The sequence below is a fragment of the Lethenteron reissneri genome, chromosome 25, assembly GCF_015708825.2.
Source record: "Lethenteron reissneri isolate LAM-NWPU_2019-01 chromosome 25, ASM1570882v1, whole genome shotgun sequence".
Classification (NCBI taxonomy): domain Eukaryota; kingdom Metazoa; phylum Chordata; class Hyperoartia; order Petromyzontiformes; family Petromyzontidae; genus Lethenteron; species Lethenteron reissneri.
The window spans coordinates 574032-862389 of NC_083803.1; the positions used below are offsets into that span (position 1 = coordinate 574032).

Genomic DNA, 288358 nt, shown 5'->3' on the forward strand with positions numbered 1-288358 from the left:
AAGTTCACAATTTTCCATAAAATGTACATGAACCCATTAGGCTCCATTGAATATTAAAGTCACCATTTGTATCGTCCTGTCTGAACAGGGCCTCTCTTGCATCGATGGAAAATTCATATTTACATTCCTGCACCGTGGTGCCAATCGCACAATAAATGCGGGTTCTGCATCACCATCAAATATGAATGCGACCAAAGCATAAGCCACACGGGGGGCCTGGCCTGGGAGGCATGCGTGGTGAGCGATTGCACCGATTCATCCCGGACACACTGTAAATAGCTCTCATTCATCATTGCTTATGATTATGGTGCCAAATAAGATGTCATATCTACACTCGCTAAAAAAGGTCAATGCATGTGATTTTGGACGACATTTGTTGAGCACAGAGTTGCACGTTGTTCTCACGTGTTTGCAGGGCTCTATTTGCTGTTCACCGCCCAATCGCTGTCGTCTGACTCATTCTCCCCGTGTTGGTATTCTGCGAGAATCGTTGATTTCATCACTGCCATTAATACTGGGATTTGTTTTGTATTTGAGCTGCGTACTGTTCAAAGATAGTTTACACACATTTACCACTGACCACCATTATACACTATCTGTATAGTGTTGTCACAATATGCGGTGGATATGTGTTCATGTGCGTGTGTATACATGTACTGTGTACTGTGCTCTTGGCACAGTTGTGGTGCATCTGCCAGTCATCTCCGTCAGTCAACCCACGGCACCTGGGTCTGTCCCGTGACCTCCGGCCAGCGAGCCTTCGACACTTGACGTGGCCTCAAAATGCACCTAGCCTGGTACGAGCCCCGTGGTGACATTACCACTACTTCGTGGCGAATGGCGGCTGTTGTGCTCTTTTAAGAGATCCACAATCACATTCCATCATACACGCCTTTGATTTTATGAATTGCTTCGCATTCGATTTTTTTTCAAAGCGGTGTGCCGAGTTGAATACACTATTGCAACCAAAGTATGAGCTGTTTTTTGGGGGGACGGGTTAATAAATTGACTGGCAATTTAAAAATGTGTCGTTTAAAATGTTCCAAATGACTATCTAAGCCCGCCAACCGCAGTATCTTCAAATGTATTTGCAGCTTAAGTAAAAAAACATTACTTTAAACTCAATTTTGTTATTGGAAAAATAAATAAAGTGTCTCTCATTGTGAGCGTAAAGTACTTAAATTAAAACTAATTTGCTGCTGCTTTGGCTTTTGCCAGGGTGGCTCAGTTTGGTGATCTTAAGGGATGACTGAGGTTGGTGATATTTGGGGTACTTCTGGATGAGCGTTGCGATGATGTGTGCAGCAGCCTCCATCCACTCCTGCCACTCTCATTTGAGTCATCCCAGTGATAGCTATGAATCATTGCTTCGTGCATTTGGTATTCGTACCATTCTTATAGTACGAGGCTTTCACAAAAGAACTATGTTTCACAAATGCTTATTTTCTGTCACTAGGGGACAATGTTCCGATGTGATTTCCCAATTTGCGGGTAATTTTTATAATCTGGGTCCGTGATACAGGCGCACGTGGCTTACTCTTTTCCATGTCACGCTGCTCGTGATTACAACTTACCGTGGTTTCCACTTGGAATCTTCACGCAGTCATCTCGCTGGTACAGTTCTGTTTGTCCACATGTAACACGAGGAATTTCCAAACTGAGCTCAAGTTCAAGGAGTCTTTTATGCCACCACATCTGTCTCACCATCACTTATTTCCTTCTGGTAAAAAAAATACTATCAACGGGAAATGTTTTTCCAGTATCAAAATATCAAAAATCAGAATAGGTTTTACCCTTTCTGGCAGTAAAATAGGTGTTGCAATGTTAAACCACGAAATAGAAACCTTTTGTAAGGAATCAAGTTTACAAGACAATGCATGTATTATCAGAGCGTGTTTGTTTACATGTATTACCACAAGTGTGTGTGGTTCATGCAGACTCGATCCCTTGCAAAATGTATCTATTTGTTGTTTTAACATCTTAACACCTATTTTATTACAAGAAAGGGTAAAGTGCCTAAAACTGAGAAGCAGTGTTCATGATTGTCATGCACATTCTGCCTCATCATGATTTTAAAAATATGAACTCGGCATTTAGAATCATAATGCATGACTGCCCATATACAGTTGTACTGGGAACTGTAGGAGCTTGAAGCTAGTGCTGTACCAGCGTGGCCCGACTCGTGGTTGGACGATGGAAACAGCGTGCGTCACGAGTACGTATGACATGCCCTTTGTATAAGAATGTACTGGATGCAGTTAGGGGCTTCAATCAGCAGTGGTCACCGATTTTTCGTTGACGCCTCTAGTGATTCAATTTACTGCTTGCAGTGAATAACACGGCCGACAAAGAGCGTTACATTGATCAGGGCTTCATGTAATCTGGCGCTGTTCAGGGTAGGGCTTTGGAATATTTTCCCGTATTTCCTCCGCAGCCATGATAAATTAAGCTCTGCCATTGATAATTGGTTGGCGTATTCAGTGCATCGTGCCTTAAATTTAAATATTTACAAAAACGTATCACATTTTACAACCACACAAATTTGAACATTTTCACTAAGCTTACACGTATTGCTTGAATGCTGCAGTTAGCTTCATGTTCTCTGGTTTACACGTTTTGAATTCACATGGTGTACATCAACACTCATTGGCAGATGCACTCCCGCAGTTCCCTTCGTTGATACTCTTAAGACGGTATCTGTTTTGTTTTCTTTTGATTTATGTAAAAATCTGCCGTGTCCGAGTTGCGTGGCTGTAACTAAAAGTATTTTTTTTACATATCACACCGTTACATTGGGTTTGTTGCATATATTTCACACAAAGACTTTTCGTCAATGTTTGTTAAACGGCTTTTGTAAGTAGATGGTGCCTTTCTGTGGCTGTATTCATAATTTGTGTACAAGGGGTCTCCTCATGTTTGATGTTTGCCCAATGTGGTGTGTGGCTGTTGAACAAAGGTATGATGGGTTTGGTGTTGATGGAATTATCTGTACTGTATTTATTGTGCTTTAGATTAAAAAAAATCCAGCAAATGTTATGTTTTAAATAAATGTTTTTGTGCACCACGCTTAATAAGTTTTACAAGCTGTTGTTGTTCACTCGAATTGTTTTATTATATTTGATGAGCACTCCTTGTATTAAAACCCGGGTACGTGAAATTTCAGCACGTGTATCTACCGGTAAAACCACGTGACACGAGAGCGTCACAACGCAGCCAAAAGAGCAACACTTCACTGTGTTAGACACGTGATCTCTGAGCATCTGTAGTCCATATCTCAGTTTGAAATGTCCACAGTCGCACGTAGCATTTCAGTTAAAAAATATAACCCACAGCCAATCCACTTCCAATGAAGGCCTCCCCACGCCGTGCCAGTTGCAAGGGTTGTTGGACCATACTTAACCACGCTGGTCAGTGTGGGTTTGTGAAGGGGGGCCCAGGACTGGTTCGGATATCACTTGCCACTGATGTTAGCCGTGATCAAGAATCGCCACTACTCCACGTCCGTATCAGTCCAGCAGATCATGGCTGATGAGAGCGTGTTTTAACTGCAGGTAACCAGTTAGCATTTAAATAAGTGTACAAAATACTTAATTGATGTGGAAGGTAGTAGCTGTGAAATATCAAAACACTTCATCAACACTGATCACCACGACCAGCAGAAATTCTAGAAACACAAAAAAACCCCACTACACAATGCCTCCTGTTTGCCGGGTGAACATTTAAATTCAACAGCACACGATTGAACGTACTACTGTATACACACGCACTCGTATACAAAATGGGAATCCGGTGGAGCTAAAGACGAATAGCCAGAGTGCTCACTCGGCCTGCAAACACAGCCCGCCATGAGGGGCGGGGTAACGGGACTTTGCCACGGTGCGCCATGGCCTAATTTGTAATAATATTTATGATAATTATTAATGTTTACTTATAATATATTACTGATAATAATCAAAATAATACATCCCCCGCCCATGGGTGCAGTGGACAAATAATAATCTAATTGGTACAGACAAACTATGGGCCTGATTAACGTGTGAGCAAATGTTCCTTTACCCGTCCACATTTTGCTGAAAATATATCCATGTCTCCCGTGTCATCAATACAGGGAATTGCTCGGTGTTTAGACTTGTATGCAAATAACAAATCAGAGTCGCTCGTTAACCCCCATCGCTGTCTCACCCACTTGGCTCTGCTGTGTAGCTTGAAATCATCTCGTCGTGCTTTGCAGTTGTGTGTTGTATGTACGTTGAACTTCTTTCGCACCGTGCGTAGCCAACCGTGCTATTCGGAGGTGCGGTGTTGTGAATGCTGTACACCGTGCTGCATTCTACAACCGTTATGCCGCCGTGTTGTGCTATGCTCCACTACTAGACGATGCTTTGTGGACAATCTGCTATGCCGCACTGTGGCGCACGGAGTCTGCGCCGTTGTATATCGTGCTCTTGCACGGTGCCGCCCTCCCTCTCTCCTGTTGCCGTCGCGTTGTGTCATGCCGTGTGGTAGGAGGTATCAATGGGAGAACGGCTTGATGAGGCCATAGTCCATCGCTGCGGTGAGGCAGGCTCGCGCGGCCTCCGTGATCTTCATCCGCTCGGGCCGCTCGTCTTTGGAGAGCACGATGAGGATCTCCAGCACCTCGCACTCCATCAGCTTCTGGGCGATGTCACGCTCTGCCAGCATGAGGTTGAGCGCGATCACCATACCACGGTGCTGCACATCGCCGTTCTTGTGCAGCAGCAAGCGCTGCAGGATCTCCAGCCACTGTGTCGTCTGCATTGCCGGCCACACACCACACCAAAGACAAAAATCCCCCGTGTAGCCTTAACATACTGCTGGGGCAAGTGCTGTTAGCGAGCACATATGAAGACCGACATTGTGGCACACAAGGGGGTGGGTGGCCAGCACCATGCCCGGCCGCCTTTTTCTCCCGAGTAGCGATGTTTAAATACCGCACCAGGTACTCAATTGAGGCTGAGTCGACCTAGGGGAGGCCCAGGACCGGTTCAGATAATCGTCACTGGTGTTGGCTGTGAGGATCAAACCCGGGTTGCCGGGATCGTAGTGAAGTGCGCTAACCACTGCACTGCCACTCCCCACACACTACACCATCCCAAACAACAAGACCAAGATCACATCGTCATCATCATCAGGGGCAATGCCGGTAATGCCACCATGCCTCACAATCACTTGCTTCCTTCTGCTCAATCCCAGAGTTGTTGCACAGTTCGTGACTAACATCCAGAGTCTGTTCTTGGAGTTAACCATTCATTCTGACTTTTTTTCCATTCATTCCAATGCCTGCCTTTGGTAACATCCTATTCTCCCTCAACTCATCTCTCACGCTGAAAAATGCCTCAAAACTCTTCCACAGTGATACGTGTGTTGTTCATGGCCCAGCAAATGCTGTTATATATCGTGTTGGAAACTCGCATGTTGGGTTACAACAGATTATTGAAATGAGTGTAAGAATTACCATAAGTTTTCCGACTTGGTAACTTGGCTTACTTTAACATGGGACCTTTTTTGCCAGTATCAAAGTATGAAAAAATAAGAATACAGTTTTACCCTTTCTGGCACTAAAACAGGTGTTAAGATGTTCAGACACCAAATAGAAACCTTTTGCATGTCTGCATTAATCACACGTACTTGTGGTGAACTTACTTTTTCCAAGTGCTTCGATTATAATACATCTTATGAATATCTTATTAATAATTTGCCAGGACTTCCCCAAACTAGGATTTCGCAGTCGCGATTCCCAATCTATGCTGAATTTCAAAATCACATCCTTGCTCAGCAGGGGTCGGTATTGTGCACAACCTCTCCAATCAGAATCAGAATATTTATTTATACTGCAGGAGGAATCCGATGAACTATAAAGCTCTTTTTCACAGATGTCCAGTAGGGACAGGTAATAAAATTACAACAAACAATACAAAAACATGATATGAGTGCAAAGTATAAGAAAGGTAAACAAATCACCAAAACACATACAAATAAAAACACATTCCTACGGAGGGAGCTGGTAGGAAAGTTGGGTTGCTCGGTCAATGGCCAGGGTTAACGGCGGCGTGGTGTATTCCGTAAATATGGCCGACTGTGAGGGCGGGCACAAGCCGGCGTGAGTGGGTTAAACGTTGAGTTTTATAAGGGCACCACGGGGTGACCAGCCCCTCCCCACCCAGCCCCACCCCTCCCAACCCCCACCCAGCCCCACTCTCCTCACCCAGCCCCACCCTCCCCACCCAGCCCCTCCCCACCCTCCCCACCCAGCCCCTCCTCACCCTCCCCACCTAGCCCCTCCCTGCACGACGGACACAATAATCCCCTGTGGGATGGTGTAACCAGGAGGTTCCTACCAGTACTAAATCAACTCATCCTACCAGGCAAAGCCACTGAGGTATTAAGCAACCTGGCCAACAAAGTGGCTTATCATTTGGACATTTATAGCAGAAAAATAATGTAAATAATCTCAATGCATGTTTCAAAATGTGGAGGGTAAAACCAGAGGACCCGGGTGGGATACCATCTAATTTCTAATAATTAAAGAGATGGATGTGATCGTTATTTGTTTATTTTCAATTGGCAGTGTTACTGATTAATTAAGTGGTCCACAGCGTTTGGTCTTCACCCGTACAAGACCAAAGATAGGGTTGTGTCAACTTGGGGATGGAAGGAGAATGAATCGTAGAGGTGAACAATTTGAATATCCATTCAACACAGCCACCAACACCTACTGTAGAGGCCAAAAAGGAGAGAAGTCTCTGCAAACTGTGGCAGAGCTCACCACAGTGGGAACCCTGGAGCACAGAGACTTGTGGGCCGAGGTGAGCATAGCCAGCATGCCGGAGGCCGCAATCTGCAGAGGCTCCTCGTCCTCGCCGCACAGCAGCACGGCCATCTTCAGCCGGTCATTGCCCTCCTTCAGGAACATCTCCTGGACCTGCAAGGGCAAGCGGCACACGGCACGTGGAGCACGGCGATCGGTCACGCTCGGTCGATGCGCACAAGGCGAACGCGACTGCGTGGTGCGATCCGTATGTTTATTTTACACGAAGGAGTTGTTGTAAGCATACTCGCGTTGCCTCTCGCATTGTAAAATGTGATGACTCACTTCTTTTCCACTTGATTCTAAATAGCAACACTTATTGATTTATTTGTATAATGGTGTGTAACCATCCAAATGCTGACCATATATGCGTGGTCACAGGAACGACTTTGGGGCACTGCCATGCTCATTACGCATGTGCATGATTCTGCAGACTGCCCTCGCAATATAGATGAACACCACAGCAGAAGAAGCTCCATCAGTGCACTGCCCATTTTCTGCAAATGTGTCCTGTGGTTCGTTGCCCACCGCCCACTAGGATCGCCACCTCTGAGGTACAAAACGACTGGGACATATATCATGCGAAGAATAATCAAAATACTGGAAGAAGGGCGAATCACACGACGATGCATCGTCGTCTTGAGTGGTGTATTATAAACACAGCTGACAAAAAAAAGGATTTCTAATTGTCCTGGAAAGGTTTGCAGATTGCCCAGGACAGCCGTTTCAAAAGAAGGACGATCTTGGGAAAACCAGGACAAGTGACAACTCCGGCACCCACTCAGACCCGGGCTATGCGTGCTCACCTCCTTGCTGATCACCATGTTGCACATGCACTGCGTAGCTGCGAGGCGAATCTGCTCGTGTTCTTCAAACATGTAGTTCTCTATTTCGGGCATGGCCTTTTCTTTGATGATCTTTTGCCTGCGCGACAAGAATGTCCAACGGTTAGTCTCAGTGGCGTAGTGACTAACATTGTTGGGTCAGGGGGTGCGGCAATCGGTCATGTGGGGCCCCAATATTTGATTCGTCTCCCACAGTCGCACCTAGGCTATTATATATCGCGGCTCATCTTGCCCGAACCGCATCGTTACGTTCACGGTCTCGAACATTTAACACTGTAGGGGCGCTCCGTATTTGTAAAATGCAGCGACTACAGCTCCATATTACCTCTCTGCTATATAAGTGACGCCTATATAATGAAATAAATATCCCTGAAATGGAGTTCTATTTCCAATATTCTTTTATTCAAGTTACTGTCATTCAAAGCAAATGACGTTGCATAACGTTACATTATGTTTCTTTACGGTTATAATATCCGCATTACTTCCAATACTAAACTGTTGAAAACATCTCATGGTGGTTGTCAAGGGGGCCCCAACTCGTAGCTTTTGCTACCAGGGGGGGCAAGGCACCCCCTGCCTCCACGCCCGTTACGCTACTGGTTAGTACCCTTGATTGTCGCCATGTTGTTTTTATGCAAACAATGATAACTACACCCCGCTAGGTGTCGCTATAATCACAGCGCTCAACTCAAGAGGTCGCGAGTTTAAACATCCAGTCACGGATCAATTCTGTGTGGGGGTTAATTAAATGGCTGCTACTTTGTGGGTACTGGGAAGCCAATGGTGCGTGTCTTAGGGAAATATTAACTCCTGATCCCAGATTAGGAAGAAATGTTGACGTATAATGGTTAGAGCAAAAAAAAATCTAAATCTATGTTCATCTTCAGATCGTGGAATTCGGTGTTTCAGTGTGCAAACCACTGATGATTATAACAAGATGTAACATTTCTCAATTTGTCACAGTGTCTTTCTTCTCAAATGAGCAATGGCGCAGTTACACATCTATGTTGGCTGCACTGGTGACTTCCGACAAAGCGATGAATGTTGTATTGACCCATGACCAGGATTTGTGAGTTTTTTGTTCGTGGGTTTTGGATCTAATCTCCAAACGGCTGCACGCAAAGCGCAGCTCGTTGGCGTTTATGGATGAGCACGATGGAGCACGTGGGGCACAGTAGGCGGTGAAATGCTCACCGGAGCTTCTCGTTGTCTCCGGCCAGGTTGGTGAGAGCCATGAGCCCCTCGTAGTTGGGCAGGCCATCGAGCTCCGAGTTGAGCAGACTCACCAGCGGCCTCACCACCTCGTAAATCTATCCAAAGCACAAGTCCGTTATTCGTAGAAAAGTACGTGCATTGTGTTGTTTGAATGGAGATGAATGGATTTAAATGTCTTGGTTTAAGAGACTGTCTCCGGATACCCCCTTTAAGAAGAGTGTTACGCTACTATTGTGTAGGTTTTCTTGTTTGTGCTGTGTAGAGTATAAAGAGGCTCCCAGCAAATTGAGCGAAACGTTGGACATTGTGCCGAACAACACGTGGTACAACCCTGAAACACATTCGGAGAGCTATGATCGTAACGCTGTACAGTGTATATTTTCCCTCTGGCTCAAACACAGGCAGAAGATCAAACCACAGTGTCGCCAACGCCCACCACACGTACCGTCTCTCCGTGGAACACGATGCGGGGATTGGCATTGATGGTGAGCTTTGCCAGAGCGTGTGCCGCCTTGATCTTCCCCTCCTTTGTGCCTTCCAAGGCCAGTGGGATTAGACCCTGGCGCACACGTCATGCACAATCGTCGGCGTGAGGCATAACTGCAGGACAGGGCATTGCATTGTCAGCGATGAACACGAGGCCTCCACGTATCCTGGTCGTTGTCATAACTTTCAATGCAACAGCTGTGGCCATTTCTTTAGTGTTTTACTGAAAACCAGGGGTGACATCCATTGACTTGAATAATTGCTTTGCCTCTTATGCAGACCAAATGTAACCTTTATTATCACAATAATTGTTTATGAGAAAAGTGGCACTGCAGCAGAAGACTCAACTAGTGAGCTGATGGGTCTTTGAGTTAAAATCCTGTTGGGAGTTGACTGAGCTCATCCGATTGGGGTTGTTAAAATAAATACTCCTTGTTCAGAGGTAAACAGTGCTCGACGTGTAGAGACAAACGCTCTTCACAGGCAGTCGTGGTAAAGACACGATTAACAAGACGACCTAAATTATATTTCAGGCCACGGCTAACGTCAGAGGCGAGTGATATCTGATCCAGTCCTGCGCTCTCAATCTGCACTCAATAGCTTGAAGTATAATTTTTAAAAAACCCATGACCCACCACCTAGCCTTGGGGAGGTCTTCACCCATTGGTGATTTGAGAATGGTCATTTGAGAATGGTCAAAATGGGCACTGTATTGCAGCTGAATGTGTTTACAGCGTATTACTGAAGGGCTCTGTTATTAAACTGGAAAGACAGATAGCCCACTCTGTCAGGCAATGGCGCTTACTTGGCCTACCACTGCTATCGTTATTGTTTCTTTCCAAAGGCAGTGTTATTGATGATGCCAGTGGTCCACCGCGCTTGATCTGCGTTCATACGAAGCTGACAATGCAGCCCCCGCAGCTGCTTAAACTGCCCATGCACCTGTGTTTAACCGCACCTCTGCTCCAAACTAATTGGCCTTTAAAATCTTAGGCGGTAATTAAAGCGACTGTTTTTGTCACTCCTTCTTTAGCCAGTCCTCTTCCGATTGCTGAGAGCTTTTTTTTCTGTCGCCAGTGGTCGTGTTATTCAATTACGTGTCAACGATTCGAAAAATGTTCCCTTGAACAAAAAAATACATCAAAAGAGCTACATTAGTGATTTTTTTTTGTCAATAACATTTTCAGACGCTATTTTTATATAACAAAAAAAACGAATGAAAAGGTAGGAGGAGTCCCTGTACTGTAATACTCTCACACTATTGAGGGGCAGCAGACAGACAGGAGACAGAGCTAACCTGGTGAATGTTTGTTAAATCTTCCTCCACAACCACGGGACTCATGTGAACTCTGCCTCCTAATATCCAAGTGCACGCATGAGTTATACCAGTGGTTAACTACAGTCAATTGTTCAAATGCAGTGACTTGATTTTGTTTCGTTAGATCAGGCTGCAAATCTGCGGCCGTCAGGAACACTCTTCCTTCCAATATTAGGAAGCCACTGAAGCTATGCACTTTTACATCTAAATTGAAAACGCATTTCTTTAGAACTGATTTTGTGTTTTTGTTGTTGTCCTTTTCCCGCACCTCCGATTAGCAAGGTTGGTGATGTACAGCGCAAAAGAAGTTCAAAATACATACATAGATGAAGGGAAAAGATGAAGGGAAAAGATTAAGAATATGGGGTGAGTTTGGATGTGATTGTAGATGTGAGTGGGATCAGAGAGAGATTTCACTGTTTTTTTTTGTGGCTACAGTCGAGATGGCACTCACCTTGCCTCCTCCATGGGAAATAATAATGCCTCGGTCGTGTGGGTCTTCAGCCAGTGCAAGGAAGACTCTGTGTGCACAAACGTTCCACAAGGGAGAGCTCTGAGACAAGTGATTTTTAAAAAATAGTGTAATGATACACAAGCTTAAGTTAAGTTAATTTGTTGCACGGATGATCCCGTTTAGCCAGTTTGCAGGTAATTGTACGTGTGAGATCTGTGGTGCCGTGAGCACATTAGCAACAGCAAAATACGCTGTCTACTCACACGTAAGAGCCTCTCTGGGTCTCCCAATAGCTTAGCAAGTATGGGTATTAATTTCTGAAGTATTCTGTGGGAACAAACTGGAGTACTTGGAGAAAACTCTCGAGCTGGCTAAAGGACCTGAAGGTGCCTGAACTTGCCAGATTTGAGAAGCTAAGCAGGGTGGGGGTGAGGGAATGTGGGGAGGGGTTCAAGAAAACCTGCCCATTGTTTCACCTGCTGCTCAGGGTAGGTGGAATCGAACAAGCGACGTCTGGATTGCGAATCCAGTGTGTTAGCCATTCCACCACGGGCACACCGTTATCGTGATGACTCTCACGCGTGGCACCGGGTCTCTGACCTGGCGAACTGCTCCTTGGTGGTGTCCGTGAGGATGGCGCTGTCGCTCTTGATCATGACCACGAGCGCCGACACCACGCCCGCCTTGAGCAGCCGCTTAACACGCTTAGCCACAAAGTCCTTATGGTCCTAGAAGCACACGGGGAATGCCCCACCCCCGCCGTCATCACTCGCGCCCCAGCAGAACAACAATGGGGGCTTCCACCCTCCCACCTCCGCACCAGCTGGAGGGGGCAAACAAACGAGTTTCCCCTCCCGACTAAAAGTACACACACACACGCGCGCGGGTGTGTGTGCGTGTCAGACAACGGGTTTGTCTATGCGAAATGTGATGCATTTGGCTTCATTTGAAGGGTGGAAAATATATATAAATGAACAACCGACATGGTCGCTATTTTCATGATTCATATGGAAAAAGTCCCAAAACGCATTTCAGAATTTTTTTTCTCAAAAACGATATCACAGCATAAGGTGAAATAAATTCCATGGTATGGTAAAGTGACATCATGATGAGACATATACCCTCCGACAAGGACGCATCCACTGGCTTCAAGATGTCCAGATTATTCAGTCTATCCTCCGTCCTTTGCACTGGTTGCATTGGAGATACTTCCAAAATGTATCATGTGAGCTCCTCAGGCAGATGAGCTGTGCTGGCTGAGTAATAACATGCCTAGACACTGCATGCCCAAGAGATAAACTGAGTGCTGCACCTGCAGATAGTGGGCAGGCCGCTGACCGCTGCACAAGTTACAAGACGGCTTCAGTAGAGGAGGCTCGTCAGCAACTTGTGGCGACAGACATCCAATAACTTGAGGCGGTGAAGATATTCTCACGATGGTTAAGAACAGCATCAGGCAACCAAAACACCGGTGTCGTGTTGAGTGCAGTTGCCACAACGACCGGCCATGCTACTCCTCTCTGCTCTCTCTCTCCCTGCTCCTGTCGCCCTAATCCTCTCCTCGCTTCTTGTGTTTAGTTTGTTGTCCTTCTCCCTACACCTCCAATTGGCACGGAGGTGCGAGTGCGAAATAAATTCAACGTGCATACATACATACCTCACAATATCCGCGTATGTCCCTGTAACCTAGAAATGACAATATTTTTTGCTATTCCACATAGCCTTAGAAGGCACCCAGCCTGGCAGAGGCACAGTGGTGACATCACCCTCGATGGTGAATGACAGTTGTGATTGCCACTGCACGTGGCTGGGCGGTTGCCCGCGTTTGCACCTTCGGGTGATCCTCGGGGATGTGCTGCTTGGTGTATTTGGCGAGCTGCACCAGCTCCGGAACCCGTTCCTTTGTGTTGTAGCTGTTGGTGCAGTTGACCAGCGCGGAAGATACGGAGTACATGATTGTCTTGTCTCCAGCCTGCGCAAGGTCAACATTGCAGACAGGGACCAGGGAGTGAGATGGTGTGTAAGGGAGATGACCAATCTAGAAGCTCACGATAATATCACACGAATATTCAGGTGAGAGTCTCTGCTGAAATGCAAGACAATAGTCTGCAATGCACGTATAAATACACTGGAATACGATTCTTACGAGAAAAAAGTAAATGAATGGTGCTGATTATCAGTCGTCTATATACATAGGTAGTTTTAATGTCTATAAGTTAAAATGTTTTGTCAATATCGATGTGAGCATACAATGTGAGCACTAAATTGTTTTTATGAAGGTGGTAAATTCCTAAAAACATATATGGGATTATAAATTAAAGAAACAAATTTCCACTTGATAAATATTTTAGTTCCAAAGGGGGGTGCGCCAAGACATGTTGCCCTCGTGTAAAGTGGGTTGCAATGGCATGTCATGAAAATGGGCATCAACATTAGTTGAAAACATGTATGTTTCTTATCATCTTACCATGCCCGTTTGATCATACTTAGCTCTTACAAGTCAAGCTTATTCAACACATTCATGGCACTGATGCCACTAGATTGCACCATCGTATGCAGTGGTCTGCCCTCACAGTACCGACCAACTAGTTCCAGGTAAGGAATGGTAACGGTAAAATCAATGGGACACATACCCGAGCCAGATCAAACATGGCTTTCAATGCCGCCTCATCCTCCACAAAGTCATCCTTGACATCTGCGTCCAGAGTGAGATAGGCGAGGCCTTCCACTGCCCAGCGCTTTGTGCGGTTGTCTATCGTCGGGCAACACAACCACCTGCCATCACACACACACACGGACGTACATTGACACAGATACAAACTCAGGCACACGTGTATCTGCACGCACAGCTGAATATGTACACACGTATGCGTGTGTGCGTGCAAGTAAGCATTTGCATGCACGGCGGCGCTTTGCATAAATGCCTCAGCAACTCAAAGCAGCGCCTTGCATCACATCTCGCATCTCGACCATTCCAATGCTCTGTTGCGGTCTAGCCATGGGGACCCCTCCACCGACCAGTGGCAGCTATCCCTGTGCGGCACAAGGCCTACGTAGTACTGGGCTGCCAAGGGCATCAGTCTGCTGTTCAGTTTCACGTGCGATCACGCATATTAAGTAGAAAACGAGTATATACACGGATGCAACTGGACGTGCACAATTTGGTTTGTAAGCATACTTAAATCACGCACAAAATCAGAACACATATGCATAAACTACACTGAAAGTCCACCCAAATGAACGGGGTCATGTAATAATTCACAAAGCGTTTGTCAATCTACTGCTGAAGACCTCTCCACGCCTTGTCCATCATATCAGCTGTTTGAGCATACTTCACCATGCCGGTCAGTCAGAGCAGGTTGTTTGCAGGAAAGGGTGACCAGGAGCAGTCTATATATCACTCGCCACTAATCCGGAACTCCGGTTGTCGGTCGGGTTCATAGCACAGTGTGCAAACCACTGTGCCACCCTCTTCCCTTCCCTGCAATTATTTTTCTTCAAACATCTATTTTCATGTTTTTATAAGGCATAGAGCCCATCAATGTATATTATCCTGTTTGCAAAGCGGGCTACGCTCATGCGACTTATGTAGAGATGCTTAACATTACTTTGAAATCATTTGCATAGGTGTGCATTTTTGTACAATTTTCAACTTAGAAATAAAATACTTCTAAACATGTGCACGCACCTTCTATGAATGCATACATGAGTAAAACATTAAGAAGACTGATTTAATGCAGAAGTTTGCTCGCAAAAAAAAAATCATCTCCCCTCATCTAGAACTAACAATTTGCATTAATACAAAATAAATGTGTATTTGGCTATCATATTGGGAAACGAACTGTACTCCAAAGCTTCGTAATGATGAGTTTACACAATTAAACAAAGAAATCAACAGAAAGAAACTACACAGAAAAATAAATATTTTCCAAATATTGTATCTGGTGCGATTCTACAGAGATTACGTGTTACATATGATCAGAGAGCTGAGGGCGATGTAGCACTGTGTGTGTATCTGCTGGTGAATGGTCTGGCATTTATAATATAAGCGTATGTAGAATAAATAGACTAACAAATGGGCAACATTGCCTCCAATGCCCAATGAGCATACAACATCAGTGCATTCGAGTCAAATTTGTTTAAACACAGAAAAATCTTGACTGGCCTCAATGGCATATGTTGCCCCGTGTGAGTGGGAAACCTCTTTGAGTGTTGTATTTTGGTGGCACGAAGCCATGCGTCTATTGCAGTGCAAGCGGATGCCACGTGCGCCTGTGCAGTGCGGGAGTGTGCTGCGTTCGTACCTTCTGCACTGCTTCGCCAGCTTCTCAGTCGAGCCCTCGGCAAACTGCCGCATGCTGTAATCAGTCCCTCCCGCCGAGCCCAGCTTGCAGAGGCCCTGTCGGGGAGATGCGCAGCCGCGCTCAGTAACATTTCAACGTCAACACTTTTAAAATGTCAACATCGATCTCGAGCTGCAAATGTACAGGAACTCTGCACGCTGAGACTGAACGACGTATGCCAACACAGCTCTTACACTATTTCCTCAAGATCAATGTGTTAATAACACGGACCCTTGACAAGCATCTATCACTGCAATGTATTTGTAAAGAGAATGTATGTTGCAAAATGAACCGGACAACCAACTGATCCTGTATAGTGGCTTAAACAAATTATTTGGTGATGCTGCATTGGCAGTGGTGCACACATCACAATAAAACTCAACATATTCATTCATAATGTGCCCTAAAAGGCCATTGCCTGAAATGTTTCCTGATATATACTGTATATATATTCCTTTTAAGGCAGTATTATTGATGAATGTGTTGATTTTTTTTTCATCTACAGAGTGGATTGTAACCTTTACGATATTGGTGGGCCATTACTTAACTTAACTAAACATGATCTACACTTGAAGCTTCAACAGACTAAATATAGCAAATGTAAATATGTGGACATTATACAAAGACACTACGTGCTACCCTATCTTTCCTAAGCAATTATCTCTGAAAAGGAGGAAAAGAAGCAGATTCGACAAAGCAGTCTCACACTTCAGTTGCTCTTTGCAACATTAGACACAACTCCCAACTCCAGCCCAGCCAGCAGGCTCTTACAGATAACATGGTGACCCCAGCAACATTTGGCTGACTATATAATGGGTCTTATATCTGATCAGCTGTGTGGCGGAGACTACAGTTGCTTCCTGCAAGGCGACTCACAACAAGCGCGCGTATCTTGATCTTGTCGTTCCGTGCACGCTTGTAGATATCCTTGAGCAGAGTGATGCCATTGGTGGTGATGAAGGTGGCACGGCTGGTCTTGGCAGATGCCAGCACTAAGGCTTCAGTGGCAACCAGCTGCTCGAGCTCAGACTCTGAGCCAGCCAGAGAGATGATTGTCTCCAGGACACCCTTCTGGCCCAGCACGCGGTTTCCCACATCGTAGGGCCCCGCCAGCAGTCCTGAGATGGTCTGGATGGCATGCAGGTTCTTTGTCATGTCCTCCCCGCTAAAACTTCCACTGCAGAAAAAAATTGTGGGACGATCGTGTATTAGTGACGCAAAGAAATGCTGGATGAATTCCCTGCAGAGCTGAGAGCACTTACAGTCTGTGGCAGTGCACAGAATCAGTTTGTGATGTTAGAACGACCAAAAGTTTGGTTGGGACTGGTATCAGAAAGGATCTACCAGTGTCCCGAAGCATTTGCAGAGGTCATGATTTTGTCAAAAAAAATTTCAATTGATGCTTGATTCTTATACGGGCAAATGGTAGAGCTACTTGAGTAGTGGGCGAGGTTGGCAGAGGAGTAGGTGGGGCCTATGAGCAGTAAAAGGGGCCAATGTTGCAAGTAGGCTGCCCCACTCTATGGACGAGGCTTGTGGTTGAGTGGGCGTGGCTATGTAAAAGTAGGTGTGGCCGAGAGGGGAATGGGAGGGGCAGCTCACCATCTGTGGTGGTTGAGCCTCACAGAAACGCTGATCGCGTTAGCAATGTGCAACTACACGTTGTGAGTCGTGCAGTCCTTGGCAGTGCACAGCAATGGGTGTTGCAGTCCTTGGTGTTTTCCAAAATGAGACGCAGTGTGCAGGTACCAGCATGTGGATGGACCATGCGCCAGTGCGCCACTCACGTGACGAAGTTGTCGCACAGCTTGTCATAGACCTCGCGCTCAGTGTCGTTGCGGAGGTCGTCGTACAGCTTGTGGAGCAGCACGGAGGCGCTCAAGCGAGTCTCGTCCGTCACCGGTAGAGCATCGGGAAGCTCCGGAATGGCGCCGGCCACTGTCAGGATCTGAGGCAGCCCTGCGGCGGCAAAGTCAATTGAAAGTCAACGGGTCTCCACGCTCAAATGCACGTGTTCTTTGTCGGTGGCTCTGAGAACAGCACTGGCAAACTATCCGATGTGTTTTTCGCGTCATACAGCGTGATGTTCACCGCGACTTGACTCGAAATATTATCTAGACTAGCAACCTTTAAATTGTGAATCAAAAACTCACACAAAACCCCACTTAGAGCCTCTTTGCACCCAAGGACGGTTATTCTATCAAAAGTAAATACTGTAAATCCAATACCCTCACTGCCATTTACTTGAGGGTATTATTTCTGGAGTATATTGACCGTAAAAGGGTCAAACCTTCAATTTCATTGCGCTGGCTCACTGCCCTGACACATCCATTATCCCCCGAAGCTACCTGGCTGTGTCTAGAACATGGGTCTTCAACCACCCATGCCGGCTTTTACTTAAACTCATGGATAGACACTCAAGCACAGTTTATTGTTAAGCTGTGCACTGAGCTGTAGTAAGATGCCTATTCAGACTTGCCTTCCCATAAAATCGAATTTATTTTATTTATTTGTATTTACTACTTAACCTTTCTTACGCTACTCGTTCTGCACAGTAGCAATTTACTTTGCTGAGGTCGTGACACGTTTCTGTCTTCATTCCTGTTGCTCTGTGGTGGGTAATGTGGAGAGATGAGCAGTGGCAGACGCACCGTAGCTGGTGAGGAAGATGGTTTTGGAGTTGTCTCGGTCGTACAACGTCTTGCAGGGCACGTTCTTGATCAGCAGGTTCAGACAGTTGTCCCGCCCATGGATTGACACCTTCTTGTCGATGAGCATGTCCAACAGCTTCAGCAGCATCCGCCGAAGGTCCTTTGAAACGTCTGTAAAACACAACAAATGTTAACCCTGGGTTCTCCTCATCTTTGATGTAACACAAACAGGCAAGTCGAAGTGTCTCCTGCTAAAATGAGTGTTGGAGCAGTGCCCATCTCTGTTGGGTCCATGAGCAGAAAAATATTTCACATTCTCGAGACATGGGCCAGTGTCTCCATAGCTGATTTCATGACAGGCCGAGTTGGCCATCAACTGCGATATCAACTTCCAATGTTTCAATTAAAGGCCAACTATTACCTCTCAATCTGACCTGCATACATATTTGGCCACTGAAAAAAAATTTGGTTATAAAATGACAATAACGTAGGAAAAATAAACATAATATTTGCATATACTGTAGAAAATACATATAACACATTCTCTGGATTATAACATGCACTTCTTTCCATGTATTTTAAAGCAAAAGTTACGGGCACTTCTATACGTAACCAGATTTGTTTAACTTGAATAATTACCACTACAGAATCCAAGCAGATAGGTGAGCAAACTACTTGCTATACTGCTAATTTACCGATCACCCCATAGCTCCACGGTAGCACACACATGATGATGTTTGTACGCTCCATAAACGTTGCCCCCCGAGCAATGGAATCCTTTTGATTCAGGTTAAGTTTGAGGTCTTAGGCCAATGCATTGAATAAGTGGTGTCATTGATTTCGTTAAGTGTAAGATTCCAGATCGCGTGAATTATTTTGGCGATAAACGTGGCCTCCTTTCCATGACTTTTCTAACGTGTATTGCGCTACTTTTCTTCATGCAATCTTAGTGTAGCTGTTTTATTCGTATACAGGAATTTTATTCTGATTATGATGACGACGGAAGTGCCTCAGAACCCACCTTTGACGACGGCCTCTTCCCTCTTAATGTGTTCGGATTTGTCCTTGCCGGTGAGCGACGTGTAGATGGTCTGCAGGATGTTACAGCTTGCCAAGGATATCTCTTCGTGGTTCTGTGCCATGAGGCCACACAGCTTGTCCAGCCCCACTTGGTACATAATGGCCGTGGCCTACATGACAAAAGAGGATGGGATGCATACAAGGGTTGCCTTGTTAGAGCAGCCTAAAACACAATAGACCTGCCATGGTGTTGTCAATTCACATGTCTCATGAGCAAGAATGTATCACTAGCACCGCCCACTTCTTTATGACCCTTGGGCTACACCCATTTCAAACCTTTTAAAACAGTCTGCCTCAGCAGCAGATCATGCTTTCCCACCTGATGACGGATGCTTGTGTTGCGCCCGAAACGTCGTGATTTATTTTATACCTACGTGACTTTACCGAAAGAGCCAAAGAGAATGTATATGTACTGTACGCAAGCCATATTTAGAAATTTAGAAAATGATGGTCATATAGCCAAACTGAGAAATGGGCGTGTAGAACGCTATCAAGCTTCTGTGTATGAGCTCCTCTCATCGCTCCACCTTCGTGGCGGGCAGGCGTATGCTTGGGCACCCCTCTTCCTTGGGCCGCCCCTCCATTGTTAGACATCGTGCCGGACGCACCGCATAACCCCAAAAACACAGAGAGCTGCGCGGTACGAGCACGGAAAACCTACGCGGCGGAAAATAACACCGCTTTGACTTTGAGACATCAGTCAGCACGGCGTTGTTTCTACGAAGCGGAAGGCTCCCGCTGCTCGAGGCGGAGTGCCGGCGTACCCGGGCGCGGTGCTCCTTGCACAGCTCCGAGAGGGTGCGCATGGCGGCCAGGAGCATCTCGACATCCTTGGACTCCATGAGGCGCTGCAGGAGCGCCACGCCATTGCTGCGGAAGATGCGCTCCGCCCCAGCCTCCTCGCGCGCCAGCACAATCAGATTGTGAGCCGCCTGGAAAAACAAAAACGCGCGTGGCGCTTCGCGGTCAAGCCATCCGGTATCGCGGATATTAGTGTGTGAGGTGCTCTGTTATGGGCGTTCACATGGCCGCGCAGTGAAAATCCACTCATTTCACTCTATCTGTACTCTTATTATGGACGCCCACAGGCGATGAGGAAAAGCCACAGCTATGAAATGACTGCCACTCTACGGCATAAGCCATACGCTTTACCATTCTGTTCATTAAATGGCACCTTAATGTACAGGGATTTCCTGGAACTAGACGTGTAAGGCTGTCTGTGGGTCTGATTTATGTATTGGCTGAAACTATTTCTCCAGTAATTTTTGGGAATTATGTGATCAAATCAGCAGAGTAGAATCAGCATTGTGTTCTTTTTTTTTTTAAACCATAGAAATTGAGCTTAAAGACACACTATATTATGAAGTGATGGTGGTGTGGGTGATTCCGGCCATATTAGTGATGGCGATGCTTCCGTGATGTTAATGAATGTGATGAAGAGGGTGATGTAAAAGATGATAGACGTGACTATAATTATGATTCATAATTTATTTATTTTGGAAAATAAAATCAAGTTGTCACGTGGGCAAATATACAGATTGGTTTGAGTTATTGGCAAAAACGGAAAGTTGGAAGGCAAGCTAAATATTGACAATTATTTTTCGGATATTTCACTGGAGATTACATCCAGCATAATCAGGTTGATAACAAGACCTCACAACTTGTGTGAAAGCACTTCTTGACCCGAGTCCTTAAGTAGATGCCATGTTGTAATCGGCACAAAGCAGTGATCCAATTTAACCATTCCAGTTGATTGTAAATTGATTGGATGTGATTGGCAGGTTAGATTAGTATAAGACCAGTCTAGTTAGAGGTTGGTGAAAATAGACTACTCTAAATTATATTAAGGTGTATTGTGTTGGCAATGAAGCTTGTAGTTTTAATGCTATTGTGATTCTACTTCATCGTTTACTAGTTATTATAATTCGTAAATTAATATCATGGGGAGTAGCACAGGTCGATTGAAAAGGTTTTTTTAGTGTTACATTATCGTAGTAAATGATACATGTATTAAGTCTAAATAGCTATATTTGTTTAATCATTATGGATATAGCCATCAGGGTTCATTGAAAAGGCTTAGTTTATCATGAATTTAGTTAAGTGTTATTTCATTTAGGCAGCACTCAGTTTATAGCTATCGGCGCTGTTGTAGTTATTTAGTTTTTTTCTCAATTTTAATTGATTTCTCTAACTTAATCTCTTCAAGTAATCATTTGTTTTACACAGGACTTTGACCTTATCAAATTTAATGGTGTGCCTTTCCTGACACGCGTGTTATGCAACCACAAATAAATGAGTTGGTGAATATTTTATATACCTTTCGTGTTATTTAAGTCGTGTAATGACTTTGCGACCTATCTTGCCAATGTAACACATCATCTTAACACGCTAATATAACCTGCCCATCACATCCAAACAACGTACAATAAACTTTAATGCTTAAATTGGATTACTGCCTTTGACTGTGCCGATGATGGCATCTACTTAAGGACTCGGAAGTGCTTTCACGCGAGTTCTGAACTCTTGTTATCAACCTGATGATGCTGGATGTAATCTCCAGTGAAACGTCCGAAATACAATTGTCAATATTTTGCTTGCCTTTCAACATTCCGGTTTTGCTAATAAACCAAACCAATCTGAATATTTGGCCACGTGACAACTACATTTTATTGGCTCTGGAGGTTTGTAGTCAATAATTGGCATTACTATATACCTTCACGATCTTCACCAAAAGAAACCAATTATAAATTATAATATTGGTCGAGCAAGTCTTTGCATGAATTTTATAATTATGATGATAATGATGAGCAAGTGATGGTGGTTATGGTGCAGAGTATGGAGTAACTGCAGTTTTGATGAATGGTGATGGAGATTTGTGACGAGGTGATGGTGTTTGTAGGAAGTCTGCGTTGTAATCTGGAGGGTGTGATGTTCTTTTAGGTTTTCACCGTTTCCTTCTTGTCCTTCTCGATGCTGCTGTCGAACAGAATCTCAAACATCTGCTCCACACGCCGGTCTGTGGAGAACTGCTCATGCAGCTTTTGAGCGAGGGGATTGGTTTGAATGAGGGGACACAAGGCACTCATTTTAATAAACATTTTTTTTAATACAGGGTAAAAATATTTATAAATTAATAAAGAGGAGACTATTCTCAAATACAGAAACTAAAAAAAATTACTATTTAAATTAAACTATACATTTTATTTTACCAGGTAAGGCCCACTGGGCAATAAAGCTCTTTTTCAGAAGCGACATGGCCACAAATGAAAGCTCAACGAAATGGCTTATCATGTGGAGGGAAAAACCGGTGGACCCAGAAAAAATCCACACGACCACGGGGAGAACATGGAAACTCCAACTATACAGACGTCAGGGTCGGGATAAACCCATGACCTGTATTCCAGGCAAGGCAGTTCACATCTCGCCACCGTGGTGCCCCACAATTTCCGAGTAGAGGCCCACAGGCCCACAAAGTATAGTGGTGAGAAAACAATGAGCACCATCGCACTTTGAGCAGATAAGAGCACACACGTTTCTTGACTTGAACAAGCTTACAAGAGCTTGGAAAAATAAACAATGGTCGGTGAAGTCTCAAGTGGAGCGATGCCAGGGGAAAAAAACCGGAACGAGAAATGCTGTGACCTCCAGTGTGGTAGTTGAACACAGTGTGGAGATGACAAAACAGTCAGTCTGGTAGCGTGAGTCCTCTAAATTGGTGGATAAATCAAAGAGTGAAGTTGGTGGGAACAGTAATGATGGTGGTTGTAGCGAGAGAAGAGTGACAAGGAGGCGACACTATCGGCGAGCGAGTTACCATAGTAAATCGGTGAGAGATGGATCATAAAATAATCTGACTGCTTTACGTTTCATTTTATCAAGCACAGATTATAATTTGGGTCTGGGTGCTGCACCCGCTATATGAGAACAGTATTACAACTTTCTATCAGCACAAGCTATTAATTGACAAAATTTCAGCAAGGGGAAGCAAAGTTTAAAGTTTGATTACATTCTAATGGGCAAGAGTCAGATAGTGCAAGTCAAGTTTCCAATCACACCTTTACAGTACAAATTGGCAATATTTGTCCGCATCTGGCAGCCTCTGAATCAAGATAAGCGGGAACATTCTTCCAAATCGACAAAAAACAGCTAAATCTGATGTCTCTCCTGATCCAGGTGTAATCACTGGCAGCTGCTTGGATTTGAACCCAGGCTCTTAGTGGTGCAGGCTCAGTCCTCTGCTATAACATTAGCCACTGAATGCACTCACCTTTTCCTGAATCCGGGCGCGTAACTGTTGGAGTGTCTCCACGAACATCCTGTTATTGGGTTGGATCGTGGCACAGCGCTGCACATCCTTGTAGGCATGGTCTAGTTTTCCCAGCTTCTCCAAAGCCTGGCAGCGCCGGAAGAGCGCCTTTATGTCACTCTGGTTGACATCAATTGCTGTACATGAAAGACAAAGACTCCCGTTAATCCTTAACAGACTTGGGGCAAATGCTATTAGCGAGCACCTATGAAGGCTGGCACGGCACACGAGGAGGTGGGTGGTCAGCACAACGCCCGGACACCTTTGTCTCCCTCGTGACAATTTCTACACATTGCACGAGATACTAGTTTGAGGCTGAGAAGACCTAAGGAAGGACCAGGACCGGTTCAGATAATCATCACTGGTGTTGGCCGTGAGTGGTAAACGAACTCGGGCCATCAGGTTGTTGCACCGTGCACTAACCGCTACACCACCACTATACACACAGACGCAAAGAGAGAAACTCAATCATTACCGTACATATATGCCGATTTCAAAGCAACGCCAAATTTAATGCAACACTATTTGTTTTGCAAAAACGCCTGGATTATTTAGAATTCTGTTTCCACAATAAGCACAATAAAGAGTCAACATATATGATCATCTTCTTGGTTCTTTAGGTAAAGTCACATAGAATATGAATCCATGCAGTCACAAAAGCTTTAAATCGAAATATATGATCATCATCAAACATTGTCTGTCCACTACTATATGAATGCCTCTCCACAGGCCATTGCCATCCCTCATGTTTCCGTGATGCCGCAATCCATCTTGCTCCTGCCCATACACTTCTCTCAGTGCTCCATCTCTGCGGTGGTGATGGAGATGGCTACCGCTTTGTCACACATCTCGTGCATTGGCCATCATCTCTACTCACGAATTTTCCTGCACATGCCCGCTCACTTTCCTTAAAAGTCAAATAAAATGTTTTACATTTCTGTCTAAACATCCCACGAGTTTTTTTGTTGCAATTTTAAATTAACTATTATAACTACACATATTAATACGATTTAAAAAGATTACCTAAAATTAACATCACTCAATTTGCTAGGCATCAGCAGTTGATAACAGTAATTTTATTACATTTAATAGGCTTGCTGGATTTATTTATGTTGTAAAACCTACGCAGAACCTGCTAACAAAAAAGATTAATTGAGCAATTAAAGACCAGGATTTGTATGCGAGGTATATTTAAAACTGGAATTTGTGTTTCTATTTTTCAAAGGAAGGCAATGGCCTTCTTGTTGTGACGGACGATGTCACGGTGCTTATAATGTCCACTCCTCGGCAAATGCCGTAACGTTTTAATTCGTCACAGATATTATCATGGAATCGTACGGCTGGCTTTATACAAACCAACCTCGTGACAGGCACGCTGACAGAAAGGCTATTCAGCCACTGAAAATGTCAGTAACATTAGCATATAATGATTTGTTAAAGAAGTTAATCAGTGATAGACAAAATGTCTTGGGGGAATATGCCTCTTAACAGTTGCTTCCTTAAGAGCCGTGTCTTCTGAGTAAATACCAAAACCGAGGTAATCAATCACAGTGCATTGCATTTTTCATCAGCATAATCATTGTGCCAACTGTTGCATTCCACGTGTAAATGTATGGGCTTACGATTTACTGCCGGTGCACGCCTATGCCGTAATTCTGCAATGTATGGTATTTACACAGCCTCAGATGTGTGCTATATCAACCAATGGTGCCATGGCTGTCTTCAGTGGGACGTGGTGTTTTAACCTCTCTTTGGGCTCCCCTCGGTCAACTCAGCCTTAAATGAGTAAGCACCTTGGGAAAATGTATAAACATCAGCACTGGTGCACACCTGCAATTCAGCACCTTGGAGGCAAGGTTTGGTGGATCACATAGAGATTTGTTAAGATTCCTAACCTGCTGTGCTGCGAGCTCGCCAAGATTTGGCAGCACAGCAACGTAGGTTCATGGAGCTTTCAGTGGCATGTGCGTGTGTGTGCATTTTATGGTGCTTCCCCTCTGTGTGGAGATCTGCAAAGATGTTAATTATTTTGAGCATGATGATTGGCCCCCATCATGAGAATGTAGAATTTCCATGCACACCTGCCTATAAATGCACTCAGAATCAGAATCTTCATTGATGCTGGAGGAATCCGATGAGCTATAAAGCTCTTTATCACAGATGTCCAGTAACTGCTCAATGCAATACAACCCAATGCAGGACCATCCTGAAAAATAATCATTAAGATGGAGTGATGCCTTCATGGATAAATTAAAGCATTATTATCAAGTGCATTATCATTACCATAAATATCGATTATTAATTATGTCCTCATCACCATCAATGTCAATATCTTCATCATCAACATCATCAGAATCATCTTCACTATCTGTTTTACCTTCCCCCCACCCCCAATGTATTCAACATTTTCCTGCAGAATCATGTCATTACATCAATTATTTATTCATTAGGAAATCCCACGGAGCCAGCACTGCGCTCCATGTGTCAGGGAACGGCCTCTGAAGACGTTGATCAGAGAACTAAACCATCTGATCCCATACACAGTAGGGGGTGCACTTTTCCACAAGTTATGCTTGTTTGTGGCATGATGATCAAACCATTATTCAGTACTTTGGTTTGCAAGTGCAAACCCAAATTCAATACAACATAATGGGGTTTTTTGTACAGCCATTGGTGACCAGGTTGAGACCATCGACTCATTACACTTGAGAACACGGCAGCTGCCCAGATTTGAACCCAGCGCTCTGACCTTTGAGTTATCTCGATTTCACAAATTTCATGATCATCTTTATTTTAATTTTATCTAAATGTCTATTCTACCATTTTGACCCTATTCCTGGGAGCAACGTTTTTAAAAATCTAAATGGGTTGTGGACTTTTTTTTCTTCAAAAATGTCATCATTACCCAAATTAGCTGAATTAAGAAGGCAAAACGGGTGGTCATATCTGTTTTTGAGCTCCTCTAGGAGGGCAACACTCCCATTATCTGCATGTCTGTTTTTCTGTGAAAGGTCGTGTATGAGAGGTGTTAGTTTTAAATGGCCATGGTTGGTGGAAAATGTATCCTATTTGCAGGGTCTGTGGATGCGAGAGTGTGTAAAGCAACAGCAAAGTACATGTGCAATGTCGCTATTGCCCTCACTGCACTGTTTGAAAAAAAAACTAAATTCCTGTGTGATATTTATAAATTTTAATTACACTGTTATGCGCACACAAAATGATTTCCCGGATTTTACCCCTGACCTAATCTGGCCAAAACTGTCGCTAACAGTTAAGAACGGAGGTGCCCGTAGCATATTCTACTTTTGCTACTAGGATAATCAGACACTGACCACCACTCCACTTAGTTATTTACACTGCGGTGTTGTTTATAAAACACACACAGTCGTTAAGTAATGGGAAGGCAAGAATATTGGATAACAGCGCACTCTGTTGAAGTACATACATCAACCCGGTCTAGTCAAGGCTTTGCAGACTTATGAGTAGGATTCCACAGTATACAGTTATTATGATTCTTTGTATTAACACAAATACGATCATGCATTTGGACATTCCAAGTGACAGAGCTTGCAAAACGGTGATGTATTCAATAGGGCCGATAGAATTATCGAGTAGACATACAAAAATCGTCAAATGATATCGGGTACGTTTTTGCAAATTGCACACACGTGTTACCAGCTAAATAACTAACATGGCGTGACAGGAATGGACGACATTGAATGTGCATGCTTGTTCCAACGCTACATTCATTAGTCGGCTCGCACACCACTGTGTCGCCTGTCAGCCCACGCGAATAGACCGTACCTTTTGTGCTGTCAGTTGCCGCCTCGGCATATTTTTCCTGTGTTGACACACGCAAATTTAAATCAGAATGATTCAATGCTCTTATATATAACGCCACATGCCAAGTACAGCGCAGTATTCAAAAGCTCTGTTTTATGTATAAAAATGAGCCAAAAAGGACATTACCCTAGTTATTAAGACTTCGTAACAAATACAGGTTAGAAGGCAGCTTTAAGTGGTTTCCAATTTAAATAAAGAAAAATACTCCAAATGTGATGTCAACCCAATATTCCATCAGATGCCATGGAGAGGTCACATACAAGTTGCCACTTGCCTGTTTTTGACCCAGTTAATTACATTTCTAGTTTTGGAGCAAAGGCCAAACCCACGTAAATAACCACTCAGAGCTCCAATCACACAATTTCTCCGAATATCTTGACCTGGTTCCAACCTTCTCCCCTTAGCTTTCTTCCCCTACATCCCCCCATTTGCCAGGTCAAGCAAAAATCTAAACGTGGAAACCTTAGGTCATCCATTTTGTGTAGTACATTTGTGTTGTCCTTCCCTCGCACCTCCGATTAGCACGGCTGGCTACGTATGGTGTGAAAGAAGTTCAACGTAATACGTACAGTACATATACTGTACAAGCTCTTCATTGACATTATATGATGATGTTCTATTTCATGGCTTACAGCATATACTATTTTAAGGCAAGACATTGTTTTTATAGTTTTGCTCAGCCTGCAAATGCAACGAGGATTTTTATTGACTCACATTCGCTTCGTAAAATTGGTGTTTGATGTTCACCAATTTCTTTTGAAGTCCCATCATTCGTATTGAGGACATTACAATGTTCTTCACATTACGGTCTGATCCATAATGTGATGATCTCAGCTCAATCACTGGCCACCATATCTATGAAGACCAGTGGGACAGATGGGCATTTTCTCAACCCCACGATGCAAATAGCGGAGCGTTAAAGCCCGCTACTGAAACTAACAGCAAAAAGAAAACTGAGCCGGGCACATCCCAGCATGGATGCAGCATTGGTCCAACGGTTCTGACTACATGGAAGAGTTGGCCAAACGAATGTTTACTAGGTTTCTACTCCATCAGAAAAACAACTGTAGATACAGGAACTGTATGTCAGCAAGGAAAAAGGGGGGCGGGTGGAATAAGTTCAGATAATGATCACTAAGGAGAATGAGAGAGATTTTATACAGTATACATATTCACCATTGGAACCTTATTTGCCAGTAAAAAATATGATAATTGTTTTTTTACCCTTCTATCTGGCAACAAAACTGACACCTTTTTTACAAGGAGTTATGTTTGCATAGACCACAATACCTGCAGTCATAATGCAAACAAAAAACATAACTCTGATAATGTGCACTGTCCTTGAAGTTGATTGGTCCACACCCGAGACAGCTTTCCTTAGAGCCTAGTCTCACATGGGTTGGACCAGATGACGCCAAAAGGAACACAACTCAAAGACAATGCACCATCAAGGTATGAGAGCTCGGGGTAAGCATTTACACTATAGGAACCTCATTTGCCAGTAAAAAATATGATAATTGGTTTTTTACCCTTCTATCTGGCAACAAAACTGACACCTTTTTTTACAAGGAGTCATGTTTGCATAGACCACAATACCTGCAGTCATAATGCAAGCAAAAAACATAACTCTGATAATGTGCACTGTCCTTTTTTTGCATTATGACTGCAGGTATTGTGGTCTATGCAAACATGACTCCTTGTAAAAAAGGTGTCAGTTTTGTTGCCAGATAGAAGGGTAAAAAAACAATTATCAGTATACATATTTGCACAATTGATTTTATGGATCAGTTAGTGCTGTGATAATACAGCACCGTACACATTGTCCTGTGGGATTACAATGCTCTTGTGAGTTCTCCTGACATTCTGTGCATCCTTAGCACTTGTCGACAAATATAATTGGTGTGCTTTGATAGGTATGCTCACCGTCTTCAGGTAGCAGGCAGCACGGTTGCGGTACAGAGTGGCCAGGTCGCTGGGGGTCTGGCACACCTTGATGGCCTTGCTGTAGCAGGAGATGGCACTGCTGAAGTCGCCCGCTTTGAAGAATCCATTGCCCTCCTCGCGCAGCTGAGCCGGGTCATCCATCTGTGGATGGTAGTTTAGAGAGTAGATGAGCTTTCTGCAGTCTTACAATGAAAGTATAGGGTAAAGGCGCTACACTGGAATTGCGTGCTTATGCAACTGTTGGAGGAAGGGCCTCCAATCGAAGGAGCCCCTCTGGTAGGAATTAGGCCTATGAAATCAGCTTGTGTGAAGGTGGTGGCCGGATTCTTATATCGTGGGATTACAGTCGATGGTAGCAGCTCAGGAGGCCATCATTTAGCAGTGGATTGTCCATGGCTGATAAACGGGACGTCAGTGCAATGCTTGAGTGAGTATGTTTGAGCGGCTTATAGTATGGTGGTTTGTACACGAGCTGATGTCCTGCTGGGACATTTAAAATTGCTTTTGGCTTCTGTTGGGATGGCTGTGGCATCTGAGCTTATGTAAATATATGTCTGAAATAATTGTTGCCCCACTATGTGAATATTGCATGACATCAGAATTCGTTTAACTTTTAATGGAGCCGTTAGACTGTTTATTGAAAATGTCAGTAAACTCGGGTCTGTCAGTCCATTAGTCCATCATGCTATCGCAATAACTACAACACCCATAAACCAATTTCTATGCAGCTTACCAGACAGCTTATCAATACCAATTCTCAGAACAATAACGTTTGTGGGTAAGACTATGGTATCTATTTTTTCTCAATCCTTTGAATATGTTTACATTTAGTGGATGGCCACTCCCCTTCTGAGGAGGGTGCCAATTATGTCAGTGCAGCACTCAACTGGACACGAGGATTAATTTGGTCAGCAGCCACAGCCATTTCCCGTTCTCATTATCGAGCATGAATCCATCCGGTCTACAGTAGAGCACAGGAAGTTTATAGCACTTGCCTCACGTCAGCTGTGGATCACCAAAGAATTATGTAAAGATGGCCATGTAATGTTGTGCCTTCAATGTCTAGGAATCGTGAGTTGCTGCATATGAAACTAATTTCCGTGTGATATGTAAGTTTTATTTTTCTGACTTCAGTATCTAAAGACATGCACAAATCAGCGTGACACTAGTTATTTAAATAGCACTTAAATTTTATTTTTTTCAATCACCAAAATGTCAAAAAAGTCACCGTGAAATACCTCAAAATCTATTGACGTGTAAGCGTTAAAATATTACAATGATAGAATTTTGAAATATTTAATTATATCTGCATGATTACAAACACATTTCAAGCACAAGTGCCCAGAAAGTTGCTTCAGGGTCTTCCTGTCATCTGAAAATGTGAAAATTACTGGAGGTTTATTCGTAATAAAAGTTTTTTTGGGTTATACCGCGTTAGTAAGGTTCTTCACGAAAACAAAAACGTTACAATTAGTTACTAGTTCAGCTCATCGGTGTGTTGCCGACTAAACGCACAACATTTACAACTAGAGTACGACGTTTCGCTGGTAATTACAACCAGCTTCATCGGGCGATTTTGCCAATATTATGATTAATATATTATGAATAATATTATGAATAATATATTATGAATACTATTGGCCGCAAAAGCGTACGTGTCAAACTGGAAGTTTCTCATTCCTTAGAACATCTTGGTGACTAACCCCAATGTGTACCAGAGAAAGTTCACGGAAACGCTGAGGATGGCATAGAATGCTGGCACCATCCTGCTCATTTGCACGTTTGGAAATGCTGTACACTCGCGTTTTTTCTGAGATCCCATTTGGCTGTAAATTTTTAAAACAATAAAAATGTATGGACATTTATACCACTTTGGTTAATACATTTATTAGATATACGAAGTGTGTTGAAATATGACGGAAATATATTACAAGGATGAGGGGAATAAAACTAGTTTTCCTGATGATAAAGTGTATGAAGAGTAACGCACTTTATCTGGCTTTTTGTTTAACTACTCCCATTAACAAGGCACTGTACAGGGCAAAAAATGTGATTCAAATCAATTGCAACCAATGTGTGAATCCCATGCTCCTTAATCTAAGTTAGGTCTAATTGCCATGTGCGAGCTCACACGCTCGTAGCCAGGTTGCATCCACCCCCGCACTCAACGCGAAGAATTCACACAACAAACCAGAACACTTAATCATGACCATTAACATCTCACCGTGGTATTGACCGCCAGGCTTACAGGAGCTTTTGTCTCCAAGGACGAAGCGAAAAAGCACACCTCAACGCAAACGAAAATATATATATTGTGACGTTAAGATTTAAACCATAGCCTAACTTAAAAGATAAATCACGCTTGATACAACCCATCCACTCGACCCGTCGCGAATTAAGGGGAGTCAGCTGAAAGGTGCTCGGTGTTGCTGTGACTCATTCGAGGCGTTGCGTGCAAACCCTTGAAGGGAAACCAGTGGCGGCTGAGCCACGGCGTGTCCAGCCAGGCAACAGCAACTCTGTGCTGACAGCGACACCCCAGTCTTCATGTTGAAATATGTAACATGACACGGTAACAATTGCGATAATCATCTGAAAAGGGTGAATCGTAGAGCAAATGAGGGTTAGGGAAATCATATTAACGGTTCAGCAAAGTGAGTGGGATTGGGCAAGAGACGTCGCGAGAGTGGATGAAGCTGACGGTCAAGACGAACGATGTTAGCGAGCACCTATGAAGGCCGACACGGCACACGAAGGAGGGAACAGACCCACAAGGACGTCCACTGCAGAGACGGAATGATTCAATGATCTCGTGTGCAGTAGCGAGATTGCTTGTTTTGCATCACAGGACCATTAATGAGCATATCGTGGCTGACGACAACGATATGTTAATAATTTTAGTGCTTAGTTTTACCAACTTTTACTTGGTGAGGAGGCCTTTCAGAGAAGCAATAAGCAACCCACTCAAAGGGAAAGACAATTTTAGTCCTCATGAAGCTCCTCCGATCAGCATGGTTGACTATGTACAGTGCGAAAGAAGTTAAACACACAGACGCACGAGCTTATCTGCTCATTACATTGGATCAAGCAGAAAATGGGTCACGCGGCTTTCAAATAACGGAGATTACGCGAAAAAATGGGAAATTGGCGCGGCTTCTCTCAATCCAACAAACCAAAAACCCCACTTCCAGTTCAAGTCGTCGCATCCACAAGGGGGGGGGGGGGTGCAGTAGCTGCTGCTACACGTGCAGTAGCTGCTGCTACACGTGCAGTAGCTGCTGCTACACGTGCAGTAGCAGCTGCTACACGTGCAGTATCAGCTGCTACACGTGCAGTAGCTGCTGCTACACGTGCAGTAGCAGCTGCTACACGTGCAGTAGCTGCTGCTACACGTGCAGTAGCTGCTGCTACACGTGCAGTAGCTGCTGCTACACGTGCAGTAGCAGCTGCTACACGTGCAGTAGCTGCTGCTACACGTGCAGTAGCTGCTGCTACACGTGCAGTAGCAGCTGCTACACGTGCAGTAGCTGCTGCTACACGTACAGTAGTAGCTGCTACACGTGCAGTAGCTGCTGCTACACGTGCAGTAGCTGCTGCTACACGTGCAGTAGCTGCTGCTACACGTGCAGTAGCTGCTGCTACACGTGCAGTAGCAGCTGCTACACGTGCAGTAGCTGCTGCTACACGTGCAGTAGCTGCTGCTACACGTGCAGTAGCAGCTGCTACACGTGCAGTAGCTGCTGCTACACGTGCAGTAGCTGCTGCTACACGTACAGTAGCAGCTGCTACACGTGCAGTAGCTGCTGCTACACGTGCAGTAGCAGCTGCTACACGTGCAGTAGCTGCTGCTACACGTGCAGTAGCTGCTGCTACACGTGCAGTAGCAGCTGCTACACGTGCAGTAGCTGCTACTACACGTGCAGTAGCTGCTACTACACGTGCAGTAGCTGCTACTACACGTACAGTAGTAGCTGCTACGGGCCCCGCACTTTCAACGGCCCCGCGCTAAATGCTTTCGAGCTATCAATTCCGGTTCAGTGATTCTGCACTTGCTCTATTACTATAATACTATACCGCCTTCGACTTTTACGAACGACTGGGTGTTTAAGGATAGCGATTTGTCGTATTATCTGGCTGTATAGCAAATGAAAATAAATCAATTACTTTACTGTGCAAGTAAAAATGTGTTTTAATATTGATGTGTTTTTATTTAGGGCCCTTTAATAACAACATATGCTCCAGTCCCCGCGTGAAAGTTCGCACTGCGCGCACATTGGCGAGCCCCCCCCCCCACCACCACAACTCGTAGGGGCTGTCAGCTGTGAGCTGCGGGCGAGTCGGCAACAGGTGGGTAAACATGCACGATTCAAGAGCCGCGGTGAGCCATTCCTTAACGGCAGGCTGTGGGGGCCTGAACATGATTTTTTTCTTTAAAGTCCTGGGGAACAAGTAGGAGTACGTATTTCTATCTCTGCGAAGGCTGGTGATTGAATTCAAGGCCCTGACCTCCCGTCGTGCCAGTGAACCGATCGTGTCTGTAGGCGGTTGTAGTTGATGGTGGTGGTAATTTTGGTTGTAGTGCTGGCGACGGTGGTGTTGGTGGTTTTTGTGATGTGGTGATGGTAATTATTTGGTGATGCTAATTTTCACTACGTGCTTGTGTAAGCATCGTTGAAATTCGGGGCTGGTGGTGGTGGGGGGCCAGTGGGCAAAGTTTTCCCACAAAGGTTTTTGGGGGGCACAGTTTATAGCTTTGCCCTGCCATCTAAAGTTGGTGGGGTATCTGCCCAAATTCTCGGCTCCGTTATCTTACACAGGCCCATCGCGCTATAGGGGAGAAGACTGCATCTAAGCAAGCATCAGTGTATCCCTGTACTTTAAACGTCGTTTTCGAGTGGGGGAGGACACGGAATGCTGGGTGAGAAGTGTGCGGAGTGCACACGTGGCAATTAGGTCTAACGTAGATTAAGGAGCACGGGATTCAAACACTAATTGCAAATGATTAGATTTAAATATTTAAGCATCCTTTAATGAGTACGGTGCCTCACTCATGACAGTTCTTAGGCTAAAACGCAACATAAATTGTATTACTCTTTATACGATTTATTATCAGGATGAATCCCTTAATCCTCGAGTGGAGGGTGACCATGCAATAATTACCATGTGTACTTTGCTATGATTAAATTGTAATCAGACATTGCTCATGTCAGGCTTTATAGCTAGTCATTTTATAAATTACAACCAGCGAGGAAACATAAGAATATATAGGTCAGGAATTAATAAAAAAAACTTTTAAATATGTCAGGAAATAATACATTTTGCTTGGAGCCTAGTACCATTTGGGCGAGTCAATATAAGGCTTTGTCTTTAAAAAAAAATCCTGTTACCCAGGGCTCTCCACCTACAGCTAGCCAGGCACTGGCGGGACAGGATCTACATAACTGTTGATGGGTATCGCTGTAGTTTCCTTATGAGTTATGTTTGTGAGTCCTTATCGCAATGCTGTCCATTCAGTGTGAAATTACTAGATCAGTGAATAAAATATTGCGATTGTGAGTATAGTTACAGATAAACACATTGACAAGCATTTTCCCATCAGGTTAGATTAAACTGCTTAAAAGAATGAAGATTATGTTTAGCCATTCAATAATGAGGTAACTGTGGACACACACTTCAGTCTCCCTCAGGCAATGCCTTCTGGCATTTTCTGAGCTGCAACTTGTGCTGTCTCCAGAATGTTCGGAGAGCAGCAGCAAAGGCACTTGCGTCAGTGTTTAGCAGCTGACGTTTTACATCCCGTCACACTCAGCCCTTGCGTGGCCATTTAATCAGGACATGGGTAATGTTGAGGTAATAAACTCACGCACACCGTACACATCTGAGCTTTCATGACTGCGAAAGCTTTCAGAACTGAGCTGAGGGTAAATTCCTATTCACAGTCCAGCTACAGAATCTGGTGATAATTCTAAAGTGTACCGATTATCTTAGTTTTATGGGCAACGGAATTGATATTGTGTAAATGTTCATGGTGTTATGTTTGAGAAGCTACATTGCGAGAAAACAATGCGACTGACTCACATTAATAAGGATATGAGTTCAAGTTCCAGTTGAGAATCAACTCAGCCCTTCATTCCGACACGGTCAATAATATATGCACTACTTTGTGTAAAGTCAACAGCGGTAGACTTAAACTCTCCCTTGCCATGGTAATGTGGAGTTTCCACTATCAACTCAGAATTATAAACAAAAAGTGAAAATAAAGCCAAGCTTATTCGAGCAGGAAACCACTTGTGCTATCTAAATAAAATAATGTATTCCTTCATGGACAGTGTCACGCTGTTGGATGAAATTCTCATAACGTGTTATCCTGGCGGGGGGGGGGGGGGGGGGGATTGACCATACTTCAGTTCAGAAACTACCACCGGTATTATTCAGTATCATATATTCAGCCTGGTGGTGCTGCATTTGAATACCTGATCACAACCCAAATGTTTTGGGTTTAAATCCCTGTTGGGAGTCAACTCATTCTATAATCCCTCCACAGCCAATAAAATGAGTGCCAAGTCAACATTGTTCTATGGAAACACTGACCTCTGCCATAGCGATCTGGAATCTTCCCACTGGCTCCGGGTCACCAACAGATATGAAAATTGTCCAATATCATTTAAGTATTCAGATAATGTTTTTGAACTGTACACAGGTATGATATACATACATATGTTGTATGCAAGATAATTAAAAGGTATGCTTATTTTGCCTTGTGTGACGTACCCATTAATCAAGAGAGATATACTAATGGTCAGGAGTGCTGTATTTTCTTATCTGACAATATGTCCATTGGTAATTGCATTCTTTTTCAAGAATTATAACAAGTTGCCAATGCAGTGATTCTGGATAATTTCCCCGCGGGAACTATTTTTCTGGCATCCCAGAAAGACAAATGGCCTGGAGCCACGTGGTGCCTTGCTGATTGCTGACACAACCATTCCACCGGATTAACATGAACATTATCTAGAGAGTGTAGTTTCTCCGAGCGTTTGTGATACAAATGTTTTAACATTGGGATGTTTATAGTTTGATAAAAGACTTCCAAAAAAGCACAAGCATACAATCGTGCACTTTATGACGATTGAGTATCTGCATTGAAGACCGATGGAGTTTAAATCCTAGTCATGAGTATATCGTGTACACAACAGGGCTACAGCTTCGCATTCACTCAAACGAGTTTTTGGCTATCATTTCGCCCACTCACGCGATGGCCGTATGTATGAATTTTGGAATGAATGTGGGGCCTATTCCTCACTGATAAGGAGGCCGTTCTCCTCGCCATCCCACACTTAAACAAAGACCCAACGTCTACAGATTGCGGAAACTGGTGGAATCACGTACACGAGATGCATCCTTCTGTATTTTCTTTTTTAAAAATAGAAAATGGAGACCAATTTACTCTGTCACACATTGTAAAGGTGTGATTCAATGAACCATGCAAAGTAAAATTACTTTAATAAACTTGGGTAGGGGGGGGGAGAAGCAAACACACCATGTAAGACAAAAAAATGCAGATTCACATGGGTTTATTGAAACGTGGTCATGTTTGGAGCAAGCCGATTCATCTCAAGGACGTGTGTTTTTAACGTGTCCCATGCCCCATGTGGCTATGAGGGACACAGTCATTCACCAACAGTACTGATAATAGGCCCAAAAGCATGACGGGCCCACCTCCCGCGAACGTTCCCATACACAAGCATTAAAGCAGACCGCTCAACATGCTCCACTTCATTTTAAAATCGTACCTAATGCTGCACAAACAGGATGCGTAAGTAGGATGCGTAAGCTTGTTATGTGGAGGAATCAGCTACTTAAGCCAGCAACAAGCTTTCACTTAATCACTTAATACGCTACTACGTCACCAGATAGAGCTATGAACATATATGGTCATGCTGAGAAACTGCCCAAAGATTAAATCCTTTTTTTGTACTACATTACCACGGATATCTCCAGATTACATTACATCAATAATCAATATTGCACACCAAAAGCCATAGTATTAATTGATAACGCTAAAAGCATGGAGATTCGTGCACAGCAATGTAATTTTGAAGGAGGATGTGTGAAGTATAATACTTTAGTTCTCACCTCAGCTTGATGAGACTTGGCGACCCTTGTCTTTGGAAAAGAAACCAGCAGAACTCGCTGCCTTTTCAAGTTTTCTGTGGAAGGTGCCACTGGCAGGGAAAGGGGGTAACTGCGTGGCGTTAATATTCAAATAATGACCTAAATGAGCGGCACTTTAAGAAGCTTTGTACAAAATACACATGAGACATTCAATTGCCTTCAAAGTGCCTGCAAAAAAAAACACGAGAGTGCAAAAATAATGCAATGTCTAACTTGTTGTGCATTGTAACTCCCCCTAAATTAGTGGAAGTGTCCGTGCAGTGCATGCCTGTTCCAAATTTATCTGCCTCTGATAGTGACAGCTGCGGGCTAAAGATAGAATAATCGAGAGCTTTCTCGCAAAGGAAAGAATCAGGCAGCTGCACACAAAGACTTCGCACAGGCCCCATTCATATGCAAGACGATTTCATCGAAAATTCACGTCTCTGATTACCGAGAGTGATTTAACTCATATACAGCACTGTAATTTATTAATATCTCTTTTTTTACGACTGGGTTTGCTAAAATAAACATTCAAATGTTGATAATTACGATACTCTATATTTAGTTAACTTACTGAAATAAGTTACGTCCAAATATCTGTAATATTGGAATTAACAATGTTTTTTTTATTACTCTAATTCAGATAGATCTTACCCATAACGTTCAGAGTTGATTACTTAGCTATGATTTTTTGTGTACAATACTTTAATTTGTTGATTCAGAATGTTTAGTATTTTCATTATCACTTACTTGTACACGGTACATTAATGGTGCTATTAGACTCGTACAGTCATTTAAATGATGTCCTGTCAAGCGCTCCCTCATCACTCTGACATGAGGTCTGGAATCACCAAGGAAGATTACTTTATTTGGCCTAACAAGTCATTGACACTTTAAGCTCTGTAAAGAGCCATCATCAACCTCCTCCATCATTTCAGCCCTTATAAAAGGGTTATACTAAAGTACGCGAGCAACATAATTTGTGTACATGCTTGGCAGTCACTTGTGACCAAGCTGAGACCATTAGCTCACTCCATCAACTCACTCCATCACTCGTTATTTCCCAGATTCACACCTTGCATGTTGCCAGTGCTGGCTCCGTTCTTGATAAGACACCTCCGGTTAGCACGGTTGGCTACGTACGGTGTAAAAGAAGTTCAACATACATACATTATGAGCCACTCACTCATGTACATTTATAAAGAAAAACAATTGTTGAGATACAGTACAGTATATATATATAGCCCCAACATGTCGCTTTACAAATTAAAGCTTTCCACGATCGAGGTTGTCACTCTGTGTGAGAAAGCTACAGATTGCTTCACCAAAAACAAATAAACTTTTCAATCAGTGGGGCACTCTAGCAAAGCAATATCTTATCCGTGGCCCTTTTACCACTACTGTTTTATTATGCACACCTGTACCACCCGTCATTCAGAGTTTATAGGCAGGGCATGCTGTGATTGTGTATACCCAGAAGGTCGTGGGCAGTGAGTCACTAAAGGTTTCCTATTATCCACCACTTATCTGAGGAGATGATGTTGGTGATGATGACGCGGTCAAGATATTTAATGGAATGGGGTGTTGGAGGGGCAGGCACCCTTTGAGAGTTGGTGACCACGCAGACAGGAAATGGCAGAGTGAACTGTGACCATGCCTGCTTGAGAAGACCTCAGGGATATTGACTATGCAACAATCCAACAAGATGAGAAGATAAATAAGTAAATACTGATGATGTTGTGCTGGTGACGAAGATGATGGATGATGATGTTTGATGATCCTGTGTATATATAATTGACTTAGCTGCTGTATCCAGTCGCTGTCGATGCCATCGCAGCTGTCAGACGCAGCAGCACACTCTCTACAACCGTGCTATAACTAAGCAGCAAATAAATCCCGCTATCCGCAATTAAGGTGTACAAATAGGCGCAGTACCGTAAAGCATGAACAATTATTCTTGTTAGCCATTGTTTTTGTATCCATGAGGGCCTGCCCACGTAGACATACTGCAGAGGGCCACGGAAGAGTGTTGAGGGAATGGTGCGCGTTTTGCCGTCGACAAGTTTGTTATGCGACCTCCCCATTGTCTATCCACTGCTGGATGGAGCCATCGCCATTTTGGAATGGTCTCGCGATGCACAAATACACCTCGACCCTGCTTCAACACGCCAGCTCCACGGGGGGACATCCCCTTGGGCGTATTTTCTTCTTTGGTTGCCGCTCTGTCATACAATTGCAACCCTACGCAAGACGAGCCTGCTGTAGCCAATAATATTGTACGTTGGCTCGTGCTCTTGGCATGGCTACGATAAGTGCGCAAACTGCCTGAAGTGCTCTGTGTTATCTCTACAGCACCCAGTGGGAGCCTGTAAGGGTGTCACATGCAGTAAAGCACTAATTAGTGAGTTAATGTTTCAAGAGAAAGAGACCACATTTTAAATGCCCGTATTTCTATTCTTTGGAACACTACTTAACAATAGCTAGTTAGTCTCTCCATAGCAGATGTATGCCCAGCAAGTGCTCCTCGTTGTATTGACCATCAAGAGGTTACCCGCCAAGTTAACCTCCCAACCGTAATTTAATCTCTGTGACTTGTGAATGCTCTAATCACAGTGACACCCGGCTAGGTTTATAAAACTTTGCTGTCGTTGTACTGGAATTATGTTGTGCCTTTATGTAAAATGCAGTACCATATAAAAGGAAAATTATTCCAATCCCCTTTAAAGCATGAAGTAAAATAAAAAAAATAGATTGGGGGATATAAGGTAGCAAAATCCGTGTGAAAATATTTATTTTAATTACAATAATAAATTCTGTGACATTCAAATGGAAGCTATGAATAAAATTTAGCACGTTTTGGGGGTTAATCCCTGCAGGTTTAACTGTTATGGTTGAATTTACAAAATTCCATAATGGAGAAGTCGAGTGGTGTGTCCATACAAGGTAAAAATAAAGCATTGGGTGAAGAGAAGGGATTTACAATATAGTGGAGATAGGAGTAAGGTTCTGGATGTTATCACGGTGGCAAGATGTTGCCTGGTATACAGGAGGTTGTGGGTTTGATCCCGACTCTGACGCCTGTATGTTTGGAGTTTGCATGTTCTCCCTGTGGTCGCGTGTATTTTTCTCCAGGTACTCCGGTTTTTCCCTCCACATTTAGAATCAACATCACGCGTTTAGAGTATTTGGCTGCTGTAAATATCCACACAATAAGGGACTTCTTTGAGCTATCATCTGCAGCCAGGTTATTTCTGAACAATGTCTGCGTATAAGGCAATAAGAGCAACTGTATGGCTACGAGGCAGCACAGCACAATATAACAGGGGGAAGGGTCAGGTCTAAGATGGGGGGCGATTGCCGCAACCTGTAGAAAAGACACTGTGTACAAAAAGACTATTACGGTATAATTAATGCAGGGCAATATTGAAAAGGATTGGAAGTTTCCGGAGTGCTCGCAACCCCTTGTGAAGTTTCTAGATCCACCTCTGGCACAGCGAATCATCATTATAAAGTTCCTGCTTTGCACATTTCTGCATGTGCAACATTCCATTGTTAAAGTCCCAGAAATATCCCCATTGAGAAATGTTCAGCCAATGTGTTCTGATTCGGTATTTAGCCATGTCTAAAATTTAATTTGTAAATAAATGTCAATGTTCTGTGAATGAACGTCTGCCCATGTCAAACTGGTTATCCTGCACGTGGTGGAGGAGGCTTTCGCGTGGCTCTGTGGTTAGCGCACTACTCAACCCGAGTAAAATTTCTGGTCATGGCTAACATCAGTGGTGAGTGAAATCTTATCCTGTCCGAGGCATCATTCTGCACTAAACATGAAACAACTCCCATGACCATCCAGCTATAGATAGGCACAAAGATCTGTAAATTATATTCACATTCAATTCGGCTGGTGATATAAAAAATTTATATCGAGGTGTCACTGTACTTTAATTAATGTGTAAAAACAATTTGTTTTTACACATTTATGACTGTTTCATATTTAAAAATGTACTTGAATAATAAATGAAGCCTGTTTTATGTATGATAATTACATGTTGGAAAGCCATCCCAGCTACGATATTGATGGTGATTATAAATTAATTAAACAACGAGTCAATAGCCATTTGTTTATGACACTTTATTATGCAACGCATCGAATTTATAACAGGACATCATAATTACCTTCAGAGTCTATTTATTACAGCCGCCCTTAACACTCAGCTCAGTTTAAGTAGAGCAAATGGTCCGAATAACAGCAGATTAAGTACAATACACACGGCTGGCTCATGCAAAAGCCTGCGAAAGGACAATTTAGAACTCGTGTATCCACAATATTCCTCTGGGAATTTAATATAAGTGGTTGCCATCACAGGGCCCCAACCATTAAGCAACCCCATTCACTTTCATCCCACGAGACCACTCCTGCTGGTTCCCGTCAAGAAGCCTATTTATAAAAGCCAATCTCAAGTTTCTCCCGTCATCTATCAAGTGGAAATCGTGCGCCATCAAGGTTATATTGCAGCATTAACAGGACATAAATGCAAGTCCATGCAAATGGATAAAAAAAATGTACATTTATACATTGGAGACATGTTCACGTCATCGATGCTTTTGTGCAAGTGAAAATCGAAGTTGATAACTCAAAACACCAATATAGTAATGCATTACAGGAGTTTTTATTTATTTAGGAACAACTGTCTGGTCAAATTCCCATCATTTTGGATGTATTTGCCAAATCTAAATCGAGCCCAACTGGATTAAATGCAATGCAGTACTGTATTCTGTAGCTTTTCATTATATTCATAACGTGCCCGCTACGTATTGACTATTGAAGTAAAAATAATAAGAATGTTCTGCAGATATATTGTCTGTTATACTCGAGTACAACATGTGTTCACTGAACAAGCAAATCTGAACATTACCTTGGCAACATCTCACATGAAAGACGCAAACACCATCATGTCTCTGTGTTGTGTTTAATAAGCGATGACAATGAGGATGTATAACATGATGACGGCTGTGTGGTCAGGAGGATTGCACTTGATGTGTTGTTGTGAAGAGGCGTAATGTATGTACTTTGAACTTCTTTCGCCCCGTACGTAGCCAATCGTGCTAATAGGAGGTACAAATGATGCAGTGGTAATTACTGGTGGGGGGAGGGGGGTGAAAATGGGATCATCAGTCAGGCCATTGTCATTACTCTTTGTGACATAGAGCCGTTGTCGAGCTGTCAGATTACGCAACCTTGCGACCCATTCTGGAGCTGAAGCTTCATATGATCGCACGTCAACACCTGGGCAATTCATATTTGGCCCGGCTGCTCAAAATATGTGTTTCAGGAATTTTTCAGAAATTTAAAGAAAAATGTTTGTAAGTCACGTGGTCCGATTTTCAAGTTCTCATTGTTTCATGATTCAAGTGAAACGCCTCTCATCTACGTTTAAGTGGGCCTCGCTGTTTGCAGATAAATACATTCTCAGATGCGAGGAGCTGGCATGCTATTTTTTCTGAGCATAACTCCCACAATCCACAACATTAATCACATATACTAGGATGAATTAGTCACGCAACCTCTTTTATCAATTACAAATTTGGGAAAATAAGATGGAATTAGTTTCTGCCAGTGGCCACTTTTGGATGATTCCTTTAATTTGTGAAACTTTGCAAATAACTGAAATGCCCAGAAGAGGGGAAGTGCGGTGGCGTAGTGCTGCGATGGAGGTGTCGCGTGCCGTGCATCACGATTGCAGCAGTAGCAGCATCATTAACAGTACCTCCAATTAGCATGGCTGGCTACGTGCGGTGCGAAAAACGTTCAAGATACATACTACAGTTATTGGAGACAGTGATAAGATGACCATCAGCTGATCCTGATCTTAAATCTTTCATCCTTATCATCATTATCAGGCAGTTTCTCGATTGCTGGTTGCAAGCCTCTCAATGCCCTGCCCACAGTAATGAGTAATGCCACGACCCAGCTTACCCCTAAACATGGAACCGTTCTTATCTCGCCATCTCCACCGTGGTCGTCCTCCATGGCGTGTTCTCTCGGACGTGCCTCAGCAAGCGAATGATTGAGCTGCAGAGAAAGCTAAGGTTTGCTTGATGATGCCGATTTGTGAAATATTCATGCCCAACGTTGAGGATATTGCAGTTCAAAGAGTGGGTACATGAACCCGTCTCTGCGGGTCTTTGAGTTGTATCACCTTGCGTAAGTAGGTTTTTATACAGATTACAGTATACTCAACCGTTTCATATGTAATAAAGGACTCTTTCACAGTGTCGATCTCCGTTGTCCTTTATTTGGGTTCGTATAAATCTCGCTCCCACGGCGTCCTCGCTCAGGCCCGCGTCTCCTCCGTCGAGCACTCCGCAACCACACTGCTGCTCCGCTCTGCCTCGCTCACGGCCAGCCTTCCACAGCCCGCTAGCCCCCCTGCGCCCGGACACCGATGGCCGACGGTGCCGAGGTCTCCCAACACGTGGCGATCGCGCCACCCTCCCAGTACTGCCCAGCGTGGCCTCCTCCCGTTTCACTCCGTCTTCTCTCCCCGATCCCTTCCGGTTCTCCCCCTAAATTCTCTCCCCCACGTGACCCTAACTCCTCCCTCTCCTCACGTGACCCAGACTCCGCCCCCCTCAATCCTTGCTCGCATTACACATATATTAACAATGTGACTGCATAGGTTTTCGCGCTTGTGCTGTAGAGCTCTGATGTGTGTACCACAAATGAATGCCTTGCTGATCTCATCAAGGAGCATAAACCACCAATCAAACTCCAGCCATCCTCACAGAAACTTTTGGCTAACCATCGAACAAAGATGGTCACTGCATCGCGCGCTTTGAGATGTGCTTCTGCAGCCGTCTGGACCGCTCTTCCTTCCGATATTAGGAAGCCACTGGAGCTATGCACTCTTAAATCCATATTGAAAACGCATTTCATTAGAACTGATTTTTGTGTTCAGTTTGTTGTCCTTCCCCAGCACCTCAGATTAGCACGGTTGGGCGACGTACCATACAAACATTCAACATACATGCATGATGTGTTTTCGGATTGTACCACATCTTATTCTGCACAATGTCTAATGTTCCACAAACTGAAAGCTTATATTCAGTCCCCGAAGGAGCTCTCAGCACATTGAGTGAAACGTCGGACGTCGTGACGATCAACACGCGGTACAATCCGAAAACACATTGGAGCGCTATCCCTTAACCACGGTTGAGTCAGCAGATTTGTTACCTCTAACCATATGTGTGTGAAGATTATTTTCAACTGCCTTTTCAAAAAACTATTGCTCGAATGTTCATTTTTTATGACATTATGTTTCTAAGTATTGGTGAGATTATTGGTTTTGGAATACCCGGAAGATATAACTTCTTTTGGACTCTAAATATGTAACGCTGTGGCTGCTGGGTTGTGTTAGAAGAGGCTCCTCAGCATACTGGACATCTGTGAAAAAGATCTTCATAGCTCTTCGTATTCCTCCAGTCTAAATAAAGATTAAAATTCCAATTAGATCGTGCTTCAGCACATCGATAACAGTGCCGGTACTTGTGGCCCCTCAAACTGACAGACGATCTGCATGCAGCGCGCTGGTAAACATGAAGAGAGCCGCCTCAGGTGACAATCATACTTAAACAAGGTGCTTCGTTAATTTGCACCACACACGTAAACTTTTGCACGAAATAATTTTACCTCCTGGGTCTTCCGCATAGTCGTGCCACGTCCAGCTGCTGTGTAGGATATCTGTTGGCTCTTAGCGGACCACACGACCTCCGAACCCATTCTTAGCCAACTTTATCTGCGAATGAAATGCGAATGCGTCAGTCCATTAAAAGTCATCGTCTTAGTGTTTACTGATGTTGGTGAGCAAGTCGTTTGCAAGCTGTGCTCTGAACCCAGTCTTAAAAATCCTTAACTACAGACCAACACAGCAGATTTTCTCCATTTGCATTGAGGCAAAAATGCGGGAAACTCCTAAAACCTGTGAAAATCCACGATTGTTCAGCACGTATTTTGGAGTAAATTCGCAGAGTGCCACAGGTTACAGGGTCCGTGAGACGCTCACCTCACCAATATGCCAACGGCCAGGTTTTGGAGAAGTAAAACAAGTGTGGAGTGCTCATAATTTTTTCGGTGAATACATTCCCGTCGAAACGAATTCGGCTGTCTCAGAAGCTTGGAGTTAGTGGTTTTTATATTTATAAAACCTAAGGTTATTTGCGATGCAGGAGTGTTCATGGCCAAGCAGACCGATCCAGCTGACACAGAGCCTTCTGCAGTTACTGCAGTGGTAAGCGGTAACGTGTTCTTTGTCCCTAGCAGCAGAACGTCCTTCTCTTTTTAATCCTTTATATTAAGTTCACTTGCGTGCTTGCTTACGACCGTGCAAATCTTTCGGTCGTTTTTTAACCCACTTCCCGTGATCCAATCGAGCTGACATTTTGCACACAGACTCGTTGTGCGTGACAATTAATGTTCGTGAAAAAAAAAATTCAAAAATTTTACACTGTTTAGGAAAAATAAATGATATTTAATTACCAATTGCTTAACGGTGGCAGGCAATCATCTGACCCATAGGTGGCAACCATCTCAAGCCAGAGGACGAGAGGACTCTAGCCGCCACGCATATAAAGGATTTATAGTGAAAAACTTTGTTTTTACGGGTTAATTTTTTAGGGCGTTATGAAGACGGCGATGCTCATCCAACTGTCCAAGCCCTAATTGCGACTTTAGGCACTCACAAATTGGGGCGTTCGGGTTATAAGCGCACAGAACGCAGGCTCAATTCACCTCTTCCTGCTGCTGCTCTGGTGTACTGTAGTTGGTAAATAATAGGTGTGTAGTGATTACCCTGCCGCACAATTTGATGACGTTATTATTTTGGGAATCAATTTGATTTCAGAATCAATTCTTTTTTTGCCATTGTGGTGATTTAGAGTCCTTAGTGGCTGCAGTGTGTACGTGCACCATTTACATGAAACACAAAGCAATCGGTAATCAATTATCTTCAGTGTAAGAATCAATTCATTGAAGAACTGATACATCAGTGCATACTTTGTCAATGCCTGCCTCCTCCACACGTTTCCAATACTTAGAACACTCCCTGTGGTGATTATTGCAATTCTATTTTAGTACGGGACACTTGTAAAGATTTTTTAATTCTACCTGCGTCGATAATTTAAAACCTGACTTCAAAGCAATTTTAACCGCAACAAGGGTGTTTTAATTATGGCGGCTTAAATCGCCAACAGATTAAAATGTCACGCAAAGACCTCAAACTTCGCCACTTCAGATTTAAAAATGTAAAAGTACTTTTCCAGTGAAATTTGCAAGATCAGATCTTATGACAAAACAACTTTTTTTTTTTATCTAATGAACGGAGCCTTGGAAAGAGGGGTTTCGAATGCCAGTAGCCAGTGGGTGGCGTGAGGTTGACTCATGATGGCGTGAGACCAGAGGTCTTACTCAGCTTGCTTATGGGTGGAAGTTCTAAAGAAATTAGTTGTCAATTTAGCAATGAGTTTTGTTGCGGTTATGTTGACTGTGTTAACATAACAGCATTGCGAGAGAGGGTGGGTTCACTGTAGAGTAGCGATTCTCAAGCGTGGGAGATGCGTGAGAATCGCTGCCGCCTTTGACAGTGTGAGACACGAGGCATGTCTTGATGCTTTTATTCGGCAGTGTGGGAGGGGGGCATGGGGCGATTGCTCCCTCCCCTCCGTAATGTAGGACCCCCTATTTCAAAAGCTTGAAATTGTGGGAGTGCCACCCCAACTTTGGAAGGTTTCTAGAGCTACTTCTGCCCCTATCCCTCCCTATAACTGGCATACAAACAGTCCAGGATTATCCTAGTAGCAACAGTAGCTACAGTGAGGGAAAAAAGTATTTGCTGATTTTGTATGTTTGCCCACTGACAAAGAAATGATCAGTCTATAATTTGAATGGTAGGTTTATTTGAACAGTGAGAGACAAAATAACAACAACAAAATCCATAAAAACGTATGTCAAAAATGTTATAAATTGATTTGCATTTTAATGAGGGAAATAAGTATTTGACCCCTCTGCAAAACATGACTTAGTACTTGGTGGCAAAACCCTTGTTGTCAATCACAGAGGTCAGACGTTTCTTGTAGTTGGCCACCAGGTTTTCACACATCTCAGGAGGGATTTTGTCCCACTCCTCTTTGCAGATCTTCTCCAAGTCATTAAGGTTTCGAGGCTGACATTTGGCAACTGGAACCTTCAGCTCCCTCCACAGATTTTCTATGGAATTAAGGTCTGGAGACTGGCTAGGCCACTCCAGGACCTTAATGTGCTTCTTCTTGAGCCACTCCTTTGTTGCCTTGGCCATGTGTTTTGGGTCATTGTCATCCTGGAATACCCATCTATGACCCATTTTCAATACCCTGGCTGAGGGAAGGAGGTTCTCACCAAAGATTTGACGGTACATAACCCCGTCCATCGTCCCTTTTATGCGATGAAGTTGTCCTGTCCCCTGAGCAGAAAAACACCCCCAAAGCATAATGTTTCCACCTCCATGGTTGACGGTAGGGATGGTGTTCTTGGGGTCATAGGCAGCATTCCTCTTCCTCCAAACACGGCGAGTTGAGTTGATGCCAAAGAGTTCCATTTTGGTCTCATCTGACCACAACACTTTCACCCAGTTGTCCTCTGAATCATTCATATGTTCATAGGCAAACTTCACACGGGCATGTATATGTGCTTTCTTGAGCAGGGGGACCTTGTGGGTGCTGCAGGATTTCAGTCCTTCACGGCGTAGTGTGTTACCAACTGTTTTCTTGGTGACTATGGTCCCAGCTGCCTTGAGATCATTGACAAGATCCTCCCATGTAGTTCTGGGCTGATTCCTCACCGTTCTCATGATCATTGCAACTCCACGAGGTGAGATCTTGCATGGAGCCCCAGGCGGAGGGAGACTGACAGTTATTTTGTGTTTCTTCCATTTGCGAATAATCGCACCAACTGTTGTCACCTTCTCACCAAGCTGCTTGGCGATGGTCTTATAGCCCATTCCAGCCTTGTGTAGATCTAGAATCTTGTCCCTGACATCCTTGGAGAGCTCTTTGGTCTTGGCCATGGTGGAGAGTTTGGAATCTGATTGATTGATTGCTTCTGTGAACAGGTGTCTTTTATACAGGTAACAAGCTGAGATTAGGAGCACTCCCTTTAAGAGTGTGCTCCTAATCTCAGCTCGTTACCTGTATAACATACACCTGGGAGCCAGAAATCTTTCAGATTGAAAGGGGGTCAAATACTTATTTCCCTCATTAAAATGCAAATCAATTTATAACATTTTTGACATGCGTTTTTCTGGATTTTGTTGTTGTTATTTTGTCTCTCGCTGTTCAAATAAACCTACCGTTAAAATTATAGACTGATCATTTCTTTGTCAGTGGGCAAACGTACAAAATCAGCAGGGGATCAAATACTTTTTTCCCTCACTGTACATATGCTACGGGCCCCGCGTGAAATGCTTTCAAGCTGTCAATTCCGGTTCAGTGATTCTGCACTTGATCTATTACTATAGTCCTATACTGCCTTCAACTTTTATGAACGACTGGGTGTTTAAGGTTAGCGATTTATCGTATGATCTGGCTGTATAGCAAATGAAAAAATACAAATACTTTACTTTGCAAGTAAAAAATGTATTTAAATGTTTGTGTTTTTATTTTAGGGCCCCTTTACAGGCCCTGCACTAGCTTAATCCGGCACTGCATACAAATATATGCTTATGATATGTATTACACATGGATGATTACACGTGAATATATTTTCTGTTGTTCGTGGCTGTTTTTTTGCTATTGAGCCACTGAACAGAACCAATTGCCGAGTTTCTGCAACAACCCTGATCCATTTCTGCAGGAAATTATAATGGGCAACATTTATATTGCACTATATGGTATATTCAGGAGACCATGTGACAGCATTTGTAAGCAATATGATATTTCAAAAGAGGTATTCGTTTTTTTCACTTTGCCTATGACCGTTTTTCTCTCCAAAGTACACATTCTTGAATGCAGTTGCATTTCGATGCCATGCAAATCCAAATTACATGGTCTTGGACAGCTGTGGTGTGAATTCCCAATTAATAAGTGACTCTCAATTGCTGGAACAGAAATGGTTGGAACCCAGTGCCCAAGATTTAATGTAATTGATCAGGCATATTTTATGTAACTGGCCAGGCCTATCTATTGTAATTGATCAATCATATATTATGTTACCGACTTGGAATATGTAATTAACCTAATCTGAAAATGCTCGACTGTCTTAAATAACCAGTGAATTATTCTATGGCCAGACCGCTGCAAGCCGATTATTAGAATAATTATAAATTAATGCATCAGCCTATGGTGACGGGGTCGTGTTTTTTTACGTGCAGCCGCTGGTATTTTGTACAGTATTCGTGAAAATAAGACACACGAGTCATTTACACCATCGTGAAGGTAGAATCAATCCCATTTTACTTTGTTATGGTGTAAGCAAATCCCTGGCTATACAGTGTAAAAAAACCTATATATAATTCATGCGTCCATGTGCATGTATTGCTGGACAAAAGAGCGTGCTTATTTTCAAGAATTAGTCTTTACACTATCAATAAACCGTTGAAAATAATGTACTTATGTATTTATAATGAATGTAATCAGTATACAATATTGCGCTGAATTGGTCCTGTGGTTATTGTGTCACAACTGGTCAGTTGTGTGAGCGGGGGTTTATAGGGGAGAGGTCTATCATGAATTATCCAGAGTGAATTATCCAGTCTATAGTGAATTATCGCAAGTGAATTATCTAGTCTATAATGAGTTATCCAGAGTCTAAGGGGAGCAAAGACTGGGTTGTGGCTGGGTACGGTGGGCCTGCAAGAGTAAAAAGAGGGTAGGGTCGGACTCGGGAGTCCGAAGAGAGACTTGGAGATCCGCTCTCGGCATGTCAAGCTCCGCATTATGAGACCTGAGCTTGACTCAGGAGCGTCTTACACCTGGCAGCTGAAGGGGCATTGCTTTGACATCAAAGTACCCTGGGCCCAGCTCTACGATTTGAGATTTTTCCAATCAACAACTTCTTTGCTGCGTCCATGCTCCCAACTGGTAATGACATCTTCAGTCGTAGTTTTGTATTTTCTAGTTTTCCCTTCTCATGGTTTTCCCGACGGGTTTTGCAGCTATCTGTACTCTCGCTTTTGTTTGGCATTTGAATCCTTTGTAACACTTTGTCCTGATCACAACGTCATTCTCGTGCTTCAAGATTAATTTGTCCGTTTTTTTTACTTTTCCCCTAGTCTTACAGGAATATCTATTGCAATGTTAGGCACAAAAATAAGGATTTAAATGTATAGGGCGTTTAAATACCACATCAGTTAAAAACACCTAACGTCACATCTCATCTCAAACACATCTCATCTCCAATGCCCTGCTACAGTCTATCCAAGGGAACCCCCTGTGTGCGGTACGAGACCTTCACAATATCGGACTGCACATGGGAATTAGTCTGCCAAGAGGGGGGGGGGGGGGGGGTGGAGAAGTGGGGTTTTTCCAAATTAGGTCATTTGAGGACTGTAGCTAAATCATATTTGCAAAATTTGGACCATGACACTGGCATTCATGGCCAACTATTTTTTATAATTTTCCGCAATCTTCAATGTCCATTTAAATAGGTAGCTTCATTGAATAGTTTTGTTTCTCTCTGAAGCTGGTGGTAATCACCAGAGAGACGTCACAGTGCTCACATGCTAAATGTCGTGGGTTTACTCTCCAACACACCGGGTGTGCTGGAGTAGCAATTGGCACGTTTTGTTTACATGACAAACCTTACTAATTAGCTGTTCCGGGTGATGGCGAGTTAACGACACATCTATATTTACGCGATTTAACCCCATAACATCCCCTTTATTATGGTTAAATCTCTTCCTTAGAATTGGTCGAAATTGTACCATTCTCAACTAATCATTTAATCCCTATAACACCACTCAGCAAAACACGAGTCTCCTAAACAAGGCAGCATCCTCACATATACCCTCTGCAACCAGTCTCTGCACAGACGAGCAATACCTTCAAGGTGATATAACACACGACTCCTTGTTTGTCAGCCTTGTTCGAGCAGTCACGACTCATTGGAATCCATCACCCACTTTGGGTGTTTGTCCGAAAAGCTCCCCCCCCACCTCAGACCATCCCTCCACCCCTCCTGAGAGTCTTCCGTTTATGCACTGCAGCTTCTCTGCAACTGGTTTGATGTAGATAATTAATGGTGATAGTAGATATTATGATGCAAATATTCAATCACGTTTTAAAAAAAAAATTTTCGAGAGACTGTATTGACTGAAATAAAGGCATACATCTTGTCATTTTAAATTACTAAACAAATATTTACAGTATTTAGATAACTCAAGATCTGCTCGCTTAAAGTTTACTGCATTATTGTTTTATGTTGCTACCATGGAACGGCAGAAAAAATGCTCAGATATTTTATCATACAGTATGTATAACTGCTGAGTATATATTGTCTATTCTGCAAAAAAATATGTTTACATGTGTAAATTGGTTTGTTGATTGTTTTGTTATGCAAATAATAATAAAAGTAAATAAAATGCCCGACAATCCAAACAGCTGGGAAGGCTTATTTAAGCATGCAAAAAAAATCAACTAATTCAAATCCATTTTCCCATCGTGTGTTAAATGATATTTCATGACAACTTAAAAAGTTACCTTTCTGCTTTCATTTCCATTTATAATACCTTCCCTTCACTGTAAACTTGCAATTTCTCTCAACCTTCCATCTATTTTCACCAAACTATTTCTTTCGTTTTGTGCATACTGCCGCGACAAGCTGGAAGGGTCTTGAGGTTTGTCCTGTGGACTTTATCCTCCTGTATAAATAAATAATAAGTGCCGATTCCATTGCTTCAATACAACAGCATCTGCAGCCCCGTGTCTCATTTCTTCTGGTCGACTTCGCATCTTGAACTTTTTCCAGGCATCTCGTGGAAAAAACTTAGTCACCCGGTTAAAACAACACATGTTACCAACCCACGTTTACGTATGCAAAGCACCGCAATTACGGTCAATACACATGTAGTGGGTTCCACAGAGGCACACACTCGAACTTGGAGGCAACACTTTTATTCTGAATACAATGGGGTAACCGTATGACCACTTGACCAGATAACGATATAGGGTGGTAACCACCACACGTAACTACATAACCACTCGAAGAGATAATGACTTAGGGTGGTCACCACCACAATTAGCTACGTAACAACTCAACGGGATAACTATAAACTCGGACCAGGTCAGCTAACACCCTGCCCAGAGATGAACAGCCAAGATCGCTCTCGGGACTCGGCCTTTATGGGCTGTGGCTTGGCCAGGCTCTGCCCTTGGCCACGCCCCCTTCCAGATCCTTCTCGGAGACACTGGCTCCCCATCACGTGTCCCTCTCACCTCCTCCTTGGTCCTCGTTACTACCTCATCTGGTCACGTGCCTTCTCGGGTTCACCCAGACTACCATGTCCTCACCCGACCTCTCTCTTGCTGTCACCCGAACTATGCCCCTAGGGGCCCTTCCGTTCTGTACTCATCCCCGTGCTAAAGAGAGACTCCAAATCGACAGTACCTCCCGTCTCTCGGTACTGGCGCTACACCACAGAGACACTATACACGCCACTACATCACCCCCCCCCCCCTTTGAAAAACACAGCCGTCCCAGCTGATAACTCCCGTAAAATAAACGCAGGAGAGTGTCTCAAAAAACAAAAGTATCGCAAAACGTAGAACGGCGACGACGCAATAGATACATGAAACATTATACACACTACGTACAATTCCCGAGAAAGGGAGAGGACGAGGGAAGAGAGGAAAGAGGAAAAATGTGAGCAATGTACAATGGTCAGTTTCCCCTACCCCCAACAGCACCAAGCCACTCCCGTGTGCGTGTCAGCACATGCAAGCACAAGAAGAGCCAGGTTCAGCCAATGACCCAACTGACTCACACGTGTGACCACCAGCAGACGGAGTAGAAAGGAATGGCATGCTGTAGGAGAATCATTCAAACTGGGCAGTCTTTGAACGAGTCCTTGTAACCGGGCCTCCAGGTGAGGTGGGCCTGAGCTCCCTTGAGGGCCCCGGGGAAACTTGAAGATGCCCTAACGGGCGCGGCCCCTCCCGAGGATTTATAACGATGGACGGAGAACGGGCGGGCAATGGATGCTTCACACCCCGAAATCCGCCCGGAGTCGGCGCAGCTAGCAACGTCGAAGATGTCAGGCGTTTCGATCCTGTGGGTGGAATAACAGAACTCCCCTGAGGCACGACCTCATCGGAGTTCCTTCTCGCAAGACGGTACAAATGGCTTAAGTCACAACGGGTGCACAAACCACCGCTGGCGACCAAACTGTGGCCTCTTAGCCACTACTATGTCGACCGGACCCCGCCAAGGTTTATAAAGTTTGAGGGACATACCCACCGGTACCTGTGGACAGTGCAGCCAAGCCCTGTCACATGGTGCCCATTTATTCCCCGACACCCGGAGCCCCCTTAGCCTTTCATTAGCCAACTGCCGCGAGGCTGAATTCTGCCTGGAAGCCTCCCGTGCTTCTGACACCCGCATGGGGCCAAGCATGTCAACCTTTTTCCTTGTAGGCTCTGGGTTTAGTTGGACATCGATTGGGGAATTGTGTTCCCTCCCATACATAAAAAAACGACGAGAACCCGGTGGAAGCATAAGGGGCCATCCTGTAGGCTCTGAGAACCCACGGAATGTTAAGTCCCAGTTGGACTGGGCTTCGTTGACCTGCTGACTCAACATAGAAGTCAGGGTCCTGTGCAGCCGTTACACCACTCCATCCGTCTGGGGGTGATAGGGCGATGTACGCACCTTTTTTGTACCCAACAGGTCACACACCTGCTTCAACAATTTAGATGAAAAAAAATTCCCTTGGTCAGTAAGGAGACGTTCCAGAACCCCCTTATCCAATACATAGCCATGAAGGAATGTTTCAGTAATAGCTGTAGCCGACTGGTTTTGAAGCAGCCAGGCCATTGGCCAGCGAGAAAATATTCTACACCCACCAATAAATAATTATTACCTCGCGACATGGCTGGGAACGGGCCAAGGATGTCGAGCGCTACGAGTCAAGCACTATTAGTCATTCGTGCACAGCCCAAATGACTCTACTCCTCAGGACAGTGGGCACCACGACACTGTAGCACCACAATCCACCATCCCAGCACATCACAGGGGCCAACCCACATTGATCCTCCCCTCCTTTAGCATCCCCGACCTGGCGCCTTAGTTTAAACAAAGAGACATCCTCTGCCTGGAGGCGTCTCCACTCAGCATGTGTCAGCCCGATGGTGGCATGACATTCATGAGGACCATCGGAGTTATAGGGGGTGCAACGTCCGCTGACGCCACGACAGAGGGAGACAGTCCCGTGTGAGCTGGCTTGCAGCGCCCCACACCCGTAAGACAAGCAAACCCTGAAGGACTTCCAGCCAGTGGGAGTGCTGGCTGGATGGCTGTTTGATACGCAGCGCGTACTGGAGAGCCGCGTGGTCCATGCGTACCTCAAAGCTCCTGCCATAGAGGTACGGATGATACTGTTGCACGAAGACCACGATAGCCAGAAATTCTCGGCACGTCACGCAGTAGCTCTGCTCGGCTGGGGATAATACCCTGCTGCCATACGCGACCACGCTCTCCACCCCATTCACAACCTGGGATAACACGGCGCCAATTCTGGTGTTACTGGCTTCCGTGTTCAGGACAAAGGGCAATGAAAAATCGGGGTATTGAAGGGGAGGCGCGTTGACCAGGCTGTCCCAAAGTGTGACAAACACAGCCTCCTCCTCCTCGTCCTCCTTCCCCCATCAAAACGTTTGACCCTTGGCCGTAAGAACGTGGAGAGGTTTCACGATAGTGGCGAACCCGTGCACGAAACGGCGATAGTAAGAAGCGAACACAATAACACTACATACTTGACCCACAGACTTGGGGGTTGGCCATGTGTGCACGCATGCAGTCTTATCTGGATCAGTCGCTGTCCCCGACTCACTGACAATGTGCCCCAGGTACCGAGCAGACCTTTGCAATGGATGACATTTCTGCAGCTTGAATTTTAGGTTTGCCGCCCGCATTTTAAGAAAGACTGCTCGTAAACGTTGCAAATGCTCATCGAAGGTACGGCCAAAAACAATCACGTCATTGGAGCCCTGCTAACACCAGCTCCATCAGCCGTTGGAACGTGGCTGGAGCTGAGTGAAGACCCATCGGGAGCCGATTAAATTCAAACAACCCCTGTGGTGTACGAAGCACAGTTTTGAGTTTAGAGCTCTAATCTAGAGGCAACTGCTAGAACCCCGAGAGCAAGTAAAGTGTTGAAAAAAACCACGCCCCCGACAGAGCATCCAACGAGTTGTCCATCCACGGTAGTGGGTACACGTCAGCCACAGAGATCTTATTTAACTTGCAGAAGTCAACACAAAACCTCAAACTCCCATCATGTTTCTTGACAAGGACTATGGGAGCTCCCCAAGAACTGTTAGATGGAGAAATAACGTCAGCGGCCAACATCTCGTCGACCGCCTGACGAACACGGTCCTTCTCTTTGGGGCTCAATCTGTATGGATTCTGATGGATGGGGGCGGCATCACTCATATTGATGCGGTGACGTAAGAGAGTTGTGCATGGACAATATCATATTTACCCTTACTAAATTCGTTGGAAAACTCCCATAAAAGTGTACACAACTCAGCCCTCCGACCGTCTGACAAATCAGGGTTCTCGGAGCAGAGTGTGTCCATCCACTTTCCATCACCCCTCTGCCCGTGTTCCGTAGCCAACAGGACCCCAACCTCACCAAGAAGATTCTGTCGAAAGTCACTGCCAATGCATGGGCTAAAACAGTGCCTGCCTGTATTACAGATGTGTCCAACCCCGTGCTCAAGACCTGAATAAAAGGTTCCTGGTCATTGGACACCAATGTCTGAGCCCTCACTAGTGTCAAACCCCAGGCCGCTTTATTCGAGGATCCCAATAAGATCCCTCCCGCGGTTGCTTCCCGGTCGAGCTGCTTTCACAGCCGCAAGGGCACAAGCATCTGCGCACCGGGGGTGGGGAATTTTAACAGTTCTGCTCGCCACCGCTTGGACCGTGGTGTTAGCCATGCGCAACCAAGTTGGGGAAGATAGAAATGCCATTCGGCGGCCCGATGGCAACTCGATACAGCCCTGATCTACCAGGATTTTCAGAGGCATTTTCCCCAAAAAATCTGTTCCCAGTAGACAGGGTATAGCCAGGGATGTGGAGACTAGTACCGGTCCTGTCAAGTCAATGCTATCGATGCACACCATCGCCAATTATTCCCAACGACTCGCCATTCGCGGCAAAGCACGGAATTTCGATAGGGCGAAGGGTACAAGATTTTTGTGGCAGGATGTTAAAAATAAATTCGGAAATGATGGTAGTGGATGCTCCGGTGTCGATGAGCAGCCGTACCTCTACCCCTTGAACCGTGCCAATAACGGCCGATGATCCCGCTGCCGCGGCATCAACATGGTGGGCTAACTCCGACCACTGACCTGGATGGTGAGGCCAGCTATCTCCCGGCAAAAACCCGACTCCCACGCTCAGCGGCCCAACAACAATGTACAACGCACAAACGCGAACCGAGGCATGCCACGATGAGTGAGATGGTTGCAAGGGCCGAGTGTGTGGTGGGCCGAGTGTGTGGTGTGCCGCGACTCGCCTGAGGACCCAGCGGAGTTGAGGGCATCCGGGTGGAGGATGACGGCGGGCTGGAGAGCCTCCCTCGTGCAGCACGGCATACCCTTGAGACATGTCATGGCAGGCCGCAGTTGTAGCAGATGACAGGGTCGCTCCCTGGGTGAGAAAAGGTCCCCTCCGCTGGTCTCGCCTTCCTCGTTGCTCTGCGTCGCCTCTCCTTGAACCCCTGTCGTCGATGGAAGTGCATACCGGGAGGTCCTCCGCGTCTTCGGGTGCACCCCAACCACCTCGGAAGGTGCGGTGCACGCTGCCACTCCAGCACGTCATTTTAAATGAAGATGCACCTGGATGCTTCGCGCAATTTTGAGGGAAGTTAGGTCATCATCTTCCGTAGCTGGCAGGACTACACCAGGTTCTTGCGCCAGTGCCAGCATGCGCTTGAGCACCAGTGAGTCCAGTCCAGCTCGTGCCATCTTGGGGAACGCCGCCTGCACCAGCGACAAGAGTGCGCTGCGGAAGGCGAGGGGCGTCTCGGCTTCTCCCCCGCCTCCGCGCGGCAAACTTGTGTCGAACGTTGGACGGCGGCTCGTAGATGGCCGCCATTTTGGTGAATGCTTCTGGCAGCGTGAGCCTTTCAGTCGGCGGGATGGCGTAGAATGCCACCAAGGCGTCATCATCAAGAGCGGTGGGGAGCGCCCGCTGCGCTTCCACCTCCTTCCATCCAGCTAACTCACAATTTGCGGAGAACCGGCGACGAAATGCTTCCCAATCGCCACCCGTTGCGGAGAATTCCTTCACAAAGGGAAGCCGTCGCTTGAGTGATGGGACTTCAAGCGGCGTTTTTGGCGGGAGTTCCAATTTAGTGGGATCCTCGTCCCGCCCGACCACCAAAATGGCCAACCCGTGCGTGGGCTGCATGCCCAACTTTTCCCGCGCATGGGAAGCAGTAGCGGCGTCGATGTCTCACGACTCCAGCGCTCAGAGCTCCGTCGCCGGCTCCTCCAGGTTGAGTTCGGCGATCAGCGCTGCCACGGTTTGCAGCAGCTCGGTCGAGGTGAGCACGGTGTGCCCGGCGCTCTCTCTCCGATGGCGGCGAAGGGGCGGCATGATGGTCAACCCACTGTTCCACCTGCAGCGCCGCCTCGCACCCTCTGTCCAGGGCTGCGATCCCCGGGGCTGTCTGGGGAACGATCCCCACGTCGTCTTCGTCGTCCGAAGACGTCTTGGTGAGTTGTTTCCTTCATGTGAACATTACACCTACCCTGGGCTATCACTTAGTTATTTTTACCACTTCTGACGCCAGTAGTAGTGGGTTCCACAGAGGCACACACTCGAACTTGGAGGCAACACGTTTATTCTTAATACAACGGGGTAGCCATATAACCACTTTACGGGATAACGATATAGGGTGGTAACCACCACGCGTAACTACATAACCACTCGAAGGGATAATGACTTGGGGTGGTGACCATTACGGTTAGCTACGTAACCACTCAGCGGGATAACTATATACTCGGACCAGGTGAGTTAACACCCTGCCTGGTCCACGATGCCGTGCATGAAGCCCAAAGACCAAACACGTAGCCGGGGGATTTCATTCCCAGAGACGAACAGCCAAAATCGCTCTCGGGACTCGGTCTTTATGGGTTGCGGCGTAGCCAGGCTCTGCCCTTGGCCATGCCCCCTTCCCGATCCTTCTCGGAGACTCTGGGCCCACATCATGTGTCTCTCTCACCTCCTCTTTGGCCCTCGTTACTACCTCATCCAGTCACGTGCCTTCTCGGGTTCACCCAGACTACAATGTCCTCACCCGACCTCTCTTTCGCTGTCACCCGAACTATGCCCCTTAGGGGCCCTTCCGTTCCGTACTCATCCCGGTGCTAGAGAGAGACTCCACATCGACAGTACCACCCTTCTCTCGGTACTGGCGCTACACTACAGAGACACTATACACGCCAATATACACGTGCCTCGTAAAACTCAGCTATGCACTACCATAATCTAAACCAGGGGTGGGGAATGTCCGGCCTGCGGGCCGTATAAGGCCCGCGAAATCATTTGATCTGGCCCTGCCAAGGCAACCGCAGGCGGGACTCAAAATTCAATAAATCTAGGAGCAAACCTGGAAAAGCAGTTGCGAGTAGCAACATAATCAATACCAGCTAACATCACACGCCTCACCAAAGAGAAGCAGTTCCAGCCATCAAATTAGGGGTGAGTTAATAAAATGTTTGACCAAATATAACAGGCACATTTTTTAGTTGATAATTTGGCCCGCGAATGATGTTCTAAATATACAAATGGCCATTGGCAGAAAAAAGGTTCCCCACCCCTGATCTAAACAAACAAAAATCAACCGTTCATATTGCCACACATTTTGTTTGGAAAACTGAGCTTAAGTTCACAAATAAAATGTATTTAGCCTTCAACAGCCTACATAAGTAAAGGCGCAATGGCAGCCGCCAACATTTATTATGGGAGGCTTCAGCAGTTCAGTATCAACTGTGGAGTGAGGATAAAGTACAGCTCCTCAAGTCATCGATCACGGTGCCACTGCACAACCAGATACTCGAACACATTTGCATAGGGCTGTGGTCCCCTGTTGGCCATCACTGTGCCAATGTAGCCAATGCAGCGAGTCAACGGAGGGGCTCACATTTGTTCTGATATTTACCTGTTTTTTCTTTGGGGACAGCAGTGGCAACATGAGTTTGATTCCCAGCCACAGCTAACATCAGTGGTGAGTGATATCTCAAGCAGTACTGGAACCCGCCTCCCACTTCACTAAACTTCACCGACCAATGTGGTAAGGTATGGTAAAACAACCCTCATCACCGACAAGACATGGGGAGCTCTTCATCCTGCAGTAGCATGGCAAAAAGCTGTAAATTATTGCTCATTATCATCAGCCTTGATCAATCCACTTCTAACGGAAGGTCTGACCAGACCGTCGCTATCTATCAAGGTCCTGCAATGTAATAATCTGCCTGGAATCTGCAAACGAGCTGAATTCATCACTATCTCCTCGGTGGGTGCCCTCTCAGATGCCTTTTATCCACTCCTTGAGCATGCTTTTCATATTTTCTGCAATCATTGCGAAGTCACGTATCAATTAAATGTTTGTCACTGCTGGTACAGCCGGAATCATTTGAAAAACCACACCCAAGATTGTGTTTAGTGTGTCGAGTCATTTGTGGCGCGGCCGACACCATCAACTCGCTACACTTGAAATCCCAGTTTCATCAGGGCCTGTTGAAACCCACATTCCAACCCATGGTCTCAGCGGTGTTGGCTAAGTGGTCTGACACATCATACGCTTTTTGAGCTACTGAAATTACTTTTACATGGGGGTACACACTTGTGAAGTCAAACAAAAAAAAAGTGTTAGGTGTGGCTGCAAACACGTGTTAACAAGCGTTTATGCGCAACAGCACAGCCGACATTACCAGGCTTAGATATCGGCTGTCTCAGGCCGACATGTCTCATCAGGAGGGTTGCCAGCTCTGAAATACAAAAAAAACCAGGCCATGTCATGGGAAGAAGAACATCTCACAATACTGGAAGAGAACCATGTGGAAATGCATTGTCTTGAGTGGTGGTTTGTTACACAAGCCACACAAACACCGGGATTTTAAAAGTATTTCCTGGGAAGACTTACAGATTTCCGAGGACAGCTACCTCAACCTTCGCTTAGCTACAGCTGCTCAACACAGCAGCAATGCAGCCATGATCAGCGATGATTCTTGGGCTCTTGCACTGTACAGGGTGGTCCAGATGTTTTGTGACCCCCAATTTATTTACCCCTTAACATTGCTTTCCTTTGCATATTCATTTCTGTTTTATATAAACCTTACTTTAAAAAATACGTTTTAGAAAATGTAACTGGGGTTATAAGACATCTGGACCACCCTGGACAGTATACAGTACAGAAAACCTATAAGACATAAATAGCCAATGACATTGATCTTAAATAAATTACTCTGCTCCGATATCAATTTGACACGGTGAGAGTAATCCCAATGGAAAGGCTAAAACTTCTGTGTAACAACCCAAGAATCATTCCCTGATGACCACCAGCCACCATCCATTGTTTGCGACGTGTCCTAACCAAGCACTCGAATTGAAATTCCTAACAGCACTGAAACAGGCTACAAAATTAAGTCGCTCCGTGAAACTACCATGGTATAGTTACTACTGTACTGTGTACGTATGTATCTACTGCACCTTCACTTGCCATTGATTCGCGTAGCCATACAGATTTCGCATTGACAATACCCCTGCTGTGTACTCGATCGCGAACTGTCTGTCACCCACCTGCCAACTCTTAACGATGCGCATGCAGTCTTTGTTTGCCATGCATTCAAATATTGCACCTGGGTCCTTTGAGATGGATCATCTCGTTTAGGCGCGGGGTTGTCCCACGGTGTTATAACCGCGACCGATTTGGCGCATTCCTCGTGCACCGACAGGACACGGGCAGCTCGCGAGAACGCTGAGCGCGGGGCCGGCGGTCTGCCCACGCACCGGTCCACACGTGGCTTCCACGTGGCCTCCATCCGCACTCGATGGCCGCCTCACCTGGGTGGGGGGGGGGGGCAAACGCGGGCGAGCGTGGTGACGTCACTGAGGGCGTGATTCCGCCCCCCCCCCTCCAAATCAGCTGTTCGCTGCTGTCACTGTCACCGCTGCTGCGACAGCCGCTGTCAGTGAGCGCCGTGCCGCCTGAGCAGTGAGGCCCCTGCGTGAGTGGTGAGCGCCGCGTAAGAGTGGTGAGCGGTGGGGCTGTGGTGCGAGTGGTGAGTGGTGCGAGTGGTGAGTGGTGCGAGTGGTGAGTGGTGAGCAGTGGAGCTGTGGTGCGAGTGGTGAGCGGTGGAGCTGTGGTGCGAGTGGTGAGCGGTGGAGTTGTGGTGCGAGTGGGGAGCGGTGGAGCTGTGGTGCGAGTGGTGAGTGGTGAGCAGTGTGCGATGGTGAGCATGTAGCTGTGGGTGCGATTGGTAGTGTGGATCATGGTGCGAGTGGTGAGTGTTGGAGCGTGGTGCGAGTGGTGAGCAGTGGAGGCTGTGGTGCGAGTGGTGAGTGGTGATCAGTGGTGCGAGTGGTGAGTGGTGGAGCTGTGGTGCGAGTGGTGAGCAGTGGAGCTGTGGTGCGAGTGGTGAGCGGTGAGGGCTGTGGTGCAAGTGGTGAGTGGTGCGAGTGGTGAGCAGTGGAGCTGTGGTGCGAGTGGTGAGCGGTGAGCAGTGGTGCGAGTGGTGAGTGGTGAGCAGTGGAGCTGTGCACTGAGTCACGCTGGGGGGCGGCGAACCCGCACCGGGGAGGCGGAGACAGAACAACAACAACCACCACCATAGCGCGCCTGAACCGGTAGAGTCCAGGCGAAGGAGGACAGCGGTAGGAAGGGGAGAGGAGCGATAGGAGGCGAGGAAGCAGCGAGGAGGAGAGGCGGGTGGTGGGGGGGGGTGCCGGCCGGTGCGGTCGAGCTGGCTGCGTCAGCCTGCGAGTGAGCCGCCCCTGCGGTGGCCGCTCGCTCCGCGCTCCGCGCCTGTCGCCCCACGGCGTGGAGGCGATGTGCGCTTCGCGTCCACCCCGTGGCGGTGTGCGGCGGTTGTAAACGCGGCCAACATCGACGGCGGCGCAGGAGAGACACAGACGCGGCTCCGCTTGTGGAGGCGTCTCCGGTTCGTGTGCTGCGCGTAACGCAGCAGCAGGAAGAGCAGGAGCAGCAGCAGGAACAGCAGCTAGGAGGAGCAGCAGCCAGGAGGAGCAGCAGCAGCGAGCCATGGCGAAGCAGTACGACGTGCTCTTCAGACTGCTCCTCATCGGCGACTCGGGCGTGGGGAAGACCTGCCTGCTCTGCCGCTTCACAGACAACGAGTTCCACTCCTCGCACATCACCACCATAGGTGAGGCAGTGATCCGCTGGTGGAGAACGCCGGTAACCCCCCCCCCCCCCCGTGGGGAGACGAGGCGGGGGGGGGGCACTGCGCGTGCCCCCCCCCCCCTGGTTCGTTTAGGTTGTCGCGGCCCGCCGCCGCCTTCATTGACGAACGAGTCATGGGGGTGTGGGGGAGCAGGCACGCGGTGCTTGGGAGCCCCGCTGAGCAGGCTGAAGCTGCGCTTTCTGGACAAGTGCGCCGGGCGCGGTGCTCTGTTGTGGCTTGTTTTTCATCGGCGTGGCTGTGATGAAATATTCAACACTCGCGCAGTCGCCACGACTCGGCGGAATTGAGTGCCCGCGAGACGAGGAGTCTGTTTGGGGTTTCACCTCCACCGAGTGAGTCTGTGCAGTGTTTCCACTAAGGGTTTTCTCAGTGCGGCTCACACGTATCACGAGTATGTGGTGGTGGTGTCACAAATATTGATCTGAAATCATTTCCGCGTGTCTGGCATAAGTGTGGTTAAAATCAACGTGTTTTTACATTTTTATTTATTATTCTCATGCGTCACTCAGTCACTGTGAGCTACTTTAAAATGTTAACGTGATAATTGATGCAGAGGAACTTTGGTTACTGGAATGTTATATTTTGTATGATAAAAAATACAATTAAAACCATACAAGCAGCTTTAACAGTGCACATTGCATCTGGTAGATTAAACACTTGGATGGATCATTGCCAATATGAACTTGTGGATTATTTTAAATGATTCTGTAATGGTAAGCTGGCAGCAATCACTCCCTCTGATGGTATCATTTTACACATTTTGGCAGGGGATCATTTTTCACGGCAAGCCGTTGGGAATGTCAAATGTGTGCAACTAAGCAGATTGAATAAAGCATTCCTTTCATTATCCGAAAAAAAACTTGCGAGTAGAGTGCATCTTCTTCACACTGTCACTGTCCCCAGTGACACACATGGAGATTTTAAAGTGGAGCTGTTCCAGTATTACACAAGACCGTCGCAGAAATTGTTGAAAAATCAACATCGCCTGTGGTGTGCAGATCGTAAACTTCAGAAGGAATGTGAAATATTCACAATGTGAGGCCAGCACAGTCAGTGACGATGAGCGTTACACATGGCTCATTTGAGATTGTTTTACCTATCTGGGTCATAGGTGGGGTGAACAGAAAATAGTTTTCTCCACCCAACCTATGTTTGATGTTCCCCAACTTTAGGCCTGAATTAATTGGATACACTGATATATATATAATTATATTAAAACATGCTTATATTGGAAGTTTTCATCCAAGAGACAGTGGATAGGTGATGGCAGGGCTGCGTGTAATGTGATCTTGTGGTTGAGGTGTGCATCGTTCTGTCAGATGAAATGGAAGCCTCACATTGCACGTAGCACTGCAGGTGCCAGGTTTGGGACGTGGTCCCAGGAGACTGTTGAACGTTTCCGTTATAGCAATAGCCATCTTCATCACTCTTCACTCAGGCACCTGTACTGATTGGCCGTATTGTACTGACAGTGAAGAAATGAAGTAATGCAAAGTAACTGCTGTATTGTAATTGAACACAAGGTATTTTAATCAGTCTCTTTGTAGCAGAGTGCTTGACTCACAATCGAAAGGTCATGCATTCAAATCCTCGTGGAGGATTGAATCAGCCCATCATTTTTTGGAGAATGCAATGTACTGTACGGCTTTGTAGGAAGTCAGTAGTGGTTTCCTTACAAATATACTGTCCCATGCCATAGGAACGTGGAATTTACACAATGGAGGTGATCACACTCCATGCTCTCCAAGGTCTCCATGCTCGTTCGAGTTCGTTCGAGCATGGAGACCTTTTAAATAAATTATATTTATAGATATTCCCAGAGAGATTTGTGTAAGTATGTTTTTGTCATACGTAATGAATGGATGTTATAACCTTACTCTCACTTTCTGCCTTTATTTTAAGGCACATCTTAGGGCACTTGCCTTACGATAAAAAGTGTGAAGAAGATATTTAGCAATTACATGCTTGATAGCTTCATGGGTTTCCATAACCAGATATTCCAGTACATATTATGTATGCACAACCAGTCGTAGTAAACCAATGCTTTGTTTCATGCAACTTTACAAAACCAACATTGTTTTAAACAAATGAAAAATATCTTGGTGTAGTCAATACCTATGACACTTTTATAGTTATTTCATATCATATTAAATATACTTTGGGATATGTGCTACTGTTTGTTTGTTTGTGATACAGTATTCATCGAAGAGTAGGCTCATCAAGGCATTTTTACATTTCAGAACTGGTGAGGGAAATATATGGGGTACAAGCTATCTGGTGCGACAATGAGTTACCGTGCGAGTTTTTTTTAAAGAAATCACTTGAAAGCTGAGCACAGTTGTTTATGTTTACTGTCATAATGTCTCGGTGTATCTCACTGCCCGATCCACAATTATGAAGGAGAGACATCACAGCGATGATACACTACTCCCCTGCTTCTGACTTGGTTGTATGGCTTGACCACCTGAATATGAAACTGTAGTCGTTGCTCTGCATTTACATCAGTCATGCGAAAGAAGAAGACTGCGTGATTGTTTATGATCAGGACCATTGTTCATGAAATGCCTTTATCCGTGGCCAGTAAAACATGTCATATATGCCCAGGCTCCTTCCAGGTTGTCCACTAAAACCTTGAATTGCTGTTTTCCTTTATTTATGTAATGCGATAAATAGACCCATTGCTATGTAACTAACTAATGAAATGCCGTTGATGAATGCTCCCCACAAATTTTGTTAAATTGATGTACCTGTTGAATGGAATTTTAGTGAATTCTAAAAATATACTTTTATCAGGGTCAACAGGTTTTTTTCTAGAAATAGCAAATTTGCTAAAGGCAATCAGTAGGCGCAGCCCAAGTAACATTCCAGAGGAAACATTCCTCTGATTTTCATCTCAGCCCTGCCTCCTCTCCTGCCTCCCCCACCCATTCATTGGTGACTGGCTGCCAACCTCCTGACAAGAATCTACACATTAGAGGTGGCTGAGTGACTCAGAGGTCTGAGGGCTCAGCTGACAGGCTGAGATTCTGGGTTGATTCTGGGCAGTCATCCGTGGTTAAACTGGTTTCTCAAGTGTGGTAAGTTGATGGTCTCACCAATTCCTGAAAAAAGCACATTACAATTGGTTTCATTTTATAAATTCCATCTCTGGGAATTAAAAACATCAGTGTAATTGTCATATGACAAACACCAATATCATGATATAGATGTTCTCAGACACGTGGGGTTGCACTGCCGTGCAAGATTCCTTTAATTGTCTCCTGACATGACCTGGGAATAAAATTGGAGAAAAGACTAAAAATTATACAAAAGAAAAAACACAGGCTACCTATTGTGCAGTTGAAACTGAAACAATGTTGCCAATCATTGTGCCTCTGCTTAGCATTGCAGCATTGTAGTGTCTTAATGCCATATGGTTTGATGTGTATGTGAGCGATACATGTTTATGTATGGGCATCTGAAATTCGCAGATTTTATCTGCTTGATGAGAAGGATCAGGAAGGATGCAATGAGATAAGGGATGTGGATTATATTAAGCAGCTCTGGCTGCAATGACAAGGTTGGCTTGCTGCATGTATTTGTATGCATGCACAGATAGGTAGGGAACATACTTTATCAGACTTTCCATTCAAAACCACAATACAACTATATATAGAACTGCGTAGACTGTAAGTGATGAACGTGGTTTTATTAAGATTGTGCTTAATTGTCAAAGAGGTTTTTGTTATCTGTTAGCAAAAGCCCATTACATTTATTTAAAAAAATTCAAGTAGCAAATCTGAGCAATGGCCCAAGGGACAAACCCAGGCGAGTCTCTCAGGCAAAGAGACAAGTGGTCGTACCCGCACGCACAGTATGGACATTATTTCATGGCGGGGGGGAGGGGGCGGTGGGGGTGAAATCTCTCCATCAGTTTTGGGGGTCACTCGTGTGACGAAAATCGGACACCTCAACAAGGAGGTTGATGATAAGCATTCTTAACTCGGATCTCTTCCATCTACGTGGGCGAAAACAATACATAGGAATTGAGGATTAAAAAAAAATCCGTGGTATAAATTTGAGTGCCTTAATCAAGGACCCGAAGCGTGCAGCGAGTGGTGAAGGTGGAAGTGTCGCGTCTGTGGCCCGGAGGAAGAGGGGTGGGCTGAGCCCCTCCTCCTCCTCCTACCCAGCCCTTTCCCCATCATCTCATTGTCATCATCATCGTTCAGATTCAAGGTATGTAAAGTTAATGTAATGTTTAATTACGTTATTGTGTAATGTCCTGTATATTACTCGGTGTTTAGTTAATAAACAGGCAACTTAGTTAAGCTATGGCGATTCTGACCGTGGCCGTGGTTCCCCTAACCCCCTATTTCCCATAGGCCCTGTACTTTACCTACCGCGGATTTGCCAACTGCGGCTTATTCCAGAAACCAAACCCTCACAGTTGGGGAGGGATTTCTGTAAATAGCTTGCATGTAAACCAACACACACTATTATTATTTTAATTCAGTTCTCCAAAATAATTGTGGAAAAATTATATAGTTTTGTTTATCGGTACTGCCAATGCATTTGTAATTATTTTTCATTTAGCGAATGCAAAGTCCCCTAAGCCAAGCGGTTGCTTTCGGTCCTGCTGTGTTGAGGGTGAGTAGGCGGCCTCCGCTGAGTTTGTGCGCGTCGGGCAAACTTCTAGGATGTGGTGCACGGTTTGCTCCACCCCACAGGAACATCGGGGGGGGGGAGGCGAGGCACTTATAATAATTGTTCGTGAAGGTAGGTGTGGGGAGGACCTTCATCCTGCAGCAGATGTATTGCTTCTGATGTTAATTACGACGATGATGATGCGTGTGATGAAGATTTTCTGGGGTCGCTTTCACGCAGCGGTGGATTGGTCATTGCTGCTGCGGCAGCTGCTAACGGTGGCGTTGGTGAAGGCTTGCAGCTGAGGCAGGGGTTGGTGGTGGTGACATTACAGCTGTGCACTGCGGTCCGTGGCAACACGCTACCTACTCGGGGTGGGGGGAGAGCACACACCTCGTGGCTCCTCTGTGCACGTCGACTCGCGCATGAAAGAGCAGCGGAATAAATTACCATACATGTCCAGTCATCGCCACTTCAGTGCACGCACCGGCATACAGCCACCGTGCGCGCCTCTCCGTCGCATTTTACACCAGTGCTACAGTGTTGTTACTCCGCATCGCTGACCAGAGGGATACGCTGCTGCTTGCTTGGCTTGCTGCAATAGCCCCATGCGCAGCACAACGTGGGACAACTCACGCTGCCGTGCAGTGAAGAGGCGCGGTGCACCCATGTGGCTGTAGACCACAGACAAAGAAACAGGAATGCGCCAATGTACGCCTCTCCCCTTTTACGTCGTTTCGCAAATACGTCGTCACTTTATTATGAACGCCTCGGCCCACACTTACGTCGCTGACAGCATGGTCCGTCCTTTCTTGTATCCACCGCCTCTCAGCCTTCGCCTCCTCCACCTATTATCGCTCTGATTGACGTCGTTTTGATATTAATTTCAGGAACGCATCCCTGAGGTAAAGTGGAGTTTTACGAGTACCTGTACTGCCGTGCAAGGGCATACTGCACACGCTGTGTATGTATGTATGCAGTATACATGTATGGCACGTGCTACAGAGAGTGTGCTGCAATGTACCATACACACGTAAATCCCTTTTGTCAAAGTCAGTGGTGGATGAGAGCCTCCCCATGTCAGTGTGGGTCCATGGGGCTGTTTGGCCATACTTCAGCATGCTAATCAGTGCAGGTTGGTGAAGAGGGGGGAGGTGAGTTGTGGCCGGGATCCGTATGCAGGTCACTTGGTTCATAGTGCATTGAGCTAACCCCTGTGCCACCATTCCAGGCCAGGCGTCATGACTTGTGGCGATAACAACTACACTCATGTCACCCTCCACTCAAGTGCAAACTGTCAATGCACATTATATTTAATGTTTAAAGCGTAATATATTTTGTAATATATTTATATTGTACTTTCCGCATTTTTTGTCGATGCAATTGAATGTATTTACTCTTGTGTCTGTACTGTATCCCATTAAACCGATGCATTCTTTGATATATTCACTTCTGGTCTCAGGGGGGCTCTTGGCTCACCACGGTGATGGTGGTAACTACCTCGCCTGGTATGCAGGAGATCGTGGGTTTGATTCCGACCCTGACGCCTGTATATTTGGAGTTTGCATGTTCTCCCCGTGATCGCGTAGATTGTTCTCCGGGTCCTCCGGTTTTACCCTCCACATTTAGAAACATGCAATTAGAGTGTTTGCTATACATTTCCACGTGATAAGCCACTTTGTTGAGCTACAATTTGTGGCCAGGTCACTTCTGAAAAAGAGAGATATAGCTCAGTGAGCCTTAACTGGTAAAATATTTTTTTATAATAGTGTTAATTTTACCTGGTCATTAATAAAATTCATTTGTCTCGATAGGGCATCCGTACGTGGAGTCAACTGAATAGAGTTATCCAGAGCCATATACTGGCGCGTGAAACGTTCTAAGATCATGGGACCTCCTTTGCCAGTACCAAAATATACTAATAGGGGTTTTCCCCTTTTTTCTGGCAACAAAACTAACACCTTTTGCAAGGAATCATGCTTACATTAACAACAATACTTGCAGTCAAATGCAAACAAAAAACAATACTCTGATAATTTATGCATTGTCTTTGAAACTGATTGGTCCACACCAGAGACAGCTTTCTTTAGAGCCTAGTCTCATATGGTGTTCGACCAGATGACGCCAAAATGCGCCTTTTGGTATCATCTGGTCGAACACCATATGAGACTAGGCTCTAAAGAAAGCTGTCTCTGGTGTGGACCAATCCGTTTTAAAGACAATGCATAAATTATCAGAGTATTGTTTTTTTTAAATCCTTTATATTAAGTTCGCGTGCTTGCTTGCTTGCTTAGGACCGTGCAAATCTTTCGGTCGTTTTTTAACCCACTTCCTGTGATCCAATCGAGCTGACATTTTCCACACAGACTCGTTGTGCCAGACAATTATTGTTCGTGAAAAAAAATTCCCAAAATTTTCCACTTTTTAGGCAAAAAAAAAATATTTTACATATATTCAAATAGAACGCATTCATGGCTTTGGCTGAACATCAGTGCAAGAGCCCAGAGCGTAACCCCTCCACAGGCCGTGGTGGAGTAGCACAGTTAGTAGCGCCCTCGCTTCCCATGCCAAAGGTCGCGGGATCGATCCCCGCGTCCTCCACAGGCGAATATATTTTTAAATCTTTTATATTAAGTTCGCTTGCTTGCTTGCTTAGGACCGTGCAAATCTTTCGCTCGTTTTTTAACCCATTTCCCGTGATCCAATCGAGCTGACATTTTCCACACAGACTCGTTGTGTGACAATTAATTTTCGTGAATTTTTTTTTCCAAAATTTTACACTGTTTAGGGAAAACTAATTAAATATTTAATTACCAATTGCTTAATACTGGCAGACAATCACCTGACCCATAGATTGCAGCCATCTCAAGCCAGAGGACAAGAGAACTCTAGCCGCCACGCATATAAAGGATTTAGAGTTAAAAACTTTGTTTTTACGGGTTTACTTGTTTTTGCATTTGACTGCAAGTATTGTGGTTAATGTAAGTGTAATATCTTCAATAGTGGCGGGAGACGAGTTGACGGGGCAGCACTCTTTATTCACAACGGTTGCACACGTAACAGTCCCAACCGAGATAACACCTATGTCGCACGTGCCTGACTCGGCCACGTACTCTGTCTTCCCCGTGGGGTACGCGCACCTATCTCTGCTTCGACTCAGGCTCTCCGGCTACGCTCTCCCTACAGGGAGCTTTCAAACCCCTCTTGTCAGACTACGGGTCTCGACCACTGGGCTACACAGCCCGAGCCCTTACAAGGGCGTCGGACCGTGAATCCCAAGGCCTCGCCTCTGAGCCTCTCAGAACCCCGGCCCTTACAAGGGCAGCGGGGCTAGGGGTCCCAGGGCCTATCTCTTCCTCCGTCTTCTGTCTTCACTGGTTACCAACTCTCCGAGTGCCAGCGCGCATCGCCTTACATAGCCCTCCGCTCCCGAGGGGGCGGAGCCTATGCGGACCGCGATGTGAGCACCCACTCGATGTAACCAATCACCACGTGCTGCCTCACGATCCCTCCTGCTAGCGCGTATCACCACTACATAAGCATGATTCCTTGCAAAAGGTGTCAGTTTTGTTGCCAGAAAAAAGGGGAAAAACCCTATTAGTATAAGTTCTAAGATGTCCATATGTAGTCGTGTCATGTGCATGGACAAGCACATGACACAACTTTCCCAAGTTCAAATTGATTTCTTCCATTAAAATAATTCTGCTGCTTCTATCGCCTAAACCAATTTCAACAAAATGTTGGGCCATGTACAAACAATTTGTCTCTCATTTTCGTTCCCAGATTTTACCTTAAAATGAAAGGAAATTTATACATTTTTGGTACACGATGTCTTATCCCATTTGTGCAACGTTTGCTGGGGCTGTCTTTAGTGGGTTGGTATATTTAATTAAATTGTTCGAAGGTATAAAATTTAGTGTATGATTAAAAAAAAGTGCACTCTAAAGATAAGCGCGATAGCACGGTCGCTCCGTGAACTTCCTTTTGTCCCCCAGCTCACGCCCACCCCAGTCAATAGAAATCCCTTTAGAGATTATTATTTCTATTATTATTCAGCCATTTCTGGTTAACGACTCCACAAAAATGCAACACTTCCTGCTTACGGGCACCATATCACACTACAGCGAGTTGTGATCGTTCTTGCTGTGGCAGCAACACCCGCAATGCCAGCCTGAATTCTGGATTCTTAGACGGTCTGTTCTCCTATAACGCTGCGTGGTTGTTTTCATAACGCGAATTGGATATAACGTGATTATGAATGTATTAGGGAGCACGTGTTTTTGGAACGCAGATTCGAATTGGATATAACGCGATCTAGTGAATGGAACTACATCGCGCGAGTAGGAATAAACGTTCGTATGGTTGCCTTGGCGTAGTATCATCACACAAGGCGGGGATGCTGCTGGATGCTACCCACACGCCTCAGTCTTTGTTCGGCCTGCATACGCATCTCACCTGCTATCGCAGACTGTTATTTACCCCTATATTAAATATGATTTATTATAACGCCATTTTTCATAATTCGATGTTCTTCAGGAACGCAACTACCGCGTTATTGTACAACAAAACTACTGCCAATATTCAGATTTTACCAATTTCTAAATGGATAGAGCAATTAAATTATTTTCCAAATCAATTCATGATTCTAGTAGCTATTTAAGATGGTTTTAATAATCTATTTAGGTATTCAATTGCCTTTATAGCTAGTGTACAGCCCATTGAAACATTTTATACAGCACACACATTCCATAGATTTAATTCACACCCACTTTCAACACGATAAACACTGAAACAGTTATGCGTAATGGGTGTGAACTTAAAAATGTCATTTTACTTCAGGAACAAGGACATCTATGAGCCACGTTAAGGCATTTGTTTCAGTGTGATGAAACAGCTGTCGTCCATAGCCCTGTCACTCACAACTCCTACTACTCACGGCCCCAGTTGATTCGTGAACTAATTGTTCCTATTATCCATATTATTAGTGAACAAGAGGAGCAAATTGCTCATGTATGTATGTTGAACTTGTTTCGCACTGTACATAGCCAACCGTGCTCATCGGAGGTGCAGACTGTTAATCCGTGGACAAGAAGTAGTCTCCCAGAAGTGTAAATTCGTCTGGGATTTCATAATATTTTAGTCGATACGTGATTTACCACCTGAAAGTAGTGACCCCGAATCTATAAAATCAGTGACCCGGAAGATGCAGCACATTTATATCCTATTATGCACATTTATATTCTATTGTGCACATCTATCTATGGATAATTGTGTAATTGTGTAAACATCTGGAGATTTTTTGTGGATAGGGGTGGATAATAGGATCTGCCCACCCATAGCGCCCCCCCTAATATCGATGTAGATAAGAGTATTCGTGTAGTGGGGAAAATGTGCAGTCCTGATCAGTTGTGTCACCATCTGTTTTGTTGCTGGAAAAAAAATGTTGAACTACCAGTGACGCTCTTCACTGGCAGCAATGTTGTGACACCAGTTTGTTAAAAATGCAGTGATGAATATTATTTAGTTTTTTTTAATAACAGCAATGACTCACCGTCATTTACATCACTGAAAAACAAGTATTTCTTGCACTCATGCTGATATGGGGAGTGTTATTGGAGTACAGTACAGTTATCTACTATTCACACGTATCCTTTCATTTTCCTTTTATCTAATTAATAGGATAAATGTGTCACCATACATGAGTATTCCTCAGATCTGCACTTTCACGTTGGTAATACTGTACAGCCCTATGAATGACATACTTTCGGGAGACCACCTGCAAGTAATTTATGCCCAAGTTAAATATGTGGATTAGGATATGGATAATAGGATGAAATTACCGCCCAAGCTGCAGGATATACACCCCTTCTTTGGGTTGTTGTGTGAATAATTGGAACGATTGAGTGAGCACCCTTGACACATACGTCCAGGTCATTCTCATCGGTGGAGCAGCCGTCACCGTGATTGGCACCACCACCGCCGCCTGCGTCCTTTCTGGGAATAGTGCGCCGCACAGAGATTCTGATAAAATAAAATTTCTTCTGCTTCCGGGTGAATGCTTTTGCCAGTGGGAAGGTGCAGATAATTAACGTTGACAATAGGATGATCTGTGACTAGAATTGGGGATTATAGGAACAGCAGATACTTTGTAATGAAATGTAACCATTAAAGTTATTAATACGTTTATAAACACAAACTGCTGTGGGAATGTCCAGCAGCTAGAGACATACCTTTCTTGTTTGTTTTTGGACATTTGATGATGGTCATTATGATGACGATCAGTCATTTAATTTTTTTAAATAATTAGCAATTACTTCCAATTTATGGTACGTAAATTGGAAAAGTTGTCACTTCAAATTCCAAGCGAATGTCGACGTGGTCTATCCCTCTGGAGAGAATAAAATCCGACTTTTTGTAGTAATTCAACAATACAGTAGCGTCCTCTGGACAGATTTGCCTCTGCAATAGGAATGTGGATTTTTATTTATTTAATTTTGCTACTGACTCAAGAGTTGTTAATAGGAGATGACCATCATCCCTTGCACTTTTATCGTCCCATCACCCCTGTGGAAGGCTGTATGATCGGCCCATACTCCATTCACACAACACAGTACCCAGTGAACATAAGCAGGAATAATGCGCTGGTAATCAATAGTATATTGAGGGTTTCCACAGACCAACCTCAGACAATTCTCAGTCAGTCTAGGTGTATGCAAACTGGGCGGTCCACTGTAATATAGTTGAACACAATCCCGTCGGAGCTTGGTACAACTCAATTCCCTGTCACCCAAACACCGAATGCCAATTCCTGTCCAGATCAAACCTGGACAGGTGGCAACCATAACAGTGTCCTGTTTGTAAAATTCACTGCAACCTCACCGATTGGCAATTGTATTATTTTAATAAACAAGTCCTCCCTCCGTAAAGGGTTAAGCAATAGGGGCACCTTACAACCCTCACAAATGAAGTACAGTGCACACATTCACATTTCCACTGCTGCATAAATACAAAACGTGTGCCTTCTTTTACAACCAGTCATCATCTAGCCAAACAGGCATCGCCACAAAACCATGAAAGCACGCACGCACATTGTACGTGAAAATATTCTTGCATACAGACACACAGGCAGCACACACGCACACCCCGTGACAATGCTGTTGCGTGCAAGCCCTAGCGAAGTGAATTTTGCCTGTGCGTGAATGGTGTTGTGCACGTGCTACAACCAGGGTGGTGTGCTCGAGGTGAAGGTGTCTGTACACACAGGGAGACGTAACTCTCGGTGTGAGGATGGCCAATGCCATGCCGAGGTGGCAGAGCCACTTATATTTTTTGACAGTAGGCATTTGCTCCCCACCTCGCCCCCGCTGTCACGGAGTGACAGCCAGACGAGAGCACACACTGAGCAAGAAAATCGGCCCGTGCAGATGCTAAATTGGTTTGTTGCATTGTAGGAACATGGGAGTTGTCGACAGCTTGGGGAGGCCTTCATCCAATAGTGGATTGATCATGGCTAATGATGCATCCAATAATTGCATGATTGATCTGCAGTGTGACTCCGGGGGACTACAAGATACCAGCAGTGATGCACTGCTCTTGAAGAAGGAGAAAAAAACTCGCCAAAAAGCCTATTGCCAAGAATGAGAAAAACCTTGCAGTTGATTACAGTCTCAAGGGATACACAGACACAGATGGACTTTTCTCCTCGGACCGCAGGGCACTTATAGAGTAGAAAGAACCAAAGTGGTAATTTCATTGGTCCATTTGATGTATGCATATGAAGTAGACGTGATGTTCCCACCCTTCCCTGCTGCCTTCGGGATAAATATGCCCGTCATATATATTTAGGCTGAGGGTCCCTTACAGCCACTATCAAAATCTCACAACCCACCATTGTACATTAACATTGTTGGATAGTTATATTGTCAAGGCAGAAGTAATGTAACTAATTTACAAGTTTTTCACTGGTTGTAAAGTAAATTACACAATAATGTAATCGACAAATTTCTGTACAAGTCCAGCAACATCTTTAAAATCATAAGTTTCGTTCAACCTACCGCTGAAGCGAGAGATGAAGACATTTGAGATATCAATTCGAGGGACAGCAATAGGTTACAAGCCCACGCGCCGAGTGTGCATGTATTTGGTAGTGAGAACAGATGGACTGATGTGGCACAGAAGGATGTGGAGCTGAGTGGACTTACCAATGATTGGTATCAATGACTGGTACCAGCAGTGTCAAGTTCGGCCTCTGTGGAGGAGGCTCGTGAAGGACGCTACTGGGCAGTTGGAAGCAGTCACCCTTCAGCAACAACGGAGTGCAGAGTAGCAATGCTCACAACAATGAGTGGAGTGCCGGGCAGCTAAACCGCAGCAAGTTGGCACAGTGGAGAGCACAGGTGGTGCATCTGCCAGTCATCTCGGACAACCCATGGCACCTGGGTCTGACCCATGACCTCTCAGCAGTGAGCCTTTGACACTTCACTTATCCTGAAAGGTGCACCTAGCCTGGCACAACCGACGTGGTGACCTTCACTGCCACTTAGTGGCGAACGGCAGCTGTAGACTCCGGACGCAACTCTGTGGGCACGCGCGGAAGAGGCGAATGTGACGTCCGTGCAGTTGGATGATGGCACGCAGTAGGCAAAGCTCACTGCAGCCCAATGACTCGTGACACTGCAGCATGCGACGCGAGGCCCTGCACCAGCCTGTCCCACCAATTTTTTTATATTTTATTTCGCGTGCGCATTTGCATCGAAGCCAGACAGCGGCTTCATCGTTTGCGCAATGGAGTGTCCTCAGAACTTTAGCTAACCCAGCTCGGAGGCTTGCTGCACGCACACACACAGGCGCCTTGTCCCGTTCGGAACCTGTTCAGCAGGGCCCATTCACGGCGCTGAAGATCAAACCCAGGCGGTGGGGGGGGGGGCGTAGTTGGGTCGTCTACGAGGAATCGATTCCTGGTTGACGAGGAGAGGCACTCCCTCGCCCCACGTTGATTCCGTTGACACGTCCTGGCGTGGCATGTTGGTGCACTGTGGGTGCCACGATGACAGACGGGTCGCGGGGTTGGCTCACGAGATCGACGTCCAAGGGCAGACGTGGGATTTGTGTAATTGTTTTCCAGGAGCTTGCCGGATCGCAGCCTCCCAACAGACGTGTGGAGAGGGGCATGCAGCTCGGTGGTAATTGCAATCTGTTGGTGTGACTCGTAACTTGCTCGGCGACTGCAATTTTAACTTTTCCAGAAAATAAAGACATCAAAGTAATTCTCCCGTGTAGGTTTTTCCAATTGTGCTGAAAAGCTCTCCAGTGTGCTTTTGGATGATGCGGTGTGTTGTTCGGCACGTGGAGCGAAATGTCGGACATCAATCCGAGTAATGCGGAACAACCCGAAAAACACATCAGAGAGCAACAAAGTTGTTATTTTAATCGAGACCCTCCATTATGCAGTGTTTGAGTTAAAGGCCTTAAAAATAAATACAGCTCGATTTTTATTTGTGATCCTATTTGCTCCGTCCGTGGTCAAAACAATGAGCGTGGTCATTTTGTGAGGCGTCATCAGCTGTTAGACTGCTCTCTACCATAGGAATGTGGAATATCCATTGTTAGTTCGGGGCCACGGACGGCGATGAGCTTGACTGGGCTCGTTGGTGCTTTGACCGAGTGCTTGAATTCAAATGAAGCTAAGAAATCACACTAAAATCAGTGCGTTTATTTATTTGCTTATAGTCGACACGCTCTTCATACACTGTACTGCAGACATTTTCATCCAAGTAAATAATTGTAGCTTGAATTGTTCTGCTCTGATAATTAAGGGATGACTCACTGGCTATTGTTTTCTGCTTTGTGCTCCAAAGTGCTATCATTACTTGAATGCTTTAATCATGGTGTGAATCCACAGAGAAATATATGCAGTTACTGTGTGAGATGTTGGCTTGGAATCGGTAAAAAAAACCACTTATGATTTGATGGTCATGTCATCACGACGAAAGCCATAGCATCCATTAAAAGGAATAGTATGCATGTATTCTAAAGAGTAACATGATGAGAAGTATGTCATTTTAAAAAAATCGCCAATTATATTATCTATAAGGACAGTGCCTGCTTTTAATACAAGTTGAATAGCCTCTCAAATGGATTTTCCAGAGGTTGATTACTTCTACTCTTAGGGCAAGGTCATGGTAAAGTTCAAAAAATGTTTGTTGTTTCGCTAAACACTTAAAAGTAAACCAAGTAATTTGCCTCGCACGGAATGTGGTGCTCATATCCAGTGGTAATGAGTACAATTTATACAGAAATGAATGTGCAAAGGGGAAAAAATATTTGGTCAATTAATGGGAGGGGGGGCGTCACAAGACATATGGACCACCCTGTATAGTAATTCGTGTCCACGAGGATTGTAAAGGTGTAACACCCCCCCCCCCCACCCCCGTTACAATAGAGGCAATTCGATTCAAGGATCGATTTTTTTATGTTGAATGTATTCGCCTCTAGCGGCGGAACGGATTTGTATGAACTCCTTGCATACAGGACAACATATGGTAATCCAAAACCATTGACTCTTACACGATGTTACGTTTGTACCTAGAGTTTAAGGATCGGCATCTTATTCACGTCAAGGGGTTTCCTGACCCTCTTCCTGCTGTCACCAAGCTGTAAGAGAATACACGTGTGGTGGTACTTTGGGTTGGAATGACCTCATAGTCGTAATTTGTACAGTTTGGATTTTCTTTCCTAATGAGAATTTGGGTGTGGCAGAAGACATTTCTGGGGGATAGTTGTGAAGTCATAGACTTGTTATGTACCACCCCTGCTTAACAAACATGGGCCAACATTCCTCGTCAGTCTCTCAAGCTCAAGATATTTCCCGATGGAAGACTAATTTTGTCGACACAGTGAAACTTTTATCTGCGATCAACAGAAGAGATGCCTTCACAGATAACCATTCACGGATAGGATAAGTTTTCATCCTCTTATCTAAAGAACTCTTCCGGGATAATTGGACGAACATATATAATTGGGTGAATTTGCCAATGAACTGTTCTTATCTGAGAAACAAAACATAGTTTGGTGCAAAATATAGTAAGGTCAGAGGTGTTATACTGTAGTGAGTGGTGTAGTGATGTTTGTGCAGTGAGGCTTGCCAGGCATCTTGCACTGGCGTCAGTGGCAAAACAACAGCGGGGGGGAAAAAAAAATCCTTGGTACAGTAGTTACTTTCGTCTGCAAAATATGGTGCTGCTTGTCATACGACACGTAATTCAATGTAATGACGATGCATACTCTTTGGTTCTTTCGGTAAAGTCACGTAGATGAAAAATAATAAAATGAAAATAACTAAATTAAATTACGACGTTTCGGAGGCAACACAAGCTTCCATCATCAGGTGGAACAGCCGCAGAAAAATTACTGTAGTGAATAATTTTGCTGTGGCTGTTCAAATTACTGTAGTGAATAATATTGCTGTGGTTGTTCCACCTGATGACGGAAGCTTGTGTTGCCTCTGAAACGTCGTGATTTAATTTAGTTATTTTTTTTCACCTACGTGACTTTACCGAAAGAACCAAAGAGTATATGGATCCTTGCAGTCACGAAAACTTTAAATCTAGAAGTAATGGCGATGCTTCGAAATAAAATCTACGCAACAATATACAGCAGCAAACTGTTTTTATTCTAATAATAGATTGGTGCAAATGTTATGTCAAGTAGAGTTTTGCTGGAATTGCCATGCTCTTTCCACATTATGTAAATCAAATCAGGCTATGGTCTAGAATTTCCCTAATTGGGTGAAAAACCAATATTGTATTTATTCGCTCCACTTGAGAACCAAGTTGAATCAGGAGTAGCTGCCTTGATTTGAACCCACGATCCTTGCAGTGCCACCTCATTGCTGTGAAATGGAATTCTCTTTCCGAGGCACCTGGCCACCGCCAATTCTTCATAAAAAAGAGAAATGGCCTGATGCCCTACGAAATATATCGTAAAAATACAATGAGAGAGACTTCTAAAGCAATGCATCATATTTGTTATCAGTAACAGATGTTTTCTACCTTATAAAACATGTAGACTTTTTGAATATGCCCACCACTATTCTCCGTATTGGAAAACCATATTCGGCCAGCGCATCCAGACATTCAATGAGCAGAAGTTCTTCACAACATGACAACAAATGCCAGACCACACAGAAACAGAATCTTTATTTAGACCGGAGGAATCCAATGAGCTATGAAGCTCTTTTTCACAGATGTCCAGTATTGAGAACAGGTTAGGTGACTGAGCTGCCCTGACATTTTCATCCCTTCATTCCTTTTGAAAGATGGCCTACATGGGAAACATTTAGTAAGTTACGCTGCTGTACAGAATACTGTTCGGAAATGGTTACGCGATGCCGATAATGGACCTGGTTCAACGTTGGTGCAAGTGCATAGAAAATAATGGAGACTTGTGTTGAAAAATGGCCAAACGTCTATGACATTCCTGTGCGCTGAATATTTCAATTTTAGTTGCAGTTAATTTAAATGTTATGAGACAAAAAAACCCAGGAGGCATTATTTTCGTGGAATTCCTCGTAATTTAAGGAATAGAGACAAATATGGGTAGACTACTTAAAGGGTGAATAATTAATGAAAAATGAAATTTTCCTTGAGTGCTTGTAGAGGTATTGATCTTTGAAAATGTCTAAATTGGGTAAATGTCAGTTTGCGGAATACAGTAAATGTGAAAAATGCCTTGTGCGATACATATTAGATTATTACGGATGACTTATTGGCCATATCTTTACACTGCAGCTGCTGGCATATTTACTATTGTAAGAAATACTATTAGACATGTGAAAAGGTATCTTTCCAAGCGCCTTAACATTTTCAATAATAGTGAACGCCCAGAGATTAATATTTCACCCGTACGCTAAGCAGCCACCTGTGTAATAAATCCGCTCCAGACGAGACCGTGTCTTTTGTCCTTCTTTTATTCGTTCCTCATTCACAGCTCCCTCACACGCTGGGTTCCTCTTTTCCCCGTTACTCCGTTCCCCTAGCGTGGCATCCGCTCCCTCACACCGCTGGTTGACGGTGTGTGTCGGAGACAGCCTCTGGCCCGCCACGTGGTCGCTGGCGTGCTGGTGACACAGACGTGGTTCCTCCTTAGTCCCTCTCCATACTGACCCGGAGCTGTCTCTCTCCACCCATTATAACACCTGGCCCACGTGATACCATGCAGCCAATCATCAGCCTCGCCCCCTGGAACTTTCCAGATGTTGCCATGCAGCCACAGGCTACGCCCCTGGCTCGACGTCCCATTGGCTGCGGGCTGAGGCCGGCAGAGCCCATCACTATGGCCCAGTTACCCCCCAGGTGTATCTTCAGATTATATCACCCCCCCCCCGGTGTGAAAAGTCAGCCGTCTCGGCTGGGAAAAGGGTGATGCACCGTAACGATCCACCGAGATGTGTAAACCCACGAATGAGCATTCAGGGCGCCAACAATGCGCGACTGAAGATAAGGAACGCCAACACGAATGAATATTAGGGCGCCGAACAACGCGCGACTTAAGATAAAGAACACCAAAAGCGGCATCGGAAGGGAAGGCGCAACACAACAATCAACTTTTAATGGAACGGAAGTGATTTAGAGCGCGTGCGCGACGCCGGTCCGTTTTTCCCCGCGGAACGTGGTCGTCTTGCTGACTGCCCCAGCGGTGCCGGAGCAGGCCCAGCGTACTTCGTGGAAGGAACAGGTCCGGCAGGAGGCCGCTCGTCAGGGGGCGCGGTGTCCTTCAAAGCCTGTGGGGAGCAGAACAGGTCTCCCCTGGGGATCAATCGGCAAGCCAGGTAGCACGTCGGGCACATCAGACCCCGGCAGGTCAGTAAGTGGGGATGAAGGGCCAGTGCGTGGTGCGAAATAAGGTTTCAGCCGCGACGAGTGTATATACCAGCGACGCAACCCCGACTGGATGCGAACACATTGGGGATTGCGAACTTCTATCAATTTAACGTGCCCTTGCCAAGGCCTGTGCAGTTTAGGGGATGTACCCACAGGCACCTGCGGATAATGGAACCTAGCCGCGTCGCTCACAGCCCATGGCATGTCGCGTCGCGACCGACGAGCATATCGCTCGTTCCGGGCCTGTGTCCGGGCCGTAGCGAGCCTGGCGGCCTCCCGTGCCTCCGTGACATGGAAAAGTGACTCGCGGACGTGTTCAGGCAAGGACAGGGGAGGTTCCTTCACGGGCGTAGCCAGTTGCACTTCAATGGGAGGTACGTTCTCCCGCCCGCACATAAGGAAAAATGGCGAGTATCCCGTAGAAGCGTGCGGGACCATGCGGTATGCATACAGAACGCCAAGTATGTGCAAGTCCCAGTCGGTCTGCTTTTCACTCACCGTGTGACAAAGCATGGCCGACAGGGTATGGTTAAACCGTTCCACTATACCATCCATCTGTGGGTGGTAAGGGGAAGTGCGAATCTTCTTTGTGCCCAAAGCTGCGCACACATCTCAGAGCAATTTAGAGGAGAAGTTATGGCCCTGGTCCGTGAGTAACCTTTCTGGAGCCCCTTTGTCCATCATGTAGCCATTCAGAAATGCTTCGGTAATGGAGGAAGCCGATTGGTCGGGCAGGGGCCAGGTCATCGGCCAGCGAGAAAAATATTCAACCCCGACCAAGAGGAATTTGTTACCCCTAGCTGAAGGGGGGAACGGCCCAAGGATATCGAGAGCAACTAGCTCATTAATCCGCGACACTTCGATCGATTTCAAGGGCGGAATATATTTCTCACATGGCGGTTTCCACCTCACACATTCCTAGCATGCCTGAATAGCCTTTATGACATCCACCGTCATACCGGGCCAAAAGAAATCCCGCTGCATCGTGAGCAAGGTTTTCTGCACACCGAGATGCATCAACTTGTCGGCATGCAGCGCGCAGATAAGATCATAACGGAGTGATGTCGGCACCACAAGCCGCGAACGGCACAACAAGCCGCCTCTGCACATAAGCAACCCATCCTGGTTGGTAATCGGCTGCGAATTCCCGCAGGACGGATGAGATCCCGACCCTCCGGCCCGATCTCGCAGAGGAGCCAACGAGGCATCGGCCATCTGCTCACGCTGCCACACCGAGCGTGGCAGATGCAGCATGCTGTCGGCCCCAACCGGCGCTGACTGCCCGTCAACCTTCGGCACCGCGCTTATAACAGGGCGGGGTGGGGAGGACGGTGCTGCGCAGCGATGCGTGCGGGTACCCGTACGGTAGGTTGGCCGGTACCCTTACAGTAGGTTATGTCAAAAGAAAATTCCTGCAACAACTCCAACCATCGTGACAGCTGTCCAGATGGTTGTTCCAATTTCAACGAGTATTGCAGGGCCGCATGGTCAGTGCGCACGAGGAATTTTCTACCATAAAGATAGGGCCGGCACTGGCGAACAAAATGGACGATCGCCAGCAACTCCCGGCAAGTGATGCAATAACGAGTTTCAGCGGGGGATAACACCCTGCTGCCATATGCCACAACCCGTTCAACGCCGTCTTTATGTTGAAACAGAACAGCACTGATGCTGGTGTCGCTAGCGTCTGTGTCAAGGATGAAAGGCTGTGAGAAATTCGGGTAGTCAAGCGTCGGTGCGGTAGCCAATCGATCCCGGAGGGACTGGAAGGCCAGTTCCTCCTCTGATCCCCATCTGAACCTCTGATTCTTGCCTGTCAAGACATGCAGAGGCTTCGCCAGCGTGGCAAAATTCTGAACGAACCAACGATAATAAGACGCAAAGCCAATGAACTGTCGCACATTACCTACGGAAGTGGGCGTCGGCCACTCATGGACATAAGAAGTCTTGTCCGGGTCAGTGGAGACACTGCCAGAGCTGACGATATGGCCAAGGTAACGGACAGAATTCTGTAACAAATGACACTTTTTGGCCTTAAACTTGAGATCTCGCGGAAACGCATTCTTTGAAAAACAGCCTTCAACCGTTGAAGGTGTTTTTCGAAAGTGTGACTAAAGACAATAACGTCGTCCAACTATGAGGCACGCATCCCACTGCAGTCCTGCCAACACCAACTCCATCAGGCGTTGGAAGGTCGCAGGCGCGGAATTCAAGTCCATGGGAAGGCGGTTAAATTCTAACAAGCCTTGCGGCGTGCGAAACGCCGTTTTTGGCTTCGACGCATCATCGAGGGGAAGCTGCCAAAATCCCGATGAGAGGTCCAGGGTAGAGAAAAATGTAGCCCCCGACAAGGCGTCCAAAGAATTGTCCATCCGCGGCAGGGGGTAAGCATCTGCCACAGATATTTTATTCAACCGACGGAAATCAACGCAGAACCGAAGTCCGCCGTCCTTCTTTTTAACTAACACAACCGGGGCACCCCAAGGGCTGTTGGATGGCGATATAATGTCAGCCGCTAACATGTCATCCACCACGCCACGCACGTGTTCCCTTTCCGCAGGACTCATGCGGTGTGGGTGCATACGTATCGGACCTGCCGCACCAGTGTCAATGTGGTGTGACGAGCGAGGTACGACCCAAGTCAAAATCATCTTTGCTGAAAACGTCCGCGTACTGCGACAGCAGTGAGCGCAGCGCGTCACGCTGCGGAAGGGACGGGGACGAATTCTCCTGGCACAATTCGGCGATCCATCTATCGTCTGAATCAGCAGTACGAGATACGCCCGCAGCCAACCCACGCGGGCGGTCCCCGTCGAGGCCAGTAAAGGCGGTAGTGGCATGGGCCAATACCGCACCTGCCGGAACGACTACCCATTCCAGGCCCCCATTCAAGACTTGCAAGAATGGGGCTTGTCCGGCCCGAACAATGGTTTGAGCCGCAACAAGAGAGAAAGCCTTGGCCAAAGAATTCGACGGGGATAACAAAACACCCGCCGTCCCATCCGCAACCTCCAGCCATTTATGGTAATGCAATGAGATGAGCATCTGCGCACCAGGAGGGATCTCTACCGCGACATCAGCAAGCGCGTGAACGGCGTGTTCTGGAGGTGGGCGGCCCAACAGGGACGGTAGGAACCACAGTTTACGTCCTTCAGGAATTTCTAAACAGCCCTGATCCACAAGGATCTTAACAGGCATCTGATGAAGAAAATCGGTGCCCAACAGACAGGGAACTGCCAATGACCGTGAGATAAGGACCGAACCTGACGCGGCAATGTTCCCTATGGCAATATGGACCTCCACCTGCCAAATGATACCCATGCTACCTCCATTAGCGGCAATACATGCGTCAAAATCCGGCTGAACCCGCGCAGCAGGGATGGACAACAGGTGAAAAATAACATCGGAAATGGTGGCCGACGCTCCGGTGTCTACCAAAATACGAACGTCCACCCCTTGAATGGTGCCCGGCACCGTAAAAGACCCCGACGCAGCCGCGACCACCCGCCGAGCCAATTTCTTCCACTGGGTAATAGCGCGCGGTGCCGAATCTACGTGTCCACAATTATCATCAGATAGGCCCCCCGTGGTGTGAAGGGATGCATGAGGTGTCGGGATATGCCGGGTATCTGATGCATGCCGACTTTCCCGAGCAGGAGGGCGATCCGCCTCCAGGAGAGAGGATGGAGGGAGAGTCGACGGAGGCAGCGGAAGATCGGAACGGCGCCGACAATCGAGCGAAGTGGCCCAAGCGGCCACACTTGAAGCATGTCGCGGCCGCCTGACGGCCGGCCGCGTCGGCACCGGCCCGCGGCATCCCGGCACCGTTGCGTCGCAACCCCGGCCGGCGTTGCGGCACCCAGCGAGGAGCGGCGGCCGCCAAGTCGTCGTCGCTGGACCCGTCCGGAATGTGAACGACACGAGACGGGGCCCATCCCAGCGGTTCGCCGTCCTTGTCCGGGTCCCCCGTCCACGCAGCCATCTGTTCCCAATGGCGCAAGTTGAACTTGGCGTCCAAACACCGAGCCGCCCAGTGGGACGTCAGCGACCCATAGCCGCACATGGGCAGCAAGATGCCCATTTCTTGCAACAGTTCGACCATCCTCGTAAGGATGAGAGGATCGAGGAGGTCGGCGGAGGAATCGGGGTAGGCGGCCATCGCGAGCGCCAACAGCGCACCGCGATACGCCAGAGGCGTTTCTTCGGGGCCCCGACACCGCTGCATACATTTCCTGTGAGCGGCCGACGGCGGCTCATAAACCTCCACCATCTCCGCGAACGCGTCCTTCAGAGTCTTCTTTTGTCGGCCGGGATGGAGCGGAACACCGCCAACGACACGTCGTCCAGCAGTGTGGGCAAAGCGTCCAACGCCTCGGCCTCCGTCCACCGCACCGATCAAAAAGCGGACTCAAACCACCAAGTAAAGGCGCTCCAGTCACCACCGGTAACAAATTCCTTAATGTTGGGGAGGTGATGGCTGCGGCCACCGTCGTCGTCTCTGGGCGTGCCTGCTCCCGCCACTCGCGCGGCACGCGGCGCCATCAAAATGGCGGCCGCACGTGGCGCGGCTGCGACTGTGCCCAAGATGGCGGGCTCGCTCCACGCGGTGGGCGTAATTGCGGCTGTCTCCTCCGAGACCCCCCGAGGGAGGCCCTGGTCGTCCGCACTCGGCACCACATCCTGAGGCCATCCCGGGGCAGCAGACGACGCGACCAAAGTGACGAGGCTCAGCAGCACCGTGCGGAGAGATTCAATCTGCTCCGCCACCCGCCGCCAACCTTCTTCCGCAGCCGGAGTCGCATCCGCGCCGGCCTCTCCGCGCAGCGCGGCGCCCGACGCAGGAGCGGTCACCGCCAGCGGGGCCGTCGCCCCCTGATGCAGCAAGCTCTGGTCGAGGGAGTCGTCGTCCGACGGCGGATCCGGTGGGTTCTTCTTCTTGAGGTGCCTGGACATCGTTGTTCTTGGCTCAAGCGGTCTCAAAAGTCACTTCTGACACCAATGTAATAAATCCGCTCCAGACGAGACCGTGTCTTTTGTCTTTCCTTTATTCGTTCCTCATTCACAGCTCCCTCACACGCTGGGTTCCTCTTTTCCCCGTTACTCCGTTCCCCTAGCGTGGCATCCGCTCCCTCACACCGCTGGTTGATGGCGTGTGTCGGAGACAGCCTCCGGCCCGCCACGTGGTCACTGGCGTGCCGGTGACACAGACGTGGTTCCTCCTTAGTCCCTCTCCACACCAACCTGGAGCTGTCTCTCTCCACCCCTTATAACACCTGGCCCACGTGATACCACGCAGCCAATCATCAGCCTCGCCCCCTGGAACCTTCCAGATGTTGCCATGCAGCCACAGGCTACGCCCCTGGCTCGACGTCCCATTGGCTGTGGGCTGAGGCCGGCAGAGCCCATCACTATGGCCCAGTTACCCCCCAGGTGCATCTTCATATTACACCTGTATGGCATACGTGGTCCCACTATGGCCAAGGTTACCAACCTTCGCTAACAAAACAGACTGTTGAGGCAAGTGCTATTAGTGAGCAATCTACACGAGGGGGTGAGTGGCCAGCACCACGCCTGGATGCCTTTGTCTCCCGAGTGGCGATGTTTACACACTCCACCAGGTACTCACTTGAGACTGATTCGACCTCGGGGAGGCGCAGGACTAGTTCAGATAATCGTAACTGGTGGTGACCATGAGCAGGAATGGGACTCGGGTCGCCAGGTTCATAGCGCAGGGCGCCAACCGCTACCCGACTGCTCCCCACAACCTTCGCCAACACACACTTATTGACATCCCCTGTGTATGGATACCGTTTGCACGGTTGGCTACGAACGCTGCGAAAGAAGTTCAACATAAAGAACAACACCACGGAGACAATGAAAAGACAGATTCAGTTGTGCACGCATGTACGAGTGTCGCTTCCATGAGGGTCCTGGTGGGACAACTGGCAAAAAGGAACAACTACCATAACGACATTACAAGGCAGTCCATGAAGGCAGTCTCTGTGAGTGGTTTCCTACGTGATATAATTGAATTTTTTAAAATGACATCATGAGCCTTAAAACATCACCATCGTCAATACTAAACTAAGAACATCAACAAATATAATCATGTTGCACACTCGAGATGAAGGACGTGGGCAGGTGCTCCAAATCGAGGGCAAGCACATTTATTTATTGTGGTTCATATGAATCTTGTGAAGAACAGCACCGTCACTCTGTAAAATGCAACAGCGCATGTTACACGCAGCAAATCTTCCGAGACGCCATTAACCATGTGGCTGGTTTACACGTGCGGTTCTTTATTAACCCTTTCTCTTAAACCCAAATCTACTACTGATAAACCATCTTTGTCTTTGACAATCACATTTGCACATCACTATTCGAATATTACTTTAATCCTAAGCTGTATGTCTATCTATACCATCCACTTCTATCGGTATCTTACACCCATTATATGTACTGTATGTGTACAGCATACGTACTGTATATCACCATTGTACAGCTTACTACTTTACATGTGTTCTATGCTCAATAGCATTGCAAGTAGTCATACTCTGGGTACATGGGCATGGTTATAGACTAAACAGTATTAGAGTTAGAGAATTACAATGACAGTAACTAATTACAGTGCGTCATCCCTTTACAATGCACAGTGCTAAAACGCCTCTAATTGCATATATCACAAACGAACAATTCAAAGCCAAGCTTAAAGTCTAAAACAAGTCTAGAACAAATCTAGAACATTTATATAACGATCAAAAACAACCTTTGGGTCCTTTACCTGTAAAATGCAACAGCGCGTGTTACACGCAGCAAATCTTCCGAGACGCCATTAACCATGTGGCTGGTTTACACGTGCGGTTATTCATTAACCCTGCCAGCCACCTACAGGCCCGACTCAGACATTACATGCTGCTGTACACACATGCATTGATGCATTGCACAGCACATCAGGACTTTCACAGAACCACACTTTACTCCCTTGCTGCACAAGGACACACTTAAAAGAGTGATCCATTCCTAATGTGCCACAATCATAATTCAGTTATAGTAATAATTAACATAACTGTGAAAGCAATAGATTCACAGCAGTGTATATGATATAGATTTTTACTACTGTAGTTTCTACAGATCCACACCACTGTACATTCTATATTATAGCTTCACACCATTGTGGATTATATCGAGTCCAACTGCTTGCTGTATATTATTTAGCGTCACAACACTCTTACATTCTATAGACAAAGTACTGTAGATGTTATAGATTGTAGGGGTGTAATGAATCATCTCCCTCGTGGTTCAATGGATTCTTGTGATTCAGGGGCTGCAACTCGATTCAAGAATCAATTCTTATTGGACTAGATTTAACCATCTAATTCTTATTGTTTCTCATTTTCTGTTAAGATAGCTGTAAAACAGTATTCATTACATGTAAGGCCTGACCTAAAAACTCTAGATCTGGACATTGGCATTAGTAAGGCTGTGTGGTGCATTTTACAGCAGTTGATGAAGGGAATTTATCGTTATTAAAAGACAGCAGTTGGTTTACGGACAGACGGACGAGCAGAACATTCCTAGCGCTTTCAATTTTCAGCCGATAACAATGACAAAAAATTGTACAATAATAAATAGTACACATGTCGGTTCACTGCTGGATGAAGGCTTCCCCATGCCGTGACGGTCATGGTTATTTTTCGACCATACTTGACCATGCTAACCAATCTTACCCGTGGCTGGGAATCGCACTCGGGTCACCAGGCTCACAGTACAATTCAAAGGCAGAATGAAAAACCAAATATGTGTATGCTGGAATCACAACATATATATAAAACAGTGCTTTTAAAAAACACGTGCCATCAGAAATGATTGAACTAACATCACGAATATTTAACAAATTTATTTTCAAAGAAATTCGATCCATGGCACAATAGCCCTGATTCAGTAACACTTACGATGTTATCAAGTGCTTCTCATTAGACTGGCGCAAAGAACAAAACCAGAACACTTCGTTCCAGCCATTCGTGCAAACAACTTTCTCATTCAGCCAATTGGGAAGGCTTCAAATACACTGAAGTAATAACTCTGGTTTATGTTAAACTAAATAACTCTATCATATTTTTTTACGGACTCCATAAATCTATGGACGTTTGCACTTCCAATGACAATACAAATTTACAGTCCTTTGTCAATCCCCTGTTGGATGAAGGCCTCCCACACCAAGTCAGTTGTCTTGCGATTTGGTGAAGGGGTGGGGCCAGGATTCACTCGCCACTGATGTTAAAGTGACCGTGAGTCGAGCTTGGGTCACTGGGTTCATAGTGTTGTGCGCCAACTACTGCACCAATGTTGCCTCTACTGGCAGGCAGATTAGAAACACCAAACATATATAGCATATCCAGTCACTTAATGCCAACATTTGTTTCTATTCTGTGCCAACTTGACAGATTTGTCCATGCCTTGCCAGGATTACAGTGTGCGTACTGTTTGGGGAGCTGGCAGTTAAAGGTGAGAAATCACCATGTTGAGTATTCGGCGTCGGTGTGCTCTGCAACCCTGCTGCTCCTCCGCAGACCTCCGTGGCGGCGCGGTGAGTGGGGGATAAAAATCTCAGCCAGAGACACCCTTGATGTGCGCACGATTACTCCAATAATTTCGCAGCGACTCAGGGCCTCCTCTGCGCGCTGCATTTTAGTGTTTCCTGCTGCAGCCGTTATTATCGCGCTCAGCCGTGATAACATAATTAGCACTTTACGTGGGGAATCCATGTAAGTACCACTTGGAATGGGTAGTTAAGCATATTGTCTGTAAAGATTGTTAACAATTCAACATGTGCACACAAAATACCGTCTGTTCTCCTATAAGACGGTAGTTGCGTTCCTGAAGAACACCGCGTTATGGAAAAATCGCGTTATAATAAGCGTTGAGTAGATGGGAATTAAGGGGCATAAGGGGTAGTAGGTTTCGAAAACACCAACATTACTGACATTTTTCATGATAATTTGTTATATTATTCTAAATTTTTACGTGTTCTTTTACAATCACTATTTTAGTTTGATAATATAATTCATGGATTAGATAAAAACATGAAAATGAGCCGTGGAGGACGGTGAAGAGAGAAAACGATGAAGGGTGTGAAGTGACTCACTTAACAGTTATTGATAACATCTTTTTAAGTAAAAATAATGCAACCATAAGAAATATTTCTGAAATATAAATAAGCTCATAGATTGCTTTTTAACAGTAAGTCCTGTTGGGTGCATAATGTCATGTTCTTTTGTTTCGCTCATACCACTTTATCACATTGAGTTTTTGTTCAAGAGGAATAGCTTCTCTTTTCTTCACTTCACTTCCACGAGTACCACTACCAGAATGATTCATAACCCTTGCCACTCATTGTAAAAATAAATCAACAGAGCTGAATACAAAGTGAGACAAATACAGTGATACTGTATAGATTAAAGCACAGTCTGCGATAGCACGTGAGATTCAGATGCCGGCCGAACAAACACGGAGGCACGTTTGCAGCATCTATAAGCATCCAGCAGCATCCCGCCTTGTGTGATGCCGCCCCAAGGCAACCGTACAACTGCTTATTCCTACTCGTGCGACGTAGTTGTTCACTCAGTCGCGTTATGTCCAATTAGCGTTATAAAAAGTGTTAACTAAGACATTCACCATCGCGTTATATCCAATTCGCGTTGTGAAAACACGCAGTGCTATAGGAGATCTGAATGTAAGTAACGAGGTAACCACACGAACCGATTTGTGTAAGAGGCGCGTTCCACAATCTAGATATGTTTCAACCCCATTTACCCTCCTTTTGTTAATTATGTAATTGTCTCTGCGCTATGCCTCCTGTATATAAAAGTAATTGGGCTTGGGCAGGACACATCACCCCAAGGGATGATGGCCCATGGTTGAGACGAACAACAGAGTGGCAGCTACAGGAGGGAACGCACCCCCCACGAGGGGAACGCACCACCCACGAGAACTCACACTGCGGAGATGGAGCGATGAAATCGGCTTGTGTACAGGTGCTAGATGGATTGTAACACTACATGACTGATAGCTTGGGGAGGCTATTATCCAGCAGTGGATTGATCATGCCTGATGGTAAAGATGATGATTTATTTCTCTGCTCCTAAATACTGTTGCATTTTCTCGTACATTGATTTGTCGGGCGAGAGACCACCCATTTTACTTCTGCTGTTTCTGCAGAACTCCCTCGCACCACGCCTTCCTGAAGCCAAAATAGGCTTCTTCTTACCTTCATGGCATTCGGTGTTGTGCTGTTGTATACTATCTGCCGTATAACTCGTATTCATAGTGGGTGTGTGCGATACTGCCTCACATGCAACAATTCAATGGTAAGAGGAGTTATGTGGGATTGTGATTTAAAAAAATCCACAATGGTGTACTGTATATGCAGTATAAAAGTGTAGTGAGTCCAACTGAGTTGCAGACATTATTCTTTAGAGGCAACACATTTATTATATCAACACGTGATACACAAAGGGGTAACTGCCCCTTTACCAGATACAGCCTCGGGTGGTGACCACCCAGCTAACGACACAATACGGAGGAGTTACAGCTACGAAGGGTCAGACCCTCACTCGGGTCCCGGCCACGTGTTGATGCCTTGTAGACGTGGAGCTTCCAGCTTGGAGGACGTGGAGCTTCCAGCTTGTAGAACGAAGCGACCCCGGTCCCTCTCAGGGACCCACCTTATAACCTCCCGGGTTGGGGCTAGCTCCACCCAGGCCCCGCCTGCCTTCTCGAGCGTTCTAGCTCCCTCTGGATCCCTCTCGAGAGCTCTCCCCAGACACGTGATCACCCCCTCGCCCCCCCACCTGGGGTCCTCTCTGTGGACACTCCGGATCACGTGTCTACGGGGTCAACTAGAGTGCCATGGCCCGGGGCAACCCTGTCCCTGGGCTGACACTCTCCCGCTCCCCCTCGTGGGAGCCCGCACTTCACGCTATGCATGGTGCCCGTGCTATCCCAGTGCTCACCAAACCCCGCTAGGGCTGGTACTACACCCACCTACGGGGTGTACGCGATGACGGTGCATTGCACGCCGTGCTGTGCTAGAGCCGGCATCACACAGCAACCCACACGGTGCTGTCCGCGACGTAGGAACATCGCACGCCACGGCCCTCCCGGGCCAGCACCATACAGTGACATCCCAGATGTCACTACAAAAGTAATAGCAAGTTGAATGTTGTGCCCCTCTTATCTATTTCAAGAAAATGTATCAAAAGAAAAGCTTCTTGTTACCAATTTGTGTTTACACTTGTAATCTACAATTGGCTATGCACCAAAAGTGATAGAAAATATCCCGCTCCCCATTTCCCCCGCATTTCAGGGCACTTAATTTAAGAGTGCACGTTACAATCCTTGCAATACAAATCTTCAAAAAACAAGTTGATAGTGTACTATGTTTAACTATGACATTGAACAATGCCCATTCCGTCTGGGTGTACAAACACACTAATGTACAACGCGGAGAATCGTGTTTCCACATTGATTATTTTCACGTCATTACCTTTACATGAAGAACTGATAATAGGCAAACCATTATTGCCATCCACTTTGCTTATCCCATCGAAACCGCAATAGGCTACAACAGAGAGATAGGGATCACATCCTGGGCAATGACGCAGAAAACCCACTGTGAAATGCACTGCAGCCTGCACAGTTGCGCGAAGAGCAAAGAATGCTTTCTCAGCGTTTGCATTGCAAAGCGTCGCAAACCATTGCAGACGTATGCCTATAAACAAGTCTGTGATGTCATTTATAGATGATACAACTGCATTGGAGGACATTTTTAAAGAGTTCGTTGTGTGAAAATGTTTAATTTTCTACAAATTACAAGACGTTTTATTTGCCCAAGTGCTATTTACCATTTATTTCAATGAAAGTTATTTGGAAAATCAATAGGACGAGAAAATATGTATATTCCCTGAGCAGGATAGACATGTATAATACATCATTCACGTACATTTTTAAATACAATCGTTTGGGATGCAACTTTAACTCTAAACCTTCAGCTCATATGAAATATATCCAATTATATAGAGTTTTAATCAGGGACAAACTTTAAAAATGCGTAAACCACCAACAGACCGTGCCAGTGGTCGCTATTAAGAATGATGCATTGGAAAAGAGTTCCCCGACTTACAATTCTACATTTTGATTTTAATCAGTCCAGTTATTCCTCATTGAAAACCCAGCAGATGCGCGTGACCTCCTCTGGCATGATAACAATGTGAAAATCTCTGAGGGATGATGCGGTCTTTTAAAAAAAATCTACACGTTGTACTGTCCCTCTGAAATGTAACAATTCCCTCACCCACCATAAGCCGGCCTCCAGTTAAGACGGGCTGAAAACGTGTTCTCATAATCACTTGTGTTAGATCCAGAGACACTTTGGTGCCTGAATCCAGGCAGCCGGACTGGGCTCAGATCGGCTCGTTCCCATCACCTCCAACGATAACAAACCACCATTTGCCACCGATTGGTCGCAACATCATCACGGCGCATGTGCTAGGCTAGATACTCCACGAGGCCATGGAGCTATCTTAAGCTTGCTTGCCACCAGTCACGGCTGAGACACAGCTGTCGTGAGTTAACTGTGTCACCTTGTGTTTTAGCCACCCGATCCCCTTTTCGTGACAAGCTCCAGGTTCGGCAGCAGGAATTTTTTTTTACTCCTCTGCATAAGCTACAATCAATCACATCAACGCACGTGACGCGGTTGAGCAATAGGGAGTCACCCCTTTATTGTAACCGCGCATCAAATTCCCCTGTCATTGCATCTGTACCAGATGGAAATGTCATGAGCACATCAATGAAAGGGTTCTTTAACTATGTGCTCATAAAGGATATTGGTGTAGGAGCCAAAGGGCATTCCTTTCACACCCTTATGTGGGATGGCTATGATTCCTTTCCATATAGCTTTACGTGGGTCTGTCTGATCACGAATATACCTTGTGATAGTGAATTAAGGGTCAGGTACCCCATAAGCGTACAGGACAACGCAATGCCCCGGCCTATTGTTGGTGTGGGTCCTGCCGAAATGTTCCGCACCTCTGCTGTAGCGTAGAGGCGGATAATGTGGTGCCTGTGCAGGACGGCCCATGCCTGAACCCACATTGGAGGGTACTGCAGACTTCTTTGCATGCCTGACAAAACAACACTGGTTAATCCTTGACAGGGACTGTCCCGGCCTGCTCAGGAGAGTGATGCCCGAGTAGTTGTTACAGTATAGTGTGATTTGACCCTCTTACAAAAGGGGGCCAAACCTCCCTTCCAGTCCTGCAGAACCCCTTCCTCGCGATCTAAGCATTTGTGAAGATGTCATGTAAGGTACACCTACAGAATTGCTGCCCTGCCCCAACCAGTTCACTGGGGAGGTCATCCAATCTATCGTACACAAGCATGTGCACACACGAATGTGCGCTTGAACACACATTCACATTCACACGTAAACAAACAAATTCCCACACACATATATAGCGATTAGAGAAACAGGAGGAAAATTACACTGGATGAGAGAGACAAAGAGAGAGTGATGATGAGAGAAAGACACAGGGTGAGTGAAACATGGGGAGAGTGGGACACGAGGTGAGTGAGACCTGCAGAGAGAAAAACACATTACACGTCGGACACGAGGAGAGACATCAGAAGAGTGAGACGCGACGAGGGACGTGGAGTATACAGAGAGTGGGACGTGAGGAGAGATGCACACCTATCATTGCGTCTAGGGAACCGGTGGCAGAGGCAACATGAGGCGAGAACTCGGAGGGGAAGCTGACACAGGCCTGGATATCTTCAGGGCCAGTGGCATGGCCTGGTTGGCATGGGTCCTGGTGCCAGAAACGAAAGGGGTCCGCCTGTTAAATTTCATCGCCTGTTGCCAGGGGACCCCAGGCTTGTGGATCACAGTGCGGTTGTACCCCCTGCACCCTCGATAGCTTATTTGAGGTTTAGCCACAATGGATAAATGTTAATGAAGAGTAGATATCGATGAAATGTAAAATTTCTTCGTGTAATTCCCCCCCCCCCCCCCCATAGCATAATATACACTCATATAGAGTTTATAGAATATTGAGAATAGGCGATGAGGGAAAACAGGTACGGTTTGTATGTACAGTGTTAAAATAATAATTTAAAGAAGCGAGCTGAATATACGTATGTTTTAAATTTCTTAATCAAATAAAGTTCTTAAGGTATTAATTGCAGCCATGATGAATTTGCCGATGTATAGCTTCATTGGCAAATTTCCATGTTGTGTTAGTGGTGACAGTGGCACAGTTTCCTAAATAATGATAAAAAGGAACATTTTACAACACATCAGGCCGATTGATTCTAAAAATACAATAATTAGTTGTAAGTTTCAATCTAACCCTAACGGTGCCAATAAGATATTTTATAACATAACCCCGTAATATTTATGTCTCAGAATTAATCATTTTGTTGACTCGTATTATGTGTGTGTTTTATTTCACTTGGAACACTGCAAGAAGTGAACAACCCGAGCCTTTATACTGCATCAGCTAAAGCTGAAAATAGTTCAATAATCAATTAACCAACTATGTACACGATACACGCATGACAATAATGAATTACGTGCTCGTCTCAGGTATTATTAAGGCACCTCGGTGGCGAGATGTTAACTACCTCGCCTGGTATCAAGGAGGTCGTGGGGTCGTGGGTTCGTGGGTTCGATCCCGACCCTGATGCCTGTATATTTGGAGTTCGCGGTGTCTCTTTCCATGGTGATGCCGTGGATATTTCTCCAGGTCCGCCGGTTTTTTCCTTAATTTTTTTAGAAACAACACGCGTTTAGAGTATTTGGCTGTTATACATTTCCACAGGATGAGCCACTTCGTTGAGCCATCATTTGTGGCCAAGTCACTTCTGAAAAAGAGCTATATAGCTCAGTGGGCCTTACGTGGTGAATGTATTTATTTTAATTTTGACGATGCCAGCACATTTCATCACCACACTTCCAAAGTGTTGCACTGTGAGCGTGCACCAACATGCCCAGCTTTATGTAATTGGTATTCAACAAAAAAGCATGTGCGGTAAGAAATCAAAATCTCTTTGCTGCCTGTCATAATTTTTACTGCTATGCTGCTTTCACCCCGTAAAATTGCTTTCTTTTCAAAATAAATTAAGTCTAGAATCTCAAAATGATTTCCCGTATTCTGTATCAATTTGCATTCGATGGCGATCAATTGTTCTGCTGTGGTACGCGCCGAGCATCCATTTGAAAATGAACCAAACGCAATGAAAGTGTTTTTATGTATGACAAGCCTGCCTGGTGGAAGCCTCAACCCCTAGGCATTGGGGAGGGGTGGGGGCATCCTCGCTGTTGCCAAGTGAGCCCCGCATGCGAGGCGAATGTGCAGAATGTGCAAGCAGCAGAGAGATGCGAGGGCAGTGATGTCATCGTCTGCACACCCGTTCACCTCGCATAGCTGTGAGTTTGACGTGCACACATCCAACAAGGACATCCAGAGAAGGTGTGAAAACGAGGCTGCGCACTGTTGATGCATTCCAGCTCTTTTTGGAATTTAGAATCGTACTGGATATTTCCCTTGTGGAACCAATAATGTTTTTCCATTTGTCTAAACCGTGAAGAAGCCATGCACATGTTCTTCTTGTATTGTAAATAATCAAGTTATGTTGTGGGTAATTTGCTTTAAACATAAAACCAATAAAATGTTTAAAACTATTTTACAACCCAGAGCCTCCCCCGATACTGTGTTGGTCATGGAAATTGTTTGACCATACTTCACCTTGTGGGTTCGTGTTGGGGTGGTGAAGCGAAACCCAGTATCACCTTCGATATTGTTCTCCACTGATGCTAGCCGTGGCCAGTAACAAACTCGGCATGTGCAGTGCACGCTACCCACTGACCCAACGCTCCACACACACACACCGTTTGTGCTACTGCCATGTATCTCGCTCAGAATCGATTACACTGCAGCTATTGCATGAAGCTCTCTCACTGGCGGATTGATCGGTTGTTAATTTATAATGATTAGTGAAATACTTTGGATTCGCTTACAGTAACGCAATAGCGGGCTTGCTGAAAATACTGATGACACGCCATTAGGCTAGATAAGAACATATTTATAAGAAAAACGCCAACATTTTTAAGTCGTTTCTAAAGTTAGAACAACGCTTTTGATTGTGTATTCCAATGTACTCCTTTTTAGGCAGTTATGCTTTTTGTCAATAATGGAACATCAACCTTGTTAAATTAGAATAGGTATGGTTAACCACATTTGTATTAACATGTAAATATTTAACAAAATTGCGTAATCGCCCGAGTGGCAGATCAGGAAATACAATCTTGATTTGAAGTTTCGTGACTGCAAGAATCCATACTCTTTGGTTCTTTCGGTAAAGTCACGTAGGTAGAAAATAAAATAAATCACGACGTTTCGGGCGCAACACAAGTGTCATCACAAGCGTCCGTCATCGGGTGAGAAGGCAGAGAAATAAATGCTTTCTCACCTGATGACAGACGCTTGTGTTGCGCCCGAAACGTCGTGATTTATTTTATTTTATACCTATGTAACTTCACCGAAAAAAACAAGGAGCAGGAAATACAATGTCTGACATTAAATGTCTGGAGCCACCCTATCCGTGTTTTACGGCTATATTTTGGCAGGTGCTCCGTTACTTGTAGCATCGTCTCTCGGCACTAACTGTTGTCTGGAGAGATAATATAAAGTGACGAGAGCGAGAGATAATATAAGTTGATAAATATGAGTTTTTTTTTTATATGAAGCGGGTCACCGGTAGGCGTCCCTCGTGGCCACTTATCCCTCCCCACCGTGGCAGTCTTAATTGGCACCAAGCATTGCTGCAATAGTTGAGTAATCGAGAGAGTTGAGTGCCCACAAAATGTTAAGAGAAGTTTCGGAGGCTTTTTATTTCGAGCGTACAAGGAGACACGAAGTACGTAATCATATGCATAGAAAACAAGATATCTCGTAGATAAACAGATATTTTTTTCCAATGTGAAGCATTGGTACCTGTATTACACATGTGCTTCCTCCCGTCCGATTTATGTGATGTACAGTGTGTATATGCATAGATGTGCCATCGATATTGCTCGTCATACATCAGTTATTGTAAAAGCAACCTTTGCATTACCATGGTGTTACCGATGACTGCCTTGTCAAGGGATTGAACAATTGCAGAGCTACAGTACACCTTGCAGGCTTGATTTAGCACCGTGTGCATGGATTGACTTTCAAGCTGGTTGAAAGTGAATGCAGGAGTGCCTGATTTATTATGTCAAAATGTCAAAAGACTCCAAGTTACTATTCCGTGTGGAACATTCGCATTCGACCGAAATGAAAAGATTGCATTCGTAAATGCGATGCGCTTTTTTATTGGCAGAGTTGTTATGTTGCAACACGCTGATTGGTGTTTATGCTGAAGTCATCTGATTTTACCGTCGTAGACGTGCTGTAGTGCCGTGTTGATTTCCACGTAGCCTCGATTTCTGCCTCGACGGCTGCCTCGGGAAGACTGAAAAGATGAGAGTTGAAAACATGTATAGATGGGGTTAGATTTTATTTTTACACAGCAAATCAGGTGTTAATGATTGGAGGCGACTTGAAAGCAGATTGTGCTGTTGTGGACAAGAATGTCAGTGAAGACGGAGGATGATTCACTGGAGAACACCTCTTGTCCGTTGTGCTATGGGGGAAAGACATTGCGGATCCTAATATTCGTCGAGCTTTCCGCCAATTTACTCCTCTTATCCGCAGGGGAAAAAATTGCGGATAATAGGAGTTACGCATAAGGTGACGGATAAAGAAAATCTTAATTTTAGAACTTTCGTGACTGCAGGAATTATTATTTGGTTCTTTCGGTTAAGTCACGTCTAAAGATAAAATAATAAATTAAATTAAATAATAGCATACGACGTTTCGATTGCAACACAAGCAATCATCATCAGGTATAATGAAATAGCGACATTATACCTGATGATGATTGCTTGTGTTGCAATCGAAACGTCGTATGCTATTATTTAATTTAATTTATTATTTTATCTTTAGACGTGACTTAACCGAAAGAACCAAAGGATAAAGAAAAGTTATCCTGTATATCATTGCAATAATTGCTGTGATGTTTTTGAACAAAAATAGTACCGGCTAGGAAGTGGAAAAGAAAATGTTTAGAGGAAGCAAATAAATAGAGCAAAATGTTAAATATGGGGAGGTGTCACGATTCAGTGATAGAGAAATGCATATTGCAAATTCATTTATTATATGCTAAAGTACAAATCCCCAAAGGCATGAAACCTAGAATTTTTCGGTCGTGAAATTGCCCAGAGAGAGCTGTCATACTCCATGAAGCTCAAGATAAAAATGTGCTGCCTCGGTGAATTGTAGTAAATCAAAATAAACAATGCTCAATTCATCACACAATGGCCTCTCCATACCATTGCATCCCCGGTACTGTAAAACGTTACTGGGTAACCCATTCTAATGCCTGAATGCTTCACAGCATCATGTTAAACCGTGGATGAAGGCCTCCCTTCCCCCCTCAGCCATGTGAGTCATGGAGCTTGATTGGCCATACTTCCCCATGCTGGCAAGTACAGCTTGGTGAAGGGGGATGGAGGGCCTAAGACTGGTTGAGATATCACTTGTCATCGATATTAGCCGCGATTAGGAATCGAACTCAGGTCGCTGGATTCATAGCACGGTGCGATAACTACTGCGCCACCACTGCCCTCTTATACAAAAACCGCTGGGGTCCAAAATCACACTTTGTTGATTTTCACAGGGGTTTTAGCTTGGGTGAGCATGTGGTGAGGTTATACTGTGTTTAATTAGCTTACAGCTCTTTCTCATACTCTTTGGGTCTTTCGATCAAGTCACGACAATAGAAATAATAGATCACGACTTTTCGATCGCAACACAAGCCATCACCTGAAGACGATTGCTTGTGTTGCGATCGTCACTGCAGGAGTATGAATTCCTGCAGTCACGAAAGCTTTCAATCAAGATGTAGCCCTTTGTCAATTCACTGCTGGATGAAGGCCTTCCCAGGCCGTGGCAATCAAGGGAGATAGTTTTGTTTTATACTATACTTCACCATGCTGGTCAGGGTGGATTGGTGAAGGGGGAAGTGGGGGGGTGTGGGAGGTTGTGAGAATGAAAAGCCAATGTTGGCTATACCAGCCTGGCTGGTATAGCCGGTCTTAAATAGAGCAACAGCAGGGTGACGTCATCATTTAACTCATCAGGTGCAACGATTTGAGGCGGAGGGGGGGTATTGTAATTATATACTAGATTAGTAATCAGGCAATTGTTACGATGTTAGTTGTAGATTGTAATCAGTTGTAATGTGTGTTATTGGAATTATATGCTACGTTAGTAATCAGTTAATTAGTGTTTGTTTCCCCTATAAAGAATTGTAATATGTATTATTTAATAATACGCTTCCAGGCCGGGAGCAAGAGCAGAGCCTCACCATTCTGGCGAATTGCCCGATGATGCTGGATGCAATTACCAGCGAAACGTCGTACTCAAAAAATTGTAAATGTTGTGGTTTCACGCTTCAACACACCGGTGGGCTAAAGCAGTGAACTATTTGTCTTTTGTCAACGTGACACTTTTTTGCCGATTGGCCGTGTCGGGTGGTGGAAGATTACGACACATTTATAAATAACGCGATCAAACCCAAAAACGTTGATTATTAATAATATTGGTCGCGAAAGCCTACGTGTTAAACCTCTAAACGTGCAGTGCACATGCATAGATATAAGAAAATCATAATTACACAGCGGTGACCTCAACAAATTGGTTTTGAGGTGTTAACGTGTAATCGTTTAGTGTTAAATCCACTTGCGTACGTTTTCACGTGAAAGCGTGCGATCGTTACGCTGTGGGGATTGCCGTGCTCTAGACGTAGCGAGAGACCCATTGTAGTTTATTTTCTCCTCTGATGAAAGCTAAAATCATGATAATAGAGTGAATGTGTTTGTTGGAGACTGTATTTCCTTTTCTGGGCTAAAACTGCCTGACAAGCACTATCGCAGAGGAAAAGAGCTGTTTCCAACTACTTGCTATGTTTATCAAGCACATCCTCTAATCCACCACTAATGGCATTTTTCAAGTACTTTAACTACGCTCACCTCCCAATACGGTTCGTGTAAAACGATATGCATTGCAACGTCGAGCAGAGCATGATTGGCACTTCCATTTACACGCAGTGCCCTCTGTGTCGCTCAGTGTTTGAGGTGGGGGGGGGGTCTGGAGATTGAGTGGTGAGAGGTGATGTGGAGAGGTTTAGACAAAACATTCTGGGGGAGATTTTTGTTCAGGTCCACTCATTCATACGGAGGCAGCCTGACACGTGTGTTGTGGCAATGACGCACGCGAATTGGCAAAAAATGCGGAAGATATTGACTGCCATTTACATGCACCTCACATGCACATTGGCAGCATCATTAGCAAGACCACTGTATGCGCAGACTGGGACGTTATTGAAGTTTAAATCTTAACGTCACCAACACAAAAAATATTGTTTTCACAAATGTAATGTTATTTATCCATAGTTGTTTTTTTGTGTTAGGCCACAAGGTAGTTATTTTTTTTTTTAAATATTTAGAAAATTCTTGAGGAGTAATGACAAGAGTTTTGACATAATAACCATGTGGCCGAACCCAAAAACGAATATGAATCATATTGGCCACGATAACTTACCGTCTTGGCCTGCTGTGAAAGCCAAGAATGCGTCATTCTAACAATAACAGTCCCTCATCCTTGAATTCTTCATTTTCTTTCAAGATCCTTTCTCTGCAGTACCCTGCATCGGGATGTTTTCGTAAATTCCTTCACCAATGTTTTTGCTTTTTGACGGAAACCGTAGTACAGTACACAAAGCAAACCCCACATACATGAGGCGATGGCGCTTCACAATGCGCACACCAATGCCCGAGACCCGTTTGCCACAGTGCCATCGCCTGGCCACCTTGCACCGAGTGGCATGGGAGTGTCACGGCGCGTGATGACAGTTGCGTGATCAGCGACCATGCGCACGCTCAAAGTGCTGGGTCACTGGCATGGGTCGCCTCCGAAGGGTTGATCACTCTCGCACTGAATACACATAACTTAACGTATCGGCCGCTTACGCCTCGCATGCAGGGCCAGATTTAGGCATGAGCTATGTAAGCTACGGCTTAGGGCCTCACATTATTTGGGGTCTCTAAATACTAAAAATAATACGACGTTTAAGTGTTACATAATCAGTTCAACAATGAAGGAGATGGGGGGGGGGGGAAATAGGCTCTCCACAAACGGTTATTTTAATTCCGATATGAAAAAATATATAGAGGCATTCCTCGATGAGGCCTCCTAAGCTTGACATAGCTTAGGGCCCCATTGTGTCATAATCCGGTCCCGTTCACAAAGTGATGTCACAGCTGTGCAAAGCTAAACCCCCAGCTGTGTTCACTCGGTTGAAAGTTAGAAAGTAAAAGTTAAGGGTTAGTGAACCGGTAGACAATTATGATGCTAGTGATGCCAAAAAGGCAGAGGAGCCGAGTGCTCTGAAATTTTACTCGTAGGAGTCTCGTAGTGGTGGTTCAGCGATTGTCACCCTCCTGGCTGAGACATTCCTCCTCATCGAAGACGCCGCTGGTAACCATCAACCGCATCAGAACATCAGCAGCGTGTAGTAGTAAGTTTTTACCCTTTTAAACTGGTACAAAAGTGACACCTTTATTCAAGGCATCATGTTTGCAATAACCACAACACAAGTAGTCAAAAAAGCTAACAAAAAGAAGCAACTCTGATAATGATAATAATATGCACTGTCCTTGAAGTTGATTGATCCACACCCGAGACGGCTTTCTTTAGAGCCTAGTCCCCCTCAGCAGCGTGTTGCAGACATCTCCTTCACCCATGTAAAATGAAAAGCCACGATAGTGTGATCGTGGCCATACAATCCGAGCTACAGACTGTATAGTAAACCGCTGTAATCTCTGCCCCTTCAATGGAGGAGGAACAGCAAAACGACACGAACTGTCTCCTGACGCCCTCTCGTCATGGCTTGCAGATTTCGACATTGGCATTTATATCCTGAACCATATTGCCAATATACGTGAGAAGAGAATTGCACCCATTACAAATGGTGTGGTACACCACGTGATGGTGGTGTGAACTCCGTTTAACAGAACGTAAGGTACGAAACGTTGGCTTAACGCAAAGAAATCCTTGCGTGAGCGCAGCCTTAGACTGAAGGAAATTTGTGGAGCCGGTGTCCGTATCCCATTGTGTGTGCGTGTTCCAGGCTCCTTTGATGAGAGACACCTTCCTTTGATACTATTGAATGTGCAGTTATTGCACGGCTGCCATTTGATGTTTAAGTAATGAAAGTCATTCCATGAACCGTGTGAAATTGTAAAATGTAAACTGCATACAACGATAGTTCAGTGTCAGTACCGTACAGTACAGTCATGTGTAAATGAAGCTCGTGGTCTCTTTTCATGCCTCTTGCAATGTCCAATGTTTGGTGTCCATACTGATGGATGGCCATTAACGTGTAGTTACTTGGCAACAATCGTCACCTCACAGCACTGCACCACTGAGATCCAGGCCAATGCTGTTGCCGTCGCATTGGGAGTGAGTCACTCCATTGACACAATATGCGGCCTCTTCATCATCCATAGCACAAGTGTAACTGTGCAAGAGATGATGATGATTTTAGTGGAAGAGTCCTAAATTTCCTGGCTTGAATTGGTAAATCGCAAGATGTATGTTGTTTTCAACAGGCTGTGCCGTATGATTTATGAGTTAACTTTGCACAGTAATCAATGATATTTTTTAGGCAACCTGCACATTATGCATTCTTGGCGTTGGGTATTCAGTAATCCCCAGATAGTACTAAACTAAGGATAGAATGCGATTAATACGAGAATCATTAATGTTACATTAATATGTAAATCACTTTGCACTGTCAATCCACTGATGAATGAGGGACTTCCCATGCCTTGCACGATGTACGTTTATGCACCCATGTGTATATATAATTACTAATAATTATTTTCATAGTTAGTGTATATTACTGTATTCTTTTTCAAAAAGAAGTTTCATAACACAAAATAATGAAAGCATTTGCAGAGATGTGGATCTGTTTTATCTCGTAGCCTAAAAACCCCAAACTCACGATAAACCAAATCATGATTGGGTGGCACAAAGTGAATACAGGAGGGCTGGCAGTCACATTTTGAGAATTATATCGAATATTTGCAAAGGCACTTGCTTAATGACTGCACTTAGTGATTTTTACTTACCAGGTCAGACACTGTTGAGAGAGAAACTGTGTTTTATTTGTAAGGTTGACCTGGGTCAACAAGGGTATGTCCTCAACAGAAGGGGAATCGATGGATTGGTGGTCAGAAAACTGCACTATGAACATGGCGACCCGAGTTGGAATCCTGGCCACGGCTAACATCCGTGGCAAATGTTTGAATAATTCCTGGGCTTCCCCTAGGTTGACTCGGTCTTGGAAAGGGTATCTGATGTGGTATGCAAGCATCAGCTCCAAGAGGAGGCAAAGGTGGCCTGGCATGGTGCTGGCAATGTCATTCCCTTGAGCTCTGTACAGACCTTGATAGGTGCTTGCTAATACCACTTGGCACGAGTCTGTATGGCTGTGTAGGGTGATGACATCACATCGGTGACTTGGAATCTCTAAAGGACTCAGACAAATGATTAACTACTACCTCACCTCGCCTATTGAAATCGAGGGAGCTCACCACCAGGAATCGTATTCCTACTCCGGCTTGGCTGTAGGGATTGTATTAATTCCTTCTCAAATTAATAGTTTTTTGTAATACCTATGTAATCCCGATATTATGTTCACTATAAATCCTTTATATGCGTGGCATCGGTTTTATTTTATTATTCATTTCTGTTTTCCTTGAGTAAGAGTTTCATTTTTATCACATTGGTATTGTAAATAAAATATGAAAAAAAAAATTTTCTAAAAAGTGCAAAATTTTGGAAAAAAAATTTTCACGAAAATAAATTGTCACGCACAACGAGTCTGTGTGCAAAATGTCAGCTCGATTGGATCACGGGAAGTGGGTTAAAAAACGACCGAAAGATTTGCACGGTCGTAAGCGCGCAAGCAAGCAAGCAAGTGAACTTAATATAAAGGATTTAATGATTGCAATCCCACCAATACTCTACAACCAATCTACCCTGGATTTATGTATTTAGAATATCCTGATAGGGCTAGGTGAGCGTAAAAAAATCCATCATGTGGCATCATCCATCACAGTTTCAGTAATGAATGCCAGGGCTTTCCTCTTTGATGGAGGTTAAAAAACGTGATTAGCCATTGATTGGGAATTAAGCGGCGTAACGCTCACAACTTGACTCCTGCCAGTGAATCTCTTATCCGACTCTGCCACCTTTGGTCGGGATATAAGTCTCAGCTTTCACAGATAATAAGTATTAGCTGTGAAAGTCTCTGATTACCGATAGTGCCCCCTGTGCTCCATGCCCGTCAGCCTGAATCATAACAGGTCCCATCCCAGGCTTCAGAGCCGGCCGAGTCATTTTTTCTGTGCCCAGCCTTGTGTCTTTGGTCTCCCTACTTTATTATGCAGTCGGTTTGCTGGAACTCCGATGGGGACACAACCATGAAGCTGAGCAACTGAGTAAGCCAAGCAGTTCTAGGTAATGCTGATGGCACTTTCATTCACGGACATAATGATAGTGATAATAACGCATTTCATGGTAAGAGAGAGACGACCTCCTGTGCAGCCTCACAGTGGATGAATTGGTAGTTGATGAATGGTAGCGATGGCAGATAAGGCTGTTGAAGGATGACCGATGGTTGGTGGTAGTTGATGGACGTGAGTAACAGATACAACGGGTGAAGCCTTAAACAGTGGAGATCTGGGACAGACGAGGTCGGGCAGAGGAGATGGGCCTTTGCTGGCAATGTCCTAGGAAGCAGACTGAGGCTGAGGACAGCAAATAGCACCCAGGGATGTTGTTGTTGTTGTTGTTTTGAAGGCGCCATATACGTTTACAGTACCTTTTAATACCTGCATAAAAATACAAACAAAATCCCGTTGTACTGTGATGTTTATACAAAAAAATTGAATTTTTTCTGTTGACTAGAATGATTAAAATACCTACCAAAGAGGTTACAACGCGGATTATCGGCTTCACCAGATAATCACACGTACCCACAACAACAACAACAGCAATACGCAGTGTGTGGTAATACCGCTGCTGCTGCTACGCTGGTAGTGGTGTACAAACAACAACAAACCTCAACACGATCGTCAATAACACACTGTGTGTGTGTGTGGTCTTGAAAGGAAGAAAAATATATAATAGGCAATGTTTTGGGGCAATGGCCCTTTTTAATAGCACACAACACGTGTAAAGGTGTTCACCACAGCACCCCCGTGTCAATGTCATTGCGGATGAGTCCCTGCCACAGGAATTACATTTCCACAATTGGCTCAGTGGCCATGAACAACGGCCAATTGCTTGTTTGAGATTAGCGAGGTTTAAACTTTTTTTAACTTCAACATCTTGAGAGTTTACCAATTTTGTTGCACGTCAAACGAGACTCCATCTATCGCTGTTACATGCCTCTGCTACTGCGATGACATTTTCCTTTGCTTCTTGTAGAATGTCTGTGTGGTTCAGTTATTCACACTTGGCAGTGTACAGAAACATGAGCATAGTAATCCAGTTTTAACGCAGCTGTACTGCTACCAGCGATATAAATGCATGAATTCCAAAACCTTGACGTTAATATTGCATATCCTAAAGATAGGGTCAAAACAAGTCTAGAGTTTGCTGAAGTTATGCACAACAGATGGGGTGTGTGTAAAAAATGTACTTTCATTTTTTACGTGGAGAAACAGATGTTTGCAAGAGACGCAATATCTGCTAAAACACGCACAGGGTCAACTCAAAAACAGTGATTAAAAGTGTCACGCCAGAGTCTTTATATCAGTTTATAAATGCATGAGATTGAGTTGAGCTTATCTTCTCTGCAGTGGATGTACATCGCGGATCCTATTGTGCGCAACGATAACCTAAAATTCCGTCCATGTGACCATCAAAAAATTGCGTTTGAACGCAGGTGACAGGAGTCACATGTAATAAGGGTGCTGATAATACGATATATGACCGTACATGATTCTATTAAAGCAAGAGGCTATGCAAATCCTGTGCAATGCAACATCATCAACCACAGAAATGAGCGCGCTTGATTATGAACGTAAATTTTCTTCAAAGCATGTCACGAACCTCTCGGTATAGCAATACAATGTGCTGGAAGTGGACAAAATAACTACAAGACAAAAGACAGGGACTCCCTGACCACGACACGCCTAACGATCACCTGCGCGTGCGAATATAATGAGTGATGTACCGAGGTCTAGCAGCCACCTCCCAATCCATTAATTTTAAGTCCAATTTCTGCCGTTAAAACACATTTATTGATTTTTAGCCCGGCTCCTGCGACCACACTGCCTGCTTATAAATCGAATGTTTTCGTGCACAACTGGAAATGTTCAAAGCTGCCTTTGAAGCAAATACTACCACTGTACTGGGACCGCTTCATTTCATTATTAGCAGGAGCGGCAGGACATATTTTATTTGATACATTTTATACAAATACAAGATTGTGGTGCTTGAATGGGCGACTCGTATGCGTCCAATTGCCCTTTGCTGATAGTGTAGCCCCACAGCAGCCTCTTATCATAGCAAAAATGCATTGTTGTGTTGCACTGTGCTCCAACGTCTACGCTTCCTGCCGTCACCAACCCGCACTTACCAGCAAAGTGTGGTCATATCACCCCCACGACCCACACGGCCGTAGTAGAGACTGCCCTGATCCAGCAGTGGATTAACAAAATAGCCTGTACATTTGCGGGGCCTGGGGACAACAAAACATAGACAACTGGAGCAATTGGCATCCTTTGGATCCTAAAAAAAAATGTGCCAAGGTAGCCGCTGAACTGTCTGGCAGCGGAGAGCAGCTGCAAGAGACCAAAGCGAACGAATCTGCTTTGGAGGATTCGCTCACAGGACAAACGCGGCTTTGGGTGCGCGTGGCTGTTCTCACCCTACGTGCTTTACTGCTAGTAATAATGTCCGTGTCTGCCTTCTGTTTGCCTTGCACTAAACAAATAATGCACTTCTGGCGAGGTCTTTGTTGTAATTTATTGCATTAATATGTCCCTTGCAGCAAACCTTGCAGTGTTGCTGATACGCCAGGCACTGTGTATAAAAGGTAAAGGCGCAGACCTGCAATCGCATTGCTCATGCCACTGTCGGCAGAAGGGCTTCTAATAAGGAACAATCTTCTTGGTTCTTTCGGTAAAGTCACGTAGAAGGGAAGTAATAAAATAATAAAAATAAAACATAATAAAATAATTTTCACGACGTTTCGGCTACAACGCAAGCAGCTGTCTTCAGGTGAAGAATGAGACACTGCCAAGCTTGGAGCTTATATATAAGCTGGGTTGGAGGTGGAAAAAGAGCGCCTTAACAAAAGAATATGCATATCAAGAGGAATTGAGCATATTCATGGGAAATGCGTAGGAGGTGGGCGGGGGGGGGGGGGTTTCAAAGTCATATTATGCCCATGCATTATGCAGGATTAGCAGTATCAAAGGGAGGGGGGGGTAGCATTAACAAAGGGAGGGAATGTTAATAGTATGTAGAAGCAATGAAACATGTCAATGTGTATCTTGTGTTCTCCACAGGGAATGCATTATTTGCTCTGCTGCGGGTCTCCTTCCACCGCTCTCCCATTGACATGTTTCATTGCTTCTACATACTATTAACATTCCCTCCCTTTGTTAATGCTACCCCCTACCCCCTCCCTTTGATGCTGCTAATCCTGCATAATGCATGGGCATAATATGACTTTGAACCCCCCCCCCCGCCCACCTCCTACGCATTTCCCATGAATATGCTCAATTCCTCTTGATATGCACATTCTTTTGTTAAGGCGCTCTTCTTCCACCTCCAACCCAGCTTATATATAATCTCCAAGCTTGGCAGTGGTCTCATTCTTCACCTGAAGACGGCTGCTTGCGTTGTAGCCGAAACGTCGTGAAAATTATTTTATTATGTTTTAGTTTTATTATTCTATTACTTCCCTTCTACGTGACTTTACCGAAAGAACCAAGAAGATGAATCCCTGCAGTCACGAAAGCTTTAAATCGATAAGGAACAATGTTCTTCACTAAACTTCAAAGGGAGGAGGGGGTTTTCACCGAAAATGCATCATCAGTATGAGTGCCACCACACCATTTTAAACCATTGGGGGTTGACAGCAGCACGATGATGATGATGGGGGTGTTTTGACATTTGTGTATTGTCATGGGCCGCACTAAAGGCCACCAAGAACCGCCAGTGGCCTGCGGGCCTTGCAATGAAGAACACTGCTCAAGAGGATGCCCTAGAAAGCCCCTCTAGAGCGTCACGTGGCCTACTTTCCCATGCTGGCCAGACGCCTTGGAAGAAGTGGGAGCACCACACTTTACCGCCCATTTTTGACTTTCCAATTGACGTAACTGTGATGAGCTCCTATGTCATTACTGCTGTGGGTGGACAAAGGCTCTTGGGGGGGGGGGGGGGTGGTGTTTAGGAAACTTGCACCATTGTTTCAAGTGCTCTGCGTGCACTGATGAATATGCATCAAGATCGCGCATACACCTGTGTTCTGTTATATCATCTCAAACCGAGCTGAACAATTGTATTCTCTTGAAAGGAAGGGACAAGAGTGACTGATGTTATTACTCTGAAATGTACTTATGGGTTTGACAGAAGCTGGGAGTCGGTGAGTGGCACATCAGTGGATCCTTGCGATGAGTTTACTTTTAAAGTTCTCAAACAAGATCTCTTCCATTGTTATGGTCATTTTTCTCTCTCTCTCTCTAGGCCTTGTGCCCAATGGCAGATCGATAACTCCCTCCACCCTGTCTGATCTAGAGTTTTGGTCTTCATTTCACTGAACACCCCCCCCCCCACCCTTTTACTTCTGGTTGTCAAGCCGCCTCATTCTTGTTTTATTGTTCTGCCTCTTGGATTCTTTCACAACTTAATTCCTTCCAAATACTTCCTCCTTCAGGCTTTCATCTCTGAAATGTAAACGAATCGCGTAAACTGGTGAATGGCGCCTGTCCTGCACTGGCCTTCGCGTGCACCCAATCGAGCTCCATTGAAATGGCACAACCTTTTGAAAAGTCAATCCTGCATGAACACAGTGTTTGAGAGACACTCCGACACAAAGGTACACCAGCCCATGGTATAAACATATAATAGGCCTATACGGAATGCACAAAGAAAGCTTGCTTCCCACTACCGACTGCAGACACAATATTGTAATTGACCCAGGGTCACAGTGGCAATTGTTAGTCTACCTGACCTGGATAAATGATGGTGACATTGCCACAATCTTGGTCCATGACAAGGTGTGCATTGAGGCCACGTGGAGTGGGGGAGGCTTGCAGACAGGCCACACGAGCCCTTGAACTGTGGGTTAATAGACACTGGTATACGCATTAATATGTATAATGTGGTACATTGCTTTTAAAGTACCGTACTCCATGATGGCCAGATATTTAATTGCTCTCATCTCTCCACCTGAGCCCCTCTGTGACTTGTCGTTATCTGTCTAGCCCTCTATTTCCACACCCACATCAACTTATAGTATTGGCAAAATTTTAATATCGCAAAGTTAGTACATGAAGAACGCCTATTGCCCGAAACATAGCCTATTTATCTAAGACTACAGTGTTATTGACGAATGTGAATAAGTTTTGTTGTGGTTGTGTGCTTCTACGAAAGCAGTATCACCGAATAATGTGTACAATGTTGAATGAGTGGTGCCCTCTCTTGGATGAATATGTTACAACGCTGTGCTCACCCGCCTGTCTGCTTACACAGGCGTGAGGCATTAACGATTTACAGTCCTCGACAGTTGATGACAGAGGTGTGGACTCGAGTCATGTGACTTGGACTCGAGTCAGACTCGAGTCATGAATTTGATGACTTCAGACTCGACTTGGACTTGCATAACAATGACTTTGTCCCACCTCTGAGGTGTGGACTCGAGTCATGTGACTTGGACTCGAGTCAGACTCGAGTCATGAATTTGAGGACTTCAGACTCGACTTGGACTTGCATAACAATGACTTCGTCCCACCTCTGAGGTGTGGACTCGAGTCATGTGACTTGGACTCGAGTCAGACTCGAGTCATGAATTTGATGACTTCAGACTCGACTTGGACTTGCATAACAATGACTTTGTCCCACCTCTGAGGTGTGGACTCGAGTCATGTGACTTGGACTCGAGTCAGACTCGAGTCATGAATTTGATGACTTCAGACTCGACTTGGACTTGCATAACAATGACTTTGTCCCACCTCTGGTTGATGAATTGTCATGGTTCAGGATTTAATTCAAACATCAATGTTTTATGCCACTGTGGTGACAGCAGAGACGCTAGCAGCTGCAGGGTTTAAGTGAAGCAATTTATATAATAAAAAATATATAGAGTTTGTAATAATCTATTTCTACACACAAGATGCCATGCATTAAAACATATTTTTGTTAAATATTATTATTGTTACATTATTATTATACATGTTTATTCAGGAAAGTCTCACCACGTTAAGACGCTTTCAAGAAGCTCCTGCAAAGTTTTTTTCAGGAGAGCACAACAGTGTATATGGATTCCCCAATCACTGCAAGTAAATGGGGGAATACATAATACAAATTTGGACTTTGATGTCAGCACACAATGGCCTACTCTGCTTTGACCGACTTCATAGGATCTGTAAACGTACACTGTGAAGCGGACAGTGAGTATTATATTATTAACACACCAGGGGCATTAACCAGGACAGCCTGCCAGAGCCGAACTGCCAACCTCTGCAAAGAGCAGTGAACCTGCTCCCGATGGGCCATGTCACCAACATCTCCAGTGACATATTTTCACTTAATTTTGCCTCATTCAATTAGTTGGTCTCAAGGTAATAGTTTAATCTAATTTGGACAAAAGGCTTCCTTAAGCTGCAACTGTGCACTCTGCACAAATCTGTTGTGCATTTGTTGAAGTTATACTTAGAATGTATTTTTTTTAATGGCGTGTTTTACATGTGGACACATACTGTTGGATGTTTCAGCCAACAGGCCAAAGGCATTACACAGTTCACAGCATGGGGAATACAACAGATGGATTTGTGAAGATAATGTTTACTAGCATAGCATCTGTGGACTGCTATGAACTCCTAGTGTTATGGGAAAAGAGATTTATATGTCTATTTATATGGGCTGATAGTTCATGGGCCAGAACAGAAATTGGTAGCACCTGAGGTCATGAAACTCTACTCATACAAATGTTTTATATATTACCAATAAAGGTGAGATATGAGATTTTATTTCAATACTTTTGTGTAGGGTTTTTTGCTGCAAAAAAATAAAGATTTCAAGCGGTAACCAGAAAATGAAATATCTACTCAAAGCCCGTGGACTGTAAGCAATGGAGCCCCTAAATGTAATGCACAGGATTGTAATACTACAGTAATATATTATGGCAAATCTACTTCAGCAAAGGTCATAAATTAACTCTGATGAATGTGCCACTCTCCACATACTCTTACTCTTAGGTTTCCACTCTCCACATGTTTGAGGTGCAGACTGGAATGATTTGTCCGGAAATATGTTTAACTTCTTCTTGGTTCTTTCGGTAAAGTCACATAGAAGGGAATAATAAAATAATAAAAATAAAACATAATAAAATACAATTCTCACGACGTTTCGGCCACAACGCAAGCAGCCGTCCTCAGGTGAAGAAACAGGTCTGTCGGAAAGACAGCGTCTGTCGGAAAGGCAGCGTCTGAATGATTACTTTGCTTTTATTATAATAACATCACATGACTAATTCAGAAAGTTAAAGATCAGTCAATTGTTTTGGCTGTAGATCTGTTCGATAAAAAGCCTTTGATATTTAGAGATAATAATGCTGATGAGAATTGTCAACTTCAGATATATGTAGGTAATATCAATAAAATGAGCCTCAAGCTTGGATTACGAATATTTTGTTTTAACAAATAAGCTTGGTCAAGACTAATATGTTCAGCTTCTCTGGAGAGTGAACGTAATGAATGTGTGGTCTCAGACTGGCACCAATACCTGCACAAAGAGCATCTTGTGAATTTGATCGAACACTTAATTTCGGCCCAGCCCATCACGGAGGGTTGATATTTAGAAATACGTCGGATAATTTTCATGCATTGATCCATGATTTCCAGGACATGACAGGCCACCATCTAGTGCCTATCTCCTAACCACCCTGATCTAAGAATCTAAATAGGATTGTATTGTCAGTACTGGAAATGGGGATTCCCAGGTGTTGTTGGCTTGGGCTGCGTGGTGGCCAGGAGATAGCAGTACGGAAATGAATTATTGAATCGCTATCTCTCTTGATCTACAAATATGATATGCTTGTATGTTTGGGTATTTGGCACATTCCAAATATTAATTGGCCAAACATCCAACCCAATGCAGAATCCTCCTAAAAAAAGAGTCATGAGACTGGGTGAGGCTTTCTTGGTGAAAGGGCATCATCATCACCACCGCCACCATCAGCACTATACATCAGTACTATACTATACTGAAGAATCTTGACTCAAATTTCGATTTAAAGCTTTCGTGACTGCAGGGATTCATCAGACGTCAGACGCTGTCTCCCCGACAGACCTGGTCTTCACCTGAGGACGGCTGCTTGCGTTGTGGCCGACACGTCGTGAAAATGATTTTATTATGTTTTATTTTTATTATTTTATTACTTCCCTTCTACGTGACTCTACTGAAAGAACCAAGAAGAAGCTTGACTCAATTTATCACTCGGCCTTAAGATTTGCATTGAACTGCCCATATAGGATCCACCACTGCGATCTATACTTTGGGTCAAACTTAATGTCTCTTAATGATCGACGGCTTGTGCATCAGATCTTATTTATTCACGATGTACTTACAAAAAAATCAGCAGACTATCTGGTGGATCTTCTCACTGTTTCGAAAAACAAATGTAACCTAAGATCATCGCTCATTTACCAGCTTCACATTCCTTATTGCCGTACAACTACTGGAGGAAGGGCATTTTATATTGATGCCCCCAGGGTATGGAACTGCTATCGCCAATAAACTGCAAATTGGATCACTACCTGTGAGATATTCACTCAAAACTGCTCTAGAGGAGTTGTACACCCCTAGCTGCCACTGCTATTCAGATTGGCCTGAAATCAATTGTTTCATTCCGGATGACTGCTGCAAAGTATGACCTTGAGTTTTGATTATAGTGTGCTGATCTTAAAGGTGTATTGAAATGTTTTGATTCTGCTACTGATACTCCTGGTGTTATGGAGTGACTCATGCAGCCAGTTATGACTGCAAAGTTTGGTCGTACATGTTATGTATATCGTTAATTTTAAAATTGAATCACAGTTCCTATTATCACTGTTACATTGTTTTTATAGCTTTATTTTGGTGATTTTTAAAAGGTTTTGGTTGAGCAATGTTTGTTGGTTGTAGTACAGAGTTAGCCTGATAACTTTAATCTGAATTGTCTTATGGTTGTTATTAAATACGGTGTTTTTTCTGGAAGACTTTGCTTTTTTTTCTGGATTTTTCTGTTACGTATAGTCACTTTAAGATGTTTCTTGTTCATGTTTTTGTTTTGTTGCGGTTGCACCCGAGTCAAGAGCCACATGGCTCACAGGGTTATATCTAATACATGAAAATTTAAACTGAAACCCACCACCATTATAGTGCAATGAGTAAGCGATGCCCGTTTCAAGAGACTCCAAAGGTATAGCTGTGCTGTTTTATTCTGGGACTATATTTTGACATAATGTGATACTCTGCTGCTGACTGCCGAATCCCCAAAAGGTTGTTTAATTGTCTATGTGCCTGAATTGGTACTCATTTTATCAATGCCCAAAGAGATCAATGGGTCAAGTCAACTCCAACCAGGATTTGGACTCATGACATGACTAGATCAATCTTACCACAGCATGATCCAGATATATGCTGATATCACTATTGGGATATAATTAGCAATACAATACCATTTAATTACATTTTTGAAAACTATTCATAACCCTCTAAGTGACCAAGCTATTATAACCTTGCGTCTTTGTGGAAATGGCCTGGCCTACACCTGAATTGTACATCAGGGTTATAGTCATATGTCTATTATTATTTGAAAGACCAGAGGGGTTATCTTGATTAATATATGTCAAAGTTTCGATTTAAACCTTTCGTGACTGCAGGGATTCATCTTCTTGGTTCTTTCGGTAAAGTCAAGTAGAAGGGAAGTAATAAAATAATAAAAATAAAACATAAAACAATTCTCACGACGTTTCGGCCACAACGCAAGCAGCCGTCCTCAGGTGAAGAACAGGTCTGTCGAGAAGACAGTCTGAATGACACACTCCAGGCTTGGAGCGACTATTTAAGCTGGGATGGAGGGGGGAAGGGCGCCTTGACAAAATAATTTGCATATCAAGAGGAATTTAGCATATTTATGGGAAATGCAGATATGAGATTAGTACTACTTGGTCTGGGACTGTTTTTGTGAAAAGGATAATAGATAATCGGATAACCCTCCTCCAGTCTAAATAAAGATTCTGATTATTCTGTACTTAACTCTCGTGACATCATGAATTGCCCTTTTCATGCTAAATACGTCCATAATAAAAATGCATTTGCTGTGAGATCGTTAAACCCGCCACCACCCGACACAGCCAATTAGTAAGGCTGGTCATGTAAACAGAATATGCTAATTCGTTACTAGTTCAGCACACCGGTGTGTTGGAGAGTAAACCCACAACATTTACAATACGAGTATGACGTTTCGCCAGTAATTACAACCAGTATCATCAGGTGACAGCCAGAGTTGTGGAGAAATACTGTTTCGGTCTTAAATAGAGGGATAAATGTGATGTCACTTGTGAGCCAATCAGGTACGAAGACCAGAGGGGGAGGCGGGTTAATGTATGAATATAAATTACTATGGGTAACCATTAACGGTTGGGTAATTCATAGTGTAGTGTATTTAAAAATTACTCACACCGACACGAAGTAACAAATCACCTGCTTACACTTTATTACTCCTGTTCTCGCGCCACTTGTAGGCACTCCTATATCTATCTTTATGGTCACATACACTTGACTTCTCCCTGCTCTCATCTATTTTGCACCTCACCTATCCTGCACTCAGCGACTCTGCACACAGCAATTCTGCATACAGCAACTCCGCACTCAGCGACTCTTAGAACTCTGCATCTGCACCGCTGCCCTTACCTGAACCCCCTGGGCGGAGAGTTCAGCCAACATGCGCCCGGCGACGGTGTGAGGGTTGAGGTTTCGTTGACGGCTTGAGCGGCAGCAGCGAGATGTCTTCACTCTTTGCTTCCGGGCACCCCCCCTCCACTCACGCACACTCCCGCTTATATATCCCTCCTCATTCCGAGTCCTTACATGCTCCCCCTTAAGCCGCCGCCGGCACAGCGCCTGTTGCCCTCATTAATCCCTTATCATCACCCCCCATCTCCCGTCTCCCCGACACCAACCTCCTGCCTCAACGTACCCGCAAGCTCGCCCTTATTTGCACCCGCTTCTCCCCTTAATTACTGGAGGTTTGTTGGTGCAAACCTCATGTTGCAACGCGCACACCTGTTCGTCCTCAGTTGCACCCGCTTAACTGCGCGCACCGTGTATATCTCTCTACAATAAGGTAATGAGCATACATAATGTACATGCACAACGCGCATGCACAATTTTTTATTGGGTGCAATTGTGAACAACAGCCATATCAAACATTAATACATCTAATCAGCATAATTATTGGTTCACTGCAGCTCAAAGAATCAGTCCTAAAAGGTGTGTGGTGAAGTTAGGAGATGTTGATGTGCTCGGCATTTGGAGGCCTGGAGACCAGAATTGGTTGCTCACAGTCATCACCATCGACCTATGGTGACCTTTACGGGCATGCAGTTAAACAGTGTATTACTTGGTAAGACACTTACAAGCAGCACTAAGCCTGTAGCTATCAGAACAGATACATTTATTTTTATTTCTCTCAATTTCTAAATATTCTCTAATCAGTCTTGGCCAGGAGTAACTCGTTTTTCACAAAACTTCAACAGTATCAAAATCAAATGAGTGTCCTTGTTGGCACGTGTGCTCTACCATTGTTGACAGTTGTATTTGGGACTTTAATATTCCTTTCGTGTTTTATCGTCTCATGCTGATCATTCGTCCTGTCTGACCAACATTTCGTTTGCCACACGAGCAATTGATCTGGTACACACCTGATGTTAATAACTTTGGTAATATATCTTTATTACCAGATATTGGTTTTCGTGTTTGATGTACCTTGAAAATCTTATTGGGATGTTTTGTTTAAAAAAAAATATGGCTAGTTTATCAGTTAGACCCACAATGTATGGTATTTTTTATAATTTTTATTGCTTGCTCAGTTTCAACGCTTGTGCTATTTGATTTGGTTTGGGCATTCAGTGCCCTGTTTATTTATGCATCATCGTAATCGTTCAATTGCAGCGCTTCTTTAACATGTTTAATCTCACTCCTCAGACTTTCACCGTCTAACACTTTCTTAGCCCGATGTATGAGTGTCTTCATAATAAAGGTTTTTGGGTTAGAGCGAGTAAGTATAAATGTGTCGTAACTCTCCACCACCCGACGCAGCCAATTAGTAAGGGATTAAACAAAACGCCAATTAGTTACTACTTCAGTCCACCGGTGTGTTGGAGAGTAAATCGATAACATTTACAATTTGAATATGATGTTTCGCTGGTAATTACATCCAGCATCATGGGGCGATTTGCCAGAATAGTGAAGCAATCCACCTGCTTCCGGTCTTAAATAGAGCAGAACGTCATCACCGAACCCAATCAGGTGCAGAGATCAGAGGCGGAGGAGAAGCGTCTTGTTGTGAGAGGATTTCTGTGTGGGGTGATGATGTGACTGCATTCAGATAGGCGTCAGTGTGCGTTTTCTTTCAGTAAACGCTGTTATTTTACCGTTTCGGTTGCGCCCGAGCAGAATATGCAAAAATGGGAGAGTTTTATCAACCTCCACTTCTATGATGAACTGGATGGATGGGTTTTGCGAGTTGAGATGATTTAGGAATTCATTAAGTGTTTCTTTACCGTGTGGCCAGACCACCAATGTGTCATCCACATATCTAAACCAAACAGAGGGTTTTAGTATGCTTGAAGCTATTGATTTTGCTTCATAGTCTACCATGTACAGATTTTCAATCGCAGGAGACAGAGAGCCCATTGCTGCTCCTTCCTTTTGTTTATAGAAATCTAGTTCTTGAATTACTCTATACTCTGGTAACTAACACAGGTTTGGCCAAAGATATCCCATGACTAGCTAAGCACTGTCTAAAGAACACCTATTTATTAGCGTAGAGTTTGGTCAAAAGGCCCAAATGACCTGCACGGTTTGGGGAGGTCCTTACCTAAGAGGTTTTAAACAAGATGACTTAAAATGGACCGTAATGCATTTTTATCTCAGATTTGCGTGAATAAATCCTCTTTTAATACCTTAACATGACTGTACACTGCAATTAATTTTTCTAGCAAATGCATTGCACTGTACATACCGTATTTATTGCCATCATGGTTGTGTGCAACAAGAACCTCCTATCAAGATGGTGACCATATTGGCATGGTTTCATTCCAGGCATCGACTTCAAGATGAAGACGATAGAAGTGGATGGGATTAAAGTGAGAATACAGATCTGGTGAGTGGCGGCCACGTGCATGTGTAGTGGTGATACGCGCTGGGGTAGGGATCGTGTGCCAGCGCGTAGTGATTGGCTGTGTATGTGGTGACGCGCGCTGACGGTGGAGGATCAGGGGTCAGCGCGGGGTCGTGGGTTACGTGGTGCTGATTGGCTGTGTGCCGGTGACGCGCTGAGAGGGAGTGATCGGGTGGCAGCGCGGTGTGATTGGTTGAGTAGTGTTAACACGCGCTGGGGAAAACGGATCGTAGAGATAGCGCGTCGTCATTGGTTAACTAAGGAGCGATGCTCACGTCGACGTCCGCATCAGCTCCGTCTCCCGTGAGCAGGGGCTATAAAAGGGGATGCACACAGGCGTAAAGGCAGTATGTAACCAGCGAAGAATGAAGACGGGGATGAAGAGATAGGGCCCTGCGGTACCTAGTCCCGCTGTCCTAACGGGACCGGGACTCTGTGTAACCCAGAGGCGAATGCATTGTGTGTAGCCATAGGCATAGGGTCTACACGAGTCGAATGCATGGTGTGTAGCCATAGGCATAGGGTCTACACGAGTCGAATGCATGGTGTGTAGCCATAGGCATAGGGTCTACACGAGTCGAATGCATGGTGTGTATCCATAGGCATAGGGTCTACACGAGTCGAATGCATGGTGTGTAGCCAGAGGCATAGGGTCTACACGAGTCAAGTGCATTGTGTGTAGCCAGGGGCATAGAGTCTACACGAGTTAAGTGGAGTGTATAGTCAGAAGAATAGAGACCACACGTTGTATTGTGACACGTCAAGATTTAATAAAAGTGTGTTACCCGTCAAGAAGTTCCTGCCGTCATTTCCAATACTTCAACTGGCGTCAGAAGTGAAACGGTCTTCCAAGCATGGATACAAGGAAGACCCGTCGGACCCACGGGATTGACCGCGGGGACAACCTTGACGACTCGGGCCAGCTGGCATCGGGGGGTGAGGACGAAGAATTGCCCATGCTGCAGGATCCGCCGACGGCGCCGGACGAGCGACGGGGGACCGATGCCGTGCTCCGCGAGGCGCACTCCCGTCTGGCGGAGTTGCTGCTCGCCGCCGCGTCCATCCTGGCGGAGATCAGCTCGTCGGGAGGAGCGGGGACGGCGGCGGACATTCTACAGGGTCGCCCCGCAGATTCCCGCCAAAATGACTTAGCGATTCCCGCCATTTCATCTGCGCCGACTTTTGGCGGGAACGGACACCACCACGTGGCAGCGGTTCTCCAAGCGCGCCCGCTTACGTCACCAACGCGCGCTGCGGACCGCCATCAGACACCCGCCACTGGGGCCGCCATCTTACACACCGACGGGGCGGCGGAGAGGAACCACGAGGCGGAGGACGACTTCATCTTTCAACAGCGCCTTCCCACATTGTCAGCCTTCAAGGCGGAAGGCGGGGACTGGGGCCAATTTCAGCGCAGGTTTTTGGCGCATCAGGAGATGTCCGCCTGGTCCGACGCTACGGCGCTGCGGGCACTGCCTGCCATGCTGGACGACAACGCGCTCGCGGCCTTCACGTCCGCACGCAGGTCGGACCGCTCCACGCTCAAGGATGCGCTGGCTCTCATGGCCAAGGTCTACGGTCCTCCCTCGGCGTGTCGCCATCATTTTTATGCAAGGCGGAAGGCGGAAGGCGGACACGTAGACCGTGCTCGCCTATCGCACGGCGTTGCTGGCTCTCGCCGACGCCGCGTTCCCTCGTATGGACGAGGAGGGCCAAGATGCGATGGTTTTGGAGCAACTGCTCAAGTTGGCGCAGGACCTGGGGGTCCCCATTGTTGTATATGTTGGGTATGAAAATTTGTTATGTTGTATGCGTGCGTGGGTGAAATTATTATGTTGTATGTGTGGGTTATGAATATTCAGTGGAAATAATAATAATTAATGAAATTTGGCCAAATGTGTAATTATCCGGAAATATGTTAATTATGTAATTACGCACATTTTAATTATGCCAATTCGAGAGGTAATCGTATTAATTATGCGAGTGGGTGTAATTATGATAACGCAAGTCGTTATGATAACCAGACCCCGGTTCACCCCGTTATCGCTTTAACATTTACTGAGTATGTATTAGTGTGTTTATTAAGGTCACCAAGTTCAAATCTCAACGCAGAAGCAGATCTTATGCATAGATTTCAGGAAAGAATCACACAACCACTTCTGTATTGATCAATTTATTACTAATTCAACCTTAACTATGATATAGTATGCGAACTCTCAATCCCGGAACGTCAATACGGCATCAATACAGTATCATCAACGATTGTCTGATTTCACTTTGACAACTGCACATGGATCCCGCATAACGCGATGGTTGTTAGTGAGAGAGAGAGTCGTTAAAACATGCAAATACTATGCTAAGAAAACCTTAACGTTAATGAATGATTATACTCAATATTGTTCACGCAGTACCGCACTCCTTATTGATCATACGCAACCCTTATCACGTTGTTAACACCTTGGGTCACGGGACAGTTGAATATTCTGTAGAGGATGCGAGTACGTGCGGCGATTATGACTGAAGGATACTTGAAAGATTATACGGCGAAAAAAAAAAAACACAATCAAAACAGTTACTATTCTTAAAGGCACCAATCTCAACAGATACATCGGCAGGTTATCTGACAGCAGAACGGCTCGGAGTAAGGGCCTGCGACGGTGCTCCTTTTCCGAAGATCGTTATCTTATACCAAGTTTACTAATTGGGGACCAGATCACCTGATAAGGATCCGGTGGGCCACCACTCCCCACGTGAGCGTGGCTCGGCGGAAGGAGGTGCCAAGAATCAGTTCGTATTGATGGATCTGTTGGGAATTTATGCGATTAAGAGTACAGCCCACTAAATATTAAAGATAAAAATTAAGAATACTCTTATACGACGGATGGCCACCACTCGGTCTCGTTGTGATGCCTTCCCAGCCACGGATGACTTATGGGTTCGAGTGTTTGAGTGGTAAGAGTTGTCTTGAATAGTCAGTGTTCGGAGTCGATTCTTTATGTCAAGCAGACGCCTGGTGGTCGTGTGGTGAGGGGGCGGTGCGCGTCATACGTATCAGGCGCTCCCCTGTCACCGTGGTGAATTGCTCGGATGGCTGTTGATACGCTGTCGCAGTTCGGAACCCGGTCGGTAGGTGGCGCCCACAACTCGCTCGTAGCGTGCAGCGCTGGATCGTCGCCAAGTCGCGACGCTCACCACCGGCGGCAGCGGAGATCTCCGGCGGCAGCAGAGATTGACGAGCTGAAGATGAGTCGAGCCGACCCGCTGGTCGCAGCTCGCTCCTGAGTCGACCCTCCCGGTCGAGCTCGCTCCTGGGTCGACCCGCTGGTCGCCCTCGCTCCTGAGTCGACTCTCTGGTCGCACTCCTGAGTGGACCCGCTCTGGTCGCACTCGTTCCTGAGTCGACCCTCCCGGTCGAGCTTCTGAGTGGACCCTCCCGTCGCACTCCTGCTGAGTCGACCCTCCCGGTCGAGCTTCTGAGTGGACCCTCCCGTCGCACTGGTTTCCAATGTTCAGGATCCGTTCCTTTATGCTGAAAAATCCCCCTGGATCCCGCCCACAAGGCGGGGCTTCCGATTTTTGCTGTGTCAGGATCTGTCCGTAGGCAGGTGTGTCCATGTGTGTGTCCGTATGTCCTTGTGTGCATCACTGACGGTATATTCCGTTGTCAACTCCCTCCATAAAACCCACGAGCAAACAACCAGATGTTACAAATTGTCTCGAAGTCGTCTCTCTGTCTGGGTGCAATTTATCTCTTGTCTGGCCTTCTTCATGAACCCAAAACACAGACGTTACAAATCGTCTCATAGGCGTCTTTGTTCGTGTTGCACAACCTGGAGGGGGGGCAACACTCTCTCCGACCCGGCGCACAAAGAAATGGTTAAAAGTTTTAAGTTAACATTTGTCCCTTACTATTTCACAGTTATGATTCTGTATGTAACCTAAGGTCTGTCGTTTCCCATCGTGGTTCCCGACCCAAGTGTAGGTGTTTCCCCGAGCGTACACACACTCCTATCCCGCGCTGCGGGGATACAAAGACGGCCGGGATCTCCCTTTCTCTCCGACCCTGGGTTTAACATTGTTTTTTTTTTATTATGTATTTATATTCGACCTGGTGGTGATTCATCCCGTTATCCTGGCTTTTCCATAAGTTTTACTTTTGTCTTTCATGCATATACTTATTACTATTAATTTATTCCCGATATCTTAGGTTAAGGGGTAAGTTTCTTGATCCTAGGAATTCGTATTCCTTGGTGCCTGGATGGTTATATAAGCGGAATATAGTTTACGGTGAATAGCGTTAACATTGATGTTATGTGCGATATTATGTATTGTGATGTCTTTAACTTGTTTGTCAGGGCTTTACTGACACGAAGTTGCATTCCATAGCCCGCAGTCTTTGCCCCACCCTATCTCTGCTCGCCGTTGTTGTTGCCTGCCGTTAATTCAAGGCCTCATTAATTTCCGTCACCCCTGAGTAGGTGAGGGCGGTTGAACCTTGGAGTCAGTTCTGGTTTTTGTCTGCCTGCTTCTTCTTGTGTCCCCTGACCCCGGGAGTTATTATTCTACTTTATGGCCTGTCGAAGCCCCACTCGCTGTTGCTGGGCTGGTGTTGTTCCCGGCTTTTTGCTTACGTTTGCAGTTCGCCGTGCTCTTGATTTCCTTCCCTCTTCAACCTTATATTGACTATTCGCTCCTGTCTGGGTGCGATTCAATTTTGACTTAGGAAGGTTCTGATTGTCATATGCTTCGGGTCGAATTGTATAGAAAGTATTGAAGTATGGAAATAACATTTCATATTGACTTAATAATGGTGATGGTTCAGTAGGCGTAACTTGTGGCCTGGTTTAATTGGAGTGGGTGTGAATATCGATAACTTTAGCCTACCCTGTTGTTAAATTCCGACTTTAACGTTACTTTAATAGCAATACAGAATAATTGAGCTTTTTGTCTTAACTAGGCGAATGCGAACTTCTGGTGACCCCGCAGCCTTGTTGTTCAGCTGGGTCTGCCTCCTTGAGAGATATACACCACTCTTATTCTCGTCTCACTGTGGTCATCCAACCTTCTGCTCTGGGAGTGTTATTCTTACTTTCAGGTCAAAGGCCCCCTCACATCCAGACGCGCAGGGTTGTTTACATCAGCTCCCCCCCTGTGCACGTGTTCTAACTAGCTCGGAATTCCTGAACACACAATCAGTGATGATTCCTGGCTTTCTGTGGTTGTGATTTAGACAAAGGCGCCTCTGTTTCCTTCCATTGCCTTTGAGTCGACACTGCCCTATTATTTGCCCATGTGCTGAGGTCATAGAATTCGTTTTGACTTCGGTAATATTAACATTCAGTATTGGATTAGCAAATGGGCAATGGTTCATTGATGTAGCTCGCAGCCTGGTCTCCAGTTTGAGCGAGCGCGAGGATCGATAATTTAGCCTACTCTGTTGTTGAATTTCGAATTTTGACGTTACTTTAAAACCATGCAGGATGATTGGGCTTTTGCCTTAACTATGTCTGGCTGACACTCCCACTGTCTCTGCCGCCTGCACGGGTGACATGTGCCCGTTCATCAGGCCTTATCTTCCCTTGAAGCAACGTTGTAAATTCTGCCATCCTAGCCCTCCTCCGGTTCATTACTTAACAACACCTGGTGTTTTGCAGTTTGCTGCGCTTGGTGTGTTTCACTCATTAAAAAAACAAGTAAAAAGATAATATATAAAAATCATCAAATATTATTAATCTCAATTATGGAAGAAGGGTTAGTATACAACACCATCAACACGGCCGACGAGATCGATATTTCTTCCTTGCGGGTCGCTACAAGTATACAAGCGCACGAGGTCCTTCAACGTAAACAGGGGGTCGTCTGCAACGCTGCCGTGGCCTCAGCTCCGGGCCCGGTAGTCACCGAACCCCAAGTCGTCAGCCCACGAGAGGAGGCGTTCACCGCGGGACGACCGGGGGACTGGAGGTCGGGGGGTCGTTCGCCTCTGCGATCGGCCCGCAAGCTGGAGCAACCGAGATCTCCGACGACCCTCATCACGTGTTATAACTGCGGCCTCCGGGGCCACGTGGCGTCCGGTTGCCGCGCCCCACGTCAGCGCGCCATGGGACCTCGGCTGGACGACAAACAAGGCCCCAAGTCATCCCTACAAACCCCGGCAAGTCGCGGCACCTCACATGCTCGGCCCGCATACTCGACACGCATGGGCCGTCGCGTTGCGGCGGAGGAGAGCCAGTTAGGGTTCGGGGATTCGGTTCGGCGAGGGGGGTTCGGCCGGGACCGGGGAGACATTAAATGGTCGGAGTTGGGGCACAGAATAGTGGCTGCCTCAGCGGGTTCATCCGTCATTACGGGATCTATTGATGGGGTCGAGGTCAGGGTGTTAGTGGACACGGGGGCATCGGCGACTATTATATCGGACCTCATTTACAACATTCTCCCTGTACAATGTCGTCCGCTGCTTCCAGTGGATGTGCCATTTTACGCCGCTAATGGGGGATCGTTGGGCATTATCGGTCAGATTAGGGCGTCCATTTGCATTGGAGATATCAAATTGTCGGGACCCGTTTTCGTTTCATCCTCCCTGGCGGTTCCTTGTCTATTGGGTACTGATTTTTTGGCAAAAATGCCCATCAAAATTCTCATTGATCAGGGTTGCATTGAACTACCATCGGGTCGCCGTATTTCATTTTTGACGAACCCTACTGAAATTCGGACGGCGTGCGCTACGATACAAGCGTTAGCAACACAGACCGTGCACGTGCCCCCGGGTTCACAAATGTTAATTCCCCTCCGGTTGCGGAAACCATGGGTGAGGGAGACCTCGGATCAAGGCATGCTTTTGGGTCCTTCTAATAGGGCTGTTGGAGGTCTCGATTTGTCGGTGGCTCACACTTTGGTTGGGGCTGACAGGGATCCGTTTGTGATGGTTTTAAACGCTGGGTCGCGGCCGGCCGTCATTCAGCAGGGCACCATGCTAGCTCACGCGGCACGGGTCCCTGCGGAAGAGCGGCTGGTTGCGCAGGCTGATCCGAGTGGGTCGATTCGTTGTGCGCGGACTCTGACGATTTGTCAGCGGTACAGTTGGGTGCGCTGCGCGGGTTGCTGATAGAATTTTCGGATGTGTTCAGTAAACATAAGTATGACATTGGGTGCACGGATCTGTTACGCCACCACATTGAAACGGGCGATGCGGCACCGGTCAGGCTAAATCCCTTCCGACTGAGTCCTGCTGAGAAGGAACATGTTCAGTCGGCCATTAACGATATGCTAGAAGCCGACATTATTTCGCCTTCTTCCAGTCCTTGGGGAGCACCTATTGTGCTCGTTAAAAAGCAGGACGGGTCCTTGCGATTTTGCGTAGATTTCCGCCGCCTGAATAAGATCTCTGTGGCCGACGCGTATCCGCTCCCCAGGATGGACGAGTCCCTCGATGCATTGTCCGGTGCGTGATACTTTTCGACTCTTGATTTATTATCCGGATTCTGGCAGTTGCCACTCGACGAAGAGTCTAAACCTAAGACAGCATTTCGGACTCCAGGGGGCCTGTTTCAGTTTAACCGGTTACCCATGGGACTTCACTCCTCTCCTGCGACGTTTCAGCGCCTTATGGAGTTGGTTTTGTCGGGCTTGCAATGGGATACGTGCTTGATTTACCTTGACGATGTCATTGTTTTCAGTAAAACGTTTGAGGAACACCTCCAGCGATTGAGAGGGGTGTTCTTGCGAATGCGATCGGCTAAATTAAAGTTTAAACCGGCCAAATGCCACCTTCTTCGTAAATCCGTTAGATACTTGGGTCACATTGTCGACTCTTCGGGGATTTCTACCGATCCCGCGAAGACGGACTGTGTCAGTTCATGGCCGACGCCCACGTCAGTTTCGGACGTGTGCAGTTTCATCGGTTTTGCTTCTTATTATCGCCGATTCGTTGAGCACTTCGCCACCATTGCAAAACCCTTGCACGCTCTAACGGCGAAAGGAGTGAAGTTCCGATGATGACCGGAGGAGGAGGCTGCATTCTGCTCCCTCCGGGACGCCTTGGTGGGTGCCCCACCCTTGCGCTATCCTGACTTTGCGAGTCCCTTCTTGCTAGACACGGATGCTAGCAACACGGGCATTGGGGGGGTGCTGTCCCAAGTCGTTGGGGGGGTCGAACGGGTGGTCGCCTATGGTAGCAGGGTGTTGTCGCCGGCAGAGCAGCGCTACTGCGTCACCCGTCGCGAGCTGCTTGCCATTGTTTTTTTCGTACAACAATTCAGACCATATCTCTATGGTCGTCACTTTACGGTCCGGACGGACCACGCGGCGCTCCAGTATTCATTGCGGGTCGCCCAGCCCTCGGGCCAATTGTCACGGTGGTTGGAAGTCCTCCAGGACTATCAGTTCACGACTACATACCGTAAGGGGTTGCGACACACAAATGCCGATGCTCTGTTGCGATTGTTGCCTTGTCACAAATGTGCGTGCTTATCGGGATCGGCGCGCTGTAAACCGCCAGTCACGGAAGGTGTGGGGGCATTGGTTGCGACCGCGGGCACACCAATTGGGGATGTTCCCGCTACCCCAGGGGGTCAGGACTCGCTGCTCTCACTGTCGCTGATTGAGTGGGGCCGTCTCCAAATGGCGGACAGCTCCCTGCTAGCATTGCGCCGCAGGACGGGGGGTTCCGAAGGGGACCAGGAACGGACTGGCTCCTACGTACTTAAGCAAGGCCTGTTAATGAGATGGGACAGTTTGTCCCGGCGGCACGCGATTGTGGTGCCTTCTGCTGTGAGGGGGAAAGTTGTCTTGGCCGCACACGAACGCCTCTTGCATTTGGGAGTAAACAAAACGCTTGCCCTGCTTCAGCGTGACTATTATTGGCCGGGGATGGGGAGTGACGTGGCGAATATTCTGAAGGGATGTGTTGAGTGCGCCAGACGGAAACCACCGCCCGTGGCAGCTAATCCACCGCTGCAATCTATTCAGGTCTCGCGCACTAACGAGCTCGTTGCGCTCGATATTTTGGGGCCTTTTCCAGTCACGCCTAGGGGTAATAAGTACCTGTTGGTGGGGGTCGAATATTTTACCCGGTGGCCTATGGCGTGGCCACTCGCCAACCAGTCGGCGGCGGCTGTGACGGACGCCTTTGTCCAGGGCTACGTCCTGGACAAGGGGGCTCCCGAACGCTTGCTGACCGACCAAGGGAAACATTTTTCAAGTAAATTGCTGCAAGAGGTGTGCGACCTGTTGGGTACTAAGAAGGTGCGTACCTCCCCGTACCACCCGCAGACGGACGGGATGGTGGAGAGACTCCACAGGACATTGACTTCTATGCTGTGCCAGCAGGTGTGTGAGGCACATGTTGATTGGGACCTGCAGGTCCCTGGGGTCCTCGCCGCGTATAGAATGGCCCCCCATGCGGCTACGGGATTTTCCCCGTTCTATCTGATGTACGGTCGGGAAGCCGACCCGCCCATGGAAACGCAGCTGGGCCTGCCCGCACCACGAACTAATTCGAAATTGGCAGAGCATATTAAATTTAATATTCATAAGCTGACGGAGACAAGGGAGGCCGCACGGCTTAATTCGCGGGCTCGCCAAATTGCAAACGAGCGGTTGCGTGCACGGAAGGTGTCCGTGCACAACTGGGAACCAGGTGACAGGGCCTAGCTGCATTGCCCTCAGGCACCTTTGGCTACGTCGCCTAAATTGTTGAAGCCATGGCGGGGACCCGTGGAGGTCGTGCGGGTTGCACGCCCCCAGTGCGTTGAGATAAAATGGGGAAAGCGCCGTTGGTACGTCCACCCCTCCCGACTGAAACCGTTCTCGCCTCTATATGGCCTCCCCTTGTGTCGTGAGGGCCGAGCATGTGACGTGACCGACGACCCTAAGGGGGAAATGTCTTTGCCTGATCCTCACATGTCTCCGCCTGATCCGCTCCCAGGTGTCTCGGAACTGACAGCTGCCGACCACCGGCGGCCGGATCTGCGCTGCGGGGCCGGTCTTTCCAGGCCCGATCCGCACCGTCTAGAGCTGCCGGAGCCACCGGACGGTCGTCAGCGTCCAGTCCCATACGACGGACCGGCCAGACGGACTCGCGCTAGGTCGCGCTACTTTTTATGACCTACCACGTGAGGAGTCGAGGCAGCCGGAGCGCCTCGTCACTGCGTTTAGTCACAGGGACACTTGGCGCGTTCGTTTTCTGGAGTTCGCTTTTATTGTGTTGTTCGTCGGGCTGTACATTGCTTCTTTATTAAGTGTTGCTGTTGTGTTGTTGTTGTTGCGTTACGGGGCACACTGGGGGGTGGGGTTTTTTTTTATTGCGTTGACGTTGGGTTGTGTTGTTGGTTAGCAGCCGGGCCGGCTGCGAGCTATGTGGGAGGGGGTGATGTAGTGGTGATACGCGCTGGGGTAGGGATCGTGTGCCAGCGCGTAGTGATTGGCTGTGTATGTGGTGACGCGCGCTGACGGTGGAGGATCAGGGGTCAGCGCGGGGTCGTGGGTTACGTGGTGCTGATTGGCTGTGTGCCGGTGACGCGCTGAGAGGGAGTGATCGGGTGGCAGCGCGGTGTGATTGGTTGAGTAGTGTTAACACGCACTGGGGAAAACGGATTGTAAAGATAGCGCGTCGTCATTGGTTAACTAAGGAGCGATGCTCACGTCGACGTCCGCATCAGCTCCGTCTCCCGTGAGCAGGGGCTATAAAAGGGGATGCACACAGGCGTAAAGGCAGTATGTAACCAGCGAAGAATGAAGACGGGGATGAAGAGATAGGGCCCTGCGGTACCTAGTCCCGCTGTCCTAACGGGACCGGAACTCTGTGTAACCCAGAGGCGAATGCATTGTGTGTAGCCATAGGCATAGGGTCTACACGAGTCGAATGCATGGTGTGTAGCCATAGGCATAGGGTCTACACGAGTCGAATGCATGGTGTGTAGCCATAGGCATAGGGTCTACACAAGTCGAATGCATGGTGTGTATCCATAGGCATAGGGTCTACACGAGTCGAATGCATGGTGTGTAGCCAGAGGCATAGGGTCTACACGAGTCAAGTGCATTGTGTGTAGCCAGGGGCATAGAGTCTACACGAGTTAAGTGGAGTATATAGTCAGAAGAATAGAGACCACACGTTGTATTGTGACACGTCAAGATTTAATAAAAGTGTGTTACCCGTCAAGAAGTTCCTGCCGTCATTTCCAATACTTCACATGTATCACATGCCCACGTGCATCACATGCCCACGTGCGCCACATGCCCACGTGTGTGGGTGGTGAGGGGTCCATTATCGCACAAGGTACAACAATGTACATGAACCCGAGGCAGAAAAACTATAAAGACCAAATGGACACTAAATTTTGATCATCAGTGGGAATACCATTTGCCGAAATTGAGAAAGTCCGCGCAAGCACATTCTGAGATAAACACATACACAGGCTTATGTTGGATGTTGCTGATGGTCATTTTATCACCAATCCATGTCATGTTTAGTCGAGACGTTGTTTCATTGAATCAGAATATTTATTCAGAATGGAAGAATCCAATGAGCTATAAAGCTCTTATTCACAGATGTCCAGTAGGTGCGGGTCAAAAAGTTACAACAACAAAAATACAAAAACATGATAGGAGTGCAAAGTATAGGAAAGCTAAACAAGTCACTTAAATAAAAATATATGAAGTATAAAAGTACAAATTGCACCTGTGAGCATCTCCGCCATGTTTCTAAAGAAAAATGTCTAATGGTCTTTCTTTGGTGCCATTGCAGGGATACGGCAGGCCAGGAGAGGTACCAGACAATCACCAAACAGTATTACCGCAGGGCACAGGTAAAATGACTCTGTTACTGTGCATCTTTAACAAGTGAAAGCCTATTGAATTAATTTCTTCAATGTGGGTGAACTCACAATTTTGTATTGATCAGGGGATGGGGAACGGAACGTTTAATGGAGTAAAATGAACAATGCAGATCAATTGAAATTCATTAAACAGGCTGTGTAATGGAATGAAGAAAAACATTGAACAGAACATTTTTGAATGGAATGTTACAACTTCTTGGTTCTTTCGGTAAAGTCACGTAGAAGGAAAGTAATAAAATAATAAAAATAGAACATAATAAAATTATTCTCACAACGCAAGCAGCCGTCCTCAGGTAAAAACCAGGTCTGACACACACACCTGGTTATTCACCTGAGGACGGCTACTTGCGTTGTGGCTGAAACGTCGTGAGAATAATTTTATTATGTTTTATTTTTATTATTTTATTACTTCCCTTCTACGTGACTTTACCGAAAGAACCAAGAAGATGAATCCCTGCAGTCACGAAAGCTTTAAATCGGAATGTTACAAATTTCAATAATTAATTTGTTAAAATGTGGTTTTGTTCTGAAAATGTTTTTAAGTTAAAGGTTATGCATATCCCAGTGTTTTCTTTTTTAAATACACACACATATATAGCTCTTGAGGTGCAGGAACTATTTTTACAGAAGACAATCAGCATGGCTTAATTAAACGTGAGGAGCCATTGGTGCTGCTTTGCAACATGGCGTGCTCGGGAAGGAGTGGATTTGTTTTTCGTCCAGAACTATTACAGACAGATTTGTGGCAGCGAGTTAAAGACGGTTTAATGTTCCCTGTGGCTTCTGGGTGGTGGCCATCTTTGTTCAACTTGCTCAATTTCCCATCCACGCAGTTCCACGATTTCAGTCTTACTTTTTGGATGCTTTAAAGATGTTTTTAGTGAATGGATGCACACACGCGCTTGGTATGACGGGCGTGTGCACACAGAGCGGTGATATATGTATGTTTGTATATGTTTTTACTTCCCTCGCACCTCCGATTAGTGCGGTTGGCTACGTACGGTGCGAAACAAGTTCAACATACGCACATGTGTGTTACATGCTGTCATTTGAATTTGATGCCATTGTGACAAGTGTGTTGTTTCCCCCAGGGCATCTTCTTGGTGTATGACATCACGAGCGAGCGTTCCTTCCAGCATATCTCAAAGTGGGCTGGCGATGTGGATGAGGTGTGGACCTGCACCGATTGTATTTAAATAGTTTAACTCAAGGACCAATTACGGTGTGCAACATACCTCAACATCGTATCTAATTGCTAAGTTTGGCTGTGAGAATTGTTCCTTGGCTTACTGGTGAGCGAGCTGAAACATTAATAAATTGTAGCATGAAAACGCGTTGTAGACCACGTGATAATTTACTTTCTTTGGCTATTGTCGGTTGTTGGAGGGCTACACGACAGTTGATTAAATAATGACATGACCAAACTTAAAAGTCGTTCATGAATGACATTGAAAGAGCAATGGAACATCAATTGAAAATGTACTCTAGAAAGACATTTGGAGTCCAGTTATATATCGGTCCGCCAACCACTCGTGTATCAAGGTAATGTACTGGGTCTAGTTCGCTTCATGTGAAGACAACATCGGGCCCCTGGCATCGCGGGACCGGAGGGTGGCAGAGTCCCCCCTTCTGAAGGCTGCTCCCCCCTCTCAATTCGTACAGCAGAGTGAAAATGTTGTAATTGCTCACACGCACACAGACTGATCTGCTGCGGTATCCTTGTTAATTTGCAAGCTTGATTTCATCACACATTGTCTGCACACGTTGAAAGGGGCAGCACAAAATGTAAAAACAAACCTCGATTGTGCCGTGCCCTCCCTTCCCCCCGCCCATTGAGTGTTTGTGTGGCCCCCTGTTTATACAATGTCACATGCCTACTGTTTGGGATTCTGAATAATTTAATTGATTGTAGGCGAATTCAATTTGCCAATGTACTCAGCAACATCTGTTTTGTTATTTTCTGCCTCCCTGTAGTCACCTATGGGCTTGGTCCAGTCAATTTTAGGTTGGTGCAGCGATGTTTCAAATGTTTATAATAATGATGATACAGGTGCTGGAGAAAAATGTATATGATTGCACAAATCACGGCGTACCATTTCTAACACACACATGGTCCAACACGACTGCGTATTTGTTTAGATGTATCTCCTTCTTTTCTCTCTTCTCTTATATATAAATGTCATTTTTGTCTGTCTGTCTGTGTTCACGTGCTTGCGAGGGATTTGGCTCTCAAATGGTGGGGTATACGTAAAAATATTTGCCAAGTACCACGCCGTAAGCCCCGCGGTTGGCAAGCGCTATTCTTTTTTCACGTCCGTCACCTTTAAATAAGTTTAAATAGCGTTTTTGGGCGATTTTTCTTTATTAATAAATTTCGTTTTCGAGTTATTTATTTATTTCAGTTCGCCGCTTCTGCAGTGACAACGCAACAGGCTTGCACTTGCGCACAATGCCCACTAGGTTAGCCCCGAGCAATCCACACACGCCATCGCTGGAGGTGTGTGTGGTTCTTTATTCGCCTGCACACTCCACAAGGTAAGTCGCACACATTAGTATTATACGTATTTATAAAATTACACTTTTAACTGCTGACAGGGGTTGCCCCTAGCAACGCACACACGATCGGCACACATTTTCATTCGCGATAGAAATGCACCAAATACACACACAACGCTGAGGTTAATTCCTCACAGTGATATGTCCTCCCCCCCACCTACATGCGTGCAGTTACTACCATAAAGTCCCTATATGTATATGTTATAGCGCTTTCACAGTATTATTCATGGGGGGGAGGGGGGGTCTCGGCACAGCCCCCAGCACCTCGGCCGGCTGGGCAATCTAGGTGAGTACGCAGGCTCTGCACGGGACTAGGCCTCACCATGGCAATGTTAGTTACTATTTTATTGCTTCTTTCGCTAATAACTCACGTGCATAGTTTACTATTATGAAACATTTAGGCTACCTAATATTATATGTTTGTGTGTAGACAACTTTTTTTTTCTACAATTGCTAAATCTTTCATTTTTCAAATGCTATTAAGATTCACAACACGCTGAGGTTACTTCCTCACAGCGTTATGTCCTTTGCCCCAACCCACCCAGATGTCTGTGTAAGTCGATGTGTGTATCTGTGTTTTTCGCCTGGGCAACACTGGGTACTTACCGCTAGTAATTAATAAAGTCAGAGGAGGTTAAGTACTAGAATAGTGGAATAAACATCAGGAATTTATAAACAAACAAGTCCTGCTCATAAAAAAATATTTATAACCGAAACTTCCAGCTCAATTCACAGCAGCTTCGGTAAAATTAGTAGCGGTGACTTGGGATTCAGAACATATTAATTCGATACTGATAAATCACTCCAGCCAAAGTGTCATTGACGTACAATAAATGTATAATAATTTAGTTGTAATAAGCTGTAGTTCATTCATATTTAAAATCTTTCATTTAATTTTAAAATAATATTGCACCCATATTGCATCTGGAAAATAATGCTTGGGATGATGGTGCAAGAAACGGGAATGTTTGCAGATAACATATGACTACTTGAAGCTCAATTCTATGATTATACACGTTCTCAATACCGAGTTATCCCATTATTTGGTTCCCATTAACCAAAATTGTTACACATTCCAGATAGTCATGTCCAGTGCACTAATAAGTGAAGCTACATAATAAAGTGTCTCCAAGCCCAACGAGCATCGAGCAGTGCTCAACTGTGGTGGGAATTCCATGTTTTTTTATGGCAGAGGCCAGTTTGGTCCATTGGAAACCTGCTGTTGCCAGCTTGCTAAGTAATCGTTTTTGTATCAATTCCAGGGGGGTGGCAGTAGATTGGGCTAACCTCGACTGAGATGTGATGTCATTACCCGTGGTGGCGTAAATCCCCAGAAAAACAAACATGCTTAGTGCCAAGTTTTTACGGTGGTATCAGATTCGTAAAAAAAGAAAGTGAAATATCAGCTCAAATTCACATCCTCATAAAAAAGAACGTCATTCTAATAACACTCATAACATCTTAATGGCAATTAATCTATTACATACATGATTTCATACTGTATTTAAGCCACGGAGTTTATCGAGCATAAAATATTTGTAGTCATGTGACGCACCCAAAAATAATCTTCTTAGAGGTCCGCGCTTGACTGGCACCACCGCTGCTCTGTGACCTTCGAACGCGAGTCAAGTGCTCAGCTACAGCGCCACCCGGCTGGGCTGTGGCAAAGTGTGATTGTGTGTTGTTGTTTTCAGCTCGTGTGACGTACGCTACGTTCAGGTTGCTGCTGCTGTTGTTGTTGTGATTTGTTTGAATGTTTGCGTACGGTGGTGGTCATTGTGCAGATGGCACCAGAAGGGGTGGAGCGAGTCCTCATTGGCAACAAAGTGGACAGCGAGGAGCTGAGGCAAGTCGGAGTAGAGCAAGGCAAGAAGGTGACCCATACACCCGGTGGACCCGCCCAGTCCGCGTCTTCATCATGTCTTACTGCATGACGGTCGCCTTTTCGACCCATTCTCTATGGCCCTTGCTTCATTTTAATAAAATTCAAGCTTTGTAAATAGGGCCCTACATTAATAGTACCTAAAATTATATGTATTTTTCTGGTATACATACATTTTATGGGTCTCAAGGAGAGGGGGGATTACCTACCTGTGGTGAAAATCCCACGTTGCAAATGTGGGCGGCAGTGTCTCCACAGAACCACGACTGTCGACCTGACTTGCACAAAGTCACGTGCGTTTTATAGATCCTGAAATTATAAGGGGATAAATTGACCTCTAACTGGGAATTGGATTCGCAAGATTCCGATCAAGTGCGGGGCAGCCTTGCAACATTACCAATTTCAAGAAGTGCTGTTTATGTGCAATATGACCAGCTGGTTGCAGTGGTTAGAGTGCTCATCTATAGCCAACCGTGCTAATCAGAGGTGCGGGAAAAGGACGACAAACTAAACACAAAAGGCAGTTCTTAAGAAATTAGTTTTCAATCTAGATTATTTAAAAGTGCATAGCTCCAGTGGCTTCCTAATATTGGAAGGAAGAGCTTCCAGACGGCCGCAAATGCACATCTGAAAGCAATGCGATGCAGTGACCATCTTTGTTCGATGACTAGCCAAAAGCCGCTCCGAGGATGAGCGGAGTTTGCGTGATGGTTTATGATCCTTGATGAGATCTCACAAGTATAAAGATGCAAGTTGAAATCCAAATGGGTAATTGACTTAGCCCATCATTTCTCTTGAGATGAATAAAATGGTGCACTGCACACGTCTCGTGCTTACATTGACAAAGCAACTGATTTAGATTTTAATTATGTTCTCGAACTTGCTACAAATATAATAGGGCTCTACATTAATTCAAGACATATTTCATCTGGTAAAGATCAATAAATTGCATTTCACAATTTTCAAGGTTCCCTGATCTAACAACCCAGAGTTTAATTGGTTTTACTCACAAACTAAATTGCTTTAAGACTTGTACTAAGCACTTAAACATATATACGATTCCCACCATCGCAAAACAAGCAATTTGCCTCCTGTTGCACATGACGGTGAAGCCGACAGAGAGTGGACAGTGCTCTAGACAAGATCTTGGCTACAGTGATTTTCCTGTTCGCAAGCAGTGCAGTTTTTGGTCACCGTTACCGATCTCCTTTCAGCTTGCCAAAGAATACGGAATGGAGTTCTTCGAGACAAGTGCGTTCACAAACAACAACATCAAAGAGGTACAACTCCAGAGTGTGACACGCAATGCGTTTGAATGTAGCTGCTGCTCCTCGTCTGCTAGTTTGTATAATGACGCTGTGTGGTGCATCACTTGGGTGCACATGGCCGTGAGGTTCGAATTCACTTTCGTCCACTCTGCCCCTTCATTTGCATCACTGACGTGACAGCCTCCACATATGATGTAGTAATTTGAAGTGTGCTTCTTTTCCTACGGATGCTCGTTGTGGTTTTGTACACTGCCTATTGCAATCCAAATGTATTTAGCAGGTGGTATCCATGTCATCATTTTGCCTATTTTAGGGATGTAAATATCTTATTCTTTGGGTCTTTCGGTAAAGCCACGTAGATAGATAGAACAAATAATAAAAATATCACAACGTTTCGATCGCAACACAAGCAATGGTCATCAGGTGCAAAATATAGCGGGAGAGCTGCTGAGAATATATGGTGGGAGCGCTGCTAAGGCAGGGAGTTATAAAGGTTTGAGATGGGTGTTGCCCAAGGGTCAGTGGGCAGGGCTAGAGATGAAATTTGCATGTAAATGTAAGATAGGAGAAATCTTGACAAACGAAGCTGTGGGGGTGGCCATTGTATTGTGAGAGATTGGCATGTCAATGTAAGAAATTTGCTTGTAAATGTAAGCTCGGAAAGAGCTCGGAAAGAGCCATCGCCACATGGAGGTGGAAAAGGATGGCAAGCCGCCATTTACTAATACAGCTAACGGTGGCTGTGTTAGTGAATGTAACTCAGAGAGTCGAAAATAACTGCTAACATAGGTAGGGAGGGAGGGAACATCACAGCCAGTTATGACCTAAACTGGTTAATAACGTCCTTCCAATGATTGCTCAGTTTGTACCCATCTTCTCGGTTGAAAATGTGTCTGTGTTTATATATCTGGATGGCTTCATGAACGAATCTTTGCTGATAGCTAGTGGGCTTGCAGAGTACTCTCGTTTTGGCAAAATACATTTTGTGTGTGCCCACAGCGTTAATACAATGATCAGCCATAGCTTAAGTATTGGTCCTAGCGTGTTTCAGATCTGCCTTATGTTCACGAACCCGGTCCGAGACATGTCGCATAGTTTCCCCAATGTAACTGCTGCCGCAGACACAGCTTAGTTTGTAGACACCAGGGTATTGCATGTCAGGGATCACATCCTTCACAGATGGGATCAAATCACGAATTTTATATACTGTGTTGAATCGTAGCTGGATCTTGTGTTTGCTCATGATTTTGGAAATCTTTTTTGTGACCCCTGCTATGTATGGCAAGGTGATGGTTTTGATTGGGTCCTCAGATGGTTCTTTCCCAATGGTTGGGGTGATAGCTTTACGGATTGTGTAGTCTGAATATCCATTCTTATTGAGGGCTAGGTGTACGTGCTCCCCACTGACCCTTGGGCTACATTAGTACATGGCTGCTTGCCATCCTTTTCCACCTCTTTCCGAGCTCTCTCCGAGCTTACATTTACAAGCAAATTTGTTACATTGACATGCTAATCTCTCACAATACATTGGCCTCCCCCACAGCTGCATTTGTCAAGATTTATCTGATCTTACATTTACATGCAAATTTCATCTCTAGCCCCGCCCACTGACCCTTGGGCTCCACCCATCTGAAACCTTTATAACTCCCTGCCTTAGCAGCTCTCCCGTTATATTTTCACCTGATGACGATTGTTTGTGTTGCGATTGAAATGTCGTGATATTGTCATTATTTTTATGATGTGTTCTATCTACGTGGCTTTACCGAAAGACCCAAAGAGTATTAATTCCTGCAGTCATGAAAGCTTTAAATCACGTATATATCTTGCCTATAATCAGTCTTAAGCAATGCCAGTGATACTGAAATACAGTATTGCAAAGAGAGGAGCATAGAATTAAAGTACGACAATGGAGTTTGCTGCACTGCCCTATGTTGCTCACTACATAGCCCCACAACAGCCAACAGAAAGCTGTTTGTGCCTGCCGGTCGCCAGTCCAAGCACCAGGATCAACCCTGTGTAATGGGTTCAATTTAGGCGCACACACTTCTTGGGAGGCAACACTCATTTATTAATTAACACAACGTTTACTCAACAGTTACTCTTACTCTACACATAGGGTGGTGACCACCGACCTACACTAGCTAACACACAATTGTATTTTAGCCGCTCCAGCGTGACCCAGCCAGGTGGCTGCTGGCAGTCCGCTCACTGTAGGTCTTCTCTTCTGGCATCTTCACGAGGTGTCTTCATTCTTCTCAGGAACAGCCCTGCTCTGCCTTCACACCACCCTTATATCTCGTCTCTCTGGCGTGGCCGGCTCCGCCCAGGCCACGCCTCCCTTCCCAGGCCACGCCTCACTTCCCAGGCCACGCCTCACTTCCCCCACCTCTGGGAAGGTCCGGATCCCTCCAGCACGTGACCCCCCAGGCACCCCCTTGGGGCCCCCAGCCCTCGTACGGGCCAACACAGTAGTGACCGTTCTGTCACTACATCACCCCCTCCTGTATAAACACACAGCCGTCCCCGGCTGTAACACAACTGTGAACATCGAAAAGGTGTGCCTCCGAACCAGCAACATCAATAAATGACCGGCGACCGATAAGAAATACCATCACGTAATATATACAGAATCGACGAGGGTAAAAGGGAACCGCATAGAAAACGGGGAATTAACAACAAATATACATGAAAACTGGCTAACCCACTTACGCTACAGCACAGCCCCCCCACCGTTAGAATCACGCATGCAATGACAGTCACCCGTTAGCACCCCCTCGCCTTTCCGACGTGGCGTCACAACCAGTAGCACGCGTCGGCCATATCGGGGGGGGAATTTCCAGGTTACCACCCCACCGCCTTTCCGACGCGGCGTCACAACCAGTAGCACGCGTCGGCCATATCGGGGGGGGAATTTCCAGGTTACCACCCCACCGCCTTTCCGACGCGGCGTCACAACCAGTAGCACATGTCGGCCATATCGGGGGGGAATTTCCATGTTACCACCCCACCGCCCTTCCGACGCGGCGTCACAACCAGTAGCACACGTCGGCCATATCGGGGGGGGAATTTCCATGTTACCACCCCACCGCCTTTCCGACGCGGCGTCACAACCAGTAGCACACGTCGGCCATATCGGTGGGATTTTAACCCAGTCTCTCCACAAGACTCGCATCGCAGCCTATAGCTGTACCGACCGAGCGGAGACGACCCAGTCTCTCTCCCAGACTCGCATCGCAGCATATAGCTGTACCGACCGAGCTGAGACGACCCATCGTTCACTCACTGCACAACATGCACCCTAACAACTGAGGGAAACAGTCTCAACGTAACAGGCCAACTCCACCCGAACCTTACGAATCTCCAGCCCACTGTTTCAACGCGCCTCAGAGGGTCTCAACCTCCGAGCCGTCAGGTCAAGCTGTCAGCCATAGCATGACGGGACCACCCTCCCTGAGCCATGTGAGCGCACAGCCCACAAGGCTAGACAAGCCACAGAGTGTCTCGCTCTCCGGGCTGTCAGGTCAAGCCGTCAGCCATTTCATGACGGGACCACACACTCCGAGCCATGTGAGCACACAGCCCACTAGGCTAGACATACCACGGAGTGTTTCGCTCTCCGGGCTGTCAGGTCAAGCCGTCAGCCATTGCATGACGGGACCACACTCTCCGAGCCATGTGAGCGCACAGCCCACTAGGCTAGACATGCCACGGAGTGTTTCAATCTCCGGGCTGTCAGGTCAAGCCGTCAGGCACAGCATGACGGGACCACACTCTCCGAGCCATGTGAGCGCACAGCCCACTAGGCTAGACATACCACGGAGTGTTTCAAGCTCCGGGCTGTCAGGTCAAGCCGTCAGCCATAGCATGACGGGACCACAACATTCATGTTAGACACGCAACACTCACTGGGCCATCCTGGTCAGGACCTGCGCCCCAAGATAGTGACAGCCAGCAGCACAATTCCAAATCCCTGGCAGCATGTCACAATCGCAATTTAACACCATCACAACACATACAATTTGAATTATGATCCCCCACAGAACTAATCCAATGCCGAACAGGTACGCACAAATTTTTTTTTTTGACGATCCCGAATATTCAATGGTCACAACAATACACCTCACATCCCGTATCCGTACACATCATCTCCGAGACTCGCATTGCAGCAATGCAGCTGTACCAACCGAGTGGAGAGAGCAATGCAATTTGACGGCAATTAACGGAAACGCACCCCCGATCCATGTAGAACACAAGGAGCATTCCCGCACAAAAGACATCATCTGTGCAACAACGGACAGGAACCAACCAGTGAGTTTGAAACAAACCGAACCTGTCACTTCAAAATCCCCTTCAACATTAACCATGGGACTCAGGGCATTCGAATTTTGAGAGAAAAAAACTGTACACAAACCCCAAGAATCGCCGAATTGATTAATACAGTATATGCAGTATACGAAGTTCGTACAGTCAATCATTTGGCACAATGCACCATCCAGTCCCCACATGGCAACACACACAATCAATACTCCAGACAATCCGTACATAGTAAATAATCACAAGCAAGTACCCAACATTCCATACACTGTTAACAATTCCAAGCAAAGCTCCATACGGTCTGTACATTGGCAACATTGACGATCAAAGTTTCTGACAGTTGCAAGTGACAATCACGAGCGAAACTCCATACAGTATACACAATAACAATGGTGATTTCGCAACACAACGATGTAACAACACGAGTCATTAACACGGCAACATACAGGATATCAACGGAGCTCGGGACACCAACAACGAATTAATCATTAACTACCCCCAGAAGATACCGATCTCGACGCCGTAATTAACAACAAACACTGGTCGCCGCGTCAATTTCTCACGCACACAACCGGACGAACACGTTCCGCAACCCAGCGAGTAAAAAAAAACCACCCGCGATCGCAACCCGGCACACGCAAGATGGGTGAAGTTATTATTATTTTTATTGGGGCCGGGTGCTTGTCAAGTCACAACTCGCCTGGCAAACTGTGAATAGCGGAGGGCGGCAAGGTGGAGCACTGGAACGGCCTGAAGAATCTTTGATGGTGAACACGGCCTGCTCTTGCGAACCCATCCACCTCTCACGCTCGAGCAGAAGGCTGGAACTCCCCCTCTGCAGGCGTTGATGTCGGCGGGAGCGGCATTTCGGCAGCAGGAGCGGTGTTTTGGCGGGAACAGCGCCCCGACCAGCCGCCGAAATGGCGGGAACGGCGTTTTGGCGGGAACAGCGCCCCGACCAGCCGCCGAAATGGCGGGAACGGCGTTTTGGCGGGAACAGCGCCCCGACCAGCCGCCGAATGGCGGGAACGGCGTTTTGGCGGGAACCGCGCCCCGACCAGCCGCCGAAATGGCGGGCCCACCGCGTGGCCCGCATGCCCAGGCCTCCCCCGCCAGCCACCGCAGCGACGATGGTGTCCTCTCGCCGCGGCTCCGTCGCTCCGTTCCCGATGGCGGCGAAGCAGCAGTGCGATGCAAGTCCCGCCGCTCCGCGTGCAGCGCCATCTCTCTCTCTCTCTGTCACCGGGGCTGCCATCCCCGGGGCTGTCCGAAGGATGGTCGTCACACCATCCCCGTCGTACGAAGACGTCCAGATGAGTTTTATATTTGTTTTTCGTGTGCCCATTTTACTTCCCTAGGATAACACCTAGCAATATTTATTTTTCCACAACTGACGCCAAATGTAATGGGTTCAATTTAGGCGCACACACTTCTTGGGAGGCAACACTCATTTATTAATTAACACAACGTTTACTCAACAGTTACTCTTACTCTACACATAGGGTGGTGACCACCGACCTACACTAGCTAACACACAATTGTATTTTAGCCGCTCCAGCGTGACCCAGCCAGGTGGCTGCTGGCAGTCCGCTCACTGTAGGTCTTCTCTTCTGGCATCTTCACGAGGTGTCTTCATTCTTCTCAGGAACAGCCCTGCTCTGCCTTCACACCACCCTTATATCTCGTCTCTCTGGCGTGGCCGGCTCCGCCCAGGCCACGCCTCCCTTCCCAGGCCACGCCTCACTTCCCAGGCCACGCCTCACTTCCCCCACCTCTGGGAAGGTCCGGATCCCTCCAGCACGTGACCCCCCAGGCACCCCCTTGGGGCCCCCAGCCCTCGTACGGGCCAACACAGTAGTGACCGTTCTGTCACTACACCTGCTTGGCACCCGAGATCTGATGAGATCGGACACATAGCGGGTGAATTGCCCGATGATGCTGAACGCAATTACCAGCGAAACGTCGTACTCAAAATTTTTAAATGTTGTGGTTTCACGCTTCAACACACCGGTGGGCTAAAGCAGTGAACTATTTGTCTTTTGTCAACGTGACACTTTTTTACTGATTGGCCGTGTCGGGTGGTGGAGGGTTACGACACATTTATAAATAACGCAATCTAAACCCAAAAACGTTGATTATGAACATAGCGGGTGACTTGACCATAGGTCATGCCTATGTGCATCTGTGTAAACACTTGTGTGCGTGCGCGCGTGTGTGTGTATGCGTGCACGAACTGCCGCCCTGCAGGCTTTCACCAAGCTGACAGAGTTGGTGCTGAAGGCAAACAAGCAAGAGCTGGAAGGGTTGCGCTTGTCGTCCAGCGAAGAGGTCAGCCTGTCGGGTGACGAGGAGGTGAAGAAAGAGAAGAAAGAGCACCAACAGGAGAAGCAGCGGCCCTGCTCGTGCTGACCTTGGCCGCCCCCTTGTGCGCACGCGCCAGGCCTAAGGCACCGAGCACAGTGACGAGACGGTCAGAAGAGAAGTGCGAAGACGACGCAACGGCACCGAATAACAGTGCCGGATACAGAGAATGTGTGGATACAACAGGGTAGTAGAATCAAAACATCCCTGATGCAAACCTATAAGTGTCGGGCACTTGGAGAATTTCTTTAATAGAAATGCTTGGACAGTGACAGCAGTGCTGAGAATTTTAAAGCACCATACATGTAATTATGTTTAAGAGAGGGTGGGGGGGGAGAAGCAAGGTACATGCAAAACACTGATACAGGGAGCAAAGCAAATGAGATGCAAATATGCTGAGACAGCTACATTTCCCAATGTTAACAAATGGGAACAGTTTCCCCACTTTGAACAATGGCATAAACAATCTTGGATGTGTGATTACAAAAAAAAACATGAAAAGGACTATCGTCAATACCACACACCAAATGTTTTTCTATGCCACACTGTCAACAACCATGTAGTCAACCTGCTATATATTTGTAGTCGTTTCTGTCCGTTAGTCCAAAGCCTCTTCCTACGAGGCACCCAAATCACCAAATACAATCCATGTGGGCTGGGTCATACCTTCATTAACTGGTCAAAGCATTGTACTTGGAAAATCATTGGCTTGGCATCACCGACTGCATGGGCCATTAGCAATCACAGGTCACTTGTGTCCGTTGTTTGAGATAGTGCATTACAGATGAGGATGACGTTTACTGGGAAGTGACTGTGTTTAAACGATGTGTTTACTTGATAATCATGTTCATGCACATTGTTGGTGGGATGTCTGGAGCTAGGGACCTGACCGTAACATTTAAGATGGAGGAAAGGCTTTTCCAATAATTTTAACCAGAAAAAATGGAAGATTCCGAAGAAAAGCCAGGGGTTTAGTTTTTTGTTTACAGAGCTCAAATCAAATTCTCAATTCAACTCCTATAAATTTGCATCTGCTCATACTGTATATGCAGTCGGTTTTATATATATAAAAACACCTTAAACGGTTTAATCTTGAGCAACTGTAATTTATAACTTTATACAACAGCACATCTATTACATACAAGTATTGCTTTAAGCATATTGTAAAATGATTTTTTTTGTGTTGAGAGAAAAATTGTTTGTATTGCCTGACCTGAATAAATCGATCTTTAAATATTCACATAAGTCACGGTCTGTCCACTGCTGGATGAAGGCCTCCCCAAGCCGTCGCCATTTCACACGGTCTCGTGATGTTCATTGCACATGAGCACATTTGATCGCTCTATCTCCGAGCGGGTCCATCTCGAGCATGTTCCCTATTTCTGGCTGCCACTCCATTCTTAGTCTTGACCATTGATCATCAGCCCTGCTCCTTGACGTGTCCTGTGCAAGCTGACGCACTTTTCTCTACAGTTGTGTTTCAAACTTGCATATATTCTCTGATCAATGTGTTCCTCTCGGCGTCGACGTACATTCCAAGAATTTCACCCCTCCATTCTTTCAGCTTTTGCTCCATTTTTTTCGCCATTGCCCCATATGTCATTGTGTTATTCGTTGGATTAACCACGACACAGTTAATGAGAACACTTATCAAATGAAATACATGATAGAGGTCGAAACAAAATCTTAAATATTACCGAAACTTTTTATGGAAGCCCAAATATCAATCGGCAAGATTAATACAATACTTAAATAATGATTTCGTGATAGATGTTTTCAAGAGGGTCCTGCCACGTTTTCACAGGAGTGGGCGTTAACGGATATGTGTAAAGGATTCAAATGAGTAATTTTACAATACAGGAAGGGGTGAGATACATGGAACGGCATTGTCTTGAGTGGTATATTATTATGCAATTGACAAAAACCTAGGCTATTCATGTCCCGGAAAGACTTACAGATTTCCCAAGATGGCTACCTCAAGAAGAGAACATTCTGGGAAAACCAAGACAGGCGGCAATCCTAGTTGGATGTTGGTACAGGTGGATTGCTCTGTTCGCTGTGTAATAAGGTGATTCTCATGCGCGTGATGAGCATGATAATCGGTATTTCCTCCTTGAGAGCATGAGATGCACGTTGAATGAGTAATCCCTACCGTGTGACTTGAGAGGCCTGCATTCTACACTAATTGCATCCTCTTTAATACTCTTGCAGCTATGGCTAGAGCATGGTTTCCAAAATCATTTACCACCCCGTCTATGACAACACATCTGCACCTCTACTGGACATCTGTGAAAAAGAGCTTTATATAGCATATCGGATTCCTCCAGTACGTACGGCGCGAAAGAAGTGCAACAGTGCATACAGTACATGTAATTGTTAGGTGAGAGGCGAATAATTTAAAAAACAATGCGAGGAAAGTGAAGGGAAATAGCATCAGAACTCTGGTCACCACCTCAGAATTGAAATATCATACAGAGTTGTATTTGTTTATGACATCATGACGGGGAGATCACGTGACCCCCCCAAACTATGTCGCGAGAGGTCAAAACGGGTCTGAACGTTATCAAGTGGTGGTGTGCCGTTTGAAAAACGTTTGTGGGTGACAGTTGAATATGTGTGTAACTTTGAGGTTGTGTACACCGTTCATATTGTGTGATGTGTGATATGGATAGTGGAGTGCTTTTTTGTCACCTTGTTAAGTTATAAACACAATTCTTGTACATACAAACGTTCATGTTTTCTAAAAAAAATGTTTCTAACATGCACAGGTTTGAGAAATATTTGTTAGTTATTTTTAATACGTGAAAAATTCAAGCAGTTCCAATGTTACATGAAAAGGCCAATGTGAGCCTTGACAGGGTGAAACAGGAAGTTGTGGCGTATCATTCGCGTTAACTTAACTTTTATAGACACTGGGGTGTGGGTAAATTTTATAACGTTTGGAAAACGAGGACCGATGGAACGTGGCACTAACTCGACTGCCTGCGATTTGAATGTGTGATTGATTTAGTAAAAGCTCGAAATTAATGTATATGTTTCCACCCAATGTTTAAAAATGTGGTAAAACATGCTTTTGTTGTCTTGGATGATTTTTTTTTAATGTAACAGGTGATAGTTGTTTTTTTTACCCTTCTATCTGGCAACAAAACTGACACCTTTTTACAAGGAGTCATGTTTGCATAGACCGCAATACCTGCAGTCATAATACAAACAAAAGACATAACTCTGATAATGTGCACTGTCCTTGAAGTTGATTGGTCCACACCCGAGACAGCTTTCCTTAACTTCAAGGACAGTGCACATTATCAGAGTTATGTCTTTTGTTTGTATTATGACTGCAGGTATTACGGTCTATGCAAACATGACTCCTTGTAAAAAGGTGTCAGTTTTGTTGCCAGATAGAAGGGTAAAAAAAAACAATTATCATATTGTTACTGGCAAATGAGGTTCCCATGATGTAACAGGTTGTTCCGGATTGTAAAGAAGGATTAAAATGATGGAAATATCTTGAGTCACAATGGACTCAAGTAATTGTTATTTTATTCACAACTGTCAGTTTTAACCCTATAAGTAAGCCGAAGTCATGTGATTGTGTTGTCTGTAGTGGATGGAACCAGTGCTCGTAAAATCAAATCGAATCATAACTCACAAAATTGAATTTAATCACGATAGCTAAATACGGTACTCTACAGGCCCTTCCTTATTATGCCATTTCTGAACAAAGGCCTCCCTATGCTGTGATAGTCACGGGGGTTGTTTGACCATACTTCATCAGGCTGGTCACAGCAGGTTGGTGAGAGCGGGGGGGGGGGGTGCAGGACGGAGGAAGGACAACTTCGATAAAAGCTAGCTAGTGATGTTAGCCATGGCTGGAAATTTAACACGGGCCACGGGGCTCAAAGTGCGTGCACCACTGAAACCACCCACATCCCCACAGGACTGAATTAGGGCGCGTTTGAAACTGATGACGGACGCTTGTGTTGCGCCCGAAACGTCGTGATTTATTTTATTTTATACCTCCTTGACTTTACCGAAAGAACCAAAGAGTATGGATTCCTGCAGTCACGAAAGCTTCAAATCAAGATTAGTTGAGTAAAGCCATTTATTTAAATGTTGGCCAAATTGGCACTTATGAATATCCACAAATTAAATGTTGTGTCACAGCACCAATCTAATTCATACAAAAAATGTGGATGGAACATTACCGGTTTTACCTAAATATATTTTTGCACAAATGGGGATTGAGGGTCTCTAATTTGTGAAAATACTGTGAACGGAATATGAAATGGAGGCAGATGTGCTCCTTATAAGCCCTTCTACACTATTCCATACTTTACCAATCAGGTTGAAAAAGGAAACTTGTGGGTGTCGATTATTTAGATTTAAAAAATCTTCAGGTAGGAGCATTATTGTATATCACTTAACAGAACGGGGAAAGTACAGCATACAGTGTAAAAAATAGATAAAATGAAAACGGCATCAAAAATTTTGAGTGTGCAGAGTGTCGGGCTCATCTATGTCCATGGTTCTTTTTAAGTTTAGCCATGAATCCCTTGCGGATTTATAATATATCTCATTGGGTGCTCACCTGATTGAGAAAAGGAAATCGATGTGTCCTTGGCTTTAGTTTCCACACCCTCCACGAATCGGATATATCACATCCGTGTGTGCACAATGGACACATGACAAGTTCCACCCCCCTCTACCAAGGTAAACCAAAAATGGTACCTCCTGAACCTTAAACTAGTGGATTTCCTCGTTCTTAAAATATGTTTATAAAATGGGCGCAACCTACTCGGCAATGAGTAGGCGAGATTGTGCCTCAAAGCACGTTTGGGAAAACGCGGTAAGTAGCTTACGACATCACGGCAGCTCAGGTACAGCCAATGGCGGAGCCAGGATTTTCAAGTAGGGGGGGCAACCCCTCCAGCAATGAAAAATGATAGAGAAGTTGTTAGTAAGGAGTTGTTAGCAAGGAGTTGTTAGTAAGTAAGGACTTGCTTTTTATTCGACTCGTGTGTGGCGATGGCGCAGCCATCGATCGAGGGTCGAATTCGAACCGCGTGTTGTGTGATCGGCATCGCGCTCGCTGAAGGTGTTTGCCTTCAGGGAAGTCGTGTGCTGTATACGCAACTGCGCACAATTCTGAGTCACTTATAACCGCTTTGCCGTTACTTATTGACAATTATGGACTCAGACTATTGTCCGATCATCTCATAGAGTCCCTGGCACATAATAATATGCTACACAGTGGCAGTGGGGGTCGCAAAATGCCGATGTATTACTAATAAACCACAAGAATCATTGGGGCGGCACGTGCCACCCCACCCCCCACTGGCTCCGCCAGTGCTTACAGCAGCTGCTTGTGTTAGACCACACAGCGAGCGTCCCTTCAAGCACATGACATGCACAATCAGCACTTCACATGCCCAAAGGTCACTTGCACGACTTACAGAGCTATTAAAGGGCCTGTGGCACAGTCTTCCCGCGACGGAGGACTTAGTAGAGACTGCTTGCCTCGGGGTCAAGATAAGGTGGTTAATGCAGTGACAGCAGCATCCTTCTCTGGGAGTAGCAGAGCCTTGCACATAGTTTACCCCAAGCCAGCCGTGACATCAGCTGGCCATAACAAGGCACCGAAGAGACAGCCCCTTGCCTCTGCAGCATCTCAAGCGGCAATTGGCGAGGCTCACAATCTGCAGGCAGTCTATGCTACACAAAGTGGGGGTAACAGAAGTCCAGTGAGAAGAGTTAAAGTCTATAATAAAGGTGTATTGGGTTAGATCGTGTAAATATAAATTTCTTGACAAACCTTTGTTTACATGACAGCCTTTCTAATTGGCCGTGTCGGGTGGTGGCAGCTTTAACGACACATTTACACGATCTCACCAAAAAAACCCCATTAAGAATATTGGTCGCGAGAGTAAAGGTGTGCGGGCCTCTGGGCTGAGAGACTGAGACTAAAAATCGGCCCAAATTCGGGCTCTGGACAACTTTTTTTTAAACTAGAATTTCCACAACTTGTGGCCACTTTACTATAGCTTTTGCAGAGAGGGCTTCTCACCGCTTCACGCCTCACCCGTCGCCCCCACTGATGTCCTCTTCGCCCCCCATGTGTGCAGATACTACTGACTTGTATGTAGGGGTTGTAGTAGATACTACTGACTATTGTAAGTAGGGGTTGTAGTAGATACCACTGACTATTGTATGTGTAATGTAGCTCTTCTTAGTTCTTTCGGTAAAGTCACGTAGAAGAGAAATAATAAAATAATAAAAATAAAACATAAAACAAAATTCTCACGACGATTCGTCTACAACGCAAGCAGCCATCCTCAGGTGAAGAACAGGGCTGTCGGAAAGACAGCGTCCGAATGAACACCACCAAGCTTGGCAGCGTATATTTAAGCTGGGTTGAAACGTCGTGAGATTTTTATTTTATGATTTTTTATTTTTATTATTTATTATTTCCCTTCTACGTGACTTTACCGACAGAACCAAGAAGATGAATCCCTGCAGTCATGAAAGTTTTAAATCGAAATGTAATGCAGCTCTCAGAGACACCGTCTTGTCTTCGGTATATTTATTGTGAATTAGCGGGAAGTACCCGGCGTTGCCCGGGTCAAAAAGACAGACACACATCGTATTCTTAGGGTTTTTCGGTAAAGTCACGTAGGTAAAAAATGTACAATTAATAAAAGTAAAATAAAAATCACGACGTTTCGGAGGCAACACAAGCCTCCGTCTTCAGGTGGAACCATCACAGCACGACTGCTGTTTCAAGTAAGAGAAATTCCAAGAAAACAGTCCTTGTGTAATGCGGGCGTAAATGGGCGGGGCGGATATGACGATCCGAGAGGGAGGAGTCAGGGTGACGTGGGGGAGAAGTTATAGCGGGGAGACAGGAAGCTATCTGGGTCAGTCGGGGGAGTGAAGGGTGGTGAACACGTTGGGTGGTCGCCGTGCCTCAGCCTGGTGGCTGAGGGGCTCATGACGGCGCCAGCCAGCGGGGTGGAAGAGAGAGTGGAGGATTGAGGTTGGAGATGGCGAGATAGCCACAGAGGCCACGAAGGGCTGAGGTAGGAAGTGGCGAGATAGCCACAGAGGCCACGAAGGGCTGAGGTAGGAAGTGGCGAGATAGCCACAGAGGCCACGAAGGGCTGAGGTAGGAAATGGCGAGATAGCCATAGAGGCCACGAAGGGCTGACATGGGGAGGTGGCGAGATCGCCACGCACGGAGGAACAGGGAGCAGCGATGGAGCTGCTGGGGGAGCAGCCAGAGGGCTGTACCAAGAGCCTGCAGCGGAGCTGCAGGAGCGTGGAAGGCTACGGGAGTGAAGGCAGATGTGGGGCTGCCAGGGAGAGAGTCTCAGGAGGAGTGCCGTGTGGGAAGGAGAACGCGAACCCCAAATAAAGGACACGGAGTCAGCAAGAAGTGTCTGAGTCCTTTTATTACACTTGTATATATACTGGTTGAGGGTGGGAGGAGCCAAGGTAGGCACCTGGATATTATTATTGTGAGGTTCGGTGCGGCTGAAGCACGCTGCTAGGAATGAGCCTTTGTTGTGTAGACTGGTTGAAATGGGAGGTTCCAAGAGTTGTTAAGGTGCGGCTGATGTAAAGGTGCGGTTGCTGTAAATGGGACTGAGCCTTTGTTATGTAGAGGTGGTGCGGCTGAAACCATCAAAGGTTTGTACACGAAGCCATCCAAATATACAAACACAGACATAATTTCAACCGTGATGATGGGTACAAACTTAGTAATCATTGGAAAGATGTTATTAACCATGCAAAAAAAGATTTAACTACACATATTTGGACCATCTTATTTGACAGGCACTATTCTTCAGTTACCGTATATTTTCTTCTTCTTTTTTCACACACTGGTTTTTTCTGCTTTAAGTTTTACCACACATATTTGGCAAATCTAGAATTAATCTCAGCAACGTAGCAAAGTGCTGTTTCATCTACATAACAAAGGCTCAGTCCCATTTACAGCAACCGCACCTTTACATCAGCCGCACCTTAACAACTCTTGGAACCTCCCATTTCAACCAGTCTACACAACAAAGGCAGCGACTCACACACACACATACATAGACAACCACACACATCGACCTAAACACACATATGGACTTACACACACACAAACACAGACTCTGACACTCACACACATGAACTCACACACATCGGCTGACAGACACATCGATTGACACACACATTGACTCGCAAACACATATGGACTTATGCACACACTTGGACTTACACATACACATCGACACGCACACAAACATCGACGCACACACAGACGCATCGACTCGTGCACACACACACACAAAGCGACCGTCGCTGACACGCAGATGGACTCACACGGACACAAGGACATAGGCACATACATAAAAAGCAAGTAAAGTGTGAAAAATTAGTTGTCTGCACACAAACATAATTATTCGTATAAATGCAAAGTGATTATTTAAAAAATATGTTTAATGTACATAAGTTTAGCGAAAGAAGAAAATTAAATAATATTTTTGTGCACACGAACAATATTATGTTAATATTTCCAAGGTTATGTAAATGATAGTTTTTTTTACGTACGTGCATTTAGCAAAAGAAGCAAGAAAATGAAATCATATTTGTTTGCACGCAAAAAAACGAATTTATTATTTACAAGGTGATCAATTAAATAATAGGTTTCTATCTACGTGAGTTTAGCAAAAGAAGCAATAAAAAAAGTTGTCTGCGACACAAACAATTATTATTAAATTTCCAAACCAATTGTTTTAATATCATTTTTCTATTTACGTGAGTTTAGCAAAAGAAGCAATAAAATTGTACTTAACATTACCGTGGTGAGGCCTTGTCCCCTGCAAAACCCGCGGCCTCGCCTAGATTGTGCAGCCGGCCGAGGTGGCTCTCTGGCAGGCTGTGGGCTGGGCCACTCCCCTCACCCGCGCTACAATAATTACTATCGAAGCGCTATATAATTTTAATGTAGGGATTCTATAGCAGTAACTGCACGCATGGGGGGGGGGGGTACCTACGTGACTTTACCGAAAGAACCAAAGAGTAGGGGTACATGACATTTTGAAGAATTAACCTCAGCGTTGTGTGAAAATGTCCTTCTCACCCCGACCGTCTTGGTAAAAGCCGTCCCCCCCCCCCCCCCACCGAACGCGTAAGAGTTGGTACAGTTGAGCGCCGCGCGCTATTTAAAAAATAAATAACTACATAATCGAAAACAGCACAAAATCACAAATAAACGAAATTAATATGTAGGGACTCTTTTGCAGTAACTGCACGCATTGGGGTTGGGGGGGGGGGGGTACATGACATTTAGAATAATTAATGTCAGCGTTTTGTATGAAAATGTCCCCCTCACCCCGATCGACTTTGTAAAAGCCGTCCCCCCCCCACCGAACGCGTGTGACTTGGTATGATCAATCACGTGCCATTTAATAATAAATAAATACAAACTGCACAAATTCGCTAATCAAAGTAATTTAAAGTCGACGGATGTGAAAAAAGTACCTGGCTATTTTTTTTTACGTTAACCTCACCGTTGGAGAGCCAAGCGTGCGACCACACACAAACCCACACACAAACCCCGCCACAATTTTTGACTTTTATTTATAAAGAAAGATAAAGTACACTGACAACTCAATGAGTAACTGCGAGTGACTCTATACACTGGGGTAGTTAGACAACTCTATTCAGAGACAACATAGCTTCGAGTCTCAAGACAACTCGCAGACGATGGAGACGACTCGTTCCAAGGCGAGGACGACGGCGGCGATTCCCCACGCCAACAGCCACCAGCTCCAGCTCGCGACGGCTCTTAAGCCTCACCCAGTCCGGCCACGCCCTTATTCTCGAATTCTCCTCACCGCACCTGCTCTGTCACTCACCGCCCTAATTACACTTCCCCCACCATTGGATGCCTTGCTCTCCCTCACGTGACCTTGTCAACGTTTGTCTCGTCAATCATCATTAGCACGTCCATTAGTAACCATGGTCCCGGGGGAACCATACTCTCCCACTATCGCTCTGTACTGTCTTTACATCACCCCCCCCTCTCTTAAAAAAATATAGCCGTCCTCGGCTAACACAATTTCGACCAATTGATTTTCAGGCCGAATGAACCATTTAACACAACGCACAACAATTGTTTGAGAATTGAAGTGTTGTGTATGTACCCCCTTTTTATTTTTTTTAATATTATTTTTTTTTTTTAAGAATTATTCTGCCAACATAGATAATATCGTTTTTTTTAATAGACGCGGCCACGTGGGAACGAACACGCCCCCACACTTCCACAGAGGCCCCCACACTTCCACAGATGCGCGCATACCTCATTTCAAAGGAGAGAGGACATGAAAGGGGGGGCAATAAGGTAATAAAAAAATAAACTCCCCTAAATTCACACAAGAGGAACAAGGGAGGGGGGGAATTGCAGGCGGGGGGTTGCAGAACCAGGAGACACGGAGGAAGAGATAATTATATTCTTAACAAAGAAACAGCATCGACGACAAAAAGCACAGATGGGTCTTTGAACCATGTTAAATACACAAGTTACCAACTTAACCATAAAGATTAAGCAAACAGTATCCATCCTCACTCCAATTGAAAACCAGACGACAATCTGAACCAGAATCGCGACCCATCATTGTTAATAAATACTGACATTATTTACCTTTAAAGAATATCTACACGGCCGGGCCGAAGCATCAAAGAATAATTATGGCATCGATTTCGCTCCAAAACAAAATTCCTAGCCGGGATATCAGATTAAATAATCACAAGAAGTCAAATAATAAGTACGGAATTAAAGTAGAAGAGGAATCAAGGGCGGAGAAGGCTCTCAAAATTAACCAAACACAACAACCCATGGGAAGCGAGCAACACGGCCGCCTTTGTCTTTCCGAGAGGATCTCCACACGCAGGCACAAAGCTAGGAAATGACACCCATAAAGGGGGCAATGGCTCAAAGGAAATTAACACGTCTTCGAATAAATAAGCGCATGCGCCGGGTGCTCCCACCGTGGAAACAACCGCCTTTGTCTCCCCACAACACGGACAAACACGCACGCGAAACACACGGACGGACACACACACGGACGCAGATGGTCCACCCCCACAGGAAGGTTTTATGACACAGCTTTTGAACAACTCGGGAAGCCGAGTGGAATTTTCCGATATAAACCGAAGGAAAATCCATACAACTCAGATCGTCAGGGGCTCTGGCCCCCATCACAGAGATCGTCAGGGGCTCTGGCCCCCATCACAGAGATCGACAGGGGCTCTGGCCCCCATCACAGATCTCCAGGGCGGTGGCTCCATCTCTCCTCGTCGCCGCCAACGAAGAAGCTCCTGTCATTCAGAATGACGAGGTTTGCGGAGTAGCGACGCGTAGCTACAAGCCGAGGTCTGCACCACCTGAGAAGAATCGCTACCCTGAGTCGCAGAGCTGCGAGTGAAGCCAACAAAGACGCCAACGTCCACCCTGCCACGAACGAAGCATCGCTCCTCGTCAGAGTGACGACCAGCGAACAACCCGCAGGAAAGGCGGAGATCGCTGAACGAGCGCTGACCGTGCGCCACCTTGCGCCACCGTGCGCCACCTTGCGCCACCGTGCGCCACCGTGCGCCTCCGTGCGCCACCGCGCGCCATCGAGCGACAACGAGCGACACGAGCGACCGAGCATCTTCAAGGACAGCATCGTGCCAACTCGTCATCTAGCAGTAGAAAGAGAGAGCGCACGAGCAGCACCAAGCCCCCGGAACCATCAAGCGCCAAGCAAGCAAGTTTCTTCAAGGAACATCGTGCCAACGCCGCTCAATCCAGCAGTGGAGAGAGAGAGAGAGAGCAAAAGCCGAGCGACACGCCGAGCGAGGGAGCAGCAGGAGCTGTTCGTATCCTCCCACACCACACAAGCTAACGACACAATTAATATTACGAGAGGACAACGCACACACAGCACGCACACGAATAAGACTTTCAAAAAGTGATCTTTGCGTTTCAAAAAGGGTTGCCATTTCGAGGTGGTGCGTTCAATATCAACTGATCGTGCAAAGCAGTTGCTGCCGTCGAGTTACATAAATGCATAAGAGTTTTCGTTATTCATATTGCATAATTGCATAATTTCGCAACTGCATAAGTTTTGTCGTTCATATTAGTTAATTGCATAATCTTGCCCATGAACTATTGACGCATGTTTGACCTGCATGATAGAATGTCACGTGCTTGTTAGAATAAAATTGTTATCACAGAAGCATATCGAGTGTTCCTTCCAAGTCCATGCAAAACCATCTTATTCATAAGAGCTGTATCCTGCGATGAGATATGAAAATGGAGACCTAAAATATTATAACACACACTAGGATAATCGGTAAATGAATCTATGATAATCGTGTTATCCTGATTGATAACTCTGGATAAACGAAGCTAAGCCTAATTATCACAACTGCACACATTAACATCATCGCAAACATCCGCATAAATTACTACGATTATCTCCGTGATTATCATAATTTATGCATATAATTACACGCATTATCATAATTTATGCGTATTAATACACACACTATCATAATTAATGCGAATTGCGCATTTTTCGGAAAATTATTAATTTTTATTATTTTCATCAAAATTTCATAATCACAACACATACAACATAATGGGGGCTCGTCCGGGATCTCTCGCAGACAGTGTTTTGCATGGATGATGGAATGAATCACTTCGTGTTAACCAGAATATCGTATCAAACCAATTGCATCCTCTGATAAATGGTGTTAGAGGTACGCACTCTGAATCGGAAAATAACAGATAGCTCGAGTCAAATTGACTACACTCTGTGAGATAATTGTTTTATATGCACTCTGAAAAGAAATGTCAAAGTAACTTCCGCCATACCTAAGATGCTAGGATTGAGAATAATTTTTGAATGGGTTACGGGATACGGGGAGCTCGTATTTAAACGTACCGACCAATCTGTTACAAAGCAGTACAGTCAGAGAGACATATGGGAAGGGAGCTGTATCGATAACACGAACACACCTCGGGGGAAACTAATTGACTGGATAAAAGGTAACGAAGGCGAACACGATGCAAAAACTGCAGAGAAGGCAGGACAGGACTCATTCCTTCTCACACAGGCATACAGACAGGGATTGTGGAATGAGGGAAAATTTGGAAAGGAAACGGGAGAGAAATCAGTGCTCGCGACACCAGCGAAACTCACAGACGTGGATCCACAGAATAAATATGGAAGTGACATTAAATCACACTCTTGGGTACGTGGACAGAGTCCAGGGATTGATCGCACAAAAATTATGGATATCGAACAAAAAATCATTGACAAAGGGAAACCCTCACAATTCGAGAGAAGGGATGGAGAGATACATATGCAAACAAAAACATGTGAGACTGACAACTTCACAGATAGAGGGAGGAAAAATGTTAAAGTAAAATCGCCAGGACATGGTACACTAAGGGCAGAGGCAAAAACTGAAGGGAAATGGCAACACGAGCGACACGGCACTGGGCGCGCACACAGAAAATGCACACCACTTAAACACAAGCGACACAGCACAGACCAAAGTGACAGATTGCCTGATGATAACTTGTTTGATGATGACGCTGTCGGCAATCAACTTTCGGAATACCTATTCACCAGTAAAACCCTTAAATTGATGGACAAGGCTCTAGTCAGAATTCCCGATTTTGACCCCCACAATAAGACTATGGATATCCACACACATATCGCAACCGTAGAAGAGGAGGCAATGATTAGAGGGCTGAGGAGACGGGATGAAAAAGCGAGTTTGTTGAAACGGACCTTACATAAAGAATCTATTCCATGGGTAAAGTCACTACCACACAAGGTTAGAAATGATTTTAAACAATTGAGCCTGGCAGTGATTCGGAAGTTTGGAGAATATTCGACACTCACTGAGGGGTGTTATGCTGTAAAATCGATGACCCAGGGCATGGACCAAGATCCACGTGACTACCTCGTCCAATTTAAAAGAGCGTATTATGCAGGCGATGTGAATCAATACCACGAAGGAGATAAAATGTTCAAAATTATGTTTTTTGAATCCTTGAGCCCAGAGATTACAGAAAGGGTGAGGATGGTTTTGAATCCAGAAACCGCATCCTTACGCCGCATAGAGAGCAAGGCGTACATGGCATGGTTGTACAGAGCTAAGAATCATAATTCGGATCCAGAACACAGGGAGAGGGATGAGGAACCCAGCCTCTCAGAGAGGAATAAAAATCACCGAGCAGTCCCACAATGCAGGACAGAGCAGAAACGCACGCACCCATGGCAAAATAACCCAGAGAGAGGTTGGCACGAGAATGAGAGCGGCACAAAGCCGAACATTCAGGAGAATCGCAGGAGGGGGATGTTCAGAATAGAACCATACCAACACCCCATGCCACGACACACACAAGATCAAAATTACCCACAAAGATGGCGAGGTAACAATCCAGGAAAAATTTGGCACCCAAATGGGAGAAATACTGGGCTAAAAATGTACGAGAATCGCAGGAGGGAGAGGTTCAGAGCAGAACCATATCAACACCCCATCCCACGACACACGCAAGGTTCAAATTACGCACAGAGATGGGAAGATAACCACCTAGCGGGAAGGTGTTACACAGACCGCGGAGGTATGGATGCGAACATTCAGGAGAATCGCAGGATGGGAGGTCAAACACAATCGATCCAATTCCGACCAATTCCTCCACCGGCTATACCAGGAGGGAATAGAGGAATAACACAGAATGCGGTCCAAATACGTGATGAACCATCCACAGTGAGTGCGAGCGAGCGGCCAACACGCGCCCCACCCGCTGAGGTGTTAAACCCTGAGCAGGCTGCAAGTGACAGAGCTGAATGGAAGAGTGATCGGACGGTGGATAGCAGACAGCAGAGACAAAGAGAGAACACAGAGACACGCCCTGAGGAGCGCAGGCGTGAGCCTTTGAATGGAAAATATCCAAGGGAAACCAAAAATTATGTGGATCGGAGTGCTAAAATGGAGACGAATGTCCATGACGTATCGGGAATGGTGTTGAAATCCAACACACTCGTAAAAACAAAGAGGGCAACATTACGAAGGACAGAATTAAATCGACACACTGACTCGGCAAATGTGCATGTAATCGCAGAGAGAGCGAATGCCACGAACCAAGTGTCAAAGTGGGTCGTGTGCGCGAATTCTGGTTACGTGCAGCACAATTTTTCACCACACACTCCCACGACGCGAGAGAGTGAGAGAGGAAACTACAAAAACGAACCCGAAAACCGTGATCAAATTATCAAAGTGATAAGTGGTAAACCAGGCAACATGAGGAAGGTAACGCATAAATGCGTTCGAAACCGCTACCTAGCGTTTCCCAGGATTTAACAAAAACAAAAATGAATGTTCGTCAGAGTTATGATGTATGAGAACCGATGTAACGCAATATCAATGTTAACATGTTGTTATTTTCTTTGCTTATTTCAGATGTAACCAGGTTAAGATTGTAATACGTGCACGCGCGTCGTAAGAAATAACCGCCGAGAGTAAGGGCGGCTGATGGGATGCATGACATAAAAAGGGGGCATTACTTTGTTTGAAAATTCGCCAGTGGCCAAATCGACCCCTGATAATTTTCAAAAGGGCGGACTGTTGTGTATGTACCCCCTTTTTATTTTTTTTAATATTATTTTTTTTTTTAAGAATTATTCTGCCAACATAGATAATATCGTTTTTTTTAATAGACGCGGCCACGTGGGAACGAACACGCCCCCACACTTCCACAGAGGCCCCCACACTTCCACAGATGCGCGCATACCTCATTTCAAAGGAGAGAGGACATGAAAGGGGGGGCAATAAGGTAATAAAAAAATAAACTCCCCTAAATTCACACAAGAGGAACAAGGGAGGGGGGGAATTGCAGGCGGGGGGTTGCAGAACCAGGAGACACGGAGGAAGAGATAATTATATTCTTAACAAAGAAACAGCATCGACGACAAAAAGCACAGATGGGTCTTTGAACCATGTTAAATACACAAGTTACCAACTTAACCATAAAGATTAAGCAAACAGTATCCATCCTCACTCCAATTGAAAACCAGACGACAATCTGAACCAGAATCGCGACCCATCATTGTTAATAAATACTGACATTATTTACCTTTAAAGAATATCTACACGGCCGGGCCGAAGCATCAAAGAATAATTATGGCATCGATTTCGCTCCAAAACAAAATTCCTAGCCGGGATATCAGATTAAATAATCACAAGAAGTCAAATAATAAGTACGGAATTAAAGTAGAAGAGGAATCAAGGGCGGAGAAGGCTCTCAAAATTAACCAAACACAACAACCCATGGGAAGCGAGCAACACGGCCGCCTTTGTCTTTCCGAGAGGATCTCCACACGCAGGCACAAAGCTAGGAAATGACACCCATAAAGGGGGCAATGGCTCAAAGGAAATTAACACGTCTTCGAATAAATAAGCGCATGCGCCGGGTGCTCCCACCGTGGAAACAACCGCCTTTGTCTCCCCACAACACGGACAAACACGCACGCGAAACACACGGACAAACACGCACGCGAAACACACGGACGGACACACACACGGACGCAGATGGTCCACCCCCACAGGAAGGTTTTATGACACAGCTTTTGAACAACTCGGGAAGCCGAGTGGAATTTTCCGATATAAACCGAAGGAAAATCCATACAACTCAGATCGTCAGGGGCTCTGGCCCCCATCACAGAGATCGTCAGGGGCTCTGGCCCCCATCACAGAGATCGACAGGGGCTCTGGCCCCCATCACAGATCTCCAGGGCTGTGGCTCCATCTCTCCTCGTCGCCGCCAACGAAGAAGCTCCTGTCATTCAGAATGACGAGGTTTGCGGAGTAGCGACGCGTAGCTACAAGCCGAGGTCTGCACCACCTGAGAAGAATCGCTACCCTGAGTCGCAGAGCTGCGAGTGAAGCCAACAAAGACGCCAACGTCCACCCTGCCACGAACGAAGCATCGCTCCTCGTCAGAGTGACGACCAGCGAACAACCCGCAGGAAAGGCGGAGATCGCTGAACGAGCGCTGACCGTGCGCCACCTTGCGCCACCGTGCGCCACCTTGCGCCACCGTGCGCCACCGTGCGCCTCCGTGCGCCACCGCGCGCCATCGAGCGACAACGAGCGACACGAGCGACCGAGCATCTTCAAGGACAGCATCGTGCCAACTCGTCATCTAGCAGTAGAAAGAGAGAGCGCACGAGCAGCACCAAGCCCCCGGAACCATCAAGCGCCAAGCAAGCAAGTTTCTTCAAGGAACATCGTGCCAACGCCGCTCAATCCAGCAGTGGAAAGAGAGAGAGAGAGCAAAAGCCGAGCGACACGCCGAGCGAGGGAGCAGCAGGAGCTGTTCGTATCCTCCCACACCACACAAGCTAACGACACAATTAATATTACGAGAGGACAACGCACACACAGCACGCACACGAATAAGACTTTCAAAAAGTGATCTTTGCGTTTCAAAAAGGGTTGCCATTTCGAGGTGGTGCGTTCAATATCAACTGATCGTGCAAAGCAGTTGCTGCCGTCGAGTTACATAAATGCATAAGAGTTTTCGTTATTCATATTGCATAATTGCATAATTTCGCAACTGCATAAGTTTTGTCGTTCATATTAGTTAATTGCATAATCTTGCCCATGAACTATTGACGCATGTTTGACCTGCATGATAGAATGTCACGTGCTTGTTAGAATAAAATTGTTATCACAGAAGCATATCGAGTGTTCCTTCCAAGTCCATGCAAAACCATCTTATTCATAAGAGCTGTATCCTGCGATGAGATATGAAAATGGAGACCTAAAATATTATAACACACACTAGGATAATCGGTAAATGAATCTATGATAATCGTGTTATCCTGATTGATAACTCTGGATAAACGAAGCTAAGCCTAATTATCACAACTGCACACATTAACATCATCGCAAACATCCGCATAAATTACTACGATTATCTCCGTGATTATCATAATTTATGCATATAATTACACGCATTATCATAATTTATGCGTATTAATACACACACTATCATAATTAATGCGAATTGCGCATTTTTCGGAAAATTATTAATTTTTATTATTTTCATCAAAATTTCATAATCACAACACATACAACAGAAGGAATCAACTAACTCCTCAGAAGAACAATGCGGACAACTGCAACCAACTCATAACACAACAATAACAATGCCAGTTCCCGAACAACACACGCAATGCAACCCCCGCGATCATCATGACCAGCAACGGACATTTCGAACATACGAACTGCCACAACACACAATGCAAACCACAAGTTAGGGCGACCCGTCAACGGAATGTCAACCCCCTTGACCGAGTCCTCGATGCCGGCCCGTCAACCCGGGTGGGCTTATGGCTGCCTTCGGCCAACGATGGCTCGGCCATCGGAACGGAGGGGTCGAGGTCCTTGGAGACTGGCCCGTGTGTATTAGATACTACTGACTATTGTATGTAGGGGGTGTAGTATATACTACTGACTATTGTATGTAGGGTGTGTAGGTATATATGCCTACAAAAAAATGGAAGTGAAATCTTTTTTGGGGGGGTCGACAATTTTTGTAAACCTGTTGGATCAATATTCTTAGGTGTTTTTGGCAAAGTCACGTAGGTAAAACATTAAAATTAATAAAAGTAAAATAAAATAAAAAATCACGACGTTTCGGAGGCAACACAAGTCTCCATCATCAGGTGGGACCGTCACAGCCAGATTTGCTGCATCAAGTGAGGCAATGATTCAAGATGTAATCCCTTAAAAGCAAGTTGAGGGGGGAGGAGAGGGGGGGGGAGCTCATCAGAATGTGGTAGCCAATGAATGGAACGTATCGGGGGGGAGGGGGGCGGGGCCAAAAGAATGCACGACGTGGTACACGAGCATTCTTTTGGCCCCCTCCCCCTCCCGATGCGTTCTACGTGGCACTTCGTGCCGTCTTTGAGCCCCGCCCCCCTCCCCCCCGATACGTTCCATTCATTGGCTACCACATTCTGATGAGCTCCCCCCCCATCTCCTCCCCGCCAAAACTTGCTTTTAAGGGATTACATCGTGAGTCATTGCCTCACTTGATGCAGCAAATCTGGCTGTGACGGTCCCATCTGATGACGGAGACTTGTGTTGCCTCCGAAACGCCGTGATTTTTATTTTATTTTACTTTTATTAATTTTAATATTTTACTTACGTGACTTTGCCGAAAACACCTAAGAATATGAATCCTTGCAGTCACGAAAGCTTCAAATCTAGAACTGTTGGATCAACTTTTTACCCCCACATCCGGAGGTGGGGTCCTCATCCGCTTTTTATAACTTCCAGATTCAGGCCTTCTGAAAGGCTCTTACAATTTAGTTGATGAACAAACGGAACGCCGGGCTTTTATAATAGGTGTGTTTATCCGACAAACTGTGTAGTTACTAGTACAGTAGCTAGATTTCCAATGTGACGTATAAGCGTGATTTTGCCGTGTGATCTCATTGGCCCATTTGGGCTGGGTCCAAAAAACAAATGGGCCGGTGAGAGAAAAAAAACCTTTGGGGCTGCCGAATCTAGGACAATGCCAACTGAGAGCATAAATAAGCAATGAAGCGTACACAGCGGTAATTATATATTTGTATTAAAAAATTTACTCTAATAACATTTAGTATTTTCCCTACACCACCTGGAATTTGCCCTCTGGACTGCTGCCCGTATGGCCAGTCCAGGCCTGCCCCTGGGGCCCCTTCAAGCGATTCCCGTTTCCCCAACCAAGACACCAAATTGTGTGAGGAGGTTGCAAGCATAGTAGGTCTCAGCCAGAGATAAGGGTACAAAGTGGTTCTACATGGCAGGTCAGGTCCGGCTGGTGCTCAACTCATCTGGCCAACCACTCGTTAGGAGGGCGGTTTGCGAGTCATTTCATCCTCCCCTCACACATACACGACATCTTGCAGAGTGGGTGAAAGATTAGCACGTTTGGCTATGTACGGTGTGAACATAAATACAAAGATGACTGAAGTAAATCCATCTCGAGTTGGTGGAGGTTCAGGGTGGTTAAGAATTAGACCCTGATCTGGAAAAGTTCCAGTTTAACATTGACTGGGAAAGTCGCCAACAATTCAGATTTTTGGCCAGAATGTCTGTTTTTATACCTTGCTGTAGGAGTATCTTTTGCACGCTTCTGACAGAATGCCAAGCACACAACACAACATGGCATGAAGCATGCTTGCTGAATTATGGACTGGCATTGTGTAATCACATTTGCCACAAATGGAAAATTAAAGATTCACCCAAATGCAACTGTTGGGGCAACCACAACAGTGGAACCTTTGCATCATGCTGAATGCGACTCTCACTCTGACGTGAGCTGCCACAGTCACGTGGGATTCAGTCTTTTCCAGGCTTCCGATTGAATGGCCTTCGCATGCACTTTAAGACACAATATGCACAACATATATGCCGTGCTATGAAGACGGACCTTTGCCATCAACGTTGCCCATGATATAATTTTCCCTCTAAGTCGATATTATTGACTAATGTGTTGAGTTGTGTTATTTATGCTTGCGCACCACTGCCAACACAAAAAGGCATTTACTTTTATGACTGACATTGTTCTTTGAGAACATATTCCTCACACTCATATTTTAGCAGTTTCTGACCATGTACATTGGGGGCACATTAAATGCACACCAATTCTTCCATATTTCACCTCAGCTTAGTAAAAAGTAGCCAACACTGCCACACAACCAACATAAATGTTTTAATGCTCCGTCTACTCATATACATCACTACAGTCCTACTAAACACACTTCATTATTGCAATCTGAAATGAAATAAACAACAGTATATTCACCATTTAGTATTGTAGTACATCTGCCAGTTTTTTTCAATAACACCCTACTATAAACAATTCGTGAAATATTTAATTACCAACACAGTGTAGACATTAAACTTGTAACTGGTGGCTGTGCTGGGTGGGCTCCCCAGTGCCTTGGTTCTGCGGCTGAAGCTTCTGAAGCTGCCATCTTGCTCGTCCTCCCTTTCTCTCCCAAAACCACTCACCGAGACTCAAGGATTCACTACAACCTTTTTCTGTTGGTCACCTCGCATCACCCCAGAATACACTTCGTCAAACGCACCACAGAGCTTCTCCCTTGCCTGCCACGCACAGACACTTTTTTTTGCAGCAGAGTAATTGCAATACTTTTATTTGCTGCCTGTGCCACCGAATAATGTGTTGTCTTTAGAGTATTGTAACCGGTCAGGTGGCTCAGCGGCACACAGCGGTTCGCAAATCGGAAGGTTGAGTGCTCAACTCTTGGTTGGAGGTTGACGAGCCCATCAACCCTCGAGGATTGATAAAATAAGTACCGCTTTATGGGGAAGTCAGTGGTTGTCCTTGCAATAGACTCACTCCCGCCATAGGAATTAGAAATTTTCACTGAATTAGAAACTTCCATTGTAAACAGGAGATGAATAACGCCTTCATTTTAGTTAGAGCAGGAATTTAATTTTGAATGCAGTCCACGTTAATAATATGTGCCTTTCTGAAAAAAACAAGTCACTCAATGACACGTAGCTCAGGGATTAACCTAGACCTTTAACCCAGAATCTCAGGTTTGTTCAATCGGCAACCTCTCGACTTACATAAGCCACCCAGCCACATGATTGTTATTATTAGGCTTGTTTACCCAGGAAAGCCTCAATGAATATCCTGACTCTTTTCAGGAGGCTCCTACCAAGTTTTTGCAGTTGGGGGTGATGTTGCTGTGTGTAATCTCAATTAAGTAATGTGCAGTATATTTTTCATACTTGGGTAATTTTGTCAATAACAGTTACTTTGGGAATTTTTGCTATAGGAAGAAACCCAAGAATCCAGAGGAAACCCATGCAGAACAGGAGGAGAACATAGAACATACAAACTCCACAAGAGAGTCAGGAATCGAACACAGGAACGTCTTGCTTTGGCGCAGGTGTTACTGCTGCACCACCCTGCCACCTTGATACTTTGCAATATTACATCATGACTATTGCTTCATTGGTAATGCATTGAACTTGTACAATATACAGCTGTAATGTCTTGCAACTGAGAATCATGGTTACAATTATTTTTATAATAACAATTTACAGCCCTTTGTCAATACTCTGCGTTGGTGATTGGGATTGTTTCCCTATACTTCACCATGCTGGTCAGTGCAGGTTCGTCAAGGGGGGCTCAGGACCAATACAGACATCACTTGCCATTGATGTTAGCCATGGCCAGGAATCATATTTAGGTCGCTGCGTTCATAGCATAGGGGGCTATAACTACTGTACTCTACTGCGCCACGCTAACAGAGAATAAGATGAATTATTTTAATCATGGATAATAGAAAGCATAAACATATCTGCGTGGCCCTACGAATGACCACATTTAGCTCAATATAAAAAAAGATAACGTTACTGCATTCACATCGTTAAATTATTTTGAGTCATCTTCAGGAGGGAAGGCAGCCAAATGATTGTAACTTTAGTAACGCCACCCATAATATAGTTTTTTTGGGTTAGATCGCGTAAATATATAAATGCGTCGTTAAAACCCGCCACCACCCGACACAGCCAACTAGTAAGGGTTGTCACGTAAACAGAACGTGCCAATTCGTCACTAGTACATCACTAACCGGTTGTGTGTTGGAGAGCCAAGCCACAACATTTACAATCTGAATACGACGTTTCGCCAGTAATTACAACTAGCTTCATCAAGCGACAACCAGATTTGCCAGACAAGAAAACAAAAGTCAGCATTTGAGGAATTATAAAGAAATAAAGAGCGGCATTTAAGGACGAAGTTTCTACGCTATTCGATCGCGTGTAAAATGCAGCACTGCCTAACAACTTTCCTCGTTTCATCTTCATTTGATGAACAGCCAAGAGTGGTGGTGCCCGTGGTGGCCCCGGGACTAAGTGACCATAAATTGACAGTATTGAATGCTTTGTCATGCTGTCACTACGGCTCACAGGGCAGGCAGGCCGTGAAATGACCACCATTGCTCATGGCCTCTACCAACTAAAGAATGCACATGCAATGCGTCACTGGCAGTGGAGGAGGTCAGCACTTAATCAGCGTTTAAAACATTGCCGGCCGTTTTAGGAAATGTATCAACATTTAACGTTAATTCCTGGCAAGTTGTTTGTAATTAGTTTCATTTTGTTGGTAACTGCCGTAATAATTTTTGATGTTAGATGCAGTAAGTACAGTACACGATGTGTTTTTTTATGATAATATGTAAAAGTGCAACGCTGCAGTTACTGTTTAAATGTTTGATTTGAGTGTAATTTGTTCATCTGCCTTGCCTTATACATTATGTACCCTTCTCACTTCATTGACCCAGGTCAGCCTTGCAAAAAGAGACCTGGTGTCTCAATGGGTCCCTACCCAGTGATGTAAAAGCCTATGCACTCAACATTAAAACCATCATTTACAATGCATGTTTATATGTTTTCGTATCGATTAAAAACACACAATTTCCATGTGAAATCCAAATACATATAATGTCAGGTATCTTTACCTGCTGATCTGAAACGTGTACCACTAAAACCAAAGGAAAGTGGTTGCATACACAAAAACTATACATACATCCACGTTCCCACCACTTGGCTTCCCCAACCACAAAGGCAAAGATACCCCCGTATAGCTTTAACAGACTGCTGGGGCAAGTGCTGTTAGCGCCTATGAAGGCCTGCACGGCTCACGAGGATGTGGGTGGCCAGCACCTCGCCTGACTGCTTTTGTCTCCCCAGTGGCGATGTTTAAAGACCACACCAGGTACTCATTTGAGGCTGAGTCGACCTAGGAGAAGAGGCCCAGGACCAGTTCAGATAATCGTCACTGGTGTTGACCGCTACACTACCGCTCACCATGCACACACACACTAAAACACATACCTACACACCTTCAAATAACACAGGTAGACACTCACGGGGGAGGAGTGTTTAACACATTGTGCAACGAACTCGGTAATCCCCTACGATCTTCACACAACGATCGGATCAGAATTTAATGAAAAAAGGGGTTGTCTCGCGTTTCGGGAGGTGTCGTGATGATGGGAACCTTTTTCAATGTTGTAGGTGCATGTCCTGTACATGCATTTGGGCACTTTGGAAAGCGAGTGGATGTGTTTTTTATTAGTAGGAAATTTTCCCTGGGAGTACAATACTGGCAAACAGGATGGGGCATCAAGAGATGTTGAGATGTCAGGGCACAGAACTTTTTAACAAGGCAGCTGGCCGCGAGTGAACCGGGTTCTGAAGTTTACCCAGTCTGTTCTCAGCTCGGTCACCAATAAATGCATACAAAAAAAACCCCACCACATTAATTCTGGTTCTCCAATTGCGTTGGCTAGATTCTGCCCTGAGACTTCTAAATATAAGTTTGGCTGGCATGGAACAAACATTACTCTGTAGCAGTTAAATGGGGTTGGAATGGCTGCCCACGAATGTGTGGATGAAGGAGATCATTTGAAGACATTTCACAATGACAGTAGTAGGCCTGTGGGCCGTTTTCTAACACTGTCACCAATCTGCTAGTTCCAAAAGGGTTTTTTGTCTCAAGAGAGAACATCGATGGCAGGATTGGTATACATTTGGGCAAAGGCATTTTGTTTAAAGGTATAAGGAGCTCGGACATTTGTTGACCTTTTGGGATGTTTCAGCATGTGAACAAATTAGAAAAGTAGCAGCGGATGCACGGGTCTGGTTTTCAGTACGTTTTCAAAAGTGTAATCAGTAGGAGGCACTGTAACCCAGCCGTATTTGGAGCTTTCAACCTCTCAAGTTAGATACAGCAGAATCTCTTCTTGTTTGAGAGGACATTTTATTTATAAATGATAAACATGACAACTCCTTTGTGTTAAATATTTTACCTTTGCAAAAATGTTTGTCACGATAAACCCACTTCTGTAGAAGCATGTTAAAACTTAGATACGAGTACAGATGATTCCAAGGTATTTATGTGGACGTTTGTTTTGTGATACATTCACAAACGGTAAATTAAACTTGACAGGGACCTAATTTCATTGAGGCTGAGACAAAAGTTAGGCAAGAGTAGGATACATTATCCTAGTATATTGCTATTTCTTAATGGCTGTAGTGAACACACACGCAGATGTGCCCTTCATTGTATTTTTTATATTGGCTAAACATGATCAAGTAATAGCGACATGATGTGAGATTTGAAGGATTGTTGTTCATGTTTGTTGCGTGCTTTTGTACAATGTTATTACAAAGGAGACGATCACATTTACCATCGGTGCCTGCTCCCATCTCCTGACCTTTCCTTTGGTTGAATTGTCGAACCCTACACTCTCCCCTTCCCGACCACACTATTTCCTTTTATTTCGTCCCGACTCTGTGGCTTAAACTCCGCTCAACCATCTACACTACCCTACTCGTCATTACTCCTCAATCACATCGTCCCATCTCCTTCCATTGACCTAGGCCCTGAGCCTGTCGGCCTTTGCCTCCAATTACCTGATAGCACTTGGATCCCTTCACCTCTGTTCCTCATTGCCATTGGGCTGTGACGGTTTCACCCCTGTGCTCTGAGAATGTTGTCACATTTGGCCTTATTGCCCATTCTGAACGTCCTTTGTCCATGGCTCAGGCAGACTCATCAAAATTAGGTGCCCATGGCATCATCAGTGATGGGCCCCTTCAGCCATGGTCCACCTTGGACCTCCTTAACTACAAGGTTCCACTAGCCTCATAACTCACTCCAAACCGTATTGTACTAGGTCTGCGACTAGACCTCCTGCTTCAGGCCTTAATGGCTCCAGGCCGATCTTGCTCTCTCCATGACTACCACAGTAGATTCTTGCTCATCCTCCTTCGACGGCGATGTCCTCTACTCCTGCATGGCATCTTGAGATGCGTTTGCATCGCGACGCGAGACGCTTGTAACTAATATGAAAGTACTGTGAATCAAGAGCAACCACGTCCTTACACACTCCATGTTGTCATTTTACCACGGACCCATTTTCCAAAACTCTACATCTCACCTGACATTTTAACAGTTTGTTTGAAAATATAAATGACTTATTTCTGATACACATTAGATGAGTGACTGCTTATCCATTTTTATGACACACTTGTATTGAACTTGCCATGTTGTCTGTTAATATTATTTATATAAAATCGCGAATCTGTCTGTCTGTGTGTGTCTGTGTGTCGCCGGACCATACGCAGTTTCATTGGACGGCTGTTGCCCCTGGCAACGGGTAGCGACGCCTTTGCCGCGGGGTGGACGCCATTTTTAATTCCCGTTAAAAATAGGCGCACCCATTAACACGCGACTCTGAGGTAAATTCATCAAAGTTTCACATCCTCTTCACTCCCCCCCCCCCCCCCACCACAATGTGTGCAATTGCTATTATAGGGTCGGTAGATTATAAAATTATAGCGATTAGACAGTATTATTGTAGCGCGGGGGGGGGGGGGGGGGGAACGGCACCCGTACCCAGCCTCAGCCGGGTGGGCAATTTAGGCGAGGCCGGAGGCTCTGCACGGTGCTAGGCCTCGACACCCACCACGCGACTCTGAGGTAAAATCATCAAAGTTTCACGTCCTCTAGAGAGTGGTGAGGGAGGGAGAGTGGCGAGGGAGGGAGAGTGGTGAGGGAGGGACTCAGCCTCAAAACGAGTAACTGGTGCGGCGTATTAACATCGCCACTGGGGAGACAAAGGCGGCCGGGCGTGGTGGATACAAGTCCCGGGCGAAGCCGGGTAGTACAGCTAGTATTATTTAAAATCTTAGGCTCTCCGAAGCCTAAGAAGATGACATTTTCTAGACAAGACTCGTCTTCTGTGACAATTTAAGATTTCAGAAAAAATACCACTCTAGGTCCCGCCGATCATGTGCCTATTCGTGTTTTTGTATTAATTGTTATTATTAAAACACTCACACATTCCACCCCCCATTTCAAATCACGAATGGTCGCGCCGAGCTACAAGGGGGGACGTCTCGTCCAATCCGAGCGGCTGTTGCTGGGCAGCCTCTGACCAATGAAAGGCCGCGTACATCGCCGCTCGTCAAGGCGCCGGAGCGGCCGCTGTTGTTCCCTCTTCGGTAGCGCGAGACCAACAATCACAACAATATTAATTAGTACTATTGCTAAAATAATGACAGATCATCATCGTAATAAATATAATTATAATTTGCTTTGTCATGTCCATTTCGACGCGCTGAGGGCAACATCATACCCATACGGTTTCCCGTGTTCTTGTACAGGGAAATTGAGTTTTCAGGTCCATATGGCGTACAGCCGTTTCAATACGGGCAACAACTTGTCTTTGTGTTTCTCCCTCGTGATGGAACTTTGTGGATGAACGTTGAGATTTATCAGGACACGGGGTGACCAATAAGGTCTGAATTGGTCTTTAATAAGGTAGGCACTGATAAGGGGTTAACAGGTATGCAACATGGTTTTCCTCAAGTTGAGCAAGCAGATTTAAACAATGATGATTTAAAATTAAATGTAATGCTATCCCTATTTTGATTGCCAAAATGTACTCATTATGATTTTTTATATAAGCGCTTTAAATTAAAGTGCTAAATCTGTGCACTTTGAATACTTTGTCGCGATATGCACAACTGTGCATATGCGTGCATTGTTAGACCATTGCAGTCTATATGTCTTACCGCCTTTCGTACTGTGATCGAAAATAGGACAATTAAATGCGTAATACGTATCGTGTTGTTCTACTTTGCAATTCTAATTGTAATAGCCATTCTTCGTGCTGCATATTATCAATCTTTCATTACGTACACTGTTGTTGCATAGCAATGCGCATGCTTTAATTTATTGTAGGGTCAAAGGTCCACATAAGCAAGCCATTATTGTCATCTCTACAGGGTCATAAAATAGGTACCACTTTGTGCGGAGTCGTCAGTGTTTGTTAAAGATAGTCCCTGCCATGGGAATGTGGAATTCCCACTGGTGGAGATGAGCGCCATACAATGCCCATAGGAGCATAGAGACATTTTGTCAATCCATTGCTGGATAAGTGCCTCCCCATGCCCTGCTGGTTGTGGAGGCTGTTTGACCATACTTTACCCCGGCTGGTCAAGGCGGATTGGTAAAGGCAGGCAGCATAGATGTACAGTACAACTGAATATAACCACAACGTGGCCCCGCAGCCCTATAACAATCTATTTGTGTATGGTGGGCACCCGTTCAGGCACTGTCCAAGCTCAGATCTGCTTGGCTTTCGAGGTCCGACCAGATTGGGTGCGTTCCAAGGTCGGCTGATTTGTTCATAGGTGTTGAGGGTTATACTGATGCTGTTCTTCACTATTAACATGTCGCAGTGGTGAGATGTTAATAACCTCGCATTGTATACAGGAGGTCGTGGATTCGATGCTGACCTTCACCCATGTTCTCACTGTGGTCGCATGTATTTTTCTCCGAGTCCTCCGGTTTTTCCCTCCACATTTAGAAACGTGCTTCGAGTATTTGGCTGCTATAAATTACCACGTGATAAGTCACTTAATTGGCCTCTCATTTGTGGCCAGGTCGCTTCTGAAAAACAGCCAAATAGCTCTAGTGAGCCTTACCTGGTAAAATAAAATAATTAAATTGCACTCAAAAGTAGAAAATACATTCTTTTCACCCCAGAAATTCATTAAATTTGATATGCTTAATAAAAGTGGGTGGCTTCCTTTTGGTATGTTTAATTTTCGTGATGCAAGTCACCTACTTTTGTTCAGCGCATCAAATTGTATTAATTTCTGGGGTGAATTTTTTTTTCCACTTTTGAGTGTAAATAAAAGTATGTGTATTGCAAAAACTAAATATTTTTTTACCATTTTTTCTTAAACATTACATTTACACCCACTCATGGTGTTCTTACAAGTATCTTCTTTCGACTTAAGAGTTAAAAGATCACCTATGAACCAAAGAGTATTTTTGCTCAATGAACATGCAACAGAATAGCATCCAACATGAACACACCCATGGAAACACAACCGCTTAAGAAACATCCCTTAACAATTATCACATCAGCTCAGGAGACACACGCCTAAACAAAGAGAACATCTGCTCAATAAATTCATCAAACAGACTAGCACACATACTGCTGGAGAATTGCTGTATAGCTTTGACATATTTCAGGGTTGTACCGCGTGTTATTTCGCATTATGTCCGACGTTTTGCTTCACGTGTTGAAGCATCCAGCACCACGTCCTGAAGAAGCTATGGCACTTACATTAAAACGCACGTTCAACAACCAAGAACACTCCAGGATCATCGGGCGTTTAACAAAAGCTCTACTGCCATGCGAGAGTAGAGCTTTTTTATGCTTGTAATCTCCAGCTTAAACGTCATTCAGAATTGTTACATTTTGCTTGGTTTTAAACATTCTGGTTTTGCTCATAAACCAAATCAGTTGGATATTTCCTCGCCAGTGACAACTTGATTTGATCGGCTCTGTCGGGAGATGGAGCGTTATAGTTAAATATTGAAGTTATACTACAACGTGCTAACCCAAATAAACTAAATACGAATCACAAAATATATTTGTCGTGAGAGCAAACAGCTGCCCCTATTATCTCATGGTTGCGTATGGCAAAATGTTCAGGAGCTAAATGCCACTGGCGAGCTCGACTAGCCACAAGAGGGCTTCTGGGGAGAGTTCTTGTAGCTTTGCTAATCCTCCGTTGATGGAGCACAGACTATAGTCATTTACTATACGGTCCGTAGGTCGGGTTCCATGACCACAGGCACACTTCTGTGGCTTGCGTCTTTAGTTTTCCACGTATGAAGGAGATGGGCGCAACACACTGTTAATGTTCTAATGAAGTTGATGGTTGACCACCGGTGTCTTCGAGGAAGGGGAATGTCAATGCCAGGAGGTGCGATGTTTGAGTCTCCAATGAGGTGATAATCCTGCCCCTGCCAGCCCCTCACTCCTCTCCCTCAAACCCATGCAGTTCACTCCCAGTCCCCCAATCCCCTCACTCAGACCCCCCCCCCCCCCATCCACTAACCCCCCTCACTGCCCCCCCGCTCCACTTCCCTCACCACTTCCATAGCCGCCAAGACCAAAACAAGGGATCAACCTGGCCCAGATTGGCAAGCACAAACTTGGGCGCAGGAGCACCCAGTGCTTAGGACATCAACATGGGCCCTTGTATATTTTGCAGCCGAATACTGTGCACCAGTATGGACGAGAAGCAAGCCACCCATCGACCTGTTGATGTCCAACTGCACACTGCAATGTGAAGGTGTATCACTGGAACCCTCAAGTCGACCCCACACCCTAGGCTGTCCGTGCTGTCACACCATCTCTCCCACACCCATCCGCCACAACGATGCAAGCCTCCGGGAAGTCTTGCGAATCGAGGAAAGCAGTCGCCTTCCCAAATGCGGATACCTGATGCACAAAAGGAAAATTCAAAACTCTCCAGTGTTGTGCGACTGTGGTCATCCAGAACAGACCATACAACACCATACAACATACAACGACGCAATTCCCGATCCACAATTACGAAGGAGACATCACAGCGATGCACTCCGCTCCACCTGACGTGGCTGTCTGGCTTGACCACCTGGATGTGACATTGTAGTCGTGGGTCTGCATCCACATCAGCCACGCGAAATAAGAGGTCCACTTCTCTCACCCCTTCTCACCACGTCCCACTCCCTCCCCCCACCACTCTCCCTGCCCCCCACTACCCCCCCCAACTCCCTCCCCCCACCACTCCCCCTGCCCTGCCCCTCAGCCCCCCCACCACTCCCCCCCCTCACCACTCCCCGCCCCTAACCCCCCCAACTCCCTCCCCCCACCACTCCCCCGCCCCTCACCCCCTACTCCCTCCCACCCCTTTCCCTGCTCCGCCGTGCGAGGCGCAAATGCTCGCGGTCCCTGGCGCGGCCTCCGCGGCCCCGCCCCGCGAGGAGGGGGCGGAGCCATGTCCGCGGCGGACGCCGAGACGAGCGGCAGCAGCAGCAGCGGCTGGGGGGGCGGCGGTGGCGGCGCGGCGATGCAGGGCAACGGGCTGCGGGTCGGCGTGCTCACGGGTAAGCCCGGCCCGGCCACGCGACCTCAGCACTCTGTCTCGCTCTCTCTCTCTCTCTGCCTCTCTTCCCGCGTGCATGGCGCGGCGCGGAGACGGAAGGAGGAGGTAGGAGATGAGGAGGAGGAGGATGAGGGAGGCGGCGCTCCCTCCGGGCCCGGCGCGGCCCGGCTGCTCTTCTCGCCGCGCCGCGGCCCGAGGATTTCCATGCGGGGGGTTCCTCGCGCTGTCTTTGCTATTTTATAAATGCATCGTCTGTAGCAGCAGCAGCATCGTGGACATTAGCAGCAGCAACAGCACTGCCATCATCATCATCGTCGTCCACGAGCACAAGGCGCCGTCTCCCTCGCGGGTTCCTCCGCCGCCTGCCGTGCTCATCGCGGGCATCGCGGCCCCCGTCTCTCGCCTGGTAACCATGGTGGTGGTTATTCCGGTCACCTCATGGCTATCGTCGTTACCGTCGCAAGCATGATTTTCATTCTCGGCAGGTAACCATCGCTATCGTGGTTACCATCGCTGGCATGGTTAATGGTTATTATCGTCTCCAATGGTGTCATGGTTTCAACACCGCAGTAGGGTAACCATCGCTGTCGCGGTTACCGTCGTCAGGTTGTTACCATCGCCGGCAGTGTCACCATCGCAGGGTCGCGCCGTCTCCCGCGGAGACCGAGTGAATGGAGCCCGGCGCCCATTAATACCGCATCTCGGCTTGAGCGGCTGTGATATAATAAAAATAACACTCCCCCGATGATCCAGCCCGACTGTTGGCCCGCATTAACATCAGCATTAAGGGTGTAATGCCATGGATAAAGTAGCAATAATATTAATTCGTCACCGGGGTGGCTGTGCACGAGCGGCACGACAGCAAATCGCGTGTGCGATGATGACCCCCCCACCACCACCACCTCTTCCTTCCTCCTCCTGCTTGATACAACATCGCCAGCCGCTCTATCCTCCAGCACCAGCCTCCATGTCACCTAGCGCCTCCCTTCTTGCTCTTCACCAGCGTCTCCTCTTTCCCAGCACCAATGTCTCCCCCCAACCCCCAACACCACCAGCCTTTATTGTATCCACCATCACTTATCTACACGCTCGCTCCGCCAGCACCGGCCTTAGCTAACCGCAGCATCTGTCCTCGCCCCTTCCAGATAGCGCTGCTGCTGATGTGCTGCTGCTGCTGCACGATTTAAGGGCGATTTAAATGCGTTCCGCCGGGGAGTGGCGTTGCCAAAATTGTTACGAGTTGATCCCGTTAAGATCAAAGTGCCCGTGTGCAAGAGGAGATCCATCGTGCTTCCTAAAGTGCAGCAACTCGAAGCAAAATGAAAAGGAAATGGTTTGAGTAAAAAATGGACATCACTGTGCTGTGAACCTCATTTGGGTTTGTGGACACTCCGTGAATGTTAATTGCCTTGCTGTGTAAGTATCATGAACTGTCATGTGCTCATTAAAATGGTTTTAATTGGTGAATCAACAACTGCATAAATGCTTGAACTGATGTCCTCCAGACAATAATATCTCGCGTAAGAAAATGTATATATTTGTGCGAGGTAAATCTTGACAATTCATGTTTAATCTCCTTACGACCACCGTGGTTGCTTAACCGGCAAGGGCATTTTACAGCCATTGTTTTTTTTATAATTTCCGTATTTCAATTTGAAGTTTTTAAGACAAGCAGATTGCATTGTGAGATGATTATACCTTTTTTTAAGAATGTCAAATACATCGCAGGTTAGTTTACAGTATTTTCAAAACGTAGTTAAATCTTGGAATTGTCCTGCCACCTTTATTTAGGAACCCATGTGACATTCGTTTGTTGCTTTTCAATTCCACAAAAAGCTGGACGTTTTAGCAAGCATTATGGCTTGAATCATTGTACGTCCATCACGTTTGTTCGCATTGCTACGAACATATAGCAGTTGAGTCTGCACGTATATTGACCTCGTCAAAGTGTGGTAGCACCTCCATCCAAGTCGAGTTTTATCGTCTCAAACCTGACGCAGTTGTGCGAACGTGCAAACGGGCTTGGACCCAAACACATTGATGCTCTGGAGTCCTTGTGGATACCTGCCACATGGTGGCTATGGATGTTGAGCCCAGAGTTACACGCTACTTAAATACGGTATGATTTATAAAATGCAGTTTTACAAGTTTTCTTTCACGGTTGACAAATGTTTATCTCTGTTAATAAGCTACATCTTTTGTCAGTAAAATCAATTACATGTGGCACATCGTGACCTCAGAGCAACCAGCAGGCATTATTATGATTGTAATTTAACTTTATGCTATATAAATACATGCTTCCATGACCGAGCTTAGCAGCTGGATTTAAACACGTACAACTTTACACGAGTTTGCCTGAATCCTCTGAGAAGCTTGTGGTCACTTTTTTTATCCAATGTCAGTGTAGTTGTATCCTTGTAAAAGGTTTTATCATTTAAACATATTTTGTAGGTATTGGTTTGAGAGCTTGAATGACTGAATCAAATTCTACAGTTAAATGCATTTTGATAGTCTAAAAATGGCTCGGTGTATTGGTATTTGATATTCTTTATATAGTCTATATGCACATGGACGTTGGATTTATTTAAAAAATTGGATTGAAAAAATAGAGGTATAAACACAAGTGAACATTTATCTTCCTGATGAAAGTCAACCAATGGATATTGTAGGAAAATATTGCAGATCTGTTAAAATTACTGCAAATATGTACTCAAGGAAAATGCATTGTACGAGTAAAACTAAATTCACGTACAACAAGTTCGCTAAACAAATGAAGAGATTTGTTGGAGATGGAAGTTGAAATATATAGAGGATCCATACCGAAGAATTACTAAAAAGCGCACCAGGATCGAATGCATGAAATAACGGTGGGCAAGAGCAGGTTGAAGTGCTCTTTGAAAACTGAACTTATTAGGTGAAGATTATTGTCTCTAAGGAAGCAGAGTTCTCAGAGATACATTTGCCATCCCTTCAAGTGACCTCTGGGCTATTGAGTAGAGGGCAATACTTGTCTCGCTACGCTGCCAAATGAGAGTAATGTTTCTCTTGACAGTCAAAGCAATATTGGAGTTAAAGTACAGAACTACACTTAATGGGATGTGTTTTTTTGTGTGCAGTTATTAGTCAATAGTTTGAAATAATCAAATCACTACATTTGTGAAACTAGTTTAATAACACCATGTAACACGATTTTTGTCCCTGGGTAGTAAGTGTTATTTTTTTAAATTGCCTATGCCTAAAGAGTATAGAAAATGGCTATTATTCCCCACAAACTTTTCGTTTGTGACCAGGACTTTGTGAAGGAATGACACAAATGCACACGTTTTCTCATTGAAAATAGGTAAATTTCAAAATATCACTGTCCTGGTCACAAAAGAAAAGTTTGTGGGGGATAATAGCCATTTTCTGTACTTTTGAGGCACAAGAAATTCGAAAATACCACTTACTACCCAGGAACAATTTTTGTTTTACACCGTGTAATCATAGGCAGGCATTCCCTTGTTTTACCCCAGGATCTCCACAGTGCCAGCTCAGTGCTCTGACCTCTGAGCCGCCTGGCAACATTCCCGTATATGTGTACCTTAAACCATGAGGCTCCGTGGATTTTCTCTGCTCTTACTGTGTCTTGCCCTACCCACCCCCTTTGGACCCTCCAAACCCACTGCATGGCAGTTGGGAATTACATTTTATGTTTTTTTTCCCAAGGTTTAAAGCAGCCTTTGATTAATTCAGACTATACGCGTATACCATTTCTACACTTACCGAGTGATGTCATGACTGGTTGTGGGGATCAGCCCAGGTTTAAGTGGTGTAGCATGTTCCCAAGCTCACTCCATGTCGGGTCTGCTAACACGGCAGCAAGTTTAAAAGCGGGTTCATTGGCCCTGGCCATTTCACAGCAAGCACACTCCCGATTGGTTGTGGAAACGTGGCCTTAAAATGGCAAAGTTAGCATAACTCACTGTTATGGAAATCATTGACAGCAGGTATAAAACGCAATGCGACTTACTTGATTACAAAATGAACAGTTTATTCTTTATCCGTGTTTGGCAATTTTGTTGTCTTGCACAGAATTTATAGAGGTGTGTTTTATGTGTGAAATTGAGTCATGCAAAAAAGAGCTTAGTTCATGCATGGTAATGTCAAGCATCCTAATGTGCTGCATATCACACTGCCCAGGCTCCGGCTGTAACCCAAATACAAACCCTTCATATAGCCATATGTGCAGAAAACAAGCTCTGCACACTACTAACATAGCTCACCTTTAGACATTTAATTTTGGGTTTCTGAATTTACGTGCATCATAATGAAGCGTGTTTCCAATGTCAAAAGTTAACTTTACCCATTTCTCAAATCACAATAAGCTGATTTATATTAAGTCATTGCACAAAGTGTAAACCTTTAAGAAAAACAGGAGTTCTTGTTCATTATATTTTCTCCAGTACTTGAAGGATTGTGTTTTGTATTTGTATTGTGGGAATGTGAAATGTGGTGTCGTGACAAGCAGTATGACTGGCGTGAAAATATAACTGACATTGTTTTCAGCGAGTGTTTTGCCAGAAATCGGCTTGCACCAAGGCATTGCTTTGTCTTGTAATGGATGTGTGAATATTAGCGACTGGGTGGGGATGGCCTTTGATGTTGCATGATGAGCATAGCTGTAGTTATTGATATTAAACATGAGGTATGAATAAAGTGAAGGGTCCACATCCGCCTTTCTGTTCTGCAGCAGAAGGGTAGAGCATTGCAGATGGCAAGTGAACCAACGATTTAGGATTATCACAACAGATGAATTGGAACACACCCGGTTGGTCAACACGTGCACTACCAAGGCAAGTGAATGTTCCCGTACTGGCTGCGGATGAATGTGCATTTCATTTGTATAGAGGTGAATTCAAAACGAGTTTTGGACATGCGACTTTTAGTTTTTTTTCTAAAGTTCTATTGATCAGGTGAGGTCTAATGAGATGTGGAGCTTGCCAAGGTTAAATGGAGGTTATTGCGTTTTCTGAAAGGATTTTCTTATGGCGTTAACCTGTGGGTTGTTTGGCACAGTACAGGAATGTTGGGGGTATTGATGATAAATGGAGATCAAATGAGTGGACCCTCTGTGTTTGTTAATTTATATCTGATTATTATATTTTCGTGGATTATACATTGTTATGCATTGGTGCAATGGTGAAGTAGTTGTGTCGATGGTAATTTGAAGCATTACAGTATTGGGATTTGATTTTAGGATTTGTAAAGTTTTATTGCCGTTCATGGAATTACATTAGTAGCAGTGCACAGGTGACCATTGTATTACTTAAAGGTTTTCATTCATTTGTATGATATAATTCATTGGCTTCTAAAGGGGTCTTTTTGTGTTGTATTTTTATTTTGGATACTTTTTATTCTTTATATTTGTGTAAATGTCTACGATTGCACTTTGTTGTTGGGCGGTGATTCTCAATGTACTGTGCGATGATCCTGCTGACGTGCATTTGACTGCTGGACTTTGTCATCGATGGAAGTGTTAGTTGACACTCTTCTGTGCCTTCCTCGGGTTGACCGTTTTTAACGAGTACCTGGTACAATGCGTAAATATCCACACTGGGGATACAAAAAGGCATCTCGGGAGGCTTTGTGTGTTGGGGTCAACATTTAATATTAAAAGTTGCTTTAAGCCAGCATTGGTTGTGTAAGGTTAAACAAGGGTTCTGTCTCTAAATGTAAATGTTTATGTATAGATGCTTAGTGTGAGTTTAAGTATTCACCCTTTAAATATACATGGATTTGACATTTAGATATTCACGTTGAATTTTAACTCACTGAAAATTCACCCCATTATTTGTAATGTCTCGTGGATTGGTAAGTGCCCTGCCTCACTTGTGGTATTTGGGTGATGCATAAAAACTAAATTGCATTGTGCATGTAATTGAGCTTGTGTTTTAAATGAGAGTGCAAGGTACGTTTAGTTGATTACAAGTCTTAGCTCGATGTTTAGCAATCACATGCTGCTGTGGTATGGAGGGGCAAAGCAGTAATTTGTGTTATACCAAACTGAGATTTATCATGGATTCCTCTAATGAGCAGTGTAGGTGATGAATAATTACAAATATTCATTTATTGCTAGCATTTATTTTGGGTGAGTGATTGAACTGCGGTATTAGGTGTACTGCGAGTGTCTAATGGGATGCAGGTGCAAGCCTTCAATACTGCTCTTTGGGTGGTGTTTGCAAACGTTGCAACAACCGATTAGGTCCAAGTGGTCAAATATATCTTCTCATTCGTGTTCATTTGGGTTGGTGATTTAGTTTCTTCAGCATTATTGATAATCTCATGGGAGAATAAAGACAAATCGATCATTGGTTTGCGGCACATATTGAAATGTCTAAGGATGAAAGTAAAAATCTTTAAGTGCATTTGTTTGTTAATAATAAAATTATAAATGGGACTTGTATAGTGATCTTCATCCATGGATCACAGAGCACTGCACACAATATGCATAAAAAGAAAAAAAAGCATAAAAACCTAGCAATGAAACTTATGAATAAAGTAAGAGGGCCAAATCCTGAAGATAAAATTAGGTGAAAGCCTACCGTACCGCGTGCCCCGTGAGGGACAAGGGCTGTCGCTGGTGGTGCCTTACAGTAGCTGCTGTTGACCAGTCACGTTCAAACGCTCTGTGAAGTTTGAACATTTGCGCATGCCGAGCAGTTCGATCGTTTATATATACATAAAAAAAATAGTTTAGAGAAGGTTTTATTGTACAACACATTGGTGGTTGTTTTTTGTTTTTTTATTTAACGACATTCATAATGAATACATTTTCACATGCCACTGTTCTCTTACGGCTCTTTGTCAACCCCACTCCTGGATGAAGGAAGGCCGTGGGAAGGGGCTGTTTGACCAACCTTCATGCACCACCCATGCTGCGTTTTACATTAATAATAATAATACAATTTGTAACGCGCGCAAATTTGCAGACGTAGTGGCCGCAACTCAGAGGCGCGGAGCCAAGCTCAGAGTCGCTCAAAAGCATGATTGTGGAGGTGAGTTTTTAAGTGTCTCTTGAAGGAGGCGATTGAGGTGATGCTGCGAATGTGCAGAGGGATATCGTTCCAGACTGTTGGGGCTGCCACCGAGAAGCGGCGCGTAGACATGACCATCCTGGATCTTGGTATTGAGAGGAGGTCGTGAGTCGCGCTGCGCAGGCATCTGCCGTGTGCTGAGCTGCAAGTTGTCAGTAATGAAGAAAGATACGGCGGGCAGGCGGATATGAAGGCATTGTGGCAGAGGCAGGCGGTCTTGTATGTGACCCTACTGCGGAGGGAGCTGGTAATAACGTTGGGTTGCTCGGTCAATGGCCAGGGTCAACGGCAGCGTGGTGTATTCCGCAAATATGCCCGACTGTGAGGGCGGGCACAAGCCGGCGTGAGTAGGTTAAACGTTGAGTTTTATAAGGGCACCACGGGGTGACCAGCCCCTCCCAACCCAGCCCCACCCCTCCCACCCCCACCCAGCCCCACCCTCCCCACCCAGCCCCTCCCCACCCAACCCCTCCCCACCCTCCCCTCCCCACCCAGCCCCTCCCCACCCTCCCCTCCCCACCCAGCCCCTCCCCACCCAGCCCCTCACCACCCTCCCCTCTCCACCCAGCCCCACCCCTCCCATTTTTGGATGCACGACGGACGGACAGAATAATCCCCTGTGGGCTGGTGTAACCAGGAGGTTACTACCAGTATAAAATAAGTTTATCAGAGAAGTGCTTCAACCCCCACATTTAGTTATTACCGAGCACAAGCTGATGGGAGCCCAACACTTGCAATAAAATACTGAAGACAAACAGAAACACTCGTTACATTGCATGAAACAAATCATAATGAGTCTAGGAAAAGAATGTTGCCCATGTATATTCATGTGTCTGCACGGCAGTGAGAATTGAGGGAGTCAAAAACATTGCACTTAAACATTTAAGAACAAACGTTAAGGAAAACATACCTCATTCGTGGCATAATCATTGAGATATTTTTGGAATTAACTGCATGCAACTATCCTAACCAGGGAGTTAGTTATGGAAGCTATATCGCTGGGTGGTCAGATCCTGGTTTCGAAGCCCAAATAATCTTTATTTCCAATGTCATCAGGAAATGTATCCACCACTTGGAAAGTGCGACACTGTCTGCAGACTACATCGCAAAGGACTAAAATCTCCACCAGCTTTCACTGTAACAGACCATTCTGTTATGCTCGGCAAGTGCTTTGACTTCTGTCGCACTGTACATATCCAACCATGCCAATCCCAAGGTGCGGGGAAGGACAAACTAAACACAAAAAAGCATACTCTTTGCTTCTTTCGGTAAAATCACGTAGATAGAAAATTAATAGATCACGACATTTCGATCGCAAAACAAGCGACAGTCTTCAGATGAGAGAGAGCAAGCTACTGAAACAAGGTCTTATATAGGCCTGAGATGGGTGCAGCCTCAGGGTAAGAGGTCGGGGCTAGAGATGGTCTCCCTAAGGCTGTGGAAGTGGTTATTGTATTGTGAGAGATCAGCATGTCAATGCACGAGCTTAGTATGTCGCAACATCGGTGACTTGCCTAGTATGTCGTAGCATCGGTGACTGAGCGAGAAGGACATCCAGCCCGTCAATACAAAGACATCCAACCTAATAATGCAACTCAGAGAGTCAGTTAAAATCGCAGGAAGGATGGAAACATCACAGCAGGTTAAGATTTTACCTGGTTAATCACTTACTTCCAATGATTGCTCAATTTTTACCCATCTTCTCGGTTGAAGTTGTGTCTGTGTTTATATATCTGGATGGCTTCATGAACAAATCTCTGATAATAGCCAGTGGGTTTGCAGAGTACCTTCGTTTTAGAAAAAATTATTTTGTGTGTGCCCACAGCGTTAAAACAATGATCAGCAACGGCAGAGGTATTGGTCCTACCGTGCTTCAGATCTGCCTTGTGTTCGCGAACACAGTCCGAGACATGTTTAGTTTCCCCAATGTAAAATCATTTGTATTGCCGGTCATGAGCACACTGCCCAGGTATGCGAAACTCTCCACAACTGGCCCATCACCAATTATGAGTTGTGGGGGTTGATTGTGCGATGGTACAAAATACCCAGGCAGGTGCTTAGTTTTGGTGGGGCTGATAGTAAGGCCCCACCTCTTAGTAGCAAGCTCCAGGTTCAGCAGCAGCACCTCCAACTCCTCCTCTGAGTGAGCAGTAATCAGCAGATCATTGGCATACATAACATGGTTGAGCAATAGGGAGCCATCCCTTGACTGCACCCGGGCATCGATGAGCCTCCCATTGTGTCTGTACCAGATGGAAAATCCTCCAGTACAGCCATTGAAGGCCTTACGAACTACCTGGAAAATAGATGTTAAATAATGTGGGAGGCAGAGGACATCCCTGTCGCACCCCAAGGTGCGCAGGGAATGGCTCTGACTCCCGGCCACGTAGTTTTACCCGGGGCTGCTCACCATCATAAAGGTCGTTAATGATCGTGAGCAAATGGTCAGGGACTCCGAAAGCACAAAGAACAACCCAGAGCCCAGGCCTACTGATGGTATCATAGGCCTTGACCAGGTCAATAAAGCACACACATCGACTCGCACACACACATGGACCTACACACACGCAAAGAAATGGACTTACACTGACTGACATGAAGCCACGCATACACAGCGACTAACACACACACATATACTCACACACACAGACACATCGACTTCCACACACATCGCTGCAGACACGCACATTGACCCACACGTGCACATGGACTTAGACACACACATTATTATTGTGAAAATAAGTAACTTAATTTTAAAATAGTAGTTGTTTACACACCCACATCGACTTACGCACACACACATCGACGGTATGCACTGCTATCACTACAGCAGTGCATACCGACTGTGGTGGTACCTGCTTTCACTACAGCAGTGCACACTGACTGTGGTGGTACCTGCTTTCACTACAGCTGTGCATACTGACTGTGGTGGTTCCTGCTATGATAACAGACATGCATACTGTGGTGGTACATGGTTTAACTGCAGCAGTACAGACTGAATGTGGTGGTACCTGCTATGATTACAGCAGTGCATACTGACTGTGGTGGTACCTGCTATGATTACAGCAGTGCATACTGACTGTGGTGGTACCTGCTATGATTACAGCAGTGTATACTGTGGTGATACCTGCTTTGACTACATCAGTGCATACTGACTGTGGTGGTACCTGCTATAATTGCAGCAGAGCATGCTGTGGTTGTAGCTGCTTTCACTACAGCAGTGCATACTGTGGTGTTAGCTGCTATGGTTACAGCAGTGCATAGTGACTGTGGTGGTACCTGCTATGAGAACTTGCAGTGCATACAGACTGTGGTGGACCTGCTATCATTACAGCAGTGCATAGTCTGGTGGTACCTGCTTTCACGACATCAGTGCATGCTGACTGGTGGTACCTGCAATGATTACAGCAGTGCATGCTGACTGGTGGTACCTGCTATCACAACAGTAGTACATGCTGACTTTATAGCAGTATATATCGACTGTATAGCACAAACCACGAACCTGACAGAGTGCCGTGGTGAGGCCTAGTCCCGTGCAGAGCCCCCGGTTTTGCCTAGATTGCCCAGCCCGCAGGCTTGGGGCTGGGCCACTACCCCCCCCACCATCCCCCCGGCCGCGCTACAATACTATCTAAGCGCTATACAAATAATAGCATGGTCCCCCCCCCCCCCCCCCCCCCACCGAAAGTGCGCGAGTTGGTATGACCAAGCGCGCGTAATAAGTAAAAAAATCTAACTAAATCGCTAATTTAACTAATTTTAAGGAATAGCGCTTGCCAACTGTGGGTCTTACGGCGTGGTACCTGGCTATTTTTTTTTACGTAAACCCCACCGTTTGAGAGCCAAATCCCTCGCAAGCACGTGAACACACACAGACCGACAGACAGACAAAAAATGACATTTATTATATAAGATAATCATTCAGCCTTAGGCCTATTTTGTATTGGAAGTTTAATCCTTAGGGATGTAACAACAAGCGTCATGCATAACGGAGGAAGTAAATAGTGAGATCCACCCATAAGCCTCCATGACAGTGTTAGTAGATGTAATAAACTAATGATTGGATGGTTTACACATTCGCGTTGTTGTAGACTGAAGATGGAAAGAGCACCGATGTTGCTGGCCTTGTGGAAGTATCAGCCCTGCACGAGGAGCACACTGGGCTTTGTACTTGCAAAGTTGAATGTTGGAGCAACAGTAGTTGGGAAAAATCTGATATTAATAGGTGACGTTTACAAGTAGGGCCATGACAGTATGAGGCAGGCGTGGGACTTTTTGCAACTGATAAAGCAAAGCATGTGTAGCATTCCAGCTGACGGCAGCTTGAAGATTTTATAGCACAAAACTGTTTTCAGAGCCAGACAAATAACCTCACTGAGTGTATAGTCTTTATTCGGAATTGCATCAAGCAGGTGCAATGGGTACAGCTATTAATGTCTAAAAACAGAGGTACAGTTCCAGGCGGCTTTCTGTTATTCAGAATTTTCCAAGTGTGCAGGAATTCCACTCAAAATTGAGTTTGTGTAACTTTACCATTCTGATAATCACATCATCTGCATGGATGAGCATCCTAAATCAATGCTTTTAATTACATTGTCCATTTCCCAGAAACAAACCAATTTAGCTCCTCCGTGGCCTTCTGCTGAGGTCCTCCACTCTGATAGGCATGACAACCTTGGTGTACCTCCTAGTGGAACTTCCATTATCTGCATTTTTATGGGAGGTGCTGTTCTTGGAAAAATATTCATATTTACAAGTGAAAGTAACTGCAAATTGGATGCACACAGTGTTGTCATCATACATCAATCCATCATCATACTATTCTTAAAGTCCATTGTTACACTATTGTATTATGCCGATGCCAACAGTGACCATATTGTTGCTGAAATCCGCACCTGCAGCAACCGCTTCCAGGTCTTACCTATTACCCATGGGTAATAGGAAGAATCAACCAATGGATAGTACAGACATGGGTAAGTACGGGCCGTATACGGCCCGTTGGGCTTTTTAATCCGGCCCGCCGAACTTGTCCAAATATTATTATTAAATAAAATGTTACCTTCCTCCTGTAATGGCCCCATTTCCCCAATAGATGGCGCACTTTGGCCAGGACAGAGAGAGAATATTCGTATGAGCGATTCATGTTTCTATTGAAAGTAAGTTAACAGTAATATTTGGGTACAGTATTGTTTTTGGAAGCATTCACTGTAATATCGTATGAACGTTTACTTCACCGTATCATCGTATGAATGATGCGAGAAGAGATTAACGGGTTCTTATGTTAGCGATTTACGTACTTGGCGCTTTCGCTCTCTAAATTACGGCTTGAATGAGGGGGAGGGTTATGACTACATCACAAAAATAATATCTTACTAGGAATTGTATATAACAAAAGTTATATACATAACTATTATGCTTTGTGTAATTCAACAAAACAAACAAAACTTAACTCCGAGTTCTCTCCGAATTTCACGAGACCCCACAGTTTTAAGCAAAGAAAACATAATTAAAGTTTGAAAAATCATTAATTATACAAACTTTTCAATAATTTCCTTCTTCACTTCGATTTAAATTTTCTTTAAAAACTTCTCACCAACATTACCACTCTTACCACTTTCTCCGAAGGCAAGTTTGTACAAGAATACATGGTACAGACAGCAGACATCTTGTGTCCGGAGATCAAAAGCAAATTTGAAAAAGTCAGTTTATCACGCAGGACTGTGACTCGCCGTGTGGAACTGATTGATAAAAATATAGGCAGTCAATTAAACAAAAAGTCTGATTCCTTTGAATTATATTCACTAGCACTGGATGAAAGTACGGACGTAAAAGACACTGCTCAGCTCCTCATTTTTATCCGAGGCATTGACGACAGTTTTGCGAAAACAGAGGAGTTTTTGACCATGGAGTCCCCGAAAGGAACAACGCGGGGAGAGGACTTGTATAACCAGATATCTGCTGTCATCGAAAGAATGACGCTACCTTGGAGTAAACTTGTCAATGTCACAATGGATGGATCGCCAAATTTAACTGGAAAAAATGTTGGGCTGCTGAAAAGAATCTAGGATAAAGTGAAAGAGGAAAACCTTGTCCAGGATCTTATTTTCCTTCACTGCATCATCCATCAGGAATCCCTGTGTAAGTCTGTATTGCAGCTTAATCATGTCATGAATCCAGTCGTAAAACTTGTGAACTTTATACGAGCAAGGGGACTTCAGCACCGTCAGTTTATTACGTTCCTGGAGGAAACTGATGCGGATCATCAGGACTTGCTGTACCACTCTCGTGTCCACTGGTTAAGTTTGGAGAAAGTGTTACAACGAGTGTGGGAGCTGGAAGAAGACATCATCGCATTTTTGAAGTTGATGGGGAAATCTGACGAATTCCCTGAGCTAAGCGACAAGAACTGGCTTGGTCACTTTGCGTTTGCTGTGGACATAGTTTCACACATGAATGAGCTGAATGTGAAACTGCAGGGGAAATATCAGTTTGTTCACGACATGTGCAAACATGTGAAAGCCTTCAAATCCAAGCTCACTTTGTTCTCCAGACAAATTGCGAACAAATCTTTCGCTCATTTCCCCACACTTGCCATGCAGGAAGAGGCACCGCGAAACACAAAAAAATACAGCAAATCACTTGAGGACCTGCACGGAGAATTCTGCCGTAGGTTCTCTGATTTCGAAAACATTGAACAGTCACTTCAGCTGGTGTCCTGTACCCTGTCACAAGACCCTGAAACAGCACTACAGGAGCTGCAGTTGGAACTGATAGATCTTCAGTCTGACTCCGTCCTAAAGGAGAAGTTTAACTCTGTTAAATTGAATGCTTCACTTAACAGAGCCACGTTTCCAAACCTCCGGAGGACTGCACAGAAGATACTGACTTTGTTTGGCTCGACTTATGTGTGTGAGCAGACATTCAGCGTCATGAACGCCAACAAAGCCCGTCACAGATAAAGTTAACGGATCAGCACCTCAGATCTATCCTGAGATTTGCCACAACCAAAATAACTCCAGACTTGGATGCACTGGAAAAAATCGGAGATCAACAACACTGATCCCACTGAAACTGAAGATGTGTTGCTGCAGCGAGGTTGGAGCCAAATCTCCGACACAGCCTGTGTGGCTGCTCTAACCTGTTAATGTAAATAATAAAGAAGTTCAAGTAAGGTAATTGGTTTGGCGCAGGTCTCAGATGTTTTCATGATGTTTGATCAGTCACGTTACGACATATTTTTGTATTGTTCATGTTCGTGCAATTTGTTAAATTGCCTTGCAAATAAATGCTTTGCTACCTGTTAAAGGCCAAATCCTTTCATGTAATGATTTTTACATGTCATTTATATTAGTTCACACAAACACTCCATCCACCTGTTCCTGGCCCGGCCCCTCTGTCAAATTTGAAAACCCATTGTGGCCCGCGAGTCAAAAAGTTTGCCCACCCCTGGGATAGTACAATTTATTGTGTATCAGTTTGGCCAGTGGAAAACTGGATTCTGCTTCTAGTCCTTGCTGCCAGCAAACATTGGTAAGAAAGGGATCCTATGGTGGCGGCTCTACAGTATCCGGTTCAGCATGTCAGACATTCAATTAATCAGATTCAGCATTCTGCCCACATTTCTAATGACACTGCGACACCCCTGTAATTGGTGCCGCTCATGCTTGTGTAGTGACATCGGGGATGTCACTGTATGGTGCTGGCCCAGAAGGGCCGCGCCGTTCGATGTTCCTATATTGTGGACAGCACCGTATGGGTGGCTGTGTGTAATACCAGCCCTAGCGGGGCTTGGTGAGCACTGGGATAGTGCGGGCATCATGCACAGCGTGTAGTGGGGGCTCCCACGACGGGGAATGGGGGAGTGTCACCCCTGGAGTAGGGTTGCCCCGGGCCATGGCACTCTGGTTGACCCCGTAGACACGTGATCCAGAGTGTCCACACAGGGGGCCCCAGGTGGGGGGGGGGCTTGTGGATGATCACGTTTCCGGGGAGAGCTCTTGAGAGGGATCGAAAAGGGAATGAGAATGCTCGAAGGCGGGCGGGGCCGAGGGCAGAGCGGCCCCGACCCTAGGGGGATATAAGGCGGGTCCCTGAGAGGGGACCGGGGTATCTTCGTTCTTCAAGTTGGAAGCTCTGCGTCGCAAGCTGGAAGCTCTTCGTCCTACGAGGAACTACGAGGTCGGAGACCCGAGTGAGGGTCCGACCCTTCGTAGCAGTAACTCCTCTGTATAGTGTAGTTAGCTGGGTGGTCACCACCCTCGATTGTTTCTGGTGAAGGGGCAGTTACACCTTTGTGTTACGGTGTTGCAAATAAATGTGTTGCCTCTGAAAGGAACAACGTCTGCGACTCAGTTGGACTCCCTACACTTGTGAGGCTGCCAAAACTATTGGCAACTCGAGGGCGGCAGTTCCAGCCATCTGATAACTTGCACCAGGAGGCCCTGACCACCGTCATTGCGTGCCTGTGCTTAGATCCAATTATTGGGTTAGTTTGTTACAACCCATTACCACATCCTATATTGCCAAAGCTTCTTGGTCGCCCAACATAGATCTTTTCGACACTGGCTAGTGTTCAGTGCATACCGGTGACATATGTTATCTGTGTGCATGCTGGCCTATGTTGCTATGTTGTTGTGGCTGTAGAGGGGGCCATACTTTATAGAAGCTTTGCATTCTAATCAGGGATTGTCGTTTTACTTTGTGTTTTTTCAATATATCCAAATTGCCACATGGAGCAAAATCAAGTGTACCAACTCCAAGAAATCATAATCGCCAATCAACGTCCAATGCATTCAGTGACGAGTACCAATATACCCTGCACTCTATTGTCCTGCTGATTTTTGGAAGTGCTTGCACAAAGGATAGTAACATCTCATCCTGTGTTCTTTGGAATCTGAATATCTGGACTTGTCCAGTGACTGCTGAGAAAGATCAGCTGACAACAGGGGAAAGTCCTTGTGGCGGCACGGAGAGACGGCTGACAGGAGGGAATAGACCCCACTGGGACAGTCATGGGTTAGCTTCCCATTTCTGTAGTTTCCCATGCTTCGCAGTATGTTGGAAACACCCGATTTAGCTACAGAAAGTCAACATACGAGAATACCCCTAGAGTCTGCGAGAGCGGGGGCGGAAGATGACTCATCGACTGACAACATGGTAACGACTGGACCGGAAACGACTACTGAGTAATGAGAGCACAGCACAAGAGAACACCACAGCAACTGTCACAAGTTCCGCTGCAACAGCAGGCCACAAACAGATGCAGGTATGTGTCTGTGGTTGGAGGAAAGTTACATCACACCATGGGTTGAGGATCCACCAGGGGAAGAAGGGGTGTTTGGGTAAAGAGAGACAGAGGCCTCGCATTGATTACTTTCTGCGAAAGCGATCAAATCAGTCGAATGAAGCACAGCAACTGGACGCAAACCATAGTTTGCAGTGCATCAGTACCACTGTCATGGAGGACGTAAACTCAAGCACCGAAGTAACAACTGAGGTGGAACCAACAACAGGAGTGGAACTCACCCAGCCTCCGAGACCTGCAATCGAGAGGAGACTACCAGGGCACAGACCGTATGTGAAGTGGCCTGGCGCCAGTGACAAGAAGTTGCGGGAAACAGTGAATACTGACCTTACCTTGACCCTCGAGAAACTTCGAGGCACAGTGGAGAAGAAGTTGGAGAGGATGGGGGACATCATCTATGAGTACGGGGCAGAAAGCTTTGGAGTGCAAGAGGCAAAAGGCGGGAGAAAGGTCCCAACCCCACCAGTGTCCAGGAGGCAACAAGAAATCAAGCGCCTCGTTCAAGAAAGGAGACAGCTTAAGAAACAGTGGAAGAAAGCCTCGGAAGTGGAAAAGGAGGGCATAGAGGCACTTCAGGCTGACATCAAAACCCGGTTGGCATCCCTCCGTAGAGCAGAGAACCTACGGAAGCGCAGAAGGAAGAAAGAACAAACTAGAACTCGATTCTATAAAGATCCCTTCAAGTTCCTTAAAAGTCTCTTCACGAAGGAAAAAAGTGGAGTTCTAAAAACAACAAAGAAAGACCTAGAAGAGCACCTGAGAACAACAAACTTTGACTCAAAGCGACATGAATATCTGGCCATCCCATCAAATATCCCACCCATTGAACCCCCGGAACATCATATTGAGACCAGCCCTCCGACATGGAAAGAGGTGGAAAACACAGTTCGAAGGGCAAGAACAGCATCAGCCCCGGGGCCAAATGGAGTCCCGTACAAAGTGTATAAGAACGCACCAGACGTCCTGAGGTTCCTCTGGAGGCTTATGAGAACAGCTTGGCAAAAGAAGATAATACCCAAAGTGTGGCGTAGGGCAGGCGGGGTCCTGATCCCTAAGGAGTGAACATCAGCCAATTCCGCCCAATCTCCTTACTGAATGTCGAGGGTAAAATCTTCTTTAGGATCATTGCCCAGAGGATGGCCTGAGTACCTGCAAAGGAATGCGTACGTCGATACATCTGTACAGAAGGCAGGAATATCAGGGTTCTCTGGCTGCTTGGAACATTCCAGCATGATCTGGCACCAGATCCAAATGGCCAAGGTGGAGAAAAGGGACCTCCATGTAGTCTTCCTCGACCTCGCCAATGCATTTGGCTCTGTGCCCCATGAACTCCTGTGGTCTGCCTTCAGATTTTTCCACATACCGGACACCATCACAACCCTGGTGAAGTCGTACTTTCAGGATCTGCAGTTCTGCTTCACCACCTCAGAGTTCACCACCTCATGGCAATGCCTGAATGTAGGTATAATGGCGGGATGTACCATTTCTCCATTGGCATTCATAATGGCAATGGAGGTTATCATCAGATCCTCAAAATGGGTTGCTGGTGGACAGCGAGTCGACTCTGGTTTTCGCCTCCCTCCACTCAGAGCCTACATGGACGACATTACAACATTGACCACCACTGTCCCATGCACCAGGAGACTGCTCAGAAAACTCGAGGAGAACATCAGCTGGGCCCGTATGAAGATTAAACCATCCAAGTCACGCAGCATCTCGATTGTGAAGGGAGTACTCTGTGACCTGAAATTCTTCATCGGAGATGACCAAATCCCAACAGTGTCTGAGCAGCCGGTAAAAAGCCTTGGAAGGTGGTATGATGCAAGCCTGAAGGACAAAGACCAGGTGCAACAGCTGCGCAAAGACATCAGTAGTAGCCTACAGTCCATCAACAACACCCAGCTACCTGGAAAGTTAAAGGCCTGGTGTCTGCAGTTTGGTCTCCTACCCCGGGTGTTGTGGCCCCTAGCAGTGTATGAGGTTCCAATCTCAACAGTGGAGAAGATGGAAAGAGGAGCCACGAGCTACTTAAAGAAGTGGCTCGGAGTTCCACGATGCCTTACCACCATAGGCCTCTATGGAGATGGTGTCCTCAAGCTGCCCCTCACCAGTCTAACCGAGGAATTCAAGTGTGCAAAAACCAGGCTCCAGATGACACTGAATGAATCTCGAGACCCAGTGGTGAGCAACAACGCGCCGACCTTGGCAACTGGGCGCAAATGGAGGCCAGGAAAAGCAGTCCAGGAGGCAACAGCAGCCCTCAGACATGCTGACATTGTGGGTCATGTTCAGCAAGGGAGAGGAGGCCTTGGGCTAACTAGCCGTGCTGCTTGGAGTAAGGCCACTGCACCAGAGCGGCGGAAGATGGTAGTGCAGGAAGTACGCCATCAGGAGGAGGCTGCAAGGTGGGCCAAGGCAGTCTCTCTTGCCAAACAAGGACAGTGGACTCGATGGGACAGTGTGGAGAAGAGGAAGATCAGCTGGAAGGATCTGTGGGCCATGGAAGCGAGGCGGTTGAGCTTTTCCATCAGAGCAACATATGACATCCTTCCAACACCAGTTAATCTTCACCAATGGTATGGTGAAGATCCGGACTGTGCCCTCTGTTCCATGCCAGCCAACCTCAGGCACATTCTCACAGGGTGTAAAACAAGCCTCACCCAAGGACGCTACACTTGGCGTCACAACCAAGTCCTTAAAAACCTTGCGTCCGCCCTGGAGGACAAGCGAGCTGCCACCAACTCCCTACCACCCCCAGCAGCATCACACCCCTTACGGACGACCTTTGTCCGCGAAGGGGCTAAACCACCGAAGAGCGGCTCTACACCAATAGAGCGAGACCAGCTGCGCTTGGCCCGCGACTGGAAAATGCTAGCTGACATTGGCCGGCAACTTGTGTTTCCTCCGGAGATCGCAACCACCACCCTAAGACCTGACATGGTGCTCTGGTCCAGTTCGCTCAAGAAGGTCTTCATCATTGAGCTCACAGTACCCTGGGAGGACTCAGTAGATGAGGCTTATGAGCGAAAACATCTGCGCTATGCCGATCTAGCTGCCGAAGCACGGCATCATGGCTGGAACACAGAAGTCCGACCAGTGGAGGTGGGCTGCAGAGGTTTTGTGGCAACATCTACAACCAGACTGCTTAGAGACCTGGGAATTAAGGGCCAGAGCCAGCGTTCGGCAATCAGAGCTGTATCGGAGGCGGCAGAAGGCAGCAGTCAGTGGCTCTGGATGAAGAGGAAAGACCCCAGCTGGGCCCCAAAGTGAGTGGGCCAGGAGGTATGCAGTCCACAATGCTTGACTCAGGGAGGAGGACGCCCCTGCCATGCATAGTCCCATGGGATGTTGGCTATCAACAACAAGGCAACTCCTATGACTAATTGGGAATGGGACGCAAGCGTAGGATTGATCACCCTGTCGCTGGCCGCCTTTGGAGAGGGTGTATAGTATGAAAGGCCGAAACACCCTAGGAACCAAAGGGTCACTACTGACGATGCGCTCCCCAAATTTCACCAGGCTCACTGTTCATGAACTCTTGGAAGTGCTTGCACAAAGGATAGTAACATCTCATCCTGTGTTCTTTGGAATCTGTTAGAAAGTTACCCCATTTGATCCATACATTATTTGGGTAGGTGAAATACGTCGATGCCATACCCTCTCCCACAGAATAGATAAAGTGATTGAATACGGGATAAAGAAAACCTCTTCCACAGCAGAGATAAGTAAGGCGAATGAGCCCTGTGTGCATGACCGCATTGCCCGAACACAGTTGAAGTTTCCCTGCCTTGTTTAACCCATCATGAGTGGAGAATTGCCCACACTCTATTATGCGTGCACCGAGTGTGACGTAGCACGTGTCATAACTGGAAACAAGGATACGCTATGTGGAAGGGTTTTACCTTGAATTTTGTCTGAAACATTATTGTGAAAAACACTTTTATGAACCTGTGGGACCTTTAAATTAACTGGTCCATATGAATACAGTGATTTGAGAAGAAATTATTGCAAATGAGTGCTCCTATTTTGTTAACCTCGTTTTGTAAAAAATAGTTATTTAGCAAGTAGTGCATTATGTATATTTATGGCAAAGAATGTAGCTGTGATGTAACCCAAATAGTTGATGTAAAATTTTCATTAACATATTTAATATTTCAATGCTAGGAGCAGTCGTCAGCTTTGCTGTGATCTTTGAAGCTGGTTAACTTCATGCAGTACAGGTAGTCCTCTACTTACGATGGAGATGCGTTACGACGACCTCATCGTAAGTCATAAATATCGTAAGTTGAAGATGGCCTCGCCTACCCAGGAGTCTTAAAGAATGGTTATAATTTAGCAAAACAGAGCAATTTACAGTATCGTACTGTATAAACTATATACTGTGTATTTATTAATTACAATACTTTATTGCACAGTAAAATGTAAAGTAAAAAAACATGGTAAATTTTTAGCCTACTTATATGAACTGCAATTTAATAGAAAAAAATTTCAGAAAACAATCCTATCTGCTATAAAAACTTTTAACATGCATTGAACGTATCGTATCGTATCATTGTACTGTACTCGCCAAGATTATGTCTGTCGTCTGCATACTTGCGTTTGCCTGCCGCTCGAAATTTAAAATATTTAACAATTTTGTCGTATCGCCATCGTAAGATCGAAATCTCGTAAGTCGGACCATTGTAACTCGGGGACTATCTGTAATTTTTTTTCTCAAAGTCCAAGTTTAACCAACACGTTGAGATGACATTTCTCAACAGTCACTTATTTCTGTAAGAGTTGAAACTGATGCACGCAGGCAGCACGCATTTCACGAGCTTGTATGTAATAATGACACTATGCATGGACATTATGTAACTTGCCAACCGTCAATAGGAATAATTTTGATACCATTGCTCACCACAGAGCATTCAACCTAAATTAGAAAGCTTATGAGTTGGGGTAGCTGCTGCTCACTTGCCACAATATTGCATGCACCGAGTCTTGTGTCTAGACTGTGGCTCCCATTGTAAGAATGTGGAATTTCCACAGACTCAATTAACCTCCTTCTCACATAATGTGAGCAATGCTCAGCCGAGCCAGGGGAACCGCTTAGGCTTGACTATAGAGATAACCTCAGCATTACTGCCGAAGCCTGTAAAATTAAACTTTCCTGCACGTAACTTTTTTGGAATACAAAAAAAAGCATCCCATTTTAAACACTACAACTTTTACACTATGAGATCTCTTTTACCAGTGGCAAAATATAGCAGTAGGTTTTTACCCTTTTAAACTGGTACAAAACTGACACCTTTATTCAAGGCATCATGTTTGCAATAACCACAACACAAGTAGTCAAAAAAGCAAACAAAAAGAAGCAACTCTGATAATGATAATAATATGCACTGTCCTTTAAGTTGATTGGTCCACACCCGAGACGGTTTTCTTTAGAGCCTAGTCCCCATTGGTGTTGGACCAGATGACACCAGAAGGCGTACAACTCAAACCTTGAATAAAGGTGTCAGTTTTGTACCAGTTTAAAAGGGTAAAAATCTACTGCTGCACTACAACTTTGTTGATACTATTCTACAGCACAGTAACATATTGAGTTACTTAAAGCAATCACGCCTCATGAAACACTATCAGTTAGGAAGGTCCGAGATCACAGACTCCACTTTCTCTTGCTTGGACAGCCGAGCCCAACGGGTGTACGTGAACACAGCAGGGATCTGGACAAGGCCGTGCATCCATATTGTCCAATGAGAAATAATGAGATATTTGAAAAGTTAATTATGTTTTAAGTATATAAATGCAGTACATGTCCAGTAACTAAATTGTTACCTTTAATTATTCCAGCTTTTTAACACCTCCATGCTGTCACTAAAAATTACACCTTGTAGTCTTTGTCTCATCAAGCCAATAAAATATCATCAGTGATGTTGCTTATGCTAGACCCACATGCAGGGTTCGTTTGCCAGTGCGGCAGAACAAGATACATGGAGGGGACAAAAACTATTGTTGTAAGAAAAAATGAAAAAATATACAGTTGTACTATTTAACTTCTGCTTAAGAATTATTGTGTTCACTTTTCTGTAGCTATATGACGTTTCTGGCCGAGATGCAGCCATGCAACTCCAAACTCCACGTTCTTCAAACTGTCTAATTCGCTGGTCTAGTATGTTCCGAACTTCCCCGCTGGTTGTACATGGTAGATAGCCCCTTGACCTCCACTCACTGTGCAGTAGCTTATCACATCACTCCCATCCCTACTTAACCCTTCTGTACACCTAAAAGTACTTACACCCTCTCTCCGCTATTCTCTGATATTGCGGTGTAATCACTTCATGAGGTCATTAATACAAATTTACGAAAGAAGCAAAATAGTTAATAGGGCAATTTCTATATATACAAAAAATATAAATCATCAACCTTCCTAAGTTAATATTTTAGGTCCACCAACATAATGGCTTTGGAAACCATCAATTAGCTCTTGGTTTGTGTGTGTATGTATGGCGTATATTGTATAATTCCCAACAGCAATTCGTCAAGATATCAATTGCAGCACTTTACATTGATTACAGTTAAGAATGAATTCTCAGTTTCACATCACCCTTGCAGTATGGTCACCATTGTCATTGCCACTGTTTTGTTGGTACTCTAAGGTGGCGTTTTACCCAGTGAGTTTAGGATACTTTGCGGTGTTTGTAACACAAGTACAACTTAATGGAATAAATCCGTCTCCGGTGGAGGAGTCTCGTATGTGCAACTCATACTACTAAAAAAAGACGAGCACCTTCTCTTGCTTGCCTGCGACAAGCCACTGACTTTTTGTTTTTTTTCGTCAGTGAGCGACACCTGTTCCCGGCAGGCAGCGGAGGATGCCAGCGGGAGGAATCTGCAGGACCTGGTCCAGTCTGTGTAAGTAGAGCAAGCTTCTGAGTCTACCTTGCACCTGGTCCACTGCTCTACATTATGGTAGGGGTGGGAACTTTTTCGTTACCAGGACTTAAAAAATACCTTTGGCGATGCAAGCATTAACCCATACCTTAATATTATCCAATATGAGCACTAAAAATAATGAGGGCTCACCTTTACCGGTGACGGAGCTTGCTAAAATTATAAACAGATTGTTGCCGTATACAACATTCCCCACTCTAGTGTGGCCAGTATTCTTGCAGCAATGGGGAATCATTTTGCAGGCAATTAGAAAGTGGTAGACATCATGTGGCTGCATGCCGCACGAAGCGAGGTTGTGGGCCACATTTGCTGCAGGTAGAAAGGCAGCCTCAAAAAACATGATTTCTCTCTTTGGTATTTATTGTATTTGTAATATCCAAATGACCATATGCAGTTTTGATATATCGTTTGGTTCACCGGTACATAAACAGAGATGAATTTTGCTACCAAAATGAGTGTTGCTTACATTAATTTTTCTTTTGCTTTAAGCTACATTTCTAAATGTTGTTCTTTTTTACCCCTTCCTGTAGGCTGGCAGGGACTGTATCGGCGTACAAAATAGTCCCCGATGAATTTGAGCAAATTAAGGTAACTTGATAAAAACGTCCTTATTAGCCGTGTTTGTAATGCAGTATTTGTAGTTTGTAGTAAAGCATCTCATGACATGTTCCAGTTCACCGTCGGCTATGCCATGATGTTAAATATCACCAATACGGGTGCTTTTAAGTCATTTACTTATTGATCGATCTTCTCTTGGAGAACCGTTGAGGCTTTTCGTAATGCAAATCCAGGACGTTGAAATTATGGAGACTTTGATGTGATATTCAACAAGGGATCCAACAATTTTTTTTATTGAATCCTTTGTAGTGTTCTAAATAACATTCCAGCTATTTGCATCGTAATGTTTTTGCTGGACAGTTTTTAAAATGTATTTCATTGAAATAAATCCCATTTTAGTGTAATGCTGCTGTTCATATTCTATATTTGCTGTGTTAATGTTTACATCATTTTAAATGAAACACATTAATTGTATTTGTACACACCCAAAAGACTCCCGATACAGGTACAGCATTTACCTGAAGGTGGAAAAGAGTTTAGAATAATCTAATGAGCAGCAATAATTAAGATAATTACCACGGATTCCCTGCTAAGGCCTCTGCTCCAAGCTGTATGGGTGTTGCTGTCAGCACCATGTACCACTCCTCACATGTAATTCTACTGCACGACCATGTCAAGCGGTTCATCCCCATGTGTTGTGTGTGACGCACGTGTGTCTCCTTACCTGTGCACAGGGTGCTCTGGTGGAGTGGTGCGACCGCGAGGAACTTAACCTCATCCTCACCACGGGTGGCACAGGCTTTTCCCCACGCGACGTCACGCCAGAGGTGATTCTAGGCGTGCTTTGCTATGCAACGTCGTCCTTCTTGCGAAATTGAGATGTCCATGTGTTCCAGTCAATTTGTACAACGTTTATACGAATTTCTTGAAGCACGGGCCTTGTGATTAGTTAACATGACACATTGTGGTTGTTTAAATGATCAATTGCCATTTTTATATTATACAGAACAGTGTTGCAGTATTTGTGATTGTGGTAATAAAAAGGTGTGTCACCCACCTGCTCAGCGGTCTCAACAGCCAGTCAGGAGTAAAGCACATTAAATACCAGTAATTTATTAAAAACTTGGGAGCAGAGGCCATTTTAATTGGCGAACACAGGCTCCCCCCACCCCTACCAATTGTTTAACACTCACTGGAGGGTGGAGACCATATGCAGCTGTATTCAAGCTGGTAAGCCCATGATGTCATTGTTTTTGTGGCAATGGGATGAGGTTCCTCCACCACCCTTTCCCCACAACCTGGTGTTAATAGGAGTCATCAAATGTACCCAAGAAATTCTCTCATCATATTCCCAGGACCATTATGACAGGAGGTGCTGAACAGTTCACTGCAAGAGTTACAAATGGATTTATCTGTCTCACGACATGATGCCTGCATAAAATTTGGAAGGTGATATGTAAAATGTTATTAGGAAGGGCTGTTACATGAGGAATTTGTAAGCATTCTAGGAACCACCAAAACTGCTTTGCCACCTAAATAATTAATGTCGCCACTCTACATATTATTGATTAATTGAAGTTGCTCAAGAAATTATTGCGGTTGTTTTGATGAGAAAAATTTAATTTTTGCAGGGGGGAAATGAAGAGCTTTGCATATCCTTGATGCTTTAGAGCATAGTTTTATCTTGGGGCCAAATATTGTTTCGCTAATACACGGTCAATTATAAAGTAGTTTAACATGTAGGCTTTCACGACCAATATTATCCATAATAGAGGTTTTTGAGTTAGATTCTGGCTGTCACCTGATGAGGCTGGTTGTAATTACCGGTGAAACATCGTACTTGAATTGTAAATGTTGCCGGTTTACTCTCCAACACACCGATGTGCTCAAATAGTAACTAATTGGCATGTTTTGTTTGTGATAACTCTTATTAACTGGCTGTGTCCAGTGGCGACAGGTTTTACGACAAATTTATATTTACGTGATCTAACCCAAAAACCTTGCATGCATGAAATAAATGTCACTTTTTGTCTGTCTTTCTGTGTGTATACACACCCTTGTAACGCTTTTAACTGACAAACTGTGGGGTAAGTACCCATATAACACGCGATATGCCCCGGGACGAAAAAGCACTATTTGTATAGAGTCTGCAGATACTACTATGGAGTTAGTAGTTACTACTATAGTCAGTAGATACTACTGTAGCGTCATTAGATACTACTAGAGATTCAGTAGGTACTACTATAGTCATTAGATACTACTGCAGAGTCAGTAGTTACTACTGTAGAGTATATAATACTACAGTCAGTAGATTCCACTACAGTCAGTATATACTGCTGCAGAGTGCATAGATATGACTATAGAGTCAGCAGATACTGCTACAGTCAGTAGCTGCTGCTATAGAGTTAGTAGTTACTACTATAGAGTCGGTAGATACTACTGTAGGGTAAGTAGATACTACTACAGTCAGTAGGTACTACTGGCCTCAGTAAATACTACTGTATTGTCAGTAGATACAACTACAGTCAGCAGATACTACTATAGTCAATCGATATTACTATAGAGTCACTAGATACTACTCTATTGTATGTAGGATGTGTAGGTATATATGCCTACGCGGGGGTAAACATTTTTTTAGGGGGGTCGACAATTTTTGGAAACCTTTAGAATCAACTATTTACCTCCCACTTTCTATAACTTTTTGGACTACTGCAAGTCTCTTATAATTATGTTGACGGACAAATGGACAGACATATGGAACGCCGGGCTTTCACAATAGCTTAGTATTTGTGTATGTATATTTTATGTTTTTAAGAGAAGTTTTGAAATATATTTTTCCCCCGGGCAACGCCGGGTACTTCCCGCTAGTAGTTAATAAAACTTGGTAGCCCAGAATGTTAACAGGTAAAATTCTTTGTGGCACGCAATAGCTCGTATAGGGATCAGGAATGTTCATTAAACATAGTGCTTACATTTATGATAATTTGTTTATTAATTGCTTTTAAGTTGTTAAAATGTTGCAATTATTAAATGCATATTCAATGTATTTTAAAAGGAGGTTTTATGGGGAGTTGTCAAGAAGGATTACCTGAGAATCATTTCTGACAAACACAATACAAATTACATCCCCTTGCAGTGGTTAACATGGTGCTATTATGAACCTGACAACCCAAGTTAGATTCCTTCAACCTACACAGGCCAGCGTGGTGATGCATGGTCGAACCGCCAAGACCGAGACAGTGTGGGGAGGCCTTTATTGAGTAGTAAATGGACAAAGGGCTGTAATTTCAAAGACAATAAAGCATCTAAAGAAGCCATTGTAAAAAGGGCACAGTAACAATTTTGCAAGTACAATTAATAATGGATAGGTATAGTTAAAAAAAATGTATTTACAAAACAAGCAGAGATGGTGTTAGGTTTCAAATAACTAAACCCATTTTACTTTTTCACAACCCGTAAATTTTTGTTGTAGTCCCTTCTGTGCCCAAAGCGTATCCATTTATACCCAAAATACTGCTGGATACTAACGCATGTTGTAATTCATAGGCCTCAGACTTAGCGGAATCCTTCGGCTCTCCTATAACTGCTCAAGATATCTCTTTAACACCTACGCATCGAAGATGTTCTGACCACATAAGTATAAGGATACCACAGGGAAACCCCCCACATCTTTATGAATGTCTGTGGAGATTCCTTTTCATGCTGCGATTGGTTGGCTCCATTCTGTTATATATTGCATCTAGTTTGTGCAATTTCCGTGATTTGCATGCTGCTATGGTAAGAGCCCGCAAATGAAAGCTCGCAAGTTCAAATCCCTGACATGTGTTGACTCGGCCTATCATTTCTTTGGGATGGTGTGCCTCATCAACATTACTTGACCGTTGGAGAGACTGGCTCTTTCCATAAAAAAGTAAAGTTTTACACCTTTTGTCAATGAGCAAAACACATGTCAGTTTATTGTGGAACACATCTGGTCAGAGATATCTATTTCGCTTATCCCATCTCTGAAAGAAAAGAAAATTTGATTGTTGGAAGAAATGACCATCAGATATTAGGACGATTTTTGGGGTTTTGAACTTTAACATTTTTTTGACAGGTTTAGATTCCACAGGAGCGCTTTGGTTATAATGTTCAACAAATCCGAAGGTTGAGAGTTAATGTGCAGGTAGAAGATCGACTCAGCCCAGTTTTTTTGGTGTCAAGAAAATGAGCAACGCAATGTAAAATCGGTTAAAGTCCTGTGGAGTGACGAATACCAACCACAGGAATGTGGAGTTTAAACCATGCGCTCAGGGCGGCTCATGGAAATAAGCATTGCTGCCGTGCGTGTCTGAACATAGGAGACAAATTCCTGGTAACTTAAGGGCGATTGTTCAGAATGTCACATGAAGACACATTCGGCAGATAGAATTGTTGTGGCCAGAGAATAAAGGTTGTCGATTTGTCTTTACTGCGTTCAAGGCCACACGGGATGTGATTGAGCGCGAGGCTCCAGGCATGGCTGTGGCGATGCTAATGGGTTCCCTCAGCATAACGCCCTTGGCTATGCTCTCAAGGTACGTATATTGTAAAATGTTTTGTTCCACGGATGGCCCAGTGCTTATGTTAAAGCCAAGCCACATTTAAAATTCATTAAAAAGACATGAGCCAACTTAGGGCAGAAGACAAGGGTACAGAAAACAAACTTGCAGAATATCCCAACCACTATCTCATAAAAACACTCAGTTCTCTCAAAATCGTAATCTCAAATCTTGTCGACTTATGAAGAAACACCCGTTATCCTGGCATTTCTACGGTCCAAGGTCTGGATTTTGTTCACCCTCAGGTTCAAAGCAACCAGTCTCCTCACTTCCACCCAGCTCCACACACTGGGTAAAACATAATTTTACAATATATTATGAACAGTCTAGCACTATACTGGGTTAATGTATATTCTTCTTTGATATTCTGTCACCCCTTCCAACACTCATGTTCTGATTCACGCACGTCAGCCCCTTACTCTCGATATCAAAACAAAGACTGCATCAGCGAATTTTGGATACAGTTTGCATGAATGACGCTGTACAAAATGATTTTTATTTCCCTACAAGGTCACTACAGGGCGATATGCCCTATAGATATCACACATTGACCTTATGAGTCCCAATATATATCACGCAACATTCACAGTAGCTCCATAGGCCTACACATTTTTTCATTTTCACCTCTATTGTACTGTTTGTCTCCAAACAAATGCTTTATAACCTATACACGTGTAATGTAGCTTTCAGAGACACCGTCTTGTTATATATATTTATTCATGAATAAAGTCCGCCGACTCACTGATATTTTAACGGGTAACCGCGAGGTGACTATATACAGCTGGGTAACTTTTGTGACTCTACGCGACGCTCCCTATGTAGTTGGCTGACTACATAGGATTGGACACGTAGCAGTCACGGATACAATATGTAACTCCAGCCTTCCAAGACTATAAGGTGCCCGATCCAAGATGATGAAGACGACGGTTTCTTGATTCCGCCACAGCAGCCCAGAGCCCTGCTCCATGCCAGCTTTTATCCCACTCCTGGGCCCGGCCACACCCCTTTTCCTGAACTCTCTCAAACCTCATCTGGGCCTGTCCGTCACTGTCTCAATTATTATTTACGACCAATTAGGTCCCGTGCTATCCTTATGTGACCCTGTCTGTTCCCTGTGCGTCAATTATTAACCACGGCCACCAGGCCCCTACTGTCCTTACACATGTAAAGAAGTCATTTAAAACTACAGGCTACTTCAGAAAGAGTCCTCGCATCTTTTGAAGACCAACGAGCGGTGTTCACCAACCCACCAGCAAAGCAGGCAGAGAATCACCAGCTGCAACCAAGTTATGTGGCTCTTTTGTAGGTTATCCCTTATATAGGCCTCACTGGGTATAGCCCACCACATTTATTCGATCAGTGGCTGCTTTCACTTCTCCTTAATCAAACAATGAGAAGCTCACACACAGACTTGGTCATGCACCTCGATTAGCTAGAGTATACAAACCTGTCCAAACCGTCTCAGGCCCCTGTGCTCAACCCTTTGACAAGTTTGATTAGATCACCTGAGCACTCGTCAAACCACGTTGTGATAGTGGCAAAGATTTTTACTCCGACTTGTGCTTTATTGCGTTTAATATAATGCTGTACATTACTGGTGGTTTTAGCCACAACATAACAAAATCAAAGTGTAATTGTGATTTTCTTTCTGCATCGTTGGTGTGGGTGTGCGAGTGGTGCCAACTTCTCATGTCATCCCTCTGTAGGCCGGTGTGTGGGATCCGAGGAAAGACTTTGATTATCAATCTTCCTGGCAGCAAGAAGGCATCCCAGGTGGGCATATGTGTCTGCCATATGTGTCACCAGTGGTTTCCATAATACGTTGATTAAAGAAATCTATTTAATGGACAGAGTATTCACTAGCAGCATGTGGCAGCAGTTTCATATAATTAGAGGTAATGCATTGGATGAGCAAACACTTATGGGAAGATTACCTAAGTGTGAACACTTGCAGAATCCCCGAATAGGAGTTATAAAAGGTTTCAGTTTGGTGTTTTAACATCTTAACACCTGTTTGTTGCCAGAATGAAGGGGAAAACCTATTCTCAGGAGTTAGAATGTTACACTGGGAAAAGCAAACCATGGCTCAATATAGTGAATTGTATTACATTGTTACGGAGCTGATATGCGATGCTATAAAAGGTGCAACTTTGCATTATCTCTAGCTTAGACTTTGACAAATCGCCAAAGTCAACGCAGGTCAAATATTTACGATTAAATATATTTTAACTTGTTCAGATACACATCTAAACTTTTTATGTGCCTCAAGGAGGAGACTTTAAACAGTTGCAGCTCAAATTCAGTTTTAGAGAAGTATTCGTAATGTCTCTAAGCAACTCCCCTCAGGATTATTTCCTGCTATACAATATGAAGACCTGAGAGATCATTTTCTATTTTTTTTCTTCAGATTTTAGATGGAATAGCATATTTAATTGTACTCAATTTTAATAACCTTCATTGTTTTTGCACTGAATTAAACACAATTGTAAATGAGTAATTTTATTTAATTCTTCAGTAAAATAATCATTAAAAACTTTTTTATCATTAAAAGATTTGAAGACAAGGTCAATCACAAAAGTGACCACTTCTTGTGAAGTAATATTTTGGGGTCAATCTGGGAAAAAAATACTCCTGAACGTCCAAAATGTCTCATCTAGGCTTTATTTTTGGATTGAGTTATTGGTAAAGGCATGAACAGATTTAGTTATTAGTCTGTGTATGTTAGATTCGGTTACACACTAAAACCCCATGAAGAATCCGTTCTGGCGGAATGAATGGAGTCAACAGATCACCTAATAAACTGTCAACATTGGGTTCCTTCGTCCCATTATGGGTAATTTGCACATTTTCGTGCCAAAAAATATTGATTGCAATTCAAGGTTTTTTTTCCTGGCATAAGTTCCACGCTGAAAAGTAGAGAAGCAATAGTATATCATCTATATTTGTTTTGAACATCCCATTTAATTATCTTCATAGTTTGGGCAAAGTGGGGTGTTTTTTTACCACCACTTAACTATAAACATTATTTAATTTGGTGCGACTATATTTAAGCACAAGTAAAACTATTCTGCAATCAAAAAGTGTGAGTGGTAGACAACTAGCACGCTCGTGTTGTCATGACAAACCAGTAGTAATACATCTGTCAGTCGTGCCAAAAGCTTGTGTTCTTTCCATAGCATGTTCCTCATACGCAGTGGAAATTAAACAAAAAGCACACTTTTCTATAGTGTGGAAACTTTCTGACGAAAGGGCATTAACATTTATGTTTTAAATTTGTCTGGCATCAGTTTCATCACATCTAATTTTGCCATGAACTTTAAAATGCATTGAGGGGTAAAAATGTATCTGGATTTCATTTCCAGAATTTTATAACATGTTCAGGTGCAAAATATAGGCAAGGCTTTAGCCCTCACCGTACAATCCAAAACTTTTTTCAACTAAATTGTGCACACCTGGTAGGTTTTGAATCCATATCCATGAGCTGTTTGCCAGTGGCTTAAAAATGAATTCTTTCCATGAGAGAGGGTGTTATATATGTCACATTGCAGCTGCAAAAAAATCACACCCACTCACAAATACCCTGATTTTTTCACTTCCCCTGTTGCTATTACTTCATTATTACTTTGTTTATTCTCCCTTAACTGACATTCCATCATCAGTGTTAACCATCACTCTTTTGTTGGTGTGTTGTTCCCGTTCCAATTGTTTTTTCTGTGGTTTGGATCTGCAAATCTAACTTCTACACTTGGTGAGATATTGCCAAATTTGTCAAATACCATACCGTACAATACAATTTTGCCAGCATAATATTTGGGCATGTGTGCACGATATGTTTCAGTGGGTGTGCCTTCATGACTTTGTTTACATGTGTTCCCGTGTCTTTATTGCTACTGCTGCGGCGCTATGTTCAGGAATGCTTCCAGTTTGTGCTGCCAGCCTTGAGCCATGCGGTGGACCTCCTTCGCGATGCCAGCGTGCGGGTCAAGGCTGTGCACCAGGAGCTCGCAGGGCAGGTTCACAGCATCACCAGCCAGTCGGGACTGCCTGACAAGGCCGTGCAGTGTGAAGGTCACGGAGAAGGCCAGCATTCAAGCCTACCACCTCGAGAAGTAAAATGCTTACCCCACCTTCACATGTATCCAGTTACCAATGCTACTTTGTCTCAAAGGGCTCTCACCAAATTCTCAATAATCGTTGAATTAATGGCTGCTTAATTGATATGGCCTTCATTGCAGTAAGCTGGGTAACACTGTGTGTCATTATGCAAATATAAGCATAATGCTTCTATTTGCAATAAATGTACACGGTTTCAGTGACTGTCACTAAATTGGGCAGTACTTCTATGGCTGTATTGAAATTATCAGCCAGCAAGGGTGTACTAGTACTGTTATTCGTTTATCATATGTAATATTCCGAAGTATTATATGTGAGCTGGTCAGTGATTGTTATCAGCAGATTATGTTTTGAGTTCCTTTTTGAACTATGGGAACATTTTGCCAAGGAGAAAGAGGCTGTCTCTAAAAATATTCTTCTCTCACAGCTGGTATAGCCTGTGTTCAAGTCAAAGGGAATCCCAACTTTAGCAAGCAGTGGGGCAACACTCATCCCCATTGGCATCGAAGAGCCAATGCTGTAAATTACAGATTTTCCACGAGAGGGACCAGTCTATTTGTAAGGTGACCAGTGCAGTTGCATTTCTTGAAAATAGGCATATAAGTTAATATAAGTTATACAAATGCACTGAAATACTTTTATGATTAAACATATAAATGCTATATTGTCATCACCAATTCCTCACAAGTTATTGAAGTCAAGACATGTGCTACAGGAACTCCCATGGGCAGCAGAGCATCACACATCACATTTGAGAATGACCCTAGACGATGACTGCCATAGATCCACTTATATATAATGGAGCTCTGTTTATCCATAGCAATTATTGTAGGGTTTTAAGATTGTTTATTCTGTTTTTGAGATAGCCGTCCAGGATTGGGCATTGACATAGCCCACTTTTTATCCAGGCAACCGGAGAGATATTTCTTGACTTATCACTATAAAAACAAAAAAATAGATTTATTTAAGAATACACAAATAAAAATAATAATAATAATAAGGGCATTCGAAGGATAAGTGAAGATGTGGATAAAGAGAAAACGGGTTAGTTGCAGCCCTGTAAAACATTGCACGGCTCGGCGCTTGAGTGGCATTCAAAACGTGGAGCGGGATACCTAAGTTTTTCGACAGGAATGTCGTTTTGCCTGCTGCAGTCCTGTACCTAAAGGTTTTGGTGAAAATACCATGCATGTGCTGTACCATACATTGGTGTAGTGCATGTCCTCTACAGTCTAAAAATTAGACCTACAATTGTAATTTTAAAAGTCCATGTTTGGGCTCTGGGCTCTACCCGTACAGACTCCATTCCATGTAATGCACTTCGCTTTGCACACTGCTTCCATGCATACATTATGACCCAGCACGGAGCGTGCTCAGGCCGAACCCGGAGCCAAAACAGCACATGCCATCTCGGTTCTGGCTCTATTTTGGCTGTGTGAGATCCACTTTGGGTATTATGGCATGCTTCACTTAATGTCCTCCAGTGAGCTCCACGAGTTCATTTTTTTTGGTAATTATTGTAAACCATGGCCAGTGCGGTTAATCCACAGCACCAGGTTCCACTGTAGTTCCGTCCATAAATCTCATCTAAGCAACCACTACATGGCATGTCTTCCGAGTGATTCAACACGTGTAATCTGTCAAAACCGTTTTATAGGTTAACACTCAAGAGCTGAGTTAGGCCAAATTTTGTAAAAACAAATGTTTTCCCCCCCTACAAAGTCATTGAGGACCAGGCTGAGATAATTAATGAGCTTGCACTCAAGAGCCTGATTTTACTCTGGGAGGCTGCCCACATTCAAACTGTTTCACTAACACCATCGTTTTCATTGTTTTCACTAACACTGGTCTTTTTTATAGCTCGCTCTGTTTACGAGCCAAAGCCACTGGTAATTTGTGTACCCTTTTCGCTTTCCAATAACGAACCAATATAATTTGCGCTATTAGGTAGTTTTTTTTCCAAATACAAAGTGCTTTCCTGACCCTCGACATGCAGGTTTGGGTTAAAAAAAAAGCAATTTATGAAAATGCCCCTATATCTGGGGAACCCAAAAACAATTATTTTTCTAAGCAGAAACATATACTAAAATAAATGTTTCAAATTTCAACTTTCTAGCCCTTCTACAACATATATAGAATTGACGTTACTCTCATGAGTCACTCGAGACCATCTCTATAAAATAAGTGTCCTTTGCATATATGTATAGTACCGAATGATATACATACCTGTACAATACATTTGAAAATGTGTTTGCATGACTGTGATAATGTAATATTCGATTTTTTTGTAATATGGGGTGCTCAACAGTAAAATATAATAATGTCATTTGTATTGCAGCCACGGATCCCTTCCTGCAGCAGAGTGCATGCCCCTCAAGGTAAGCAGCCTGGGAATTCCACCTGCAAAATAAACCAATGTCATGGAAGCTACATTTGGGAAGAATCATTGTGTATTCTGTAGATTACTTATTGCTAGCTTATTTGGCTATCGTCTTTTAATACAGTAAACCCATAATATTCATCAGGATACGTTCCCGGAGAACAGTGCGAATATTAAATCCGCAAATATTAATACTTAAAGCTTATGAGGAAAATAGGGTTAGGTGGCATAAACATATTACACTAGCGGGAAGTACCCGGCGTTGCCCGGGTCTTAAACATATTTCAAAACTACTCTTAAAAATGTAACAGCAGTGCGTACTGACTGTGTTGGTACCTGCTATAATTACAGCAGTGTATACTGTGGTGGTACCTGCTATGATTACAGCAGTGCAATACTGACTGTGGTGGTACCTGCTATGATTGCAGCAGTGCATACCGAATGTGGTGGTACCTACTATCACTACAGTAGTACATGCTGACTATAGCAGTATTTATCGACTTTATAGCACAAAGTACTCACCTGACAGTGGCATGGTGAGGCCTAGTCCCATACAGAGCCTCTGGCCTCGCTTAGATTGTCCAGCCGGCCGAGGTGGCACCTTGGCAGGCTGGGGCTGGTCTGCTACCTCTGACTCCTCATCCCCCCCCCCCCAGGCACGATGTCCCCGGCCGCTCTGCAGTGATATCTACGACCTATAGTGGTAGCATCTACCGACTGTACAGTAGTAATAACTGCATGCATCGGGGTGGGGGGACATGAGACAGTGAAGAATTAACCTGAGTGTTTAGTGTATTTTTATAGGATTTTTAACGCGAAAGAAAATGTTCCCCTCCCACCGAAGGCATGCGACTTGGCTATGGGCCGTCCTCCCCACCAAAGTCGTGTGAGTTGGTATGGTCGTGCACGCGTCGTAAATAAATAAATAAGAAGAAAGCGCACAGAAATCGCACTAAATCACTAATTAAATAAATTTAAAGTTGACATGTGAAAAAGGAATAGTGCTTTGCTTCCCGGCAGAGCTTACGGCGTGGTACCTGGCTATTTTTTTACGTAAACCCCACCGTTGGAGAGCCAAGCGCGCGACCATACACAAATCCCACCACAAACAAACCCCGTCACAAACCCACACACAAACCCCGCCACAAACCCACACACAACTTTTGACTTTTATATTTATAGATTTTTAAAACATATAAACTGTATGTCTATATGAATGAATACATATGTAGTGGGTGTTGATAGCATTATACGCGGTCACCGCTACTTACCTGGTGTGGCGCCAGCCATGGGTCAACAGGGGGTGAGTACGGTCTGTATTAAGTAACGCCGTTAGGCCAGAGAACCCAGAGGGCGGTTGGGAACCGGAGGTATACACCCCAGGCCCCCAGTGGGGGCTGGGGGATTACGCAATAGTCCAGGTCCCTCCAGAAGGTTCCAGAGAGTAGGCGTGGCCAGGGGTGGAGTGACTCTGGTAGCTGTATATAAGGCGGACCCCTGAACAGGTTTGCCAGTCGTCGTCAAGCTGAAGACCCGAAGAGCCAGCCTAGCATAGGACCCTGGGAACCCCCAGACCCGCCGTCCTTCTAAAGGCCGGGACTGAGTGGGCCAGTGGTTGGACCCTGGGAGCCCCCAGACCCGACGTCCTTCTACGGGCCGGGACCGAGCGGGTCAGTGGCCGGGACCCGAGGACCTTGGCTGGGTCGGGTCAGCTAGCCTCTCCCCTAGGTCCCACTAGCTGGAGGGTTGATATATATAGAGGAAGTGGTCCCAGTGAGTGGAACACGCTAGCCCGGAGGCTATATCTCTCCAGGGTATCGGGTGGAGGGCCGATACCCCTTTGTGCCAGGGACCTCGTGTTATAGTTATTGTTATAAATCAGGGGTCCTCAAACTTTTTAAACAGGGGGCCAGTTCACTGTCCCTCAGACCGTTAGAGGGCCGGACTATAGTTTAAAAAAAACTATGAACAAATTCCTATGCACACTGCATATATCTTATTTTGAAGTGAAGAAACAAAACGGGAACAAATACAATATTTAAAATGAAGAACAATAAGTAAAGTTAAATCAACAAACTTGCCAGTATTTCAATGGGAACTATGGGCCTGTATTTGGCTAATGAGATGGTCAATGTCCGGTTCCATATTTGTCACTGCTAGTCGTAGCAAGTGATGCAAGTGTGCATCCGTTAGTCTAGATCTGGTTGGAGATTTCAAAGGTTTCATTCTGGAAAAAGTCTGTTCACAGACATAAGTGCTGCCAAAGATGGTGCATGGTTCCTGAGATGAGGATATGTCTCAGAGGGGAGAGATGCATAGAAATTATGAAGGCTGCTTGACTTGAATGCGTCTTTCAGAGTCACAATTCTGCAGTTCAGCCAGTTCCATTTGGTAAATTGTATCCACATTTTCAATGTCAATATAAAATGGGTTACGGAAAAGCTGTATGTCCTGTTCATGGAGATGAAGCTCTTTAAATCTAAATTGGAACTCCTTTTGCAATTTTTCCAGTGAATCCACACATGTTTTGTTTGGGAATTGCAACCAATGTTTTTTCCGCTAACAGATTTTGAGTTGTGGGGAGATGGCAGAAGTTTTCCTCCTTAACTTGTTTGATGAGGAGGCCTAATTTTACTTCAAATGCTTTGACATGTGATTGCATATCACAGATGAGCTTCCCCTTTCCTTGAAGTTGCACATTGAAACTGTTGCGTAGCTCTGTTACATCTGTCAGAAAGGCAAGGTACCATTTCCATTCTGCATCATTGAGCTCTGGTACTTCTTTGTTTTTTGAAAGCAGAAAAGCTGTAATCTGTGGAAGTAAGTCATAGAAACGTTTCAAAACTCTCCCTCGACTCAGCCAACGGACTTCTGTGTGGTACAGAACATCTTCATAGTCAACATTTAGTTCAGACAGAAATTCCTGAAATTGTCTGTGGTTTAGTGCATGAGCTCTAATGAAGTTAACACAAGATTCCACAATTTTCATAACAGAGTCCCACTTCAGTGATTTACTACGCAGCGCTTGTTGGTGGATGAGGCAGTGTATGGCTATTGGATGAGAATGTATGTTTGTCCATCTCTTGGTTAATGCGAGCAATTACTCCTTTCTTAGACCCCACCATGCTAGGAGCACCATCAGTTGTCACACTGGCTAGTTTAGCACAGTTCAGCTCCAAACCATTCACAGTTTGGCAAACTTTTTCATAGATATCCTCTCCTGTAGTTGTTCCTTTGATGCTTTGCAGTGCAGCAAGCTCTTCTGTGACTTCAAAATAGTCATTCATCCCACGAATAAAAATTAGAAGTTGTGCAGAATCACGAACATCATTGCTTTCGTCGAGTGCCAAGGAAAAATAGGAAAATTTTTTGTGGAGTTTTGCAAATGCCGATGCAAATTGTCTCCCATTTCTTAAATCCTCCGTGTAATTGTAGGTCCTGAAAGACTCACTGTACTAAATAAATCGGCCTTCTCTGGACACATCTCTTTGGCAACAGAAAGAAGGCATTCTTTAACAAATTCTTCCTCCACGAATGGTCTGCCAGTGCACGCTATTAGCTTGGCAACTTGAAAACTTGCTCGCAGTGATGAAATATTTAGCTGCTTCTGCTTCACATAAGTATTTTGCTGAGTTGTTAATGCATTTTTCAGTTTTAATATTTTATCTTTTCTCACTTCTCCGACCAAACAATCATATTTATCTTTATGTTGAGTTTCATAGTGTCGACGTAAATTGTATTCTCTGAACACAGACACTATATTCTGGCATATCAGACACACAGCTCTTTCCTTGTACTGCATGAAAAAGTAATCATAAGTCCACCGTTCTTTGAATATCCTACACTCCGAGTCAATTTTTCTCTTTCTTGACATCATTGTTTCCTAGGGACTCAAAATTGCTATTAGTAAAATACCAATATATATACAGCGCTACAAAAACAATATACCAGCAATAACTTTGCCCACACAGAGACATACAGACTGCACTGCCCATCAATGCAGTCTGATTGGGGGAACTCTGCTTTTAACCCAGGCTCACACTGGTGCGGGTGCCATTAAAAAGTGAATTACACCTGCAGTTTTGTTCACAGATCGCAGTACATCCCCAGCACACAGGAATATAACTGGGAGTGGAGCCGAGGGGCAAGTGAGGGAGCTGAGGGAGAGCCAGTCAAGCGCAGCCAGGGGAGGGCTGGCAGCCTTAGGCCTGGGGGGCAAGTCCAGTCAATTGGTCCATTGAACCATTCACCAGCGCAGCCCAATGAGTGCCCACCGCCGCAGCTCAATCAGTGCCCACCGCCGCAGCTCAATCAGTGCTCACCAGCGCAGCCCAATTAGTGCTCACCAGCGCAGCCCAATTAGTGCTCACAAGCACAGCCCAATTAGTGACCATGGGCCGGATAAATGTCCTCGGCGGGCCGCATGTGGCCCGCGGGCCGTAGTTTGAGGACCCCTGTTATAAATAAACGTATTGCCTCCAGTGAAGACTGGGTCTCCATTCATTACCACTACACATATTGTACCAAACAGTATTATTGTGTTATTTAACTTACCTTTGATAATGGTGAACACAAACACGTTTAAAAGTGCAACGATTAATGAATAAACAAATGCATATTATAGGGTACGTAATTTCACAGAGTTAAGCCCTCGCATGTAAACAGCATGGCCGCCAAGGCAGACGGAGAAGGAGCGGCGTCGCGTGGGGAGGTGGGGGGGAACTTTCACACGCTCACGATCCACGCCGCTGCCACGCATCTCTGCTCGTTGTCGGCTAGTACCGTGCTGCAGCTGATCATCTCTGCTCGTTGTCGGCTAGTACCGTTGTCGGCTAGTACCGTTGTCGGGTCGTACCGTTGTCGGCTAGTACCGTTGTCGGGTCGTACCGTTGTCGGGTCGTACCGTTGTCGGGTCGTACCGTTGTCGGGTCGTACCGTTGTCGGCTAGTACCGTTGTCGGCTAGTACCGTTGTCGGCTAGTACCGTTGTCGGCTAGTACCGTTGTCGGCTAGTACCGTTGTCGGCTAGTACCGTTGTCGGCTAGTACCGTTGTCGGGTCGTACCGTTGTCGGCTAGTACCGTTGTCGGGTCGTACCGTTGTCGGGTCGTACCGTTGTCGGGTCGTACCGTTGTCGGCTAGTACCGTTGTCGGCTAGTACCGTTGTCGGGTCGTACCGTTGTCGGCTAGTACCGTTGTCGGCTAGTACCGTTGTCGGGTCGTACCGTTGTCGGCTAGTACCGTTGTCGGGTCGTACCGTTGTCGGGTCGTACCGTTGTCGGGTCGTACCGTTGTCGGCTAGTACCGTTGTCGGCTAGTACCGTTGTCGGCTAGTACCGTTGTCGGCTAGTACCGTTGTCGGCTAGTACCGTTGTCGGGTCGTACCGTTGTCGGCTAGTACCGTTGTCGGGTCGTACCGTTGTCGGCTAGTACCGTTGTCGGGTCGTACCGTTGTCGGCTAGTACCGTTGTCGGGTCGTACCGTTGTCGGGTCGTACCGTTGTCGGCTAGTACCGTTGTCGGCTAGTACCGTTGTCGGCTAGTACCGTTGTCGGCTAGTACCGTTGTCGGCTAGTACCGTTGTCGGCTAGTACCGTTGTCGGCTAGTACCGTTGTCGGGTCGTACCGTTGTCGGCTAGTACCGTTGTCGGGTCGTACCGTTGTCGGCTAGTACCGTTGTCGGCTAGTACCGTTGTCGGGTCGTACCGTTGTCGGCTAGTACCGTTGTCGGCTAGTACCGTTGTCGGGTCGTACCGTTGTCGGCTAGTACCGTTGTCGGCTAGTACCGTTGTCGGGTCGTACCGTTGTCGGGTCGTACCGTTGTCGGGTCGTACCGTTGTCGGCTAGTACCGTTGTCGGCTAGTACCGTTGTCGGCTAGTACCGTTGTCGGCTAGTACCGTTGTCGGCTAGTACCGTTGTCGGGTCGTACCGTTGTCGGCTAGTACCGTTGTCGGCTAGTACCGTTGTCGGCTAGTACCGTTGTCGGCTAGTACCGTTGTCGGGTCGTACCGTTGTCGGCTAGTACCGTTGTCGGCTAGTACCGTTGTCGGCTAGTACCGTTGTCGGCTAGTACCGTTGTCGGCTAGTACCGTTGTCGGCTAGTACCGTGCTGCAGCTGATCATATTTAAAATAGAACCCCACGAATTTCGAAAAGTACCACGACCAATTTGTTGCGAAAATACAAAACTTCCATTATCATACCCGCAAATATTAAGGGTTCACTGTACTGATATGGTATACACGAATGTTATCATATTAGCATACTCTCATGATCATACTACTGTACTATATTAGAACAAAGGATGAAGGTGAGGGGCAGGAGAGGGGCTGGCAGAAAGTGAAAGGGCGTGAAACAGAGGAAGGAAAGAGAGCAAATCGGAAAGAGGACCATGAAGGAATGCGACAAGCAGCGGGAGAGGAGGAGACTGAGAGGAAAGAGAGATTGAGGTGGTAACAGAAGAGGTGGGAGTAAGGAGAGTGAGGTGTAGAGGTGAGAGAGTAACAGAGAGAGGTGGGCGGGAAGTGGGTGAGATGCGGTGGAGGGAGGAAAGGGGGGGACAGTGGAATTGAGAAACAGAAAAAGCTAGAAACCAAAAGAAATTATGAATATATTACAGAGAAGGCAACAGAAAGGTGGGGAGAGACGGGATTTTTCTAGGAATAAATTTTTCCTGGCTGGCAAGGAGGGATAGACAGTCGCATCAAAAAGACGTGCGGGTTGCTAGTTTTGTTTAAAAAATAAAACTAAACAGTTTTTAACATACATAAGTGATTACAGTGACATGTATGAGGGTTGACCGATTCATGGCTCTTGTGCATTACTAGTGTGGTTTGATGCAGACACGGCCCATGTTTAACCTTTCTATATAGCTTGATTTTAAACAGAACAAAAACATCTGCAGAAGCAGGGAGTAACCCAGGATCTCACCCCTGGCAGCAGTCAGACGTGAGTATACGCTGGGTGCTCCTGCAGATTTCTGAATTTAAGAATCCACAGCCAACGAACATGAGCGAACTGGTTGTGTGATGACTGTCTTATGTTTCTCGGACTCCTGGAGATGTTGTATGTAGCTCATAGGGTCAGGAAGTTTGGGTACTGTACTTTCTTTCTTTGAGTTTTTTTAATCAAATTTAAATTGTGGATTTTTTTAAAGAGTCAAACAAGACCTTTCATGCTTTAATTTAGAAGTGGCTTGAATTTTGTATAATATCAATGTTTTTAGACATCTGTTCTCAAGCCAAAGCTTGTAGTGATGGCATTTTAATGTAAGGTATGATCATTTTTCATGACCATTGACCGATTTTTCATTGCTTGTTAGATGTTTTTGTATCTCTTTCGATTTGTTTTATGAGGTCATATCGTCTCTTTATCTTCAGTTTGATATTTAAATCCGTTTTCATGGATGGACATTTAACTTGGCACTCTAATGCTATGTTCTTCACTGCCGTTGATTTGTAAAGGTGCCAAATATACACAACTAGCATCTTTGCCCATCCTAGGACGGAGGCTGTAATATTTACAAGTATAATTGAATCTTGTGTACATTTAATGGCAGTGAATCTTGCACAAAAGTATGTCATCAAACACCTAACAACATTTTACTGTCGCAATAATAATGGCAGTGAATCTGGCACAAAACGAAGTCATAAAACACCTAACTTCATGTCACTCTAGCACTGTATACAACTGACCTTCAATTTGTTCAAATGTACTGCTCTGATACTTTATTCTCTTCTGCTTCGATACAATATCTGCAAAATCACCGAGAAATGTCTCCATAAATAAGGGGCAATTTGCGCCTAAACAAATTAAATTACTTTAAGGGCAGTGCTCTGAGACTACTCATGGTGTGCTGTAGCTCACCGGACTAGCAAACAATTTGAATAGGAGGCAATGGTGGCAAAACAGCAGAGAAATGTTTATTTTAGCATAATTTGCAAGCCTAAAGTTGACCTTGCTTTAGTTTGACATGGCGAAGAAATAAATCAAGGCAGAAAATTGATTAGGATGTGGCATGGAATTAATTATCTGGTTAGCTCTAGATAGAGGGGACAATGAACGTAAAAAAATGTCGTTTGTGCCTAAACTAATTTTCATTTCCACTCCACGGTTTTTCTTGCAGAGTGACATCAGTAGTTAATGATTATAAATTAGCATGAATGTAATGGCGGAGAATATATGTAAAACATTTTCATAAAACACCGCACTGCATGTAGCTGTGTAGAGGAGTACCGTGAGGACCCAACTAGGGCCGGGCGCGGGAAGAGTGACGGAAAAGGAAGAGCTGGAGAGAGGGGAGAGAGCAGAAGGCGAGGAGAGAGAGGGAGGGAAAGAGAGAGGGGGATTTTGAAGGAGAGACGTATGAGAGGAGCGGAAGGAAAAGAGAGGGGGGGCTGGGAGTGGAGACGGAGCGGGGTAGCTTCGGGAGAGAGGGAGGAAGGAGGAAGATGAGGACGGGAGGTAGCGAGGTGTCGCGTCGGGTAGAAGTGTGGAGAGAGGAAGAAAGAATAAACGGCGAGCAGCCCTGAGCAAATACCTCGTCTCCGTGTGATTCTAAATACCCGGGGTGTCCAGGAGGAAGACTACAACTGTAGCACTGTATAAATGTGAGTTAATGTAGCACAAAAGGAAGCCATAAAACACATCACAGCATTAGACTGCAGTGATGGCAGTCATTGTTGCACGCAACAATGTGATAAAACAGCTGACGCAATGCCGCTGTGCCACTGTATTCAACGGACACTCAAAGACTTTAGGTGCAGTGCTCTGAGACATAGTTATGTTTAGCTCGCCGGAGTTGCAAACTATTTAATTGGAGTCAATGGCCGCAAAGCAGGTGGAATTTTTTTTATTTTAGCATAAATTTATATTTCGGCATAATTTGGAAGTGTAAAGTTGACCTACCGTTTGTTAGATGTGGCGAAATGAAGCCAGGAAATGGAGTGCGATGTGACGTTGCATTAATGTTATGGTTAACTCTCTATAAAGATGGGTGAATTGGCGTTACAAAAGGAGCAATAGTCGCTCAGCGTTCGTAATGAAATGCAGCGACACGTGAATATTTATGAGGGGAGGGGCTGCATGTGGAGTGATGTGGACGCGCGGAAGACACACACAGACGTTTTTGGCACGTTACATGAGGTGAGGCGTCGATTACGTGTGGTAAATGTTATGTTGGGCAAACAGGATGAATGATCAGCACGAGACTAACAGAACATCAGAGAATTATTAAATTCTCCCAAATACAACTTTCATCAGTAGCAGAACACGCGTGCCAACAAGGACACTCAATTGATTTTGATAATGTAGAAGTTTTGTGCAAAACTAGCTACTACTGGCGATAGACTAATTAGATAATCTATCGAAATTCGAAAGAAATCAAAATAACATTAACCGTTCGGATAGCTACTGCCTTAGTGCTGCGTGGAACCGAATTATCAAATAATGCATTATTTAAATGCATGCCTACAAAGGGCAGCGTACTTCAATAGGGATTACCGTTGGTCGGGCAATTTTAATAAACACAATAGACCGAAAGGATAAGTTCAAAGGGCTCGCATAATGCGCATGCATAATGTACGTTGCTTCAGTGATCCCCCCCCCCCACATTGTGCAAGAGCTCAGCTGCGTGGTCAACACATCTACGCCTCTATATAAGGAACTAAACAGTAAAACTTCTCCACAAATCTGGCTGTCACCTGATGAAGCTAAGTGTAATTACTGGCAAAACGTCGTACTCAGAGTGTAAATGTTGTGACTTGGCTCTCCAACACACCGGTGTGCTGTACTAGTGACGAATTGGCATGTTCTGTTTACGTGACAACCGTTACTAGTTGGCTGTGTCGGGTGGTGGCGGGTTTTAACGACACATTTACATATTTACACGATCTAACCCAAAAACCTCTTATGGTGTAACTATTGTTGTTAGTGGCTCCGAGCCGTTGCCACCGAAGTTGGCTCGGCAAATGGATAAACGATATTTCCCAGTGCAAAAAATAAACATTACATTTTACAGAAACGGCAGAAGTTCGAAAGACATATAATAGATAGCGACACCGAAGAGGTTAGCATACTAAATATAGAAGACTGACACGGTTAATTTAAAATCACTAACTTTTCAATTTGTGCTCTTGTAAATGTTATTTTTTAGCCAAAATTGTATCTAAATCCTAGAGAATATAAAACACTTCTACAGATTATCAAGGCTTTTTATTATGTAATAAAGCAGATTACTTTTAGTGCTCTGAGTACAGGATTGTGAGAAGTGCATACAAATGACAGCTGTCTCTCATTGTGTATTGCAGGCCAAATGGATTCTCTACAATTATAATGTAAAATATTTTGAGTCAAATATATTCCACAGAAGCTCAGCAGGCTTCCGGCTTTGAAAGTTTTTGGATGGGTTACTACAGCATGCCAGGGCTATGCGGTGGACAGCAAAGGGCAATGTAGCAACCATTGTTGTACTGTATGTATATGCTCCTACATATATGCCCCTTCCACATTTAACTCACACTGACCAACATGGTGAGGTGTGGTAAAATAACCCCTCATGACCTGTATTGTATGATAGGAGGTTCTCATCCAGCAGTGGGTTTATGAAAAAACAGCGCTGTACATGTACAATGAAAAGTAATTTTTTTATTTTAAAATAATGCTATTGTGTAAGACTAAGCAAAATAATCGTGATGTGTGTAACACTGCGCCACATGGTTACATTGAGCGCATAGAGCTGTGAGCGTAACATAACTGAACACAGGTTCAGCTGGACAAATGGGGTGGGGGGGGGGGGGCTTTCAGGTTGTGTTTGCATGGCATTACTGCACGTAATTAAATAGTCCACACTTGCTAAATTACATTTACACGTAATTAGTGCCCCACATTAAATAAATACTTATTATCAATGCACTGAATATTCTTTGGTTCTTTCAGTAAAGTCACATAGATAGAAAATAATAATAAAAAATAAAGTATAATAATATTCCTGACATGCAATATCCCGGCGTCTACAAACCAAGCTGTATCTGCGGCAGCAGTTACATTGGGGAAACTAAGCGACATGTCTCGGACCGTGTTCGTGAACATAAGACAGATTTGAAACACGGTAGGACCAATACTTCTGCCATGACTGATCATTTTAATGCGGCTGGCTCACAGAAAATGTATTTGACGATGCTACTTTGTAAGCATACTGGCTATTAACAAATATTCGTTCATGAAGCCATCCATATATCCAGACACAGACACAATTTCAACCGAGAGGATGGTTATAAACTCAGCAATCATTGGAAAGATGTCATCAACCACTTTGGGTCATGACTTGATTTGTGTTTTCTTGTCAACCTCCACCTTCAGCAGTGTGGGTGTGTGGTGCGAGGTGCAATGATTACCTGGTGGCCCTTTGATTGGTGTAGACCCACTGCCGGTGTCGTTGTTTTTCTCCTACATTAACATCAGCTGCCCCGCCCCATGCTTCTGACACTTTGGGCTACGCTCATCTCTAAACCTTTATAAACAGTTTGCCTTTAGAGGCTAACCCCTCTTTTCCTGATGATGACCGCTCGTGTTGCGATCGAGACGTGATTTTTGTTTTGTATTTATTTAGATTTTATTTTTATTACTGAAAGAACCAAGAATAAGTCTACATTATAGACTGCCAGTATGCTCACTCAGGTTAGGAACCAGGCTAAAGTCTACATTATAGACTGCCAGTACACTCACTCTGATTAAGAACCAGACTACAATCTACATTCGCGTTTTTTTTATTCACTTTATTTGTTATTATTTTCTATCTACGTGACTTTACCGAAATAACCAAAGAATATGAATTCCTACAGTCACGAAAGTTTTAAGTTAAAAAAATACACTGAATATTTACAATTTAAAATTGACAATTTAAAAATACCTTACATAAAATGCTACAGTACTGTGCACCTTAGTGTTTGCGTGTTTGTAAGATGAATGTAAAATCAATGGAGAGAGTCCAATCAAAGCATGGGGATGACCGAGGCATGCAATGGTACAAGTTTACTAAATTCCATAATACAGATAGGTATATTGCTTTAGATTTACAAGTCCTCAAATGCACATACATTTTTAGTAATCTTGATTTGACGCTTTAGTGACTGCAGGAATCCATACTCTTTGGTTCTTTCGGTAAAGTCACGTAGGTATAAAATATGATAAAATATTAGAGTATAAATTTTAAGTACTATAATGGTCGGGGACAGTGTCTTTAATTTGCTCATGTTGATAAACCACACCCTACTGTGCACAACTTATTTAGTGCACAAATCGCCTGCCATTTATGTTGAACTTATTTTGCACCATATGTAGCCAACCATGCTAATCGGAGGTGCGGTCAGAGTTTTTCATTATTTTTATTTTTTTTGTTCAGCCATCCAAGTCTACTCTGAATCCCGGTTTACTCGATTCTTGCTTTGAGAAGGTTTTACTGTGCTATGGCACCTAACCATTTAAATGTTACATGGCTGCTTCTTGCTGCAAGCATAAATAATGGTGGCTGTTTGCATGTGTATTCCCTCAAAACATAATAATTTAACTTGTAATCCAAAGCTATTTGGAGGTGGTAGTTCAGTCTGTGTAACTTGTCAGAGACCTTGTGAGACTGCCCTAATAAGATTGAGCTACCATTACACAAGAGATCTCCTGTGCCGACTACATATTCAAATTAAACAAATGAGCTTTGAGACAGATGGTGATTGCTATACATTTACATTTTTATTCATTTGGAGCTTTTCTATGGTTTCTAGTAGTCATGGACGACTGGTGGGTTGGTGCATTCTAATTGGCTCTCCAGTTCATTCCTGGTCACGTGTACATATCTGAATGAAAAGTATGGCATGACATTTTCTTTTCAGAATACACCTTTGAAGTGGAAACGCATTGTTAATGTATAAACCAAGTGAGGCAGTGTCCTAACCCCTCACCTTAATTCAGATAGACCTAATACGTGGTCATATATTGCTTTGTGCACACGGATTGGAAAGAAGCAAAGGGAAGACTGTATTGCATTTGAGATAGGTGGAAGTTAATGGCAGGATAAGTTCCTGGGTACCTCTGTATGGGAATTTAACAAGGGCCATATGGAGAGACTGACCCTGTCATAGGAGGATAAAACTTCCACATTTGCTGGAACTGATATTTATTGTATTCATCCATCAATAGCAATTCTTGTATCTCTTGACACAAACATGAAATCACATGTGTAATAATCAATGTTTTGTTGATTTGTATGAAACGTGGGTGGGGGGGCAGTGACGCATTGGTTAGTACACTCTGCTTTGCACTCAACGACATGAGTTCGATTCCTGGCCATGGCTAACATGGGCAAGAATCGAACTCTCACAAACAACCCTCATTAGACTGTTTTCATCCGGCATTGCAATATCATTAATTGAATTGTGAGGGCACCAGAATCCTTTCACCCATAATTTCTGCTGCTGGGTCAGATTCGGCGCAACCAGCGTATTCATTTGAGCCTTGAACACTGCTGCTGCATTGCTCGCTCGTGTATTCATTGTAACTCCTCTAATCCATGACTACCCATTGGCCATTCATTCGTTAACACAACGATAATTCAGTGGTCATTATTATCTATCCGAAGGTGTCCCCTGCTTCTAATCAGTAATAGGTTTGCATCATAATTGACTGATTTCCTAAGAACAAACATCTGTATCAGTGTTGTATACATAGCTTTCAAATAAGGGTCCGCAAGTTGCACTTTATTGATCATCTCTAACTAAAACCGTTGGCTTTGGTCTGCCAAAAAAACTGTGCTGCATCAACCGCTTCAGAACAGCGACTGGTTGCTGTGCACTCCCACTTCCACGAGTGTAACATTAAAGATGACCCCACACAGTGCAGTGTCTTGTGGCTACCCCAGCCAAACAATGGACAATATCGCAGACAACGCCATTCCACTAGGCCCGTTCCCGGTTGAACTGGACAGTATTAGTGCGCTGCCCTCCTCCTGAAGCTGTCACGTGGCTTACAAACTTAAACCTTTGACCTGTAATTTACACATACTGTACTTGCCCTATGCCAGAAGACGACTAAACCCATTCTTTTTTAATTACAGAATGTGTTGACAAGTGATTTTTTAAAATTTCAATTTAAGGATGTTAAAATACGCAAAAATAAGTTTTCGAGTGAGGATTGCACACCCATCTTTGTGAAAGCAACTGTTTTGGCGTTTATGCGAAGGAGTTAGCATATTATCACTTTTATTCCTGTACTTTCAACTTGCCTGTAATCCATTCACTGCTACATTTGAGCAAGAAATACAATGTTCACGGTTAATTTTTTCTGCATCCGCATTGATGGCATGATGCCAGTCTGGTGCTTTGTCAGGTTTTATATTGGTTGAGACAGACCTACAGACATTAACATCATATGTTTATGTTTGCTTACTTTTGTGCAATGGATGATTCCTAATTAATTTAGTGTTTGAACAACTATAAATTAGACGTGATCATGGTCAAGCTACTTTTAATTTGTCTTTTAATATTTGTTTAATGAGGCGTACAATATCGCCTTCTATTGTTATAGTCAAACACATGTTTTTTTATTATAAGTTATCTCAGGATGATTGCTTCTCAAGTTGCTGTACAATAGAAGTTTGCAATTTCAAGGATGGTCAGGAAGAGGGAGAATTCTTTACATGTGGAACTAATGCAAGAGGATATTGGCAACAAATTTATATTGCAAGGAGAAATGGATCATGATAGCGAAATAATTTGATAGCTCGTGGTTCTGAGAATCGTTCAAATTACCGGTAAACTGGAACAATAATTATTGGAGTGTTAGACGCTTGTACACGTGCCAGTTTCATTTGTTTGTCTGTGTCAGGTGTTGGAGAGTTACAGGACAAATATTTGGCCAAATCATTGTGGCTTAACCAAAAAAACAATTGTGAAGCTTATTATTTGCTCTGAAAACCTACGTAAGTGGAGAAAAGTCTGAACTTGAACAAGTTAAGATCAGAGGGAGGAGGTGGGGAGTTCTAAACAGTAGAGGTGGATGAGAAGTGAACTCCCACTGCAAAGGGTTCATTGGAGGTGTCCATCCTAGGCCTTGATTACCAAAGCGGAGAGCCGACTGAGATGAGACACGTGGGCAAGCCTTTGTAGGGTCTTGGAAACAACAAGAGCAATCGTGAAATTGATTTGTGAGTTGTAGCATGAGCCCAGTAGAGGGCTGAAAAATGGGGAAACATGGTCACGTTTGCAGATGCAAGAGTGAACGAGGTACAGCAACAGTGTTTAAGAAACATATGCTTATCAATCTCATTTTGACCTGAAAGGTACGGGAAATTTTAAACTATTTTGTCAAAGAATATATAAATATAACATTATTTAGTCATTGGTACTGTTAACCTCTTGGTTAACTCACGAATTGAAAGTCAGTTAAAATTCCAGCAGAGGCTTTATTCAGCCTGTCATCCTTTCTGGGACTCATAAAATAAGTACCACTTTGTGGGAAGTCAGCAGTGCTTGACCTCTGCAGAGACAGGATCCCATTACAGCAGCGGTCCCCAACCTTTTTGGCACCAGGGAACGGGTCTTTCACGGGTCTTTCATGGGTCTTTCCCCCTTTTCAAAGAAGCTCTCCAGCGACGTTTGATTTTTACTCATTTTGGCTAGGGTAAGTTGTTTGTGGGCTTACCAAAACTGTGACTGAGACAAGTGTGGGAAAGAGGCGCGGACGGAAGTGGTAAATAAAATAATTGGCAGGCCACGCGCGTACTCACCGCTCGCCTCCTGCTGTGCGGCCTGGTTCCTAACAGGCCACGGACCGGTACCGGTCTGCAGTCCGGGAGTTGGGGACCCCTGCATTACAGGAATGTGAAATTTACATTTTGTCTGGATCCACCAACGTAGCCAAGTGTTGCGAGAGAAAATTTGACTGACTACTCCATCGTCGTGGTTGTGTGTTACGTATTGTGCAGTGCGTGCCCTTTGGTAAGCATGTTACTGTGTTCGCTATTGTCGTGGCGTAGTGGTTGGCGTGCTGTGCTATGAATCCAGCAACCCGTGTTCGATTACCACTTTGATTATCTGAACTGGTCCTGGGGCTCCCCTAGGTCGACTCGGCCTCAAATGAGTACCTGGTTGCGGTGTGTAAAAACCATTGCCATTGGAGTGACGAAGGCGGTCGGGCGTGGTTTTGGCCACCCAACCCCTAGTGTGCTGTGCCAACCTTCATAGGGGCTACTAGCTAACAGCATTTGCCCCAACAGTCAAATCAAGATTAGTCTGTTAAGGCTACATAGGGGATCTTTGTTTTGTATTGTGGTGTGCCGTCTCAGTGATGTGTGTGGCGTACGCTGGTATGTAACATGCCGTTAGATTTGGTGCGCGATGTGTGCGTGGGGTGGTGTGTCCTGTGTGTGGGGTGCGGTGCGTAGCGCGCAGTGCGGTGGACGTAACGAAGGTGGCGAGGCGAGCGCGCTCCTCCCCTTTCCCTCTCACCTCCATGGACAAGGCCTTCGTCACTGTGCTGGACACGGCACCGATCCTCAACCATGAGCACCTGCATTACAAAGGTGAGGGTTGTGATACACCCAACCTACACCACCTAATCTGGTTAACACATGAGCACTAGACTCGGAGGAGATCGTGAGTTCAACTCCCAACCAGGGATAAACTTGGCCAATGATCCATTCAGTGGCAGTACGATTAGTATTTCAATTTGTAGAAAGTCAACTGTTGTACTATGGAGAGACATTGTCTGTTTGGTTTTGGGAACACCGATTATTTTTTTGCTGAGAGTATGTTACCAACGTTTTGTCTTCTGCACTTCGAGTCGGTGACTCGTAATTTGACGGCATGGTTATTACACAAAGACATATTTCTACTCGTATTTCCAAACTCTGCTCTTGATTTTACATAATTTATTACACTAGTTGTGTGCCAGCCTCTGGTTAATAGGGCTTTGTACAGGACTTGCTTATTTGGGTTGAGATGTGGGGTGATTGTTTGCTGACATGGATTTGTCACTCACTGCAGACGGTCTTGGAAGAGTGTTGGCTCAGGATGTGGTGGCAAAAGACAATCTGCCTCCATTTCCTGCTTCCATCAAGGACGGCTATGCTGTCAGAGGTAAGGCACTTCCTGACAAGACCAAGCATTAGGCAAGACAAACACAGATTATGCAGAATATTATGGGCAATTAACGTTTCACTGCATATGCCAACTTTACTCTACAAGTAGCAGTAAAAATTGGTTTTCACTCCTGCCATAATTGGTATTCACATCATACCCCCAAGAGATCAACTTTCCAATTTGCTAAAAGAGGGCTGTAGCTAGTTATGTTTTTCGTGCAGTTTCTTGCATTGTGTTATGTTAGATGCTTTTCGTACATGCACATACTTTCAAAGACATAATTATATTGTGAACTCACAAGTAATGCAAACATCTCATACAGCCTCATGTACACCCGAGTTAATTATTGTTAGCTTATAGTAGAGGCATGTCAACTCATGGAATCGCAAGTGAATTTCTGAAATAACATGTTAACATGGATGTAAATTCCCGATATCGACATGCTTCCTGATTGGCCTGCAAATTTGTGTGCAAAGTCGCCCCTTCAAGTTTTTAGTGTGTGGAATCTTCTTCCTTCGAATGGCTACTGATGCAGATTGCAGAGCAACAACTACAATTTCACATTCAGGTTATCAAGACAGACAATCGCGTCAGAAGCAGCGGAGTAGTGTATCATCGCCGTGATGTCTCTCATATTCGTGGATCAGGCGTTGCGTCTTTATGTTGTACGGTCTTTATGGATCACCACAGTCTTACACTCTGTAGAATAATACGCATCATGTGGAGGTAAATAACAAGAAATGTGACTCGGTGACATGGAAGTGTCGACATGCTCTCATCATGCTATGGTTCCAGCATGTTTATCCTGATTTGTTTGGATGTGTGCAAGCTGCTGGACAATTGGTGTTTGCAAGGCTTCATGTGGGTAGCGTGTGCCTGTTAGCTTGTGTGCGTCCTGCTGTCTCTGTTGTCTGTGTGCAGCTGCTGATGGGCCAGGGGATCGCATTGTGATTGGAGAGTCGCATGCTGGAAAGCAGGTACCTGCATATTAACCACCACCACACAACTGTTATTGGACAAACATACCAAGGCATATATTTACATCATGGGACCTCCTTTGCCAGTACCAAAATATGAGAATAGGTTTTTCCCCTTTTTTCTGGCAACAAAACAGGTGTTAAGATGTTAAAACACCAAACTGAAACCTTTTACAAGGAATCATGTCTGCAGTAACCACAATGCTTGTGGTCAGAATGCAAACAAAAAACATACTTTGATAATATATGCATTGTCCTTGAAACTGAATGGTCCACACCAGAGACAGCTTCCTTTTGAGCCTCGTCTCAAACGGTGTTAGACCAGAGGATGCCAAAAGGCGTTGGTAATGCAGACATGATTCCTTGTTAAAGGTTTCAGTTTGGTGTTTTAACATCTTAACACCTCGATTTAAAGCTTTCGTGACTGCAGGGATTCATCTTCTTGGTTCTTTCGGTAAAGTCACGTAGAAAGGAAGTAATAAAATAATAAAAAAAACATAATAGAATAATTCTCACGACGTTTCGGCCACAACGCAAGCAGCCGTCCTCAGGTGAAAACCAGGTCTGTCGGGGAGACAGCATCTGAATGAAACAGCACACGAGCTTGGAGCATATATATAAGCTGGGTTGGAAGGGGGGGAAAGGATGCTTCGACAAAAGAATGTGCATATCAAGAGGAATTTAGCATATTTATGGGAAATGCAGGAATGTGATTAGTACTACATATGCCCGTGCATTATGCAGAAATAGCAGCATCAAAGGGAGGGGATATGGGAAATGCAGGTATGTGAATACTGTAGTACAAATTATGCCCGTGCATTATGCAGGATGAGCAGCATCAAAGGCAGGGGGATAGGGGTAGCATTAATAAAGGGAAGGAGTGTTAATAGTATGTAGCTGCAGTAACTAAAACCAACACGTAAACAACTAAAGTATGAACTACATAGTATCATCAGTATACTAACTATACTCTACAATAAGCTGAGTTACTAACAGTAATACATTACAATTCTACGTCGTAAAAAATATATAATATGCTTCCATCTAAACTTTATTCTTTTACATCACACGAGTCTACACCGTACTATATACTGCCATAGACAAACCCAACATTAAATTATATACTGTATTGCTATAAACCACCCTATACCTTATATATTGTAATATAACACTATGTATTATTCTACCCACCCTAATGTATATCACACTGCTATATATTCACTATACAATTACGATACTATATATTACTTTGAACATTGTATTAAGCATATAAATATTATACTATTTGTTATTGTACACTGTACCCTTGACCGTCATGTCAATGGGTGAGTAGTGAGAGGAAACTTGCAGCGGAGCAAAGAATCCATTCCTTGCGGAGAATACAATGCCAGTGAGTGGAACGCGGTCTGAAAGTCACCGTAAACGTGAACATAATCAGTTAAGATCCGAAATTGTTTATTACGTCCTTCCAATGTTTGCTAAGCCAGAATCCATCTTCTTGGTTGAAATTGTCTCTGTGTTTGTATATGTGGATCGCCTCATGAACGAATCTCTCATGGTAGCCAGATGGCTTGCAGAGAACCTCTGTCTTGGAGAAGTCAATGTCATGTGAGCCCACTGAATTGTAACAGTGATCTGCCACGGCTGAGGTGTTTGTCCTACCGTGTTTCAAGTCTGCTTTATGTTCACGGATGCGGTCCGAGACATGTCATTTGGTTTCTCCAATGTAACTGCTACCACAGAGGCAACTTAGTTTGTAGATGCCAGGGTACTGTATGTCTGGAACCACATCTTTTACAGACGGGACCAGATCACGGATTTTATGTACTGTGTTGAATCGGACCTGGATCTTGTGTTTAATCAGGATTTTGGAGATCTTTTTTGTGACCCCAGTTTATAGCAATACAGTATATAATTTAATGTTGGGTTTGTCTATGGCAGTATATAGTACGGTGTCGACTCGTGTGATGTAAGAGAATAAAGTTTAGATGGAAGCATATTATATAATTTTTACGACGTAGAATTGTAATGTATTACTTACTGTTAGTAACTCAGCTTATTGTAGAGTATAGTTAGTATACTGATGATACTATGTAGTTTATACTTTAGTTGTTTACGTGTTGGTTTTAGTTACTGCAGCTACATACTATTAACACTCCTTCCCTTTATTAATGCTACCCCTATCCCCTCCCTTTGATGCTGCTAATCCTGCATAATGCACGGGCATAATTAGTACTACAGTATTCACATACCTGCATTTCCCATATCCCCTCTCTTTGATGCTGCTAGTCCTGCATAATACACGGGCATATGTAGTACTAATCACATTCCTGCATTTGCCATAAATATGCTAAATTCCTCTTGATATGCAAATTCTTTCGTCGAAGCGCCCTTTCCCCCCCTTCCAACTCAGCTTATATATATGCTCCAAGCTCGTGTGCTGTTTCATTCAGACGCTGTCTCCCTGACAGACCTGGTTTTCACCTGAGGACGGCTGCTTGCGTTGTGGCCGAAACGTCGTGAGAATTATTTTATGTTTTATTTTTATTATTTTATTACTTCCTTTCTACGTGACTTTACCGAAAGAACCAAGAAGATCTTAACACCTGTTTTGTGGCCAGAAAAAAAGGGGATAAACCTATTCTTATATTTACACATCGCAAAAAATTGCCTCAGTCCTAATGTTAACTGGTATGCTTGTGTTTGGGTGATAATTATTTGTACAGGAGCAAGATTATCATGGGTTATTGTGTTATTTTCACTACAGACAATGGATATAGGTGTTGGTGAGCATTGATTCCTGGAAATACAGTATATTTATTCATTGTTTTATCACAGATACATTATCGTGATGCTGTGTTTCAATTCTTTGAGCCAGTGTACACTCTCTGCTTGTTCTGCTTGTAGTGAGATATGCGGCATATCTTAGCCGCAGTGTTGGCTGAGCTGAGGGAATGGGTGTTGACAAATGCGTGTAATCTTGCGCGAGCTTCTCTCTCGTGATTTGACATTGCCATTTAAAGCCCGGTGCAAACGTAGAGATCTTTGCAACATCGCGAGGGAGTGAGAGTGCCGACAGAAGCATCGCTCCGTTATCGCTCTGTGCTACTCTATCGAGCGCCAAACATCACTGTAAAGGCATGACCCATTTGAGTTGCCAGTGCGACATTAGTGTCTTGAGCTGTTCGTCATTATTACACTGAAGAAGTCGTGCAGAAATTACTTGGACATTTTGCATTACGACCGACCACATGTGTTTCAGAATTATTTGCTAATTTATTGTAAATATTCTTAAATAAAAAGTAAGTTTCCAAATCCTATTGCGTTGTAATTGACTTATCTTAATTATAAAATAGCCTTATTGACAGATGAGTCAGAGCTGATGATGATGCCCTATTGTGTACCATGCCTTGTCTTCTGACATGCAGCCTTTTCCATAAGGAAGTTTACATTTTAGAAAGTTGTCACGTAACTTTCATTGCACATCTAATCTATCCTCAATTCTCTAGGAAACACTCTGGTTGAATTACTTGTTTAAGGAGTGACACTGTAAGAGTTGCTGTGTGTCGACCAGAATTAAGAACATTCTTTCGTGAATCATTCAGCCTGTGCAGACGGTGATGCCAGGCCAAGTGATGCGAGTAACCACGGGAGCACCCATCCCGTCTGGAGCTGATGCCGTCATCCCAGTGGAAGACACTGAACTTCTCAAGGAATCGGAAAACGTATGTTATGACCATCACCCCATGGACACGATAGGCAGGATTGTAAATTTACAATTGATTTAGCATGGTTGGCTATATCGGGTGTGAAAGAAGTTTAACATACATACGTGCAGGAGTAATGCCTCAGTCTCTTTTCCCTGCAGCAACCCTTGGCATGTACCAATTCAGTCACTTAAAACTAAACTTTTTATTTTACCATGTAAGGCCCACTGAGTATACAGCTCTTTTACAGCAGCAACCTGGCCACAAATGATAACTCAAAGAAGTGGGGAAATTTACAGCAGCCAAATACTCTTCACGCATGTTTCTAAATATGGAGGGAAAACCCAGAGGACCCGGAGAAAAATCAACACGCCCGTGGGGAGAATATGCAAACTCCAAATATACAGGCTTCAGGGTTGGGATTGAACCCACTACCTCCTGCGTACCAGGCGAAGGAGATAACATCCCGCCACCACGACACCCTTTTAGCTCCACTCCGTGGCGTATGTCCACAAGGAGTCTCGCTTGACTTATGTCCAATTTAATATTATTGTTTTTCGACATCTGGGTCCGTTGACCAGAAATCACTCACAGGCTACAATCGTAAAGGCCCAGGCAAGAAGAATTCCTTAGGGATGAGGAAAAGAGATGGATCAGAAGCATTTGACATTTTTTGCATCTTCTTCATCATCATCCTTCTCACAGGCTTCAACAGATGAATCCAACTTTTCAGGGAAGGAAGATTTTTCTAAGTAGGAAAGAGAGTGTTTCTCCAATGGATCTTTGGAGGGGGGACAGCTTTGAGGGCAAAATGGATTAAGTGTAAATGGGCAGGCCACATAATGATAACAACTGGAGAGCGATAGGCAAAATGTACTACATAGTAGTGACTGAGAGATAGTAACAGAAGCAGAAGAAGGCCATGGTACTTGCATAAGCCAATTTGTACCCTTATGTTTGTTCATTGAATAATTTCAAGGATGTTTGGGAGACATTGTGCGTCTCTTTTGAGAATGTTTGTCTACATAACAAATTATACAACATGGAAGAAAGGATAATGTATTTTTTATCCTTTAAACTTGAGCTTTTTCTGGCTAGCTTGTATAAAATAAAGAGGTATTTAAGTGAGAGACAACTCTGCAGTACAAGGCAAAGTTGTAAAAATTGTCTGTGTGCATGCTCCAGCATTTATTGAGAAAATGCATCAGCCGTTTGCACAGCTGCAGTCTTTATTAGAAATACGACTTCTAAGTGGTGTGTTGTTTATGTTGTTGTACTAATCCAGACAATTCTAGAGGGAAATTAGCAGTAGGATATGAAATACAAACAGAACTGGGCTACATAGCAGAACATTTTGGTGATATTAAATATTTCCCTTGCAATGTATTACATTCTGCATAACATACTTTATAGTTCCATCACTTTTCCAGAAATAGTTACGGCACAGCGAGTGAAATCTAGTGCAACGCCGAGTGGCTTGGCTGCAACACTTCGAGTAAAGCATTAAACTGTGCCTAGGCTTTGGTCTGAAACACTTATAAAGGTAATTGCGAAAGACAGGTGTAACAACGGTAAATATGGTAATAAAAACGCTTGAAGTGCATTTGGCATTTTGAAAGTTCTCTGGATATAATTGATGTATTCGTGAGATGAATAATTAAATTGTAGTTATATATTTGTTACATGTTGAGTTATGCATGTCTATTGCTTGTGGTTTTATATGTTAGGTAACGTCAGAACTAATTACAGTTAATGGAGTAAACATTGTTTTAACAATGCAGGATCTTGTTTATATTCATATACAGCCTAGTGGATCTCTACTGGCTGTGGTGTGCAAGCATACACCAAAAATAATGTACCACCATCAATATAAATGCTGCCTTATAACTTGAAAACATAAAGTAGGCTAAAGCTTCATCCCTTATTTCTACCTACTCATAAGAGGTGTGTTGTGACCTATGCGTGTAACTATGATGTTTATCAGTGTTGTTGCCTTTGTTTACATGGACTTTTGTAAAAAAAAAAGATTTGTAGTGGCAGTCATCATTCATAACGTTCACAATGATGATGATAATGCTTAGCAATTGCCATGAATCACTTTGTGAAAATTAATAGTGCTTGTCCTATGGACAGACTGGCATCTGCCTTATAAATGTGAACTCCTGTTGGGAATTGCCAAAGGATCATGCCATGTAGTGTGGCGATCCTTGAAATCTCCACGAGAATTCCACTCTTGAATTGAGACCCAGGAATTGCCATTTGAATGAATGGGGATTCTATCGAACAGATCCTATGGACACTTGTCATTTCAGTGGTGGTTCCTGTATCTCCATTCACATGATTGGATATTCTATTGACCCATCATTAGGCTGTCTTACCAATCCTACCGGCATTATAACAAAACCACCCAATACTGTGGGTTGAAGTATTTGTATGGGTGTAGCACCAGCGCTTGTGAGGTGTTGTCGGCATGAGGCTGTGATTTTACCAGAAAATGGCAGTTTATGCCAGTTTATTCCCATGTGTCCAAAAATTACGAGTGGAATTGTTTTACACGAGCATCACGGTTCCTGCCAAAATCTTTCACGACAAAATTGCGAGATTCAAGTACAATGCTTGAAGGCTGGCAATAAATCATGATATTACGAAAAAATTAAGTTCAAGATCACGCATAGCAGAATAATAAAATCCAACGGATAACATTTATTTATTTCAATACATTTGCGTCAACGTTCATATAAATTAATGCGGGGTAGGTAGGGCTCTCTGCTTCTGGCCAAAGGAGATGCGAAGATGTATCATACAATGTTAATAATATTGATGCCTCCTACACCTTGGATTATAACTCTGCCATAGAACAGACGTGTGTTTGCCCAACCAAACTGGTGTGCAGTGGCTCTTAATAATAGAGCATTTGATTATATCATCCCAACCACTTATGATTGCACAAAGTGGTATTGCTTAAAATTGGAATTTGCTATTAAATCAGCCCTGAGGATACAACGTTTTGTGGCTGGATGAGATTGTTAACTCGGTCGCTGTGAGAAGTCGTGCAGTCGCTCAAAACAAATAAATAGACATCTATCCACGTCTGCTAAAATATTTTTATATTTCAGCACATCAGCCCTAATAGGCTTTTTAGACGGACATTATCCAACAGGATTTATTTAAAACAGCAAGTCAAATATGGGTTTCGTCAGCCAAGTCGGTGCAGTTAAATGATTATTGCTACGTTACCAGGTGTTGTTGGCAAGAGCACTCGGTCTACACACTGGGGCCCAGTTTAATGCAAAAAAACCCTAGATTTTAGAAAATGTTGCTATGCATTGTTGTGGAGCATTATGATTAACAAGATAACACAACGTCTGTTTGTGTCTCCACGTGAATTTGCTGTGTGGCAATAGGTGCAGATTCCAGATTCTAAGAAAAATGCATGGACGGTAGCTGATATTGGTAGCACGTTTTAAAATGCCTTTTTGTTTGTTTGTAAGCCTTTGTGTGCACACCACCAGATTATTTACAATTTGTGTATAACGCATGCGATGTAATGTGTGCAGCGCAATTGGTCAGAAGCTCTACTTGTACCCAATGGGGAATGTAACATTATGCATCAGTGACCTCATGAATAAAACATGTTCACACACATACAGTTAATGTGGAAATCCCAAACCACGTAATCTGTGAAAACGCCTAGCTGGTATATTGCTTTTACCAACCACATGCATTATAAACTAAGGACGTACACATGAACCTTATGGGGGTTACCCCGGGGTTCCATAGTACCCCGGCTCTCGCATAATGTCCGTGATGCAGTCATTTTTAGTCTGTTGATGGTCGGCGATGCGGCAATCGACTCGTCTCGACGTGTACACTCGACGAGCTGTACACGATGCACCACCACGGTGCATACGAGCTTTCAGGGTTTCAGTGCAATTGTCCTCGCTGCGTTTCGACATCGCAGAGTAGCACTGATTTCTGATTGATTGCTACCCCAGTCGCGGAGTTAAGTACACCCCTGGAACTATTGTAGTGTACCAGAAATAAAACATTGAATTGCCTCGGCCATTTTGTATTGTTTGGTACCCCGGGGTACCGCCATAAGGATCATATACAAAAAGTATATATTTGATACTGTGTATTTTAAAATGTACTACGGAGGAGGTCAGGTGGCTCAGAGGTCAGAGCGCTGAACTGGCATGGCTAAGGAACTGGATTTGAATCCGGGCAGCAGCCCCTGATTGAACTGGGTTCTCCAGGGTAGCAAATTGACGTCTCAGCCCAATGACCAATGACTGTACACAAAAAACCCCATATAAAATTTGGTTTACAATTAATTTGGCTCATTTTCAGCTCGTAAAATTTCAAAATATCATGTTTGACTCTCGTGCAACGAATACAATGTTCTCTGTGGCAGGGCAGATGCCAAAAGGATGCCATCCAGTGTGGATAAAACATCACTTGAGAGATTTAATAAGTAGTCATGTGATTTCTCCTTCTGCAGACCACTCTCTAGCACGAGGTGATGAAATTGCTTTGCAAGGGTTCCAAAGGGATTAAATTATTATAATTATTCTCATGACATGATGCCAAGAGCAAAATTGTGTATAAAATGTACAATATGTGTGCGTGTTGAACTTATTTCGTACGTAGCCAACCGTGCGAATCGGAGGTGCGGGGAAGGACAACAAACCTGCTCATGATTATTAATGAGGGGGGAGGGTGCTCCATGTGGAGTGACGTCACCGGCTCATGATTATTAATAATGGAGGGGGGGTGTTTATTTGGAGGACGTCACCTGCTCATAAATATTAATGAGGGGGGCTGGTCGATGTGGAGTGACGTCACGAGCATTAAGGACAGATATTCCTGGGTGATTATAGTAGGTATAGTGTAGCGAGCGTTGCTGTGGAGGTGGTGATTGCCCACGCTTGTGATGAAAATATCAGGTGCGGCCATCTGGAATGCTCTTCCTTCCAATATTAGGAAGCCACTGGAGCTACGCACTTTTAAATCTAGATTGAAAAGGAATTTCTTTTGAACTGCTTTTTGTGTTTAATTTGTTTTCCTTCCCCCGCACCTCCGATTAGCATTGTTGGCTACATATGGTGCAAAAGAAGTTCAACATACATACCGTTGTGCGCTTGACTGCATGTATGGATACTGTACAGATTTTGCCCCCCCCCCCCACCTACGTTATTCCCCCCCCTACTCATCCTCGAACCCAACACCCCCTTAACATCTTTGTCTCCTCCCCTCCTCTCTACCTCACAGAAACTGATGAAGCTGAAAAGAGCATGATTAGCACTTGAGGCAATAGAGTTTAATTAACTGCTGCAAAAATCACATGTGTGTACTAGTTACAACCCCCACCCAGTTAATGTGTTAAGACCGATAATCTTCTATACTCGTAAAAAGGGAAAAAATGCATTGCTTAATCTTAATGCCCACATACATATCCGGAGTTATTTTACAAGAGTGACGATTCGTATTGCACTTCAACAACTGTGCACAATGTATTTGAGCACATTTTTGTGGGACCATGGCACGTACATTCATGGGCAGTTTTTTTTTAGAAGTGCAGAGAGAAAGTAATGTCAGTGCTGCAATGTAAATGCGATGTGCCGTTTAATCTTACGCTGTGCCTTTTACCACTTAAAGGGAAGTTGACAGGTGGAGGACAAAAGTATCTGTGACCCAGTGGTAGAGTGAGCAGCTCTCAATCGGAAGGTTGTGGTTTCACATCCTGGTTTGGGAATTTACTAAGTCCATCCTTCTGAGGTTTGGTTGTCCTATGTATAAACTCACCCTTGCCACAGGAAGGTAGAATTTCCACCACTGACTCAGGGCTGTTAGCAGGAGATGAGCACCACCTGAATGCTTATTTAGAGCAGGAAATCCCTTTTGACATATTAAAATACACCCAATTTAATTACTTTATTTGAACTCATGTCTGCGTATTATTCTTAAAGTGCTTATAAATAATAACATGACAATGCGTTATAACTTTAAAATTGGCTTGTAAGTTTTATTCTTCAATTGAATGTGCAAATACGTGCTTTTGCTATAGTGTTATTGTAGGGTTGTCATTGATGTGTTGTTTGCCTGTCATGTATTTCACTGGTGACAGCTACCGTGGATTTCTTGCTTTGCTCACACAGGGAGCAGAGGAGCTCGAGGTGCGGATCCTGTCCCAGGCACGGCCAGGACAGGACATACGGTGAGGACTGGAGGCCTCACATTGTTGACGTAGTTATTCTAATTGTCATAACAGTGACTAACATAAGTCGAAGGCTGGTAGTAGGCCGATATATAGAGATACAGGATGGTAGTTGATTTATTTATTAACGTCATCAAGTTGTTTCTTAATTCTAACGTGACTTGGCTTGTTTTTTTGCAATAACTTAAATAATGAGGATAGATCCCATTATATATTGTAACAAATACATTAATGACATATTGCACTGCTTGTGAAAATGTACCCATTGTTCTTTACGTGCACCCACACATGCATTTGTACTCAAGCTTTCTCAGCCCATCATTCGTCCAGTCTCAATTAAGTACCACTTCATTTGATGTCAACAGTGCTCGTCCATTTGATAAACTGACCCCACCATAGTAATGGGGATTGGCATTGCCTCAACGCTTGAGCCTGTAGATGGTTTGACTCGGCGTTAATCACACGTCAAATTACTTTATTCTCACGCGTGCATTTGTATGGACAGGTGCATTGGACAGGACATCCGGCGTGGCGAGTGTGTGCTGTCACGCGGCTCGCACGTGGGGCCTGCAGAAGTGGGCCTGCTGGCCACTGTGGGGGCGACCAAAGTGGAGGTGCACCGGCTGCCTGTGGTGGCCGTGCTGTCCACTGGCAATGAGGTAACGCATCACAGTGTACTCGGTTTGCACACAGCATGTCCTGTCTGTGTCGGCCTTTTAGTGGTAGCCTCTCGTATGCATTTGGTTTCTTCAGCAACTCCAGTTTTCTCTCTCGATGCAAAAACATGAGCGGAATTGACCAACCATCCCGATGCAAGACATTCCTGATATCCGCAGCACAACCCTGAGCTGTGTCAACTGGCAGGGTGAAAAACTGGAAGGAGCCCAGGATGGGTGCCATGTAAACACAATGCCAAAAGCAGACTAATAGCAATGTCAGCCCAGACAGAGCAGAGGCCATTTCATTTGTACAACATACACAGAGACAAAGAGCTCCTGTTTATACACATTTTCAGTCCGATGCTGCTAGCAAACCGCTATTGAGACCATTGAGAGTTTAGTGTGGCCAGACACAATCCCAGCTCCTTTTGCTCTGGTTTTCTCTGTCGAGTTGTTGAAACACTGTTTCAGGAAAGTGTGTTACAAAGCATTAGCAGTGGAGTTTTAAATCGCTGAGATGCCAGTAATTTAGGGGTGTACATGACCAGAAATCAAACCTTTATCAATATAGATCGGCTGATGCATACAGGTCCGTTGGACATTCCGAAATGGATATTCTTTCATCATTTTATGTTTTCTGACTTGTAGGATTCACCATGAGTACATGGGTACAAACTGACTGTGTTTATCTATAAATAAGTGGAACAGCTGCAATGGTCATTTGTCAGATTTGGACAAGACAATTACAAAAATAGATCAACAATGATAAGTCAATCTTGGTCATAATTGCAAGAATGTTTGCTGCTCTGGATCAACAACATGGTTTTGTAAACATCTCTCCCACTTTGTTTCAGGAAATTAATTGTGATGCAGGCCACCCCACATTTTATGTTAACATTGGGTGTGCATGTGCTGTAGTGTCGCGGTTAGCGTACTGTATATGTGTATGTTGAGCTTCTTTCGCACCGTGCGTAGCCAACCGTGCTAATCGGAGGTTCGGGGAAGGACGACAAACTAAATACAAAAAGCAGTTCTAAAGAAATTAGTTTTCAATCTAGATTTAAAAGTGTGTAGCTCTAGTGGCTTCCTAATATCGGAAGAGCATTCCAGAGGGCCGCAGAAGTGCATCAGAAAGTATGCGATGCGGTAACTGCTAAGTAATGTTCTTTGGGTCTTTCGGTAAAATCACGTAGATTGGTTCAAAGAAAATAACAAAATAACAAAAAGCTATGACGTTTCGATCGCAATACTAGCGGTCGTCATGTGATGCAGGCAACACAAGCGGTCGTCATGTGATGCAGGCAACACAAGCGGTCGTCTTGTGTTGCGATCGAACCTTCGTAGTTTTTTGTTATTTTGTTATTTTCTTGGAACCTATCTACGTGACTTTACCGAAAGACCCAAAGAATATGAATGCCTGCTTTCACGAAAGTTCTAAGTCAAGATGCTAAGTGATGATTATCCGAACTGGTTTTGAGCCTCCCCTAGGTCGCCTCAGCCTCAAATGAGTACCTGGAGTGGTGTGTAAACATCACCACTGGGGAGAAATAAAGGCGGTGGGCGTGGTGCTGGCCACCCACCCCCTCATGTACCGTGCCAACCTTTGTAGCTGCTTGCCACCAGCACTTGCCCTCAGTCTGTTGAGGCTCACAGGGGGATCTTTGTCTTGTGTGCTGTCCTACAGCTTCTGAATCCAGAGGAGCCCCTTCACCCAGGCATGATCCGAGATAGCAACCGTACCACGCTGCTGGCGGCCATCCAAGAGCAGGGCTTCCCGACCATTGACATGGGCATCGTGCGAGACCAGTACGATCACACCCACGTTAGTGCGCACGGGCACCCACACGTGTGCACTCGGCCACGCCTCGCGCACGCGGCCGCTTCGCCCGCCACTCCACCACCACTGAAGCTCATGGCTTCCTCCGTCGTGTCAACGCTAGTCACAACAAATGTTGACCGCTAATGTCGCACACACTTAAACCCCAATGTCTAGAGAACTGACCGGTGACAGTGTCCGTCATGCACCAGACTGCAGATGCGTTGACAGTTATTGGGACCCTTTTGCTCCAAGCACACTCACCGGAATGTGCATCTTATCAGAAGTTGTGTGAAAGTACAGGGATAGGCTTGCTGGATCATTTGAATGAGTATTCATACTTGGAAAGCAGATGACACTGATTATGGATGTAGTCTATATGAAACTGTGTGCCAACTTTTCTGAATATTCAAATGAGCATGAAGTGGTGCTCATCTCTCTTGGGTGGTCCTGAGCCATTGGCAGTAACTTTAGAATTGCTATAATGGGGACTAGGGGTGGAACGCTGCTTTTAGTGCACTGCGCCGTGCACCCATCCACTCGAGTTCACTTCACAGCCATCACTAATATCTTTGGTGAATGAAACGTGAACTAGTTATGTGTATCCCTCCCTTCGCCATCCTGCACTGGCCAGTGGGATAAAGCGTAGTCAACCCCCATGACTGATGTGGGGTGGGGAGGCCTTCACCCATGGACATTAAAATAGAGCTCTCGGTCGTAATGGGGACCAACCATCTGGGCTATGATGGCTCTTGCATGTTTTTGATGGATTGTACAGTAATTCCCTGTTTAACGCATTCGATGCGTTCCAGAAAAGTGCCGCGTTAAGCAAAATCGCATCAAGCGAGGAATTGCTCTACTCAATCACACTTGCACCATAAAATCAGCCTGCAGTCATCCCATTTCAGGACCAAAGATTTGAGATGAGGGTACGTCGGCATGCTCTATCACTCCCCAGACTGTGTTATACCGCTTAGCTGCTCGCTCAGGAACCGCGTTATAGCGGCATTCGTTCCGTGTTGTGCGAAAATCGTTCCCAAATAGAAGAACCGCTTTATAGCGAAAACGCATTGTATAAAAACAGGTTACCTTTTAGATTTGTGAAATTTTCACACCTGCTGGCTGTGAGGTGACCAGGAGATGGCAGTATAGTAAGCACAGTAGTGGCCCTGTACTTGTGAATCTTTGAGTGGTATCCTCTCCTATGGATTGGTTTTCTTCGGGTACTGAAGTTTCCTATTCAATGCAAATCATGGGCAGAACTGACCAACTATCCAAATTCTGGACTTTTCTACCTTCCTGATATCGTCTTGAGTGGCTCCGCCGCCCAACACTGAGCTTTGTTAACTAGCAGGGTGAAAACTGAAAGGTGCAAAATGGTTATTAGCTTTGAGGTGTCAGTGTGTCTCATGAGGTAATAATCAGGATGATTTGATATGTCTGGGACCTTAAAGGAGTGAAAGCAAGTGACATTCGTCACCAGCCTTGTTCTAGCCTTGTGCCGCAGTGGCGATGTTAACTACCTCGCCTGTATTACAGGAGGGTGTGGGTTCGATCCCGACCCTGATGCCTGTATATTTGGAGTTTGTATGCTCTTTCCGTGGTCGCCTGGTTTTTTTCTTCGGGTTCTTGGTTATTTCCCTTCACTTTTAGAATCAACATCACGCGTTTAGAGTATTTGGTTGCTATAAATTTACACGTGATAAGCCATTTTGTTGAGCCATCATCTGTGGCCAGGGTGCTTCCTAAAAAGAGCTGCATAGCTCAGTGGGCCTTACCTCATAAAAATAAAAAATGGATTATAGTTTAGTTTACTCACCCCTATATGGAGGCCTCTTTACGCCGTCATCATCCCACATGGTCCCGTGATGCTACAAACCATCTTGCTCCTGCACGAGCTACACGCATAGCTCCATCTCCATGGTCATCGTCTTTTAGGGGAATGTTGCGCAACCAGTGTGCCGTAGCAGGAGTCGTCCCAGGTGTGCTGTGGTATTTTCCGAATTCTGTGAAAGGAAAACCTCGGACAGGCAAACTCTCTGTTATTTGGCTAATCCGGCTCCCCACCTCCCACCCTCCCCCCTCTCCATTGGTAGACAGCTGTAAGACCCCACCCCCCGGTCCGCTCAACTCCCTTGGTCGTGCGTGCGCAGTTGGGGCAAACGGCTAACCTGGGAGCCCATAGTGATGTTTTTTTGGTTCGGTGTACCGAGAAGAGCGACCAAGTTTTAAAATGTGTGACATGAAATGAAGGAGGTTGAGAAGCACTGCTCCATGACATCTGCTTTGGATGCCATTTCATCACCAGTCTCGTCCATCGACCGTCATCCCCTCCATTTATATGTCTGCCCCAAGCCCACTTACTTTTGTTAACAGTTGGTATAATATCTCTGTTTCTCATTTTCTCTCGCAAGTTAATTTTATGCATGCGTCTATCATTGGTCTTTGCATAGTTTTCAGCTTTTGTTCTATTTGTCACTCTTCATGTTACTGATGCATATGGACAGTGCACAATGTACACGGATTGAAAACTTTATTTTCGCGCACATTGGAATGCTGTTGTTCATTATCTAGCTCGGTTTTCTAAAAGCATGAAATCCTGCTCACATTTTATCATTCCATCCCAATCTGCCTTAAATAATTGCCCGAGGTACTATAACATCTTCTGAAATGGGAAACAGTTTAGGCAAAATGTAGGGTGTTTTGGGAAGACTCCCTAAAGTGAAGCAAACAAAATTTTACAAATCAAATAACTCCAGCCAGAACACTGTTTGCATACTAATGAATCTGTGTGCCAAAGGTTACAGTGTTGAGGTAATTGTTTTTTTCTGTTAATAAACATGGTTAATAAAAAAATGTGTAATGTATTTATAAAATGTACATCCAAAACGAATCGCCACCACACGGTAGACTGACTCATGCTCTGCCAGAGGCAATTCTGAGGTGGAAAGGCCACGTTACCATGAGGGGAAGAGTTATCTCTCCATGGTTTTCCACTAAGTGACACTAATTGTATTGTCTCGAATTACTCGATCAACCCACCCCCAGCCAGGATTTTTACTCGTGCTTTTCCAATTGTAACGTGTAATTCACTGTTTGCTGGCAGCCCCCTTAAACTGTTACGTCGCCTTCAACGTGTGCAGAATACGGTTGCCAGAATTCTTATGTGCACGCCTGTTGCTGAATGTACAACCCCTGCGCTATGCATATCTCTATTGGCTGCCGGTCCGGTTTCGGGTCGAGTTCAGGATTCTTCTCTTCACCTACAAGGCCCTCAATAATGCTGCTCCCTCACATATACGGGACATCCTTCGCCCATATAATCCAACAAGCGTACTTCGGTCATCTGAGTCTGGCCCGTTGTGGTGTCTGTGCCGAGGTCATGTCTCCGTACGACGATGATGGGTCACCGGGCTTTTTCTCATGTGGCCCCCAGGTTATGGACTTCACTTTTATTGAACATTCGGTTTATTCAAATCCTTCCTTAAAACGTGGTGTCAGCCTGCATGGTTTTGCTTTCTTGTTGCTCTGTACAGTGCCTTCTTACCTCCCGGTGAAAGGCACTTTAGAAGTGTAAATTGTTACTTTTAAGTTGAGTACTTGGGCAACTTTGACACACAACTAGATTTGTAGTGCATTTTAAATGCAGTGTAGTGTGATGTGTAGAATGTGTGTGAGGATGGTTGTATGTGGTGTGTGTGTCTGTATTTGTGTCATGCATTTGCTTCGCAGCCCGGACGATTTGCTACAAGCGTTTCAAGAAGCTCTCGCGCAGGCAGATGTCATCGTCACGTCGGGAGGAGTTTCCATGGGCGAGAAGGTGGGCTCGCCAGGGAGGGCCTGATCCTCTGGGAACCTCGCAGTGGGTGCAAGGAATCTAGAGACGTGTGGCTGTCAGCTACTGGGGATGTTTTGTTTGACGCTCAGGGTGAATTGTATGAGGAGGAGGGATTAGAACGTGGTTGAAAGGAAGTACATTTTTCTGCAGGTGTTTAAAAATACATTATGCGTGAATGATTAGGTCTACTTGCATGGAAAATTTGTAGACCTATTTCCGAGTTCAGAATGACTCGTTCCATCTGGTCTAATGATAGCTCTGTGGTGAATATTAACATTTGTTTGAACATTTTATTTTTTCTGGTAAACATAATTGCTTCTCTTTGTAGTTGTGTTATTGTCACTGTTGTCAAATCATGGGGTAACGCACTACGAATCATTACCTCTTGATCATTGAACACCTGTCACCATAATTAAGTAGGAATGGCGAATTATGTTTTAAAATAAATTTGTATCTAGACTCCTTATGCTTTTGTAAAGATGTTAATTATCTTCATGTCCATTCTAGTTCTATACTCTTAATTTATATTTTTGTTCATTCCTCTGACTAATACGAACTATGTTTAATGTCGCCTTAGTTCTGCTCTTCATAACTACATTTGTATAGAAACTCCCATTATTATGACAGTGTTTTGTCTGTTAAAAGACTATTTCTCCCTTAAATAATTTCATCTACTTCTAAAACTACATTATTTTTGCTGGGGCATATGCATGTATTTTGAGTAGATTTTACTCCTAGTTTGTTGACTTATTCTGAGTAAAAGGAAAATTGAATGATATGTTCTCACAAGAATACTGGATGACAGTGGCAATCTGGCCATCTCATATCTGGTGTGTCTGCTTAAGTTCCTATCGTAGAGCGTAAAACATGAACGCAAGCCGTCGTGCACAAGGCCTTTAAAAAAAACTGCCAAGCAATCCCCGCCTAGTGCACAGTATCCCAAAAGTAGTTAATTTGTTGGCCGCAAGATGCCCTTACCCGGAGGAGTTTCCCGAGAGAAGACAGTGGGGAGGTGGTGCGTCTTCATTTGTCTCTCTTAGGATTTAAAGCAGAACCACGTAAAATGTGTTTGTAAAGTTCCGTGACACTCTGTAATGTTGCAGGACTATCTGAAGCAGGTTCTAACCGTCGATCTACAGGCGCAGATTCACTTTGGCCGTGTATTCATGAAGCCAGGGTGAGTGCCACCATGCTGGTTGTCAACCTCTCAGGCACACAAGGCACGTCAGTCTGTCGTCTTACACTCGTCATTGGGCTCCACTGACAGTTGTTGTTGTCTTCCTTCACCTCCGATTTTCACGGTTGGCTACATACGGTGCGAAAGAACATAGATACAAAGGGTGTGATTCCTGTGGGGATGTTACGTCACTGCATGTTTATTTATATGCTTGTACTGTGAATTTTTGCGTTCTTTACTGAGTGTTAAAATTTAAACAAGCAAACTATTAATTTGTATCGTAGGTTTATTGTTGTAGTGAAATGTCATTAGAACATGTGTGGAAACCCTATATTCACCGACTTAATAAATTTAATTGAAAATAAAAATTCAAGAACATACGACAACAATAAGAAACAACAGAAATCTCTGTTGCCTGTCATAGTGGTTGTCATCTATTTTAAACGTTTCAAACATACAGACTAAATGATATAATAGTTTCACCTTGGCTTGATCACTACTCTGAGAAATACAATTTGGTCCACAGAGCACTAGAACACTGCGATTACATCTTAAAACCGCAAAGTGAAGGGCGGCCTCTGTGTCACAAGCGGTGTGCGGCCGAATGAGAGTTCCGTTATCTTTGGCTCCTGCAGACTTCCCACTACCTTCGCGACTGCGGCAGTCAACGGCATCAAGAAAATGATTTTTGCACTTCCGGGTAAGCCAGAATTTTAGGATACATTTTGGTTTTGATCCTGCTGTGGGTTTGCACTTGATGTGCGTGTATCCCTGTGCATTTGTACGTGTGTACCCAGCTTTGTTACATATATGAGATGTGTTTATATTCACGATTATAAATACAAACTGCATAATTCCTCCACATACTGACAAATAGAAACTAAAAGTATATACGCATACACAAGTTGAGCATCGAGATTGCAATGCCCTTGAGTGAAACTGCATTGTCGTTTTATTATTATCATCTGGCTCCGCCAATAACACGCTGCTGCTGCTGTATTTAATGATATTCTCAAAAGTGGGTGGTTTCATCATTGTTACACTATGGCATTGTCATAGCCCCCTTCAGCCACTCTCTCACACATGAGTCTCATGTAGTGGTGGGTCAAGTGTGCCCCGGTGTTGAAGGCATTGGTGCAGTGATGGACAACTAAACAGTCTCGCAGAGAGTTAAAGACAATCTCCACTCGTACCTTAACAGGGCATCGAAAATCTTCTCGAAAATATTTACTTCCTTCAGGATGTCACAATGGGCTTTCGCCTGCTTTTGAATATAGCTTTCACATGCAGATTTCCGGCAATAACTGTTATTGGATGATTGAATCCAGCTTTCCATTTTACACTTCTTCACCCTCTACTCACCACCCACCATTATGTTTCTGTGCTCTGGCATCTGTCACTTCTTTACCAACAGGAAACCCGGTCTCTGCCATCGTCACTTGCCACCTGTTTGTAATCCCTGCCTTGCGCAAGATGCAGGGCACAGCCGATCCCCGACCCACCATTCTCAAGGCCAGGGTAAAGAGGAACACCGTGATGTTGCTGAAATCTCACACACACACACGGCAATGTCAGCTATCAAGTGGTGGTAACATCTTGTTGCTTATACTAAGCCTTGTGCACTGTGAGGCCATGGTGAGTGCAATTGACTTTCTGGCAGGAGGTCACAGGACAGTCCCACAGGTATTATGATTGAATAGAACAGGCTAATTGGAGATGCTGTAGTTGCATCCTTTGTGAGTGTTGCTTCCATATTTTCTGGGAAGGCAGTGGCCAAAAACAGCAATATCTTTCAAGAGTCTCCTCCAGAGAAACCAGCCCTAAAAAGAAACACAGATAAAGGTCTGTTGGGGCAAGTGCTGTTAGCGAGCACCTATAAAGGTCGATATGGCACATGAGGGGGTGTCCAGCACTACGCCCAGCTGCTTTTGTTTCCCCAGTGGTGATATTTACACACTGCACCAGGTCAACCTAGAGCAGGCCCATGACCAGTTCATATAATTTTCACTGGTGTTGGCCGTGAGCGAGAATTGAACTCGGGTCTCTGGGTTCGTAGCGCATAGCGCTAACTTCTGCAACACCGCTCCACTGCTCTCCCATGAAAAAAACACAAAACACAGATCCAAACATATGCTTTCATACACACATAATAGCACAGGCATAATAAACACACCAAAACAGATTAACGATGACAGTACCACAACACAATATAGTAAGGAACAACACAAAATATACGAATATGAACCTGGCTACCTGAGTAAAATACCTGGTCATGGCTAACAGCGGTGGTGAGTGATATCTCAATTAGTCCTGGGTTCCACCCAACCCTTTAATTAACCTACACTGACCAGCATGGTGAAGTATGGTCAAATAACTATATTGACTGACATGGCAAGAGGGCCTTCATACAGCAGTGGATTTATAGAGAGGTGAATTTTTATTTTACTTTTTAATAAAGTCTTATGCTTATGAAGAATAATAATAAAAATGAAATCTATTTATTGCTGCTTGTGATGTGTGTTGTAAAATGGCAGGTTTTTATTGTGTTTCTCTACAAACGAACATGGCTCCGCAAAGGCAAACACAGAATTATATTTTTGCTCATTCATTCTCTTTATATCTGGATGAAAGGACATTGAACCAACGTTTCTTCTTTTCTAAAATAGACTCGTCTCTTTCAGATGTGTTATTGAAATAATGAGATAAATCATTATTATTGTGTTGGTTTTATATATTTATGGATGTCTTATTGAATTTCTCCATCAAATCTGAGCCCTGGTTGTCCCAGATTTCCATGACTTCGATGTTGGGTGGTCGCAGGCCACTGCTGTAAGGAAAGATGCTTTCTGGGCAGTCGTTTTTTGTTTCGTGGGTTCATTTACCTACTGGATGGTCTGTTGTCTTTTCTTTTAATTTATGGTGTCATTAAAGTGGTTCCATTGAAGAGCACTTGATTTAGTGGGATTGGCTCAGCCCATCATACCTTCAGGGATGATAAAATTACCATAATTTGGAATGCCAGCAGTCGTTGCCAAGAGAGTTTAGTATTGTCCTATGCTGTCTAGAATAGGGAAGCACGTTTACTCCAATGTAAACTCTTTTATGGGACAATGTACTTCATAAACCTGGGAATGCTATGCTCTGAGAATGGTCTGTGTTCTTTTGTATCAACAGGAGATAGTTCATCACGTTTAATACAGTTTTCTACTTAAAGCTGCATATAAATATGCATATTCATATGCAGCTTTTATACTCATATGTAGCTTTAATGAAAACAAATGTAGCGTGATATTATAGGTTCGTCGCTTTTTAGTCTTTTGTTATGTATGGTACCTTATTGACTAAATAATGTTTTGATTGATAATGGTTCACGCACGTAAACTGTTATTCACCACAATATCTGCTCTCGCGTCTGCGCAATTGTACAAGGCTTCGTGTTTAGATAGAAACTTTTGCGTATTGCAGTTGTGAGTTGCGGCCACTACGTCTGCAAATTTGCGCGCGTTACAAATTGTACTATTATTATTATTATCGGATAGAAATGGCTTTTGCATAAATATTGCACTTGTGCCAGTCACTCCTTACCAGTGAGCCTTCCTAACTTTGCAGCCTCAAAGTGCAGCTTGCCTGGCACAATAAGTGTGGTGGTGTCATTGAAAACAGCTGCAAATGACAGCTGTTGTTTTATTGTGCTTGGGCTTTTTAGGAGTGCTTGTATATGTTACATCTCTGGTTGTGCTGGAAACAACGGTGTGCACACTGCACCGCGATACCAGTGATATGGATTCAATTATCCGACCATGCACGACAGTAACTCTTAGCATTTTAATCTGGTGCTAGGTTTCCCTTAGATGCCTTATGGATATAGCTTTACACATACAGAGTCTCATGCTTTTCGCGCTCTCACAGTGGCAATACCGATGATCACTCATGTCGCCTGGTATGAAGGAGGTCTTGAGTTAGATCCCGACCCTGACGCCTGCTGCATATTTTTTTGTCCGGGTCCTCTGGTTTTTCCTTCCACATTTGTAAACATGAGTTTCGAGTATTTGGCTGCTATAGATTTCCACATGATAAGTCACTTCGTTGAGCTATCATTTGTGGCCAGGTCGCTTCTGAAAAATTGCTAAATTGCTCAGTGGGCCTTAGCTGGTAACATAAAAATAAATAAATGTGATGTACGTGAGAATCCTTTCTTCTCACGTAGTGAACAGTCCTCCGCCTCACTGCTGCTCACACACCTCGCCAAGTTTGTCAGGTCGTCTCCCACCTCCCCCCTCTGGTTTCACACCACCGATAATCAATGTCACCCATTACCACTCAAACACAATGCCCATCTCAGAACTCTAGAGACTTGATTGTGTGTACTTGTGTACACGCCGTTATTGCGGTGATTTTGTCGACTTATTTATATCCAATGTGCACGTATTTTTGTGTTTGCATATCCGTGCCTGCTTCATCCTCACATCGATGAAAATGTGCACTTCTGTGCATGTTTTTGGCTGCAGCTGTCGTTTGATGTGAAGCTGGACTCCCGACCTGAGTACTACCGCTGCGTGCTCATGTGGAACCACCAGGAGCCTCTTCCGTGGGCGCAGAGTACCGGTGAGCAGCACACATTCTCGTGTACACAATAGTAATTCATTACATTACATAGAAATGTTTAATAAACTTTTCAAAGATACGTATCTGCGAGATGTCTTGTAGAGTTCACTATATTACAGGTATCGTTGTCCCTAGAACCAGGTAATTTGGTGTCAACAGAGTGGAGGATGGGCGAGACATTTTGTTATCTTTACTTTTTAATTAACGTGGACTTGAATGCTTAAAAAAGGTGGTGCAAGTTACAGAGGGGCACCTTTCACAACAGATAATAGGAATTAATCTGAATTCCATCCTTTGTAACAACCACAACCCTCATATCAATAAGTACCCAACTATGTTGATAACTTTCCATAACCACTGACAGCCAGACTCACTTTAAGATGTTTTTTTGTTCATGTTTTTGTTTTGTTGTTGTTGTGGTTGCACCCGATTCAAGAGCCGAATGGCTCACAGGGCTATACCTAATAAATGAAAAACTTGAAAGAAAAAAAAACTTGGTGGCCCAGGCATGGCCCATGTGCATTCCAGAATCAGCATCACATCCAGATCCACCTGCTCATGCTTGATGAACTATGAGGCTGTGTGGGCTCAGCTACTCATGATCGATCCTCCTCCCTCACCAATTCCTTACCCTCCATAGCCAGAGGGAAACACTCTGACATACAAAATCTTTTAAATTCACAAAAAAATAAAAAATTCTGACTTTGAAGTTAAACGAAGCGAGAAACAGCATTGACCAAGTGCGCTGTTCCATGTTTGACCCTGTGAACGTTGAGTGATTCTGAGGTCAGCCCAGATAAGCACATGTGACTGCCTTATGACAGTGAGCTATCACAAACCCTCTTGCCAAGCCTACTTGGTGTGACGTTCGCCAGGTAAACCTGCCGTGGGAACGCAGGCCAGCCTGTTGAGCCCAATTTCACGAACTGAGCCAGCTCGCTTTCCAGTGGCCATGAAAACATTGCGAACATTATTATATATAAGGCTCCTGCCTCCTGGCTGTGGAGAGCAGACAGGAGACAGAGGCCATACAGCAGCATCACAAGCCTTGCCGCAGGCTGCTGTGAGTGAAGTAAATTCAACTCTGCATGACCTCGGGACAGAATTTCTAAAATCCTAATTTATATGATTACCAGTTTTCACAACTCAATGTTTAAATGACGTCTGTGCAATAATGCTGATTCTTGAGACAATCAACAATTCATTGATCGATATTTAAACTATTTCATTTTTTACGGTTGACTGTCCGTAAAATAATTTCCTTTTTTTTGGTGGAGTGGTGATGCAGTGCTTCATGCACTGCACGATGAAGCCAGCAACCTGAAGTCAATTCCCACTCACGGCTAACAGGATGGGAAGCCCTTCATTTAGCAGTGGATTGACAAAGCACATCCTGCCTTTGTGGTCAATAATAGCATGTGCTTATCCATTGTGCTTATACATATAAATCATACGCATCAAACATTGTAAGATAATTTCGATTTAAAGCTTTCGTGACTGCAGGAAGTCATCTTCTTGGTTCTTTCGGTAAAGTCACGTAGAATGGAAATAATAAAATAATAAAAATAAAACATAATAAAATAATTCTCACAACATTTCGGCCACAACGCAAGCAGCCGTCCTCAGGTGGAGAGCAGGTCTGTCGAGTAGACAGTCTGAATGACACACTCCAGGCTTGGAGCGACTATTTAAGCTGGGATGGAGGGGGGATGGGCGCCTTGACAAAATAATTTGCATATCAAGAGAAATTTAGCACATTTATGGGAAATGCAGGTTTAAAGCCAAACCTCCTATGCATTTCACAAGTAGTACTAATCGCATATCTGCATTTCCCATCAATATGCTAAATTTCTCTTGATATGCAAATTATTTCGTCAAGGCGCCCTTCCCCCCTCCATCCCAGCTTAAATAGTCACTCCAAGCCTGGAGTGGGTCATTCAGACTGTCTACTCGACAGACCTGCTCTCCACCTGAGGACGGCTGCTTGCGTTGTGGCCGAAACGTCGTGAGAATTATTTAATTATGTTTTATTTTTATTATTTTGTTATTTCCATTCTACGTGACTTTACCGAAAGAACCAAGAAGATTGTAAGATAATGTCAGATAAATGGAATCAACAGAACGGTTTTTAATTTTAGCAGACTGTGTTTGTGCGTGTGCACTAAGGTGGAGTCCATTGTATTAGGCTTTGGTAACCTTAAATCACACTGACCAAATCTATGCTTTGCATGTTTCAGCTCAGTGGCTGGGAATATGAGGTTGCAGATAGGATTCTGGTTTATTTTAGTTTTGCTCTGTGCGCGTGCACAACCTTTATTTTCAGTCAGCTGGGATGAGGGCCCCTCCCCACTCCATGCGAGTCATGGGGATCCATGTTACCATACTTCACTATGCTGCGCAGCGCGGGTTCGTAAAGAGGGATGGCGTAGATGTGGGAGTATAGAAGTGCGGTACAAAAATGGGATTTTCTGTATTTGCTACCATGTAGCCCCACCCCACTATGGTGGTTGTCCATCCAAACGCTTACCCAGCATCCGGGATCTGATCAAATTGGGTGCGTTCTGTGCGCTTTACACCCTGACAATTTGAATGCTCCAGAAACAGTTTAAAAAAAAAAATTGGTCTCACACTTTGCATACATTTTAGCCCATGGCTTGCAACTGTCGCTTGGAATAATGCACTTCGGCCTCAATCTCGTGCGCGTGTGCGCGATGCGTCGGCACAGGCAACCAGCTGAGCAGCCGCTTGAGCAGCATGAGGAGCGCCAACGGCCTCCTGATGCTGCCGCCCAAAACGGAGCAGTACCTGGAGCTGCGCAAGGGGGAGGTGGTTGACGTGATGGTCATCGGCCGCCTATGACGCGGGAAGGGGGATGCGCGAATAATCCACACGCGCACGACGAACGCGGTTCGTGCGCGCAACACGGACGCGCCGGCAGGCACAGACTGCCGAGCACATTCACACACACACACACGGTCGAGCCGCTTTGTTGTCGAGTGGTAGTGTGGCATTGTCATTATAAGTGGTACAACGCACGTCATTGTATGGGCATCGCACAAGAAAAATCCGAGTACACATACAACCCACCTGCACACGTGTCATGCAGAGCACAAGCTGCATGGCATCCCAATTGAGCCATCCAAGCCAGTGGTTAGTTGCTGGGGTTTCCTTACAACCATTAGGTTATATAATACATACATGTCCTGTATTTGTTAATGTAAAAGGTCATTGGGATTTCTATCGTTGTTCTAAAGCGATTTCACCGACAGTGAAACTGCCCTATGGCTGGGATAAGGGACGAGGACGTACAGAACGCACCGGCGTCTGAGCGCAGTTTCGTTTGAGACGGATTCCATCGGCAGCCCATTGCAGTTTTAACCAGCAACCTCGCATGGGTGAACTTGTGATGTCTTACGAAAAGCCCAAAGATCGTTATTTGAGTTCAACCATATATAATCTCTGTTAAGCTGAAATGGGCAAGTGTAATTTAAGATAACATTAACACAGATTATTAAAATTAGCGTTAGTTAACATTTTGCATGTTGGTTTTGTAACTGCGGTAACAGTGACTGGATTTTTTGTAGTCCACAGAGGGGAAGCCTGAGATATCCTACAAACGTGGAAGTAGTTGTCATTTTTTTATACTTACAAATACAAATTATATCACTGGTGTATTTTAAAGTTCAATAAGCATCCATTCATTTCGTCAAATGGAAAAAGAAGAAGTATTACCGTTGCCCGTCCCTTTACATAAACAATCGCCGAGCACATGCCCCCCCCCCCCCCCCCCCCGCTGTACCGGCCTGGCTCCCTGTAATCGCAAGGTGTTGCAGTAGTGCTCTAGTAGTGCTATAGTAGTACTTTAGCCGCTCTCCCGTTCCTCGTGTTGATGGGGCGTGCCCCCCCCCCCCCTCAACCGCTTCAAGTGAGAGTCGGCACCAGCGCACCGCAGGGTCGACTGAAGCAAAAGCGACTGGGCTCTTGCAGAGGCAGGATTCACAACCCCAGACATGCTTAGCCCAGAAAGCTCTTACGAAGCTTGGTGAAAAAAGCAACATTGGGAACATCTCTGGTTTAATCTTTAAGCAAACTTGCATTTCAGGAGGGCTCTTCCTCTGTAGGTGTGATAAATGTTTTGGTTGAATTCTGATTTTAGAGTTATACAATTTAATTTATGGAAGCATCGCCAACATTTTTAAAAAGACGATATTCAGAAATAAAGCTGTATTCATAACATTGTAAAATGTCCTGCTTACTCATTGTCTTTTACAGTTGCCACCATTTCATCAGTTTCTAATTATAAACTCCTGGTTGCATAAAATACCTTAAGTTTTTTTTCCCTCCCTAAAGTGCAGTAGTCACGTAGTGGTTGGCGCACTACTACAGGCGCGGCTGCAGGAGTTTGATTCACAGCCACGGCTAACATCAGTGGCGAGCTATGTCTGAAGCTGTCCTGTCCTCCCCCTTCACCAACCGCACTGGCCAACGTAGTTGAGTACGGTCACAAGCAGCCCTCATGGCGACAGAGCGTGGAAGAGGCGTTTGTCCTGTGGTGGATTGACATAGTCGTGTAAATTATAAATATGATAACACCTTAAGGAAAATATTTTCTTGCCTGAGGTAATGACTGGGAGCGTTGCATATAAAGTCTGCATCATCCATTGTACCTTAAACAAGACAAATTTTTCGTCATGGAATAGGTGAATTTTATGTACTTATATATAAATAAAAGAATAGTGGTAATAACGACATAAACAACATTTCAATGCTTATGAATGTAATAATAAGTGGCGTAATGTATAATGCAGAAAGAGCTTTTGATTAAATAACGTACAAAGTATGGCACGTTGCAATAACCAAATTACTTGAATGAATGCAGCTCAATTAAACCGACAATTGAGGGTAATTGTACGCAACTCGTACTATCAGATTCACGAGGATGCGTTTCGAGAAGTTTATATTAAACTTGGGCACTTTCGTTTTGCATATTTGTGCACAATAAGTGTTAATATCTATATAAATAAAGACCTTAATATGTATGTCTCAAAAACTTCTCGGATACTGTCCGGAAAAGTAGGAAGCTGAAATTTGGTACATAGGTAGCTTTTTGGACACAATCAACAGGAAAAAAAATCAGAAGATAACAGGTTTTTCATTTTAAAGCCCAAATCTCATTTTAAGTACCCCATACACACACATGTGTGTGGTATCATTCAGAAACCGTTCAAAATATAAGATTGCAGTTTTTTTCCGTTTGAGAGAGTGTTAAACAGCAAAGAAAATTAAACTGAGAACCATTGTTATAGCTTTTGTTTTTGAGATTTTGGATTCAAGCCGTTTTGAACTAAACAAATCCGCATTTTATGATGTTCAAATCTGAATAATTCGAAAACGGTAAAAAAAAAATAGGAGCTTCCCCTCAGAGTATTAAGTTAATTTATATTCTTTCTTATAAAAAAATAACGGAATCCTTCAATTGAGCGGTTTTTGATGGGGAAGTCTTCAAATATAACAAGTTGATTCAAGACATTTTTGGAGTAGTTCGTGTCTGATCGTCGATAAAAATATATCAGTTTAATTATTATATTTTGAAAACTTTTGCCTGGCAAAGACAGCCTTTACGAACCAGTTACTCTAATAAAATACAGGAAACATTTTCAAATGTAGCTGATTATGTCTTCATAAATCCTCCAAACAATTTCACATTCCTAATTATGTGTTCTGTAGGCGGTCTCCACTTTCTTTAACGCGTTCCTTCTTAAGGGACCTCGACAGGCCTCAATCAAATTATCGAGTGTCGTTATGCAATTTTTTACCGAATTAAAAAAAACATACATGCAGAGGGTAATTGATGAGCAAAATCTTTATGGGGGTTTTTTTTCTCAAGAGTTTTTCTCTTCAGATTTGTATTTTGTGTATCTTTAAAGATCGTTACCATACCGGTAAGCATTTAGGAATACGGAACGAAGGGGGAAAGTGACTTAAGAGGCTTTATGCAACCGGGCACAAACCTGCATTGGAAGAGCGGTACCTCTGCTTACCCTCATTGAGTGGACAGATTGACATAGCTCCAAGGTGATGTGAGGTGTCTGCCGTTAGCATTTAATTCTTAACGCAGAGACAACAAAGTGTACCACTTGCCTCTAGAGTGGCTGTGCTCGAGCCCTGTGTTTAAAGTATGAAGTCTACATTAATGTTATCGAAGCATTAACGATGGGCCATACGAAGTCTCACGTGTATACCTGCCCATCATGCCTTACCCGACTCTGAGCTGCAAGGCATCTTGAACCATGAACAGATTGATCACAAGCCATAAATAGCCAGAGCCATGAAGTGAATAGATTTAGTAGAACACAATGACTCGATAGAGGTCCATGGTTTTTGCCGAATGCAAGTTTTATCCATTGTGTAGCACTACGATTGTCATTCGTTACGGTCAATGCCGAGGAATCATTTTGATTTAAATGTTTACATCAAGCTGATAATGCAACATATCAACGTTAGATTAGGGTACCCTCTGTGTAGCGACCCCATACGCTATGTGGATTGATGGTGGCAGTCCTGTGTGTTTATGTTTAAAACATTAAAAACTGTGAATTTAATTTAAAATAATCAAAGCTTTGGTAATTTAAACTTCAAATTATAAGAACTTTGTCAAAAGGCAATTAACATTGCATGTCATTTTCTTGATTGTATCAATGCTTTTTAATATTAAAATTTATCAAACTGTCTTATAAACAAAAAATGTATTAGTCCAATATTATTCACAAAAAATCCCATGGACCTTAATTGATACAAACTTTATAACATGTTTGTGTGAACATGAAAACTCTTTGAATAAAATTGCACTGCTCACTTGAATAGTAAATTCAGAATTTGGTGACAAATTTTACAGCGGTGATGGGAAATGCATTTAGCTTACAAAGTGGTGTATAGTTGCTCCTTCGCGTGAACCTAAGCAATACACTACAGCTTCATTAAACATAACGTGGTTGTTTTTTGTTACTTTGACGAGAAGAACAGAATGTTTCATCAATATTTCCTGACCGCCAGTGGACCTAAATGAAGTGTATAGCAAGAGTCTCGTTTATACTGTACTCGAAGAGATGAGTGGTGTTGCGTTGTTATTAATATATACAATACCAGTTATTAGCAAAGTTGTTACCGGATTGAGTTAATACACGTCTTATTTAAATGCAGTAAGTTCTCGGAGAAATAAAGCATTGAAAATGCATTGTTAATAGCAAGGGCATTGTCCCTTCAAATCGGAATGAGCATTAAATACATTCGCGTCAACGAGCTGAATGTCGCATTATGTTAAACCGGTTATATTCAGTTGGAATCTTAATGTGAAAGGGGCTCCTATTGGTAAATAGCTGGCCTGGACACGAGCTGCTATGTGGTCTACCGAGGGCAGTGGTTGTCCTGTAGATTTCACCTTAGGAATGCGTGACTTCCACCGCCACTACACCACCGCTCATTGAGCTGGGAAACCTTGTTCACTCTCTTCACTTGATTATAACTGGCCTAGTCACCTTAATAGCCATACCAAGTTTAACAGGTTTAAACGGTCGCAAACAAGTCAATTGTGGGAGCATAAGCCGAGATGGCATGTTGGAGCACCCCCCGTGTCAACTCCTCGTGTTTTTCCTGGAAAAACACCAAGTGAGGTCCCTGCCTATACCCACAGCTCAACATTGACGGTTGATCTGATACAGCCATCGGGTCGGTGGGTGGTGACCCCTCGGCCTTCCTCCAGCCATAAGATTATTGAGCACAGACCTTCATGGCCAACCCAAGTGGAAACGAGCCACGTACCCAAAGTACCGCATCTGAGTTTCCTCCAGTGGCTTTTGGTGAGAGACAGAATCATCCCATCTGTACCCCAAGATCCTGCGAAGAGACCTGGTAACATAGGAGTTTAATTGTGCCCTCAGCGATCCAATCAATGAGCCTCTGCATCTTGGCTCCAAAGAGAAAGACAAAGCACAAGAACCTTGAAAATATGGAACAGTCCTGCTATGATAGCAGCAAACATGAAACTATCCTGCTTAGACAACAGAAAGGCCAATCACTGTGTTTAAGCAATTGTATTACCCCGTACGGCAGTATTGAGTCGTCTTGAGACTGGATTCTGAATCTCCGTTGCTTTGGGCAACACTTGCAAGGTAAGTAAACCAATCCATCACTCAACAGTCTCACGACATACTTGCAAAAACTGTACAAAGCCACGAAGAGGCAGAATTTTCGTCTTTAACCCAGGATACCTTCAAATCCAACAACTTAATTTCCAGGGCCTCGGGGGCTCACGAAAGATTGTTTAGCAAATCTGTAAATTGACGCACCACGCAGACGACGACCCGCTCCCCAAGCAAGCACCTCCCCCACGTGAGTTGCGGTTTCATGGGCAAGTACACGCGTCTCGCGCACCCCAGAATTCACTGGGAAAAAAACAGAGGCATATTTACCACATGGCAGCATTGTTTCTTTCTGCATACAGACCAGCTATGAGGTAATAATTATAATCTTTGTCGGAATTCCATGACGTTGCAGGACCTACCATATTGAATGCTTTCCTGACATCAACACAGGCTGCAAGGAGCTTTTGCCAAAATTGTAGGGTTGCGACACAAACTCTTAGCAAGGGCACACAGTCCAGTCATCCGTTGAATTTTTTGTTGTTGTGAAGCCAGACGTTGGGCCACTGAGTCGATGGCAGATCATTGCCGGAAGCACACACGCCAAAACCTTGCCAAGTACCAAGAGTCGGGTAACTCCAAGGTAGTTGGAGTAACGCAATGGTAGTGCCAGTCTTGCCAGTCACCTCTTGCCTTTTGAGATGGGACCAATTTCAGCTTCCGTTTATGGATTAGGAGCCTAAGTTGAAGGTATAGTAAGTTATTTGCCTTGTTTATGGCGGAAACATGGCAGTATTTAACCGTAAACACCGCACAAAGCTACCTGCATAGCACAGTGCACTTGGATTAGTCGGAGCAGCTGCAGAAACTTTGAAGTAATGGTTTAAATACAATGGCTCTGCTGTCGTATTCGTAACAAATGGGCATAGAGTGATTTGTCCATTAAAATATACTCATACTCAGTAAATGCATTGCAACGTGTGCAAGTATGTATGGGATTCACAATTGGTTTCTTTTTGGTTAAGATCGCGTGGGTATCATGTCAAATCGAGCTAAGCCTCCAACCACCCCACAATCACGTGGGAAAATGTGCCAATCGGCAAACCAGTTATGTTGGAATGCAAGAATACGTGTACAAATAATGCATTATTATAACAATTCCTTACAGGTGCGTCACATGCTAAGTGGATGATTACTGATCTATTACAGAATTGCATACACACCCACCTCTGATCTCGAATCCTGATGGGGTTCAACAATGAGGACGTCATCCTGCACTATTTAAGACCGGAAGCAGGTGGATGTCTTCACTATTCTGGCAAATCGCTCGAAGATGCTGGATGTAACTTCCAGCGAAACGTCGTACTCAAATTGTAAATGTTGTGGATCCACTCTTCAACACACCGGTGGGCTAAAATAGTGAACTGTTTGTCTTTTGTCAACGTGACACATGTTTTACTAATTGGCCGTGTCGGGTGGTGGAGGGTTGCGACACAAATAACGCGATCTAACCCAAAAACCTTTATTATGAATAACAATGTACAATACGCGCATGCGTTATGCTAATGCTATAATTCGGCTTAACGTTGCAAAGAAGACGTATAAAGAAACACAATCCCAATACGACTGAAAACGACACGATCAACCCTTGAGTGAAATTATGACCTTGAATCGCCACAGGTCATCTGTTCACTGAACCGGGATGAATCGATGCGCGCATTGTGGAGGCTGTGAAGGGTAAATGGTAAGCAAAAAGACACGACTCATATTTTCTGATTGAAACGAAGTGGAAATATATTAATGGAGTGGTATTTGGGGAGTGCAGTGGTGCGCTATGAACTCTTCCACCAGAGTTAAATTATAACCAAGCATGGCTAACATCAGTTGTGCGTGATAACTTAATTGATCCCCCCCTCACATCCTTCAACCCATACTGACCATTGTGGTGAAGAATGGTCAAACTACCCTGGTTACTGACACAAGTATTGGGAAGCTTTCATCCAGCAGTGGATTGACATAACTGTAAATGGTCAATTTATTACATTTTAAGTGTATTCCACAAAATGCTGTTTGAATGTATAAAATGTTTTTTTTAAATGTAGTCTTTAGGGGTGTTTTTTTTATCAAAACGTAGTTGAGGGCAGTGCAGTTTTTTTTATTAATCATGAAATGATGTCGGTTGTAGTACACGTGTGTTTCTACTGATTGTGACGAATGGGAACGTGATACACTTTCATAAATATTTTCAACGTTGAATAAGTCTAGCAGGTTGAATAAGTCATTTCCAAAATGCGGGCAATGGAGAAAATGTAGCAAGGGAGATGAAGTTAGGGCCTATATTTGAATTGTACTGTCACCAGCTCTTAGGGGTAGCATCTGATATTACGATGACAGATCAGGCCACAGTGGGGAGCATCTGTCAATGGCAATGTTTGAGACAGCGTATAAGAAGGAAGTCGGACACGGCCCTGGGGGATTGTGGAACATGCAGAGTTTATGTTCTGAATTTGTCACGGAGATGGGGCTATATACATATGTAATGAGCGACTTCCGTGACACGTCGTGTAGAGGGGTACTCTCTTTATTCACATTCGGGCACACCACAGGCCAACCTTATTCTCTTCCTTCTCCAAGTACAGACGTAGATATTAGCATCCCTACAGGCTACACGTGGTCGATCCCACAGTGTGGTTCTGTCCGCCCACTCCCGGCCTTGCCGCGGGTTGACAGCGTGCCGGCGAGGGTGATGGGACTTCGCAGGAGATCTGCCACGTGGCCGAAGGATGGAGAGAGATGACGGTGAGCAGTGACGGAATCCGGACCCAAGGCTCCCCACACCGACCACGAGTCCGCCTCCGCTGAGATTGCCGCAGGCGCGGCTAGGCTCCGCCTCCGGCCACGCCCTCTCGCGGAACCTTCTGGCCAGTTCCCGGATCATCTCGGCCAGTCCCGCCCATTACCTTTGGCCCAGATACCTCTCCCTTTGGGATTGGATGATGTTTCTATTGGTGCCTGTATCCATGCTTCCCTTTTCCACCCAATAGATGTCACTATGTCATTACACATACATTTTAGCAGTATTCCTATTTACCCACACATATGCTGCTGGAAATAATTTCTTTAGTAGTGTTACGATTAATCTGTCTGCAGACAAATGACACACACCTATGTTTATGGGTCAAGCTTGTCCAATTATTTTTGGATCCTGTATGTTTACATATGTAATGTGAGGTTACACCTGGATGATAAATGGGTTACACCTGGAATATTAATTGGTTACACCTGGATGGTAATGATTGACTCTGCCGGCCTCAGCCCACAACCAATGGGGAGTCGAGCCAGGGGCGCAGCTCTAATGTAATGTGAAGGTTACACCTGGAAGAGGATGATTGGCTCTGCTGGCTTCAGCCGCAACCAATGGGGAGGCGAGTTAGGGGCGTGGCTTTGGGGCCATAGAATGGACTCTGAAAGGTTCCAGGGAGGTGGCCGAGGATTGGCTGCGAGGCACCACGTGGGCCAGGGATTAAAAGGGGTGGAGACGGACAGCACGTGGTCAGAGCTGGAAGGAACGAAGGTGGAAGCCACGCGGGTACGGAGGTCCGGAGCCTGCCACGTGGCGGGCCGCGGCAGTCTCTCTCTCCCTCTCACGCTGTCTGCCAACAGCGTGAAGGAGCCATAGAGCAGAGGAACGAGTATAGTGAGAAGCTGTGAAAGAAACTTAATAAAGAATACTGAATTCCAGAAGTTGTCTCAACGACCTTTATTACACATTTAAGTTGGCCACAGAATGCTAAATCATAGAAATAATCCTATGTAGTCTAGATTTGTGTCATTTTTTTCAGAGGTTATATTATAATAGTGGGCTTAACAGTTCAGTGGGCATCTATGCAGCACAAGGAGTGTATATTTTTGGTAATTTCTCTCACTGCAGTGCATATACCATTGCACATTCAGTATGTACAGCAACAGCTGTGCCATCCGCTGCCCTTAAAAAATAATACGTATGTTGAGTCTGTCTTTGCTTCTTTAGTGAGTCCAACTGAGTCGCAGTCATTATCTCGGGAGCAACACTTTATTAACACCAACACGTAAAGTAACACGACTTACGCTCAGGTCTCGAATGCTCATCTAACCACGCTGCGGCAGAACTAGACACGGTTCGCTATCCCGTTCCGAACCACAAGCTGGGTCCCGGACCACTGACTCACTCACATAATACACTGACGCTGACTCGCACATCATACACTCACTCACACTACCACTGACTCACTCACACATCATACACTGGGAGTGTCATGCTACCAGCTATGGCTGCAAGTTTGGGCGTACGTGCTATGTATATCATTTATTGTTAAATTTAACAGTTCCTATGATTACTGTTGTTACATTGTTTTTATAGCTTTATTTTGGTGATTCGAAAACGTATGGTTAATATAAATTGTCTTATGGTTGTTATTGTTGACTTGCACCACATTGGGATTTTTGCGCACAGTGTTTTAATACTTTTAAAAAAATATTTGCTGGTTTACTCCAGGATGTTTCTGTTACGTGTCGTCGCTTTAAGATGTTCTGTGTTCATATTTTGTTTGTTGTGGTTGCACCCGACTTAAGAGCCTCATGGCTCACAGGGCTATACCTAATAAATTAACTTGAAAAATTAACTTGAACTAAATGAACTCCCCGACGTCGATCTTCCAACACCAACACTTGAAGAACCCAGAGCTCCTCACAGAGCTCTCATTATATGCTCCCGGGCTGGGGCTGGCTCCGCCTTCAGCCCCGCCCACCTTCCAGGCTTCTCGAGTTCCTTCTCGAATGTTCTCGAGAGCCCCTCGGAACCACGTGACCACCCCTCGACTCCCGTCCACTGGTGGCCCCCCTCCAGTATTGTCTGGTCACGTGACAACAGGTCAGCCAGAGTGTCATGCCCCAGAGTAACCCTGGCTGGCTGACACTCCCTCTTGCTCCCTCACTGGGAGCCGGCACCGCACATTGCTCACGGTGCCTCCGCGCTAACCAGCGCTCACCAAACCAACGCTAGAGTTGGTACTGCAGCACACAACCCGGGCTGCCCGTAATGACAACGTTACCGGTCGTGACTTGCAAGCCCGGCACCATACAGTGACAAGTACAGTCACTACATCACCCTCCCCCTACGTAGCTTCCAGCCTTCCCGACTGCTAACTCCCCACAAAGCAAGCAACCGACATAACTAATAGAACAAACAACAAGTGTGCTCCAACAACATAACAAGGAAATAATAAATAACCCAAACCCAACTGTACAATATATGCATGACAAAAACACAAATTAACAACCGGTCGCACCGACAACCGCGGCGCACGAAATCCCCACAATCAACATCTCTCACCCACATGGCGAGCAGGATCAGCCAAGTACTGGCCAAGACTCACACGAGCGCGACAGCCCATGACGGTGGGGGAGTGTGCAATGTGCGGGATCACGCAAATTGAGTTTTGAACGAGTCTGTGATGCCGGCCCTCCAGACGGGTTGGGCTCGGCCGCCTTGGGAGGGCCGGGCAGAGCAAGAAATCAACCCGACGAAGCCAGCTCCTCACGCAGAGCAGTAGACCAGGTCGTTGGGTCCTTGGCCTTCCGAGCACACGAGGTCGACACGAGCGGCCGAGTATGAGGCATCATATTCTTAGGTTTTTTCGGTAAAGTCACGTAGGTAAAATAAAATTTAAAATTAATAAAAGTAAAATCAAAATCACGACGTTTCGGAGGCAACACAAGCTTCCGTCTTCAGGTGGAACAGTCACAGCACGATAGCTGTATCAAGTGAGAGAAATTCCAAGAAAACCATATTTTTATATATACTGGTTGAGGGTGGGAGGAGCCAAGGTAGGCCCTGAATATTATTTTTGTGAGGTTCAGTGCAGCTGAAGCACGCTGTTAGGAAAGAGCCTTTGTTGTGTAAGCTAGGTGCGGATGATGTAAAGGTGCATGTAAAAGGGACTGAGCCTTTTTGTTATGTAGATATGATGCGGCTTAAATCGCTGCCAGGTAATTAGTCTTTGTTGTGTAGAATGGTTGTTTGAGCCTATTATTATGTAGCGGTGGTGCGGCTTAAATCGCTGCCAGGAAATTAGTCTTTGTTGTGTAGAATGGTTGACTGAGCCTATTGTTATGTAGAGGTGGTGCGGCTGAAATCGCTGCCAGGAATGCTCCAAATATATGTAGTTAAATATTTTTTGCATGGTTTATAACATCTTTCCAATGATTACTAAGTTTGTACCCATCATCACGGTTGAAATTATGTCTGTGTTTGTATATTTGGATGGCCTCGTGTATGGTAGCCAGGAGACTTGCAGAGCACCTTAGTCTCGGAAAAGACAATTTCATGAGAGCCCACAGCGTTGTATCAATGATCGGCAACGGCGGAAGAATCAGTTTTGCAGTGTTTCAGATCTGACTTGTGCTCGCGGACACGATCAGAGATATGACTTATTTTATTATGTTTTATTTTTATTATTTTATTACTTCCCTTCTACGTGACTTTACCGAAAGAACCAAGAAGACAGAGATATGACGTTTCGTTTCTCTAATGTAGCAATCACCACAACTGCAACTCAGTTTGTAGACTCCAGGGTATTGTAAGTCAGGAATGACATCTTTCACAGATGGAATTAGATCATGGATTTTATGTACTGTACTGAATCGGACTTGAATCTTATGTTTGTTTAGAATTTTGGAAATCTTTTTGGTCATGCCTGCTATGTATGGTAACGTGATAGTTTTGATCGAAGTTTCATGTGGCTGTTTCTGTATGGTGGGAGAAACAGCTTGGCGGATGGTGCGGTCAGAGTATCCGTTCATCCTGAGGGCACGATGTACATGTCTTAATTCACTGGCCAGGTGGTGTTGGTCAGAAATGCTATGAGCTCTGTGGTATAGCGTTTTGATGAGAGAATTAAATTAAAATCTGTTTAGAGTTCGGTGACGACACAGCAGCAGATGTGAGTGTGAAAGCGATGGGTATTACCTTGTTATCTCGGCATCTCTTTAGGAAGGCCAGCGTCTCGAGAAGCTGTGCTATGAGGCATCAGTCGCGCAGCGCCTGGGGGCAGAACAGAGACACTCCCCTGAGGACACACGTCGGCAGGCGCACGCCCCAGCTCGTCGGGCACACCTGACACCCGGCCCCTACCATATGGAGATGAAACAAACTCACACGGAATGATGAATGGTTTCAAGTGAGAGGGATGCACAAACCAGCTCCGCTTACCAAACCGAACCTGGACACATTGGGGCCTCACGACCCGAACGACATCAACCGGCCCTCTCCATGGTTGCAACAATTTAGGCGACGTGGCCCACAGGCACCTGCGGACAATGCAACTAGGCCCTGTCACCCAGCGACCAATCGCATAGGCAAACGCGGCCACTTTTGAGCCGCTCGTTGGTCAACTGTCTGGCCCGAGAGTTAACACTGGCGGCTTCCCGCGCCTCAGAAAATTTACCTATCGTGAATCGAATCACATCGGAAATCTTGGAAACTTTTGGGGCGGGCGTGGCCTGCAACTGGACATCAATGGGAGGGTCATACACTCTACCATACATCAAAAAGAAGGGAGAGTAGCCGGTGCACATTGTGCGGGTCATCCTATAAGTGGCAAGAACCGCAGGGATATGCAAATCCCAATCGACCTGTGACTCGCTGACCAAATGGCTCAACATGGCGGTCAGAGTCCGGTGTAAGTGCTCGACCATGCCATCCATTTGCGGGTGGTACGGTGACGTGCGTACCTTCTTTGTACCCAGCAGGTCGCAACTTCACGCAGTAGCGTGGAATATCTTTTTTTTCCCCTGATCCGTTAAGAGGCGCTCAGGAGCCCCCTTATCCAGGACATAGCCATTCAGGAATGCCTCGGTGATAGCAACAGCCGACGGATTTGGGAGCAGCCAAGCCATAGGCCAGCATGAGAAATACTCGACAGCCACGAGTAAGTATTTATTGCCACTCGCTGAAATGGCCCGAGAATATCGAGGGCAACAATCTCATTCACCCGTGACACCTGGATGGATTGCAGCAGAGGACAACAGGATCTCGATGTTACGAATCTACACACTCACAGGAATACTATTGTGTTGAGATGTATTTCCTTTGATCACGGAAACTCGCCCGCGAATCAATTGAAGTCCATTATCCTATTGATAAGCATCTATTGCACACCATTGTTCCAGGGCATTTCGTTAATTGCATCATCTTACCAATGAATTCATTGAAAACTACTTTTGCTTTGGGCACATGTTTCTTTACTACTGTTCCTATGAATATTGTCACATACATTTTTAAGAACTTTTTTCTATCACCGTGTATGGCCGCTTTACTCTGAGGAATTAGCCGATTGTTCTGTTACCCAGTTTAACAAACGTAACCATTGAAGGTTAATTGTACGGATCAATGAGTAGAACATCTCCAGGAGTACTGTGTTGACAATTCCTAGCACAAGTGTTCGCATATTAGAGTGTTTAGTTTTTAGATATTAAAGTTGCTTAACACAAAAGAGTCTGAGTGTTCCTTCCTAAGTTCATGCGTAATAATTATAAGAACTGTATCCTGTGGTGAGATCTGAATTTTGAGACCTGACATAAAATGCACTAAGACATAATCAGTCAAAGTTAAGCGAGAATAATTGTATGATCACGATTGGTAATACACCTCTAGATAACGAAGCCGAGCCTAATTAGCATAATTACATACACTTACATAACTTCACATAATTACACCTTTATTTCATTATCACCATGGGAAATACCCCGAGACTACGAAGCAGAGCCTAATTAGCATAAATATATACTTTGCATAATGACATAAATTAGCATAATGTACACGTTTTGTATTACCATTTAATGTTATTATTTATTTCATTATTTTTCAAGACCTAATATATACCACATACAGGAGAATACACCACTACACATGCAACGATGCAGTTGTTGGGAGAGCTTGGACGCAATACTCTGCAACACCCGGCAAACGGGACAGACCCAGCTGGCATCGTCGTTTCTGCACATGCTCAGACCTCGGAATGATGCTATGAAAAAAAAGAGCTTCATAGCTCATGGGATTCCTCCAGTATGAATAAATATTCTGATTCTGTTTCAGTCTGAGAGGGACGAGGCCCTGGAAGCTGTGGTGCAGTGTCGGTTTAACGAGCGCAACGCTTCTGTACTGCTGGCAGTGCTGGGACAGGAAGGTTGCGGCTTAGTCGAGGGTGGCAGTTGAAAATAATTGTCATATTCATACATGTTCTCTGTGCAATTACTTGGGTCCCTTTTTGAAACATCCTTGTATAATTAACACACCTTGGAATATAACCCATTGAGGAGGAGTTATAAGTTATGTTTACCGGAAGGATTGGTATGGGCTAAAGAATGGTTTGCATTTAAAAATGAGGACAAAGGCACCTGTTGTTCGGTACCAGCATAGTTGACAACAGTTTTGTGTGGTTCACGTTTCATGATCGCAACATATTAATAGACACAATATCCATACAGCATTAGGAATTTGCTATTACGAAAGGAACATTATACTCGCACATGCAGCGCTGTTACTAGTGTAGGGCTTGAGTTAGTGCGCCACGCATCCCCCGCCTCTGTTGCTATGTAGGAAAGCACAGTACAGTGGGGTGAAGTGAGGTAATGGTTGTTGTTCTGGCTTTAGGCGAAGTGGGTCGTTAAGAGTTGAGACAGGTGTGGGGTAGCCGGGAGGACACAGGCCAGTGATTGGCTGAAAAGGGAATTGGGCAATTAGCCGGCGTCGCTCTGGCGGTGAAAACAAGGCCACGTGACACGGGGGGCCAGGGGGCAAGCGATAAGCGGGAGGTAGAGATAATTAGGGCAGATTAATTGGTGTGGGGATATAAGCCAGAGCGCAACGCAGAGAAGGGAGTCCTGTACGAGTTGGCGTCGGAGATGGAGCTGCAGCCACGGTGCCCGGGGGAATTTGGAGTCACAGAGCAAGAGACAGTAGAGTAGAGCGTAGAGAGACAGTGGGTAGAGCAGAGCGTAGAGAGACAGCGAGTAGAGTAAAGCGTAGAGAGACAGTGAGTGGAGTAAGGGACAGATAGACTGTGGTAGCGAGAACGCAGTGAGCAACCAGGGTAGCCATGCATCGGAAGGATGCAGAGTAGGAGAAACCGTAGAGACGACAAGGGTAGCAATAACAAGGTAGAGAGACACGGAGCGAAGTGAGGGCACGGAGAGGCGTAGAGCGGTGGCGCAGCAGAGCGACGCGGAGCGGAGCGAGGCCGCGCCGAGACGTGGAGCGGTGGCGCGGCGAAGGTGGACTCTAAGAGGAAAATAAAGCAGAGAGAAAGACAACACTTGTACGAGTCCTACACTAGCACATATGCGCTTTTGTTCATGTACTTATAGCTTATATCACAGCTACACCACAGTCGATCGGCAGGTGGTAAGTGGTGGGGTAAGGAGGCATGCTTACTCCCACCCCTTCCAAATAATTTGGCCAGTGTGGAAAAGTAAGCCACAATAGCCTCTGGAAGGGCTCTCAAAAGCTGCTTCTAGGGGAGGGCCCTTCCGCCAGCAGTGGCGTGAACGAGCACTTGCAGGGCTGTGCCTTTACCGGCACATCGCCGGATTCCATCGCCGATGCTACGCGCTGCCTTCACATGGAGCTGCCGCTGCTGCCACTGCTGCTGCTGTGGCTCGATGTACGTGGCAGTGTATGTGGCGTGCCGAGCCGGCACTGGGTGTTTCGGGGTGTCACTCACTCCCCGTGACCCCTACAACCCGGACGCTGGGGGAGAGGTCCTCTCAAATGTAATTTGCCCCCCCCCCCTCCGTATTTTATCCACCCTCGGCAACCACTTTATGCGTCGCCTACCCCTTAATGCAGCCACTGTGTTTCAACATACCATAACCATGCCGTGATGATGTTAGGAGTTGAGCAATGCGGAATGAGGAAGAGACGTGCTGTTTTGGACATTTTTCTGTTTTGATATACTGTGCTGGGCTGGACCATAATTGCAAAAATTGCGATGGTTGCAAGCGGCGATGTTTCTCTTGCCTCGTTCGCTCTAGCGTCGTCTCCGAGAGGAGCCTTCATAGGTGCTGTTACTACGCTCACAGCACTTGCCTCAGGCTATTCAAGGCTATTACGGGGGATCTTTGTCCGTGTGGATAGCATGACAAATGCTTGGTATGACGAAGGTTTGAACATAAACCCACACAGGTCGCTTTACTCACAACTCATCCCATGTTCACTCTTCTGTTCGCTTGAGCTGCTTCCACACAGGTGAAGATGCACACAATGTGCGGCACGGTGGATAGTGTGGGGGCCGACGTCCGCCCCACCGCCCTCGCCGGAGAGGTGCAGCACAACGTTTGCCTCCTCCACTCCCTCCTCCACTCCCTCCTCCACCGCGCCGTTCGGCCCCCGCCGGGCCTCTGCCGGCCAGGTGATCGACCCCGTCGCGTTAGCGCCCCCTCTGAGGGACATAGCTAAATCGCTGGCTCACCGCCGCATGGGGTTACTCCGCACACGCCCACGCCCACCACCACTAATACGAAGGCGGCTGCGTGCACGCGCGCGCCCCTGCAGGCGCTTGTTTCACACAAAGGCTCGCGCTAAAGCAGCGGTATGAATATGCGCGCGCGTCTCTGGGTGGTTAAACCCTAATCCGCTTGCACACAAAGTCGAGTGCTAAAAGGCCGCGAAAATTTGTGCGCGCGCCTCGCCGTTAATGCTCTTGTTGTTTCGCGAACACGCACGGGCGTCGACGAGCGGGTTTAACTCACTCCTCCCCCGCCATAATATTCACGCGGCACGGCTACACGGACACGCGAGCATCGGCGGCTGCTTACGTTTTAATACACGCGCGCCTCACACACACACTCAAATTACCAACACCACACCGACGCTGCAGCCCTGTACTCGCTTTCCTGCGCACACCATCACTCGCCCTAATGCGGCGTACCGCGGCACGACCGCAGCCACGCCTGCAGCGATCTCCTCTCAGCACGCGCGCGCACTCTGCAGCTCTACGCCCTCGCGCACACCGTCTCCCTGCGCAGTCGCACCACATAAAAATCACAGACACCACGCCGATGTTCTACCCACACACACTGAAATCACACTGCACTGATACTCTGTACTAAAGTTTATTAACGGTGCACATACACACTACCTGGGGGGAATATTAAGCGAGAAGAGCTTAGCCTAACTCTACCTATGAACCCAGTCACTCAAACGTCCTACCACGTACCTCGAAGCTGTACTCACGGCATCGCACGGACGCTGTGAGAGTCGGAGGGAGAAGGACGAGAGAAAACTTTACCTATCACTGCCTCGTAGCAGCACTCGCTGGCATCACACGGGTGCTGCGAGCGGCTCGAGGAGGCAGGACGGCAGGCTGAAGACAAGAGACCAAAATCGTTCCAGGCTGCTCTTTTTATTCCCTTAACTTCAAAGGCCTGGGGTGCCATTGTACCGCGCGGCCAATCTTGCACTTACCTGTGGTTACCGCCCCCCTTGTTACTGTGTCCTCCCTCAAGTGCTGCGCGGCGGCGGCGGCCACCCATTGTCCCTCGTTGCCCATTGTCTGGAAGGGCTCTTGCGCTTTGCTTGCTTAATATTCTGCCCTCCGTCCTCCCCCAAATGTTGTGAGTAACTGGAAGGATCTGTGGGCCATGGAAGCGAGGCGGTTGAGCTTTTCCATCAGAGCAACATATGACGTCCTTCCAACCAACACCAGTTAATCTTCAACAATGGTATGGTGAAGCTCCGGACTGTGCCCTCTGTTTCATGCCTGCCAACCTCAGGCACATTCTCACAGGGTGTAAAACAAGCCTCATCCAAGGACGCTACACTTGGCGTCACAACCAAGTCCTTAAAAACCTTGCGTCCGCCCTGGAGGACAAGCGAGCTGCCACCAACTCCCTACCACCCCCAGCAGCATCACACCCCTTACGGACGACCTTTGTCCGCGAAGGGGCTAAACCACCGAAGAGCGGCTCTACAACAATAGAGCAAGACCAGCTGTGCTTGGCCCGCGACTGGAAAATGCTAGCTGACATTGGCCGGCAACTTGTGTTTCCTCCGGAGATTGCAACCACCACCCTAAGACCTGACATGGTGCTCTGGTCCCGTTCGCTCAAGAAGGTCTTCATCATTGAGCTCGCAGTACCCTGGGAGGACTCAGTAGATGAGGCTTATGAGCGAAAACATCTGCACTATGCCGATCTAGCTGCCGAAGCACGGCATCATGGCTGGAACACAGAAGTCCGACCAGTGGAGGTGGGCTGCAGAGGTTTTGTGGCAACATCTACAACCAGACTGCTTAGAGACCTGGGAATTAAGGGCCAGAGCCAGCGTTCGGCAATCAGAGCTGTATCGGAGGCGGCAGAAGGCAGCAGTCAGTGGCTCTGGATGAAGAGGAAAGACCCCAGCTGGGCCCCAAAGTGAGAGGGCCAGGAGGTATGCAGTCAACAATGCTTGACTCAGGGAGGAGGACGCCCCTGCCATGCATAGTCCCATGGGATGTTGGCTATCAACAACAAGGCAATTCCTATGACTAATTGGGAATGGGACGCAAGCGTAGGATTGATCACCCTGTCGCTGTCCGCCTTTGGGGAGGGTGTATAGTATGAAAGGCCGAAACACCCTAGGACCCAAAGGTTCACTACTGACGATGCGTTCCCCAAATTTTACCAGGCTCACTGTTCATGAACTCTTGGAAGTGCTTGCACAAAGGATAGTAACATCTCATCCTGTGTTCTTTGGAATTGCGGTTGGCCCAGGGAACCTTTTCTTTCTGCGCCCGTACATTGTTAAACCAATTCTAGGAGCATCGCATTGTAACCTGTCCTGCGAGGGGCAGCCAATCTCTTGGGACCGGGAAACCGTGGGACTTTCCCTCTCGGGGTTCTTCGGATTAAAACCCGATGTGCCAGGCAATCCCCCACCAGGACACTTCGTGGGTGCAAGTGCTGCATGTGTGCGTGTGCTCAGGGTGGGGGGTAGTGGACAATCGTGGCACCTGTGGAGTTGCTCCATGGTCGTGGCACCACAATAGCACTGTGTCTATCAACTGCTGGACGAAGCTCTTCCCATGCTATCTCTCAGTCAATGGAGAGGTTTCTTTGAATACATTTCACAACCCTCTTGGGCATATGAACCTTTAGGCAGGACCCCGGGGTTCCATAATGTAAACAAAAACACCAATGGGTTTGAAGGATGGTGGCAAGTGTTGTCTTGTTAAACTATGCCTTTAAAACTGAAAACTATTTACCTGCAGTACCTCTTTTTAAATACATTATCGAAAAAATAATTTATACCCCTCTATCAATCATCGTGTTTCTCAGTGTGGATTTCTGAACACACTTTGTAAACAGTCCATTAAATAGTACACGTTTTCAATGTGCTGGTCATATTCTAACAAGCGTTTATACCATTGTTACTCGACAGAGTAGTGGGTCGCTGCTCCTCTTATCCACATTGATACGAGCGGTATGTGGGGACTATGCCGCAAACCGCAAAAAAACCTATCTGCACAGATGCATACGGACAAGAGAAGACTTACCAAACAGGAGGAATTAACGGTGAAACGCATCTCATCTATTAAATATCTGCAGGTAATAGGATTGTCATTGATTGATCCTGGCTGCACACATTGGTCGGTCACAAATAATAATGAAGATAAAAGAGCAGTTTAACTGTATTATGCATTCTGTTATGAAAAATAAAGGACTTAAGTCGTGTCGGCAGATTGAGGAGCTTTGGATAAGACTTATGATCCTGCCCATACCCAAGCATGGAGTGCATTCGCTTGTTCAGCTCTTCTGCGCATTCGTCCTCGCTGCTGCGCTTGGACGACATGACAACAATGACCAGGTGGGTCGCGGCATTTATGTGCGCGGTGGGACGGAGTCGCCAAAAATAAATAAACAGTGGTATACATTTTTACTTAAAGCTTTCGTGACTGCATGCATTCATATTCTTTGGTTCTTTCGGTAAAGTCATGTCGATAGAAACATAAGATCGAGTTGCTCACTTCTCTGAAGATATGCCGCGACATCAAGGTAATACCGATCGCCTTATTTTTGTTTGCATTCTGACCACAAGTATTGTGGTTAATACAAATATAGCGCCATGAACAGACTGCAGTAGCAGACATACGTCAGCAAGGGGTGGTATGTGGGCCGCTAGGGTTCCCCAGACCCCAAGAGGGGGGCTGGGGGAATATTGCAGGATCAACTAGAACACTCTGGAAGGGAGGCGTGAACAGGGGTGGAGAGACCCTGGAGGGTGTATAAAAGCCGGACCCTTGAATGGGTTCGGCAGTCGTCCCGAAGCCGAAGACTGAAGACCAGGCTTAGAGTAGGACCTTGGGACCCCCAGACTCGCTGTCCCTCTAAGGACCGGGACTGAGTGGGACAGTGGCCGGACCCTGGGTACCCCCAGACCCGACGTCCTTGTAAGGGCCGGGACTAAGTGGGCCAGTGGCCGGGACCCGAGGACCTTGGCTGGGTTGGGTCAGGATAGCTTCTCCTAGGGCCCCTAGCCGGAGGGCTGAGAGTTAGAGTGGTCCCAGTGTTAGGAGGCACGATAGCCCGGAGACCATACCTCCCCAGGTAGCGGGTGTAAGGGGCCGTTACCCATTTGTGTTAGGGACCTTGTATTAAGTGTATTTGTTAAATAAAAGTGTTATCTCAAGTACCGGCTCTCCCTCGTCTTTGGGCTCACTACACAGACATAGCCGAGGTATTCCTGTCTTTGCGATCTTGCATTTACTTGCAAATTCCATCTCTAGCCCCGCCCACTCCAAGCTTATATAACCTGTGGCTGCATTGGCTCTGCCTTTGGCTGCAGTAACTCTCTCGCTATATTTCTTCCTCAGCAGTCCGCCTGCTGTATTTGTTCACCTGATGACGATTGCTTGTATTGCGATCGAAACATCATGTTATTTTTTCATTTTCTATTTTTTTTTATCTATGTGACTTTACCGAAAGAACCAAATAATATGAATTCCAGCAGTCACGAAAGCTTTAAGTCAAGATTTAACTTACTCTACGGGGAGGGTTTCCAGACAACTATTAGATATTTTAACAGACTCCGAGACAAGAGGACTCATCTGATCGAGTCGCTCACTTCTCTGAAGAGATGCCGTGACACCAAGGTAATACTGATCGCCTTATTTTTGTTTGCATTCTGACCACAAGTATTGTGGTTAATACAGATATAATTCGCCGAGGTGTTCCTGGCTTTGCGATCTTGCATTTACTTGCAAATTCCATCTCTCGCCCCGCCCACTCCAAGCTTATATAACCTGTGGCTGCAGTGGCTCTGCCTTTGGCTGCAGTAGCTCTCTCGCTATATTTCTTCCTCAGCAGTCCGCCTGCTGTATTTGTTCACCTGAGGACGATTGCTTATGTAGGGATTATTACGGGAGAAACGGCGGACAACAAACACAGGGGTGTCGGCACTCACATACACGGGTGGTCACACCGACGTCCGCATCCGTTATTGCCCACGCCCCCAGCCCTCGGAGGTGATCCCTATAAAAGGTGGAGACCCAAAGAGCTCGAGGCAGTTCGACACGAAGCTGACCAGTGAAGATCCAAGACTCGGAGATTAGGCCCTGGGACTCCCCGGTCTCGCCGTCCTTATAAGGGCCGAGCCGGGTAAGCCAGCGGCGCGGCCCAAAAGCTTCCAGACCGCTGCCCTTATCAGGGCAAGGCTGGTTAGCTGGTGCCGAGATCTGTGCTTGCCAGGGCCAGATCAGTCAGCCTCCCGTAGCCCAGTAGAGGAGGACTGGGGAACAGGACAGGGGGCTTAGTACTAGGGTGGGTTTCCCATAGTACGGGTGAAAGGGGCCGATACCCCTTCAACTATTGTGCCTGTCCCTGGGTTAATAAACAGAGTGTGCCTCAACTTCGACATCGTCTCCTCGAACTTACTACATCTGGTGTTGGAAGTGGTCCAAGCATGGATACGAGACGGAAGACTCGTGCCCAAGACCCAGGAGAGGATGACGACGAGGGAGGGGCGGTGCAAGACATCACCGCCGACGTACCTGCACAACCGCTGCCGGCTCCGACATCGGCGGGGTCGTCGGAGAGGGCCGGGACGTCGACTGACGAGTTGGCGTTGGCTCACTCGCGGCTGGCGGAGCTCCTGTATGCAGCGGCCGCCATGCTGGAACAAATAACTCGCCTGGGGCCGGGAGGAGCGACGCGGCGGGAAGATGGACAACGCCCGCCAGAAACTCCCGCCTTTACAACAGAGAGGAGACTCGAAATTCCCGCCACGAAGGCAGTAGGGGCAGAGGGAGGAGCCCCAGCTCGTCACGCGGGGGACAAGAGCCCAGCCAGCAGCCGCCACATCATCGGCGGAGGCGGGTCGCAGTGGCGGCCTATCAGGGGTTGCAACGTCACCACCATCGGACGCCAGCACCGACCAAGCCCCGACCAGCACGTCACTGACGGCGCGACACCCATTAGAGTCCGCCATTACTCGTACAGTACGGGGACGCGATACGGATGCTGCAAGAGGTTCGGAGACGGAGCCGACATTCCAGCAACGCCTGCCGGCCCTGCAGGTATTCGTAGCAAGCGACGGCGATTGGGGGGGTTCCAGCGCCGGTTCCTGGCCCACCAAGGAAATGGCGGGCTGGTCGGACAACGAGGCGCTGTGTGCTCTCCCGGCGATGCTGGACGGCGACGCCCTGGGCACCCTCACCGCTGCACCCAAGTCGGCACGCCCCACGATTCAGTCGGCGCTGCAGCTGCTGGCCACGGTTTATGGGCCGCCTTCCGATTGTCGCCAGCTCTTCTATGAACGGCAGAAGGGCGACAAGGAATCGCCACTTGCTTATCGCACGGCCCTGCTGTCATTGGCGAAAGACGCTTTCCCGCGTATGGACGAAGAAGGGATCGATGTGATGGTGGCCGAGAAAATTTTGCTGCTGGCCGACGATTTGGACTTCATCATCCTAGCACAGGATGATGCGGATATGTCATCATTGCGGGCTGCAAGGCACATTCACGCCAATCTCATCTCCCAGCGGAGGAAGGCAAACAAAGCAGCTGCACGACACACCGTGGCGGCGACCTCTTCCGGAATGGAGGGGGCCTTCGCTGCGGATCGTTCTGCAGGATGGCGATCTGCCGAGCGACTGGCTCGGGACGTTCCGAGCCACCGAGATCAGCCCAAGTCCTCTGGAGCGTTTGTCGTCTGCTACAATTGTGGCCTCCGGGGCCACGTGGCGTCCGGATGCCGGGCTCCTCGGCAGCGCGGAGCGAGACCTGGAGCTGCGGACGGCCCTCCCCACAAGCCTTCGCAACATCCTCGGGCAAGTCATGGCACCCCACATGTTCGGCCTGCACACACACCCACTTTCCTCTCACAAGGTCCGACACACGATTCTCGGGGTTTGGGTGCTGGTGCGTCGGGTCGCGGCATGTCGAGGAGGGCGCTCCAACCGGGCCAATGGTCCGAGTTGGCTCACCGGGTCGTGGCTGCATCGGCGGGGTCGTCCGTTGTCACGGGGCATATTGACGGGGTGGAGGTACGGGTACTGGTCGATACGGGAGCTTCGGCAACTATCATTTCGGATTTGATTTATAATATCCTGCCCGTTCAGAGTCGCCCGTTGCTCCCTGTCGACATACCATTTTACGCTGCTAATGGGGGCTTGTTGGGTATTATCGGCCAAATTCGAGCGCAAATTTCTATCGGGGACATTAAACTATCTGGCCCGGTGTTCGTCTCCTCCTCGCTGGCTATTCCGTGCCTGTTGGGGACAGACTTTTTGGCCAAATTGCCCATCAAAATTCTGATTGACCAGCGATGCATCGAGCTTCCATCGGGCCGACGTATTACGTTCCTGCCTTCCACCCCTGCCTTGCATACTGCCTGTGCTACGGTACAGGCGCTCGTTGCTCGGACGGTGCGTGTACCCCCGGGGGCACAGATGCTAGTACCCCTGCGGTTGCGTCGACCGTTCGATAAAGGGGTCTCTGACCGGGGCATTATGTTGGGACCATCTAGAGCCGGGGTAAGTGGGCCAGATCTGGTGACGGCCCAGACTATTGTTAAAGGGGATGGGGACCCATTTATCGCGGTCCTCAATGTCGGGACACGGACGGCGGTGGTTTCGCAGGGTACCGTGTTCGCACATGCGGTTCCGGTACCTGCGGAAACGCCGATCATTGGCCAGGTGGCCACCGATTCTCAAACGCGATTAGCCTCAGACACTGACGAGGGTTGGCTGGAAGCGTTGTGTGCTGAGTCACCTGACCTGTCCGACGCACAACGTGCTAAATTACGCGCCTTATTGCGAGAATTTTCCGACGTCTTCAGTAAACATAAATACGATATCGGATGTACCAAATTGCTACGCCACCATATTGACACCGGTGACCACGCTCCTATCCGCCAAAATCCTTTTCGGTTAAGTCCCGCCGAAAAGGATCATGTCAAATCGGCTGTAGATGACATGTTGAAATCTGACATCATTTCTCCCTCGACCAGCCCTTGGGGTGCACCCATAGTGTTGGTTAAAAAACACGACGGGTCCCTAAGGTTCTGTGTCGATTTCCGGCGATTAAATAAGATCTCGGTGGCCGATGCTTATCCGCTTCCTCGAATGGACGATTCGCTGGATGCCCTCACGGGATCGCGATTCTTCTCCACTTTGGATTTGCTCTCAGGATTTTGGCAACTTCCCTTGGACGACGAATCTAAGCCCAAAACAGCTTTCCGAACGCCGCACGGCCTCTTCCAATTCAATCGCTTACCCATGGGATTACACTCTGCTCCCGCGACGTTCCAGCGCCTGATGGAATTGGTCCTCGCTGGCTTGCAATGGGAGGTGTGTTTGATTTACCTGGATGACGTTATCGTATTCAGTAAGACGTTCGAGGAACATCTTGATAGGCTTCGGGCCGTCTTTCTCAAGATGCGCGCTGCTAATTTGAAATTCAAGCCACAAAAGTGCCATTTGCTGCGCGAATCTGTTAAATATTTGGGTCACATCGTCGGCCGGTCAGGCATCTCAACCGATCCCGCCAAAACGCGTTGTGTCAGCTCCTGGCCTACTCCCACCTCGGTGGGGGAGGTTAGAAGCTTCATCGGATTTGCTTCATATTACCGCCGGTTTGTTGCGGACTTTGCTTCCATCGCTAAGCCACTACATGCCTTAACGTCAAAAGGGGTCAAATTTCATTGGGGGCCGGAGGAGGACGCCGCTTTTATCTCTCTTCGGGATGCCCTGGTGGGGGCCCCGCCATTAAGCTACCCCGATTTTTCTATGCCCTTCGTGCTCGACACGGACGCAAGCAATACTGGGATTGGAGGCGTGCTGTCACAAATTGTGGGTGGCGTGGAGCACGTTGTGGCTTATGGTAGTAGAGTATTGTCTCCGGCCGAGCAGCGGTACTGCGTCACCCGCCGCGAACTGTTGGCTATCGTGTTCTTTATCCAACAGTACCGACCATATCTGTACGGCCGGCATTTCACCGTCCGTACAGATCATGCGGCGTTGCAGTATGCCCTACGAATTAACCAGCCATCGGGGCAGTTGTCCCGATGGCTGGAGATCATGCAGGATTTCGATTTCGAGACAACTTACCGAAAAGGGATTCGCCACACCAATGCTGATGCCCTATCACGCCTGCCGATCGCTCCGGATTGCACTTGTTTCTTGGGTTCGGGCCGTTGCAAATCGGCAAGTGACGACCGGGATCGGGTTCTTGCGGCCGCAGTTGACACCCCTTCGGACGCTGGTCCTATTTCGGGGGGAGGGAAAGATTCCCTACTGGGCTTGTCAAGTGCTGAGTGGGGTCGCCTCCAAATGGAGGATGCGACCCTTCTGGCGCTACGACGTCGCGCGGAAGGATCAGGTCAAGGGAAGTCGGGCGTTGACTCATGGGGGTGGTGCCAGGGCCTACTCATGCATTGGGACGGGACGATCCGCCGTCACAGGCTGGTGGTGCCTTCCACGTTGAGGGGTAGGGCTGTATGGGCTGCTCATGAACGGCTCCTGCACCTGGGTACCCTCAAAACACTTGCCATGCTCCAGCTTAATTACTTTTGGCCGGGCATGGCAAGAGACGTGGACGATCTGCTGTAGTCCTGTACCCAGTGTGCACAACGGAAGCCGCCAGCAAAGGGAGCCAGTCCACCGCTCCAGTCTATTTCGGTCACCCGGGTTAATGAGCTGGTCGCCCTTGATATTTTGGGACCGTTTCCTTCCACGCCGAGGGGTAATAAGTACCTGCTGGTTGGCATGGAATATTTCACGCGATGGCCTATGGCTTGGCCCCTCGCCAACCAGTCCGCAGCAGCCGTTGCGGAGGCTTTTGTTCAGGGCTACATCCTCGACAAGGGCGCTCCGGAACGGTTGTTGACCGATCAGGGAAAGAATTTCACTAGTACCCTTTTACACGAGGTATGTGGCCTTCTGGGTACAAAGAAAATTCGTACCTCACCTTACCATCCACAAACGGATGGGATGGTGGAACGCCTGCATAGGACTCTTACGTCCATGCTATCCCACCAGGTATCTGAGTCCCAAACCGATTGGGATCTACGGATCGGGGGAGTCCTGGCAGCATACAGGATGGCTCCTCACGCGGCGACCGGTTTCTCGCCATTTTTTTTGATGTATGGCCGTGAGGTTGACCCGCCTGTCGCGACTCAGCTGACGATTGCCGCGCCTCATGCTAAGTCCAAACTCGCGGACCATGTTAAATTTAACATCCTTCGGTTGGCGGAGGCACGGCAGGCGGCCATGCAAAACTCTGACTCTCGCCAGAAACAAAACGAGAGATTGCGATCGCGCCGGACACACACGCACGAATGGCACCCGGGCGACCGAGCATGGTTGCACTGCCCCCAGGTGCCATTGGCCACCTCGGCTAAGTTGTTGCGACCATGGAGGGGCCCCGTAGAAATTGTGCAGGTTATGCGGCCTCAATGTGTGCGCATTAAGTGGGGGAAGCGTCGGTGGTTTGTGCACCCTTCACGGTTAAAGCCATTTTTTGCTCCACACGCTTCCTCTCACGAAAATGGCCGAACATGTGGGGAGTCCACTGACTCCGGGAGGGCGGGGTCACCGCCAGCCTCTGATCCGCTAATGACTGTCCCGTCTTCAGGAGCCCCAGGACTGAAGCCCTCTTGGCTGCCAGCCTCCCCCGTGGGGGTCGGCGCTGGCACGTCCGGGAAGCCGGACGACCAGGCACCTGCAGATGCGACACCTGCCACCGACTCTACCAAGCCGGCCCCTTGTGACGGGCCCGCTGCACGGACTCGCGCCAAAATGCGCCGGTTGTTATGAATAGCTTTCCGCTCGTGTTCCGTTGCTGCGGAACCCGCTCATTATATATATATATTTTTTGTTTGTGTGTGTGTATGGATGCTTCTTGTGCGTGGGGATGGCGAACCGCGTTCTGTATATGTGTTGCATTTTTGGGGAGGGGGTTTTTATAGGGGACCATCGGTTGTTGTTACACTTGTTCTTGTTATTGTTACTGTTACGAGGCACACGTGTGTTGACTGTGTTAATCTTTATTCTTGGGGGTTGAGGGATTGTTGCAGCCGGGACGGCTGCGAGCTGTACAGGGGGGGGTGATGTAGGGATTATTACGGGAGAAACGGCGGACAACAAACACAGGGGTGTCGGCACTCACATACACGGGTGGTCACACCGACGTCCGCATCCGTTATTGCCCACGCCCCCAGCCCTCGGAGGTGATCCCTATAAAAGGTGGAGACCCAAAGAGCTCGAGGCAGTTCGACACGAAGCTGACCAGTGAAGATCCAAGACTCGGAGATTAGGCCCTGGGACTCCCCGGTCTCGCCGTCCTTATAAGGGCCGAGCCGGGTAAGCCAGCGGCGCGGCCCAAAAGCTTCCAGACCGCTGCCCTTATCAGGGCAAGGCTGGTTAGCTGGTGCCGAGATCTGTGCTTGCCAGGGCCAGATCAGTCAGCCTCCCGTAGCCCAGTAGAGGAGGACTGGGGAACAGGACAGGGGGCTTAGTACTAGGGTGGGTTTCCCATAGTACGGGTGAAAGGGGCCGATACCCCTTCAACTATTGTGCCTGTCCCTGGGTTAATAAACAGAGTGTGCCTCAACTTCGACATCGTCTCCTCGAACTTACTACACTTGTGTTGCGATCGAAACGTCGTGTTTTTTTTCATTTTATTATTTTTCTATCTACATGACTTTATCGAAAGAACCAAAGAATAGTGGTATACATGTTTATATTAACAAATACAGGATGTCAGAACATGAATACTGACATTCATTTAATATGAACACACTTGATAGACGTATACGTTTTATTGTTATGGTATTGATTAGATTTTCTCGAATTATGAATAAGCTTCTGCATGTGGTCCATCGTTCACTATAACACTGTGTAACAATTTTTTTCATTTTTGTATGTTCCTGGGTTGTAAGTGGTATTTCCTACGTGCTTATGCCTCAAAAGTACAGAAAATGGCTATTATTCCCCACAAACTTTGATTTTGTGACCAGGACAGTGATATTTAGAAATTTACATATTTTCCAGAACATTCCAGATAGATTCAGTGCTGAGTAAACTTGGAGTAACTTCTAGAACATTCTAGAACTTTACAGTAATATAAATAGTATAAATACAGGGGCCTTAAGCCCACCAGTTCAGTTTAATTCCATCTGCCTAAGTGGATACATTTCTGCATTTTTCTAAGATGGCATCAAGAGGCTGCAAGCATCTGGCAGATGCATTTTGCTATGTCTGCGGCCAATTTATCAAGACAAGAGCGAAAAAGTACTCTGTGGAAGCATCTGCTAAGATTGTGAGGCCTACAAGGCATATTTCGGTATGCCTGTCGGGCATCAAGACATACCCTGGGCACCTCACTTCACCTGCGCGCAATGCAAAAAAACTCTGGAAGGTAAGATGAACAAAGATATATATTTGAAAATGTTTTACAATTTTTTATGTTATTGAAAAAAAAAATCACGTATGAAAAATGTTGGGAGAATCTCTTACACATATTTTGTAGGATGGTGCAGAGGGGAAAAGAGAGCTATGAAGTACGCTATCCCAATAATTTGGTGGGAACCCACTGACCACTCAAGCAACTGCTACTTCTGCATGGTGGACCTTTCCAAACGTCGGACTGGCAATAATGCACCTGCTATCACGTATCCGGACCTTCCTTCATCCATCGCCCCGGTGCCACATTGCCATGAACTCCCCATACCCACTCCTCTGGAGAGAGAGCAGCAAGTCAGAGAGCGAGGAAGATGTTGTAGATCCAGACGACAATTTCAGAGGTGGAGCTGCGGAGAGAAACCCATACTGACCCAACCAAAAGACCTCAACGACTTGATCAGAGATCTTGTTCTCACCAAGTCCAATGCCGAGCTTTTGATGCCTATGCTCAAGCAGTGGAGCTTGTTGGATAAAAGTGTTCAAGTTGCAGATCAAAGGAAGTGTCACCAACCTTTTGCAGCTTCTTCACCCGTCACAATGTGACCAGTCTGTTCGAAGCAATCGGAATCGCCTCTAACCAAAATGAGTGGCGCCTCTTCATTGACAGCTCATCCAGGAGCCTCAAAGCCGTGCTGCTCCAAATGGTAACAAGTACCCGTCTCTTCACCTGGCTCACTAGGTGCACCTCAGATGATTACAACAGCATCAATACCTTGCTGGATGCCTTGAAGTGTGATGAGTACGGCTGGGAGGTCATCGGAGACTTTAAAATGGTGGCATTCCTGATGGGTCTCCAAGGCGGTTTTACCAAGTTTCCCTGCTATATTAGCCTTTGGGAGAGCAGGGACACCAAGGCGCAGTAACACAGGCGGAACTGGCTACAGAGGACCGAGTTCTCTGTGGGGAGGAACACCGTCAAGTGGGAGCCACTGGTGGACCCCCGGAGGGTGCTGATGCCACCACTACACATCAAATTGGGCCTTATGGAACAATTTGTCAGAGCTGTAGATAAGGAGTCGGCAGCCTTCAAGTCTGAGGCAAAGATAAAAGCCGGTGTCTTCGTCGGACCCATATAAAGAAGATCCTGGAGTGCAATGAATTCCCCAAGAAGTTCACTAGTAAAGAGAAAGCGGCTTGGAACAGCTTTGTCACAGTGGTTCGTGGCTTCCTGGGCAATCACAAGGTCGAAAACTACGTGGAGCTGGTTGAGACTGGTGAAGAACTACGGCACAATGGGCTGTAGGATATCCCTCAAAGTCCATATCCTTGATGCTCATCTTGATAAATTCAAGGAGAACATGACAGCGTACTCGGAGGAACAAGGCGAGCGCTTCCACCAGGATATACTGGACTTTGAATGCCGCTACCAAGGACAGTATAACGAGAACTTGATAGACTACATTTGGGGGCTGATTCGTAAAAGTGATTTACAATATTATCGTAAATCTCGAAAAACTATTCACTTCTAAATGTTTCGCATTCATTTTTGTATTACTTTAGTATAAATACATGTAACTTTTTATTCATATTGTTTTTCTGACTTTAAGTGAACACACATTCGCCCGTTTTCTCATTGAAAGGAGGTACATTTCTAAATATCACTGGCCTAGTCACAAAAGCAAAGTTTGTGGGGAATAATAACAAACGTTCTATACTTTTTAGGCATAAGCAATTACGAAATAACCCTTACTACCCAGAAACAAAAAATGTGTTACATAGTGTAATCAATCTAATTCGGCGTTCAACTCTGAGAAAAAAATAATTCACACACAGCTGTAGGCATGGATAATGACACAGAAGTATCAACAATACGATGTTTAAGTTATTCAAGGTCCCTTGGTTTGCTAGTTGGAGACTTTAATTAAAAAAAAAACCCAGAGATAAAAATCTAATGGTGTTTAGTCGAGTGAACGGGCGGACTTGTCATAATATTCTCCTGCACAGAAAGTACCAATCAATAGGCACAACAAACTAAAACTTATACGTCGAATGCAAATATTCATATCAATTTATGTCAGTATCTCGAATAATTATAAAAGAGTTGTCGGGGTCGCTAGCCCCCGAGATCCCTCCCTCGATAATGCCAACGGCCGGGCTAACATCATCGATCGCCCCCCCGCTGCTAAGCGAACCGCTGCTAGCCTCCTCACCCATGGGGTGGGAGCCGTCGCCCGAGGATTCCCCTCCACCGCGGGTCCGCGTAGTAGGCATGGCTAGATACCGCGCAGTATTATGTCCCCTTTACGCTACCACGATACCTCCCTTTCTTAATCGCGTACCTGCGACCCACACGGAGCGAACGTACGCACACACACACACACCGCTTCGTGCACTCCAACTCCACACTGACTACTCAAGCTGCGATCGCGCACCTGTATCACACACGGAGTGAGCACACACGACACCCACTCTCGCACCGCTCTGCACAGCGCTCCCCCGAGGCGAGCCGCAGCACCACAGAATCACTGCGTACACACGCGCACCCACACGCTCACACTGCACGACAAGATCACGCGAGACCACGCTTCGCTACTAATGATTTATTATATGCTACCTGCGAATTGATGTTGAATCAGTGAGTCGACGAGGCTGGCCTATTCCACCCAAACCTGTACCTATTCCCTATTTATCGGCTTACGCTACCCTACTTCACCTCCCCACTCACTGTTTGGTGCCCGCGGAGGTTCGCTGCTCTCTGCGCTAACAGCGCACCTCGATGCGTCGCACGGACGTCCGGGTCGCTGGCTGGAGCTGCTGCTGGTCCGCTGGCCTGGAGAGAAGAGCGCGATTTCCCCTTTGCGCCCCCCTATTTATCCTCCCTACAATCAAAGGGATGCTGCGCTGAACAAGTGGCTCGTGCACCTCGAGCCCGCGCACGGCGGTTCCGGGTGCTTTTGATCTGCTAATCGGTGAGCGGCGTTGGCGGCGTACATCCTAATTAATCCCTTACCCTTCCTAACAATGGGGTCTGCGCGCTCAAGCGTAATGTTCCTGACCATCCATGACTATCCGCCAGAGCCCATGCGGTCCCGCTGTTCATGCTGTCCCCTCCCTCCTCCGCCTGTCTCGTCGACCCGTGGGGGTGTGTGTGGGGGGAAAATGCGCCTCCACCGCGGTGGCCGAATGCCCCATGCCGCGACCACACCATATTAAGGCTGGTCGCAGCACCGCGGCGCAACGTAGCACGGGGGAGGTCGTCCAATTCCCTGATCGCCAGAAACCGTGAGAGTTAACCCCGATAAGGGTTTCTCGGATAAAAACCGGTCGGCCAGGTGACCTCCCCTTCCAGCTCTATGGGTGGGGGAAAATGCGTGCGGGTGTGTTCATGTGAGGTGAGGTGAGGGGGACGCCGGGTTGGCTCCGTTGCTTGGTGGTGGCGAGGTCGGGGATTTGGGCGCCTGCCGAACGGCTTCGTGGCGGCGGCATCACATAGCCCCCCGAGGTGCCAGTCCCCGTCCCGGGTTGACTGGAGCACCTCGCTTGGGCCGCGCCCACGAGGAAACGTTGCGGGGTCCGGGGGATCCGTCCGGACCTGGTAGCTGGCCTCGGGGCGGGTGGTTCCGTCCTCTGTAGCTCCTGCGGCGGTCTCCTCCTCTACTCCAGCGGCTCTCCCCGTCCTCCGGCACCTGTGGGCTGGGGCACAAACTCAGCAGCGGAAGGGTTTAGTGGCCATCGTCCGCGCCGTCTCCGGACTGGATCGGGGCGTCTCGGGGGCCCGGCGGGGCCCATGTAGTGTGCGAGGCCCCCCAACACGAGGGGTGCGGGTACTCCGGGATTTCGGGGCCTTCGGGTGACGGGGTTCTCTCTCGCCGGGGCCGCTGTCCATGGTTTTAAGCGGCGGACATTGACCACCGTCTCTCGACCCCTCTCCCCGCCATAAATTAGTACCGTCCAGGGGGATATCTGCCGCACCACGGTCCAGGGTCCCCGCCAGTAGGTCGTCAGTTTCCCCACCTGCCCGGCCCCGACGCGAGGGGTGTGTAGCCACACCTTAGCGCCTGTCAGGAATAAGGGGGGTTCCATGCGGGGTCGGGTGCCCTGTTCTTGTCGCCGATGCGCGGCTTCCCCTTGCGGGTATGCTCGGCCTCGGGCTTCTCGCAGGGTCTCCAACAGGTGTTCCACGGGGCGGCTTCCCTCCTCCGGCTGGGGGGAAGGGACGCCGAATAGCAGATCTGCGGGTAAACGAGACTCACGGCCGAGCATCATTAAAAACGGGGTTTGTCCCGTCGACGTGTGTACGGTGGTGGCGTAGGCGAAAAGGGCGTAGGGGAGGTGTTCGTCCCAATCCCGTTGATTTGCAGCCGCCATACGTTTGAGTTTCCCCGCTAGGGTCTGATTCATGCGTTCTACCATACCGTTCGCTTGGGGGTGGTACGCTGTGGTTCGGTCCTTCTGGATTCCGAATTCTCGGCACAGTGCCTGGAACAGCTCGGCCTCGAACTCGGTACCCTGGTCGGTGAGGACTCGTTCTGGGATCCCGTGCTTGAGTACGTAATGTTTCACGAATGCCCGGGCCACCACCAAGGCCGTTTTATCAGGGATGGCCACTGCCACGGGGTAGCGGGTGAAATACTCTACTGTGACTAGAATATACCGGTTGCCTCGATGGGATCGTGGGAATGGCCCCTGTAGATCGATCCCGACCAGCTGATTCGTGCGGCTGACGCGGAACGGCCTTAGGGGTACCTGGTATCGTGCCTGTTTCGGCCCGCACTGCTGACAGGCGCGGCAGCCCTGTACCCAGGCCGCCACGTCTTGTGCCAATTTGGGCCAGAGATACTGGCGACGCAGGGTCTCTCGAGTGCGTCGTTCCCCATCGTGGCCCCCGAGTGGGTGGTCATGCACCAGCCGTAGCAGCTGGGGTTGCACCTGGGCAGGAACACAGATGCACCCCGGCTGGCCGGCCTCGGTTAACTCCCGTACCACTCCGTTTTGCACACACAACCGGGCATACAAACCGCTCCAGGGTCCTGGTAGGGCGCTCTTTTCCTCCCGCAGTGCCGCCTCCACTGCCGCCAGATCCGGATCTCGCTGCTGGGTCTGTCTCAGCTGCTCGTCGTTTAGGCCCGGGAAGGCGCAGCCGACGTCCTCCTGGATCCGTCCGATCGGGTCCCGGGCCGCGGGTCCCGCGCTTGCCGGGCGGTCAACGGGATCCTCGGTGCCACCTGTGAGGGTCTCTGTGGCGCACACTGCACTCTCTCTCGCTGGGGGGGGGGGGTCAGTGGCCACGGCCTCTCGGGGGTCCGTTGCCTGCCGGCAGCGTCCCCCCGTGAAACACGGGCAGGCCTCCTCCGCCCTTGTCTCGGCGTACACCGTGGGCCGCCTCGACAAGGCGTCCGCGTCTGCATGCGTCCGGCCAGCCCGATACTCGATTTGCAGGTTGTACTCCTGCAACTGCGCCAACCAACGGGCCATCTGCCCCCGCGGCTCCTTGAATGTAAGAAGGAACTGAAGAGCATAATGGTCAGTGCGTACGCGACATCTCCGGCCGTACAAATACGGCCGGAACTGTTTACATGCGAAAATCACAGCGTACAACTCTTGGCGGGTCACGCAATAGTTCAGCTCGGCCCCACTCAAGGTCCGGCTGGCGTACGCGATGACTCGTTCCGTCCCATCCTGTACCTGTGACAACACCGCGCCCAGCCCGCTGCTGCAGGCGTCGGTGTCCAAAATAAAATCGGTGGTAAAATCGGGGAAAGCGAGGGTGGGGGCGTGGGTGAGGTGGTCTTTGAGAGTGGTGAAGGGCGTCTGGCAGGCCCCCGTCCACTGATAGGGGTGCTTAGGGGAGGTGAGTTGGGTGAGGGGGCGTGCAATCTCGCTGAATCCCTTTACAAATCGACGATAATAGGTGGCGAGCCCCAAAAATGATCTGATCTCCGTCAGATTCCTTGGCCGTGGCCACTCCACTACGGCGCGTACCTTCTCCGGATCGGTGCGCACGCCTGCCTCGCTGACGCGATGCCCGAGGTACCCCACCTCGCGTTGTGCGATGTAACACTTACGTGGCTTGAGCTTGAGATGAGCCGCTCGCAGTCGCTGGAACACCTCTCGTAGCCTGGACCAATGTTCAGACAAAGATCTACTGAACACGATCACATCGTCCAAGTAAATCAGGCACTGTTCCCATTGCAAACCCCGCATCACCAACTCCATCAGCCGCTGGAACGTCGCGGGTGCATTGGTGAGTCCGAACGGGAGTACTCAACTCGAATAGTCCCATCGGGGTGGTGAATGCGGTTTTCGGCCGATCCTCCTCCGCCATCTCCACCTGCCAGTACCCGGACGCGAGATCGAG

The 288358-nt window shown here is 45.5% G+C and overlaps 3 protein-coding genes across 4 annotated transcripts; 2 read left to right on the plus strand and 1 right to left on the minus strand.

Annotated features, from left to right (window-relative positions):
• Positions 1-2977: 2977 nt before the first annotated feature.
• LOC133346962 (protein unc-45 homolog B-like) lies at positions 2978-60713 on the minus strand. Its single transcript, XM_061558809.1, has 22 exons — positions 60659-60713; positions 38547-38606; positions 37451-37539; positions 29294-29455; positions 27332-27368; positions 23489-23664; positions 22170-22259; positions 19986-20153; positions 19163-19331; positions 18142-18312; positions 17278-17449; positions 16367-16667; positions 15452-15546; positions 13781-13922; positions 12979-13119; positions 11748-11875; positions 11148-11214; positions 9335-9448; positions 8869-8984; positions 7636-7753; positions 6788-6943; positions 2978-4773 (listed from the first exon to the last, which is right to left on the minus strand). Exons 1-22 carry the CDS (start codon positions 60696-60698, stop codon positions 4513-4515), a joined length of 2973 nt encoding a protein of 990 aa, XP_061414793.1. The 5' UTR covers positions 60699-60713; the 3' UTR covers positions 2978-4512.
• Positions 60714-62283: 1570 nt separating this feature from the next.
• RAB15 (RAB15, member RAS oncogene family) lies at positions 62284-146877 on the plus strand. The gene is made up of 7 exons (XM_061558810.1): positions 62284-63112; positions 119478-119538; positions 131300-131360; positions 132482-132559; positions 135731-135820; positions 137043-137108; positions 143658-146877. The coding sequence occupies exons 1-7, from the start codon at positions 62989-62991 to the stop codon at positions 143817-143819; spliced, it is 642 nt and encodes a 213-aa protein (XP_061414794.1). The 5' UTR covers positions 62284-62988; the 3' UTR covers positions 143820-146877.
• A 27860-nt stretch (positions 146878-174737) lies between these two features.
• LOC133346965 (gephyrin-like) lies at positions 174738-256802 on the plus strand. 2 transcript variants are annotated; one of them, XM_061558812.1, is made up of 22 exons: positions 174843-174882; positions 197334-197412; positions 198083-198155; positions 198725-198782; positions 199487-199579; positions 203214-203308; positions 205039-205105; positions 207244-207441; positions 209784-209823; positions 226255-226392; positions 226856-226948; positions 227873-227928; positions 231534-231653; positions 237794-237852; positions 238358-238511; positions 240196-240317; positions 244060-244147; positions 245269-245342; positions 245978-246042; positions 246757-246860; positions 249851-249947; positions 252673-256802. In XM_061558812.1, exons 2-22 carry the CDS (start codon positions 197364-197366, stop codon positions 252804-252806), a joined length of 1977 nt encoding a protein of 658 aa, XP_061414796.1. In that variant the 5' UTR covers positions 174843-174882; positions 197334-197363; the 3' UTR covers positions 252807-256802. The 2 variants fall into 2 exon arrangements, with proteins under 2 accessions (XP_061414795.1, XP_061414796.1); XM_061558811.1 differs by lacking the exon at positions 197334-197412 and having other exon boundaries at positions 174738-174882.
• The last annotated feature ends 31556 nt before the right edge of the window (positions 256803-288358 follow it).

Excerpts from the sequence above, each read along its gene's own strand:
- LOC133346962 (XM_061558809.1), bottom strand. The coding sequence starts at position 60,698 with ATGAGACATGTCGGCCTGAGACAGCCGATATCTAAGCCTG. Across the intron at positions 38,607-60,658 it reads ACAGCCGATATCTAAGCCTG|CCAACCGTGCTAACCGGAGG; the intron begins GTAATGTCGGCT and ends CACCGTACGTAG. Across the intron at positions 11,876-12,978 it reads TCCCCGAGGATCACCCGAAG|GACCATAAGGACTTTGTGGC; the intron begins GTGCAAACGCGG and ends GTGTGCTTCTAG.
- RAB15 (XM_061558810.1), top strand. The coding sequence starts at position 62,989 with ATGGCGAAGCAGTACGACGTGCTCTTCAGACTGCTCCTCATCGGCGAC. Across the intron at positions 131,361-132,481 it reads AGTATTACCGCAGGGCACAG|GGCATCTTCTTGGTGTATGA; the intron begins GTAAAATGACTC and ends TGTTTCCCCCAG. Across the intron at positions 132,560-135,730 it reads GGGCTGGCGATGTGGATGAG|ATGGCACCAGAAGGGGTGGA; the intron begins GTGTGGACCTGC and ends GTCATTGTGCAG.
- LOC133346965 (XM_061558811.1), top strand. The coding sequence starts at position 174,774 with ATGTCCGCGGCGGACGCCGAGACGAGCGGCAGCAGCAGCAGCGGCTGG. Across the intron at positions 209,824-226,254 it reads CAGAGTGCATGCCCCTCAAG|CGCGCAGTGCGGTGGACGTA; the intron begins GTAAGCAGCCTG and ends TGCGGTGCGTAG. Across the intron at positions 246,043-246,756 it reads AATGATTTTTGCACTTCCGG|GAAACCCGGTCTCTGCCATC; the intron begins GTAAGCCAGAAT and ends CTTTACCAACAG.